The following is a 246,463-nucleotide window of genomic DNA, read 5'->3' as shown; positions in this document are numbered from 1 at the left end:
AACAAAAAAAACTCTTTTAGAAAAATAAATATTAATAGTTTTTCAATATTTTAACTCCATCTTTGCCAAGGCACTGAACTGTTGCCACCAATGACATTGTCATTTGTTTGTTTGCCTCTTTAAGAACCTCCCCGTCTGGAAATGCCTTCTTTCGCGTTATCAAAAATTATCTGTGCTTTTTTGAGAGATTTTCACCGGCCTTGAAAAAAAATAAAAATAATAATAATTTTAAAAAAGACTGATTTTAGCCCAAAGTTGCATTTAGCTCGCAGGTGTTTTATGTTCGTGGTGCGCTGCCTTGCGGGCAATTATAATAGCATCAAATGTTTTGTGACAAGTGCAGCAGTGGCGGTCCACGTTTGCTGCTTTCCTGTGGCCAGAATCGCTCCGCAAATGAGACGCACACAGTTTCCTTTCACATTAAAAAAAAAAAGATGTCTTCCTCCCATTCACTACAAAAATTATACAGTGGAACCTCGGTTTTCAAACGCCTCTCAGTTCGAACAAATCGGTTCTCGACCAAAATTTTTGTTAAAAAAAATCGGAGTGCGATGCTGAGCGGCGTACGGGTATAAATTGCCCCCACCCCTCGTGAAGAACTGTTATGACGTGCGCGCGCACTTCTTTTTGCTTTCGCTTTAGATATCGGTGAACGGAGTGTTTTAGCCCCTAATTATGCCTCCGAAAAAAGGTCGGTGCAAGCAGCAAAGTTGCTACAGGTGAAAAAAGAAGGGTAGATAGATAGATAGATAGATAGATAGATAGATAGATAGATAGATAGATAGATAGATAGATAGATAGATAGATAGATAGATAGATAGATAGATAGATAGATAGATAGATAGATAGATAGATAGATAGATAGATAGATAGATAGATAGATAGATAGATAGATAGATAGATAGATAGATACTTTGTTCATCCCCGAAGGGAAAATCACATTTCCAGCAGCATCCCTGAGCTGAGAACAATCGAGAACAATCGAAAAGAACAATCGAAAATAACACGGGAGCTGCTGGAGTGGCTGCCATTCGTGACGGCGCCGGAAGAAAAGATTCAATTTGAATCATGTACAAACAAACAAACAATTGAATCATGTACAAACAAACAAACAAACAAAATATTCATGTTTCAATAAGTGGAGTGTTAATAAAATGGGGGGAAAATAATTTCTGATACTGATATAACCAGGTAAAACTAATTTTAAGTTACCTGTCCAAATGAATGTTGTGCCATCTCACCTTTCCCACTCTCTCTCCTCTCACCTTTCCCACTCTCTCTCCTGCAGTTGACTTGCTGCTGCTCGCTCCTGAAACTAATACTTACCTCTTTGTGTATTGTGCAGTCCCTTCTCAAGTTTCTTCATCTTCCGCTTCCATCACCAGTGCGTACAACTATTGCATTTAAGAAAGAAATAAAAGCAAAATATGAAGAAGGTGTGCGAGTTTCCGATCTTGCTATACATACAGCATGGCTTCTGCTGAGCACCACAAAGGTAAGAAATCCTATTCATAATTATTTTCTTTATCCTTTAACCGCTCACCACTTTTTGTGGAGACCCGGGTGGTAAATGACGTGTAAACGACCTGATTTTTTTTAGTTGTACACGTTCATGTTAGCGTAATCTTTCGTACGGAAGATTAAGCCAACGCGAACGTACGATTAGCCTGGGTTAGCTTTATGTTTACGTTCATGGTAAGCGTTCAGGGTGTTGGAACGGATTAAAATGATTTCACATTACTTTTAATGGCAAAAACGATTTTCGGTGATCGACCAAATCGGTTTTCGAACAGGGTTCTAGAACGGATTATGGTCAAGAACTGAGGTTCCACTGTAGTTTTTTTCTTTTTTTCCCGCCATGTTTATGTACGAAGAAGAAATCGAGGCTGTGATTGTCATGCGCACTCACATCTGCCCCGTGTTACGTCAGAGGTCTTAAATCAGTACAGTATCGATTTGTATCTAATTCTGCTACTTTTGTTTGTTTTGCTTTTTAGATATTTTTATATAATCTTAAACTTTTTGTTTTGAATTTACATAACTTCAATTTGATCACATTTTAGACATTGATATATTGTGATTAGGTCTATTTTTAGAACTTGTCCACAGGCACGTGATAATGTCGCCACGGTGGCGGGCACGCGGTTAGCGTGGACCTAAAACATACTTTATTTGACAGTTTCTCGCCGGAGATGAGCGTTTCCGAGTGTATTCTGTATCGGCAATTAGAAAAAGTGAGCCAAACAAACGAGGTTTAGCATACTTCACGAAGGAAAAAGTGAGTCTGCTAAAAAGGACAAAGGAGTGTCATGAGATGAGAACCTGACTGATAAGGGAACAAGGTATGTATACTGTTTGTCATTTGATTGATCAAATATTCATTCGTTCATTTCATGGGTGTTGTAATGTGTCGCCATCATGAGTGCTAATTAGCACTAAGTAAGGACTTCCGTGTCCCTCTAAATTGTATTTCTGTTAAACAATCATAATGCACTCTAATCAGGTTTAAAGGCTCGACTGTAGCGAGTAGAGACGCGAGTCGTAGGCGGAGTGTCAAACAAAGGTGCCAACGAAAGCTGCTTTAATGACATTTAAACTTGCAATAACAAAACAAACACGAGAGTGGCTTGAGCCGGCCGAATTAAGAGTCCCCCTAGGAACTCGCTAACTAAACAATGGTTCCGTGGGTGAATTATGTAAAACCCACTACACAAGCTCCCCCAGAATTCACCCATAGTCAAAGTCTCTGTGCCTGGTTGGGACGCTGACCCGGCCACTGCGGGTACAAGGAGCTGGAACAGCGGAGGGGTGAGAGCTTGTGGACTCAGTTGGAGAGCCCACAGGTGCTGGGGGCGGAGGGTCAGAGTGGGTACCCACAGGGGCGGAGGGTCGTGCCGCAGGAGGACGGCCGCGCCGTGGGGCTTGGGCCAGTTCCAATGGCTTGGACATATCCATGTGGGCAGGCTTAACCCTGTCCACGGAGACAGTCTCTGGCCTACCACCAATGTCCACGACCATGGTCTTTTCACCATGCTGCAGGACCTTAAACGGTCCATCATAAGGAGGGCGCAATGGTCCGCGGTGGGCATCGTGGCGAATGTAGACAAAACCAGCCGAGCGCAGGTTGGAGGGAACCCGTGAAACTGGCCTGCCGTGTCGCGATGTGGGGATAGGCACAAACGCTCCCGCAGTGCACTGCAAGATGGACTTCTCCCTGGATGCAGCCCAGGGTGTCGTTGGGTCTGGGATGAAATCACCTGGCACCCGCAGCACTTGACCGTAAACCAACTCAGCTGAAGAGCACTGAAGGTCCTCAGTCCCAGCATGACCCAGGGTAGCTTATCGACCCAGTCCCCATCGGTCAGGCTGGCGCGCAGGGCCGCTTTCATCGAGCGGTGGAACCGCTCGCACAACCCGTTAGCCTGGGGGTGGTAGGCAGTGGTGCGGTGAAGTTTGACTCCCAGGCTCTCGGCCACCGTGTTCCACACCTCGGAGGTGAACTGTGCGCCCCTGTCAGATGAGAGATCTGCAGGGGGTCCAAAACGGGCGACCCATGTGCCGATGAACGCCCGGGCCACATCGACAGCTGAGGTGGAAGTCAGCGGAACTGCTTCAGGCCAACGGGTCGTCCTGTCCACCATCGTCAGGAGGTAAGTAAAACCGTGTGAAGGGGGCAGTGGGCCCACCAGGTCAATGTTAACGTGGTCAAACTTCCGTTCGGGGATGGCGAATGGTACCAAATGGGGCCTTGATGTGACGGTGCACTTTGGCGCGTTGACATGCCACGCATGAGTCACTCCAGTCCCGGACGTCCTTTCTCATCCCTTTCCACACAAACTTCCGGGCCACTAGCTTAATGGATGCTTTCCTGCCAGGATGAGACAGGCCGTGTATTGCCTCAAAAACAGCCCGACGCCAGCCAGCAGGGACAAGCGGCCTAGGCCAACCCATGGAGAGGTCACAACAAAGCATGGCCCCTGAGTCTCCGACCGCAACCTCCTCCAGCCGCAAACCGGTGTCTGAGCTCTTGAGCGTTTGGACGCCGTTATCAGAAGCCTGGTCCACACTCATACTGGAATAATCAAGCCCCAATTGCACAGCGCTGATGGTTGCTCTGGACAGGCAATCCGCAACCACGTTGGACTTCCCAGCAATGTGCCTGATGTCAGTCGTGTATTCCGATATGAATGACAGCTGGCTGGCGGGCGGACCACGGTTCGGACGTCTTGGACATGAAGAACGTAAGAGGCTTATGATCAACAAAGACGATGAACTCACGGCCCTCCAAGATGAAACGGAAGTGGCGAATCGCCAACCAGATGGCAAGTAGTTCTCTGTCGAATGCACTGTATTTACGTTCTCTGGGGACCAGCTGGCGACTAAAAAAGGCGAGTGGCTGCCAAGCATTGTCAACCCACTGCTCGAACACGGCACCCACTGCTAGGTCTGATGCGTCTGTAGTCAGTGCGACTGGGGCTCCGGGGGCTGGGTGAGCCAGCATGGCTGCCTGGCACAGCGCGGTTTTTGTGTCCTCGAATGCCTTGGTCCTCTCAGTGGTCCATTCAACAGCTTGATTGGGTGACCTACCCTTGAGGGCCTCGTAGGGTGGGCGCATGACATCAGCGGCTCGGCGAATAAACCTATGGTAGAATGTCACCATGCCGAGAAACTCCCTGAGGCCCCGTGCTGTTGGTGGCTGAGGAAAGGTGGAGACGGCCTCTACCTTAGACGGTAGGGGGGAAGCCTCATCCTTGGTGATGAGATGCCCGAGGAAGTGGATGGAGGGTACACCAAAAACACATTTCGCGGGATTTATAATCAGGCCATGCTGACTGAGCTTTGTGAAGAGGTCTCCGAGATGCTCCAAGTGTTCCTCTTCTGAGGAGCTGGCAACAAGGACGTCGTCCAGGTAGACGAACACAAAAGGCATGTCCCTGAGCACTGAATCCATCAGCCTTTGGAAGGACTGAGCGGCATTTTTCAGTCCGAACGGCATCTTGAGAAATTCAAACAACCCAAATGGAGTTATCACGGCCGTCTTCGGTATATCTGAGGGATGCACTGGCAGTTGGTGGTATCCCCGCACTAGGTCCACCTTGGAAAAGAGAAGTTTGCCCGCCAGGTGTGCAGAGAAGTCTTGAATGTGCGGGACTGGGTAACGGTCGGGCGTGGTAGCCTCGTTAAGGCGGCGATAGTCCCCGCATGGGCGCCAGCCACCGCCTGGTTTCGGGACCATGTGTAGTGGAGAGGCCCAGGGGCTGTCTGATCGGCGAATGATGCCGAGACGTTCCATGTTAGCAAATTCGGATTTAGCAGCTGCCAGTCTGTCTGGATTGAGTCGTCGGGCCCTGGCATGAACAGGGGGCCCCTTGGTTTCAATGTGGTGCTCAACCCCATGTCTGGACGTGGAGGCTGAGAAGGTGGGCTTCGCCAGACTGGGGAACTCAGCGAGGAGCCGGTGGTAAATATCACCGTCCAAGAGAGAGCTGGACAGACCCTCAAAAATCCCTTTGTCGCGGACACATGCGAGAGAGGAGAAATTCAATGCGTCAACGAGGCGGCCATTTTTCACATCGACGAGTAATCCATTGGCACACAGAAAATCTGCACCAAGAAGAGGAAAAACAATATCCGCAGTGACAAAGTCCCATGTAAACTGCTGACCCCCAAAACACACGTCCACTGTCCGTGTCCCGTATGTGCGGATGGGGGTGTCATTGGCAGAAGTTAATGGAGGTCCATGTGTCCCCCCCCCCCACATCGTCCACAGTGGCAGGGAGGACACTCCTCTGGGCGCCGGTGTCACACAAGAACTTTTGGCCGGAAATGGCGTCCCGGATGAACAGTAGCCGGTTTCTTGCGCCTGCACTCACGGCCGCTACAGAGTGCAGGCCTTGAAGTTTCCCGTCACGTTGGAGGTGCAAGGGGGACGGCACTTCTTGGCCCTGGGCCCAAAATGTGCATTGTAGTAACACAGACCTGACACATTCTGATCGTCAGTGGCCGCGCGTGCCTTGCTGGCTGGGGACGTCGCACTTGATGGTGTGTAGGTGCGTGTAGGGGCCAGCACCTCATGTGTGTATCTATGTGTGGCCAGGAAAAACCGGTCCTCTTCCTCTGCCAGTGCACGCGGATCTGTAATGGTTGTATTCGCAAGCGCTGTCTGGACATGCGGCGGCATGTGACGCAGAAAAGGTTCAGTGAAAAGAAAATTTGGCTCTTCGGTGCCAAGCAAGTTTAACATCATTTCCATGTGATCCGATGGCTTACTCTCTCCTAAGCCCTGAATAGCAAGGAGGCGTCGAGCACGCTCAGAACGCGACAGTTCAAAGATTCTGAGGAGATATGCCTTCAGTCCCTTATATTTATCCAGTTCAGGAGGGGATGTGATGAAGCTCACCGCTCTGGCTGCAGTTGAACTCCCCAGAGCAGACACCACGTGGTAATAGCGAGAGTCATCATCAGTGATTCCGCGCAGGGCGAATTGAGCCTCTGCTTGTGCGAACCATGTTAACGCCGATGACTCCCAGAACTCGGGGAGCTTGAGAACGGGCGCGTATGCCATGTCGGTATGCTCAGTACTATGCACGGCCTCGGAAACTTCCACGAGACTAATGTCGGGGTCACCAATGTAACGAGCAGAGACGGGAGTCGTAGGCGGAGTGTCAAACAAAGGTGCCAACGAAAGCTGCTTTAATGACATTTAAACTTGCAATAACAAAACAAACACGAGAGTGGCTTGAGCCGGCCGAATTAAGAGTCCCCCTAGGAACTCGCTAACTAAACAATAGTTCCGTGGGTGAATTATGTAAAACCCACTACACGACCATCTTTCAGCAGGTGACGCTAGAGTCGGGTCGAGGTGGATTGTTCCCGATATTACCTCTAATTGATTTAGAATATATATTTTTGTCAACGAGCAACGAAGCTTCGCTTGGAGGATCCATTTATTCATAGTTTAGATAAAATACAAAATCCACGCAATCAATATCCAGAATAAATATCGCTAAAACCCCATTACTCATAAATAACCTGTGCATTTACAGATAATGTAGTTTTTATGTTATGTAAATGGTCTGCATTTATACAGCGATTTTCAAGTCACTGAAGACCTCCCAAAGCGCTTTACAATGTGCTTCAAACCTACCCATTCAGACACACGCTCACACATCGATGGCTGCATCCGCCATGCAAGGCTCTTTACCTGGTCATGATGAACTAGACTGTTGGCCAGTCTAGATGTTCTGGCCTGTAATGACTGCTATCGCCTCCCTGAAGGCAGCAGGTTAAAAAGGTGGTGAAAAGGATGGTGCTGGTCCCGCAAGATGTTGTGGACTCTTCTTAAACAGCGAGTGGTATAGATGTTACTGACTTCAGGCAGAGTTATTCCTATAATTGTCCCACCAGCTTTCACCACCCGCTGCAGAGCCTGCTGTTCAGACTTGGTGCAGCAGGAGAACCACACTAAGCATTCGTCAGTGAGTACACTGCTGATGGCACAGTTGTAAAAGTTTACCATCAGAGGTCTGGGGATGTGAGTGTTCCTCAGCTTCCTCAGATCGTCGAGGCACTGTTGTGCTTTTCCTACTGCTGAAGCAATATGACCAACATTCCCTCTAAGCTTCCAATGTTCTGAGCAGTCACACGAAGTCTGTGATCGTCGCTTGTAACAATAATGAGTCACATAAACCCTGTGTGTGGCAACCAAATAATTATCGAACAAGTCCAAATCTTGAGATTAAATCAAGTTGCATTTTGCTGAGTTTCCGGGAATGCTAAATTATTGTTTTGTCACTTGGACTAGGGTACTATTGTAAAGATAGCACTGTCCAAATCTTTTACACGAGCATTCCATTTAAAAAAAAAATCTTTTGCAGTACAATACTAACATTTTGGGAATTTATTTATTTACTTAGTTGCATAACAAAAGAACAGTTAAGTATTTTATCACACTTTTTAAGATGAAGTACAGGGTTGCCAAAAAGATTGACCTGATATATTTGCTAATTATTTAAATCAACCGATCAAAAGGATACCCCCAAACTTTTTTCTTTTTTCTTTATTTTTTTTTAGATTATTTTTCCCACGTTTTTTATCTTTATCTTTTTCCCCTTTTTTGTTTTTGTTTCTTTTTCATTACTTTTACCTTGTATTTTCTTGCATTTTTCTTTTCTCTCTCTCGTGAAGCTCCTCCGTTGCCCCCGCGCCTCCCGAGTATACACAAATGTTTTATTCTAATTTCTTAAAGATTCTTTGTTTCTTTTTGTATAATCAAAAATTTCTAAAAGCCAATTTTTAAGCTTTTACAACAAATTTAATGTCGGTTATCAGCCTCTTACTACTAATGATTCGTATCGGCCCTAAAAAGTCCCATATCGGTCGATTCTTATTGTAGTGTCATGCGAATATCTTTTGAGATTATTTTGGGGGTTTGCATATAAATCACATTAATATACCCCAAGAAACTGTACAATTAGACCTGGAGTATTGGGATGATATATGATGAAACTGTTGTATTTTTGTGTAATGGGTTTCTCTGTTCATGGGTGACCTTATTTGGACTCATTTCAGCTTGAACCTTTGACACCTATCGTGAAGCTAAGAACCAAGTGGAAATTGTCAAGTGCGTCCCTCGTACTTAGTGGCATAAAATTGATGAGGTCATGCTTTGTGTGGCATGACTGCTCAGTTTGAAATCAAACAAAACAATGTCTTGAGTCCTAATAATATTTTTTTCATCTTTCATCAAGGTTCAGACGCTCATCAGTATTTACCAAAACAAAATAAATACATAAATAATTAAGTACACAACAATGGAGTGTTTGGATGCCATCAATATACACATTAACCTCACAGAAGGCTTTTATTAATGTGCTTCACTCAATATGGATGTCAGTTGCCGAACAATGACAGTGATTAAGATGATGTTGCGTGTCCACTAGAAAGCCGTGTGTGGTCCAGATGCCACTTGAAGGCATTCGGGGACGACAAAAACAATATCGCTCATATAACTGACTCATACAATCTTTTTCCTCCACATCAGTGCATCTAATGGTTAATGTGCTTACTGTACTGCAAATATCTGCTTTTATCATACTCTTAGCAAAGCTGTTTTGGCAGAACACATTAGTTAGGAGGCAAAGGGGGGTAGTAATAGGTTACATTTACTTGAATAAGTTTTGAGAAATTTTGTACTTCTGGGAGTATATTTAAATCACTATAATTTTAATAATTTAGTAGATTTATGAATAAGAAACGGAACTCTTACTCTGCTGCATTAGGTTAAATTGAAGCTGTTACTTTTTAACGTCATGGTCCGCCCCGCAGGTTTATTTCTTGTTGTCAGTGTTGTATGAAGATGGTGAAAGAACATGCCTGCTTCATTTAGAGTCCAAACACTAACACAAACCCCCAAAAAGATGGAAAAAAAAGCAGATATAAGAAATGCAAGGATATGCGCTAACTAAGGCTTCTAAAGGACCTTTAACCAGTATTCTATAATATAAAACAATGTAAGTTTATTTTTACATATTTCTTAAAGTCAGGCTGTTATTTTCTTAATTTGGAGCGGACATAGAAAATACTTTTAGTTTGAAAACTTTGAAATTATTTTTAAGGAGTCTCGCTGAGGGCGTTTAGTCTATATCAGCAGTTAGAAAGTCTGTGAACCATACAAATGAGGTTTAGCAACTTTTCAATAAAAAAGGTGAGTCTGCTAATAAAAGTCAAAAGAGTGTCATGAGATGAGAACCTGGCTGATAAGGGCACAAAGTATGATTACTGTTTGTCATTTCAAAGATTCATTCATTCGATGGGTGTTGCAATGTGTTCAAATTGTCACCAGCATGAGTGCTAATTAGCACTTTTGAAGGGATTTCCTAACAGGAGAACAGTTAAAGGTTTTTCTGTTAACTATGGTCATAATGCACTCCATTAAAAGTTTTTGTTCATTTAGAATGCTCTTTTAATTCAGGTTTGTTAGATCTGGTCCTGGTCTGGGAGGTGCGAGAATTCTCCCACCGTGGTCTGCTGCGTGTCATAAGAGGCGACTAAAGTGGAGGGAGCGAGGGGACTGGATATCCTTTCCTCTCTATCTCCCTAAGAGACAGCATGGCAAAGAAAGGGGGGCGGGAGACCGAAAGGTCTCGCAAACCCGAGTTATATGGTCACTAAATGTGAGAGGATGTGGAAGTAAAGCGACTGAGTGGAAGAAAGAGGAGATCGGAAGGATGATGACTTAAAGGAAAGTTGATGTGTTAGCCTTGAGTGAAACAAAGATGAAAGAGAGGTGATCTGAATGCTTGAGTGGGTGATGGAACGGTTGAAAATGTGGTAGACATGGAGTACCAGGAAGAAATGAGAGTGGGAAAAAAATGATTATGTGTGGAAAATGAGTTGGTGATTGCAAATACATTGTTTAAAAAGAGGGACGTGAGTAAATATACCTTTTGTCATAGTGGATGGTGGTGAGATGGTTGACAGAGCACTGATGGATTATGTAGTGGTTAGGAAAGGGATGTTAAGTAGATTGTTGGATGATCACGTTTACATAGGTGAAATGAGTAGTATGCCTGATCATTTTTATGTGGAAGGAAAACTGAGAGTAGATGGACAGTGGAGGGCTAGTTAGAAGAAAAGTGTGACGGAGGAGGTGAAAATGTCAGAGTTGAATAAGGCAGATAAAGAAAGAGAGTTTAAAGAGGATAGGGTAAGAGAATTAACAGATTAGTAGAAAGTGTGGAAACGGAATGGAAGTGGTTTAAAGAGGCAGTCTTGAGCAGTGCAAAAGAAGTGTGTGGAATGAGAACATTTAGTCGAGGTATTGGGAAAGGAAGTGAATGGTGGAATGATGAGGTCTCAAAGGCTTTGACAGAGAAGAGATGTGCCTTTTAAAAGTGGCTGCAAGATAAGAGTGGTGATGCGTCTGAAAGGTATAAAATGAAGAAAAGGTTGGTAAAAGTGGTAGTAGAAGCAGCAAAAAGGAAAGCAAATGATGAATGGTGTCGAAAGAGAGGGTTGAACTTTGAGGAAATGAGAAAAGTGCTCTGGAAAGAAGTGAGAAGAATAAGAAAGAGCGAGTCTGTAAAGGAAGAGAAAGTGAAAGATAAGAATGGTAGATTGCTGGTTAGCGGTAGTTCAGTCAGGACGAGATGGGTAGAGTATTTTGAGGAGTTGTTGAATGTGGAGTATGGGAGAGAAGTGAGAGTCGAGGCGATCTGTGGTATGGGGAGTATGCCCAAGCTGGGCGATATAATGTAAAGCCTGTGGAAACATGGGAGTTGCAAGAGGCACTGAAAGAAATGAAAGTGGCCAAGGCGCCTGGTTGGATGGTTGTACTGCTGAATGCTTGAAGAAAGGTGGCACAGCTATGATTGACAGGTTAGTACGCTTGTTGACTGTATGCTTTTTAAGTGGTGTGGTTCCTGTTGATTGGTGTAGTGCATGTGAGTATGAATGTAGCAATTCGAGAGGTATCGCTTTGTTGTCCGTGCTGTATGAAAGAGTCTTGATTAAGAACGGATGAGGTGGTGATGGAGGACCAGAGTGGTTTCAGGAAAGGAAAAGGTTGTGTGCAACAGGTGTTTGCAGTATGAAAGGTGTGAGGGAAATATTTTACAAAAGGCATGGTTTGTTTGGCTTTCGTGAATTTGGAAAAGGCGTATGACAGGGTTGATAGAGAGGTGTTGTGGCAAGTGATGGTAATGGATGGAGTGGGTGGAAAGTTGTTGGAAGCATTGAAGAGTTTTTATGTGAACAGTGGAAGGGTGTGGCAGGTAAGTCAGTTGTTGTTTGCAGATGACACAGCATCTGCTGATTCTGAGGAAAAATTGAGAAAGTTGGTAATGGATTTTGGAAGAGTGTGTGATAGGTGTTAAGTTACGTGTGAATGTTGGGTAGAGTAAGGTGATAAAGTGTTCATTTGATGGAGTGGGCATGGCGTTGGAAATAAGGTTGCATGGACAGTTGCTGGAAGAAGTTGAAATTTTTAGGTACTTGGGTCTTGATGTAGCTGCAGTTGGTGGAATGGATTGTGATGTATTGCACAGAGTGAATCAAGGGAGCAAGGTTTTGGGTGCTCTGAGGAGAGTGATGAGCAACGAGAGTATGAGTATGGATGTTAAGAGGGGACTGTATGAGCGTGTGATTGTGCCGACTGTGTTATATGGTGCAGAAACTTGGAGCCTAAACTCAGATTTGAGAAGGGAACTAAATGTTTTTGAGATGAAGTGTTTGAGGAGTATGTTCGGCGTGACAAGATTGGTTAAATTCAGAAATGAAATTGTGAGAGCAAGCGTGTGGATAAGGGAGTATTCGGTTGTTTTGGACACATGGAGAGGATAGATGAGGAGCGAATGTTGAAGACGATCTACAGAGCAGAAGTAAATGGAAGGAGACCAAGAGGAAGGCCTCGATTGACGTGGAAGGATGGTGTTATGAGTGCACTGCAGGAAAAGTCTAAATATAGTGGAAGCTAGAGCTCTTGTTGGTGATAGGAATGAGTGGAGAAGTGTTGTGAAAGGATAGTGGGTTGTTTGGACGCGTTCAAAGGGATGGACAGGGCACCCGTATGCTGCGGCAGGGGTAAACCAGTGAAAGCTGTCGGACCCTGCTGTTAAACAGAAGAGTGTGTTGTGTCACCCTGACCCGAGTGACATGGCCGCTTTCTTGTGTCCCGTTTCATCTGGAGGGACGAAAGCATGACCAACTTAGGTGCCGAGGTGCTTAACTTGTTTGGGCATTTGAGTTGGTCATGGTCCCCCCAAAAAATTGTGTGTGTTTTTTGCTACTTTTTCCTTTTTATTTTCTTTGTTTTTGTGTACGTGTTTGTCTTGCTGTCGGTCACCCCTCTCGAGGGATATGACCAGGGTAGATAGATAGATAGTTAGATCAGTCTTGTTGCAAATGAATATTTAATTCAATTGTGTAAAACTCAAAACATTAGAAGAAGGATCACTATGTATTTTAATTTTCTTTTTTTTTTACAGCTTTTACGTTTACGGGAATGTGACAGAAACGGTTGTTTAAATAAAACACTATAAATCATGGGTATCCATCGTGGTGCCCCTTAAGGGCAGCTGGGGTGCATGTGGACCTGTTCAGCCATCTCACCAGTAACTGGGTCATTGTGATTTTAAAGTAAAAATGATTTTTTTTTCGTGGTTGACTGAGTCCATTTAACCCTGCTTCCAATAATTAACTCATCCATTTTGGACCAAGTTAACTAGTAATTGTGGAAAATGGATGATTGACGTCTAACTCAGTCGATGGCGCTAAATCCAAAATGGATCTTTAATATCTGTCATTGTTATTGTTTATCAGATAAGGAAATTAGTTAAAACTAACTAGTTAATTCGGCAAGTTATTTACAGGCTATCTAGTTCATTGTGGTATTTAACTAATTTACTTGCAGCTCATTTAACTCATTCTAGCTTAGTTTAGTAGAAAAGAGGGGTTTGATGTTTAAACATGTCAATGGCAGATTTAAAATGGATGGACCACCATTCAACCGGCACACTACAAGACTGCAATGATGACATAAGCCAGGAGATAGTGGGAGCGGGTGAAAAGTTCCAAATTCAAAGAAATACTTAACTAAGTGATAAATGTCATTTTTATGTGGTCAAATAAAATTATAAACAAGCATTATGAATTCAAAACAGTTTAACAGTTCAGCTTTTGTATTTCTTAGAAATATACATATTATTGAGATATGTATATGTATTGAGATATATTTGCTAAATAGGCAATTATTTGACGCATCTTTTTTCTAATAGTGAAAAATGGCAACAATTCAGGTTGGGATTTGTGTTGCACGGGTCACAGATGGGGTGCCCTTGGGCCAAGGATGTATCCGTGGAGGCGGCTGGGTGGCCTGTGTAATGGTTTTGGGGGGTAGTTCACCAGTGGCAGGAAATTGTGATTTTTCTAGGACATTAATGGTGTCGTGGTTGACAGAGCATATGTAAACAACAGTGTCCCTGGTCATTGTAACCTGGTAGTGGCATATAAAGAACATATTAAAAACAATACAGCAAGTTGTTTTTTAAATGTATATCAGGGTGGTGGCCCTTCGTGCTAATTGGTGGCAAGTACGTGGCTCTTGGCTTCAAAATTGCATAGTTTCAGTTTCAAAAATGCTTTAAAAAGACTACGATTAGGTTTTCATATGATTTACAAATGTTTTTTTTCTGAATTGAGACTGATATTTGTCTTCGTGAAAAAACGCTGAAATAGTTTAACTCAGTGAAATGTATCTGCACCAAAAATGCAACATCCATCTGTACCGCTTATCCTCAGTATGGTGGCAGGGGTGCTGGAGCCCATCCTAGCTATCTTCGGGCAGTGGGCAGGGGACACCCTGAACTGGTTGCCAGCCAGTCACAGGGCATGTTCTCCCCATGTTTGCATGGGTTTCCTCCAGGCACTCCGGTTACCTCCCACATTCCAAAAACATGCATGTCAGGTTAATCGGCCAGTCCAAATTGTCCCTAGGTGTAAATGAGCGAGTGAGTTGTCTGTCTCTGTGTGCCCTGCAACTGGCTGGCAACCGGTGCAGGGTGTCCCCTGCCCACTGCCCGAAGACGGCTGGGATGGGCTCCAGCGCCCCCGTGACTTTACTGAGGAAAAGCGGTGCAGATAGTAATTTTTTTTAAATGCAAGTTATTGAAAAATACATTCTCAAAGGGTCATTTTAAAATGATTTCTTAATGTTTATATGACATCTCTTTTTTTATATGTCACCAAAATGTCCCTTTATTGTGTTTGTTCAGTTAAGGCGGGGGTCGGCCTTTAGTGTTTTTTTGCCGCTTTTCCAGAAAACTTTACAAATTGAAAATGATGGTTGAGGGTAATATGTTTTTTTTTTTAACCCTTTTGTTGTGGTAAGGTTGCCAGTGACCGGTTTCAAGATTATAAAATGCAATAAATGATGTGTATAAGTGCCTGTAAAACAAAATTACAATGGAAATATATGGTTATGAATGCAAAAATGTTTGTATTAACTATATTGTGTGATACTCCTTTCGTTTTGGTGGTCAGTACTCTGTCAAAGTTGAACCGCTAACAAGGGTAAGTTGTGTCAGACGTTAATCGTAAAATTGTTTCTCTAGTACAGGGGTGCCCACCCCGGTCCTCGAGAGCCGCATGTCCTGCATGTTTTGGAGGTTTCTCTGCTTCAACACAGGTAATGCCAATTTTCTGCTTGTTAGAAAGCTTTGTGAGAGCTTAACAATAATCCAGGTGATTGGAATCGCCTGTATTGGAGCAGAGAAACTCCAAACTCATGCAGGACATGCAGCTCTCAGGGATCGGGTTGGCCACCTCAGCTCTAGTAGGTCAAACAGAACACAAACACTTTAAAAGTTTTACAGTGCTGTAAAGTGGTGTATAATAAATATTGCATTTCAACTAGGGGTATAACTATGAGAATAGAAGGAAGATTAGCTAGTACAAGTCTATGAAGGGCTAGTCACAGGTTTAACTGCTGCTCTCAAACTGGTTTTGGGTTGTAAAAGGACAGGACAGGTTGTCTCCTCGAATGCAGCAAAGTCCTTTGTTGTGACGTGAATTGGTGGCTCTCAGGTTTGAACTCCTCCCTAGAGAACTTAGTTGCAATGCAAAACTTTTTCACATCTCTCCTCTGCTTGTTTTCCTTCTGCTCCTTTGTTTCCTGTGTTGGAGTTGAGCTCTGCTCCCCCTTTTAAAAGGGCAGCGTCACAATGTACCGTATTTTCCGCACTATATGGCGCACCATGTTATAAGGCGCACCTTCAATGAATGATATATTTTAAAACTTATGCCATACATAAGACGCACCCCATTATAAGGCGCTATAAGTGCATGCTGGTTTAAGATCAGGTAATTGTGCAATTTTGTAATTGTAATCCTGTGCAGTCCTTCGAGACATTTTTGGGATTAAGGGCTATTTACGGTAAATAAATGTGACGACTTGACTACAGTAGAGAATGTAGTTACTTTATGCAACCTCTAGATGTTGCCACGCTCAAGGGAATGTCAACAAAATATTCAAAAAGGTCAAACTTTATTAACAAACAAGCTTTCCACAACTCCATTCACTCCCAAAATAAATAAACAGCCGTTTTATTATTTTCTCTGAGGTAAAGCATTTTCGTGACACATCTTTGAACAACATCGACATATCATTTTATTTTTTGTCCATTTAGTCAACACGCAAAGAAAAAAACGTCTGATACTGTTATTTTAAATGAAACGTTAGTGCAATCGCAATAAAGTGACACTCGTAATGTGCAAAAACAACGAGTGCAAAGCAATAACATAATAACTGTAAAATGTAAAACGTAAACACACAAAAGAAAAACAAAGATCACTCTATAAGCTCCTCATCGACGAATCCCTCGAATTCTTCTTCTGCTGTGTTCGAATTGACAATATCTCAGTGAATGGGCCATCCAACACGTCCGGTGTTTTTGTGCCAGCGCTGTTGCCTTCATACGTATAGTTATCGTACTGACACTTCTGCTTGCCGCTCTTTGTTGAACAACCCACTGTTCAAGTGTCTCCTCTAACTCTGGCCATCTTGCTTTATTGCCACGGAAACTTTGTTGAGTTTTCCTTACTTGGCGGAGCTTATCTTCATCCTTTCTCCACTTCCGTACCATCGATTCATTTAAGTTTAACTCTCTCGCTGCCGCTCTATTGCCGTGTTGTGCTGCGTGACTGATCGCTTTGAGTTTAAACTCGGCGTTGTACGCGTGTCTCTTAACAGGAGCCATTTTCTTATACAAATGCACGTATGAAAGAGAATCTCGCTCTCTCTCTCTCTCTCTCTCTCTCTCTCTCGCTCTCTCTCTCTCTCTCAAACGTGACATTCTGAATAATTCTGCGTTTGTTTAAGGTAAATTGTGCTTTACATCTTCACCAGTCATAACCCTGGATTCAGACAAATACTGTATTTGTTGAATATGAATTAAGCAGTTTAATGGGGTAGCCATTTTGCCACTTAGTAAACAAATACAACACGAGCCCCGGCAACTACCAATCGTTTAATATTTCCCAGTATGCACAGCGCGAAAAATGGAGTCGGCGGCTGTTTCTCGTAGTTGCGAGACCTTGCGAATTTAATATTGAGCCATATATAAGGCGCACTGTGTTATAAGGCGCATGGTCAGCTTTTGAAAAAAAAACAAGACTTTTAGGTGCGCCTTATAGTGCGGAAAATACGGTAACTGAATGCTGTGTTTTATTGAACTCTTTTTGTTGCCCAGATAAAAGGCAGATTTTGTTTGTTCCGTTTCATTGTTGTTTTTTTAAACCCGCAAAACAAAAATGACATAAAAAATGGATTTCTTTATCGCATTTCAAAATTCATAAAAGTTATTAAACATAATATACATCCTTAATAACCCTGCAGTGGTATGGTCTATCTATCTATCCTGGTCATATCCCTTCGAGAGGGGTGACTGACAGGAAGACACATACACAAAAACAAAGAAAAGAAAAAAGTAAAAGCAACAAAAAACACACAAACAAAATTGACCATGGCCAACCCAAATGCCCAAACGCCCAAACAAGTGAAGCATCTCGGCACCCAAGTTGCGCATGTTTTCGTCCCTCCAGATGAAACAGGACTCAAGCATAGTCTACAACAGTATTAAGAGAATTAAGAGTATTGATGTGCTGCATCATTCTCCACATGTGCTGCATCCAACTGGGTCATTTTTATAGGCTAATAAAATACAAACAGTATGTTGCATTCATTATAAGGATTTTATGTTTTGTGGCTCCAGAAAAAAAATGTTATTTGGTCTAATATGGCTCTTTCAACAATTTTGGTTTCCGACCCCAGGGTCAAAGAATCCATGAACCGTTAACTGTAGCCTTACTGTAATGGTTGTTTGACACTTTTGGAAACAATAAAAAGAATGGTAATTGAATAGACCTGTCAATGAAAACCTAAAAAGGTCCACACTGATGAAGGAATATTCGATGCCACTTGTCCGTTTTTATAAATTTGTGTTTAGCTAAATTGGATGGATGACCATAAAATTGCAACAGCAGGCTACATGAGAGCATTATTTATATTTATTTATTTTTAACTCTACCTACACTGTGTACCATTGTTTTGTTTTTCATTGAATCAATGTAAATCACTATCTGCTAAAAGTCATTTTTATCGACAAACAGAAAGGCTCTTGAACATCATCAGTTGTTTTGACATGCATAACCTTTACTTTCTTGGAGGATCAGGGAGAAGCACTGCCAACTGTTTATTTAGCCTTCCATATTGATAAGTTTATTTTTAATATTGGTCACCTGCAAGGTGACATTTCATAGGCTGGTAGTTGCTTAGTTTTACTATTATTGAGCATTATTGTTTGTTGTTTTGACTATTACACCATTGTCGCTATCGGTCGATCAAGTTGCTGTTTTCCAAACCTCTTAGGGCTGATGTGCTTTTTCTAACCTTGAAGATTTAATTTTACAAAAAGGTAGTTTTAACAGGGGGGCTTAAAACATGGATGGAAATTCTTTTTTTGAATGCTTCTCTCATTGTCTTCCTTGCAAGTTCAAAATCAGTTGATGTCTTCTCTCCCTAAAGTTTAAATTTAACGCACATTGTCATACCTTTCGACCAGAGGTGGGTAGAGTAGCCAACGTTCTTACTCAAGTAAAAGTACTGTTGCTTCAAAATAATAATGACTAGTAAAGTAGTCATCTAAATAATTACTTGAGAATAAGTTAAAAAAGTACTTGCTGAGAAAACTAAGTATTGAGTAACTGTAGCAACACCTAACTTTTTATTTTTTTAAACAACCGTTTAATCCGATCATCAAAGTCAATCCGATCTAAAATGGATTACTAAATTAAATTATTTTAGTCTAAAAAGAAATCCATGTAAATTTAAGGACTTAAATAAACAATAAAATAATAATAGTTTATATCAAATAACGAAATAAAACACACAGCGCGCTAAAGCCCCTGTCCTTAATTTAACAGGCTCTGCAGGCAGAACAACAAGCTAGCCCAGGGGTCGGCATCCCTAATATGTTGAAAGAGCCATGTTGTACCCAAAATAAAACAAAAAACAAATACCGTAAATTCCGGAATATAGAGCGCACCTGATTATAAGCCGCACCCACCACATTTCGGGAGGAAAACCGATTTTGTACACACACAAGCCGCACCTGTATATTAGCAGCATGCGCCCACATTGAATAAAACACGAAATTAACTCATACCCGATACAGTCCAAAAAACACAGCCGGCCAAACGAACGGAAAATGATACCGGTACTTAAGATTTAATGCAGACCTGCATAATCCGGGTGCCCGTTGAAAGTAATTCAAGGAAAAAAGTGTATATTTCCAAAGGTAAGGGTGTGAAAAATATATATCCACTATTGTTGACCGCGTCCACAAACATGTCTCACCTTTACTCCACTTCCCGTCAGCCCGCGTTTGCCTCTTCTTTCTCAGTTGCTCGTGCAAAACACCAGAATAAGTTTCTAAAATAAATACATTACAAAAATATACAGTTGAAAATACATATTACACATGGTTCCACATATTTACAAAGAAAGACGGTACACCGAGAGGGTTTTCAAAGCTTTAATAATAATATTATAACTTTAACAATACAACATTATTTATATCTGTACATTCAAGGAAACTGTGGGGGTCAGATGCATCGACATTTCGTTCTGTATACACGTGTACTAGAATGACAATAAAGTAGATCTGAATCTGAATCTGAATCTGAATCATCCCAAACCGTGCCTGTGAAGGGTAGCAAATTGCTACTAGAAACACGCTCGCAACACAGCAAACAGCTCTGTTAAAAAAACATAACGTGCTTGAAGTAACCTCGGTAAAGCGTCCTCATCTTCCTCCTTAAAACTGACGTCATCAAAGTCGTCTTCCTTCAGGATGGGAAAGAGACATTGACATATAGACGTCGTTCCACGCTCCCTTATTCAAAAACACGCTAACATCACGCTCTCTAAGCAAAGTATACGTGCGGTAGCTCCGTTTTCTTCTATATCTGACTGCTCGATTGCGTTTAGCTTGAAAGTTGCGTCATGTGCCTTTCTTTATGTAATTTGCATGATGAGGATATGTCTACGCTAATTTAATTTGTGCACAAGCTAAGAAGTTGCAGTCTAAATCTTACCTTTTGTACTTGGGCCGTTAGAAAAATTACATCCAGTTCATCTGGAAAGTATTCACAGCGCTTCACTTTTTCCACATTTTGGTATGTAACAGCCTCATTCCAAATTGTATTAATTCAATCTCTTATCTCAAAATTCTACACAAAATACTCCATTATGACAATGTGAAAAAATATTTGTTTTTACTTTTTTTTAATTTATTAAAAATAGAAAACTAAGAAATCACATTTACATAAGTATTCACAGCTTTTGCCATGAAGCTCAAAATTGAGCTCAGGTGCATCTTTTTTCCACTGATCATCCTTGAGATCTTTCTACAGCTTAATTGGAGTCCACCTGCAGTAAATTCAGTTGATTAGACATGATTTGGAAAGGCACACACCTGTCTATATAAGGTCCCACAGTTGAGTGTGCATGTCAGAGCACAAACACCAAGCATGAAGTCAAAAGAACTGTCTGTAGACCTGCGAGACAGGATTGTCTTGAGGCACAAATCTGGGGAAGGATAGAGAAAAAATTCTGCTGCTTTGAAGGTCCCAATGAGCACAGTGGCCTCCATTATTCGTAAATGGAAGACATTTGAAACCACCAGGACTCTTCCTAGAGCTGGCCGGCTTTCTAAACTGAGCAATCGGGGAAGAAGGGCCTTATTCAGGGAGGTGACCAAGAACTCGATGGTCACTCTGTCAGAGCTTCAGCGTTCCTCTGTGGAGAGAGGAGAGCCTTCCAGAAGGACAACCATCTCTGCAGCAATCCACCAATCAGGCCTGTATGGTAGAGTGGCCAGATGAAAGCCACTCCTTAGTAAAAGGAACATGGAAGCCCGTCTGGAATTTGCCAAAAAGAACCTGAATGACTCTCAGACCATGAGAAACAAAATTCTCTGGTCTGATGAGACAAAGATTGAACACTTTGGTGTGAATGCTAGGCGCCATGTTTGTAGGAAACCAGGCACCGCTCATTACCAGGCCAATACCATCCCTACAGTGAAGCATGGTGGTGGCAGCATCATGCTGTGGGGATGTTTTTCAGCAGCAGGAACTGGCAGACTAGTCAGGATATAAGGAAAAATGAATGCATCATTATATAGAGATATCCTGGATGAAAACCTACTCCAGAGCGCTCTTGACCTCAGGCTGGGGCAAAGGTTTATTTTTCAGCAGGACAACGACCCAAAGCACACAGCCAAGATATCAAAAGATTCACTTCAGAACCACTCCGTGAATGTCCTGGAGTGGCCCAGCCAGAGTCCAGACTTGAATCCGATCGAACATCTTTGCAGTGATCTGAAAATGGCTGTGCACAAACGTCTCCCATCCAACCTGATTGAGCTTGAGACTTATTGCAAAGAAGAATGGGCAAAACTGCCTAAAGATAGGTGTGCAAAACTTGTGGAATCATATTCAAAAAGACTTGAGGCTGTATTTGCTGCCAAAGGTGGATCAACAAAGTATTAAGCAAAGGCTGTGAATACTTATGTAAATGTGATTTCTTATTTTTCTATTTTTAATAATTTCAAAAAAAGTAAAAAAATAAGTTTTTCACATTGTCATAATGGAGTATTTTGTGTAGAATTTTGAGATAAGAGATTAAATGAATACAATTTGGAATGAGGCTGTAACATAACAAAATGTGGAAAAAGTGAAGCGCTGTGAATACTTTCCAGATGCACTGTAAATTGGCCGCATCACTGAATAAGCCGCAGGGTTGAAAGTTTGGGGGAAAAAGTAGCGGCTTATAGTCCGTAATTTACGGTATGTCAGGGGCCACAAAAAACTAAAAGCCTTGTATAAGCCTTCTATAAAACGTAACACATCAATATAGATGGATAGATACTTCATTCATTCCCGTAGGGAAAGTCACACTTCCAGCAGTGAAGTATTAGCCTACTATTAAAAAAAAAACTAAGTTGGATAAAGCAATTCCTCTGGAGAACGGCGTGATTAATCTCTTGTATGATCCGGCCTCAAGTTTAACTGCATCACTATATTAATGTATTACTGAATATTTATTGTTTCGATAAAATTAAAGAAATGCAATTAAGCAATCCAATTTTTGATGTCATTTCTATTTTATTTTGGGGAAAAACAACAAAGTTGCATAATGTGCCCCTTATTTGGGCAACAAAAGGAGTGCACTAAAACGCATGCATTTATAAAAAATGAAATGGCAAACTTCCTAAAAGGTAAAGTTAAAAAGTCACATTAATACAGTTTAAGTGTTATTTCTGTGTGGTTATTTTTTTGCCTTTTGGCTCTATAGCGCGTCACACACCCATTGATTTATTTTAAAACCGCTGCCTGCTTGTCATGCGATGCTACCCCTTTGAAATGAGCGGGGTTTTGGCCACATAGATGGGCTCTCACACAGGGGGCACGGAAGAAAATATGCGAAGAAGTACTGCATGTACTTAAGTAATGGGTTTAATGCAGTCAAAATTTACAGAGTTGGAGTACTGTTTTTCTTCACAAATCTACTCAAGTTAAAAGTATAGTGATTTAAAAGTACTCCCAGAAGTACAAAATGTCCTAAAACTTATTCACGTAAATGTAACTCGTTACTTCCAACCTCTGCTGCCAACCCAGAATGACTAAATATAATACACATCAAGATAAAAAAAAATCGTATACCATCCCCCCAAAAAGTATGTTTTATTAGTAAGTATCATTAAAATACTTACTATAGAACAGCAATGAGCGTGTTAAAGTCCTTCGCTGGGGAATTTTTTTTTGGTCCCATTAATGATGTCAAACATTCTCACCATGATTGCAGAACACTTGTCCCACTTCTCGTCATTTTGATAACTTGATAATGTCTTTGTACTCAGTTCCAAACTCAAGATATTTTCTGGTTCTGTAAAATGTATATACCCTATTTATCCTTGTATTTTTAGCTGCTGATTCTGCTTAATGTCAGATTTCAATCCCAATAATAATGGAAATGAATGAATGCGCATGCGGCTATTAATAAAATATGGCAAAAGAAAATGGCTTTTAATGAAATTAAATGCATTTTACTCAAGACAAAACAAAATATGACAAAAGAGCATCATATTTATTATGGAATACGATCATGTAAAAATATTATGGCAAAGATTTGTACAAAATTGTATAGGTTGAAAGAAAAACAATTTTTTGTTTCGTGAAAGATACAATAGGTTAGTTATGACTCATAATTTCTCTAGCCCACTCCAACAAAATGAACGACACAAAAGCCCAAAATCAATTCTTGTTATTTTGTGTTTGTTTTTCTCATTTGCGATTAAGTCATTAACAGCGGAAAGTATTTCCAAACCAGGCACTTTAGTACACGTATGGCCATCTGACTTGACCTGTAAGGCAGAATTGAGTTTGCCTCTATTCTATTCTTATGTAAACATGGTTGAAGTCTACCATCTAGCAGCTAATGGTGAATCTGAAACTTAAGAGTTGGGCAGCGTGGATAAGTTGTTTGTTGATCTGGTAAGTTGGAAATGTGTAAGAGATGACTATTCAGCCTGGCATCTTTTTGAACAGTCTTCAATAACTTCAATAACAACCTCTGTGAAACGTTTGCTGTTCTTGACAATTAGCGTCGCGACCTCATAGCTCGCCTTTGTGGAATGCTCATTTGACTCACAGGGTCTTTTTGTAGTTTGTTTCCAGTTAGTTTTTTGTAGCCAGCATGTTTTTTTCTGCCTGTGCATATTGATATGCTTTGAAAATGGCCACAGTCTCTTGGGAAACTAGGCAGTAGCAGTTGTTTTGGATTTTGGTGAAAAAAGACTCCAAGAAGCCTAACCCTAACCCAGTTGCCATGTTGGTAATAGGGTTGGCTAAAATTCTCTATCCTCTATTTTCTTCTCCAGGCATGGTGTATTGCAAAAATCCATCCACCCATTACCTGCACCGCTCTTCCTTGGTACGTTTGCGGGGGTGCCACCGCCCATCCCAGCTATCCTCGGGCAGTGGGCTTGGGAAATCCTGAAAAGGTTTGGCAGTATTGCAAAAATAACTATACGAATAGACCAAAATTCTGCACACTCATACTGTAAATTCTGTGCTCATGTTTGCCCTGTTGATTTCCCTTTGGTTTGTTTCCCCTTCCCGTTGCGCTTTCTACCGTTCGCTGCTGGTGAAACACAACAAAATATACGCTGACCCCATGATTCTGTGTTTTACTTTGTAGTTGTAAATTTGTCTTTGAAGTAACTATATAAGGAATATCTCCATGTGGAGTAACTCCGTGCTTGAGATGGTTCCACCATGACATATCCAGTTATATTTTGTAGGTAAATATAAACACCTTCAAGGATTGTCTTTCGGATCGAGGAATGTTTGTGACCATGTAAGTAAAGCAAAAGTACTAAACAATCAGAGGACACCATAAAATTTATGGCATAAATAATGATCTGCATTTATAAAGTAGCAGAGTAATCCTCAAACTAGTTGCAACTGAAGTCACAGATAATGTTGGTATGCATATATCGAACTGTGCATGCATGGGGGGAATATTCAATGCTTGAAGCACCGCTTCTGACAATCTGTCTTCAGGCTGTTACATCTGTCTGATGTAACAGCCTGAAGCTAGCTTACCTTTAGCCGCTAAATTATCAAAACCATTAGTAAAATGGATGACGTCAACCAAAATCTGTGGCGCAGCCTATGACAACGATAAATCCTTAGTTTCCACTAATTCTGCAACAAACAAAGCTTTAAATCAGATCTGTGCTGTAGCCTTACAAGGCCAACTGTGTCTATTATTACCTTTCCACACTCTACTCTGCACCCTGTCAGCCCTCAAACCGCCTGCTGATAAACAGAGTAGTTTAACAACCCTCCCAGCATCTCTAAATGATTCAAATGCTTCGGCACTTCAAAGCCGATCCAAATGTTCCTTTTGAGCGCATCCCTTGAAGGAGACTTTGGAGCTAATGACATGAGGAGATGATGTTAGGTCCCAAGGTCCACAAGCTAAGCAGCACGTGTATGAATGGGGGCGGTGGGGGGTGTGGGTGGGGATTTTGCATGGAACATTCTGATCTATTTAGCAAAAGTACTTCAGGATAAATTGCAATAGAGCTCAATGTGTTTATCAGCACAACTTGCTTTTCCATGGGCCATAATCAGACTCGTTTAAAGAGCCCACAGCCAAACACCCACAGAAGTTCATTTCAAGCCAAATGAAATTTTATTGCTCGGGAGCTTATCAGCATACAGCGCCCTCATTATCATATATTATCTAAATTCAATCTCCATCACCTTGTTTTGACATTTTTCAAAGGGAGGAACTCGAGTTAAAAGGGAAAAAAAAACTGCTGCATATCTTGGCTTCCTAAGGTAATCCCTCATTTTTCCACGGGGGTTGCGTTCAAGATAGGACCCCCGATGTTAAAAACCCGCTAGAGTAGAAACTTTCATTAATTCATTTATTTCATAAATATTGTAATATTCTACCCTGCCCACTGCCCGATGATTCCTGTGATGGGCTCCAGCACCCCCGCGACCCTACTGAGGATAAGCGGTGTAGCTGATGAGATGAGATGAGATGACATTTCTACTAAACATTTAAAATGAAGAACAAACCAAATATATGGGCTCAAGTATTCAACAAATAAAAGTACAGTACTGTTTATAAACCTTTTTTTCACAAATCATTTCTATGCTATCAAATTATAATTTTTAAAATAATAATCGTTCCCCTTTATCAAACAAAAGTATTAAAGACACGATCCACTTTCCTTAACATGAAACCAACCAACCTTTCCAATCAGCATTCCAATTATTGAGCCAACAATGTATTTGGAGCCACAGAAAAATAGAAGGCAAATAAAAGCCTTTTAAGGAAGAAATCGCATTCTGTTTCTATTCATTTATATTAATTTCAAAACATCAATGTGTTGTTTGCCCCTCTTACAGAAAGCATGTTTTTCCATTATAAAGCATTTTTGAAAAGCGCCAGGGAGCCACGAGGGAGCGTCAAACACCCGCATATGGCTCCAGAGCAAGTTGAGCGGGTCGAGAAGTCCAACCTCCTATGCGTTTTTCTACTTTTGTTGGCCCAGAGCAGAGGTGGGTAGAGTAGCCAAAACATTTACTCAAGTAAAAGTATTGTTACTTCCTAATAATGACTCTAGTAGAAGTAAAAAAGCTGACCATGCGCCTGATAATACGGTGCGCTTTATATTGAGTCGCAACTGGTTTCCCAACTACGGTAAGCAGCCGATGACTCGATTTTATCCATTTGAATGGATCACTATTGGCTAGATGTATATAAACAGACAGCTAGCAACAAGCAATGTCCAATGATGCATTTTTTTAAAATTAAATTATTGCGTGTTTTGGAGTACCTAAATATTTTACACGGTTGGATTCAATACACTCATGGATGGAAGGGGGCCATGGTTGTGTATTATCATCGAACGTGATGGCCGTAAGACGACGTCTTTTGTGAGCCACCCCAGCTTTATATTTTTCGGGTATCTTGTTCCAGACTTTTTTTCTGAGATGAGTATAGTTTTAAATGATCAGCATATTTTGAATCCCATGAGTTCAAGATTTCCAATGATATGTGACATGATGTCATTCAGTGACATCAAACCAAAACCGTGTCTGAGACATGTATTTGCTTCTCAACAGTTAACTTTAAGGGGTTAATAAAGTTTGACTGACCTGACTTTTTTGTTGATGTTCCTTTTTTTAGGGTGCGCTTTTTAAAAAATATGGTAATTTTAAAGTACCGTATTTTCCGCACTATAAGGCGCACCTAAAAGTCTTAATTTTTTTCAAAAGCTGACCATGCGCCTTATAATACAGTGCGCCTTATATATGGCTCAATATTAAATCGCAAGGTCTCGCAACAGCCGCCGACTCTATTTTCCCCCGAACGTGGAGTAGTCTGCAGTGTATGCTGGGATTTAAATACCGGCGTTTCATTGGCTAACCAATGTGTCAATCATCATTTGAATCGATCGCTATTGGCTAAAGTTATTCAGAGCCTCGGATAGGCTAGAGGGCCGAAACAAACCCTGCAATTGGCCGAAAAAGATGTGTCAATCATCAGTCAAATCGATCGCTATTGGCTGAAGTTATTCAGAGCCTCGGATTGGCTAGAGGGCCAAAACAAACCCTGCAATTGGCCGAAAAAGATGTGTCAATCATCCGTTAAATCGATCGCTATTGGCTGAAGTTATTCGGAGCCTTGGATTGGCTAGAGGGCCAAAACAAACCCTGCAATTGGTCGAAAAAGATGACTGAATAGCAAGCTTGCTAAACTACGCCATAAAGAAACATGTTTCATTAGTCTGTATTTGTAAACATTTTACTCTCCTGGATTTACTACACTCACGGTTGTAAGAAGACCATGATTGCGTATCATTATTGAACGTGAGAACTTTGGTGAGCTATGCGGCTTTATATTTTCCCGGTATCTTGTTTTAGAACGATTTTGATGTTGCTGTGATGAGTTGAGTGAATTAAACTCAATTCCAAGTGTTTATTGTCATATGCACAGTAAAGTTGCGAGCGAAAAAGAAAATAGAAACTAAGGAATGGTTGGCATTTCTTGAATCCCAAGACTTTAACCTTCCGAATAATATTTGAAATTAGGCATTTGAGTGACATCGTACGGACACCGCATCCGCACGTGTCTACGACACGCATTTGCTTCTTTACAAGCTTTGGGAATGTTAAGGGGGTAATCAGTTTGACTGAATCATCTGTCTGTTTTGTCAACGTTCCCATTGTAGCACCTTATAATCCGGTGCGCCTTATTTTTGGAAGATATAGGACCAAAAACTATTTTTCGGGGGTGCGCCCTATAACCCGGTGCGCCCTATAGTGCGGACATTAATACAGTTTGTTTGATTTCTGTGCATTTATTTTTCTATTTTTACCTTTTGGGAGTCCATGGCGGATCACACACACGCCAGTTTGCTACCTTTCTGCTTGTGTCGCGGCTCCTTTAAAAGGGGCAGGGCTTGGCCCACAGTGCTCGGCCCTGTGAGAGCCTCACACACAGGGAACACGGAAAGAAACAAAAAGAGCGAATGCGTACTTCGGTGGGGGATTTAAGCAACGGGTTCAATGTTGCCTAATGTAGCGGCGTAAAAGTACAGTTTGTTCTTCACAGATCTACTCAAGTGAAATGTATAGTGATTTGAAAATACTCATACGAGTAAAAAATTTTCCAAAACTTACTCAAGTAAATATAACTCGTTACTACCCACCTCTGGTCCAAAACATTTTGTTGAAATAATGTTTTTTTTTAAACTTGAAGTTGACAAGGATTTGTGAATACAAAATATAGGTTTGTCAAGTGAGGAATCAGAAAGAAGAATACATTGCAATGAAAAGGGATTATTGTACATCCCAAACATAACTAATACATGTTCTCTTTCAAGACTCTGGACGCATTGGGGAGATTTGCGAAGAAAGGCATTGTGCACTACAAGGATGACCTGATTCTGCAGAACTTGATGGATTACATTCAGAAAGAGGTGACCTGCTCCATTCCGCTTTGACCCTACTTATGTATGATAATCCCGCCAACAGCTTTATTGAGCATTTCACACCCCATGAAACGTGAAACCACAGAGATGCATGGATCTCCCCTTCTATGTGAGAAGCAAGATTAAACGTGTTTTCTCTATAAGTATAGGTTTAAATCCTTGGTATGTGTCTTTCAACATTAATGGTGTAATAACAGATGTTCAAGTGAGTAATACAATTACGCCAACTCACGCCATTGCATCAAACACATTGTGCTTACTTCTGTTGAGGGTGACGATTAAAAAAACAATCCCGAGAGCCTTTAGAACACGTGCGCCGTGATGTCCTCCTTCAAAATGTAGACTGTGGGTTCATCAGACCAAAATAATACTGTAACACCCCTTATAACTGCGGTTCTCAACTGGTCGGATTTCGGGGACCACCAGTTCATGCGAATGACAAGCTGCAACCCAGACAACAAAAAAAATCCACTTCTCTAATGTATACAACAAAATGATTGTGCATTTAAAAGCAGAGATAGTATCGCATTCAAAAAACAGATTGACAAGCAAAACAAAATTATCTTCCAGTAGCATATACTCGCATAAAAGCGACCGCCAAAAGCTGCTTTAAAATGAGAGGGCAGGGCATTATCACCTTCTATTTTTAAGGAGTGTAATCGGCCCTCTGTTTTAAAACATAAACTTCTCGGCACTCTCTGGGTTGCTCATTGACTTCGTCTGTGTTGAAAACTGGGATTGACCCAGCTGTGTCATGAATGCTTTTTAGTGTTGTAATGTTACAATTAATGACAAGTTACAGCCCTTGATAAAATATTCACTGGCCCTTTGTCACAAAATTAATAATATGTGGCCTGCTAGTAATGTTGACCGCGTTATAAAATTAATTTGTGCGAAAAAATTCACCATTTCACCAGATGATGGCAAAAGCCTTTTTCCCCCCCTTGCCCTTGAATTTCTGTGAGAATTATAGCCCCCCTCCAATTCCTATATGGTGACTGTAATTAAAAAACAAAAAGTTGACTGTGGGGCGGCAAGGGCTGAGAGGTAGGAGCGTCCGCGGCACAGTTCTGAGGTCATGGGATCATATACAGCTACCAGCCTTCCTGTGTACAAACTTTGCTACAACCCAAACTCAGGCCAGGTACCATCCGCAGTGAGAGAAAGCTGTCCAGAGTTGCGTCCTCATTGGTGTCCCCAAGACCCAGAAAGTTTAGGGATACGTGAACCTTCAATGCTAAAATATATTTTCGTTCATATTTAGCCACCATTTTAATTTTACATTGAGCCACTATCAATCTCTCGTATCACTCGTAACCCATTTTCTTCATCTCTGTATTCCACCAGTAATGTTTTTTTGTATTTAAATTTGAACAGGTGAATAGTTATTCATTTGGACAGGTAACTTAAAATTAGTTTTACCGGGTTATATCAGTATCAGAAATTATTTTCCCCACATTTTATTAACACTCCACTTATTGAAACATGAATATTTTGTTTGTTTGTACATGATTCAATTGTTTGTTTGTTTGTACATGATTCAAATTGAATCTTTTCTTCCGGCGCCGTCACGAATGGCAGCCACTCCAGCAGCTCCCGTGTTATTTTCGATTGTTCTCGATTGTTCTCAGCTCAGGGATGCTGCTGGAAATGTGAATTTCCCTTCGGGGATGAACAAAGTATCTATCTATCTATCTATCTATTATATATATAATATATATTCATATTTAGGCTTGATCATGTACCTTTTTTTTCTAAATTAAAATACCTTGTGTTTTGTAACAAAATATACCCTTGAATGGGACGCTATCGAACCTGTTTGAGCTGGTTAGATAGAAGCTTATTTTGCGTTCTAAAAGTACTATAGTTAGGTTTCAGTTTTCCGGACCGCCCACTCAATATAAAAGTGCTTGTCCGCCATTTTCTATTTTCTTAGATTTGGATTTGACTGATAAACAACACTTCTGGCATATAAGTGATGATCAGCCTTATTAGTCTTTGCACGTTACAGCCATTTGTTCTGAAGCTTATTTGTCTCGGAAAAATGCTGTAATAAAAGAACTCTGTGGAACTGCACATCTACAGCTCTTATTTTGACCGACCTCTCGTCTTGGTTCTGGATATAAAAACGAACACGCAGAGGAAAAATAAAGTATTTACATCTTGCATAAGATAATTAATACTTAATATTAGAGGTGAACACATTCTATACATATTTTGTATATTTTGCCAACTGGAGTGCAACCGTACTCTTGTTTTAGAAATACAATGACAATAATGTGTATATCTCAAACAGGGTCCATTTAAGCAGGGGAGTCAGATTTTGGCAAGTAAAGTGCCTGCCTAAAGACCCCCACCCCGCGCAAACTCCTGAATAAAAAGTCCGAATAACCACAAAATCAATGTGCTTACATATTTATGTTACAGAAGGTTACCCTAGAAGTCACAAGTCTATATCTCAAACAGGGTCCATATTAGCAGGGGAGTCAGATTTTGGCAGGTTATTTAGACTAATATTGCTTTGACTATTACACAATTGGCGCTATCACATTTCTGTTCTTTGATTTCCAAACCCCTTATGGCGGATCGGTTATGTCCTCTTGATGTAAAAAATAATGATAGTGCTCAAGGAAGGCCTTCAGCGCAGGAAAGGAATACTTTTCTGAAGGCTCTCCCTGTCCTCCTTGCAAGTTCCGGATCCATTGATGTCTTCGCTCTTCATTTTGAGTGTCTATCAAAATTGAGACTTAACAATAAGTCATTGGCATACGGATCTCTGACAGACAAGGCAGAACAAACAGATATAACTCAGTCTCTGAGCTCACTCATATACCAGAAGGACGATCATGACTGCCAATCATTGTGGCCTGTTGTCGGAAAAGCACAGACGTGGCCTTTCGGTGGGTTTTGGCCCTCCAGTTAATACCCACTGGAGTTGGTTTAAAGCTTATTGGACTTAAGGGGAAAGCTTCTGAATCTAGAACAAGGAGTGTTGCAATTATTTTTACCCCGATCTGCAATATAATAAAGTAACAAAGTAATTTTATTTTGATAGCGTCTGCATTATAAGAAATTAAGCCCATGTATAATTGAAAATAATTAAAGTTATAGAGAAAAATGACGAACTAAGACAAGATTGCAATTCCAACATTTTTTCAGTCTGAAAGATGGCAAGACTCGACCCCACAGATCTTTTTATGATCTGTCAACAGAGCAGACTTCAAAACCAAGCGAAGACTTGTGGGCTCAACTTGGGTGAGCTTTTCATTTTGTGACCACCGCTAATTTTTTACAACTGCTGGTTAAATGGAATTGCATTGCACATCTGTTTATTAGAGCAGTGGCTAACAACCATTTCTGTACCATGGATCATATCAATGCCTGACAATATTCATGTGGCCTGGCCCATTATAAATTACAGCTCTCACCACCACAATCCTAGTTCGGGGAATTGAACATCCAATTCTGATTGAATGCAATCATCAATATTTATCGATTTGATGTATCATTCCTCAATTTTGTTAATATACTTCCGTAAAACCTCAGGCTCTACCTCAGGTATAACGCACACCGAAACCTTTGCTAGGGGTAAAGAAAAATTGTGTATACACGAGTAAATACAGTATGCAGTAATCCTTAGTTTTTACATGATTGTGTTCCAAAAATGTCTTCTGGTTATCAAAACCTGTGGAGTAAAGGTGTTATTTATTTAGGTATTCAATTGATTTATTACTCAAGAACAAACCCAATTTACAGGCTCAAGTATTTGTTTAGTGACTAAAAGTACTGTACTTGATAAAGGTTTTTTTACATATAATTTCTGTACTGTCAAATTATAATTTTAAAATGATCTTGCTGTTCTGTTGCACAACTGTATGGATTAAGTAAACACTCCACTTTCCATGGTACGTTGCTGCTATCATGTGAAATTGGTGTAAAACTGCATTTACCTTCCAGTTCTGTTGACGGAAACAAACCATCAAGGGGGCCACTAGAGAGTGCCAAAGGACCTGCATTTGGTTCAGAAAAATTTTAGCGGTTTGAGAAGTCCACCTATGTTGGCGATTAAAAGCACCTTACTCTGTTTAGCCATTCAGAATGCAGAACACAATCCACCCTGAAAATCAACAAAGTAGTGAAACCGCGTTACAGGAAGGGATTACTGTAACAAAAATATGGCAACTTTTTTTCTTTCTGTGCGGCCCCAAGCCAAACGACCCGGTGGTTGGCAACCTCTGTGTTGGAGGGCGAGTTACAAGGATCCATCTTTCAGTTGCATTTCATTACATTCATACAAGTTATAAAATCGCAGTAAATCAAAGAACGCGAAACTAAGTCACAAGAAGAAGATTGGCATTTTTCCAATTCAAGCACATACTCAGCTGAGCCACTCATCCCACAAGCAACGTTCTCATTTAAATGGGAAATAAACAAAAACAAATCTAATTCAACAACATGCAAGCAATTTCCCCAAAAAAGAAATTGAGACCAAACATGATTATTATACATCTCCTTTGTGCTGTTCCAAGATTTTTGCATGGAACACCTACACTGACTGGTCATGGAACTTGTACTTCAACTGCCCAAATGAAAACCCAAGCTTGGAAGGTTTTTTTGTTCCTAGGGATGTCAGTGTTTCCCTTTTTATATCCTAATGCAGGGGTGGCAATCTCAATTTACTGGGGGGCCGCTAGAGTTGAGGTCTGGGTGAGGTTTGGCCATATGTGCCTTTTAAATAAAGGTTCATTAAAGACTTTCCACTGTTCTCGAATAAGCTTTTAAAAGAAAATATGAAAAAAAATATATATATATATATATATATATATATATATATATATATATGTATTTTTTTTTTTTAATAGTAAGAATTGATAGGAAAATCAATCTGATGAACAGAGGACACAATACAGTTAATAATAAAAACTTAAGAAACTAATGTTGGATTATAAATATTATTACATGCGTTTTTCAGTTATATTACTTTTATTATGTAAATGTAAATGGTCTGCATTTATATAGCGCTTTTCAAGTCAATGAACACCTTCCAAAGTTCATTACAATGTGCTTCACACATTTCCCTTTTACACACTAACTTAACTGATACCAGTATAAGCCATGCAAGGCAACTAACTGCTATCGGGGGTATTAGGGATTCAGTGTCTTTCCCAAGGATACTTCGACATATAACAGGGAGGGGCCGGGAATCGAACCTGCGACCTCTTGATCCCAAGAGCGCTCTACCTCCCGAGCTAATGCCGCCCCACTTTTATTATTCAATCATCACATTTCTTTGATAATTACATGATTCATTTGGTGGTTATAAAGCACCGATGTTTATTCACATGAATAAAGTGTTTACTTTCTGTTTTCATCTGCTGTTTGAATGCATGTATTTTTTTTTATTACTTTACAGCAATGTATGTTTGTGTTGTTCTGACACGTCTCCCATGATTGTTGACCTCCAATGCACCCCTCCTCTACCAGACAATTGGTTACTTTGTTGATAATTTTGTTATTAAATGCCATCATTTTTGAGCACAATGCCTTGGTTCCTGCATTTGGGTCCACAGCTAATCACAATCTCATACCGCCTGCAAATTCCAGTTAGATCCATTGACAAAGGCTTTTATGTCACTCTCTTGGACTGGAAAATACCATCTCTGTTCTTTTCCAGCTAAGTTTCATTTTGTCATCACATTCCTATTCTATAAAAACAGTGGTCAGACATTCAAGTTGCTGAACAAATATCCATCCATCCATCCATCCATCCATTATCTGCACCACCTATCCTCAGTAGGGTCGTGGGGTTGCTGGAGCCCATCCCAGCTATCTTCGGGCAGTGGACAGGGGACACCCTCAACTGGCTGCCAGCCAGTCGCAGAGCACACAGGGACTGACAATTCGCTCGCTCATACACACCTAGGGACAATTTGGATTGGCCAATTAACCTGACATGCATGTTTTTGGAATGTGGGAGGAAACTGATGTGCCTGGAGGAAACCCACGCAAGCACGGGGAGAACATGCAAACTCTACACAGGAGGTTCGATCTCATGTCCTCAGAAATGTGCCGTACACGCGGTAAGCACTGCGCTGCCGCTCTTGAACAAATATGACATACTTCAAAACTTAAAGTGGTTGACTTAAATAATAAATTAATAAAACTGCTTATTGAGTTTGATCCCCAGTATGCACAACTTAAGCGTTTTGCACCAGCATCACTAATCTGGCCTTCTCCTCTCTCAGACCAAAGCCACATATGACCAGTCAAGTAATTGATGAACATGTCTTGATTATAAATGTGTAATGGAAAGTTTATTGCTTATGTAATACTCTCAAATGAGTGGGAGAACTTTATTTTATTTGGAGAAGGTCAACACTTTATTTTGAAAGGTATTGAATCCAAATTTGTTTTTATTATGTACATGGTTGGAAACCAAAGCGAATCTACACTATTGCCGCAGTCTGTTGTCATTGGGTTAGGGATCTTTGTAAGTTATTTGTTCAGTGGTGTGCTTTACGACATTAGTCACTTCCGCCCAAATCAGATCAGTGAATAGAATCAAAAGGAGGGGATCACACAACCTCATCCCTACACACAGTCTCTTTTTTTTTTACAGGTTAGTCTGTTGTTTTATCGATAACAATTTACACTAGTAAAGTATTGACATGTTCGTTTCAAATATTTTTATTGGTTTTATAACACAAGTTATGAACAAGATATGCTACAAGATGTCATTTATACGAGGAAGAAAACAAAAATCCAAACATGAACCCCAAAACACCCCCTCCACACCCTCAGCCAATCCATATCCAATATTTTAAACATGTTTGACTGGGAAACACCTTGCAATTTGTCATATAAAAAAGTCATTGAATGGTCACCTGCGCAAAGCTTTAAACACCCATCCAGCTTATCAGGGGTTGCATTTTCGTATCAAGTCAGGTGTTCCCTCACGTAGTTTCTAATTTTAAACTACATGAATTGGTGATTCCATTGTAGGTCATATTTTTCTTGAAGTTGTTCAATGGATGCAAAAGAGCCCTCTATATAAAGGTCCCCAATGTTTTTTATGCCCATTTCCCTCCAACTGTTCAAAAAAACGTCCATATAAGAGGGGGCAAATGACTGATTCTATGCGATAGGTAAAAGAAAAGAAACTCCCCTAAGGTTAAGCTGCCTTCCCATTTGCTGCCACATCTTTATTGTGTTGGCTATAATTTTATAATAATTGTATGTAAAAGGTGATTAGTAATGAATGTAGCAATTCGAGAGGTATCACTTTGTTGTCTCTGCCAGGTAAGCTGTATAGAAGAGTCTTAAGAGAGTGAGAGGAAGAATGGATGAGGTGGTGATGGAGGAGTAGAGTGGTTTCAGGAAAGGAAGAGGTTGTGCTGATCAGGTGTTTGCAGTACAACAGGTGTGTGAGAAATGTTTTGCAAAAGGTCAGGATGTTTATTGGGCTTTCATGGACTTGAAAAAGGCGTATGACAGAGTTGATAGAGAGGCGGGGGGCAGGTGTTGGTAATGTATAAGGTGGGTGGAAAGTTGTTGGAAGCATTGAAGAGTTTTTATGTGAACAGCAGAGCATGTGTAAGAGTAGGGAGTGAGACAAGTGAGTGGTTCCCTGTGTTGAATGGTGTGAGATGGGTGTGTAATGTCGCCATGGCTGTTTATTGTGTACATGGATGGTGTGGTGAGAGAGATTAATGCAAGAGTATTTGGCAGAGGTGTCGAGATGATGGATAACAGTGGAAAGGTGTGGCAGGTAAGTCAGTTGTTTGCAGATGACACAGCGCTTGTGGCTGATTCTGAGGAAGGTTGGTAATGGAGTTTGGAAGAGTGAGTGATAGGCGTAAGTTTTGTGTAAATGTTGGCAAGAGTAAGGTGATGAAGTGTTCATTTGATGGAGTGGGCATGGCGTTGGAAATAAGGTTTTATGGACAGGTGCGGTAAGAAGTTGAAAGCTTTAGGTACTTGAGTTGTGATGTGGTGCAGTTGGAGGAATGGAGTGCGAGGTATTGCACAGAGTGAATCAAGGAAGGACAGTTTTGGGTGCTCTGGGGAGAGTGATCAGCAACAAGAGAATGATTAAGGATGTTAAGAGGCCACTGTATGAGAGTGTGATTGTGCCGAATGTGTTGTATGGTGCGGAGATTTGGAGCTTGAACACAGATTTGAGAAGGAAATTGATTGTTTTTGAGATGAAGTGTTTGAGTGAGATTGGTTTGATTGAGAAATGAAATTGTGAGAGACAGAACTGGGGCAGTAGTGGAACTGAGCAAGTGTGTGGATAAGAGAGTATTCAGTTGTTTTGGACACCGAGGATGGATGAGGAGCAAATGTTGAAGAGGATCTACGGAGCAGAAGTAAATGGAAGGAGACCAAGAGGAGGGCTGCGATTGAATGAATGAATGAAAATGTTCAATTCAACTTCTGGGATTCCAACCAATTATTTAGACAAAGAACAATAGCTGAAGAGAGCAGTTCAGTTGAGGACCTATATTACAAAGAAACTAAACACGCAACAAACAGAATATTCTGGGACAGTGTCAGGACAAAGTCATCCGTAAAACTAGCACCGAAAAATGGTTGTCAAGAACCTTTTGTAAAGGAGCTTTAATAGTATTCTATGTTTTAAACATTTTTATATGGTTATTTTATTTTATTCAGTTAAAAAGCTCAACCATCATCACGCGACACTGACCACATTTTTATACAAAAGGGTCGTGGATTGACAAGGATAAAACTTAGCTAAAAAATGAATCTTAATATCCAGACGAAATACGAGATTACAAGAGATTTTGGTAAGCCCGGACCCAGCTGGATTTTGCAAGTGGTATGATAAGATTATGGCAGGCCTATCGGAACGCCACTCAGAAACATTACTGGGAAAGTACTGAAATGAAATGATACATTAAAACATCAAATGAAGATGTGAATACATCATTTAAATATGTGGATAAAAATAAAGTGCATTTATAAAAACGAAATAAATAATGTGATGATGTGATAATTAGATAATATAGCTGGAAAACTCGTGCAAGTATGACAACATATTCAGTGACACATTTTAGATTTCAACAAATACTTCAGTTGATGGATTTGGTAAACTAAACATTTTTGCTGTAAACTCAAGTTGCTAGCAATAGTCAGCTAGTAATGCTAATACCCATATATTTTCACAATCACAAGTAAAACTATATAAGAAGTACATTGTGAAATCACTATAATCCTTTATTGCACGAAATTATAAAAAATGCTTTGTTTATGTAAATCCACCAGACTTTTATCCATTAACAAGTTTATTGTATTTATTGTGTCCATATAAGTAATTTGAATGCAATGACTTGATTTGATAAAGTGTGCTAGTTAAAATAATGCCCATTAGCAGCAATGACACACTTATTTTGAGGGAAATAACATCAGGATCGTCAATGTTCTCAGGTTCATTAATGATAGTACAGTGGGAGCTTTGTGAGTGATGCTTAGCTTTTGAGATATCCAGGGGGCATTTTTAAAACTACAAGTCAATGTGGCTCATTTTTTCTTGTGCTCTCAGCTTTATCTGACAGGCCACATTTGACCTGCATGCCACGAGTCTGACACATGTGATTTAAGTAGTTGAAACTTGTTCTTTGGTTTATTTTTATTTATTTATTGTGTTTTTAAATTTGCCCACAGGTATACAAACATAAAACTATTTCAGTTTGTACAACAATGTTACAGCATCCAAGTGACAAAGTAAATCGACCCACTGCAGTGTTGAGACACCTGAACATTATATTGGATAATGGTGAATTGTCTGCATTTAACAATACGCTTCATACTTACCCGTTCACACACACACACACACACACACACACACACACACACCTTTTGTAGGAAAATCCATCCATCCATCCATTGTCCTCCGCTTATCCGAGGTCGGGTCGCGGGGCAGCAGCGTTAAAAGGGAAGCCACCTCCTCCAGCTCATCCGACGGGACCCCGAGGCGTTTCCAAGCCAGCCGAGAGACATAGTCTCTCCATCGTGTCCTGGGCCGCCCCCTGGGCCTCTGCCGGTGGGACATGCCCGGAACACCTCCCGAGGGAGGCGTCCAGGAGGCATCCTTATTAGATGCCCGAGGCACCTCAACTGGCTCCTCTCAATGCGGAGGAGCAGTGGCTCTACACCGAGTCCCTCCCGGATGACTGAGCTTCTCACCTTATCTCTAAGGGAGTACCCAGCCACCCTGCGGAGGAAACTCATCTCGGCCACTTGTATCCGGGATCGAGTTCTTTCGGTCATGACCCAAAGTTCATGACCATAGGTGAGGGTAGGAACGTAGATCGACCGGTAGATCGAGAGCTTTGCCTTTCGGCTCAGCTCCCTCTTCACCACGATGCACCGGTACAGGGTCCGAATGACGGCAGACGCTGCACCGACCCGTCTGTCGATCTCCCGTTCCATCCTACCCTCACTCGTGAACAAGACCCCAAGATACTTGAACTCCTCCACTTGGGGCAAGACCTCCTCCCCGACCCGCAGGGAGCATACCACCCTTTTCCGACTGAGAACCATGGCCTCGGACTTGGAGGTGCTGAACCTCATCTCGGCCGCTTCACACTCGGCTGCGAATCGCTCCAGCAAGAGCTGAAGATCGCGGCCTGAGGAAGCCAACAGCACCACGTCATCTGCAAAAAGCAGTGACGCAATGCTGAGGCCCCCAAACCGGACTCCATCCCCGCCAAGGCTGCGCCTAGAAATTCTGTCCATAAAAGTTATGAACAGAATCGCTGACAAAGGGCAGCCCTGGCGGAGCCCAACCCTCACCGGGAACGAATCCAACTTACTGCCGGCAATGCGGACCAGACTCTGGCACCGGGCATACAGGAACCGCACAGCCCGGATAAGACTGTGCGGTACCCCATACTCCCGTAGCACCCCCCACAGGGCCTCCCGAGGAACACGGTCGAATGCCTTCTCCAAGTCCACAAAACACATGTAGACCGGACAGGCAAACTCCCATGCACCCTCAAAGACCCTGCAGAGTGTATAGAGCTGGTCCAGTGTTCCACAGCCAGGACAAAAACCACACTGTTCCTCCTGAATCCGAGATTTGACTTCCTGGCGGACCCTCCTCTCCAGTACCCCTGAATAGACCTTACCAGGGAGGCTGAGAAGTGTGATTCCCCTGTAGTTGGAACACACTCTCCGGTCCCCCTTCTTAAAGACTGGAACCACCACCCCAGTCTGCCAGTCCAGAGGCACTGTCCCCGATGTCCATGCGATGTTGTAAAGGCGCGTCAACCATGACATGCCCACAGCATCCAGTGCCTTAATGAAGTCCGGGCGGATCTCATCGACCCCCGGGGCCCTACCATCGAGGAGTTTTTTTGACCACCTCGGTGACTTCAACCCCAGTGATACGAGAGCCCAACCCAGAGTCCTCAGGCTCTGCTTCCCCAGAGGAAGACGTGCCGGTGGGATTGAGGAGGTCTTCGAAGTACTCCGCCCACCGATTCACAACGTCCCGGGTCGAGGTCAGCAGCGCCCCATTGGCACTATACACAGTGTCGATGGCACACCGCTTCCCCCCCTAAGACGCTGGATGGTGGACCAGAATTTCCTCGAAGCCGTTCGGAAGTCTGCTTCCATGGCCTCGCCAAACTCCTCCCATGCCCGAGTTTTTGCCTCGGCAACCGCCGAAGCCGCATTCCGCTTTGCCAGCTGATACCTGCCAGCTGCTTCCAGAGTACCACAGGCCAGGAAGGCCCGATAAGACTCCTTCTTCAGGTTGACGGCATCCCTCACCGGCGGTGACCACCAACGGGTCTGTGGGTTGCTGCCGCGGCAGGCACCGACTATCTTACGGCCAAAGCTCCGATCAGCCGCCTCGACAATGGAGGCGAGGAACGTGGTCCACTCGGACTCAATGTCCCCCGCCTCCCTCGGGACATGGGCAAAGTTCTGCCCCAGGTGTGAATTGAAACTTCTTCTGACAGTAGATTCTGCCAGCCGTTCCCAACAGACCCTCACAACATGCTTGGGTCTGCCGGGTCGGGCCGGCATCTTCCCCCACCATCAAAGCCAACTCACCACCAGGTGGTGATCAGTTGACAGCTCCGCCCCTCTCTTCACCCGAGTGTCCAGAACATGCGGCTGCAGGTCCGACGAAACGACGACAAAGTCGATCATCGAACTACGGCCTAGGGTGTCCTACATTGTAGGAAAATAAATGAATAAATAACCTTGCGCAGCAAAATGTACATGAAACATAAGTTTAAAGTCTGATGGGGTGGGTGGAACAGGCAACAAGTGATTACATCAGGTAGGTTAACCATTCTGGCAGCAGATGAGGGTTAAAATCCAGCTACCGGCTTTGCAGAGTTTGCATGTTCTTATCGTGCCTGCATATGTTTCCTCGGGGCACTCCGTTTTTCTCCTACATTCCAAAGAACATGCATGTTCATCAATGTTGGGAATTCGGCAGTTATAAATAACGCCGTCAATTAACAGCGGTTTTTTTTTTCTTTTCTTTTTTTTCTCATTAACGGGGTAATCTAACAATTTTTTCCGCCGTTACTGTTACAGTTAAAAGCGGTGCGGTTTTGTGCATGCCTTTAAGTATTTTTTTGTGTGTTTTTACTTAGGTTTTAAGTGTTTACGTAAGTTTTGTGCATGCTTACATATGTTTTTTTGCATGTTTATGTACATGCTGATTGTTATTTTATGTTATCGATTTTTGTTGTACTTCAGGTGTGGGATAAATCCGTCGGGGTGCAATAAAAATTACATGGATCTCCCTGTTCTCTATTCAACTCCCGCATACTGCTCAGTAAAATTCAAATTCTTTGTTATACAATTTTTTTATTTTTTTTTTAAGTAATTGAAATATCTTCCCTGTTAACAATTAACTTTTACTAAAGTAATTCAGTTACTTTTTGGAAGAAATAGGAACTATAGCTTATTACTTTTTTTAACGTAACATGGCATACATCACATAGTCCAGTTTGACAGATAAGCTTCATATTTTTTAAATGGTTTGAAAAATCTCCTTCCTGAAGTTTATTCAGGGAAGGACAAGACTATGAAATGAAATGAAATGATCTGCATTTCTAAAGCGCTTTTCAAGTCAATGACTTCCCAAAGCGCTTCACAATGTGCTCCACATTTCCCAATAGCGGCCTTGCAGCCATGTAAGGCGCTAACCTGCTTATTGGGGGTATTAGGGGTTCAGTGTCTTACACAAGGACACTTCGACATGTAACACGGACAAGCCGGGATTCGAACTGGGATCCCTTGATTCCAAGACGAGCGCTCTACCTCTTGAGCTACTGCCGCCCAAGATAAAAGACTGGTTTATGTTTTTTGCATTTCTTTAGTGTCCTATGTAAATATGTATATTCGTGAGGTGTCTGTTGTATGAAAATACACAGAAGAGCTAAATGTAGGACACAAATATTGAAGGAGTCGTAGAGGTAGGATGAAATAAGCCTTCTTCCTATTCTTTCTCGGACATGGTACATCGATATTGGCTTTGTTTTTTGACTCGTTTTGTTTTTCTCAATTTGTCAAAACCAAAAAGACAAGGATTATTAGATCATTTGAGTGTGATTGGCTGTGAATTGATTACAGAGTGCAAAGTTTGAATTAACATAATGGACATTCTTTTTTTGTTCAAAGAAGAACTTTGGTCTGAATGAGGCTGTGTTTTGCACATATTGTGGACGTACTCTTAAGTACGATCTCCCAGACTAGACCTGGTAATTCTTGGCCAGTTTTCTGCTCCCATATTGTTTTAATCTTGGTCGATGAGGTCCCGGTCAGGTCACGTATATGCAGGGTTGCGTAGGGTTACTTTAACTTGATTACTTTAAATTACTTTTGGATTACTCCAATACCAAATATACTAATAAAAGACAAAATAAACTAAATATGAATACAATTACTAAATTTTGTGCAGGCTTGGGGAGTAACGGAACACATGGAACGGCAAAAATGATGTTGGCAAGCTGTTTGGATTTATTTTCATTTTGTTTCTGTCGCATTTTATGTTAGTTTTGCCGGAGATCAAAGCCAGGAGAGAAAGCTTACCACGTGTTGTGAGTCATAATTGTATTCATATTTAGTTTTTTTGGTCTTATATGACCATAAATAATTGACAGGTTCCTCCAAGTGAAGGAAGAGGGTCAAGTACTTGTCCAATGCAGTCTTTGCTGGAAAAGGTGGGAAAACTGTTCATATTACGGGCGAAGCTGCAGATCTGGAGGAATCTGAAGAGGTTATTGTGAGGTATGTTGAAATTGGCCATTGGTTGCTTCAAAGTTGCCAAGACATTATCTATAAAAAAAAAAAATCCTTAAGCCTGCAGATGGCCCAGACCAGAATGAGAAGACGTTGTCATCTATGGATGTTTGAAATCTAGTTGTTGATGCTATTGGTGCAGAGCAGGGGTCAGGAATTGATGTATCTTTTAACAGGTACATGAGGCTCTGAGATAAAATCATACTCACGCAAATTTTATCTATTCTGTCGTGCGCTGAGTTGTCTTTTTAATTTTTATTTTATTTTTTGTGTCTATTTCTTGATAAACAAACACACTCAGGCTTCCACCAAAGATTACATTTAATTTAACATTATTATTATATAAAATGTAAATATGTTCTCATGCATGATGACACATATTTGCCTTCCTAGATGAGTAGTGAAAAAAGGTGCACAGGGCTTGTGCGCCATTGCTGACTGGTCATTTCAGTTTTAACAAAAAAAGAAATGTTGCAAATATAATGACATGTATATTTATCCATTATCTCCACTGTGTGCCAGGCAGTCGCAGGGCACACAGGGACAGACAATTAGCTCACTCATTCACACCTATGGACAATTTGGACCGGCCAATTAACCTGAAATGCATGTTTTTGGAATGTGGGAGGAAACCCACGCAAGCACGGGGAGAACAAGCAAACTCCATACAGAAGTATTGTTTGGTTCAAACTTCGTTCCCATTGTCCATTTGTCTGTTAGAGATTTAACAAAAATAGTCAAATTACTAAAAGTTAAATATAAAATTTAGTGCTTAAAAACGAAACGATCTGCATTTATATTTTCAAGTCAGTGAAGACTTCCCAAAGCGCTTTACAATGTGCTTCACATTTCCCAATAGTGGCTGTGCAGCCATGTAAAGCGCTAACCTGCTTATTGGGGGTATTAGGGGCTCAGTGTCTTACCCGAGGACACTTCGACATGTAACATAGAGGAGCCGGGATTCGAACTGCGATCTCTTGATCCCAAGACGAGCACTCTACTTCCTGAGCTACCAACCTTCTCAATGTTTCCTCAGAATCAGCCACAAGCGCTGTGTCATCTGCAAATAACAACTGACTTACCTGCCACACTGTTCCACTGTTGTCTATCATGTCTACACCTCTGCCAAATACTCTTGCATTCACCTCTCTCACCACGCCATCCATGTACACATTAAACAGCCATGGTGACATCACACACCCCTGTCTCACACCAGTCTACACAGGGAACCAATCACTTGTCTCACTCCCTACTCTTACACATGCTCTGCTGTTCATATAAAAACTCTTCACTGCTGCCAACAACTTTCCACCCACTCCATACATCACCATCACTTGCCACAACGAATCTCTATCAACTCTGTCATACGCCTTTTCCAAGTCCATGAAAGCCAAATAAACATCCTTACCTTTTGCAAAATATTTCTCACACACCTGTCGTACTGCAAACACCTGATCCACACATCCTCTTTCTTTCCTGAAACCACTCTGCTCCTCCATCACCACCTCATTCGTTCTTTCTCTCACTCTCTTAATCAAGACTCTTCCATACAGCTTACCCGGACAACAAACTGATACCTCTCGAATTGCTACAATCATACTTATCACCTTTACCCTTATACAATGGCCCTGTGGTGAGGGGTCCTCTCCTTGTGAGAGGTAAGGTAAGAGAATTCTCCCACCATGGTCCGCTGTGTGTCGTAAGAGGCGACTAAAGTGGAGGGAGCGAGGGGACTGGGGATCCTCTCCTCTCTATCTCTACTCCCTAAGAGACAGCAAGGCAAAGAAAGGGGGGCGGGAGACCGAAAGGTCTCGCAAACCCTAGTTATAGGGTCATTAAATGTGAGAGGATGTGGAAGTAAAGCGACTGAGTGGAAGAAAGAGGAGATCGGAAGGATGATGACTAAAAGGAAGGTTGATGTGTTAGCCTTGAGTGAAACAAAGATGAAAGGAAAGGGTGAATTACAGCTTGGAGGTATGTATGGTAGAAGGTCTGGAGTTACGGGTGGACATGCTAGAGAAGGAGTGGCTGTGCTTGTGAGTTAGAAAGCAAAAGAAAAACTGGTTGTGTGGAAAGAGATATCTTCCAGATTGATGTGGGTGAGGTAAAAAGTGGGGTGTAGAAGTATGGATGTTTATAAGTGCATATGGACCTGGTTCAGAAAGAAGCGCTGAGGAGAAAGAGGAGTTCTGGAAGGACTTGTCCGAATATGTGGAAAGTGGTAATACTAGGTGATCTGAATGCTAGAGTGGGTGATGAAACGGTTGAAAATGTGATTGGTAGATATGGAGTACCAGAAAGAAATGAGAGTGGGAAGAAATTGATTGAGTTATGTGTGGAAAATGAGTTGGTGATATTGCAGAAATATAAGATTAAATACCACTACAAGAGTATTATTATACAAAAATAGTACTAGTACATAAATATGAAGACATAAATAATACTTGGAAATACTACAAAATTACTAGTGCAGAAATACTACTAAAAAAACTACAGTAATGCTACAAGAATACAATTAAATGTACTACTATAAAAAGGCTACAAAATACTCCAATGGGAATACTACAACACCTCTGCAGAAATACTACAGAACTAATACAACAATCTGACCACAGAAAAACTGCAAAAAAATACTTTGACAGAAATACTACAACAGGAATATTTTAATTCAAATACTATTGCAGAAATAAAAGATTAAAAATTCTACTGATGTATTACAAAAAAAATCTACTACAGAAAAACTACCAAAATATGACATTAATAGTACTATGGAAATACTATAAAATACTACTACAGAAATACTTTAAATATAAAACTACAGTCATATTACAGAAACACTACATGTATACTAAAGGAAAATCTAAATGCAGGAACACTATTCGGATACTAAAAAATGCAACAAGAGTAATACTGCAAAACTAAAGATTACATTTATTGCTTGAAACAGGAATTAATGTTTTGTTTTAACTTTGGGCATATCCAAACACATTGGATCAATTTAAAAACAAATATAAATTAATATATATGCATGCATATTTAGTCATGAGGACAAACTGAATAGTTCTCCTGAATGAGCCAAATTTTTCAACCCAAGAAGGAAGTTTTTTTTTTTTTAACCCGACTGGCAAATGAGTGAATCACAGCCAGAAGGGATTGAGGCAATGCTGCGACTTGCTGCCCAGGGCGCACAACTGCACCACTGCCTTGCCAGACTTGTTGAGTCTTTTTGCTGAATTTCAAACATTTGTGTGTCATCGTTACCTTTCCCCTTTTTCAATCCCAATTTTCCGCTGTAAACAAATCTGTCATGACAGTTGGCGTTATCGTCAGTGAAGCATAGAACACCCACACTACCGCAATGTTCTGCTTCAATGTTTGTGAGAAGAAATATTTTCTGTCTTTGTCTTCTGGCATGCAGGCTGTCATCAACAGTATGTGCGGCATTGCGGTTCGAACTGCGGACCAGCTGGAGTCAAACAAGTCAATCTATTCTGTAGGCTGTGCGGACAGAGCCGTGTTGTGGATTGAGTCCCATCTGTTTCTGGTGGGAGGCTTGGTGCTGGCTTTGGCCTTGCCTCAGGTAAGAATCAAGTTGCGGTGCGTCAATAGTCCCACACAGTGTTGGCAGGAACGCGTTACCGGTACATAATTACTTTTCTCAGTCACGAGTGTCGTAACGCATTATTAACTCTTTCATTACCATATATCATCAAATCTATTTCTAAAGCACTTTTCAGGCAATAAATTGCTACTCAGAGTGCTGTATAAAAGGTTTCAGTATACACTAAGACAATAAATTACCCTACATTATTCTCACCTAAGAACCCAAAAGACCTCATACACAGACACACACGATGGTTGAAATACAATAAAAACAAAATACATAGTAATAGAATTTAAGTATAATTATGGCAAGGCACAGACTAACCATGCGAGGAAGGTACCCGAGGGAAGGTTATCCACATTGATAGAGATGGCCGCAGATGGCCCCTGGATTTCAGCCTCTCAACCACTCCCTACCAGTGTGGGGCCCCCAAAATGAGGAAACACTGAAATTCAAAAATATAAAAACAACAGCTGGACTAAACATAAAAATGTTAAATAAAAAGTAAACTATGATGAGTAAAATATTAGAAATTAAACACACCCCAAAAAATAATTATTAATCAAAAGCCATACAGTGGAACCTCGGTTTTCGAACGCCTCTCAGTTCGAATAAATCGGGGTTCGACAGAAAATTTCGAGAAATTCTTGCTTCGCTGTTCGGTCAAAAATTCGGAGTTCGAACACCGGTAATGCGTGAGTGCGTACGCTAGAGTGCGATGCTGAGCAGGGTTCGGGTGTAGATTGTGTAGATCGCCCCCGCCCCTCGTGACCAACTGTTATCACGTGCGCACTTGCCTCTTCTTGCTTTCGCTATGCCTCCGAAGAAGGTCGGTGCAAGCAGGACAGGTGAAAAAAGAAGTTGTTCGTACAACTATTGCCTTTAAGAAAGACATAATAGCTAAATATGAAAGAGGTGTGCGAGTTTCCGATCTTGCTAGGGAATACAGCATGCGCCTTCTGCTGACCACCACAAAGGAATCCTATTCATAATTCTTTTATCTTTTTTTTTAAAAAAAATTTACACGTTCGTGTTGGCGTAATCTTTCGTACGGAAGATTACGATAACGCGAACGTACGATGAGCCTGGGTTGGCGTTATGATTCGAGGGTGTTGGAACTGAGCCCAAAATTCAGGGTGTTGGAATGGAGCCCCCTTTCCAATGAAGCGCTAGCCAGTTGTTGTGGAGACCCGGGTGCTAAATGACTTGTAAACGACCTGATTTTTTAATTTTTACACGTTCATGTTAGCGTAATCTTTCGTACGGAAGATTACGATAATGCGAACGTACGATTAGCCTGGGTTAGCTTCATGTTTACGTTAAACATTCATGGTAAACATTCAGGGTGTTGGAACAGATTAAAACGATTTACATTATTTTTAATGGGAAAAATGATTTCGGTGATTGAACAAATCGGTTCTCGAACAGGGTTCTGGAACGGATTATGGTCGAGAACTGAGGTTCCACTGTATTATAAAGTTTGTCTTGACCCTTTTAAAAAAAATCATGGGTCCCTACGGACCTGATCTCCTCAGGCAGACTGTTCCATTGTTGAGGACTGACGTGGCTGAATGCTGTTTGCCCATAGGTCTTGGTCCTCACCCGAGGAACGTTCAACAAACCGCTGCCAGAGGACCCCAGGCACAACACAAGTTGATATAATAAAAGCGATTTAGACAAATAGGATGGCACCTTAAAATTGATCCTGAAATGTACAGGGAGTCGATGCAGCGATTTTAAAACTGGTACAGAGTGAGCCCTTCCCGTTGCCAGCTTGTAATAGCTGCAAGTTGGTAATGTTCTTTTGGGTCAAGACCAAAGAGCATTATAATCTAGACAAGAAGATATTAAAGCATGCATCAGCACCTCAGTTTATGCCTGAGAGAGAAATGGGCGGAAACTGGCTTTATGCCAATTTTAGTTATTCTTTTTATATTTGGAATACAATTGAACTCAGTCGAAAATAACGCCCTGAATTTTTAACACAATCTGAGGGTCTAAAATGTTTTCTTTTTGTAAAAGTTTCTGACTTTCAGGACCAATAAATGAGGTTGAGCTGTAGTAAGTTATATGCTCTCCATGACTTATAATATAAAATGCATTTTCCATTATTCCAAATAAATACAAAAAGACTTATTGTATTACAATTGCTTTATTTTCTGTAAGACAGAAAAAACATTTTTTAATGTTGAACCAGACCCAACAACAAAAACGTTTCAGAATGATAATCAACTGAGGTTTAGTTAATCAGAACATAAGATCTAGCAGAGATTTTTAAGTTTTCTGCAGGCAATTCATCAAAATTCATTCATGTAATAATAAATTTCAATAATGCAATTACCATTGATTACTGGTCTGATTCACCATGAAAATACAAATATGGTCAAATACATTTCTCAGGTTTAACTGGTGACACATTTGCGAAGTTAGAAAATGGTGAAACGTCAGCAAACAGAAATTTGTTGATACCGTAGTCGCCTTTTTTCATTTTAGTTGGGAATTTGTTAACACTATTTAGCATGGTGTGATTCATTAAACACATTTCTCAGGTTTTTATGAGAACATGTTTGCAAAAAGTAATTCTTTTGGTTTTGTTTTTTTAGCATAGGCCTAACCCTGCAAAGATTTGTTCCTAAATACATCTCTCAAAATAAAACACGGGATCATCAGTGTGCATGGTCCTGATGATACTAGTCGTGAAGCACCAGGGCTCTCTGCATCAGACGATCAGTTAGCGGCGAATTCGGCCTGGCCGCGTCACGCTCCACCAAGAGGCATCTGATGGAATAGAGTCAGACTATATCTCAGGGATAGGCAACCCAAAATGTTAAAAGGGCCGAATTGGACCCAAACATATACTCGTCCGCGGGTGCAAAAAAAATTAAAAGCTTTTTAATAAATGCAACGCATGCTGTATGTATCCACATCAGCTATGTTAGCCTACTATCAAAATGACTAGGTTCGATGCAGCGCATCCTCTAGGTCAGGGATCGCCAACCTTTTTCAAGCTGAGAGCTACTTTTTGTTACCAATTCATACATCTGAAAGCAAGCGCTAGGCCACGTCCACCATAGTTACAGTATCCACGCATCACAAGCATATTAAATATGGCGGCCAAAACAAAAACAGCAAGCGACTCTTTCGTCAGTTTTCCTGATAGTTTATTTTTGTCAATGAAGCCCATGAACTGGAACTTTTTTATTTTAATTTTTTAAAATAAATTATGTTATTACTGTACTATTACCTGGTTAATTATCAAAAATAGGGAGTCAGACTTGGTTGACCAACAAAAAAAACCCAAAATAATTGTACTAGGATATCACATTGACCCAGCGCTGGTGAGCTATTTTCAGAATAGGACCGCGGGCACCTCAATTGTCCTGACCCCTGCTCTGGATAATGATGCACCAAATGACAGCTATGTTGTATGATAACGCCAAAAGTTTAACCTCATTACAATATTAATATGTAGTATGTTTCATTGCTTTGACAAACCTTAAAGAAATTTAGTAATAAAATCATCACTTTACACGATTCATTGCAATTGAGTATTTTGGCACTGAATGTCCTTGGATTTGCTAATCGGTTAGGTTGCTTGCCATTTTAACTGCCTTTTCCTTCCCTGTCTAAGTGGAGAGAGGCATGTATCTAATTTTTTGCATTATTTTGCTTTTGCTCTTGATATCTTGATGAATTACTTCTTTATGTAGTCACAATCTGTAAACTGTTTTCCCCGCTTAATTATCTAGTGGGTCGCAACAAAACCCACGTCAGTAGTGTAGTTTGTCGATACAAACCACTTCTTAAAGAGTTTGTGTAAAATTTAGTGCCTCCTAGTGGTACAAAAAACTTTCAGTAAAAATCAATATTGATTTGAAGACTAAGCAAAAGTATTTACAAGCACCTCACCAACAATTCAAGCACTTTTCAATGCTTGAAAACACAACAATAAAATTAAAGCATTTTCAAGAACTTCGATCACCCTTACGAACCATATGTTCCACTTAGACTGAATCCAAATCTGTATGCACGCTCTGTGTCATTATATGACCCCTCCGGTTACGGTTGTGTGCTTCTCAATTATATTATCACTACATTATATCAAAGCATTCACGGAAAAAAAAAAAAATCAGTGTGACTATCCCCACAGTATATTACCTCCCCAGTCTGTGGTGACGTCTGTTTTCAGATTTCAAGGCTGCATGAATGAGCAATTGATTGAAGACATCTCTCTGCAAACAACGCAGGGCAAAGCTATTAGTAAACAACACAAAAAAACATTTTCAAACATACCGGCTCTCTATGCACACTGTCGCGCCTCTGGGAGCCAGTGCATGAAGTCCATCACAAAAGATTCATTATTCATGTATGCGCACTGTGCTCAACATCCCCACACTCTCTACTATAGTATATTCACGGACTAAAACGCTGCAGCTCCCGGGCACGGCATTCATTACCCACAGCAACGAGGATTTGTTTTTACTCGAGAGACAACATTCAACATGATCAAGATGGAGCTAGTTGGAGAAGGTTAGAACTCAAGGATAAATGCCTTTTTGGTGTTTCATACCTGTGCATCGCTGCCCCCTATCTGCACTATATTGTAGCGCAAGGGGTAAAGCAATTCCACAGTTTGGTGGTAGTTTCCTTGGTGGTATTCCATCAATGCTTGGCACATGGGCACACCGATGGGTCCGGCCAGTTTATGTTGCATGTTGTTGCCTGGCGTTCTGCAAACAGGACATAAGTTGCAAATGCTTCACTACATACAGTGATTGCCTAGCGAAAGTATTGGATTTTTTGTTGTCATGTTGTTACATTTCAAGCTTCAAACTTTAAGCTAAAAACTGAAAATATTTTCTAATATATAACAAGTGAGAAACAATCATAAAGTGGAATCAAATTATTTCATTATATTTACAATAAAAAACTGAGAAGTAGCATAAACTTTGACTCGCTGCTAGCTCGGCCAATTGACTACAGAAGTACTCTTGTCCTTCTGAACGATGTTGACCTAAAGCAATAATGTCAAATAAATAGAACATAAAAATACTGCAAACCTATCAAGACCTGGCCACCCTTTAAACTATATAAACAAGGAGAAAACTAATCGGGGAAGCAACTAAGAGACCCATCATCACGTTGGATGACATTCAGGCATACACAGCTGAGGTGGGATATTCTATGCATAAAACAACTATTTGTACTCTTCATAAATCAGCCCTTTCAGGAAAAGTTGCAAGAAAAAAAACTTTTCTGAAAGAACACTAGTTAAAGGCCTGTTTGGCATTTGCAAGAAGCCATATGGGAAATACGGATAAAATGTGGAATGAGGTGCTCTGGTCAGATGAGACCAGAATTGAACATTTTTGGCAATGTAAAGCATTACATTTGGCATAAGAATAACATTGCACATCACCTCGAAAACACCATCCCCATGGCAAACATGGTAATGGCAGCATAGTGCTCTGAGAATGCTTTTCGTCAGCAGGGACTGGGAAGATCATTAGAGTTGATGGGAAGATGGATATAACCTAATACAGGGCCATTCTGGCAGAAAATGTGCAAGACACCTGAGAATGGGGCACTGGTTCACCTTCCAAGAGGACAACAACCCTAAATATAAAGAAAAATCGACAATGGAATGGCTTAAAACCATATAAAGATGTTAAAAGGGCCAGGCCAAAGTCCAGACCTCAATCCTATAGGGCATTTGTGGAAATATCTGAAAAATGCTGTGCACAAACGATTACCATCAAACCTTAAGGAACTTGAGCTGTTATGTAAGGGAGAATGGGCAAATATTTTGTTTCAAGACATGCAAAACTTTTAAGATATTCTCATGAACATTTGTGACCATGATTGCAGAAAAAAGAGGTTGTAAACATTAACTCCAAAAGGACCAATATTTGTGCACCGCCTAATTTTTTATTTTTTGGGAGTTAGAACAATATAAAATGGGTTTTTTTTCGTTTTACAATTATGTCTCACATGTTGTTGATACTTAGAAGAGATTTTGAGTTTTTATCTATAAGTTTGAAGCCTGAAATATTGCAAAATGTTAACAAGCTCTAGTGGCTCGCATCACTTTTTCTTTGGGCTGACGAGATTTTGAGTAATCATTTGAATAGTTACTGATTGATACAGAGTACTGACTAACCCTTTTTTTTAACATTACCTGGCTTGACTTTACACCAATTTAAAAATAATGTGTAATGTAGATAGATAGACAGATACTTTATTCATCCCCATAGGGAAATTCACATTTTCAGCTGTATCCTCAAGTTAAAAAATAAAAGATTAGTAAGATGGCGGCGCCCCTGTTCGGCTGCGGCTACATCGGCTCGCTACAGTTTTTTACACTTCGACCATAAAACCCAGTCTTCGACTCAGTTTTGACGGCGCACAAAGTCAACTCAAACTGCAGATTAATATACGATCGCAGTTTTTTTGCTGGATATGCGATCATCCAGACATCAAGCGCTCGGTGCTACGACCACTCGGGAGTGTTTATTTAGCCACGGACTGCTACGTCAACACGACCCAGCGGACTACAAAGCAGCGAAGCAGAGTGGCGAGAGCGGTGTGACCGGAGGAGGAAGCGAGGTTGTCGGGCCGAGCTAACCGCTAGGCTGAAGGCTAAACCCTTCAAAACGCCTCTCCCATCCATTTTCCTCTCCAACGTTCACTCTCTGGACAATTAACTGGACCATTTACAATTGGAAGTAACATCGAACCGCGAGATGACGAACTGCTGCGCTCAAATTCTGACGAAGACATGGTTAATCTTATCTATCCCGGCTGATGCTCAAGGAAACTGTGCGGGTCACATGTATCGACATTTCTTTCTGTATACACGTGTACACGAATGACAATAAAGTATATCTGAATCTGAATCTGAAAATATAGAATACAAACATACCCAATATAATAGTAGAATAAGCAGCATTAAAATAATGTTCCAAAGAATAGACACTGTAATAAAAACAAAGCAAATTATGCAAATGTATGGTTGGGGTTTAATGTGGGCTTTTGCTCCCCCACGTGGACTTAGAGAGCCTCATGGCATGAGGGAGAAATGATCTCAGTCTGTCCGTGGAACAAGACAGCGACAGCAGTCCGTCGCTGAACCTGCTCTTCTGTCTGGAGATGATGCTGTGTAGTGGATGTAGTGAATTGTCCATGATTGACAGCAGCTTGTTCAGCGCCCGTCTCTCAGCCACAGTTGTTAGGCTGTCCAGCTCTGTGCCCACAACAGAGCCCGCCTTCCTCACCAGTTTATTCAGACGATCGGCATCCTTCTTCTTAATGCTGCCTCCCCAACACACTGCCGCATTGAAGACGGCGCTCACCACAACAGTTTAATAGAACATCTGCAGGAAATTTGACGTCATGCAGGTGTTTAAGGAGTAAGGAGGAGCTGCAGTACTCCGAGGTGAGAACGAGTGGGAGTAGTTAAAAAAGTTGTTGAAGTAAAAAATCCTCCCCACATCTCTTTCCACCGCCGCACCCTTCTTAGTACTGCAGCTGGTGCTGTTCTTCATCCTCACCCACACCTCCTTTATGCTGTTGTTTTGCAGCTTCTTCTCTAACTTCCTCCTGTACTGCTCCTTTGCCTCCCGAAGCTGGACTCTGAGCTTCCTCTGCACTTGCTTCAGCTCTTGCTGATCGCCGTCTTGAAAGGCCCTCTTCTTCTGCTACAGAAGGCACTCGATGTGACTCGTGATCCAGGGCTTGTTGTTGGCATAGCAGCGTACAGTTCTTACAAGAACAAAAGTGTCCATACAATGTCCCCACTGTTGAACCCTTGAAGTACATCCCAGTCCGTAGATCCAAAGCAGTCTCTCAGAGCCTGCTCTGCCTCAGTAGACCACTTCCTGAATGACTGTGTGGTTGTTGGTAGCCTCCTCACATTTGGTTTGTAGTGAGGTTGAAGCAGAATGAGGTTATGGTCTGCTTTCCCCAGAGCAGGCAGTGGAGTAGCACTGTATGCGTCCTTAATGTTTGCATACAGCAGCTCAATGGTCCTAATACCCATGGTGTGGCAGTACACATAAAGCAGGTAGTGTTGCATCCAGAGTCACTTGATTGAAGTCCCCAGAGATTAACAGGATGGGCTCTAATGCTGTGTTTGTAGTTTAGCAACAGCGGAGTGGATGGCTGAATATTTGTGTTTACATTCCCAGGATTACACCACCTCGTGTTCACGTAAATAGTGAGTCCGCCTTCTCTCCGCTTCCCACAGGCTTTTGTGTCTCGGTCTGCCTTAACAGCGCTGAGGCCTGGTAGCTCCACGTTAGCGTCCGGGATGCTAGACGTGAGCCATGTTTCAGTAAAACACAGCAAACTGCACTCCGTGTATGCTTTGATGTTTTTCAACAGCACAGCCAGTTCGTCGGTCTTATTTGGTTGGGAGTTTCCTATAATTGCGGAAGGCTTATATTGCCACTTCGCCGCTTCGCCTTTACCTTGATCAGCCACGATAGGGCACCCTCACCTCATCAGGTAAATGGGGAATCACTCCGGCACGGGAATTCTTCAGGGCAAGGAGTTGAATGCATTTTTGTGCGTTAAAAACCCTATCCATATGAAGAAAGTAATCCAAAGTGTGGTCGTCAAACAGGACGAAAACACCGAAGATAGAAGCAAACAATACATCACAAAAAGAGCGAAATAACATGGAGCTGCTGGAAAGGCTGCCACTCGCGACGGCACCGGGTACGTAATACAGTGGGACCTCGCTACTTCGCGGTTTGCGGATTCAGAGCTTCGCGGTCTGTAATGGTAAAAAAAAAACGGGCGTCGCTACTTTTTGCGGGAATCCCCCTCGGCCAACGACCCTAGCACGGTGCGCCGTTCTCGTTTCCCGGTGTTGTGCCCAGATCCGACTCCCGTACAGAATCCTCCCCCCCTCGCGTGAACGCGCATTCTGCTGCGCTTCCGACAAAAGCGATCGTATTCTATATAATACGCTTATTGAAACCATAAAGCGAGCTAATTAAAATAATTGGGCCATCTTAGTCTATATAATGCGTTTATTTAAACAATAAAGCGCGATCGTATTCTACAAAATGCGTTTGTTAACGCGGATGAAAAAGTCACCGACGTCACGTCTCCCGCTCAGGCTGCGATGGCTCTACACGGCCCTCGATGGGGGGGAAAGGGGTAGGGGGGACCTGTGGGGTTAGGGGGCGCTTCCGACAGGCCGGCTCGTTGCGGTTTCGTGCGTATCGCGCCTGAAAGTACCCGCGCCGCAGGTTAGGGGCTCGCTCGCGAATAATAAGGATAAGCGGTGCAGATAATGAGATGAGATTTTTTTTTTTTTTTTTTGAAGGGGCGTCGCTACTTTGCAGATTTTCACTTTTTGCGGGTGGTTTTGCTCCCCATTAAACGGGTCTAAAAAATAATTTTTAACAAAAAAAAAATTTTTTTTTTTTTTGAAGGTGTGCCGCAACTTAGGATTTTCACTTATCGCGGGTGGTTTTGGTCCCCATTAACCGCGATAACCGAGGTCTTACTGTATGATTAATGCAATGGTAGAATTGAATTGGTTTGATCAATTTTGTAGCTTTATATCATGGTATTTACTTTTAAATAATGACAGCACCATATGTTGACCTCCTTACATTAGACCATTAAAAAAACATTACATTGAATTTCTGATCAGCAAACTGAATGCCAAGCCATGAAGCATAAGCCGGCATATTCTATGTCATAACACAATGTGACATTTAGTGCTCTTTCAAGATCCTACAATCTCCTGAGGCTGTCTTGGATCATGCTTATAAATCGCTACGATGCATCATTGTGCAAAGACCTGATTATGTAAACCTTCAGCGTTAAAACATAAGAAAATCTATGCGAAGCTTACATCATTCCTTGACATCCTGCTCACAGAATAAAGAGCATACATCTCTCACCTAAGAACAGACTTTCAATCTTACAAGAGCTGCCACCCACTCAATGCACCGCTCTCCATCCCCCAATCCCCCATGTAACTCTGCAACTTATGTAAGAGTGACTGACGTGACAGTTACAAAAAGTGGTAGTCGACAGCAGTTTTTCCAGGGAAACGAGCGTTTGTGGTCAGGCTGGCCAAATACATTAGAAGCACAAAAGCCAGAGAGAGAAGCGGCACTTCCTGGGTTCTGCTCGGTGAATTACTGTATTTTCCACACTATAAGGCGCTCTCCTTGCCACGATCAGGGTTTTATTCCCGTTGCATCCAATGATATGCAAACGTGCACAACCATCCATGTCTCTAGCGCCCCAGTGGTTAGTAGAGGTGGGCAGTACTCGGAATTTTGGGATAAATCCGATTCAAGTAGGTACACGGTAGTATCGATGGATACCGCTCGGATTATTTTTTTGCTTGACAATGTTATGGTCATTGAATAATAGAACCCTGCTCCCGCTGAGCTAGTTCATAATTATTAAAAATACAAAAATATTTTAGGCACTTAAAATGTTTATTATATATTAAATAACTGCACTGCAAACTTTAAAAAACTGAAATATTTTTATTACAATTGTTTCAGAACATAAGTTAACAGAAACTAACCAAAAAAGCAGAAATGCAAAAAATATATAAATACTGTTTAAAATTGTCAACTAGAGAACTGAAATATCTTCCATTGTACAATATTTTTAAAATATAGTCAGAAATGTCAAATGTTTCTCATTGGCTCTGTTGCCATTGTGACCGCAAAAAGGTTTTTCGTTAGAAACAGTCAAATGTTTACCTTTTTGGTTGCAGCTTGTTGCTCTCTGCAGGGTGACTTGCTAGGACAGTAATATCAATCCGATCCAAGTACTTGCTCAGTATCAATAACATCAATATGTGGATTGATCCGTCTACCCCTATTGTCTAGTATTCAGTGCTTATCCTTACCAATGCTATACACTTGAGGTCGGAGATAAAAATGTATGGACTGATCAGTAATTGCACAAATATGCAAACGCATTTATAATTTTGTCCATTTCCTTTTTAACACAAGGCAATTTTTACGTAAGGAAGATGGGAGTTGAGGTAAGCGGCGGAGAGAAGGAAATGGTGCGGAAATTACTTAGCCAACTCTTGGAGGCCTTCCAGCAGACGCTGGGAAGCACTGGTCTCTTTGGCTCCAAGGGACGCCATCAGGAAGTGGAGGTCATTAAACAGGGTCACATGGTCATCAGTGTGAGGTAATGTTACAGGGAGCAGCTCCCGGTAGCGCTCCTTCACAAACACACCTAATGCAAACAAATATTCTCCATGAATGCATTTAAAGAGAAACTTAAGTGATTGAAATCTTGTGGAAAACACAAAGCAGTGTCCACTAATCATCTGTCTCTGAAAGATTCCGACAAATTTGCTAGTTTGCTTGTTAAATAGCCAAACCGTAGCTTGATAGGTAGCTAGAAAGGTAAACGGGTACAGTAGATAGCTAAAAGAGTAGAAAGGCAACTAAATAGCCAGATAATAATAGCTAGCTAGCTATAAAGTAGGCCAAAATTTTGCGTGATAACTAGCAAAAAAGACAAAATGTTAGCTGGATAGCATGGGACACATTTAAAAAGGTAGCTTGATAGATTGCTTAAAAAGACAGGACGATAGCTACCTATAAAGCTAAAAAGGTAGCCAGGTAGCTAGCTAAATAAAACCACTTTTTTGCTCATTTGCCTTATAAACCCCATAAATTGGTGTTTGATTGGTTGTATTTCCTTGTAAAAAAAAAAAAAAAAAAAAAAAAAAAAAAATATATATATATATATATATATATATATATATATATATATATGGCAGCACGGTGGAGCAGTGGTTAGCGCGTGTACGGCACAGTTCTAAGGTCTTGGGGACCTCCTGTGTGGGTTCAAATCCAGCTCCGGTTTCCTCCCACATTCCAAAGACATGCAATTCAGGTGGATTGGCCGGTCCAAATTGTCCCCAGGTGTGAATGAGCGGGCGAGTTGTCTGTCCACTGTGTGCCCTGCGATTAGTTGGCAACCAGTTCAGGGTGTCCCCTGCCCGATGATTGCTGGGATGGGCTCCAGCACCCCCGTGACCCTACTGAGGATAAGCGGTGCAGCTAATGAGATGAGATATATATATCTACTTCCGGCGCCGTCGCGAATGGCAGCCATACCAGCAGCTCCCGTGTTATTTTCGCTACTTTTGTGATTTATTGTTTTTGTTTTTTTTGCTTAACGCGCAAAAATGCGTTTATGCGTTTAACTCCTCGACCTGAAGAATTCTCGAGCCGGCGCGGTCCCCCTTTTACCTAACGAGGTGAGGCGACCCTACCGGGGTGCAGAGCCGGTGCTAAGGTAAAGGCTAAGCGGCTAGCGGCGAAGTGGCGATATAAGCCCTCGGTACCGTCCATAATTATGGGGAATGTCCCTACCAAATAAGATCGACGAACTGGCTGTGCTGGTGAAAAACATCAAAGCGTACAGGGAGTGCATTTTGCTGTGTTTTACAGAAATGTGGCTCACGTCTAGCATCCCGGACGCTAACGTCGCACTAACCGGCTTCTGCGCTGTACGGGCGACAGAGGCACAAAAGTCAGTGGGAAGCGCAAAGGAGGGGGACTGGCTATCTACGTGAACACGAGGTGGTGTAACCCCGGGCATGTAAAAACAAAGCTTTCTATCTGCTGCCGTGATGTCGAACTTTTGGCCGTAAGTCTGCGTGCCTATTACATGCCCAGAGAGTTCGGACACGCCATTGCTGTTATTGTTTACATCCAACCGCGCGCTGATGCGGAAGTAGCGTGTGACGTCATCCACTCCGTGGTGGCAAAGCTACAAACACAACACCCGGAGGCTGCAATGTTAATCTCTGGGGACTTCAACCACGTGACTCTTGATAAGACACGGCCCTCTTTCGTCCAGTATGTGGACTGCAAGACCAGGGGAAATAGGACTATTGACCTTCTGTATGCAAACATCAAAAATGCATACAGTGCAAAACCACTGCCTGCCCTTGGAAAAGGAGACCACAACCTCATTCTGCTTAAACCACAGTACAAACCAAAAGTGAGGAGGCTACCAACAACCACACGCTCTTTTAGAAAATGGTCCACCGAGGCAGAGCAGGCTCTGAGAGACTGCTTTGGACGTACGAACTGGGATGTCCTGCTAGGGTCCAGCAGTGGGGACATTGAGGAGATGGCAAACTGCACTACTGACTACATTAACTTCTGCATGGACAGTGTTGTTCCTATAAAGACTGTACGCTGCTATGCCAACAACAAGCCCTGGATCACGAGCGACATCAAGTGCCTTCTGAACCAAAAGAAGAAGGCCTTTAAAAATGGTGATCAGCAGGAGCTAAAACGAGTACAGAAGGAGCTCAGATCCCAGCTCCGGAAAGGGAAGGAGCAGTACAGGAGGAAGTTGGAGAAAAAGCTGCAGAACAACAACATGAAGGAGGTGTGGGAAGGGATGAAAACAATTACTGGCTGCAGCACCAAGCAGGGTGTGGCTGTGGATGTAGATGTGGGGCGAGTCAACCAGTTGAACAACTTTTTCAACATGTTTGACCACTCCGCCTCATCCTCACCCCTGAGTACTGCAGCTGTCCTTCCCCCTCCTCCTCTGGACACTATTATGGAAGACATCCACCCACTAAAAATAACTGCAGCCCAGGTGTGTGGGGGGCTGAGGAGGCTGCGAACCAGCAAGGCAGCTGGTCCAGATGGAGTATCCCCCCGACTGCTGAAAGCCTGTGCGTCTGAGCTGGGAGACCCTCTACAGCGCATCTTCAAACTGAGCCTTAAACAGGGTAGGGTCCCTCAGCTGTGGAAAACATCCTGCATCATCCCAGTCCCAAAAAAATCAAGACCTGAGGAACTCAACGACTTCAGGCCGGTCGCCCTGACATCACATGTGATGAAAACCATGGAGCGGTTGCTGCTGCAACACCTGAGGCTACAGGTCCGTCACGCCATCGACCCTCTGCAATTTGCTTACCAGGGGAAGGTGGGAATGGAGGATGCTATAGTATACATGTTACACCGATCCCTCTCTCACCTGGATAGGGCTAAGGGGGCTGTGAGGATTACATTTTTGGACTTCTCCAGTGCCTTCAATACCATACAGCCTCTGCTACTGAGTAGGAAACTGACAGAGATGGGAGTTAGCTCACACCTTGTAGAATGAATTACTGATTACCTGACAGGCAGACCCCAGTACACTGTGGTTAGCAGCACAGGATCTCCGCAGGGGACCGTGCTTTCTCCGTTCCTATTCACTCTGTATACATCGGACTTTAAGTACAAGTCCTGCCATGTGCAAAAGTTTGCCGACGACACTGCGATCGTGGGATGTATCAGAAATGGGCAGGAGGAGGAGTACAGGAAATTGATTCAGGACTTTGTCCGATGGAGCGACGCAAACCACCTGCACCTGAACACCACCAAGACCAGGGAGATGGTGGTGGACTTCAGGAGAACCAGAACTCACCCGGTTCCTGTAACCATCAAAGGAGAATGTGTGGAATTTGTTCAGACCTACAAATACCTGGGTGTGCAGGTGGACAACAAACTGGACTGGACTGCCAACACAGAAGCTCTATGTATGAAAGGGCAAAGCCGACTTTACTTCCTCAGAAGGCTGGCCTCCTTCAAAATCTGCAAAAAGCTCCTGAAAATATTCTATGAGACAGTTGTGGCAAGCGCCCTCTTCTATGCGACAGCGTGTTGGGGAGGCAGCGTCAAGAAGAAGGATGCCTCTCATCTCAATAAACTGGCTAGGAAAGCGAGCTCTGTTGTGGGCAAAGAGCTGGACAGCATAACAACAGTAGCTGAGAGACGGGCACTGGAAAAGCTGCGGTCAATCATGGACAATCCATCGCATCCACTGCACAGCATTATCTCCAGACAGAAGAGCAGTTTCAGCGACAGACTGCTGTCACTGTCTTGTACTACGGACAGACTGAAGAGATCTTTTCTTCCTCATGCCATGAGGCTCTTTAACTCTCCCCGGCAGAGTAAAAGCCCACATTAAACCACACCACCTACATTGCATATTACCGAATTTTATTGCAATATGTATTCTGTGTAGCACTATTTAGATATTCTATATAACACGCTACAGTGGGCATTTGTATATTGTATTCTTTTTGCTTTATTATTGTATTGTTCTCAGCTCAAGGATGCTGCTGGAAATGTGAATTTCCCTTCGGAGATGAATAAAATATCTATCTATCTATCTATCTATCTATCTCTATATATATATATATATATATATATATATATATATATATATATATATATATATAAAAGACGAATGAAAAAAAACCTGTCGATATAAATTACACCACATCAACTATAGGGAATTTCTACACAACCCGGAACCTTTAAACCAATGTTTTGTAACAATCATAGGTTTAATACACAAATAGTTTCTAATTTTATTCTTTTATTTAATTGATTAAAAATAATTATCAATACTTGAATAGGGTTTTTTGTCCATAAAGCCCATGAGCTAAATTCATTTTGAAATGATAAAATATCAACGTGTTATTACCAGGTTAATTATTTAAAAAAATAAGGTTAAATAGACTCTGTCAACCAATAGAAAATCATTTTACTAGAAAATCACAATGACCAAGCACTGGTGAACTATTTTCAGAACAGACCTGCAGGCACCTAAAACTGTCTTATATATAATCACATCTAAGCTGGATTTACAACTTTGGCCGGTTCAATATGTCCATAGGTGTAAATGAGCGAGTGAGTTGTATGTCTTTCTGCCCTGCCCACGGCTCCTGCACCCCTGCGACCCTCGTGATAAGCAGTGCAGAAAAAGGATGGACAGATGGAATCTGTCGCCCATTGGCTCCCCCCAAATTTCTTAAAGCATTACACCCGTCAACTTGTACGTTTTCCCAGTATTCTATGTGTTTTTTGAAATTTTCAAATTGTGTATGCTGTATAACAATATTTGTACTCTAATTTTCATTGTACATAGTCTGCCTTGCTGTGAGAAAATAGGTAATGCATGTTAGTAAGGTTTATTATAGTAATCATTAATAAGGGGATAAATTGGCAAGAGGTTGACAGGTAGGTATTAGTATGACAAAAAAAAAGGAAAGATGCTTGCCTTATTGTATTAAAGGTTTTGTAAATGTTGTAAGGAAAATATTGATATACAGTGGCTTGCAAAACCAATTGGCCGCCTTGAACTTTGTGACCTTTTGCCACATTTCAGACTTCAAACATAACGTTATAAAACTGTAACTTCTTGTGAAGCATCAACAATAAGTGGGACACAATCATGAAGTGGAACACGCTTTATTAGATATTTTAAACTTTTTTAACAAATAAAACATTAAAAAGTGGGTGTGCAGCAAACTCTGTCCAGAAGTTCAGTGAGGATCTCTGAATGATTCAATGTTGATCTAAATGACTAACGATGATAAATTGAATCCACCTGTGTGTAATCAAGTCTCTGTATAAATGCACCTGTACTGTGATGGTCTCAGAGGTCTGTTTAAAGCGCAGAGAACATCATGAGGAATGAGGAACACATAAGGTAGGTCTGAGATACTGTTGAGGAGATGTTTAAAGCTGGATTTGGATACGTAAAGATTTTCCAAACTTTAAACAATCCAAAGAGCACCGTGCAAGCAATAATATTTAAATGGAAAGAGTATCAAAATAACAAATAAAGTGAGTTCAACTTCATGATTGTGTCCCACTTATTGTTGATGCTTCATAAGAAATTACAGTTTTATAACTTTATGTTTGAAGTCTGAAATGTGGCAAAAGGTCACAAAGTTCAAGGGGGCCAAATAGTTTCGCGAGCCACTGTAAGTGTGTGAATGTATGAATAATAAGAAGCAACCAGTGATGGAAATGAATAGATGCAATAATAAGATGAGCAACATTTGTCTTACCCTCCATTTCCAGTCTACTGAGCAGGGAAGCAGCGTCTACCTTGTCCAAGATGGATCCATTGGATTTACAACGTGTGATAATCTTTCAGAAGCAGAATGCGCTGTTACTTCAACATGTAACATTCCAAAGATTTGACACAAATACATAACAAAGGTCAAACATGATACATTACTGCTGGAATCCCTTTGCTTGAGTCTTAAAGGATTCATGGGTGTCAACAAAATAAGCTGTTGTTGTTTTCAAACCTCTTGCGACATGAAAGAGCACGATGAGAGGATTTTGTTGCAGTTTTTTAAAGGACATACTAATGTGAGACTTTCACAGTGCAGTGAAAATGTATTTGCTTCCTGATTTCTTAGTTTTTTGCATATTTAAATCAAAATGTAAAGCACTTTTCAGGCAAAAATTGCCACTCTAAGTGCTGTTTAAAAACATAGCATAAAACAAGACAGTAAAATCCTCACTAATATAAAGCGGCCCTCCAGATAGAACGGGACACAAGAAAGCGGCCATGTCACCTGGGTCAGGGTGACACGACACACTCTTCTGTTCAACAGCAGGGCTTGACAGCTTTCACTGGTTTACCCCTGCCGCATTCATGCAGGTGCCCATCCCTTAGAACACGTCTAAACATCCCACTATCCTTTTACAACACCTCTCCACTCATTGCTATCACCAACAAGAGCCCTAGCCTCCACTATATTTAGACCTATTTACTGCAGTGCACTCATAACACCATCCATCCACATCAATCGCAACCTTCCCCTTGGTCTCCTTCCACTTACTTCTGCTCTGTAAATCTACTTCAACATTCGCTCCTTATCCATCCTCTCCATGTGTCCAAAACAACTGAATACTCTCTTATCCACACGCTTGCTCAGTTCCACAACTACTCCAGTTTTGTCTCTCACAATTTCATTTCTCAATCTATCCAATCTTGTCACTCCTGACATACTCCTCAAACACTTCTTCTCAAAAACATTTAAGAATAATACATATCCAAAAAACACAGAAATCAAGAAGGGGGAAAGTACCACTGTATGTGCTCCATGTCACCACTAAACCATCTTCGTACTGCGTGCAATGCACAAAATAAATTCTTACCCGGGATGGCAGAAAATGTTGCTTACTTTTAAGTACAGTAACCCGCGGGATACGACATGAATCCGCTCTGAGGTGAAGTTGTCGTAAAGTAAGGAATCGTATTAGTTAATACCAAACCCCTGGTGCACCAGGTTAAAACTTTTAAAGTGTTTTTACAAACTAAACATTAGTAACAAAATAGTATATCGTAAGTGATACTTATATGTGTATATGATTAAATTACATATATAAATACATGTAAAGGAAATTTAATTTTATTAACTTTTGTTGGGCTAGTACAGTGGAGTAGAGGGAATATCCAACCAATAAATGAGCCTGAAGCAAACCTAAAATTTCATATTTTATTAGTGAGGATTTGGGAGGAGGAGAAGTGATTTATGAAAATAAAACCTGTCTTTTGGAACAAAATCTAAGTTAAACAAGATTGTATATCCATTTACATATTTGATATTTCTGTGTCTTCAGAGGTTACATTAACCGGCACTTTTTCAATACTAACGGATTTTTTAAGAGTTGACAGAAAAATTACAAGTAATTTTGAGGTCTTGAAAATTGGACCATAAACCACAGCAGCAGTATGTAAAATAAAAAAATCCCACACAAAAATTGTCGTACATACTGCGTACACAATTTTAAATGATCAAAAAATAGAAAACGTTTGAGTTGACAGGTATGCAATTGCTTCCATAATTTGTGGCTGTAGGATTGAAAACACTTTTTTTAGATTTAATCCAAGCATTTAGAGGTTAGATCTAAAGACCTGTCCTTGACCTTACCCTACTCCCGACCCGAGCTCAGACCGGAACTTGCGTCAGGTCGGGCCTTAAATGTAAATCGGTTCAGGCCAGTCTTCTCTCCAGTTAACTTTTTTTATTTTAACTATCCACGTCATTATCCCGTCATTGTTCTTTATTTTTCTCTGGAGAGGATCTGCGTGCGCGGTGGATTCCATCCCACTTTTGGGCAACACAACCTGAGCGTCCAGACGTGCGGAACTCGGGTGGATTTGTTTGTTGTTTTTAGGTCATCAAGAGAGACTTTCCTCCTCACAAGAAAAAAAGGCCTCACAATTAAATGATGAAAACTGGGGTTTGCTTTGGTTAATTTGTCAAGTTAATTCGTCAGGCTCAGGCTGGTTTGGGCTTCAATACCCGCTGACCGGGTCGGGTTGGATTTGTTTGGCCAGATCTTACCTCTACAACAAGTGTATTGATCTGACAACAACATGCAGGGCAAAAGCTCTGATTGGCAAAATCAGAAGTATCATGCTAAACTTAAAGCTCATGATATCAATATGCAGTTCTACAACACTAAGAATGGAATGGAAATAACTAACCTGAGAATCCAATATTTGCAGTGCTGCTTCATACTGTCCCTACGGAGAGGAAGGTGACAAAGACAAATTGAAATTACGTCAGGCTAGAGATATGCTTTGCCTTATTGCTAAGCACAGATGCAAACATAAATTAATCTAGTGCTATAATCAACGGTGGACTTCAAATTGCCCAAGAAGAAACGTACAACAACTATAAGTGCCTTAAGGTGTTTGGCTGCAAACTTTGCGCCTGACTGAGAAAACTCATTAGAGAGTCGCCTTTACCTTCTCAATGAAGTACAGTGCCCAGTGCCAATAGTTGTGACTAGCTAGCATATCAGATACCTGCAAGGACACAAGAGAACATTTCCCAAGGCTGTTTCAGGTTTTGCGTTCCAATATTAAGGAATAGATACACGCACATTTAAAAACCATTAAAGGTGTTCCCAAGTTCTAAAACATGCAAAGCGTGTGGTTTTTGCATGAAAACTGAAATATATTTTATCCGTATATGACATTTTTTTTCCGAGACAATGCATTTTGAGACAGCCTGTCTCGTCTTTGACTTCCTCAGTTGACATGTGAAAAGGCCCCCTTACCAAGCCAATCACCTTATTGGTTCATGTGTTAATCATTCAAAGCGGTCACGAGTGTTTTTAGCTAAGTTTTGGTAGTTTTATTGAGAATTCATATGCGTTGCATCGCAGGTAGATGTAGTATTGGTACAACAAAGGGCGAACAGCAAAAAAGAGGCTAACTGGCAAAAATAACACACGGAGAGCTAACGGGGGATAACCGGGGCCGATCGACAAAAGACAGCCTCAGCGGAAAAACGCAAGACTCTTGACAACACAAAAAACATGCAGTGAGCAGCCAGGCTAACCAGGAACCAACAACAAAAAGCGGCTACAGTGACAAACGCAAACCCGGCCAAGAATGAACAATGGAAACGGCAAGATATCCGGCCATCAAGCCAAACAACACTGTGTGCAGCTAACAGGGGCTAACCGGGACCTATCAAAAATGGCGTCCGCACCCTCAGTGGAAAAACTAGAGGCTGGCCGACCAAAAAACACAATGAGCAGCCAGGCTAACCAGGTACAGTGGAACCTCGGTTTTCGAACACCTCTCAGTTCGAACAAATCGGAGTCCGACCCAAAATTTCGAGAAATCCTAGCTTCGCTGTTCGGTCAAAAAATCGGAGTTTTAACGCCGGTAATGCGTGAGTGCGTAATACGTGAGTGCGTACGCTAGAGTGCGATTCTGAGCGGCTTACGGGTGTAGATCGCTCTTTTTGTGACCAACTGTTATCGCGTGCGGACGTGCTTCGTTTTGCTTTCGCTTTTAATATAGGTGTACGAAGTGTATTAGCCCCTAATTATGCCTCCAAAGAAAGTCAGTGCAAGCAGCAAAGTTCTACAGGTGAAAAAAGAAAAGTAGTGCGTACAACTATTGCATTTAAGAAAGAAATAATAGCAAACTATAAAGGTGTGCGAGTGTCTGATCTTGCTAGGGAATACCCCACTGTCCGCCTTCTGGTGACCACCACAAAGTAGGAAATCCTATTCATAATTCTTTTCTTTATCCTTTTTTTATTTTTACACGTGCATGTTAGCGTAATCTTTCGTACGGAAGATTGCGATAACGCGGACGTACGATTAGCCTGGGTTAGCTTTATGTTTCTGTTAAACATTCAAGGTAAACATTCAGGGTGTTGGAACAGATTAAAACGATTTACATTATTTTTAATGGGAAAAATGATTTCGGTGATCGAACAAATCGGTTTTTGAACAGGGTTCTGGAACGGATTATGGTCGAGAACCGAGGTTCCACTGTACCAACAAATAAAAACAAGTACAACGACAAACACAAACCCTGCCAGGGATAAACCAATGGACAAGGCAGACTCGCCAGCTGCAAACAGGGGCTAACCGGGAGCCAACAAAAGCCTCTGCAGCCGTGACGAGAGAGATTGCCAGACAACAGTATACCAACCGTGACACACGCAGTAAAAAACATTAGTAAAAACCATAATTGGCTACCTAAATAAAGGCAAAGGAACGCATGCTGTAACGATGGCAGGCAAAACCCAGAGAAAACAGTCACAAGTCTCCCAGCGACAGGTTAAGCAAAGTTTCAACTTTCTTTGGTTTGAACAACTTTTTTCATGGCAAAATTAAAGCACTTTTTAAGTACTTTCGTAGCAAATTTTCCATTTATTCCAGTACCATTAAAAGAGGAAATGTAACGCCGATCAAACAAACAAGAGCCTTAACCTTAGTTCAAACCCCAAACTCTGTTTAAAACCCTAACACGCAGCCCAAACCCTAGCTCTACATCTAACCCTAGCTTTAACTCTCGCTCTAAACCAAGCTCTAACCCAGTTTACAATTGTAACCCTAGGTCAAAACCTACTTTGGAACCCTACATTCAGTTTAGTACCTCAACAATAGAGCTTAAACCCTGTTTGAAATCGTAATCCTAACTCTAAACCTATTTTGGACTACCTCATGTGCCATCCCTTTTCAAGGTTTCTTCATTTTCCTCATGCTGACGTTTTGAATTTTTCCTTGCCCTCATGTAGCTTTTAGATCACGTGATGGTGTAATAATAGTCTGTAGTTTAGATAGATAGATAGATAGATACTTTGTTCATCCCCGAAGGGAAATTCACATTTCCAGCAGCATCCCTGAGCTGAGAACAACGAAAATATATTTTAGCATTGAAGGTTCACGTATCCCTATTAGCATTGAAGGTTCACGTATCCCTAAACTTTCTGGGTCTTGGGGTTTAGATAGATAGATATATAGTTTGTTTCGTCTAGGTTAGCCCCGTTAGCAGTAAGCTAGTTGGCTAGCCTGCCGTGCCCATTTTTTCCCCCCGGCTTGGTTCGTGTTTGTGGCTGCATCAGTTTTACCTTGTTTCCTGGTAGTCTAGCTGCTTACTGCCTGTTTTTGGTCGATCAGCCTCCCGTTTTTCCGCCGATCGGTCCAGGTTAACCCTCTTTACCAGCCTGCTAGCCTGCTGTGTCCCAGCTGGGTTAGTCCCCGTTAGCTCTGTGTGTGTCATTTCTTTCCAGTTCGCTCTGTTTTGACTGCTCGCCATTTGTTGTACCATTGCTGCACCCAGCTGTGTCACAATTAGGCAATTATCACAGAAAATTACAGAAACTTAGCTTAAACACTCATAACCAATTTGTATTCTTGTTACATAAACCAATATGGAGACTGGCTTACAAGGGTACCGGTGTTACTCGTATAACGTCACAGCTCAGGAAGTCAAAATGCATTATTTTTAAAATATTTGTAATATACTGATGAAATATATAGAGATATAATGCAAAAAACAAGTTTCTAATTTCTCACATTTTCCATATTTTAGAATATAGGTATCTCTTTAAGCACAGGAACATTTTGCATGTCTATTTATAATAGTCGGCAGCAGCTCAGGAGGTAGAGCGATCGTTTTAGGATTAAGGGATCCCAGTTCGAATCCCGGCTTGTCCGTGTTACATGCCGAAGTTTCCTTGGGTAAGACACTGAACCCCCAATACCCCCAATAAGCAGGTTAGCGCCTTACATGGCTGCACAGATCACGGCCGCTATTGGGAAATGTGAAGCACAATGTAAAGCGCTTTGGGGAGTCATTGACTTGAAAAGCGCTATATAAAATGCAGATCATTTCATTTCATAATGGTCAATTTAAACAAGTACCTGCCAGTCTTTCTCTCTCGATTCCATGAATTTTAAGCCTTTGTCCACGTCTGCTCTCATCTCATAGACATGGGCGACCGAGTGCACTGACCAGGCGTCGTCAGGAACCAGTGCAAGGCCCTTCATATCAGAAAATATAATACAAACAACAGCTGAGATATGCTTCTTATTGATCAGTGGACGGCTACCAATGGGTTGATTTGTACCAGGCCGCACAGAATGAAAAAAAATATCTATTCATTTGTAAATACAGACATTTTTCTTACCCAAAAAAACACTATGTTTTAGTTCATATTATACAGAGGTTTTACAGTAGTATATAACTGTAATTTAATAATGATTGATCAGTCGTCAAATATCACTCAGCCAGCATTAGATGCAACGGAAACTGCAGCGGTGAGAACTGAATCTTAACCACTAGGCTATTAGGATTGTATATTATCAAGGTAAAAGGCTTTACATTTTATCTCATGACACTATTTTTACACAGTGCCACATTGTACAACATTGTAAGGAAACAATATGGGAAAGAGTTCAGACAAAACAACATTGTAACCTTATCTAGTTACTGTACAGAGTTTAGTGGAAGATGACTGTGCTGGCTGGCTGCCAACATTGCTGTACACGTTGGCAGGCTGCTACGTGCTGCAGTGCCATAAATTGAATAGAAAAAAATAATAACTGCTAGAAAAATTGGAAAAACAAATCTGCTGGCCCTGGCCGTAAGCACGGGCGAATGTAAATCAAGCAAGTTGTTAGTCGGGTGTGATTTGTACTCAGTGTGGGGAATAACAGTGTAAAAAATAACTAATGTTTTTCAGTATTCGGGGTATACTAACTAAATGTTTTTACTGCCATTACTATGCCGTTACCGACGGTTACTTTGGCTGCAGAACGCCATCGACGGCGTGCCCCTGCACACAAGTTTTCCGCTTTCCTGCGAGTTATTTATGTCGCATATTTTCAGATCATGTAACAATTAAATAAAAAGACTACCATATATTGTAGAGAGCGATTATTAATATAGTATTTACAACTGTGCCAAAAGAAGTGAGGGCAGCATCGCAACTGACTTGTGGTGTTCGTTAGATTTATAAATATTTTAATTATATTTTCTGTGTTTTTCAGTGTTAAAGTGTTTGCATAAAAATCTAAAGTGTATTATTTTATTCCTTTAGTTATTGTATTTTCCTTTAGTTTCTGTGCCATTGTTAATCTTATGAAGTAGGAAAAAGGCAACATTAATACGAAATTACTGTTGTGACTGAATTATAGGGGTGAAACCGCTACAGTGCCCAAAACATTTGTAGTAATTATAACTGTGCTAATAATGGTTCTAGGTGTGAAATGAATACCTCAATTCAGTGCTGCATTTGATACTGTGACTAGATGCAAACGACAGATAATGATAATTTTAAAATTGTAGTCTGGATTTAATTTCACATTGATTTGAGGCGTGTTGCAATCAGTGTTGGGACGAATGCGTAAAAAAGGAACACAGCTGGAACGCAACTTTTCTTGGCAACGAGTACTGTAACATTAGTCAAATTTTGTAACTCACTTGTCGTTACTACATAGTGCGTTACTGCTTCACTCATTAAACGCTAGCAACATCCTTGGAATGTACAACTGAAGAAAATGTCCATAATTCGGCCAGTCACAGCCCATTATCAAGTTTTTACTGGCCCATGGCCTCTGTAAATTTACTAATATAAAAAATGATATAAAATATAAATTTGTTCCCGCGCTCAAAAAAACTTCAATTTCACCAGATGATTGGAGTAACCCTTTGGCCATCTTGCCCTTGGGTTTCTGTGATCCTTTTAGCCCAACCTATTTCTGACATGGCGACCTTAAATTTAAAAAAAAGAAAGTCGACTGGTAGGGTCGCTGCTTCCAGGACCAGTGGAAATTGCAGTTGTTTCGGGTTTTGGTAAAAATCATCCCTTAGCCTAAGGTTCTATTTAAAACTACCTTAACAGTTTGACCCAATAATATTTTTTCCCATTCGCCCTCGAGGAACAGACTGTGTTCAACCTTTGATGGTCCACTGTACTTATTGTGCATTATTTAAAACTGCCCAACGGGAGTACTGAGGCGCATTGGAATGGCTCATTAAAGGACATTAAATAAAGATCATTGTAAATCACAGAGTCTGCATCCAGAACTAACTAAATCGCACAGAAAAATACGAAAACTGTCTTACCTCCATCGCTTCTTTTTCAGCCTGGTCATAGAATCCTGTCTCCAGCAGACCAAATGAATATAATCCTTTCAAATAACTGAAAATAGAGTGCGAGAATAACAAGCGTATAAATGTGATCTGTGGAAATCAGATCTTTTTTGTAGTTTGCTGTACAACTTGGACTATTCATGGACTAAAAGACTTACAGTGGTGTGTCCTTTAAGGTGTCCTTGAATTTATTTTTTTTAATATTTTCTCGATTAAGTATGTGTTAACAATGCTCAACTGAGGTAAAATAGCCTTTTTTCACAGCACCTGTTTTTATCTTACTTTAAGTAAAGCTGTAAAACATTAGGGCCCGGTCACACAGACATTTGCGGCTGAATGACGGCTAAAATTTGGGGATTTTTTTTCGCCCGTGTTTACCCGCAATGGAAAATGCGCAAAAATGGCCAACCCGCTTTTGACCTGTGGTGTGGCCGGAAAAAAGACGCCGGCGACTGTTCCCCTTCCTCTCATCGCGTCATTTGCGGGTCCTTTCCGTGTTTAGACCAACAACAACCAACCAAACCGCCCTACACCCTCACGTGACTTTTCCTTCCATGTTAACAAACGCATTTTGTAAAATAAGATCGCAATTTTTGGTTTAAATAAACGCGTTATATAGACTAGGATCTCCCAATTATTATAATTAGCTCGCTTTATAGTTTTAATAAGTGTTTTATATAGAATACGTTTGCATTCGTCGGGAGCGCAGGAGAATGCGCGTTCACGCGAGGGGGGTGGGGATCTACCGTCAATTTACGTTCACAATAATAACAATGACGGAACGGTTTAATCTGTACTACATTTCCAACAAATGAATAATGAAGAGGTATTGATTGTATATTCGTCATTGCATTCTTTACTTCATTGTGAGATAGGATAATGTAAACATGGTTGAAGTAGCGGGGGAACGCTAATTTTGGAACCGGGCTGGAGAAGAACATGATGGTACAATTCGCAGACTCGTGAGGAAAATGTTTACAAGCTATAGCATCATTCTTATTTTACTATCGAGTTAAGAAATGTCAAGATATTAAAATGGATTAAGACCAAGTTGTTATGAGGATGGAGAGGGGGTGGGGCTGAAGGGTTTAGTGAGGTTTACCTCATTATTTAATATCTATCAGAATCCAAATGAGTATTAAGGTATAATACCTGGGATTCTTAATCTCAGCCAAAAAGCAAAGTTAAGGTCCTAGCTTCACAGCCTTATTGCAAACATAACAGATGCACCAAATAATTTATTTGAAATGAAGAGAAACTACGCTGACGGGGATGTTCACCCCTTTGACGTCACGAGCACGCTCGGCATTTGCGCTGTTTATACGCAGAGAAAGGCGTTTGACTGTCACACGCGTAACACGCTAATTTCACGTAATAACACCGCGATACAGGCACAGAACATGCTATTACCATGCTCCACCCACGATTACCCGCTGAAATTCCCCGTCCTACCCAAGTGTAACTGCGCCCTGGCCGCGACCATAGCACGTCATTTCTGCGTCATTAACTCGTGTTGACCACGTGTGCGGCACGCGTTTTAAACACGTGCTCAAACTTTTGAGCTGCTCAAAAGTTTTGAACGCGCCCAACCACGTGAAAATTTGCGACCGCGAGTAAAGCACTGCTCTATCTCGTGTATATTGCGGGCTCAAAACGTCAAATTACGTCCTAGCGGCATCTGCTTCACGACTGGATAATTCTGGTCGCGTTCGAGCCTCTCTACGCTCGTTAAAGTAATAGTACCCGCGCTCTGAAGAATTAACCAGGGCAAAAGTAAATCACGTTGCTACCCGCTCGCCAATTCCCGAACTCGAGTCAAGCACAGCTTCATAACGATTCAACGGCGAGCTCAATATGTCCAATTGCGTCCGCCTCTAGGGCAGAAATTTCTGGCCGTCATTCAGCCGCAAATGTCTGTGTGACCGGGCCCTTAGGTAGGAGGAATGGGGGCTTAGGGGAGTGCTGGAGACCGACGTCATGCTCGTCCCCAGGGTTTTTTCTTACTTTCTATTTGTTGGTGTATCAGAAAAATTGTGAAAGTAAAAAAAGGCCTGCCTCAAGTCCAAACGTCAACCCAAACCACAAGAAAGATGAAAAAAGCAAAAGTTTTTTCCAGCGCATCCAACAAATGCATGTAGTTGCACGCTCAACATGTATGGGCTGACTGAGGCTGCAATAATGAGACAGGCAAGGTTCCCGCAGATCCTTGAAAAGTCTTAAAATGCATTATATAAATTATTTTAAAAATTGGAACTAAATTGGCATTAAAATGTCTTTAATCCAATTTTTAAAAGTCTTAAAAATGTGATCACAAAATGTTTGTAGTATTCATCAATTGTCCACATCAAGTTGTTGTTTTTTCCAAGCATGTGTTTTTGTGATGCTACACTCAAAATTGTTCATGAATATAGCAATGTTATGTTTTTCCAAAAAGTTTTACACCCGACCAAAAAGTCATTTTTCATGCATCACGATGAAAATGCACCTTCAATGTAGCAGAAGAGTTCTTATCTCTTAGTAGTTATCGGAAAAAAATAAATATTTAATGCCAGTTTAATTAAGATTGACTTCTGCACTAACTGATTAAGATTGACACCTGTTGACAGTCTTAATCGCTGTCTTAATAGTGGCAATGTGTTACTTTTTAGTACCAAACATTTACCCGCTGATTTTTGTTAAAATGTAAAAAATGGACGTAAATGAGATCAATTTTATGGCTGTTTAAGCCTGCTGCTAATAATAAATTGCGTGCTGTATTCCAGTAATTTTTTAAATATTTTCAGTATAGATTTATTTTAGTATGTGGTGGCTATTTTAAAGCAGTTTTAGGGGGGGGTCAGCTTTTATGCAGTGTAAGCTTTAACAAAAGGATATACGGTAAGTCCTTGGCATGCATGCCTACAATCACCTGGACAGTGGGGTGTGAGGCTTCCAGTGAGGCAGGACTCGAGCAACTGAATCCCTCATTTGGGTTTGGGCTCCCATGAAGAAATAACTGTCATGTGCAAACTTGAGGGCAAGTAAGTCTGTGGGATGATCCACCAGAATTTCTTCCCAAGCATCAGTTGCTTTGGGGAAATTCCTACAACACAAGTGAGTGCAATGGGAGGAAAAAGCAGTTTCGGCATACAGAGGAACTCAAAGGATATGTTTCATAATGTAAAATGTGTACTATCCCCTGTGAGCAAAGCAAGACTGGTGATAATATAGCTGTCAAAAAAGCTGAAATGGCATTTTTTATTTTGCCTCCCCAGAAAGAAGAGCGCTCAGCTATTCTAGTATGACATACAATTGTGGTAGTAAAAATCTTGTCTGCATCCCAGCAAAATGTCAAATAACAATGTTAATAAATATTAGAGGTAGACCGTTTTTCGGGTGGGCGCTTATCGGTATCGGCAATTTTTTTCATTCGACGAGCCAATTCGTAGAGTATTTAACGTTTAGTCAGAACTCCGTTTCTCAATGTCAGAAAATGATCAAACAATGTAAACATGTAAAGTGATTACTGTGTTTAAAGTCAATCACATAGATCTGACTGGTGGGATGTTAGGTTGGGAAGGGGGGCGTTAGCTGGCATTTGCATTGGCATTCTAGTTGTCTTTGTTTTATTTTCTTCTTATTGTTTTGTGTTCTATTTAGGCTTCTTCGGTAGATGATTAGTAAAAGAAAAGTCCATAAATCCAAGAGAGTGTGCCTTGATTAAAGTACATTGAACTATCAAAATGTCAAGTCAAGTCATGTTTATTTGTATAGCCCTTAATCACAAAGAGTGTCAAAGGGCTGCACAGATCCCAGATTATTGCAAAATGGAAAAAAGAATTGTGTGTAGCCACCCTTCAGAACAACTAAACAAAGTTTTTCATCCGTTTTCTTGACATAATGATCAAAAAACGTATGTGGTGCTCCAAAAAGGTGAGACGAGTTTTAAAAAGAATAAACTCGGCTCTTTAATTAAATTGATTAATTGTTTGTTAGAATAATTTATTTACCCGCCATATTCGTTTCAGATTATTAAGTCTCATGTTGCCGAGATTCTTTCTCTTTGCTCCTACTCTTCCCCTTCCCCTCCCTCCCGTTACCCACCCCACGCCTTCTGATTGGATAAGAGACCGGGGGCAGAGCCATTAAAGCAGGAGAGAGCTACAGCTTAGCTAACTTGTCATGCCAGTGGTCTGTAGTTAACTTGTTTCAGGCAGGTATGTTCAGGTGGAGATTGAAATATTAGCTCTTATCATAACATTAGATCGTCAATGAACCATGTCTGTGATTGTGAGCATAAAAAGCATGCGAAAGTGATTATTCCTTACCATAACAGAAGTTCGTCAATCTGGCTCTAAAACAGGAGTGGCCACACTCAATTTGCGAGGTCCGTTAAAATTCCGTTGCACTTTTTGTTTTAGGTTAATTTAGGTCATGTTAGTTGTATTGTATTTTATTTATTTAGGCTATTTAAAAAAAAAATTAGGGAGCTATTTGATTTTTATGTACCTTTGTACGAGTTGTTGATAAACCAAAAACTAACAGTGCAGGAAATAAAATTAGGCTTAAGTGAAATATTAGTCATGTTAGTTGTGTTGAAATTCTAATTTATTTACTGTAAAAGGTTTCAGACAGCTATACGATTTCTATTTGAATTTATAGCAAACATTTTTGTTTCTTTTTGCATTATTAAAAATATCTTGTGCCAATTTCTGACCTTTTACAGCAAAGGAAATTTGGCCCCAAATATAGGCCTCCTCCTAATACTAATAATCGTTTTGGCCCTGAAAAACCCATATCGGTTGATCTCTAATGAATATACTGTATTAGTGCAAAACATTATTTCCAAATTCAATTGATGCATTTAAAACTGTTTGCAGCCAAACTTTGACTCGTAGGCAAAAACCTACGATATTTTTACTATTTTTTTTATTATTTACAAACTGGTTTATGCTCTTGCAATGATTTTTAACTAATTATAAAATTCAGATAATGTTACAAATTTTTAAGTCATTTCTCTCAGTCTTTGGCAGCTTTATTGATAAAAAACTCTCCAAAGTAACTGGACCTTAAATTACTTTTCTTCCCCTTCTCAAAAGCTTTGCTTTTCAGTTATTTTTCATCTTTTATACCGCCTACATTGGAAGTTCTTGTTTTTTATTGTTGATTGAAATCCCAAAACTGTAAATGATATTTTTAGTCATTTTTTACCCCCACTCTATTCCCTTCACATAAGCCAATTGGCTCATCAAACAAAACAAAAATATATCTCTTAGATAATATTGCTTGTATACGTTTTTTAAATGTAATTTTCCTTGAGAAAAAAGACAGTGTTTTCCAATGATTAGACTTAAAAAAAAGCAACATTTTCCGCCAATAATCTAAGAATATATTTTCTGAAGTGCACTGGTTACTGCCCTGCAAATAAAATAAAATAAAAATATTACCCTTTGATAATAAACTCTGTCAAGCTTTTTTTTCTCATTAAAAGATGTTTTTGTTTTTCTAATAAAAATGAGAAAATTGTTTTTTTATGCAATTTTTTTATTTTTAGCAGATGGTATATTGGTTTGCTCATTATGTGTGTTTCTGCTTATCGGGTTAAACAAACATTTCTTAAAGTGATAAAGATATTCTACCATCTGCTACTTAAGATAATTTTTATTATTTGAATGATGATGTGCTTTCTTATATAAAAGAAAATACATGACAAAATAGGAAAATGTATTTTTTTTAAAATAGCGACATTTTGATCAAACACTTTGAATTATTTTCTCAAGTGTCTGAAAAACGAATGTTCGTTTCATATTCCCTAATAACTTCCCTGAGAATGGCATTCGTGCAATCAGTTAAAAGTCAGAGTTTGGTGAGACACAATTGACGTATAAAAAATATACAATGAAGGAACCAAAAAAGTGACAATGAGTATCATTTAGTGCCCCCTAAGGGTAAAAAAATACTTCATCCATTTAAGAAAAACAACATTCATTGAAATATTAAGCAAAAATATACAATCTATCATGTGCCGTATGTATTATTAGTGCAACCCTCACACTGACTAGTTTTAATTCCATGCGCCTTAGTCCGGTATCTCTTAAAGAGTAAAAACAATACGGTAGTTTATCTTTATGGCTGTTAAAGCCAACGGCTTTAAATCCGGTGCAGCTTGTACATAGACAAAATTACTTTTGTTTTTAAATTTGAGCATGCGGCTTTCAATCAAGTGCGCTCCGTAGTCCAGAATTTTAATTGAATCGTCATTGATATCAACGTCGTGAAACATTGTATGGAACAAAATTTGACATGGCACTCAGGGTAAACCTCTAATAAAGACTGTAAAGATTAAAAAAATAGATGAAATACTGTCAGTATTAATAGGCAAAAAAGATTTTCAATGTAGTCCTTAGACACTGGTCTTAGTCATAATAATCGGGCAATGAAAAAAAATTGTGCACCTAAACAAGAGTGCAATAAACAGATGTGCAATCACATTTCACAAAAATCGCCATGTAAGTCTCAAGGTATATATACAGTTAATTTTGAGAAATACCATTAAGCGGCAAAAAATACAAAAGTGGCACAGGCTTTCAGATTTGTGCTCTTGTTTGGGGTGATGATGGCCCTGGGAAAGAAGCTGTCTCTGAGCCTGTTTGTCCTCGTTTTAAGGCACCAGTAGAAGCTACATTAGGCAAAGGGCAATTTACGGTATTCCTGAAATTTGGAAATTAGCCTTGTTAAAATTATACCAAATTCTAAAACATGCAAAGCGTGAGAAAATGGTAGATGAGGCTGGCCGACCAAAAACACACAGAAAGCCGCCAGGGAACCAACACAGAAAAATGGGTGCGGCACCACACACGAAACCAGCCGGAAATAAAGCAAAGGACATGGGAAAATAGCCAGCTCGCTGGCTGCTAACAGGGGTTAACCTGGAGCGACCAAAACTGGAAGCCTTCGGCAGCCCTAGAGGTAGGATCTTAAGCTCAAACCCTAACCCGACCTTAAATTCGGGTTGTGCGTAAAAGGTCAATCATTAGTTTGGGCTTCCAGCTGGGTCGGGCTTCTCGCTGCAGTGCTGCCTTTTTTTGTTTGAAATTCACTGCTCTCTCCCTCTCTCTCTACTTTTCTTGAATTATTTTTTTTAAACCACAATGAATCCAGGGTGAAGGTCACTGAAACCTGGCTCAACGTATATGTTTGGCACACTTTGTAACATATATGTTTGTTTTTGTTTCACATGTATTGTATTTACACTGAAATAGCAACATCTAAGGCGCCGCCACGAGCGGCAGCCTTTCCAGCAGCTCCGTGTTATTTCGTTTTTTTTGTGATGTATTGTTTTTATTGTCTGCTTCTATCTTCTGTGTTTTTCGTCCAGTTTGACAACTACACTTTGGATTACCCTCTATCCTATGGTTATGGGTTTTAACGCACAAAAATGTGTTTATTTGAGGAATCAACTCCTTGCCCTGAAGAATTCTCGTGCCGGCGTGATGAGGGCGCCCTATCGTGGCTGCAGAGCCGAAGCTAAGGTGAAGGCTAAGCGGCGATATAAGCCTTTGGTACCGTCCGTAGTCATGGTAAATGTGAACTCTACCAAATAAGACCGAGGAACTGGTTGTGCTGGTGAAAAACATTAAAGCGTACAGGGAGTGCATTTTGCTGTGTTTTACAGAAACGTGGCTCACGTCTAGCATCCAGGATGCTAACGTGGAGCTACCCGGCTTCAGCGCTGTTAGGGCAGACAGAGATACAAAAGCCTGCAGGAAGCGGAGAGGAGGCGGACTCGCTATATACGTGACCACGAGGTGGTGTAACCCTGGGCACAAAGATTTCCATCTGCTGCAGGGACGTCCAACTTTTGGCATAGCGTGTGACGTCATCCACTCCGCTGTTGCTAAACTACAAACACAGCACCCCGAGGCCATCCTGTTAATCTGTTGAAAATCAACACAAGGATACTGCTGGAAGTGTATTTATTTATCCCTACAGGGATAAATAAAGTATCTATCTACCTATCTATATTGTTTTTTATTTGAACATGACAGTGTTTCTCTTTTTTTTCTTTTTAATTACTAGTTGGCTTATTTTCACACATGTTTATTTATTTTGTGATATGATCTGTGCAGCCATGTAAGGCGCTAACCTGCTTATTGGGGGTTCAGTGTCTTACCCAAGGAAACTTCGGCATGTAACACGGACAAGCCGGGATTCGAACTGGGATCCCTTAATCCTAAAACGATCGCTCTACCTCCTGAGCTACTGCCGCCGATAGTAGTTTTCACACATTATTTTTGCACATATTCATTTAAAATTGTTGTATTCTATCTAGCTTGCTTGCTTATTGATATATTATGTTAAGTTACTTTTTACAGCAGGCCCGTTTTTAGAGTGATTTTTTCTTTTATTCTAAAAACGTGTTCCTGAAAATGTTCCAATTCATTTTGTTTTTAACGCTTCTTAGAGGAGGTGGTTTTTGTGTGTGTTCCGATGCAGGTAATTACAAAAAAAATGTTATTTTTTATTTAGTTTATGTAATTGCTCTTGTATCATTTTTTTCCTATTTTCCACCTTAAGACTATAGAAAGTACAATTTCATTGAGTGTATTTTCTCATTAATTTAAGATGCTTTAATCTATTTAAGGCCTAGTGCAGGGGTGTCAAACTCATTTTAACTCGGGGGCCACACAATAGAACAAACATACTACATACATACTAGTAGATTAAAGAGAAAGAAAAAGAGATAAAGAAATAAGAGAAAGAGGGAGGGAAAGGAGAGAGGGCGGGGCAAAGAAAGAAAAAGAGAGGGAGGGAGAGAGCATGAGAAACAAAAGAGATAAAAAGAGAAGTCATGAGAGAAAGACAAAGACAGAAGGAGAGAAAAGAGAAAAGAAAGCGTGAAGGGTAGGAAGAGAGAAAAGGAGAAAATGAAGTTGGAGCAAAAGAAGTTAAAAAGACACAGAGAGAAAGAGACAAAGAGCAACAAAGGAAGAGAAAAAGGGAGACAGAGTGAAAGAAGAGACAGAGAGTGGGAGAAAAGGGGTGGAAGAGAGAGAGAGAGAGAGACAGAGAAAGAGAAATAAAAACAAGTATAGTGTCTTTGTTCGAGGCACCTGGCTTTGGCAACATCAAGTTGACATATTTCAACCAGCAGCTTGTTTTTCTCTTGCGCTTCTCTGAGTGTTGTCTCGCGGGCCGGATTCAATCCCTTAGCGGGCCTGATCTGGCCCGCGGGGCGCCTCTTTGACACCTGTGGCCTAGTGGAATGCAGTAACTCGTAATTAAGCAAGTGTGCATGAAGATCTCTCTTCATAAAAATATGTAGATTTTTTTAACCTTAGAAATTTTATGTTTTTTTCTGTCATATATATAACGGGATAAAGTGCTACTAAAAAAATGCATACCATGGAATTTTCATTAAAAAAATATTAAAACTTTGACCTCCCGAGTCCTCACAAATAAAATATGAGATTTAGGAGTTTTTTTCTGGCTTCGTCCTGCAAAATCACCTTAATATGTTGGGTTTGGGTCAGGTCTTAATACTTGCAGGCCGGGTAGAGTTGTGTTGGATTTTTTTAGGCCCGGTCTTATATCTAGGTAGCCCTGACGCTAACAGGGAGCTAGCCAGACCCAACTGCGAGAAACTAGGTGAATAACATAGGAAAGGCCACAAGGTGGCGAAGACTAACAAGGAACGCACGCTGTTACGGCAGCAGGTAAACTTACCCAGAACAGATTTTGGAGGTCGAAACACACAACTCATACAAAACAGTCAAAAGTCCCGCAGCCACACTGTAAACGAGGTTCCAATTTCTCCGAACAGAAATTAGCGGTATGCAATTGCTGTCCACTCTTATTGCTGTCTCTTTCGTAACTTGCCTCAAATGTTGTGTTAATGGGATTCGCCATATTCAGTGTAATCTTCATCCTGGGACGTCAAAGCACTAGAGCAGTGGTCCGGAATCTTTTTGATTTAAAGAGCCATAATAGCAAAATATTTTGATTGTTTTTTTTTTCTTTGAACTATCCATACAATATATTTTAAGACAAAATTCAACAAAACCGCTAAACTCGCACTCCAGAAAAAAAATTCAGCGCATTTTATTTCACTGTGTGATGTTAGATGATTTGATCAAATTTATGATAAAAGAATAATGCCAGAGCATGTGTCCCATATCAGCACCACTTTAAGCTGTCACCCTGCCGCAATTACTTGAGATCATTGAGGCTCATTTTGACCTGGATTTTTTTTCATATATAATGGTTTCAAATAGAGGTGCGAGCAGATTTCTTCTGTAATAATGTCACAAAGTACTGCAAACTAGGATACCGATACTATTTACCTTCGGTGCAGACGCCACTGGGCAGAGGGCAGTGCGCTGTGAGCATCACGCCACCGACCCCTACTGCCCACCCATTCAAATTGCTGTGTGTAGTGGGGTGGCGATTCTGGCTGTGTAGTTTGTCTGTGGCTTTTCATCATAAAGTGTTTCAACAGTGAACCTAAAATGTTTAATAAGCTCCCATATAAAGGCTTCCATCGCGACATACAGCCAAAACGGGGTCTGTTAGTGTGACACTGGTAAACTGTAATGAAGCGTACTCTCTTTAGATACTAGAACAAACCATTTGTACTATAAACTCTACGTCAGCTATGCGCACAATAGACTCGACCCCGCTTAACGCATGGAATATTTTGCAACATATCTGCATAGTTGTGTAGACGATCACTAAAAACTCTGTGCCTAAAAAAAGGTATTTTTAAATCCCTTGAAACTGATAGATGCGCAGTCATAATTCTCATTTCTATGTAAAACTCACCCATGTGAGAAGAACTCCAAGGCCTTAACGTGGAGGCTCTCTCTAGGAGTGAGGTTTTGACTGTTGGCAAGCTCCACGGTTTTCTTCACAGCGCTGGCCAGACGCTGGTCCAAGCGCGGAGAAACGGACGTTCCTACCAGCTCTAGGCCTGTACTCACCACGTGGCCCATCACTGCAGGGATATGACATTATGACATAATTCTCCCAAATCTCTCACATGGTTCTTAACAAAACCATGCTTACTTGAAATGTTTAACACTTCAGAAAGACTTCAAAAAATGGCAATTAATGTGTCTGTGGGGGGGCGTTGAGGCTCAATCCAAATACTGATATTATTCATACCTTGCTCCTCCACCAAGTCCCACTAATCTAAGCAGATACAGCAATACAGAAATACTACAAACATCCTACTGTATACTTAAACTCCTACTACGGAAATACTTAAAAAATACTACTGCATAAATACTTCAAAAATAATTCAAAAACCATACTATGGGAATACCACAAAAATACTATCGCAAAAATACTACAATAACACTTTAAAAATACTAAAAAATGCTACTGCCGAAATACTACTGCCAAAATACTAAAAGAATACTCAAAAAATACTACAGCAGAAATTCTACAGGAAAACATATAACACAAAACTACTACAAAAATCCTACTAAATAAATACTCCAAAAATAAAACCACAGTAATACTACAGAAATACAACACAAATCCTACCATTAAAATCCATTATCTGCACTGCTTATCCTCAGTAGGGTCGTGGGGGAGCTGGAGCCCATCCCAGCTATCTTCGGGCAGTGGGCAGGGGACACCCTGAACTGGTTGCCAGCCAGTCGCAGGGCACACAGAGACAGACAACTCACCCGTTCATTGACACCTAGGGACAATTTTGACCGGCCAATTAACCTGACATGCATGTTTTTGGAATGTGGGAGGAAACCGGAGTGCCCAGAGGAAACCCACGCAAGCACGGGGAGAACATGCAAACTCTGCACAGGAGGTTCGATCTCATGACCTCAGAACTGTGCCGCACAAGCGCTAACGACTGCGCCGCCGTGCTGCCCACCATAAAAATCCTACTGCAATAATACTACAGTAGTACTAGAAAAACACTTCTTTGGAAACAGTACAAAAATATAACAACAATACAACAGAATCTCTACAAAAATACAACTACAGTAATACTATAAAAAATCCTAATGCAGAAATACTGAACGAATCCTAAAAAAACACTACTCCAGAAATAACTATAAGAATACTACAGAAATTCTAAAAAAGATCCATTCAATTATTCAATGATCTCGACATTTCCAAGCAAAAGGTATCAGTATCAGATCAATACCACAATTCCCAGGATCACCAACACCTAGCAATAGGCTCAATGAATGTTTGAATAGTTATGTTGTTCCAAACGAAGGGTGGGCAAACGTTTTGAGTTGTGGACTTGGTTTTAAAAAATGTGCATAGTGTCCAGGCTGGAGTGAAAAAATGGCTGTATGCATTTATTTTGTGTATATTCCAAAAGAGAATCTTAAATCAACTTGAATTAAAAGCCCTTTGGAAGGGCTTCATTGCATGAAATTCCATATCTTGATAAATAAAAAATGATTACAATAAAGCAAATACAGACAAATGAAGCCAGGCAATTAAACATAGGCGATGAGCGCAATTAAGAATATAGTTTTTATGAGGACAAACAAAGGGACACAGGATAAAGAGGACACCAAAATAAGGACACATTTTTTATTAGTAGGACTTTTTTAAAAACATATATGTGAGCATAATAACAAATTATTCCTAAATGATTTTAAAGTATGTTTCTGCTCTTTTTTTAATTAAATGTTGACCTGAACATTTTCTTTGTTTCAATTCAGAGTAAAAACACTTTTTCTCACCAAAGTTTGGATCAGCTTCCTTGATGCCAGTCATGCAGCCGCCAATTCCTCCAATACTGTCAATGTTGCGCCATGTCACATACTTGGAAACATGACAAAAGAAAGACAAATCAGCAAATTTATCATTCTGCCATTGTACATTGCTTCCCGTGTGCAAATCCACCTGAGTGAGAATAGCATCATAAAGTTTGCAAGCCTCGTTGCTGGTGGTGGACAATGGAAGCCCCTCGCCTCTCCAAGCCTGCGTGGTAGCATATGGAGTTCAAACTTTTTAAGACAGTGAAGAAATGTTGCAACATTCACATTTGGCCAATCAATTACAGGATTCGCACAGCTTAAGGCAGGTTAAATTCAAGACGTTTTAAGATTTTTTTAATTGCCTTTTGAAATGAAATTCAAGACCAAGTTGATGAAAAAACCCACAATTGAAACAAAACCAAAAAACACCACATGAATTAGAGGCAATTTAAGCAAGTGTATATTGTATTTTTCAAATCTTATTTTGGTCCAGAAAGGCTTTTCATCTGAAAAACCTGGCAATCCTCTCGGTTTTAGACACGATTACAATTTTAAAAAAAGGATCCTTACAGTACTTCATGGATATTCAGTCAAAACTGTGAGATAACTACTAATTTCTTCTGCTACATTTATGAAGCATATTTATTATCCGGGATGAAGAATAACTTTTTGGTACAGTTAAATACTTTTTTTTAAAAACATAACACTTTTATCTACAGTGGCTTGCGAAACTATTTGGCCCCCTTGAACTTTGTGACCTTTCGCCACATTTCAGACTTCAAACATGAATGAATAAAAGAAAACTTTATTTCGAACATTAAAATAAAAACAGAACAAAAACAATAACTCAAGAACAAAAAAATGTTACATAACAAGTTTGATAAGGGGTAGTAAGAAGCAGATGCTTATTTTCCCTAACCCTTCTTCATCTTCCCTATTAAATACACCAATGATAATAACAACAATAGTAATAATATTAATAAAATGATATAACAATAGCAACAATAACAACAAAGTTAACCATAGTTGTAGACGCACCATTCCCAATCCCTCGTATCACTCATACCCCATTTTCCTCATCTCTGTATTCCGCCAGCAATGCTTCCCTGTATTTAAATTTGAATAAGTGAATAGTTGGACATTGTTTGATCCCGTCCTGCTCCAAAGTTTGACTCCACACAGACACACACATACTTTTCCTGGTTGTTCTCACCTTTGGGATTGTGAATTTACTACAGCCCCTTAAGTTATAATTTCCCTCTTTCCGAATGAATAATTTTTGGATGTTTTTGTTGACCTTAAATAGCAGTTGTGCAGTGAAAAATCTTACTAAATCATCAAGTTTTAATAATTTGGACTGCAGGAATCAAATATTAGCATGATCTCGATATCCTACCCTGTGTATGGTTCTAATTGCACGTTTTTGAGGATAAAAAGGGGCTGTAGTGAACTTTTGTAATTATTGCCCCAGACTTCTGCACAATATGTTAAGTATGGCAGAACTAGAGAAAAATATAATAAATACAATGCATTATAGTTTAAAATGAATTTGCCTTTATTAATTATTGAAATTCTTTTAGATACTTAGTTATTGTCATCATTAGGTTATGGCTTTTTTTGGCCGTTTAGGGAACGTATGGGTGCTTAAAATGCTTGAATACGATGTGATCTTGGGTTGAAGTGTTTGTAAATGCTTGGAGTTGTTGCTATGTTTCTGTTTAGAGAGACTGAAATTCCCCCTATTGACACTGCCAGTCACAAATTTTTAAACTATGCATTACTAAAAAAGTAAAATTATTTTCAACGAATCTCCACACAATATAGAAAATACAGACTTTTCCCAACCCGGAAATTTAAGTTCTATGAATCTAGCATATATGGTTCAAAAGTTAGTCATTATTAATAAGGGCTTTTTTGGCCCTTTCAGGCGGAGAGACCCTTAAATTCGCTCTTTTAGACTGCCAGGCACACTTATTTCAAACTTTGCATAACTATAAAATTTGAAGTTTGTTCAACAAATCTCCAATAAATGTACAAACTTCAGATGATTTCCAACCCAGGAAAGCAAGTTTTATGACTCGGTGTATGGTCCAAGTGTTGTCGTTATTCGACAATGGCTTTAAGTCATTCATATGAAAACATTGTAAATGGTAATGTATGGATTGAACAACCATAACAACCTGAAGACCCTTTTGGGAGCTGAAAGAGCCTTCTCTTTTCTGTTGCTAGCAAGGTGCAATAAATATTACAAGGTTCTATAACACAACTACGTGTCTATTCTTCTCAAATCTAATGACTCCAATACTGCTCAGAAAATTTCAGATTATTTGACACACAACAATTTCTTTTTAAAGAAACGGAAATAGTTTTCCCTAGTAACAATTTACTTTTAGGATAAACTCAGTAAATAACCCAGTTACTTTTGAAAGAAGTATTGAGTAACTATAACATATTACTTTTTTAAAGTTACATGACCAACACTGGTCACTGCACGTGGTCTATTCATTTAAGTCAAGGGCGGTCACAAAAGGGGTGGAGAGAAAAAAAAGACACGTAATCACAAATGTGAAAAATATTTGCGAATTAAAGGTGAAATGTAAATATCAAATAAAAAGATCTGCTTGACAAAAAAAAAATCCAAGTCATAGATAAGGTTAGAGATTACAAACCACCCGAAAAGTGTTGATTTCAACACGAAGGAACAAAACATAATTGAAAAGTTAACATTACCGTATTTTCCGCACTATATGGCGCACCATGTTATAAGGCGCACCTTCAATGAATGATATATTTTAAAACTTATGCCATACATAAGACGCACCCCATTATAAGGCGCTATAAGTGCATGCTGGTTTAAGATCAGGTAATTGTGCAATTTTGTAATTGTAATCCTGTGCAGTCCTTCGAGACATTTTTGGGATTAAGGGCTATTTACGGTAAATAAATGTGACGACTTGACTACAGTAGAGAATGTAGTTACTTTATGCAACCTCTAGATGTTGCCACGCTCAAGGGAATGTCAACAAAACATTCAAAAATGTCAAACTTTATTAACAAACAAGCTTTCCACAACTCCATTCACTCCCAAAATAAATAAACAGCCGTTTTATTATTTTCTCTGAGGTAAAGCATTTTCGTGACACATCTTTGAACAACATCGACATATCATTTTATTTTTTGTCCATTTAGTCAACACGCAAAGAAAAAAACGTCTGATACTGTTATTTTAAATGAAACGTTAGTGCAATCGCAATAAAGTGACACTCGTAATGTGCAAAAACAACGAGTGCAAAGCAATAACATAATAACTGTAAAATGTAAAACGTAAACACACAAAAGAAAAACAAAGATCACTCTATAAGCTCCTCATCGACGAATCCCTCGAATTCTTCTTCTGCTGTGTTCGAATTGACCATATCTCAGTGAATGGGCCATCCAACACGTCCGGTGTTTTTGTGCCAGCGCTGTTGCCTTCATACGTATAGTTATCGTACTGACACTTCTGCTTGCCGCTCTTTGTTGAACAACCCACTGTTCAAGTGTCTCCTCTAACTCTGGCCATCTTGCTTTATTGCCACGGAAACTTTGTTGAGTTTTCCTTACTTGGCGGAGCTTATCTTCATCCTTTCTCCACTTCCGTACCATCGATTCATTTAAGTTTAACTCTCTCGCTGCCGCTCTATTGCCGTGTTGTGCTGCGTGACTGATCGCTTTGAGTTTAAACTCGGCGTTGTACGCGTGTCTCTTAACAGGAGCCATTTTCTTATACAAATGCACGTATGAAAGAGAATCTCGCTCTCTCTCTCTCTCTCTCTCTCTCGCTCTCTCTCAAACGTGACATTCTGAATAATTCTGCGTTTGTTTAAGGTAAATTGTGCTTTACATCTTCACCAGTCATAACCCTGGATTCAGACAAATACTGTATTTGTTGAATATGAATTAAGCAGTTTAATGGGGTAGCCATTTTGCCACTTAGTAAACAAATACAACACGAGCCCCGGCAACTACCAATCGTTTAATATTTCCCAGTATGCACAGCGCGAAAAATGGAGTCGGCGGCTGTTTCTCGTAGTTGCGAGACCTTGCGAATTTAATATTGAGCCATATATAAGGCGCACTGTGTTATAAGGCGCATGGTCAGCTTTTGAAAAAAAAAACAAGACTTTTAGGTGCGCCTTATAGTGCGGAAAATACGGTACATTGAATATAACAACCAGTTATCTAAAACGTCACTGTGTATCCGTAAAGGGAGTTGCAATTAAGAACCGCTGCAGTGATTAACTGAAATCAAGTAAAGTTTAAATACATTTTCAAAAGGATTATAACAAACAGATACAGAACATTAAAAAAAACAGCAAGTATAAACATAGGATTTGATGTTATTCTTTTAATTCTATTTTTTCCTAGTTTTCTTGCTTCTGCTTTGATATTTGTCTGGCTCTACTATCGCTTTATTTATTTAGAAAATTATTTCTAATAACATAAATAGGATTCGGATTTTATGCAATATGATATAAGTAAAAGGGGCAAAGACTAAATGCGTTTTGTACTTATCTGCACCCTTTTCAAAAAGAATCTGGTCTGCACTTTGCTCGCTTTTCAGACAATTGACTGAAATGTATGGGTAGTTTAGGTTCTTTTTTTATGTGTACAGTATGTTTGTGCTATTGTTATAGTGTATATGTACGGATGTAGACATAGAAAGATGAATTCTTTTATTCAGGGTTCGTGCACCTTTTTCATGGCCAAATTCAAGCATACTTTAAGGAAAATCAAAGTCAATTTTCCAATTTCTCTACTAACATTCAAAGAAGAAATAAAACATTATATTGTTAATACCAATCATTGATTCCATCAACCCTATCAGTGTATTTAAGGTGGGTGTAAGCCAAATAAAGTAAATTCTTCTAAAGTTTTATCTTTATTTAATGTGTAGTCGATCGAGTCAGACTGCCAAGAAACATTGCAAACAATGTCACGCATTTACAAGCACTTTACCTAAAAATTTAAGCACTTCACAAACCTTGTAAACGCAACATTAAAATGTAAGCATTTTTGGGGATTTCAAGTAACCGTACAAACCCTGTTTGTTCTTTGCTTTGCCTTTTTGTATGAAAAACTATTTCACTTCATCACCATCTACAAAGTATATGGTTCTTGGCTAATAATTCAATTACCACTTGTGAGGCTCCTTCTCGAGGTTTTTTATTTTCCTCGTGCCATGGTTTTGAGTTTTTCCTTGCCCGCAAGTTGGTTTAAGATCAGGGAATGGTGTAATTGTAACCTGTGCAGTCCTTTGAGACGTTTTGTGATGAGGGGCTATACAGATAACTGACATGACTTGAATTTACTGTATACATTTTAAAAACCCTCGAACCGAGCCGTTTTTCTTCTTTTTATACAAATTAGGCGATTTACATTTTCATTATTGACTGTTTTTCAATGTTGGAAATAACAATGTTAGAAACCGTGATGGAACGGCGCTATTTTTTTTTCCAGTAACGGGGTAATCTAGAGAATTAGTTTTCCCGCGGTTACAACTTTGTTACCTTTATTGACGGTCAAAAGTGGTGTGTTACTTTGGCTGCAGAAAGCCAAATGCGGCAAACTGCGCAAACCTGATGCTGTATTCACAGGCACGATTTGCCACTTTTTGCTTAGTTGTTTACATCACGTCTTTTCCGATCATGTTACCATTCAATATAGCGACTACTATATGACCAGCGAATATAGTATTTACTAATGGGGTGAAAAAAGGCGAAAGAGGGCTGACAGCACCGGACTCGTGTCGTTTGCCAACGAAACGGCTCTTGGAAGTGAACGAAGAGAGCCGAGCCCGACAAATGAACAGCTGGTTCCCTCAGAGACGCAATTTTTCTCTTGTGAATGGTCAATGTGCATTTTAGGGGGATTCAGTGTTGACTTTAAATGTATTGAGCATAAAAAGATTTAAATTGTTTTATATTCTTTTTTGTGCATTTATAAATATTTTTTTTATATTTTCGTTTTTCAGTGTTAGTGTGTTGGTATAAAAATATAAAGTGTATTCTATCATCTCTTTTCCTTATTGCATTTTTTTTCTTTTGTTTAATTTTTTTGCTCAGTCTTTACTTTTCTCCCTTTTTAAGTCATTCAGAACATACTGTAACATAATAATTGGTGATGTAGGGATTAAATCAACAAAAACAACCTAAAGAGCGGTTAGGGACCGAAATAACCTTTTTAGTGAGCTGCAAAAAAAAAAAAAAGTAAATTGCGGGCAAAGGCATTACCCCGGTGTTTCGTATTTGCTCAGAAATTTTCAAATTATTTGACCAACAACAGCTGTTTTCAACAGTAAGTTACTTTCCATGCTAATAAGTTACTTTAAATCTAGAGTAACCCTGTAACTGTTATTTTTTGGAAGTAGTGATTGACTATAACTAATTACTTTTTTACAGTAGCGTGCCTAACACCGGTCGTTTTATGTGGACCAACTCCGTGTACATTTACAAATGTAAACAAACTAAGACAAATGGATAATTCGAGCGAAACGTATGCACACTTAAGACACAAATGTAGATGTAGTTTTACCAATGTATTTAAGTAGGTTATTTATATAATCATATTATTTCGTGTTTTTATGTCGACTAATTCTGTGTAGATTTACAAATGTAAACAAACTAAAATAAATGGATAGTTATCCCGAAAATTGTGCTAATTCAGACTTAAATTTAGACGCATTTCCCCCACTGACTTTACAGAATCAAACGTTCGGATATGCGTTTAATTTGTATAACACTCCCGCTAGTCAATAATTGATTTCACTTATCTAGACATGTTGGAACAAATACGCAGAAAACAGACTTGCATTTATTTATTACACAATGAATTTCTGTAAAAAATAACTTATATTTAAAACTTTTGATTGATAGTTCGCAAAGTTAAAAACAATGCAATCACGTAATAACATTAGTAAATCTCCAATGAATTGCTTTTCCAACAAGACACACGCAGAGCACAATTGGAAGCAAAGTTCGATGTTAATTCTGTTTATTTTCCAACTCATTGTAAAATATCCCCCTTTGCAAAACTTACCTGACAGTCTCTGTAGCTCAAAGAATTCATTCTATCGTTAATGCAATCTAAAAGTTTCACTGCAAACTGCAAGATCGATGGAACGCAGTTCTTTCCAGTGTTAAGTTGGGGAAATGAACGCACCAACAATTTTACCGGAAGTACAACCCTTCAATGTAAAGGACGTTCGCGATCGATAAGGTGTCGACCGGGTTTTATTTTGTGGATTTTAAACAAGGGTGTGCAAACTTTTGGGAGTGTCTGGCTGAGTTGGTTTCAGATTTGGCGAGACGTGTCAATTTTTTTCATTTGAAATTATGAATCTACATTTTTTAATGGATTAGTTTCATCAAATTGGGTTTGAAACACTCAGAATTAAAGCAACATTATGTCTTATGTTCACATTTCGTTATGTAGTATTTATCTAGTAGTATTTTCGGAGTATTCTTGTAGTATTTCTAATTTCTGACTAAAAAACAATATATTAGGTTCCAGTTTGAAGCACTTCATTTTGATATTTAGTTCTGTAGTATTTTGGGAGTATTTCTGTAGTATTTTTCTTTTTCTGAATTAAAAAAATATATTAGGTTTCAGTTCATTGCACAAAATTTGATCTTTTATTCGTTCCACAATGGGAAAATGTGTTTTGTTATAGCAGTAAGACAAAGACTAATGAATAACAGCTATGTTTTGTAGTCTAACTGCAGTAATATCTGTGGAGTATTATTGTGGTATTATTGAGATATTTCTGTCGTAATTTTCCTTTTTTATGAAAATTAAAGATTTAGTTTAGTTTTTCTGTAGTAGTATTAATGTAGTAGTCACACAAAGGGACAATGGGGACAAAGCTGGCACCCAAAACCCCAAATCTTTGTTGTAGTACTTTATGTAGGTTACTATTATATATATCAGGGATGTTGCACCTTTTTAATTGCCAAATTCAAGCACCTTTTCTGGACTTTCAAAGCCATTTTTTTCATTTTCTACAGTACCATTAAAAGGAGATATCCGGTGGGAAGGATGTATTTTGCAGATCCACAAATATATCTGAGATTTAAATATGCGACTTTTAAGCTTGTATTTATCAAGACGTGATTTTTATATCTTGTGTAAATTGTGAATATATTTGTGGATCTGAACAGTACCTGAGAAAATATTTTTGAGACAAATCTCAATTTAGGTGTTGGGTATATAACCGTAATATGTAGCTTGCAGTTGCAGGAAGTTCTTCCCATTACAATTTTCCACTGGGGTAATGCTACCTTAAATTTTTTGTATGGTCGAAAATAAATGAACTTTATCCTTGCACTAATATTAATTTCACAGTGGCTTGTTTAAGTGCAGCATACACCTCTCCTCCTGAACGTGACCCGTGGGGGGCGATGACGCTGTATTATTTGTGATTGCAACATCCTTTGCTGTCTGGTAATCCTGAAAGGGGGATGCCACATGTGCGGCCCCTTCTCAAGGTTTCTTCATTTTCCTCATGTTGAGGTTTGAGTTTTTCCTTGCATTCATGTTGGTTCCAGATCAGGGGATGGTGTAATAATAGTCTGAAAAAATAGTCTGTGTAATAACCTGTGAAGCCCTTTGAGACTCTTTGTGATTAAGGGCTATACAAATAAAAATGACTTTTTTTTCTACGTATAGGTCAACCCTTCCAACTTCATGACATTTTGTTGAAATAGATTGTCATTCTGTCTGGAAAATGGGAATGTCTTTTTGGGAAAAATGCTGAGACAAAAGAATGAAAAGTGCCGAGTCCACTTTTTGGGCATTTCTTCACATACAAGTTGACCCTTTTGTCTGCAAGATACTATGTTGAAATTGAATGGTGTTGTGGTCTGGAAAAAGGTAAGATCTTTCTGGAAAAACTGCTTGATAGGCAAAACTAAAGGTGCTGGATCCGTTTTTTTTTTGTGCATTTGCACCTTTGACCTGTTTGCTTGTGAAAGATTATGGATCCTGGCCAAACTTGTTCCGGCTTGGAAGAGTAGAATGTCTTTCTGGGAAAGGTGCCGTGCCAGCTAAACCAATAATTATCATAGCTTTTTTTAAGCATTTTTCACTTTTAGGGACCCTACCAGACTAACGGTAAAATATGTTGATTGCAATGTGTTTCTGGCCTAGGAGATTGGAATGTTTTTTTTGTTTTTTGTTTTTAATGCTGAAGGAGCAAACCAAGTGTTGACACTCCTTCCTTTTTTCTTGGGCAGACAGAGACCCAAACACACAAATATATGTAGATCCTAAACAAAAACATAATCACCATGCTCACTTAGCTCACGGATGATAAAAACTGCGTTGTTTATTGCTGTTTGCAGCATACATCCAACACTCATAAGCAGCTACACAAAGCATTGACAGATATGCCAGCAAAACAGTTGAAAAATTAGGATTTTTTTTTTTTTTTTACATATAATACATTTTAAAACAATAATAAATACCAGTACAATCATGTCACACTCACAGTCTACACCCAAATTGTGTAACTCAAAACACATACTAATCTGTGCTTAAAAACAGTGAACACATTTTGAAACATGTATAAAGTTACTGGTCACCGATATTGCGAACCAAATTATTCACAGCCTCTGAGTTACTTCAGAGGATCAAATAAATATATTTAGAGACCCATAAAATTGGAAAACTGAGAATATGCTCTCGACCCACTGATATATTATGATTAGAAACAAAAAAGGCATCTGTAATATGCGAAAAGTTGCCACTTAGTGAAAGAAGTTATGTAAATCATTATGTTAAAATTTTGCGAAGCATGTGAAAGTTTATAGTACTGTGAATAATGAAGTAAAGGTAAAATGTCAATCGCTAACCTTATCCACAGATCGCATTTGAATTTACAAATTTAATACCGGACTTTGGTGAGAGGAAAACTTAATTTTCTTTTGAAAAATCTTCAATGCAATCAAACGTGGCCTTTATTTTTCCTTTTTGGCAATGGTAGGCTATCAGGGCCTGCATTGCCTACTCTGCTGACCTGAAAAATATCAGAATTATTTTGTCCATGAATACTCATTACATAAAACACATTTCAGCCATAACTTGTTGCTAGGCTCACAAAAAAATTCTGAAGGTTGTGTCCGATAGTTTTGGACTTCGGGTTGTTTTAGCCAATCAGATGGGGGGGGGTTACGTGGATTGGGTGAGTGGTGAAGTGGGCGGATATCTGCACACCTAGCGCTCTCCCTTAAATGCATCAGAATTCTCCTAGCTTGCAGTATTTTGGGACATTTTTATAAAAGAACTTTGCATGTACATTGTTTTGAAAACATTTTTTACACATAAAACTATGGGTCAAAATAAGCCTCAATGCCTCAAGATGGATTAAGTCAGATGAGGTGTCTTTAAAAAGTAGAAAATTTAATCAAGTATGTGTTAACAATGTCCAACTGAGTTCAAAAAGACTTTATAATGTTTTTGTTCACCCCGCTTTTTGCATTTACCTTATTTTAATCAGAGCTGCTATGGCCGTGGAACACGTTAGGCTGGAGGAATGGGATGTTTGGAGAGGAAATATATGTTCGTCACCACAGTTTTTTTGTGAGTGTAGCAAGAATATGGGAAATGTAAGAATAAGTCTCTTTCAAGTACAGTCCAAACGCCAACCAAACCGCAAAAGATGAAATAATAAATGCACGGACTTGCACGCGCCACAAAAGGAGCTCGACAAAGGCTGCAATGATGACTTAAGCTAAGGATGGCGTCAACGAGTAGAATATCTCCAAATTACGGACATTTGAGTAATTTTGAGGTGGGGTATATGTTGATATAAGACACAGGCTCTGGCATTATTAATTTTATACATTTGATGAAATCATCAAATGCCACACAGTGAAATAAAATACACTGAACAATTGGATTATGTCAAGGTGAGGGTTTTGTTAAATTTAGTCTTAAAATATATGGTGTGGCTCTTGAAAAATATATATTTTGCTTTCATGGCTCTTTAAGTCAAATGGTTTCCAGACTCCTGCTCCAGAAACAAAAATGTAGCATTAATTGTAATTGCTTTGGATGTTGTGCTGCTCACTCTGTAAGACATCATGAGCAATCATGATTGTTGGGGGAAAAAAACATATTAAGGACTTTAAAGAAAAGACTAAGTATTAAGAGTGAGGGATAATTTGTTTCATAATAAAACAAAGTAGGTGTTTAATGGGAAGGCAGCATTGGAAGCCTTCTTTTTTTGCTAAGAGAGAATATTGTTCAGTTTTTTTTTTTTTTTTTAAACAAAACAATTCTTTACATGACCTTGACGTCAGCAGGACCAGACTGCATCAATCATTTTAGTTCAGCCCGGATCAAACACGTTCTGGAACATGCTCCTAAAGATGTCAGCACTTACTGGCTGATGTTGTATGGTCGTTCAACCCGCTGGACAGTACAAACCTGAAAAGTGATTAGTTGGACTGCCTTGAGACTGAGGATGTGCAAGTGCCGCAGGCGGCTTCGACATCCGCTGTGAATCTTTACACATCAATGTCGCAGGAGGGACAGATTCTGTCCGTCAAAGGAGGCAAAGACCATGGAGCTTGTTTCAACCTCAGACCCACTGGAGCAATTGATTCCTGTTTGTTAAACCCAATTAAGGTCAAAGCCTTTCGAAAGCATGACAGCTTCCAGGTCCCTGTCTTCCTCTTTCTCCCGAAGTCTTTGCTCCTCAAGGAGTGCCACCAGGGCATCCCGCTGCTCCACAACATCCAGCATCTCATTTAAGATCTGTTTTTCCTGGGCAAGCTCCTTTTCGCTTTTCAGGTGGTCTGAAAAGGAAAATAGGCATTGGCTAAGAGTAGAGCAGCAACTATTAGTCTACTTTGTCGACAAAAAACGGTAATAAAAACAGTCGACAATAAATTCCATTGTCTATTGTGGCCAGACACGTTTTTCCAACCTAGTCAAGCATCTCTAAATGAATACAGTGGTACATCTTTATACAAGCACCTCTGAACACAAAAAATTCTCTGTGCGAGTTTTGTTTGCAACCAAAATATTGTTCAAAATTGTGCAAACACAATTGTAAATGAATTTGAAAATGGTATCAATATCGTCATACACGTGCCAGAAGGCTTTTTGAGCGAAATACAATGCGCGGTATGGCCCATCTCTGACGTGCGGGAGGACGCTTTACACAGACAACAACGGCGAGCACATAATGAAGGTGTTCCAAGTCAGATAAGGAGGCTTCTCATGCAACTGGTAACCATGAAAATCAGTATTATCTGTTTTATGTGGTGGAGCAAATCCCTACAAAAAAAAGCCTAGAGAGGATGGGTGTCGCCAGGCTCTACCTACCCAAGACACGCCAAAGGAAGTGATGCCCCGACAACCCAGGTGGTTAACGGATCCGTGAAAGTGAATATATATCTCACCCGCATGATCTTTTGAGGCCCTCAACATAAGACAATAGCCAAAAGAGTCGCATCCAACACTTTTTTTGTGAAGAGGTTTTTAACCCTGTAACACCCAATATCATTCACAAATCCTTTTTTTAACCAGTGGGCAAGGGCTCTTCCTTCTCTGTTACACATTGAATAATGGCATGACTTTTTGTTATATTACATTTTCTTATTGATCACATACAAAATTCAGTAATACAAGGACAACATACCTTCCACAGCCATTCGCTCCCTTAGTTCCTGTTGCAGTCGGCTCTGCCGGTCCTCAAGCTCTAATTCACTGGCACTTAAAACAAGAAAAAAAAAGAAAATCAATCAACCCTGATATATCCTGTGGCTTGAGTGCTTTATCTTAATAAACGGCTTGATAACATAATTGCAGTTTAATAGGCAAATTCGAATAGGTAGTTTTTATTCCTTTTTCAGTCTGATAAAAACTGCTGCAACAAGATAAGACAAAATAGCTTCACTCAGCAGCCTCTTGTGGTTTGATGATATACAGGCTTCAAACTATGATTAAATTTAATCGCGTGATTATGATATTCTATTTATACTCTAAGGCAGGGGTCAGCGACCTTTATGGTGTGGTGTGCTACTTTCAAATTTCCTTGTAAATCACTGTGCCACACAAAGATTAATGACTCGCACATTTTTTAATATCCAACAGAGCTACAATTTTACACCAGTATACAACATGGATATACATTTTATTCGTATAACTCAGTGTTTTTCAACCCTTTTTGAACCAAGGTACACTTTTATTTATAAAACAGTTCCGTGGCACACCGTCGGTCAAAAATGTTTGAAAATGAAGTTATGTCAAATATTTCACTTTACTACCTCATAAGCAGATAATTAGTATAAAAAAAGAAGAATATAATACTTAAAGTAAAAAAGAATGATGTGCTTTATGTTTTAGTTTTTACAGTGCAATCTTAAACCGCTTTGTTAAACAAATTAAGGTACTAATTGTACTGTGCTACCTCAAGAGCAGATAAATAGTACATAAAAAGTACATAATAAATCTACTGCCACCTACTGATATGGATGACTATTAAAGTTCCTCGTCTGAAGATTGCAAAAATACTGGATAATGGCCTGATTTTTTGGGAAAGATAAAATTGGGCATATTCCAGCGGCACACTAGACAAGGTCTCACGGCACACTAGGCTGCCCCGGCACACTGGTTGAAAAACACTGGTATAACTGACCAATTTATCTTCCACTATTCTTGTTCATCAATCAACTAAAAAATGAATGTGAATAACAAGTGGACAGGCCTGTAGCCATCCACGACTTCAACTTTTTGCCACAAGAATCAACCAGAATCAATCATTCTTCATTAACAATGAACTACAATTAAAAAAAAGGGCTACAGACAGCTACCATACCGTTCATCAATGATATCTTGTTGCAGAAAATATCAAAACTTGAAATAACGTAATGCAACGAAGCCCCATTCGTCTGTCCACGCTGGGTGGAAAGAACGAGTTGTTTTTGCTAGAGAAGCTGTCGTGATTCGTTCATTTATCGCGCGCGTGTGTTTTGTTGGCTGGGTTAAAACACGGAGCTCTCCTTTGCGAGGCCCGCGCAAAAAACACGCTGGCACATGAAGGGGCCCTAACATAAAGCCTCTAAATAACACGCCGCGCAACTGAAAATGTCTAAATTTCACGTAAAATGCGCATTTTTAAAATATAATGATTATTATTTTGCCGTGCACTTACGTGCCACTGGTTAACCCTTTGCGTGCCACTGCGACACGCGTGTCATAGGTTGCCGACTCCTGCTCTAAGGCCTTCGCAGAGGTTGGAAGCAACAACAACTAAGCTTGGAATTGGTCACTTTCAGGAAGATTAACTAGAATGAAAAATGAATCCCACAACATCAATGCAGTAAAGCTCAAAATACCAGCATACTTCACCCTGGTGTCTGTATTTAGCTGCATTGTTTATGTAAAAACATATGCTAAGCTTCTAAATGGCAGTTTGTGTTTATCCTCGTCTCATTTTGCATTAACTTAACTCCTTAACCGCACTGACATATTATATGATGCCTGCTGCTGGAATTTAACGACAGTTCAAGTACCCCTTGCTGCTACTGCAGCTAGGATCAAGCGGCTAGCGTCAATCAGTAGGTGCAAGTGGTATTAACTGCATAAGGGGCCGGTCACACAGCCGTTTGCGGCTGAATCACGGCCAGAAATTTCGGCCTGTGAGGCGGACGCTATTGGACGCTTTGAGATCGCCTTACAGACGAGATACAGCAGTGCTTAACATGCGGTCGGAAATTCACGCGCGGGTGGCAGCGCGAAAAAGTTTTGTGCTGCTCAAGTCTTTAGAGCGCGGGTACACAGCCCTTCACGGGCGTATCGAGGCTGAACCACGACCAGAAATTTCTGGCCGTGAAGCAGACGCTGTTGGGCGCTGTTGACTGCTTTGCATATAGACGAGATACAGCAGTGCTTTACTCGCGGTCGGAAATTCACACGCGGTTGGCCGCGCGAAAAAGTTTTGAGCTGCTCAAAACTTTGAGCACGTGTTAACCGCAGGCAGCACACGAGGTAATGACGCGGAAATGACGCGGAACGACGTGCTCTGGCCGCGGCCAGGGCGTGGTTACACAAGGGTAGGACGGGAAATTTCAGCGGGTAATCGTGGGTGGAGCATGGTAATAGCATGTTCTGCGCCTGTTATCGCGGTGTTATTACGTGAAATTAGCATGTTACGCGTGTGACGGTCAAACGCCTTTCTCCACGTCTATACAGCGCGATTTGCCGAGCACACGACAGTTGTGCTCGAGACGTCAAGGGGTAGACATGGTTCCCCGTCACCGTAGTGACCTCGTCTTAATCCATTTTTATTTCTTGACATTTATTTTCATTTCTCAACAAGATAATAAAATCAAAATGAAAAACTATTACAATAATAATATATTGGCTTCTTCGGTGCCATAGCTTGAAATCTTGATCTTCACGGGACTGTGTCTTGAGCGGTTATGATTTCTACAGCCCGGTGTTATGCCGAGAAATACATCCCTGCTCGCTACTACAACCACTTTTACCTCGTTTTATCTCACTTTTATATCACTTTTAGGGAATGTAATGGCGAACATAACCAAAACCACTTCGTCTTGCATTTGTTGGGAATGTAATACAACTTAAACCATTCCGTCTTTGTTTTTGTTGTGAACGTAAATCGAACGGTAATGCACACCGTATATAAAACCCTCCCCCCCCTCGCGTGAACGCGCATTCTGCTGCGCTTCCAACAAAAGCGATCGTATTCTATATAAAACGCTTATTAAAACAATAGAGCGAGCTAATTATAACAATTGGGAGATCCTAGTCTATATAACGCGTTTATTTAAACAATAAAGTGCGATCGCATTCTACAAAATGCGTTTGTTAACGCGGATGAAAAAGTCACCAACGTCAATGCACGCTTCCAACAAAAGCGATCGCAGCAGAATGCGGGCATACCACCGATGAACAGCGGGTTGGCCAATTTTGCGCATTTTCCATCGCGGGCAACCAAGGGCAAAAAAAAACGCAAAATTTTAGCCGTGATTCAGCCGCAAATGGCTGTGTGACCGGCCCCTAACATGACTGCAACCACCAATGTTAGCGACTGGAGTCACTATTGCTACCAAGGAGCGCTGTTCAAGTGGTTCTGAAGCCTTAAAAGGAAACAATTAGCTGAATGAACTTTCTGAAGCGTTTAGCTATTGTAAAATTCAAATTATATTGTAAAACTGCCTTTCATGGCAGCACCTCTGTAATGCATGAACGATTAAAAAGAGAAGTCGGACAGTCGAACGAAACGGACTCAGCCTCACCTCGGTAAGATTATGAAAGACTATGAAAGAGAGCTTAAGGATGTCAGACTGGGCATAACAAACTTGGGCAGGGGACACCCTGAAATTAAATGCATGTAGTTCGAAGAATAAATGTCGGATGCTAAAATGTTAAAAATGACCATTAGCGGTCGTTAAAAACTGTTTGATTTCAAATTAAGAGATTAAGTTCTTTTATACACACTTTGCAATTGACCACTGAATGTACTTCACAATATGCACATATTCGTTTAATTTACGTTCTACTGCCGATAATAAGCCTATTCTCGGTTTACAGGGATATTTTTTTTTTAACCTGATTTTAGTATATCATTTATTTGTTTATTTATAGATTGCTGTCACGACTGACGAAACACTGTGCCCTTTTGGTTTCAGATGTTTTTTTTTATTCCATTTTATACAGGGATCAGAATGGAGATTTTCATTTTCAGCTGAAATAGCCAGCGTCCAGGAATAAACCAGGAACCACCCCCAACGCCCCCCCCCCCAAAAAATGCTTATATTTATCATTTAAGTAACATTTTTAGAAGATTAAAATAATTTGCCCACATAACTGATTTTTTTGTAAATACTGCAAGATAAGTTCAAATGCAGTTCAGTCCCTGCAGCTTGTGCGACAATGCGGCCAATTTTTCTAACGGCCGCCAGGGTGCGCCAGAGCAATAAAGGAAAGAGTGAGACAGTCGGATTTTGAATTTGTTTGCTACGCAAGAGAAAAAGTGAAAAAGTCGGAATGCCTTTGGGGTTCAAAAACAGCGGAAATCCGCGGATCCGCGGAAAATTCTGATCCCTGTTTATAGGAATCCACAGTGTGTTCAATATAAGATGTTTTTTCATTGTACTTATTTTCCTGTGTTTATTATTATGTACCACTTAATTAATCAACTTCATGCTAAATTTAAGAAACATTTAATTAATTATCAGAGTATTTCAACAGTCGGAGATTAGTCGACTATTACAATGGTCAATAGTTGCAGCCCTACCTGTCAATAGAGCCTTTTAGATCCAGGGTGAGAATAGACTCCATGAAATTTTTTTTTATAAGGAAAGCCATTCCCTCAAAAGTAAGAAATAATCATAACAATACTTATAGTTTAGAGAGAAAGATTTTTACATTCAAGATACTTGTCCTCCAAATGACCACAGCCCAAGCGCATCTAATGCTGACGCGGCCAATGTGACAATTATTGCATGAAGACATAGTGCAATATTTTTTTCCTCTCCATTTTTGAAGGTCTTACAGAAAAGGAAAAGGCTGAAATACAACCTAAAAGAAATATCTAGCATAATCATCAAAAGTTGGACCATATTAAAACATAAATATACTGACAAGGTTTGTAAACCTTTTTCATGGCCATGTTCAAACACTTCTGAAGTACTTTCAAGGCCAAGTATATAATTTTCACAGTACATTTTTAGGAAGTAATCCAGCACCTATTAAAAGAGCGTTTTTTTGTCAACTTTGATGACTAAAATAAAGTTTCTATCTTGCTTCTAGCACATACTTTTTGTGATTTTGAGCTGTTTCTATCTTTAATCAACTATCAATTTGTGTCAATGAGCTACTATAAACTAAAATGAATTCTGCAATTCGCTTTAACAATGCACGCACAGCATGGCTACGTCACAATTGTTTATAAACACAGAAAGGGCTCCATAGGTGTTGGGTATTAATTAAGTTTAATACAGAAGACAAAAAAGAAAGTACTGTATGCAAAAAAACTGACAAATGAGCCAAATTTGGCTTCATTTTGATGATATTGATTTCTCCGAAACAGAGTGCATTTCATCGTTCAATCAATTGCTGATATTTTGCCTTTTGTATTACTTGTTTTATGTTTTTTGCCTGTTTTTCTGAGATTTGTCTCTATAATGAAGCAGAATTGTAAGTAGTTAATTTTTTTGCATTTTATCATTTATTTAATCACTGAAGAGTAAATATTTTATATTGTATTGTTTTTTCGTTTTAACAATTTGGTGTTGTTGTTCGAACTTAAAACTATTCAGTGTGTGAAAAGCTAAAATTGTTTTGCATTTAACACATTTTTTGGTAGAGTTGCGAATATTTGTATTTAAATGACTTGTTTTTCAGGAATCCCTCTACAATTACTTATTACTAAAAAAATGGTGCATAAAGTTTTATTAATATTGATAATATATCATTAACAAAACAAAAATTCTGCGGAACATGCTCTTTCAGTGAGCCGAGACAAAATAAATAGAGCTGTCCTCTTTGGCGCGGCCTGTAGGGGGCGGTAAAATTTCACATGACAATGTCATAATAACAAACCACCAGAGCATGCGTGTTAGCGTCATTTTCACTCACTTTTTTCATCTTTCTTCATGTATTGTGTGTTCTATTGTCAGACTGCCAAGAAACATGGCAAATGCAACAATTTCAAAAAATGTCCTGACCTTGAAAACACCATTAATATTCAAGCATTTAAAAAGATTTTAAGCACCCGAACAAACTCTGCACTTAATTAATGGCAGTGTTGGAACAACATCACTTACAATATCATGAGTTCCGATTCATAACGGACAAGGGCATTCTTCTCCTGGACCAGCTTGAACCACTCTTGCATAAGTTTGGGATCGTCCTTCTTGCCCATGCCTTTGGGAAAGAGTTGGCAGAATAAAAAAATGAGATGTGCAACATTAGACAAGACATCCAAAAACGGTTTAGGGGAGACACATTCTCAGCCAAGGCGGGATGTCCTTGTTGAGGCATGGTGAGGTGGAAGGATGGACTTGACCATAAATGTGTTTGGTTGGCTCATACTTTGCTCAGTCACAAAGATGGTGAGGGGGTTTTGACTTGAGGTAGGTGGACATTTAAAAATAAATAAATAAAATACACACAAATGTACGCACACACATAAAAGTTCCTTGGTCATTTTCAACAAAAATGAAACTAAGAACTTGTGTTCCAAAGACTGAACCATTGAAGCTAATTATGGCAGCAAGAATTGACTTTGTAAAAAGGAATTTCTTTCTAAAATGCTCCTGAAAATATGAAAACACAATAAATTCCTGGTAAATTAACATTGTGGTCGAACAGAACCCGTGGGTTCTCAGGTTACCAGTAGGTTTGTTGCGTATTTTAAAAGAAACATTTAATTTTAATGTGGCCTCATCACTCCACACAATCTTTGTAAGAAAGTGTGCATTTTTTTAGATCGTTCCAAGTACCACTTGCAATACTGTACTCTTCAGTCTTGATCATTGTCATTGTGTTGCTTTTTAGTTCTAAAAATGAATTGCATAAAATTGTTTTTTCTTTTTTGGCCAATGGTCAGATTTACAGCTGAGCAGTTTGTTTCTAGGCAGCCAAAGGCATGCCAAGTGTATTCGCAGAGTTTCACTTCCTCCAACATGCTAAGAAAGAACTGCTGGTTGAGAGAAGCTTGTAGAGCCAGACAATATTTTTCAACACCAGACTAGAAAATGGAGTAATAACCATCCCACCACCACCAGTCCTCTGCCCAAGGTTCCAAACAAAGGAGAGCCCTCAGTCAAGCTAAAAATAAAGCATAAATCAATCAGATCACATACAAAAAACAAAAGCTTGTGTCACTTTACGGTTTTAAAACCAAACAAATGCCACTGGCAAGTATTAGCTAACAAACCACATGATTAATTTTTTAAACCGGCTCTGTGCAAAACTCTAATATTCATAACACAGCCTTACACCATGCAAAGTTCACACTACTGAATCATTTACTTTGTCTGCAAGCTAAGATTATATTCGATGGCTTCATCAAACTGCTTACTTATATTTTTTTTAAGGGCAGCGCAAAGACAAAGGGATGAAACAGTAACTTGCTAATTTGCAAACAAGCATGCAGTAGGTTCAAAACAACATTGCTGCAGAGTAAATTCTCCTTTGGATTAAGATCTACTGAGCGGAAAGGGTAGGGAGGGCGGATGGTTTGGGGGGGGGGGGGGGGGGGGGATTCTATGGACACAGCAACGCAAACAGTTTGTTTAAAATTAAGTCAATGTGATTTGTATGCGAGAGGCGAGAATTTGACCCTACTTGTTAATCACAAGCTCGTTCTGTCGATTGTTATCGTGTCCCATAAGAGACAGAGGTAGGGTCCTGAGAGAAGGCAATAGCAGCGCCACTGGTCCATGGCGAAAAAGGTCAGACATAAATCGGCTTTGAAAGGCCCAAATGAAACCACATCACAGTTTTTGGTATGATTGTGCGTTATTGTGCTAACGTGATGTTGCCACTAGAATAAATCAGTGAATTATATATATAAAAAAATAATAATAAATTTTACTAAATCTTTAGTTCAAACAAATATAAATCTTAAATTCTTCCCAGGTTTATGAATTTCAAAATTTGGATTTAAGACCTTTTAATGCAATTTAAGGACTTATTTTTAAAATAATGATGTCAATGCATTTTAAGACTTTTTAAAGATCCACAGGAACCCTGAACTAGGATGCTTTTGTGAGGTCAGTAACGGATCGATCAGTTTTACATTATTCATTAACGGGAAAATGTGGTCATTATACAAGCAATTCAAGAAACAAGCATGATCCTGGTACAAATTAAGCTCATATGTATTGTATCACTGTTTTATCAGTATTTTACTTGTTTAAATTTGGGAAAAATTTATTCAGGTGGTGCTGTTTCGTGGTTTTGGCCAAGTGTTGCATATTCTCGCTTTTCCGTCCCAAATTTTAATTTGCTGTAAAATAAGCACCATAAACACCACAACAGATCATTTTTAAAACAAGGGGGAGCTATATGTCAAGTCTGTGATTTTATTAAGGTGGTGTAGAAGTGAGATTTGGCGTTCAGTGTGTCCATAGAATAACAGAGATTTTAAGGAAAAAGCCCAGTTCTGGAGATCCCCTTTGTGCGCTTTGGTAACCTGCCACACCCGACAAGCAGAAGCATCGAGGTTTCGTTACCTTCAGGGGAACAGCAGAGGCAAAAAGGGAGAGGTCTCCGATGGTGCATCCCCACATAGGGTTCAACTTCCACAAGACAGGAGGAAAGGGAGCGAGGGACTGACAAGGACAGGGACGCAGAATAGCAAGGAAATGACACAGAAGAAAAGGGGAGATGTTACAGAGAGGGACAGTGGGACACCATGGATGGGAAAGAGAAAAATATTAAAAAAAAAATCAAAGGATGGTTGGAACAGTGAAATAGTAGGGAAAAAAACACCTAAAAGGAAAGGTTGGGAGTGATCATCTTTGTGGTATGAGGTATAAATAAAAGTAGGAGTAAAAAGATGAAAAAACCTGGAAGATAATGCACTGGTCCTGCTGCAGCTTTCTGGATAAGGAATGTCAAACATATTGGCTCGACCCGGCCCGTTTTATCTGACCTAACAAAAATGTCTTAGTATGTCAAAAAAAGAAGCAAGTCTCAAGGTCATTTCAATTAAAAGTTATGTTGTTGTTTTTTTTTGTAATAATGGCAAACCAGATGCAAGGCAAGGAAAGATGCTTCCTCTGGCTGCTAGAAGAAGTTAAAATATCTACTCTCAGTTTTAGTAGGGCTAGCCTAGTAATTTTATCTGATATAGTCCAATTTTACTGCCCATGCAATATAAAAGGTATTTATTCTGAATTTCTTTCTTTATTCATTAGAAACCAGGTCAACAATGAAAAAAAATGATATTTTGTCATAGCTCCTTTGTATAGTGTGATGAATAAGTTCAGGAGTAAAACTGCATTCTTTCAAATGTTAAAATGAACCACTCAACACATTCAATGCCAAACAGGAAAATCATTTTGTCTTGTTTGCAAAAAAATGGGTTTTGGTTAGAAAATATCTGTTGTCATCATTTGTTATGATATGTAGGGTAAGCTACAAAGGTAGGCTCAATGAAAAGCTTCCCTACTTACGAACATTCGACTTACGCATTTTTTTGGGGATGTTGAAAAATATCCGGACATTGCTGTAAATTTGATTTTGTATTGTGTGCGCCTTTTTCCGAGTACAGGACAGTACTGGAGTGCTTTCCGCCGCTTGGCTCTATGAAGAGCCTGGCTTCTACTTCCTGGTTTGTGAACTTTGACGTTTTTATTGTTTAATATCTCGTGCATCCATTCAATATGGTTGGTGTAAAGTGTAAGGAAGAGGCAAGCCGTTTCTTTTAAAACAAAAGTGGAATAAGAAAGCTTGATGTGGTTGAGAAAATGGTCAGAACGCTTTTTTTTCAGCCACTTTTTACCACGGAGGAGGACCTCTTAACGCGCAAGTCCCAAAGGTAAGTAAAACCTTGCTTTATTTATCTTTATAGAGTAATTTATTTTATTAAATTATTATTTTTTAGTACAAAACAATACAGGTTACTTATACAAGCTTTAAACATACTTATATAAACCATAAACATACAGAATATAGCACTGAAGCAACTTACTAACAAATTCAACTTATGAACTATTGTCCGGAACCTAACTCGTTCGTAGGTCAGGCAGCGTCCTTCCTGCAAAAGTACGGTAAGCTAAAAAAAATATTGAAGTTTACATTATTTTACTAATCTATCAGGAGTTGACTTCAACTTTACGTGCTATTTTATTAGAACTTGTTAAAAGACAATGAATACATTTTGGAAATTTGCATTGCATCAGGCCTCAGAGCCAAACTGTTCTAGATGCATTAGCATTAATTTACTCCATTTGAGGGCACCACCCAAAAAAGGCATCCATAGCAAAAATGAATAGGCTGGATTCACACCATTAATTCATATCAGCACATGCAGCTTTTTAACTTATATGTCTCATATTTGTAAATCTTGAAACTAGATTCTAAAAATGTCCTGTACATTTTTTTTGCTTATAAGAAAATTTGGGAAACCTTTTAGTGTCTTGTAAAAATAATTTTAGGGATTAGAACATCTGTTTTGACACAAAGAAATTATCCTTGAACCTAAGAAGAGTATACATATCCTTGGCACTACAAAATTAATTAATAAGCCAACATTACTGTTGACGCTGTAGTAGTAAAATAGTAAAGTCAATATATTTTGGGTTATAATTGATAAAAATCATTGTGGATACTACATGTGGAACATTGTTGAAGAAAAACATTCAACAAACATTATACAAAAACCAGATAGCTTTTCAATAGTAATGTAGAACAAACAGTAATCTAAAAAACGCATCACAAAAATGTTAAGAATCAGCTTTGCCTAGGCATTTAAAGCCGATTGAAATCAAGGAGGTGGATTGTTATGATCAAAGAGCACATGTAATCTGAAAATTTAAAAAAAAAAAAAAAACATGAACAATTGGCAAATCAAATTTTGACATGGAAGAGCTACGTTTTTGTATATCATGAATACCATTTATTACGTGTTGATATTGTCCAGTAAGTACTAGTGAAGTAATGAATGTTGAATTTAGCTGCATAATTCATATTACACAAAAAGTAAATAGTACGAGGCCATAAAACGATAAAGTCAGGAGTTGACTTCAACTTTACGTGCTATTTTATTAGAACTTGTTAAAAGACAATGAATACATTTTGGAAATTTGCATTAAAGCAGAATCCAACGATCGGGCCAGAATTGTTGACTGGAAGTCAATAAAATGCTGATCCGTGCATGCTGTTTAAGTTTTATTGATGAAATTATTCAACCGCCACAGGATTCACTTAGAAAAACATCTATACTGTATTTCAAACATGTCTGCTAATTTGATGATTGGTTGGTGATCTTTGAAGCGCGTTTACAATTTCTGTAATCAATATGGTTAAAATACAAAAAAAATATAAATCCGTTTTTTAGTGGAATTGCAATCTCGATTTTATTACCACTCTTTTGTTTTAGTTCAATTCTGTTTTCGGATGTGAATAGTGCAAAATTTCACATTTGTATCAAACATGCAGGATTTTTAACAACCTCCAAATCTTGTTGTAATTGATAACAAAAACAATTTATTCTGTTAACGGGTACTGTCCAATCAAATTTAGGACCGAATCAAGAAAAAAAAAAACACAATTGAAACAAACGAAACAAAGAAATATTTCTTGCATACAATACATCGGTCCTTGTACACATTACCTGGCACAGCTTGTAACCAGGCGAAAAACGTTTGCCGGACAGACACTTTTCATTAAACAGTGTTCGTTTGCCCGCGTCCCTGCGTCCTAGACGCATAATTTTTGCTGGGGACGCATAGTGTCAAATCAATGTGCGTTCCCGGGACGCAACTTTTTTGACACAAAATTGTCATTATTACCCGATTACTTTTTCTTTTAACAAAGATTTACCGCACTACGAACTTTTCGTCAGGCAGATCCGCCATTGTTGTTTTGGTCTCACGGTTCGAGTTTTCGTCTGCACGCCGATCTCAGCAAACGAGTTCTCGTTGCTTAGAGAATACGTCATTGTTGTGGTGGTTGTCGTAGAGGGAAGGTGAAAATCAACACAAAATTGGTAATTTCTTCAGTGTCGGTAATAAGTCGAAACATAATGCAGAAAGTGATAACAACGGCAATACTTCCGGCACGAAAAACAGCGGAGAAATTCTTCAGAAGATCGCGTCAGGCAAGGAAAACAAGTTTGTTGAACGACTCGACGAAAGAAAATAAACAAAAGAATACTCCTAGCAAGAAAATGACTAACTTAACTTAACTGTGATGATTAAAAAAATGAATGAAAATATAGGTTAATATAATTATTTCAGCAATATTATTTTGTATAATGTACAATATTGTTGTAAACTGAAAAATCTTGAAGTGATAACTGATTTGTATTAATAAACTGTGATGCTTAAAACTGAATGAATACATACATTTATATTATATACTAGTCGCCGATTTACAATTTTAACCTCGATAACACTAAATTTTGGGGACCCATAGATCTCTGTTGGGACCCATAGATTTTTGAGCATGGGAGTCCCCGGGACCCATCACTTTTCAGAGGTAAAATGAACACTGATTAAATTTACTCTTTCCAATCGTCCAAAGTAAACATCTCTGTTCCGGCATTACTATGGGTGTTGTGGGTAAACCTAAGAGATGTGTCTGCTCTGACAGGCCCAACTGAAACCACATCAACGTTTTTATACTTCCAATATTGTGGTGCCACAAAAGTAAATAGGTGAATTATTAAAAAAAGACAATTGATAAATGTTCTTAAATGTTTTTAGTTCAAACAAATATAAATCGTATTCAAGTGTTCACATTTTTAAGAGTTTTTAAAGTTGGATTTAAGACTTTTTAATGCCAATTAAGGCCTTAATTTTAGAATAATGAGTTATTTAGCTATTAAGACTTTTCAAGGAAGCCTGTAATATCATCCAATCGCTCACCCCTGATTATATAAATCATGTTTTACAAAATCATAAACTAATGCACAACTAGATCCTCATAATAGTCCTGAATTCGGAATCTAAAGCTGGCAAGAGAATTTGAAAGAACAGATCGGAGTCAAGAAAATACAACAGTACAATACTGACTGATTCCCTGTCAGGAATTCTCCTGATAACAAGGCCAACAACCCATATGGAAGAACACCAACATTCCCTTTTGCACTTTTAAGTTACAGAGTGACTGAAACAATAGCAATACACAACACAAGAAAAGTAATAGATGCCAATAAACAGTTGCACTGTATATATAAATATACACTTTTTAATTGCTAAAAGCTGTCAAATGTTTAAAACAAAAACACTCAATAAGAAGTTATTTTAAATCATGTTTTGCAATATTTAATGTTAAATAAAATCCTCTGACCATCACGAACTTTGTAAAGGCAAAGTTGTCGTACTGTAGCTCTAGTAATGGAAGCCAGTCTATGAAAACTACGTCAATAGAGGTACAGCCATTCTGCTAAGTGAGCGTATCGTTTTGTTCAAACCCCGAGCAGTTCTTGATGTGGGTGAGTACAAACAAGCTCCAAGGCCAAACAAAGAATAGTTGTGAGAAATGTTCCCTCTGAGTTTCCATGGGTCTGAGTAATCAGAGTCTGTGAGCATAGCTTCGAATAACGTTGAGCAACATCCATCCCAAGTGTGGCAACCAAATAATAAGCAAACATCTACAAAACCTGAGATAAAATCAAGTTATATTTTGTTGAGTTAATACTTGTAAATGTTTTTTTCACATATTACCGAATTGGCTAATATAATATTGGAAAAGTTGCACGACCCACATGTGAGTTGTTTTTACAACTATTACATGACAATTCTGTTTAAAAAAAGTTTTGTTAGATAATAGTAACATTTTGTGATTTTATATAGTTGCGTGCACAATATAGACCTGTATTTAATTACACGCTTTAAGGGAAAGTACAATTTTGGCAAAAAGATTGACTGTTACATTCAAATAATTTATAAATCATTTGAATGTAATTCATAAATTATTTGAAAGTAGCGGAGGGTGACCCAAAAGAAAAAAACGTGTATTTTTTCCTGATCTTTTTCTTCTTCCTTTTTTTTAACTCTTTTTTCTTTAATCTTTTCTTTTTTTTTCGCCCAGTTTTGTTTATTTGTATCCTGCCTTTTTTCTTCTTTTGTTCTCTAGTTTTATTTTTATTTTATTTACTTCCTTGCTTTTTTCCTAGCTTTTCACTTTTTTCTTTCCACTGATTTTTTCTTCTTTTTTTCCTCTTTTTTGATTTTTTTCTTTTGTTTTCAGTCTAGTTCTTTTTTCCCCTAATTTGTGTAATTTGTGCATAATGTTACATAATAATTGTTAATATATGGTTGAAAGAAACAAAAACAATCTGAAGTTCCGAAAAGAGCCAGCTCTTTTTAGTGAGCCAAGCCAAACTAGCCGCTCCCTAAAAAAGCCAGAAACTTGCGCGACAACATTAATGCAGTCACGAAGGTAAAACAAGGTCACATAGCAACGTAGTCTAACTGTGCAGGCGATAAATAAAGTGAACCACACTTGTATCTATATAGTAATGTCTTGGTGATAAAAAATAAAACAATATTATTTGTTTTAAAAAGCTAACTACTTAAATTTTGCAATTTCAGGCAGGTCTGGGCAGTCGGCAATCGCGCACGCGCAGAACTTAGAGGGAACATTGGTCATGAGCCTTGTAGATGTGGTCTCTTGCATCCAGCCACACGCACGTACAGACTTTTGAAGTAAAAACACACCTCCTCACACGGCAGATTTCTGGAGAAAAAAATCTTCTCGAATATTAACAAAAATAAATAAATGCATTTACAATGTCAAGTCCATCAGGAGAACTAGAGACTAAAAACAATCTATTAAAGACTAAATAAAGGCTGAGAGTTTAGTCAGAAGTTGGCAGACATGCATACAAAGGTTGAGGTAACAGCAACTCAAGCAATATGAGGAACAACTCACGGGACACAACTACGGGACTAGCTATATTTACTAGGAATAAGATTATTTACACTGAGGGACAATGTTAATGGGTCGAAAAGCACATTGGTCTCATGGTACACAGGCTAATCTTCGAATATTCCCCACTCCATGAAAAAGATTACGTCATACTAACTGACTGGAAGTTGTTTATTCTGTCTAATTTAGTGTACAATCATCATAACCACAGCACAACAAAAGAGTTAAATTTGTTAAAAAATGCTGAAAAACAAGACTTGATTGCAAGAGTATGAATGTGTAAGAAATATGTTGAAGAAAAAAACACCTGCCATTATTTGAGGCTCTTATTTTTTTTGTTTACTGTACTCAGCCGCTGCTTGTGTTGCAGTTCAAATTGGTGCAGATATGTACTTCATGTTATTTAGGTACATGATGATGCTGTGTTGTGCTGCATAACTGATGCCTGAGCTCTGAGTGAGCACTGAAAGCCTCACTTGCAGCTTCATGGAAATCAGAATCTTATGGGTCTGATCGACTCTTAATGTGGAGACAGCCAGAGGCTAGACAGGTGGAATGGAGGCGGTATTGAAATGACCCGAGAAACAATCAGCCAGTCAGTGAAGGCAAATGTGTACAAAGATCCCAGGGAAAACAAAAAGTTGGGTGGGGAGAGATTCAGTCAGCTATCAGGTTAGTCTATACGCGACAGATTGCTAATACATACCGCCCAGATGCAAGTCCAGGATTTCACTGTAATTAGAATCTCCCCAATAGTCTACAACGACAGGGATATATTAGAAATGAGTTATGTCACACTGCCCTACAAGGGGCACACGGATAATCCACCGAAAATGAGCATGCATGTACACAAACACCCACACATGTACACATTAACCTGAAGGGACACTCAAAAGACACGTCATCACATGCTTTCACCAAAGTGCGTTGCACAGTTTGTGAGCATGAGCACAACAGTGTAATCAAATAAATCAAATTACTGTATAGCTCATAATTGTCATTGTTAGCTTCATTTGGACTTTTCTGGTGATTTTGCGTTATCAAAATAAAAACAATTCAGAATGAAAATGCATGTTACGGATTGAATACAGTGGTACAAGAAACTCTAAGATTTCTTTACCAAAACTCTTGCTTGCTAAACAAAAGAAAATCTGCCAGCATCAGCTGGTCACAGTTAGCGCATGCAAACGTCTACAGGCAAAACAATTGGAAACGATGCGCCATTAACATTTTTTTGTGTGTATGTTTGTTTAAAGTTACAGTAACCTTTTTAAGTGTACAGTAAGTGCATAAGTATCAACAGTCTCTTGGTCCTATAACTGTCAACCTCAGCCAATTGCTAACCTTATTAATGATTGAAATACCCGAAATCAAGCAATGAAAAACCTTACAAACACAACGCAGCACCCATTTACTCACAGCAAGACATACTATGTAGGACAAAAAAAAGATGGTGAAATTAAGTTTATTTTATTTACAAAATAAACAAAACAAACAATTCTTTCAGCATCTTTCTTACTTCATTCCCCACTTGCAGTAAATGTATTGTTGCTCATTATGCGTAGCAGTGTAGGATTTCACAGATTGCATCTTCATTAGCAATCTACGACGGCGTTCTCATCCGCTACCAGTGACCATCTGTATTAAAGCTGAAATGGGCAAGATGATTCCCCCCACGTAAAAAAAATCTGTCAAACGGCGTACACCATTTACAAATTACATGGAAAACAAATAAATTTACAGGTATGCGACCTGTCACTCCACTTATTTTGCATTGATTTAAAGTACTTAATGGCCCATAAATCACGTGATACAACGAATCGATCTAATTAGTAGCCAGGGATTTTAAAAATCAGTTGTTGCAGCCTTACTTATTATTATTATTATTTCAAATTTTATGAAATCAATAAACAACACAAAATGAAAGAAAACGCACTGAAGAATTACCGTATTTTCCGCACTATAGGGCGCAACGGGTTATAGGGCGCACCCCCAAAAAAATAGTTTTTGGTCCTATATCTTCCATAGATAAGGCGCACCGGATTATAAGGCGCTACAATGGGAACGTCGACAAAACAGTCAGATGATTCAGTCCAACTGATTACCCCCTTAACATTCCCAAAGCTTGCAAAGAAGCAAATACGTGTCGTAGACACGTGCGGATGCGGTGTCCGTACAATGTCACTCAAATGCATCGTTTCAAATATCATTCGGAAGGTTAAAGTTTTGGGATTCAAGAAATGCCAAGTTTCTATTTTCTTTTTCGCTCGCAACTTTACTGTGCATATGACAATAAACACTTGGAATTGAGTTTAATTCACTCAACTCATCACAGCAACATCAAGATCGTTCTAAAACAAGATACTGGGAAAATATAAAGCCGCATAACTCACCTAAGTTCTCACGTTCAATAATGATATGCAATCATGGTCTTCTTACAACCGTGAGTGAAGTAAATCCAGGAGAGTAAATTATTTGCAAATACAGACTAATAAAACATGTTTCTTTATGGTGTACTTTAGCAAGCTTGCTAAGCCATTGCTAAACTCGGCCAATTGCAGGGTTTGTTTCGGCCATCTAGCCAATCCGAGGCTCCGAAAAACTTCAGCCAATAGCGATCGATTTAACGGATGATTGACACATCTTTTTCGGCCAATTGCAGGGTTTGTTTCGGCCCTCTAACCAATCCAAGGCTCTGAATAACTTCAGCCAATAGCGATCGATTCAACGGATGATTGATACATCTTTTTCGGCCAATTGCAGGGTTTGTTTTGGCGCTCTAGCCAATCCGAGGCTCCGAATAACTTCAGCCAATAGTGATCGATTCAAATGATGATTGACATATTGGTTAGCCAATGAAACGCCGGTATATAAATCCCAGCATACACCGCGGACTACTCCACGTTCGGGGGGAAATCGAGTCGGCGGCTGTTGCGTAAGTTGCGAGACCTTGTGATTTAATGTTGATCCATAAATAAGACGCACTGTATTATAAGGCGCATGGTCAGCTTTTGAAAAAAATTAAGACTTTTAGGTGCGCCTTACAGTGCGGAAAATACGGTAGATTCTGTCTGGAGATCAGGTTTGACGGTTTTGTTAAATTTTTTCCTCAAAATATTTGGTGTTGCTTTCACTGGAAAAAAATTTCATTGTTTTTCTCCTGTGGCTCCAAGTCAAAACGGTTCCCAAAACCTTGTTCAAACTTAACACGTAACACATAATACGTAGATTGCCGTTTGCATTCAATGAAGGAAAAGAAAAGCCTACAATTGTGTATATTAATCACTTTTTGTTTTCTCAGTTTAGAATAGAAAAGTTCTCTCCTGTGGGTAACAGTGAAGGACACAACATGCATTCAGAACAAGCACACACAGATGTTTGCAGTAACACACAGTCTCCTGAGTACATGCAGCTTCACTAATGATGGCAAAATGTTAAGGACATATCACAACGTCCAAACATGGAGAACTGCTGCAGTGTCACCACAGATGGAGCCGATGCAACACTGTCACATGTCATTCATATGAAAATAAACTTTAATGGATCTAATACCTGATCTTCTTTTGTGTTGTTTGGGTAATGTGTATGTACTTTTGTACATTCCTTTAAGGAAGTAGAGTGGCAAACATGATACAGCAGAAAAAAAATTAGAACGATGTACAGTTACTCACATGTTTAAATAATATAAAATAGACAGTTTAACAGATTCACAGCAAAGTGCAAAACCTATTAGTCCATCGTTAAAGTTCTAGCAAACTCTTATTGCCACTCACAAAAGCAATAATATATTCCACAAGGTGTAAATACTTCAACTAAAACACTTGTGCTCTTAATCATCTATGAGTCACTTGGTCTTGTATCCATTACAAAATATACCATAAGGGTTCTGGTGAGAGGATGGGTTCCTGCTAAGTGCACTCTCCCTTTTGTTCACCTTTTTCAGATAGAGGGCAGTTTATTTTTTATTTAGTCCCATGCATTTTTAACTTACAAGGTTTTGCTAAAGTTCCATGTATTTCATGCTCAGTGATGGCATAGCTGACCTACTTTGAAAGTAAAAATGGACTTTTATACAATATTGTCCAATATAATTGTATGAAGCTTTTATGGTGATTTTTAGGCATCATAACGAATCCGCTAGCAATACTTGATGATGACATATGATACAAGACCATCATATCATACTACCATAAAATATGGTAGACTAGCAAAAATAAAACAATATCCTTTAAATTCTGTATAATCCACATAATGTAACGAACAGTGAGGTCAAATCACAATTAAGTTGTTGTTTATGCTTTCTGTAAATTTCTTAAGAGAAAATCTGTTTAATTGGCTTGTCGCGAGAAAGGAAAATGTTTGTGCGAGTTCTAAATTATCTTCCACGTACAACTCTTAGGTATTTTTCACGTGAGTCTTAATCGGTAGACTTTACTACTAAGTAATTCCTTTGGTAGCAGGTGGAATAGCTCAACACAAATAAATGTCAAATTATGACAAGGCGTCCCAAGACAGGGAAGGTGAGCCTTCAAGCAGTAGCAAAAAATAAAAAACAAAAATTTAAAAAAGCTACAAAGCTGCGATGTTTGAATGCTACAAAATACCTTGAACATACTTTTGATGTTGAAGCAGTGTGACTTCTCAGGTACCCAGTCACATGTAGTTAACAAAAGAAAAGACCAAAGAGCATGAGAACAAGTACCTGCTTCTCCCCTTAAAGCTTTTTCCACAGCAACTCCTCTTTCCTCAAGTTGCCGCTGCTTCTCCTCTACCTGCTCCAGCTGCCTCTGGATAATCTGTAAATAATAGTGACATCACAACGGTGTATCAACAAACAGAGAAGCCAAACCTTCCCAAACAAGCAGTGTAAGACATGAGAAATTAGTTTGTTAAACAAACTAAGTCCGTGAAGCACACACATGTGAAATACATAATATTATATGTTCAATCTGATAACCAAGAGGCTTAACTTGTGGAGTTCCTCTCTACTTTCACACTGATGCAAATTTAATCAGTGTCATGTGGTAGCTGGAGAAAAACAGAAGGCCCTTTGGTGCACAGTTAAAAGTTGCTGACTCGGCAGCCTGTGAGGAATGTTGCAGATGCGTTGCACAAACCACAAGAGTGAATTTTTTTCACCAGGGGATACAGTAGTTTTCAGTGCATTTGGTCAGATGAGATTTTAGTTGTGCAAAAACATTGCATAACTATGTATTTCAAATCCACTGACAGACACATTATAAATAATTAGGATATGGTTTAACCCCTCAAACTACAGAGAACATTGAAAAAAAAAATCAAACAAGCAAGCTCACACTCCTAGATATATTTTATTGCTATTGAATGAATAGTGAATATCAAAATAGATGGCACCAAAGATGATAAAAATAGTCAGAATCATCACCCTTATTGGGTCGCTGATTTATCGGATGGTCGATTTGTTAGCCCCGATTCCCTTAACTTTAGAGGATCGGTGATTGGCAGATCCCTTTTAGAATCGTTTCTCAACTTGTAGGCCGGGACCCTAATGTCGGTCGCAAGCCTCTTTTTAGTGGGTGACAGGCCATTGCCTCTAAAAAAAAAAAACTGCTTAGAAAATTAAAATAACTGAGGGTCATGCACATTCCTTAACAGTAGATGGTAATAATAACCAGCAAAAACGAGTTGACATACCACAGAAAAAGACCAGTAAAGTTTGTATGCACATGATGAGCATGGAGAAACCCATATGCTGTAATCTGTTTATCATGATTAATGGGGACCAAAAACCCCTGCAATATCTGAAAATCCCATAAGTACCCCTCCCCCCATTTTAACATGCGCTCTGCCGGCCCCTGCTTACAGCAATATTCGGCTGAAGATTATGGATCACGGCTGCAAGGTTGCTGTTCATTTTAGGCACAAAAGCACAAGCTGCCACGCTTGACACAAATTTGCTCGCTCAGCAATATTGAGTGCAGTTCACATTTTGATGGACAGCAGAAGAGTCGCCAAACAAAAAAAATGCAGTTTTACAATGCATGCTTTTTCATTGCATTCAAGCATTTTGAAAGAAATTACTTGAAGTCGCTTTGGTTGTGGTAGTTATTTGTCCTAAAAAATTACATTAAAAAAGGGAATATATTCCACTATCTGGTTTAAACTATGTTTCATTCTATACATCTTAGAAGTGGGCATTTTTTCTTGATTTGGGTTGCAGCTTATATTTAGGGTCCTCAAGACAGACTATAGAATAAACCAAACTTTTCCACCAAATTCATCTTTTTCTTTCTCTTCATTGGACTGGCCAGGTGATTAAACAGCCACAATTCCGTGAATTCTATGAAATATTTAATTGGAAGACCTCTTCTAAGAAGATCAACCAATCTTTACCATCAAACTCACCTGGTGTGAAAAGGTCAGCCACTTTCATTTTCAGATACAAGGATTATAGATTTTGCAGTTTATTTAAGAGAGCTACTTCCTTTGCCAACCAAGCTAGATTGCTTTATGAATATTGTTCAATGTTTTGTTGAAAAAAAAAAACTGGAAAGCTGAACTGTCCTAAACTAACCGAATATTGGAGATCATTTTTTGGGTTGCATTTCTGATATTTTAGGAAAACATATCAATCCATCTCCGCTCATAGCAATTTTTGGCAGGTCCCCTGACAACCTCCCGACAACTGTTATTCAGGATAATGTCTGAGCCTTCGCCTCTTTGATAGCCAGTCGGAGGATACTCCTTTCGTGCAATGCCTGAGAACCACGTTCCTTTAAAACATGGCTACACGATATACTCTTTTTGCTTAGATTAGATAAAATAGCATATCATCTCAGAGGATGTGACTGTAAATTCTATTCTCATTGGGCACCCTTGCTCTACTATTTTGGAATGCTCCCACCTGACAGCCTTGTACAAAAGACCTGCATGTCCCTGACATGCAGGTCTTTTGTACTATGCTGGTGACTAACTCTAATTGTATTATTTTTTTTTTTTTAATTCATTTATTACTTTTTTTTTTCTTTTTCTGGTTTTTGTTTTCAGAGGCTTGTATGGTTGGGGGGTTGAATCTTAATGAATAATTAGTATATTGTATAAAAGAGAATACTAAATAGCATACGTTTTTATCATCTACTTTTTCTTTGCAATGAGGACAAAACCCAAACCATGTGCGACTGTGTCCTAAATGATTCTGTCTGCCAATAAAAAAAAAAGAAAAAAAGAAAAAAAGGTAAACTCGTAAATTGATTGTTGGTAAACGTGGTGTAAGTAACCTCAAAAATGTTCTACCTCCTGATGCAATCTTCTTGGCAAAATTATCATTGCAGCTCCTTTTGTTGCTCATGCAAGTATGTGAAATTCTTAGAAGTGCTCAAATAATTGGGTTTGGGTTGGAATTTGGACTGTATTTGAAACAGTCCTTTGCTTACTTTCACCGTTTGCATCCTACAATTAAAGAGAACCACGACCATGATATCACTCTGATTATTATTATTATTATTATTATTAATACACCTCGACTGAAAAGGACAGCCAATACCTCTTCTGCTGAGAAAGAAATGGGTTCATTTTATTTGAATGATCTACATCATGTTTTATCACCACTTTCTGACTGCTTTTGCAGCAAAGGTGTGCTGTGAAAGTTATTGATAAACTCAACAGAGCCAAAGACCGGCATGATTTACAAACAATAAAAGATTGTGGTTCAGTGATCAGCTACAAAATTGAGACAGGGCTTCTTCTTTTTGCTTTTCTTTTTTTTAACTTTGTAATTGGTCATTTGATCGGGCTACTAACCTGAGCTCGGTGTAACCTCTTAAGTTCTTCCTGCTTCGCTTGTCGTCTGGCAGCTTTCTGGACTCTCCTCGTTAGCTTGGCATTGAGCTCCTCTTCGGTGTAGGTTTTCTAACGGAGTAAGAAAAGCGTTTGATTTTGCATTTGTTCCCCAAAAAAACAGAAGTCGTCCTGGCAGAGGTCTAACAAGAAATCACTAACAGAAAATGTAATTACATCAACGACATTGTGTTGACAATAACTAAGTATGTGCAGTGACTTGAAAAAACAAGTGGACCGTCTCTCATGTAATTTAAATGTGTTTCATAATATATGCATCAATGTGTCTTATAAAGTTATTCTGCAAACAGCAGCACATAAAAAGCTCCAGGGAGCACCGTTTGCATAAATATTAAAACGTAAATAATAAATGCTGTACATACATAGAACTCCTCTGTCCTCTTGCACCATTATTAAACACTGGAAAACATTGCATTGTGACAGGCAATGCATTTTGATACTATACACCACAGTTAACATCCACCAAATAGAATAATAAATAAGTGACTTTGAAGCATGATAAAAGCTTGAAGGAGGCAGAAGCGAGCGAATAGTACTGATAGGAAGTGTTTGTCCGGCATCCATGCTGAAGTGAACGCCATGTTGCAGTGACAGATAGACAGCTTTTATATCATATGAGTAAGAAAGGGGCAGCCGTTGACATCAGCGGATGTTTTTGTAGCTTGAAAGTAAACCAGTGCTGAGAAATCGTGTTTTGACAGTGGTGTGTAAGTGTCAGCAGGTGGGCGACCTGATTCCACTTGTCATGCATCCAAGAGAGTACGGTTAGTTCTAGGACAGATGCTCAAAGGCATTCAGAGTAAACCGGAACATGCGTAAAGGATCAGGTGTACAAGGGGGAGTCATTGATGGCAATGGATGTGATACTACCTTGGAGGCATATGATCTCTTGAACGCCAGTGCATGAGGGACATACACAGACTTGGGAAGGACAAAACAACAAAAAATGAGTAATCAAACATATATGATGATAGAATGAGTGAAAGGCTCAATTAAACTGGATCAAGAATATTTATACAAGCTACTATTTTCCAACAAAGACAAAGTGGATGGTATAATAAAGAGTACCGGTGGTATATCCTAATTAGAAGGAAAAATACCATATTTTCTGCACTTTAAGGCGCATCTGATTATAAGGCGTACCACTCGAAATAGTCTTTAATCATACACTTTTATACTCAAGGCGCACCAGACGATAAGGCGCATGAAATTAAGACTACAAGTGAGAGTTCAGACACTTAACCACTAGACCACCCGGGGTACAGATGACACACAAAAAGGCATTAGTTATCTCATTATCACACTATTTTTACTCACGGTGCCAGAAACACTGACTACCTTAGTGCATTATGATAGACTAAACAGTCTCTCTACTTCACCTGTGCGTCAATAAGGTTGCAGTGTAATATTTATTTGTACGTAAAAGAGCTTGTACAGTAGAGCCAAGAAGTGTTCCGCTAGTTCGAGAGCGTTCTCCATCCGGGCACCGGTGCTGTGGAATGCTCTTCCTCCTGAGATTCGATCTGCAACTTCAGTGGAAATGTTTAAATCTAAGCTTAAGACTCACTTCTACGCTATAGCATATGAATAACCTATACTTTTCGTGGACAATATCTCTGCATTATTTGTGATTGCAACATCCTTTGCTGTCTGGTAATCCTGAAAGGGGGATGCCACATGTGCGGTCCCTTCTCAAGGTTTCTTCATTTTCCTCATGTTGAGGTTTGAGTTTTTCCTTGCATTCATGTTGGTTCCAGATCAGGGGATGGTGTAATAATAGTCTGAAAAAATAGTCTGTGTAATAACCTGTGAAGCCCTTTGAGACTCTTTGTGATTAAGGGCTATACAAATAAAAATTACTTGACTTGACTTCTCCAATTTATTACATATGTTGTTGAAGAAGTGGAGAGACTGTTAAACCATCAGAATGTATGCTGCAAATCAATGTTCCAGGCACTGTGAGAAAAAAATGGTGTCAAAATGAGAAAATGTCATATGCCTCATCATATGTCACCTGTAACAGTGGAAGTTAGTGGTTATTGGTGCTCTCACCGCTACTACTCTACTACTTCTATTCCGGTTGCGAATTTGTTTAGCCAAGTTTATTGATTGAAGAATCATTTAGGCATGAAAATGGGTCGGTGGTTACAAAGGTGAGAAGGGTGAGATGAGTGTGGAGGAGATATGTTCTGGGACACTGTACAACCCAACAAAATATTGATACTAAATTTAGCCTCCAGTCGCTTGCATTAAAGCAGGTTAAAATTTGCTCATCTCGGGTATTTATTCTCTACAGCTAGCTTGCTCCTAAACGGGCTAACAACAAGGCAAATGATATCCCCAGAGATGTACCTGGCGCTTCGACTGTCTCACATGTTAAGAGTTAATGTGTCTTATAAGCCCCTTCATTCCCCCAAGAACATTTTCTCCATGAACTACACAATTCACATAGGTGGTGAATTTATCCAGAAAGGGATGACATTTTCATCCCTGACCATTGCACAATTAAGGTAGCAGATTGTAAAGCCTTGTATGATAACCAGGGTTGGGTAGGGTTACTTTAACTTGATTACTTTCAATTACTTTTGGATTACTTCTATACCAAATATGCTAATAAAAGACAAAATAAACTAAATATGAATAAAATTATGACTCACAACACGTGGTAAGCTTTCTCTCCTGGCTGTGATCTATTTGATCTCCGGCAAAACTAACATAAAAGGCGACAGAAACAAAATGAAAATAAATCCAAACAGCTTGCCAAAATCATTTTTGGCGTTCCATGTATTCCGTTACTCCCAAGCCTGCACAAAATTTAGTAATTGGATTCATATTTTGTTTCTTTTGTTAGCATATTTGGCATTGGAGTAATCCAAATGTAATTGAAAGTTATCAAGTTAAAGTAACCCTACCCAACCCTGATGATAACATACCTAGAATTACTGGAAGCAATACCAGTCGTATCCACTGTATTTTGCGGTGTATAAAAAGCGCACTAGCTTATAAGGCGCACTTTCAAATTTCTGGCAAAAATTGGGTTTATTATATTCGCCTTAGAGTCCAAAAATTACGGAATGCATATAGTTAATATTTAAAACGCAAATAACAAAAACATGTCGAAATCAGGCCTTAAATTGTTTGAAGATATGTCAAAATTAATGGGAAGTTGGAAAACAGTACAGCATGTGTCCACTAAAGCTATTACGATCAAAACAGAGTAAAATAAAGAACTAGATAACATATAAAAACACGCTAGATAACAGCAGTTGAACACTGGATTACAAGCAGCCAGGAGTGCTATTTTTATATTTTCTGTACAGTAACAAAATATTGTAAACATTTTTTCCTCATCATTTTTTCACATAATAACTTAGTTAACTTAAAGCTACAGGCCTTGAGAAAATTAAAAATATTTTTTCAGATCAAAATCATTTCTTATCGGCTATTACTGATTGTAATTACCGAAAGTCAAATTTAACCATACCTTTAAAGTATAAACTAAAGAATATATCAAAATAAAATTAAAAAATAAAAACATTAAAATAATTTATGTAATAATTGCTTGTGATGTGCTTACAATAGCCCCCTGGTGGAAGGTTGGTGCCTTGATTTTTACCTTTATTGAAATAAGAATATATCGACTCCGTCCAAATGGGCACTAGACTGCACCACCCCTGCATCAAGCCATTTTTTGGGAAGGGGGACTGAATATCCAAAATTTTATGAGATTAGGACAGAGCCAGTGAATATTGCTTTATTATTATTCTTTTTGACTTTTTTACAAACACTATTTATATATAATTTGTTATTGGCTTTAAGACCTCAGGGTGAAATCTCAATTTAAAAACAATGGTTCAGTTTGGCTTTTAAACATTATCAGTGCAATCAAATTTGACTTAAGTTTTATGTTTGTGCACCAATAAAAACATATGGTGGCAGAAATAAAAAAGGAAAATTGCCCCGGCCTCGAATGCGTTTTATTCCAATGCCAGACAAGTGACTACATGTCCTAAACTCAAACAACTATCTAAAACAGTAGAAACACGCACAGAATTAAGCAGGGAGGAGACATTTTTGAATTTCAGGCATTAACATGGCTTATAATCACAGAACTCTATCATCAACTGTTCCATGTGTCACATCTGTAGACAAAACACATGAAATAAGTTCAATTTCTACAATGTTTGTGTATGACTATTAAATTATTCATTAATAAAAGAAAAAAAATGCCTAGATAAAAATGATAATACCGTACATGATAATGGATTTAATTAATACTTTTGAGGAAATTTGACAAAAATCTTAGACAAACTCAAAAGTATGAAAACATGTTATTTGCCTTAAATTCATTTTTTCTATGCTCCTGCCAAATACCTTATCTTCTTTTTCCTTTTCACGATCAAATGCTTTCTCCGGTTCCCTTTCTTTGAGCCTCTCTTTCACCAATTTTCTTTCCTTTAGTTCCCTCCTTATCTCCTTGTCCAATTTCTCTTCCTTCATTGCTTCCTTGTGCATGCCTGATACTAGGTCAAAGATGTCCGTGTGACGCTAAAATGGAAATTATTCACAAGACAGATGCTGTATTTTTTTTTTTTTTTTATGAACCACTCTGAAAATGCTCACAAACGTAAACAAACCATATTATGCTTTCCATGAAGACATGTGTACTGTAACTCTTGCATAATAAAATTAACTGCTTGCAATTGGAAGTACAGTTAAGATGCACTCGGGTATGACATCCTCAATGTTTAATTTTAATAATCGTTTATTCCACTGCATGGTTTCAAAGTACTCACCTCTACTTGAAGATCCTGGCCCAGAAATAAGCAAACATTTATAATAACTCACATCTGTCTTCGACTTCTGGGATGATCTCTCCAGAACATCGTCACAAGACAAGTCAGAATCCTCAGAGAAGCTCAAATTCCTGCGTGACTTCAGGTCTGTGATATCAGAAAAACTCAATCAAGTCAACCAACTGAACCTGATGCCAACCATTGTGTTTTAGCGCCATATTATCAATTTTTACCTGCTGATTTTCCAACAAGAGAAGCGCTCTTCTTCCCAGAGTCTTGCGTGGTCGAGGTGGACGATGGCGTGCTGGGACATGATTTATTGTCTTTCTTCTTTTTGTCTTTTTTGTAACCTGAGAAGACTGCCTTCCACAGAGACTTGTTTTTGGGTGCTGTCTCCTCTGGAGCCGAGAGTCGGCTACTGTCACTCTTTGCCTTCTTCTCTTTTTTGTTTTTGCGAGGTGAGAAAAGAGAATTTCGTTTCTTGCTCTTACTCATGGAGGAACTGTCAGATGACGCTACAGAACTGTCCAGACTCCTGTTGCTGCTAAAGAGACGCTCAGGTAGAGTCTCACCTTTCTTTGATTCCAAAGCTTTGACAGCAGAGGTTTCTGAAGACTTTTTACTTTTTCCACACACCTCTGGGGTGACACTCCATGGCACTTTAGGTGGGCTAACTTCTTCTATTTTGGCTTCTTTCATTTTATTAAGCTGCATGGTCATTGCTTCTTTAAGTGCCTGACTCTTAACTGACTTTTCCCTTGCCCTTATCCTCTCCTCAGCTATTTCCTTAGCCTCTGGTGAAAACTGATTGGCCCTCTGGGTCTTTGACAGCGGGTTGATAGGAGTACTGGGTTTGCCATTTTCCATTGCTAAAGCCAGGTGAAAGGGTGGTCTGTCTACTCTAGTCTTGCTTGTAGGTGGAGTATAAAACTTATCCATGCTTGTCTGGGGTGTTCGTTCATCAACGTTTTCCTCCACGTCATCAGCAAATGGAATTTCTTCCACTGTCTCTACAAAGGACTTTCTCAGCTCCTCTGACCGAGGCTTCTTTTTCTCCCTCATAACAACTACAGATGTTTCTGCTAAATCGGCTGATGACGATAACACTTTCCTGGGTGCAGGCTTGGGGATGGATACTGGACTCAGTTGAGTTCTCTGTGCAGGAATAGGAGATTTTTCTTTCGGGGATTCATTGGTAAGATTGCATGGAGATTTTTCTGTCCCGGTGTGCCAAGAAGCCTGGTGTTTTTTTTGCCTGTGCATTGCAGGAGATTTATTATTGGGGACGGGTGGCGGTGGACTAGATGGTGGGGTTAGCATGATAGAGTCAGAGGTGGTACGGTTGTCATTAGTACCATTAGTTTTACCCTCCACAGTAGCGATTGGTGTAATGACTTGACCTTCAAGCGTGATGTTGAGTCTGCGAATAATAGTACGTCCAGCACTAGCAGGCTTGTAATCCTCTGGCACATCCTGAACTGGTTTTGTAGAAGGGATGGGGTCTTGCAGTGGACTATTAATTGCACTCTTCTCGAGTATTTTGCTACTACGATCTAATGGAGAAAGACCAAGACTCTTTCGGATCTCAGCACTTTTCAGCCAAAATTCCTCAATAATGTCAGTCTTTTTTGACGAGGAATCATCCGTGGAGGATTCTTCAGACTCTAGCGTGGCTTGATCAGTTCTTGCCATTGGAGATGAGGTGGTTTTTGTACTAGGCTGGGTCCTGACAGGAGATTCAGGTGCTGATGGTGAAGAAGATTCATGACAGGGCAAAGGCTGCGCACAAATTGGAGACAATGGGTTACCAGAGAGAGGGCAAACTGATTGGTAAGGGGACCTTGGTGTTTCCGGCAATGGGATAGGCTGTGAACGAATTGGCGACCCTGCCTGTGACATTAAGGGTGATCGAACAAGGGTTTCTAAAGCAGGATTTACTGGAGAGCCTGTAGAGGCATTCGGAACAGACTTGACGAGAGGTGAGAAAGAAGTCTTTGGAGAGGCAGCAGCAGGAGAAACAATAGCTTTGGTCAAAGGTGAGGGTGAAGGTGGGGAACGCAAAACTTTGGGTTCCTCAAAAACCAATTCATCTGGGGTAACGATGCCTGGAGACTTCACCTGAGTGTCAAAATATGTTAGGAATAACTTGAATTATGATGGATTAGGAACTATTACACAAACACACTAGTGAAAAATAGCATAAGGTTTTGCTGACCGAACTTTCAAAAGGTTTCGCAGGCAAGACTGGCGATTGTAATGCATCATCTTTTTTGGGAGTTGGTTCAGTGCACGGTGATCCTAAAATAAACAACAAATATGTTTACATTAATCATGCATCACATACATCCCCATGTCATATATCTGAAGGACCGATTGACACTGTATACCAATACCTGATGTCCAAACTGCACTTTCATATAATTGGTCTTCACAAATTACACCATTGTGAATCAATGGGTGCAAACGTGCCTCAGCTTCAGCATCAGAGGGGATCTCATCTACAAATAAAAAATATAAATTCATTAAGCGCGTCTTCAGTCATTTCTGTTTGCAAACAATAATTAGAAAGTCAGTTATGTTCTTATCTACTCACCTTGGTCCATTTCCGTACCAGGTTCTGGACTATCTGCTTTTGCTTCCGGATCATCATTCTCGCAATATTCTGGTGTGACAGAAATTATGTAAAATAAGTCCCATGTCTTTGTGGTGAAAAATATTTGACTAATTAAATATTGTTTTTGTTATATGTATAGCTCTCCAATTAGCAAGACATAAAATAAAATATACTAAATAGACGACAAAAAGATTAAAAATATAAAAAAAATATCTAAAATCTCTGGAAAGAAAACATTTTGCTCTAACACAAGTCGTTGTTCCAAAATACAAATATACATACATCAAATGACTAAAAATATTGGACAGGAATTAAAAGCAGAGTTACAATACAGCTTGAGACATGCGCTTCCATTTTTATATTTGTAAAGAAGCATTACAGCATTAGTTAGAGAAGGGATGGGCAACTGGAAGCTGAATGACAGTTTCCCAAGTGGCGGTTGAATAATTTTCATATAAAAGAAAAGTATGCCAGTGTCTGCTGGAGAGGTGATCAGTCTTAAGTCATTTGTTGTAACCTGCAACACAAGCTATTGTGCATCAGAAAATAAAGAGAGCAGGTAAGAGTGGATCTAATATTTTGGTCCTGCAAATTGCGTCGGAAAAAGAAAAAGCTTTAATATTCAAATTAAAAGTAAGTGTCGATTTTCGTACACCTATTAATTATAAAAGGTTTTAACTTAATATGCCATTAAAATGGATGAATCCTATCTCAAAGGATGGTTTGAAGTAGTATGGAATAAAAGCAGCAGCGGTGGAAGGGTAATAAAGATGTGTGCACTTAACGCCGCATTACTGCAATGTTTTCGCAAAATGGGACAGCAAGACCAATTATTGTGTAAAGCAGTTATGCAATAAACGGCAGTTGTTGGTGTTTACAATTTAAATTAGTACCCAAAACAATAACCTTTCATTAATAACATCTTTAACAGGACTTATTACAAAATAAAGGTGCATTGAGCATTAAGCGAATGTAAACCAGATTTTTTATAGCAGCGACACAACAATTTGACACAACTGGATATAAAATCAAATAATCTACAGATTAGCCATTTTAGTAGAAAGTACAGTGGTACCGTTTTAAGAAAATACCTCGTAACAGGAGAATTCCGGTATATGAGCTTTTTTTAAGAAACCAGGACACCTACGGCTTGAGGCAAGTTAAATTCAATAACCAGTAAGACGTTTTTTTAGGTGCCTTTTGAAATTAGATTTAAGACCAAGTCTAAAAAATTTTCATTAAAAGTTCACTTTCCTATGGTCCAAAGTAAACGTCTCTGTCCGAACTGCAATTTGTATCGTGGGTAGACCCATGACATGCGCCTGCAATGAAAGGATCGACTGAAACCACATCACTGTTTTGATAGTTTCATTATTGGGGTCACAATAAGTTGCCACAAAGTAAATTGGTGATTAAAAAAAAGACAAATGATAAATGTTATTGAATCATTTTAGTCCAAAAAAATACAAATCTTGTTAATGTGTTCACATTTTTTAAACTTTCTCAAATTTGATTTAAGACATTTTAATGCCAATTAAGGCTTCGTTTTTAGAATATTGAATTTTAATGCTTTTGAAGGATCCGCAGGAACTTTGAATAATCTTGCTGGATACACATAATAAAATCCAGTTCACGAGCAGACCCAGAAGCTACCTCTAGTGACCACTTACTGCTCGTGACTGCTTCCCACCAGCATCATCTTATCCAGTTTGCGCATGCAAACTACTACAGGTACACACAAATAAAGCGTTGGAAATTTTTTTATCATTTTAAGTTTCATTAACTTTAACTTTGAATATTTAGTTACATGAGGAATTTGACCTGAGAGCACCATCCTGGAACAAAATAGACTTGTAAGAAGCCACTGAACTACCTATACCAGCAATGTGCTACATTATAAGTCAACAACAATAAGATAAATTACATGTTATCTAACGCAAACTGGACAATACAGAACCCTAGCCCTTCATTTATTGTTGCTTACTAAAGACCCTTTCATAGCTTAAGTCACACGTGACATCACAGTTGAACCTGTAGGCATAACAATACTCCGCACTGGTCAAAACTCTGACAAAACCAAGCTTCCGTTTATGGTGTTCGATGTTAAAATGTTGTCATGTTGTGTGTTTGGGCGCCGGACTAAGAAAAAAAGTTATCGTAAATTGAAGCTTTACAGGATCCCAACGGTCACTCCTGATCAAAGAAAGAGTTGTAATAAAATGCAATAAAACCAAAAAATTGGACCCTGGCACTTATCAAAAATGATTTTGGTTTGCAGGGCACACATAATAACAGGTAGGCTAAAGTAAACATTAGATTGTTGCTATTGGGTCCATATTACTTCATACATTGGCAAAATAACTATTTTTTTAGCTTTAGTTAACTGTGAGCATGTAGCCTAAATGTCAACGATAACCTTGTTAACACTGCATGCAGCTGGTCAAACATAAAGATATGCAACATGACAAATAGCAGCAACAACGGTTTTCTTTTTCTCTGTCTTTTGACAAGTGCAAGTGTTTTTTGTCAGCAGCTTCTGCAGTGACGTCACCTAGGATATTAAAACTAACATAAAAGCCATCCCTTTTAATGATACAAAGATTACTTTAGGCACATATGCTTGTTGACATTTCGTCTCGCTCTAGCTCTTTGCCACTAGGCTAGGCCCCGTCCGCCAGAAATGCCACCATTTTTACTAACAAATGGGTCTATTCCCTCCATTCAGGACATTGGCCAGAAGCGCTGCCTATCCCGAGCCAAGAACATCATTAGGAACCCCTCTCACCCCCATCATAGACTGTTCACTCTGCCAGCCTCTGGGAAGAGGTACTGCAGTGTGCGGTGCAGGACCACCAGGTTCTGCAATAGTTTTGTCCCCCTGGCCATTAGACTGTTAAATGGTCAATCACACACATAGTAAGTCTACACTGCTGCTAATCTGTACATCTGTCTTTTTTGCACTACTAGGAGTTCTATATACCTAGCCACTCCTTTGCACATCTGTTCTCCTCTGCACGTATTACAGTGTTATTGTTACTGTACAGTGACTTGTTTACCTGACTGTTCATTTTGCACATCTGGTTAGCTGCTACTCTTGCACTCTTTGCACTATTGTATAATACTATACATAGCCATAATTATTTAGTACATTATTAGTACTTCAAAACTCTAACTCAGTACAACATTTATTTATATCTATACATTTATGGAAACTGTGCGGGTCAGATGTATCGACATTTCGTTCTGTATACACGTGTACTAGAATGACAATAAAGTATATCTGAATCTGAAAAATAAATCACATGAAAATAAGGGAACTCATGATTAGGTTTCCCACTGTGACTACTCCAGGGAATGTGTTGGCAATAGTGTTGCACTGGCCAACCTCCCCAAAGAGTACATTGCTGGGAATCCGTGCCATACTCGGACACAGATTACAATCACTCGCCCTCTACAATACAGACTTAAACAGTAAGCGTGCATGGGCTTGATACGATAACCTTGGTGTGAGTGCACTCTTAAAAGGCGAAAAGTCAATGTGAAAAATATGTCATAGGCAAACCGCACGAAAGACAACCTCTTGAGAACAGCAGCCTTATAGCATACTTGTGAGTGTGAGTCCTTTGTGCATGCGGCAACAAGCCAGCCAGTAGACGGCCAAAGATATACAAATAAGTCTTAGAAGGAATATAATGATCCCTCATAAGTTTGTGCTACCTCCAGATAATGAATCCAACCAGACTTGCACAGCTTCCTGCCGGGCAGATGTGTGGGCAGGGGCTACATTCAAACCAGAAAATAGAACTCAATGGGGAATGGGTGTTAGGGAAAAAACAGTAAAGAAACAGGACACAGGGGAGAGAAAACAGAACACCAAAGAATAAAACAGAATAAAAATAAATAAAATCAATCAATCAAAAGCACTAACAAGAAGGTTGGTTACGTGGTGTACTGGGATAAGCATGAACCATGTTTTCACCCCAAGAGAACAAAAAAATGACTAAAATAAAAATGTAAAAATTGAGCACAAGATTGGACATTTCGGCAACAAAGCAATGTTAAATAAAAGAAAAAGTCAGGTTAATCAAAAAAGGAAGCTCCTTCGGTGATGTCTTTAGACAACGTCATTCCTTAATCCAGTGAGGTCAACTTGTCTTGGGTTGTCCGACTTTAAATTTTTGGCTCCTAGGGTGCTTTTACCTGTCAATGAGGGCTGTGTGAGCTCAATAGGCTGCAAGACTGAGGCCAGTTGGCCAGCTCCGTCTGTCTCGGAGTCTTCATGCTTTACACCCACACCCGGGATTATGAGAGGATCCAAAGGCTGGAGGACTTGCTGAATATGTAGGTTCTTAGCTGAATAAGGGTGTCATACGTATGTTTTAGGGATGTGTATTCGTGTAGACGAAGAACAAAAGGGTCAAAGGATTGGGAAAGAGAGAAATACGGAAAAGGGGAAGACAGGACACATATAACAGGAGGAAGGAAGAGGGACAGTCAAAGTTAGAATAAAGATGCAACAATAATAAAAGAGGCACAGCTACATGCACAAACTGCAAGAAAGGTCCAAAACATTAAAAATTAAGTAAAATCAAGAAACGTTAAAATATTAAGAGAATTTCAGTGCCTAGAGAAGGGCTTGCATTAATTGTACATTTCAAATCAACAAATGATTCATTAGTTATTGTAAAGTTTCTGTAGTAGGGGTGAAATTGAGGGAAAAAAAAGGCATGAAGACTGAATAAGCAGGCCAAACCAGCCCGAATGGGCAAACTCGAACAGAACAGCAAATACATACGCAAGCAGTTGTGCTGCTACCTTTAAAAGTAAAAACATCATCTTCATCTGTGAGGTACTTTTCCAGCCAAAGGCCTGACTGAAGCTCCCTGTCCCAAGGGTAGTAATCCCCTTCTGCCCACAGGCCAAGGCAGAAACCCCCCCCCCCCCCCCCCCCCCCCCCCCAACAAAAAAAAAAAAAATAATAATAATAATAACACATAGTATCACAGAAAGGAAAAGGTGGAAAAAGAATTGTTGAGACTTTACATATGAAACAGACTTTAAACGGGAGCAGATCAGCTCGAAATGTTGCTGACTTCCACAAGTGGAAGGTGAAAAAAATAACAATGCGATCACAGGCATACCATCACTTGACTCTTCATCTTCATCCTCCTCATCGTCTACATTGTTGCGGTCACCTCGAAGTTGGGCGTGAAGTTGCACCGCCTCTTTCCAAGGGACACCTCCAAGGTCTGAGGGGCTGCCAAGTTGCTCAAATTCCACTTCCTCTTGCTCATCCTCCTCCTCCATGTCGGAGTCTGAGCTACTGTAACAAGTTACAAGGCAGTGTTCTTTATTTATGGTATTACAAGTACAGTATCTTCTGCATTATAAGGCGCACCTGATTATTAGGCACCGCCCAAGTAATAATTATTTGAGATTTTTTTCCATTAAGAGTGCGCACAATCCTATAAGGCGCATGGGATTATAACTACTGTACGGGCTATGATTGCACGGAAACAAAGATTGATCAGCCAGAAATAACATTGGATGCAAGAGGAATAAAACCCAGAGCACTGGGTGGAGTGAGACGGATCCTATCGACTATACAGCTAGGGACATAGACAACAGCTGAAAGGCATTAGGTCTTATCTCATTGTTACACAATTTCTAGTCACAGTACTAAACTGTTGATGTTAGTGTTTGGCCAGGCCGCGAGAATATTGTCAGACATTAAATCAGGCTGTGGTGTTTTTAAGTCTTAACATAGCGCATGAAATTCTGAACTGAATGACCAGGAAGGCACTGTGGGAAGTAATTCAGTCATTCTGAACTGAATGAAGGGAATGGCATTGTTGGAAGTAGTTCAGTCATCCTGAAATATTTAAAAGCATGGCAGGACGTAATCAAACATTTGTCACATACAATGCTCAGTCTGAGATAAGAAAAAGTAAAACAAAATTCTCTCTACTGTAAAATAATAGCTGGAGCCCATCCCAGCAAACCTTTGGGCAATAGTCAGGGGATAAACTTAACTAGGAGCCAGCCAGTCGCAGGGTACACAGGGACAAATAATTTGCTCACTTTAATCCACACCCAGGTACATTTTGGAGCTGCCAATCAACTTGCCATGCATGTTTTTGGAATGTGGGAGGAAACCGAAGAGCCCTTAAAAAACCCATGCAGGCACGGGACAACATAAAAACTCCGCATGGGGAGGCCGGTAGCTAGAATTGAACCCTGGACCTCTCCCCAGGGCTGCGCACTGGCCACCCATCCGCCTCGTTGTATACAATGTTATGCAAATGTAAACAACCATCCATGTCATTAACGACCTATAGGTTATTATTAAGAGCTCTAACCATTGCCTTCTGGTTCAATCCCTGCTGCCACCATTATTATGAAATTGTGGTCCACGATAAAAGGAATCAACTAATCAGTAATTGCACAAATATTGAAGGCATTTTCAATTTTTTCCGCATAAGGTCATTGGATTACAAGGCGTGAATTCAAATTTCTGGCCAATTTGGGGATCTTGGGTGCGCTCTAAGGTTAAAATTGGAATTAAAATTGTATTTCCAATTAACAATGTGTTTAAAAGTAGATACTTTTAAAATTTCAAGATTAGAAACAAAATATGTTCCCATTTTGCGTGCAATAGAAATTTTTTAATATACGTTGCCATGTTAGGACTGTGGTAACCTTCATGTGTTAGAACGGCTGTCGATCACAAAATGCAGCTCCAGATCGTCTGCTTGCAAGTCTGTCATGCAGACTTGATCTTTTATTAAACGTTTATTGAAAGAAAAAATATCAATCCTTGCCTGGATTTTAGAGGCCATAAAGTGGAATAAAAATTACATACGAGACAGCATATCTCATCTTTCATCTTGTAGGCTATCAAACAAGCATCACCAATCCAGGATGAATGACCTACCAAGAACTGACTTTTGAGGCATATAAGGAAAAACAAAAGACCCCACTGCAATTATTAATAAATGAGTAGGTAAGATGCTTCCAATCTTGTGATGTTGCAGCTATACTGGCCTGTCAAAATGGCTGTCTAGTAGGTGTCATGGCGTCTCCACAAATACATCGCAGCACCCCGAACAAGCTTTCTTCTATACAACACTTGTTAAGACATATGTTCCAATTCATGCTTGATTAACCATATATCCATAATTTAACATTATTAAGTATCGCTATCTGTACTCCCAAAAGTAGCAAATATCGTTTGGCAATTTTACAAAGTTGGAAATAAAAACAGAAAACAGCCATTTATTTCATGAAAGAGGGATACATGTTTTTTTTTTATCTGTATATTTCAGTTTTTTTAAATTTTGCATTAAGACTCGAGTTAAAATCTTGAGCCAAAGCCCACCTCAAGCCTAAAATGTCAATCATTACTTTGGGTTCTCTCTTGCCAACTTTTTTTATTAAAAATTATCCACAGTTGGCACGCATTCGTCATTGTTCTTAATCTTTCTTTTGTGGAGGAATCGCGCAGTGGATCCAGTCCCCCTTTTGAGCAACTCGTCCCCTCCATGTGCTTGGATTCGGGGGCCGGAAAGAAAAGGGGACAGAATCAATTGCGTGTGCGGATCTTCCACAAAGAAAAATAAACACTTACGGATGAATAACTAAATAGCCTTCCTCCGAAATATGTAAATTTGGGTTAGCTTCGGGCTCAGTCCCGCAAATCAGGTTAATTTGTCGGGCTTGGGCTGGTTCGGGCTTTAATACATGCGGGACTTTTGAGGCCCAATCTTACCTCTAATCAATTCTAATTAGAGCAGCAATGATCGGTCGACGTTGTTGACAAAAAATGATAGTAGAAATAGTCATGAATTGCATTGTCGACTATTGTTGCCAGACACATTTTTTCAACAGAGGGGAACGTCTCTACATAATCTCTGCTGAGTGTCACCCATGCACAATAGCTTCTCTGTCTCAAGCTGTAGTATCTAGATGAACTGCTTTTACAAAAACTTCTTAAGTTTGGGAGCATTTAGCCTGGATACAGCAAATTAAGACTACTTTCAAAGTCTGCAAACAAGACCTTGCATATCATGACAGTAGCTCGGTGAGCACTAACATTTGAAGGGACCAGTCGGACAGTTGTATGAAACGGACTCTTACTCGCCTCTCTAAGATTCAAGCCAATATGGTTATGATGAAATGTACATTTAATGCGCGTATATCTTGCTATAAAAGAAAGCTTGAGCCTTATGCTAGACTGTGCCTGACAAACGTATTTTAGATTAAATGTATGCAGTCCAAAAACAAATATTAGTTGTTAAAACGTTAAAAACGACAAACGTCGTTCATTAAAACTGTTTGATTTCAAACTGTTGAGAATAATTAAGTACTTTTTTTTTTTTTTTACAGTTGACCACTGAGTGTACTTCACAAAATGCACAGAATATGTTTACTGTTGTACGTCTCATAATGAGCCTGTTCTTGGCTTACAGGTATACAGGTATGTTGACTTGAGTTTTTATGTTATTTATTTGTCTATCCCAAAAAAATGGACAAAGTTTTATCTATAGATTTGTCTCTACTGAAGAACTGTGCCTAATGTTTCTTAGATGGGGCATTTATATTTAATTTTTTTACAAACCTGCAGTATGTTCAATAAAAGTTATTTTTCGTGGTACTCATTTTTCTTGTGTTTATTTTAATTTAGAATAGAATAGAATTTACTTTTATTGTCATTCTTTGTAACCATGCACACAGAACGAAATGTCGATACACCTGACCCGTACAGTTAAACTGTAGCGAGCCGATGCAGCCGCAGCCAAACATGGCGCAGCCATTTTAGTCATTAGGTGACCAGACACCCCAATTCCAACCCTTAATGCCGAGCGCCAAGCAGGGAGGCAATGAGTACCAATGTTGTAATTCTTAGGTATGACTCGGCCGAGGCTTGAACCAGCGACCTACCAGTCTCGGAGCGGGCGCCCTACCATCTAGGCTACCGACCTGGTTATTTTTTTGCCACATAAATTTAGCATGACATCAATTTCAATACGAACAATTAGTAATTATCAGACTAATCATCTCAACAGTCAGTGACTAGTCGATTGGTAAAACATTTGTTATTTACTAATAGTGCTACATGCATGTTGCAGGTATTGAAACTTCACCAAATGTTTAGTATTTTTCATCATCATCATCTGCATCTTACTGTGTTTCATATTTTACAAATGTATTGAAAATCTTACCTGGAGCCCAGGTCGATATTTGTGGGTTTATTCAGCACACTACTGAGATTATGCTCTGCAAGTGTTTCCTCTGGGACCTCCTCCAGCTCTTCTTCTCTTTGCAGAGACAATCGGTAGTTCTCCAGCTCAATACGCTCTGGTGTTCCACGAAGTCGTTTTGCTAGCCTTGGTTCCTGTAGGCCGTTTGATTCCGGTACTGTGATTGAGAAGAACATGGGCAGAAACCCTATGTGAAGCATCGTTGTTTCACAAGAAATTATTCTAAGGGCATAGAAACCAGACCATGCATGTGTCAGCTGCCCTTAAGACTTTTTAAAAATCCAGAAAAAAACTAAGTCAAAGATTAGCATACTTCCTGCATGCATTTAAAGAAATAGGGGGTATGTTGGTACACTGTATGTAAAATTATAATTTATTTTGAATCATCAGTCATATTTTGAAGTGAGGAAGGAATTGACTTATGGAAACTGTAGTGCAGAAGTGTCAAACTCAATTCTCAGGCTCAGGGTGGCAAAACTCAAACCACACATTTGGTCACGTGCCAAACGATAAATATTTATTGAATACACTAAAACTTTAAAAGAAAAATTTCAAACATAACCATGAATTTAAAACAGATAGCTATATTTCCGTAAATTCCGGACTATAAGCCGCTACTTTTTTCCCAAATTTCCAACCCTGCGGCTTATTCAGAAATGCGGCCAATTTATGTAATTTTTCCAACGGGCCGCCAGCGGCGCTCGAGTATGAGAGGTAAGATTTAGACCGGTGTAATATATGTGCCGAGGAAGATGGGCATATTACTGTGGTGTATTGAAGTAAGGGAGCGTGGAACGATGTCATCGTGACAAAAATTCTTTCTGACATTGAGAAAGACAACCTAGACGTCTTTACCAAGAAGGAAGAAGCAGATGGTCTGCCGTGGGGGGGGGGGGGGGGGGGGGGGGGTATTTTTAAAGGGTTATTGTTCTATTTTCTTTATTAATTATCCATTATCGGTCAGTTCATAATACACTACAAAGCCAAGGAGCCGGGAGACTTACTCTCAGCCAAAAGGCCGAGCTAAGGTCCTAGCCTCAATGCCTTGCTGCGATCATTGCAATTCTTACAATTACGGCTTTTATTTTCTTAACAGACTAATTTGCAGGTATGCGAGCGTCTTTTTAGTAGCGTGAGGCTACCTCCCAAAGGCACGGTTTAGGATGAAAGTTATATTATTATTATTAAAGATTTGAAAACTCTCTCAATGTACCGTCTTTCTTTGTAAATATGTGTAATATGTATTTGCAACTGTATATTTTTGTAATGTATTTATTTGAGACACTTATTCTGCACGAGCAAATTAAAAAAGAGGGGTGGAGCAAACGCCAACGCTGATGGGAAAGTGGGGACCGGTAAAGGTAAGTTTTTGTGGACAAGGCGGACAATAATTTGATATATATTTTTCCCACCCTTACCTTTGGAAATATACACTTTTTTTCCTTGGATTACTATCAACGGGCACCCAGAATCTGCAGGTCTGCAACAAATGTTAAGTACCTATATAATTTTGCGTTCATTTTGCCGGCTGTGATTTTTAGACTGAGCGCTTCAATGAAGGATATGTAGTTTCAATCGCGGGTCTTGAAGTTTGGCTTGGATTAATCTGGTGTTTGTTTGATGTGGGTGCATGCGGCTTATATACAGGTGCGGCTTGTGTATAGACAAAATTAGTTTTCCCCTTAAAATGTGATGGGTGCGGCTTATAATCAGGTGCGCTCTACGGAATTTACGGTATTCCAGAACAAACAAACTTAAACATTAAATAACGTAAACATCGTTAACTCCATAAAAAGGAAAAATATATACAATTTGTGCTTTTCACTTTGGGAATTTTGCTTTGGTTAAAATCAAATTCTGGGACCTAATATTCTTCTTTAACTTTTCAACTTTCTGTAGCTTCTGCTCTGCATTCAGGTTTTTCAGATTACTCTGATGTTTTGTCTTGTAGTGCCGATTTACATTAAATTCCTCTTTTACGGACACATTAACTCAAAAAAGAAGACAGACGGGTTTTGAAAGGCCTCATTTTCAGAATCAATTTTTTTGCTCGGCCATTTTGAGTGGTAATCTGCGTAATCCACAGCAACAGAAACGTCACCCTGCTTTTCTCCGTTTAGCCTTCAGTTACATCGTGATGGATAAAAGTTCGTCCCTGGGTGTTACATCTCCTCTCCTCTTAATGCAATTGTTGATCTTGTTTTTCAACTGGCTGAAGTGTTGTTTTTCAATAAATCGTTTTATAAGTGGCTGCGCTCGTCAGGCTATAGCTAACTCAATTGATGCTGGAACATTTTTGCGAAGTCTTGTGGCGGCAGCAGAGGAGCAGCATTGTGGGATCTGTCGTTTGAGAGTTATCAGCATTTCAAAGAGCCGGGCCGTTATAGAGGATGTATATAAAATTATTTCTTGGGTCGGGTATAATTGTACACTCAGACAGATTTTTCCCGCAGGCCGTGAGTTTGACACCTATGCTTTAGTGGATTAGCAGTACTTTTGATATCAGGGACTGATTAACTGTTGAGTAATCAGTCATATTCTTTTTTTGTTTGTTTTTTTTAGGGTGGGTTAGTTGCTTGGGGAGCCCTTAAAAATTTTAAAGTAGAATAGTGTATCTATTAAGTATGTGTTAACAATGCCCAACTGAGTTCAAAGAGCCTTTTTATTTTTTTCCCGCCACGTTATCTTCTTTTATTCTACTTTTCGCAAAGTTATTAGAGCCGCAGAAGAGATTCTGTAGGAGGAAAGGGCTGCCGGAAGGGGGGGTCGTTAAGTGACTTCATGCTCGACACCGCAGTTTTTTTCGTGTTACATGTAAATGGAGAAATTAACAAAAGGCAAATTTTTAGTGCAGTCCAAACACCAACCTAAACCCCCCAAACAAAACAAGAGTTTATTCAAGAGTGTCAAACAAACACGCAAACTTGCACATGCAACACAAGCAGCTTGACAGAGACGACACAGGCAAGAATGCGTCAGCAACAAAAAAAATTCTGCACAGCACCTTCCAAAATGGTGGAATCAAACATTTAAGATGAAAATAATTGCTATGAGAGGTTCTAAAAAATAATGTGTACTTTTCATACCAATATGTTACGCAATAAATTCTGATCAACTTTTAATCATATATCGCTTCATATTTTCTGTGAGAAATTAAAACTTTAGCAAACGTTATTTCTAATACTATTTCTCTGTAAAATCTGGTTGGTGGGTAAATAAACGAACAACCAAAAATAAACTTGTCTCATTGAACAAAACAAACCCATTTGTAATTAGTATTTTCAAACACCATTCCATGAGAGGGGATTAACTGCAGGTACATATGCAATTGTGTGCATGTGTATGCCCAAATTGACACACCCTAGCATTATGGCTCCAGAAACATATATATGCACAATAATTGACAAGGACACGAATATTCAAATCTTAAATCAAATTCATTAAGTTTGATATTATTTAGAAAACAAAGGATAGAAAACCTGTACAGCACAGCACATCATTGGTACATGGTGGGTGCTTTGCCTTTTTCCCATTCCGAAAACCAAATTTAAACTGTTTTTAAGCCAGGTATGTGTCTTCTACTTATAGCAGGAATAAAACATTGTTAAGTAGGGTAGTCAAGTCAAGTCAAATGAAATAAAATGACTTGACTAGGGTACAAGCACCGAGACAAAGTGGAATTATTAGTCATGTTCATGTCGGTCACCGTTTTTTGATTTGTTTGTTTCAGTTGAGTTGATTATTTTACCAGAACAAATCCAGACGGATAAATATTAACTGTAATAACCACATAGATGAAAAAGTTAAATTATTAATCATTTCTTTAAATGTACTGCATCCCGTTGAAGACATTAAACGCCCATTTTTGAATGGGCTGGATGATTCAAACAATGACAATATAAATTTGCACAGATCCATAATGTATATTAAAATTGAAGTCCAAAATGTTAATGTACATTTTTTTTCTCATCGGAATGATATTACCCAGATAATGTTATTTTTTAGACATGAAGTGATATACATTATAAATATATGGCAGTCTCTAGGCTGGCTTACTTCATTTTGCTATAGTATTTAAACCTAACATTTACCTGTACATCTACACTCGCCATGTACTGTAAAAGACTAAAATTTCGTCCCTATGATTCAAGTCTGAGCTCAAAGCCTTTCAGTCACATTTAACATCACTAATATGTTTGTAAAAGTAATGCTTGTCCTGCAAAAAATTTAAAAAAGGGAGGTTCACTAAGTCAAACAGCAGCAGAAAAGGTCCAATCACAGGCAACAAATAAAGTAAAACAGCCAAGCTAGTAGTTTTAAGATGCTTTGAAAGGAGGGGTAAAGGTAAAGCGTACTAAAGAACAGATACAGGCACTGAATCTAATTAGTTGAGTCAGTAGGAAGGTTTTCGTAAAAAAAAAAAAAACTCAGCTCCGAGACGAAATGAAACAAGTCACATAAGAGTGCGAGAAGCGAGCAGACACAGACCACATGTGGAGACGTACGCAAAACTACAAAGCATTGATTAATCAGTTGATAAGTATCTCTGATTAAAATCACAAAGCATTGTTTGCAATCAAGCCCGAATCGTGGCAGTGAGAGCAACGTTACTTTACCACCATGTACAGATGATGTATTAAAATACATAAGACCTTATCTCATTAGCAGACCATTTCCACTCACGTTGCCAGAAAAATTGACTTGCATTGTGCATTCTCGCAGGTTAACAAGTCTCCCCACTTCTTTACCTTTGCATCAATAACCTCACAGTTTGAAGTGTGTGCACGTAAAAGAGCTTGTATTTTGTTGAAAGGCTTTCAGTTTCTGTCTTTTGCAACATTTTTTACCAAGCGTATTAGAAACAATCATCACAGTAGGAAGTGCAAAAGCTGACACCAGAGACAAAATTAGTTGCTGAGACAAGAAAGCAAATTACAAGGGGGAAGGGCAGGGGGCATGATCGAACAAGTTAACAAGCGAATTGATAGAGAAACAGCACAGGACATATAAAAGGAGACTCAAAGGGCTTGTGTGCCACCTGGTGGCATGTCCATGAGAATGTGTGGTAGATGGAATGCAGAGAGACTTCAAAACCCGTTGCCCGGCCTGCTTAACATGGCATAGTAGCACATGCAAAAGAGGAAAGTGGGGTACCTGGAGGCCGAATATCGGATGAGGGGCCTGCCACCGCTATCATTGCCCTTCCAGGGGCGTCCACCATCGCTGCAGGAGTTGGCGACTCCTGGTTCTTCTGCAGAGGTATAAACGTGGTAAAAATGAAGCACAAACCACCACAGCCTTAAAAGTGTTGGGAGCAGGCTTGGGGAGTAACTGAATAGATGTAACTGTGTGACGTAATTTGAATATTAAAAAAAAAAAAAAAATCAAGTATATTCCGTTACAGTCACAGAAAAAAATAACAATAAGTCGCAGTTTTATTTTCATTGTTTTGGCCCGGGGTACGACTTATACAACGGAGGCGACTTATCTTTGAAATTGTTAACACATCATTGCTGGGTATTAGAGGCAAAATCCGGCCTAAAAAATCCAGCCCGAACCGACCCGACTAATTAACTTTATTTGAGGGGCTCGGCCCAAAGCAAAAACAAAGCTTTCTTTCGGTGCCATGCATAGAGTATTTCATAAAAGTGAGTACACCCCTCACATTTTTGCAGAGATTTTATAGTGTCAAAGCGATGTTTTTACAGGGGTTCCGTTAAACATTATAATGAAACCTCTGCAGAAATGTGAGTGAAGTAATCACTTTTGTGACATACCGTACAACAGCGCTAAAGTAAACGCCATAGCTGAAGTACGCAGCGCCGTAATGAACAGAATACTAAGTGTACATTTTTGGCAAAGTGCAGAAAAATTAAACAACCAAATGGCAGAGAAAATAAAATCATATTCTGCAGATTACAATATGCAAACAGTGAAACATGCATCCAAAAAGCAGGAAGACATTTTGTAAAGCTTGAAAGCTATTGGTGAGAAGCGGAAATGACATCTGACGTAAGCGATGTAGAGGTGGATAGAGGAAGCGGCGCATCTTCTACCGTCAAGTCACGTCATGTTTATTTGTATAGCCCTGTGACACCAAGGATGAAAATTTCTTTGGATTTAGTGATGAGGAGTTAAACTGATAGTTTGGTAAGCATGTTCTTTATGATATAGTTATCTGAATAATATAACGCAAGTTACATTACTGACATATTTCGGTATTTGGATAACATTACTGATTACCGTATTTTCCGCACTATAAGGCACACACAAAAGCCTTTATTTTTTTCAAAACCTGACCATGCGCCCTATAATACAGTGCGCCTTATATATAGATCAATATTAAGTTGCAAAGTCTTGCAACTAAAGCAAGCAGCCGCCGACTAGATTTCCCCCGGAAGGCGAAGTCGTCCGCGGTGTATCCTGAGATCTATATACCGGCGTTTCAATTCCTGACCAATGTGTCAATCATCATTTGGATCAGTCACTATTGGCTAAAGTTATTCGGAGGTAAAGGGGGCGGATCCTTTTTATCATCTACAGGCTCGCATAGGCTAAAGGGGCGAAACGAAGCCTGCAATTGGCCGAAAAAGATTAATGTGAATCACATGTTGGGTTGCACTACGGCATAGAGAAAACATTTTTTTACTATTCTGTATTTGTAAATATTTTACTCTCCTGGATTTACTACACTCACGGTTGTAAGAAGACCATTTTCCCCCGAAGGCGAAGAAGTCTGCGGTGTATGCTGGGATTTATATACCGGTGTTTCATTTCCTAACCAATGTGTCAATCATCATTTGAATCAGTCACTATTGGCTAAAGTTATTCGGAGGTAAAGGGGGCGGATCCTTTTTATCATTTACAGGCCCGCATAGGCTAAAGGGGCGAAACAAAGCCTGACATTGGCCGAAAAAGATGAATGTGAATCACACGTTGGGTTGCACTACGGCATAGAGAAAACATGTTTTACTATTCTGTATTTGTAAATATTTTACCCTCCTGGATTTACTACACTCACGGTTGTAAGAAGACCATGGTTACGTATCATTAATGAACGTGAAGGCTGCAAGAGAACTTAGGTGAGCTATGCGGATTTATATTTCTCCGGTATCTTGTTTTAAAACCATCTTGATGTTTCTGTGATGAGTCTATTTTTAAACTAAATTCAATTCAAAGTGTTTACCGTCATATGCACAGTAGAGAACCCGTTTCCCTGCACAATAAAATTCTTACTTTGCTGTCCACACAGTTGCCAGGCAAAAAATGAAATGGAAACTAAGAAATGTTTGTTTGGAGACATCGTACGGACACTGCATCCGCACGTGTCTATGACACGTATTTGCTTCTTTGCAAGCTTTTGGAATGTTAAGGGGGTAATAAGTTTGACTGAACTATCTGACTGTTTTGTCTACGTTCCCATTGTAGCGCCCTATAATCCGGTGTGCCTTATGTATAGAAAATATAGGACCAAAAACTATTTTTTTGGGGGTGCGCCCTATAACCCGGTGCGCCTTATAGTGCGGAAAATACGGTACATTTCAAACAGGTAAGAAGTAACTTTATCGGATTCTATTTTCGAAGTAACCCTTCCAATTCTGGTTGGGAGTAACACGTTATAAATAAAGGCGTTCCTGGAACGCAATTACCTTCCTCTGTAACAAGTACTGTAACGCAATATTAAAATGTTGTAACTCAACTGTCGTTCTATCATAATGCATCATTCCGCTACTTTATGAAAGCATTTCTGTGGACTTTAATGAAGAACATACTGCATCGGCCAAGACGTTGATTGCAGTACCTCCAGGATCGGTGCATTCGCAATGATCGCAGCAAGGCTTTAGGGCTAGGACCTTAGCTTGGCCTTTTGGCTGAGAGTAAGTGTCCCGGCTCCTAGGCTTTGTAGCGTATTATGAACTGACCGATAACGGATAATGGATAATGAATAACGAAGATAGAACAATAACCTTTAAAAACCCCAAAACCCCATTTCATGAAATATGATTGCCTCTGATCTATGACTGTTCCTGCTGCACTCAGAAAGTAACACACAGTTCACTAACAATTCCGCCAGCATGACAACGGTGATTTCAATGTTTGAGAGTATGGTTTATAACTAGTTACAAAATAGAACTGAAGACTGTTACGGTGGCGCCATCTCAAGCATAGAGAATGAGATTAAGTAATTTCTCCCTACTGATATTCTGATATTCTTTCTACCGTGTATATACACTCGCATCCACACCATATTTACAACTATAAATTAAATATTGAAAACAGGGGGTCAGTTCATATGCACAAATTTGGTTGTGTATATTACCAGCACGTAGGGAAGGGGCGTGGCTTATTCATGAATAAGAAAATCAATGGGCAGACATGTGCACAGAAGAGTAAAGAATTGGTCATTTCATTTGCAAAATTATTTTGGCCGGGAGAAATAAAGAAAACGTCTTAGACATGACTCAGATGAAAAAAAAAAAATATTCGAGTGGTTTAAAGACAAGAGACAAGATTGCACAGGCCAAGAAAAATGATGGCTTCACTTCTTCCACAGGTTGGTGTTCAGGGTTTTCTTTCATTATGTGATTTTTTTAAGCCATTTTAGGGGATCTGTAACATGCCACTTTTTGATGTCAGTACCTGGGGTACAACGCAATTACTTGTTAAATAACGTAGCAGGTAATTGTAACTAATTACTTTTTTCAGGTGTGCACACAACATTAGCCTTGAATTACTCATTGTGTTATTTCATTAGAAAAAATTAAATACCTTAGATGTGGATGGAGTTGGACAGAGAGAAGCTGCAGGTCTCTTTCTTTGCGCATAACCAGATAGACGATAACAGTAGTGCGGCTTGCAGTAAAATTTGCCTGTAGATAAACATGAAAATAGTTAAAAATATGCACGATGAGTAAGACATCCACAGAGTCTATGTTGCAAACTGGAAAAGTATAAAATTAGGGATACTCACAGGTAAAAGAAAAATTAAAAGCACGTAAAAAATGTTCAAAATATTTTAACCAGTTTGGAGCAATAACCAACAGTACAATAGGAATATGGAATATAGATTGTTGGGAAATACAATTTGGACAGTGGCAAGAATTGTGAGTTGGTTTGCCTACGATTGCAGGTTTATTCCCGGGCAGAATGATAAAGCAGCGGTCCCTAAACTACGGCCTGCGGCACGCCAAAACACTGGCGTTGAAAAACACAGAAGAGCATATTGACGCACCTTTTTTTTTTTTACTTAAAAGGACACCAAGACTAGACTTGGTTGTAACAGGATTCACTACCAGGTAGTGGCTGTGAGAGCGCAAAGTTTTACCACTGGACTGCCATTGGTTTGTCACTTCCATTTCTTAGAACAGAACAAAAAAAATGAAACGTAAATTTCAAACAGAAACTAACATTAGTCTCTGGTACAGTGATTGAAAATAGTTTGATGAAAAGATTACCTCTAATTCCTTTTCACATTCTATCTACAGGTTATCACTGGTGGTCCAGTGCTCTAACAACTAAGCTGAACTTGGACCTGTAAAGACAAACTAACAAAAATGCATAAGGGCAAAGGCCCAACAGAAAGTTTATAGACACAGGCCAAAAATGGCATCCATGGAAGAGTTCCCAGAAGAAAACTACTACTGTTACAAAAGAACAAAAAGAGTCGTTTCACATTTGCCAAAAAAGCATCTTATTTTCCTCGAGGCTTTTGGAGAAACACTCCTTGGTTTATTCTCGGCCAGGTTTGCATTTTTTGCCTTCGCCCATGCCATTAACTTAATTGCTCTCAGTTATTTTTTAATCGGCTAACCTGGCATTTTTTTGTAGATCAGTCCCGCAACTTTTTGACACAAAATTGTCATTATTACCCGATTACATTTTTTTTTTAAACAAAGATTTACCGCACTCCAAACTTTTCTTCAGGCAGATCCGGCAGATGTTGTTTTGGTCTCGCAGTTCGAGTTTTCGTCTGCACGCTGATCTCGAGTTGTATGGTGAAAAGTCCGACTCTTTTTAGAGAACCGGCTTTTTCGGCACGACTCATTCAAGAGAGCCGGCTCTCAAACGGCTCACTTGCTTTAATGCATTATATTACGAATTATTATGTTGTATAAAGTTAAGAAAAAAAGGAAGTATAAAAAGAGAAAATTTAAAAAAGACAGGTTTGTGGTTATCCCTTTAATCGGTATATTATCAACAATAATTTGATGCAGAAAATGAATTAATAATTTCATGATTAAAACTGAATAAATATATATAATTTTTATTATATATTTGTCACCGATTTACAATTTCAACCTCGATAACACTAAATTTTGGGGACCCATAGATCTCTGTTGGGACCCATAGATTTTTGAGCATGCGAGTCCCCGGGACTCATCACTTTTCAGAGGTAAAATCAACACTGAAAGCGCTTTGGGAGGTCTTCAGTGACTTGAAAAGCGCTATATAAATGCAGACCATTTATTATTTACTTTTTCCTCGCATTTTGCATGTTTAAAAATTTGTGATTACCTTTATGGCAGGGGTGTCCAAACCTTTGAGAAATCGGGCCAGATCAGGCAACCTGGAAATGTGTGAGGGCTGATTATTCAGCCTGTCATTCTTTAATAGATTCACCCTGGGGTGGGCTAAAATTCTCACAAAAAGCCAAGGGCAAGGTGGCCAAATGGCTACTGCCATCATTTGGTGAAGTGGTGAAATTTGTTTTTGTACATATTGTACATATAGGGCGCAGGCCAGTAAAAATTTACTGTAGTTTTTCACCAGGTTGGCACACACTGCAGGAGGGATCTTGCCCCTCTCCTCCACTCAGATCTTCACTGGATCAGTCAGGTTTCTTGGCTGACACTGAGAAATATGGAGTTTGAGCTCCGTCCAAAGATTTTCGATTAGCTTCAAGTCTGGAGACTGGCGGAGCCATGCTAGAACCTTGATATGCTTCTTCTGGAGCCACTCCTTGGTTCTACTGGCTGTGTGCTTCGGGTCATTGTCGTGTTGAAAGACCCAGCCACGGTCCCAGTCATCCTTTCTTTAATGCAATGCACTCGTCCTGTCCCATGTGCTGCAAAACACCCCCAAAGCATGATGCTACCACCCGTATCCTTCAGAGTAGGGATGGTGTTCTTTGGATTGTACTCGTTCTTCTTCCTCCAAACACACTTAGTGGAATTATGACTAAAAAGTTCCATTTTGGTCTCGTCTGACCACAAAGCATTCTCCCATGACTCCTGTGTATCATCCAATTGGTAATAAGCAAACTTAATATGTACTGGTTAAGCAGGGGAACCTTTCGTGCCATGCATGATTTCAAATCAAGACGTCTTAGTTTATTACCTACAGTAACCTTGGAAACGGTGGTCCCAGCTCTTTTCAGGGTCATTGACCAACTCCTGCCGTGTAGTTCTGGGCTGTTTCCTCACCTTTCTTAGAGTCATTGAGACCCAACGGTTGATATCTTGTAAGCGTCTTCACTCTGATTGAGATTGACCATCATGTTTAGCTCTTACATTTTCGAATGATTCCTCTAACAGTGGACCTTTTTTTACCAAGCTGCTTGGCAATTGCTCAGTAGCCCTTTCTAGCCATGTGGAGTTGTACAATTTTGTCTCTGGTGTCTTTGGACAACTCTTTGGTCTTCGCCATGGTGCAAGTTAAGGTCTTACTGATTTTTTTGGGTTGGACAGGTGTCTTTATGCAGCAAACGACCTCAATAAGGTTCATCTGATTGAGAATGATACATAGAGTGCAGGTGGGCTTCTAATGGGCGGACTAACAGGTCTTTCAGCGTCAGAATTCTAGATGATACACAGTTGCTCATATACTTATTTGCAGCTGTATCACACAAATAAATTTTAAAAATGATGCATTGTGATTTGTTTTTTTCTTTTTAGTTTATCTCTCTCATCGTGGACATGCACCTACGATGAAAATTTCAGACTCCTTTACGATTTCTAAGTGGGAGAAATAGCAAAATAGCAGGGTGTTCAAATACATATTTTCTTTACTTTAGGGTGTCACACCAAACGATGATGACTGTCACGACATAATGAATAGCTTGGAGTGGAATACTAATGTCATTCCACAAATTTCTTCAGAATTTCAATGAAAAGTAAGTAGTCTGAAAAAAACTATCAAAGAAAAGTGCAACCGTAAACTGTATTTGATGAACATACTTTGGATGTAGATGAAATATATCTGGCTCTTTCCCTTTAATATACGTAAGGTGATGTTGGACATTTTCAATCCTTTTACTGACATGTGCACTCAATGACTATTCCCAAATGACTTCAACTCATTAAGGTAAGACGTACCGTCTTCTACATCGAAGGCATAGGAGGATAGTCTGAGTGTGGTGCCACAGTAGTCACACTTGAAGCAGCTGCGATGGAAGAATTTTCCTTCTGCGCTCAGTCTCTCCATCACATACACTCGCTTATGACAGAAAAAACAAACATCGCTGCCTCCAATAGTGACGGGGAAATCTTTTCTGAGGGAACCCTGTAGAGAGAGGAAGATGCAAGGTCTAGTAGGATATCAGTTCAAAGCCTGAACTGTTACCCCCAGCAGTTTTCAGAAATGTGCTGACACAAAGGGTAAAGTAAAAAAAAAAACATTTCGAACTAGCCTAAAAAGATACAACTACAGCATTACAGTTGAATCCGTGCTTATTATCGCAGCAGCAACTGACTCAACACTACTCTTTGGAATGATAGATCTATGCAGTCAATAATCGCAAGAAAGAAAGCTTACCAAATCTCTTTTCTCAGGTAATCGTTTTGGTTCTTCATGCGATTGAAGCTGATTGGCTATCTGCTCAGCCAATGAGCTTACTCCCCCTGTGTACATTCTTACACAGTGCTACGAAAAGTATTACAAGGAGAAAAATGAGAAAGAGATGCAGGAAAATAAAACTGAACATAAATAGGAGGTCAAAGGAACACATGACTGAAACAGGCTCATGCAAGAAAAGGTGAAACAGAGCGTAAGACAAACATCAACTCGACAGCAACAGAAAGATGCAACAATGATTTACTGACAGTCAAACGCAAAAAGAAATGTTGGTGAAAACTTTCAAAATTGCAAAAGAATAAAGAATGTGCATAGGACAGACAAATTTGAAGTTAAAAAGGGAAAAGTTTGCATGTGCTAGGACTTCAGCACCATAGCCCTCCAGCGGACACAGCTCCCTCAGTAAAGGTATCTAAAGAGCTTCTATAGAAAAGTAAGTAGTTTTTTTTCTCTTTTATCTGCCGAGGATCACAGGATGATCATTGATCTCTCACAACCCATCTTTCCTTTGAGAAAGAAAAGTTCAGAAATTTTAGGTTGAAATATCTCACTTTAGGGAGAGCAAGTATCCTGAGGATTTGGTTGCTTAAAAACTAACAAAAATGCATAAGGGCAAAGGCAAACTTTTTAGCTAGCTTTTTTTGAGCTAGCACAACAATGTGTGGCACCTATCAGCTTGGGATTCTGGTGGGCATCTTTCAAAGAACAAACTAAACTGAAGCCATTTTATTTTCCCCATTTTTTTGAAGTCAAACACACATGTACACACGCACACATCTATTTGAAACTACTGTACCTTATTAGATACTGTGGTTACATGAATCACACACTTGAGTTATCTTGAAAACACACTACAAAGAATTAAGATGTTATTTCTCAGACTTTAAAAAAGGGTATTATGTGTTAGTGTCAATACATTGCATTTCTTCAAAAGCCATAAACAGCTACCTGTCTTAAGTTGCCAGAAGAAAGACAAGAGTCAGCAAAACTTTGGTTTCGGGTGAAGTGCCATTGTTCCATGAAAAACCTGGAAGGTTTTTTCTTGGGCTCCAAGAAATTAAGGAGGATAGATTTAAACATTTTTGCACAGATAGAGAGAACTTTTAGGACTAATTTGAAAAGTTTTTGGTGCCTGGTGGTCAGTTTATGTAATTTTCTCTGATACACAATAGAAAATGTCTCTGTTAGTCTAGGCAACTAAATACAGCATTTATTTGCTCAAAAGTAAATGTTTTATAAAAACTATTCAATAATAACATGCATATGTAACCAAACTAAAATTAGCGCTGGTGTTATCGATCTAAAAGAGGCCATCCCGCTTCAAAAGTGGTTTTAACAAAATGCGGTATACTGAATGAATAACTAATTATATTCATAAGATAATGACGTTTCACCTCGGGTCCAGTTGACTTGCTCTCCAATTGAGAAGCAAGTTGCTCTGCCCTCTCCTGAATACTAAGCATGTATATCGGGCCGGCTGAACTCAAAGACTTTGGTAGATTCTGCAGGGGAATAGGTTAACCAATATGACCAAATGTATGCATCAAAAAAAGAACATTTAAATAGATTTGTTGCATTTTATATAATGCGTTTTGTGACATTTATGACATTTTCATTTATAGTATAAATGGGGCTGCACAAAAGCTAACCTTTCTACAAGACTCAGAAGAGGAGAGTGACAAGCTCGGATGCTGAGTGATGCCACAAGACAAATACCACTGCTCTAAAAAGAAACCAGATGGCTTTTTCTTGAGCTTCAGAAAACAAAGTTCAAAGGGAGGAATTTGATAATTAAAATGTGCACATTCAAAGTAGTTTTCATCAGCTTAAAAATATAGTGGTCAATCCAACACTACCTATTTTAAGTAATTTGATAACTCCTAACCATGTTAAATTAACACAGCACACCCATGCAAAGTGGTCACCTTTGGTGGCTTGTCATTTTGTCCTTTAAACTTTGAAATAAGGTTGTCAGCCCTCTCTTGTGTACCAGTTACTTGCATAGATCCTGGATCATCCAGGTGCAAAGGCTTCCACTCCTGCACATGGGAATCCATTAAAACTTATTACCAATGGCCTACATTGGATCTTGGTCAATTTTGAGCAAATATATTATTCTTGCCACAAAGGCTTGATCCTTACTGATGAATGTTAAAAAATGCGACTATCCAAGCAACCATGTTACCCCATAAATGGCCTGCTTATTGTAGTACTCAAGCTCTTCTTTGTCCGAGGTGGTACTCAAATGTTTGAAGGCAAACGTAATTTGGCTGGATGAACCCTTGATTGCATTAACTGGATACACTCTAATGCTGGCATGTCCATCTCAGTTTAGCTCAAGAGCCCATATCCAGACTGTTTTTATTGGTAACAAAATGTCAACACAAAGGATTTAGCTTTTTTTTTCCATACTATGCTTTATCATTCATCCTACATTTGTAGCCTACCCTACCAATTAAATTTACATATTATAAGGGAGGTTTTCTAAACAACACATGTTTTAACAAACAACATAAAAATTAATTTCATTTTTTGCTTCGAGTGTGTTAACAGTTTGTTTATTTTAACAGGTGAGTAAATGGTGGTTTACATCCAAACCAACTCACCGCAAAACTCAAAAACATAAACTCAAGTGGGAGCTATGAAATACAAATGTGCTTGCCCAAATTGCCAAGTCTGTGAATCAATAATCCACTGTCCATTTCTCCTGGATTTTTGTTAAAGGGTGCGTTAAACAATTACTTATTTTGTAGTGGTAAACGCAAAAGGTCATCGGCTCAAGACCGGGTGGAAACATATGTTGGGCGGGAGAGTCTTTCTCACCCAAGAAATACAACAGGAAATGGCGCGTTATACAACACGAGTGGGAAGGGATCCAACCAACCAACCAACCAAATGGTAAAGGAAGTTTTCCGGTATATTTTTAGTAGGAGACATCACGTTGTAAATGTTGATTTCTTGGTATTAACTAATGTCATTGCCGAATGGATGTCAGCTATTTTACACCATTACTGCCCTCTAGCAGCGGGAAGGAGCATTTGTTTTTTGTTAAATCATAACTTTTGATTGAAAAAAAAGACTAGCTTTTTTTGATATACTCGGAAAATGACGTGGCTGGGATAAAATTATCCAACGGGCCAGATCCGACCATATGTCAATCATGTCGTCATCAGTTTCCATTGTCGAAGCAAAGCACCTATAAATGAGGTTAAAGTCTGTTCCTAATGAAATGGCTGTCCATGTATTGTTTGACAAAAGAATTCTAAAGTAACAAGGTGGCAAAAAACATACGAGTAGAAAAAAAAGCAAGCTTGAGCGCCTTATTAAAGGTGCACACCAGAGAAGACATCTTGTCAAAGGAATGAACATTGACAAGATGAAGACGACTAAGTAAGTAGGTCTACTGAAGAATTGCGGCAGACAAACTCATAAATGCACTAGAATGATTATCACCTCGGTGTTGAGAGAGAGCGAAGAAGTGGAGGAGGAGGAAAGGAGCAGAATGGTTTTCTTTGGGCAGCTCCGAGAGCCCACGTGTGCGGCTTGGTCGACAATGCTTCGGGCCTTGAAATGAGGCACAGCAGATGGCATTCAGATGTGAAGGTAGGGTGACTGTATTAACTTCTTGCCACCCTTAATTACCATTTCACAATGGATTACGGAATTCAAAATGTCATCACAAACTCATTAGTTCATTTGATTAGATGCCTTAAAGCAGAGTCCCAAAGCCATTGATTAAATTTACCTTTTTCAGCTCTTCCACATACATCCACACATGCTAAATGCAACCGCTTCTACCACTACTAAAAGAATTAATGATTTACAGAACACTTTCACTGTTACTTTTGCAGTTTTGATCAAATCATATGCCTTTTAATTAACAGTAGGGGTGAAAAATTGACCGTGCGGCTAAAAACAATTTTAGATGGTACAAATACTGGTGGATGGTGAAGTTATTTATTTTTATGCAAGCATGAGTGTAGCTTCCTGAAAAGTTGATATTTTGAATGAGTCATTTTAGACTCCTTTGTTACAGCACAGGGTGCTAGTTTGCAGTCAAATAAACACCTATTGTTCTTTTCAACCATTATTTCCATGGTAGTTTTAAACTCTTTTTTTAACTTTAATGGTGAAATGTAAATGATTAAAACTCAAATCGTCATATTACAAAAGAGACAAAGTGGGACTTCCGAGGCTGGTAAAGATTTTTGTCTATAATGCCATCTCAAATTGATGTGACTTGGACAGAAAGTTTGTCACTGCAGATCTGAAAATGTATTTATTTTGCTTTAGAAGAGATGGCATGATGAACTTAGACACTGCTGTAGCCTACTTTCTGGAATCTGCCAAAAACTAACTTTTCCCCTAAATAAATACCAATGGAAGAGATTATCAATGAAAATATAATAAACTAAATAACATTTATTAAAACTTTTAACAAAAAGGTTTTTCTTACACATGAGTCTTATGCCTACCTAGTTAAATATTGCCACTAATGTTTGTGAAACAACAACGCCTGTATTGTTCCAGAAACTTAATATTTATCTCATTAGACTGTGAATGTACAAGACTGTTTCGAAAAATGAGAATATTACAATAAAGTTCTTTACTTTATTAAATGCAATTTATATATATATATATATATATATATATATATATATATATAAAATGAATTTGGGATTAATCACAAATCAAGTCAAATGTTACAAGCCTTATTGCCGATCACAGCAAGAACTCCAAAATCCCATTTCAAAATACTGGAATATCAAGAAAAAGTATACTAGTAGGCTGTAAGTATAATCACAAAATTAAAATAATAAAAGGCTTGCAATATTTCAGTTGATTTACAATGATTTCAGCATGAATAATTTTTCCTTTACAGAAAATAAATAACTATCACAATATTCAAAATTTCTGAGACAGCCCTGTACCTACTGTATGTGTCTTTTGTTTAATAACAATGTGGCCCCTAATACATTAACTGAATAAGTGTAATCTTGTAAATCCTGCTCTATAAACTTGATAAATCACGGCTATTGCACGAAAGTGTATTTTAAGGAATTTGATTCAATTTAGGGGATGAAAAAGCACAACTCCGAATAATCATACCTGCTCCCCTCTGTTGGGCAGCGTCTGACACTTGATCTTTTCTCTGTAGCGAATACTCAGCTGCTCCTGCTGCTGTGTACGTCTCTGAACCGGGACAGGAGAGGCAAGGGGGAAAAACTCTCACAATGTTCAACACCTCACAGCAAATATCCAATAACTAGTATTAGTATTACTAGTTCGGTAGTACTGTGAAGTGGAAAGGATGCACGGTGCTAAGCGTAAGAACATCTAGGTTCCCTTACAGAATCAGGACTTACAATGGCATAATACTGCCACAGATGAGGGACATGGATAGTAAACAAGATTTTCTTTCATTCACTCATTTACTTACAACTTATTGTCACCAAGGTAGGAAGGAGTGCTCAAGCCCATTCCAGCTAGCATCAGGAAATGGGCACACACACACACACACACACAGACATAGACATCAATAGGCCAAAGAGGGACTGTCATTGTAACGTACGGAACATGGGACTTGGGTTTCTGATTGTTAAAGAACGAAAACATGTAAAGTGTAAATTAAATTCCAAAGTCATTTGACATAAAGTTTTTAAAAATGTGATTTTTTTCAATACATTTTAACATAGTGAAAACAGTGGTCTTGCATCCAACTGCGATGCGTATCAATCGACTGTCCAACACTTTTCCTGCTCTGCAATGTTCTGGGAATTTTCCAGGGACCTCTTATTTACATAGGTTATTGGGTTACCTTTAAATAAAACAGATCAATGGAAATTATTACTTTTAAGGAACAGCGTGTATTATTTAACCACTGTATTGTGACGATCTGCCAAAAACAATTCCAAACATTTCAAGAAAGAATAACAACTACAGAGACTAAGTGACCAAACCCCACCATTTATTTCTCTTTTTTATTCCAAGTATTTGCTAGATTTTGTTTTTTGGGAAGAAATGACTAACATAATAATTCATGTAATGAAATAGTTTCATTTCATTTCATGTATTTTTGCTTATTATTCAAATCAATATGATGTTTTTTTTTTCTGTCAAATGAATCAAGTTTTTAAAACCACTAAGGCACTAAAAATACTGTCGCTTCAGGGTTGGTTTGAAGGATTTTTTACAATGTTAAACATGGCTGTAACTATTAGCGAGAAGCAAAAAAGGGGAGTTGCATCTGTGAATGATTTTATCTGATTAAATATATTTTCTTATGTGATTTTATGTTTAAATTATTTTCCATCAATTTCAAAACTCCAACATGAAGGTTAATATTTTTCGCAGACTTTGAAAACTTAAAGTTAATATTGAATGCTTTGTATATTTGTAAAACATTGTTTTTCTCTGTTTTCACATCACTATGCGTTTGCAAATGAGTTAGGTTTTTGTAAAAAAATTAAAAACTGTAGAAACTTAAAGGGTGAAAAAGAGCACTAGCTATTATTGTCTTAAGGTAGTACTATTGGAGAACACAATTCAATTTCAGGACACACACACACACTTTTTTTTTTTAACTTGCAATTAACCCAGTGCCCGGGAAAAAAAACACTTGAGGCATGGGGAAAGCACATAAACTCCACACAGGGAGGATGGCAGCTTGGATTGAACCCAGGACCTCTGAACTGTGAAGCAGATATTCTTTCCAGTCAGTTGCCTAAGTAATTTTTTTTTCATGTAAAAACCTAAAAAACTAATTTTACTATCTTGTATAATAATGAAAAAATAGAATAGATATGTAACTTATGAGAATAAGTTGATTCAAGGCCAAACAGGCCTATTGACATTGATACAAAATGGAGAAATTACAATAGCAATATAGAATTAGATAAATAGATAAAAACATGGAAATACTAGATTTAGTTATTTCTATTGAGGGATGTGATTATTTGTGTGTGTACGTCTGTTTGAATATTATTTTGTAATTCAAGTATTTATTCTATTATGAAACTTAATTTTATGCCATCAATTGAAAACACTCAAGAAAGTTAAAACCGGTTCTTATTTTCAATTAAGTATGCATAAAATCTTACAACAAGCTTACATCTAATTCAATGCAATTCTAATGCTACACACTACAGGGAAAAATGATGAGAACTGTTAGTTGATGAGTCTAAGGTTATATCGAGAGGGATGGAAAATATCCACCATTTACCTTTCTCCAAGCCGGTACAGGTGCTAGGCGAATTTGTTCGAGGGGTTTGGGCGGGGTAAGGTGCAAAATACAGTCCAAATTGGGCAAGGAGTCCCCCTTTGTAGTCATGTAAGGATGAAGAATGGCAGATGGCAATGCAGTTAAATGCATGCAAGTAGTCACAGAACAATGATGAACAAGAGAGAAAAAAAGCAGAAACAAAGAAGTGACAGTTGGAAGCATGGATGTTTAAATGTGTTTAAGATGGAGACCTTGCTTAAAACCTTTGTATGATGACAAGAATAGCAAAAATAGTATTCCATTGGTGTGAAGGGAAGTAGCATTAGCCATGCTTTTTTTTATGTCATATAGTACATTAGGCAATCCAACTGTTTTTTAGTCCTGGAATAAAATATCCTGGGTACAGTCAATCTTTTCTACTTGAACAATGCTGCTCAGCGTTTCTTTTACCCACTTTTGCCTTCTAAAGCTCAGAGTTGTGTATAAACAAACCATCTGAGATCGCCGACATACAAAAAAAAAAACAATCGTCTGCCTGACCAATATCTGTTCTGGACCGCATCTCATTAGGACTACTGCACACACTTTTTCCGTCATCAAACAAAAAGTCAAATATCGCTGCTTCAGCGAAACCTTTAACATTGCTAATGCAACAATTTCTAGTGTAAATACCTGTCGTTTCAGTCCTGAACCCTGTGAAGGAGAGTTTTCCTCAAACTTGGCAAGCAGCTGGGTGGCCATGACTTTGACTTTATTGTTGTTCCCCAGAGCAGCAGAGTCTGTCTTTCTCTCTGAAGGCAACCCAGGGACAGTGGCCTGTCTTTCCTCCCAACCAGTTTTGGACGTTTCATCCTGAGAGATAAGCATTTTTTTTTCTAGTCATGAAGCACACCGGACCTTGTTTTGTGTGTGTTTGGAATAGTAAAATTAAAAAAAAACTCAAGTTTTACTCTTTTATGCTTAGATTACTCAACTCCAAGTATTATTTTACAATTTATTGTTTAGACCCAGATCCTAGCAGGATCTCAAAGGGCAAGATGATCAATCCCAGTTTACGGTTTATAACAACATCCTCTGATCTAGACCTACATGAGAGCAAGGATGATGAAACATGAGAAACCTTGAGAAGGGATCACGTGTGTGGAGGACACCCAGACTGCAAAATAAGTATAGTGGGGACAACAAACCACATCTAAAAATGGATCTTTTAATTTCAGATTTATATTATATATTTCAAACAATGAGGGATGTGTATGTTATCTTGTGACCTCTTGAGAGTGGGCTGCTGATTTTCGCAAACGGCCAGGAGTAGAGAAATAAACTACATAACAATTTTTGTTCCATAGTATCTTTAAAGGAGCATGTGAATATTTGCTTTTATCAGAAGAATGGGGTTAGATCAGTAACTCATTTCAAAAGTTAGGATAAAATAAATGTCTATATGACATTCTATTCTTATTACATCTATTTTAAAAAGAGGTACCCCACAAGCCCGTTTGTTTATAATTCAAACCATAAAGATGAAGGTACAACTCATTTCAAAACATTACTTTTGAGAACTCACGTCTTCAGACTGGCTGGTTTTCCGCCTCTTGCCCAAACTGTCAACATCCTTCTCTTTTTTGTCCTGCTGATAAAATAGCAGGTTACCAATCAAGCTCAAAGAAAACACCCATTTTACATTTAGATTTTTAGGCTCAATCTCCAACCTTTGGATTTCGTTTCCTTGAGATTGCTATGCTTTGTCCAAGCTTGCTAAGGAAGGAAATTGGAGATTTGGTGCTAGCTATGAGAGCCACTTTATCTTCTGGACTCAGATTTAGATTATCTGAAAAAGAAGAAAATGAGGATATCTATACTGGGACACACGCATGGCATGCAAACAAGAATTACAGGCGATGATGTTCTGAATACTGGCACTTCAATTCAATGCATTCATCTCACCTCCAGGTGGCACGGTGTCCTTAAACATCTCATAAAACTGGCTGAGGTACATGACCATCGAAAGTTTGTCAGGTTCCACCACGGAAGACATCTCCTTTCCAGTCATACAGGGTGAGATCCCAAATTCCCGTTCGGCAACATCAAAACCCATCTGGTTGTTTTTCTCTTGGTCTCGCTCGTCCAGAGTATCAAAGTCACTGAAGGTGGTGAAAGGGGGGGAAAAAAAAAGTTCTCATTTTGAAAATGAAAAAGTTGCACAGGATTCAGGTAACATCCTCTAATAACTTACTTGGCTTTAGAAAATGGGTAGGTTAAAGCTGTACTTAGGGATCTAACAAGCGACAAGGATTACTCTTTATGAATTTATGCGAAAAGCTGTCTTGCGGCGGCAAGGCAGCTGAGTGGTTCGCGCATCCGCGGCACAGTTCTGAGGTCATGGGTTCAAATCCAGCTATCGGCCTTCCTGTGTGGAGTTTGCATGTTCTCCCCATCCTTGCGTGCCTTTCCTCCGGACACTCCGGTTTCCTCCCACATTCCGAAAACATTCATGTTAGGTCAATTGGCTGGTCCAAATTGTAATTAAGTGTAAATGAGCGAGTGAGTCGTACGTCTCTGTGTGCCCTGTGAATGGCTGGCAACCAGTTCAGTGTGTCCCCTGCCCGCTACCTGAAGATAGCTGGGATGGGCTCCAGCACCCCCCAACCCTACTGAGGATAAGCGGTGCAGATAATGAATGGATGGATAGCTGTGTCGCTTCAGTAGACATTCAAACTACATTATAGTTCTGTGCATAATTGCATAATTGCGTGTGATTGCAGTTAACTCATTCGGTGCCAGACGTTTCCCTCAAATGGGAAATGCCGGTGCCAGCTCATTTTTGCCATTTTGACTGCCTACACAAAGCTCTGTAGCTATATACAGTAGCGGTCAAAAGTTTAAATCCAGTTGTGAAAAACATAATGTCATGGCTCTCTTGAGTTTCCAGTTATTTCTACAACTCTGATTAGTCTCTGATAGAGTAATGCGAACAGGTAGTTCTTTGACACAAAAAACATTCATGAGGTTTGGTTCTTTTATGACTTTATTATGGGTTAACAAAAAAGGGATCAAATTTGCTGGGTCAAAAATATACATACAGCAACACAAATTAGCAATTTTGGTGAATTAGAAAGTTGTGTCAGTGAAAAGATCTTCATAGCATGGCCTCTTAACTTCTTGTGAGTAATTATGAGTGACTACGGCCGGTGACTTCTCTGAGGCCATATGAATAGGGCTCATTGAACGCAAACACCTAGAAACACTACAAAGGGAAAGTCAAAGGAGCTCAGCATGCATCTGAAAAAGGGAATCGTTGACTTAAACAAATCAGGAAGGTCACTTAGAGACATTTAAAAGCAGCTGCAGGTCCCAAGAGCAACAGTGCAAACAATTGTAAGTATAAAGTGCATAGCACTGTTTTGTCACTGCCACAATCAGGAAGAGAGAAAATTGGTCAGGAGGGTAAAGATTCAACAGAGAATAAAAAAACACATGTGCCAAGAATTAGAAGCTGCTGGAACACAGGTGTCAGTGTACAGTCAAGCGTGTTTTGAATCTCCATGGACTGAGAGGCTACCGTGCTGGAAGGAAGCCCTTGCTCCAAACAAAGATAAGACATTCTGGAGGAAAGTTCTGTGGTCAGACAAAACAAAAATCGAGCTATTTGGCCACAATTCCCAGCAATATGTTTGGAGAAAATGTGAGGCCTTTTACGCCAAGTACACCATCAAGCACGGTGGTGGTAGTATGCTGTGTGGCTGTTTTACTGCCAATGGAACTGGTGCTTTACAGAGAGTAAATGGTATAATGAAGAAGGAGGATTACCTTCAAATAATTTAAGATAACCTAAAGTCATCAGCCCGAAGATTGGGTCTTGGGCGTTGGATGTTCCAACAGGACAATGACCCCAAACACACATCTAAATTGGTAAATGGCTAAATCAGCCTAGAATTAAGGTTATAGAATAGCCTTCCCAAAGTGTATGTAAACTTTTGACCACAACTGTAGGCCTAGGACACATAAAAAAGTGAACTCTCATTTTTCATTAGAAAAAAAAGGATCTGTTAATCAAAAGTCCGGCAGCCCATCAGCGGGCCTTTGGAACATAAAAGGGTAAAGGTACTGTATATTATTAAAACTCTCTGTGTACCGTCTTTCTTTATAAATATCCTATGTTCCAATGTGGGCACATGCAGCTTATAGTCAGGTGCGGCTTATGTATGTACAAAATGTTTTTTCCTTTAAAAATATTCTGGGTGTGGCTTAAAATTGGGTGCACGTTATAGTCCCAATTTTAAGGTAATCGGTAGTAGCAACTCTACTTCAAAAAAATGTAAATTACGCATTGAAGGCAGAATAGAGTTCTGCCGAAATTATTATCAAGGCAAATTGTTATCCTTGGATACCCACATGAGATCTGGCCTGTATCTGTGAATGAGCGCACACAAGGCCAGACCGCTTTTCCATGACATGGTGAGGTCTTTGACGCAAACACTTCGGTATCCCTCAGTTTGTCTCTGGCACCAATTAAGAAGTTTGCTGGATCGAGCGATGGATTCTGAACAGACAAGAAAATAAAGGTGAGGTAAGGAAAATTTGGATCAACCATAATTGGCGGAATTATTTGCATTTATGGGGGGTATGACCTGTGAATAAGAAACTAAAAATGCATAAGGACACATGAACTACAACAATAACAAAGTGGTATAACTTGGTAATTTCAAAAAAGTATCAGCATGACAGTATTCCACAGAAGAGTAAAGTAAGGTCTTTGAGGAAGTCCAAGCCTGAAAGCACATGTTATCACTTGAAACCTATTAAAGCCATTGGGACAAGTCAGGTTACTAGAAATGCCTTTGTACATAGTCACTCCTTTGGCACTTGAAGACTGAATGTTTTGATTTTCTGTACCATTAGGTTCACATGCCTAACATCACACATAATCGAAAATAAGATTAAATACAATGCCAAAGTCAGATTCTAACAATGAGCAAGCTAATGAGCTAAGATGAACATGATGCAATGTGTCTGAAATTAATCCGGTCCAAAGGAAAATTAATTTGGGGTTTCTTTTTCCAAAAAAGTGCAGTTGCATGCATACTGCATTAAATGCATTAGTTTGCTATTAACCTATTCGATGTTGATTTCCCAATTATATTTACACAAAAAAGAGAAGACAATTGTCTGATATGAAATACTCGTTTCAGCACGAGCCATTGTATACAATGAAGGTTATACAGAAGGTGTCCAAATAATTCAGACATCTTAATGCATGTACTACAGCCTCAATCAGGATGAAGCCATTCGGAGACCCGTGTTGTTCATAAAGGTTTATCATCCATGACATCATTAAACATGTTAGTACCGCTTTGACTGGGCCATCAGGAAATTTAATGGACCAGGAGGGGTCAAGTGTTCATTGTCATAAAAATGACATTAGATGCCAATGAAAAGGTTAGGGGGGGTTGCAGAACTATTGCTATAGAAGTTAGATAGGGTTTAGACAGTAAATGACTAAGTTAGTTCAGCACATTGGTACTTTTTTGTTTGATCAGTTACGTGACACTTTTGAGTATTAAAGAAATCACAAACGTGTTAAAATTATTATTTCCAAGAGAGCAATACCATGCATTTGGACTTTGTATTACCTTGCAACTGCTTCTCAAGCAGGCAATTGTCTACAGTGAAAATAATTCAATGACACAATATTACACCAGCAAAAAAATAAATAAATAAATAAAATAAAATTCTGATTTATATTATTGCATTTTGGAAGGTAGTCATTTTATGCAAAGAGAACCTAAAAAAATACATACCATTCCTGATCAACCTTGGTGTTGACGAGTTGATCACATTTTCTATTTCGATACGCATCTCTGTCGACTCTCCTGTGTCTATGAGGTGCCTTACCTGCAAATGAAATGTTGCAATATTTGTTACATTTATCATAAAAATTACTTTAATAAAGTATTCTAATGAGAGTGAGTTGATCCCAATATTTTTTGGGGTCATGCTCACTACATTGACAGGTACACAATTAGTCGATTATGCATTGTAATGTCAACAACTGTAGAAGGTTTTTAAATTGATTTTCTTTTGGAGATTATTCAAATGGCCTTGAAAACCCGATAAGGGCTAAAGCTCATGGCTAAATGTTTCTATTAAACCTATGAGTAACTTGCTCCAGAAAACCTCTTGAAGCATGTCTCATAAAAAGACATTTGAGAGCTTCATAAACATTAAAAAAGTTCATTAAAACTCCTGTGATAAAACGCAGAAAGTTGAATTGTGACATGCCAATTATATTATGTTATATTATATCAAAGAACTTCAAATAAGGACATTCCATGAAACAAAATTATGTGTAGATGCTGAATTTCCACATTGATCAGAAACTCATACACATATTCACTTACTTAAAACTGTACCGTACTACTATTATCACTTGCAGAGGTCAAAACGTCAAAGTTGTCCTTTGAGTCTCCTACTGATTAGGGGAATAATACAATTTAGAACAAAAAGAGTCACAATATATAGATTTGTTGTTGTATGTTAAAGACCTCCCCACATCCGTCCCAGCGATTCTAAATAAGCTAGCAAAATTTGGTCTATTATTAAATTAATAATATTGCAAAAATATTTTCTTAGGAAAATATTCAATCTAAATTTATAAATAATTTACCTATCCTGGTATAAATGTTTCACATAACTATGGATCACAGGCAAAATTCCTTCCACTAATGAACGACACTAAAGACTATTTGGAGTGCTGGGCTAAGCTAAAAGAGTCATTGATTGGGAGAATGAGTTGAATTAAGATGAATACTCTCCCTAAATTAATTTTCCAGGGTCTCGCCATCTTTCTAACTCACACTTATTAGGAAGTTTGATGGACTACAAATGCCTTTTATTTAAGACAAGAAAACACAGAATTTTTAAAAGAATCTCCACAGAGAACTAAAACGGCAAGGGGTCTTGGGCTCCCAAATTTCAGAGTTAATCATTGGGCAAGAAATCTATAAGTCATTCAGTGTTGGTTACAAATGACTGAAACTCCAATATGGCTGGGGATGGAGGCAATTTCTACAAAGCCAGCATCACGGGGGCAGCATATCCACCGGCGAACTGGCTTAGCTCAGGAGGTAGAGCTCAGGGGGTAGAGCGCTCGTCTGGGGATCAAGAAATCGCAGGTTCGAATCCCAGCTCCTCCGTGTTACATGTCGAAGTGTCCTTGGGTGACACACTGAACCCCTAATCACACGACCTGTAGCTCATCTGGTTAAGTTCTTGCCCTCCACAGACAGGGTGAGTAGTTCAATCCCCACTTAAGCCAACTAATACTCATAGAAGAGAAATCCTATGTTTTACTATTGTTCTATGAAAGCTGTTTTTTACCAGATTCACTAATTTAACAACATTTTATTCTGCTTTTATTGTATTTTGTTTACACTTCTCAAGTATTCCTCAGCAAACAGGAGACATTCTACAGCATCCTTAAGCTTTCAGCAAATCCACAAAATGTAGCTAAAATTCTTAATCTAGTCATAACTTTTTTTACTTTGATAACTTGTGTGATGTGTGACAATGAAAAAAAATTCGTAACATCTAATTAATGAGCTTCATACTGATAAATAGTGCAATTGAAGGATTCATATCTTCTGTAAAGACACGTATGTGTCAGGCACCACCAGCATTATTCGCTTCATTTGAACAAGTGATTTTTGTCTAAACCATCCAAATTTGTTCATGTATTCATGTAACATCGTTTAAGCCAATCAGATATGTTGTTTTATGCCTGTGTTTTCAATAAATGAGCCTGAAGCCATTTTGGGTGCTGTGATTCCTTTCTGAACCGATCATGGAAGCAGATCTGAAAGCTCAGGTGGGATGCGCCTCTGATGGAAGGGCTATAAATAAACCTATTCTCAGACTCAAGAGTGTGTTGTCTTTACCTTAATACATGTTTTCACCTTGACAAGAACCTCAGGGAATTAGGGGGTAGTGCCAACACTAAAAATTGAAAACTATAAATTAATTAAATTGTGTTTATGGTAATTGATAACTACCAAGTGAAGACTAGACATGGCACTCCAGAATAGACCCATAATAAAAAAACTTAAATTTGAAGAATAAGCTAAAGCAGGGGCGGCTAACCCGGTCCTGGAGAGACGCACATTCTGCATGTTTTGGAGTTTTCTTTGCTCCAACACAGGTGACGCCCATTTTCAGCTTGTTAGCAGGGTTTGTGAGAGCTTGATAAAGATCCAAGTGATTGGAATCACCTGTATTGGAGCTGAGAAACCTCCAAAGCAGGATGTGCAGCTCTCCAGGACCGGGTTAGCCACCCCTGAGCTAAAGGATAAATGGGCAAAAGTACTTACAACAAAGTGCTTCAGTATTACTATTTGTTGAATGAACTAAGAAAAAACTATGTGGTTTTGAGACTTACCTGGCTGGGTTGAAGGAAATTAAGGCTAATATTGGGATAACGTGTAGTGGGATCCACGCTGTATTGACTGAAGTTCTTGCTGACATTTTCTGGTGTGGTCTGTGGCAGTAGGCGATAAATACTCTCCCTGAGTACAGAGCAGGTGTTTAAAAACAACTCATCAGATTGATTACTAATCCAATCCTTGGATTAATTTTAAGTAAGATCTGACCATAGAAACAGTCCCTTCTTTTACCCACATAAACATTGTTATACAAGAGTGCACAGAACAGTCAGTTGTCATTTAGATAATCTTTTCTAACTTTTTATATAAGGTGAGACCAACACTCTAAAGCAAAAGTTGTCTCAAGAGGATCGACATGAGTTAGTGGACACATGAGCTAAAGTTAACTTTTGCATGAGATCAGTGTTTCCATGTGCTCACCTCTCAGAAAGCACTTCTAATGGCTGTTTTCCCTGAGCCCAGCTCTTCACCATCCAGCCAGAGTCCATGGCTGCAAGGAAACCTCTTGCGATGCCCGTACCCATCGGCCAAAACGGCTGCCGACAACAACACATTTAGTGACAGAATAAAGAATTAGCAGTACTCTGATAAGCCCTCACCTCCAACAGGCTGTCTCCTACCAGCGTTACCAGCAGTTTGTGACCATTACGCTGGCGAACCATGGCAGCACTTTCTGATGCATACATGCAGGTGAAATCAAACATGGCAACATCAGGTTGTCCGTAGTGGTTGATCGCAAAATCCAGAGTGGGCAGCTGGTGGTTGGTTGAGAAATCAGCTGCCTCACGGGCATAAGACAAGAGGGCAACCTGATCCACGTTTGCTCTGGAAAGCAGCATCTCTGTATCGGTGTAATCCTAAAAAGAAAGTGATTATTTATCATTCCTACATAGGCCTAGGCAACCTTTAGATTTTTTTGTATTATTTCCAAAATTGACAATTTTCATGAATTACTAAATCAATTTAGCCAATATTACATGGATTTCCACAGCAAATGACAGCTAATGGTGTATAAATGTGTCTTCCAAGAGGCACCATGTCTGAAAATGTTTGCAGCGTTAAAAGTCAAATATCTTATCCAAAAATGGACACTATGCACTGAAGCTCATGCGGTATATTCCTGCAAAATTTTAGGAATGGATGTCGACTTCCAGCATTTGATCTAATGCAACGGGACTTCTTAAAGTGGAGTCAACTTTATGCCATTATGTAAAATGTTGAATTTATTATGATTTAGTCATGAAAAATAGTTGAGGCACGTCTGGTAGACTTAAATATTTTTCATGAGAAATTATTGGTTGTTTGGATCAGCATGTTCAGTTACATATATCATATAGCAGACAAACAGTATTATTTTAGAAGGATTATTAAGTTTATAAGATTTACACTAAGTGGGATATGATTACTTAAACAAAAAAAGGATAAATTTCGACACTTAAAGAATTACATAAATATTTATCAGATCCCCTTTTGAATAAACAACAGCCTCTGAACACTTCCTGTAATAATAATAATAATTTCCTTTGTATTGTCATTCTTTGTAACAATGTACACAGAACGAAATGTCGATACACCTGACCCGTTGTAGCGAGTCGATGCAGCCGCAGCCAACAGAGGGCGCCGCCATTATACCAATTAGGTATGACTCGGCCGAGGCGCGAACCAGCGACCTCCCAGTCTCAAAGCGGGCACACTACCATCTAGGCTACTGAGCTGGTAGCTTCCAATGTGGCTCTTAATTCTGGTTGAAGCTATATTGATTATTCTTCTCAAAAAAACAGCTCAGGTTAAGTCAAGTTTGATGTTTCCTAACCAGTCCACTTTAAATCATTTAGCAAATTTTCAATAATATTCAGGTTTGGGGACTGAGACAGACCGTTGTACTTGTTCCTCTGCATGAATGCCTTAGTAAAATTTGAGCAGTGATGTGGTGTTGTCTTGTTAAGGTATCCAGCCCTGTCGCAATTTCAATGATGAGAGGTTTAGCAGACTAGTCTCAATAAACTGGTGGCTGGCTAGTTTTTGCAGTCAGCAGGGATTTAGGTTTGTGGATAACTGGCCTGCTTTCTGGGGCCGACCTGACCTGCTGTTTAAGCCTTCCATGACAGGGGACACTAGTGCAGGCCAGGTCACAGGTGATTAGTGAACCTGTAACCATGGGTGTGGAGTCTGTAATGCTAGACCTAACTAGCGTTACGCTAGATTCATGAAATTCACATAGTTTTTGTAGTTTAAAGCGTTCCATTGACTGCACCACACACCCTGATCTGTACTCTTCTATAGCATCTTCTTCTGTGCTTCTTACCTCTGTTTCTCCCTTGTTAGGTGAGGAGGGAGAAGAAATAACATTATTTTCTACCAATAGTCATCCTGCTACTCCACCTGTCAACAATATTCCTGTGGTATGGAATTCGGGCCGCATCTGCCGTCATGCAAGGCACAAGACCCGATCGGCAGTATAATCCTGTGGAGGTTACCACTAAGGTTGCCATTAAGGTTCAAAACTCGCGAAAGGTTTCAGCTCAGTTTACAGTGCTGAAGCTTGGCCTTCTGAATATTAGATCACTGGCCTCCAAAGCTCTACATGACCTTATTAATGAACACAATCTTAACCTTATTGGCCTTTGTGAGACCTGGTTTAAACCAAATGAGTTTGTAGTGTTAAATGAGGCTTCTCCCCGTAACTTTGAGTTAGCACTTGGCACGACCATGCAAAAAAGGTGGAGGCGTTGCTCTTATATCGGAAGGTAAGTTGAAATTTACTCCTAATACCCATACTGGTTTTAAAACGTTTGAAGCACTTGTTATGAAGTCCTTAATGTCAACACCAATTTATTTAGTTGTTGTGTATCGCCCACCTGTACCATACTCAAATTTTTGGGATGAATTTTCAGAACTGTTAACAGACTTAGTAACTTATGCGGACAATGTTGTAATTATTGGTGATTTTAATGTTCACATAAACTCCCCATCAAATTCACTTGCAATTGCTTTTAAGTCACTGATTGATACATTTGGTTTCAATCAAATAGTTGATGTGCCCACTCATAAAGATGGGAATACTCTAGATCTTGTTCTGACCCGTGGCGTAGTAGCCTCAAATGTTACAGTGTTACCGTATCCTAATGCCATCTCTGATCACTATCTTGTTAAATGTGAATTGATGTTTAATGTTTACTGTGATAAGGAAAATTTAGGCTTTAGCAGTCGCAATATCCGCCCCACAACGGCATTACCTTTAAAAGAACTATTACTTATGGTAACTGCAGCCTTCCCTTCGTACACTGGATCTGTTGACTCACTTACAAACAACTTTAATACTGCTTTGGTTAATGTTCTTGATTCTGTGGCGCCCCTAAGGCAAACATTTCGACCTAAGAAGCGTACACATTGGTTTACTGAAGAAACCAGGTCACTCAAACAAGGTTGCAGAAAACTTGAACGAAAATGGTGCACTACTAAGCTGGAGGTTTTCCGACTGGCCTGGTGTGATAGCTAGCTGAAATATAAAGTAACTCTTGCCTCAGCTAAAGCATCGTTTTTCTCTAAGATTATTGTTAAACATAAGAATAATCCAAAATTTTTGTTTGACACAGTGGCGAAACTTACCAGACAATAACTTAACCCAAATAGTTGCACTTATTCTGCTAACGACATTATGGAATTTTTTAATAAAAAGATTCAACTAATCAGGAATGAAATTTTAAAAGAACGCTCTGTATCCTCCTCCTATCTCAAAGATGTGGAGGTGTTAGGTAAGGACCGTGTCGGCAGTTGTTCAGAAACATTCTCCAGTTTAAATGGTTTGTCCCTTGATAATCTAGCACAGATGGTCAGTAGGGCCAAACAAACTACATGCCTGCTCGATCCGTTTCCAGCTTCACTGGTGAAGGATCTGTTTGGGATCTTAGGACCATCAGTTTTAAACATTATTAATATATCGCTATCCTTGGGTATTGTTCCTGTAGCCTTCAAGTCTGCAGTCATTAAAACCACGCTTAAGCGACCTAACCTTGACCCAGAAAGCCTAGGTAATTATAGGCCAGTGTCAAATCTGCCATTTTTTGCAAAATTATTTGAAAAGGTCGTTGCACAGCAGCTAAATGACTTCATGTCAGAAAATACCTCTTTGAAACTGTCCAGTCAGCATTTAGGGCAAATCACTCAACTTAGACAGCCCTGGCTAAAGTCTACTTTTAGCAATAGATTCCGGTGCCTCATCAATGTTACTGCTGCTGGATCTCAGCGCTGCTTACAATACTGTCGACCACAACATATTATTGGTTCGTCTAGAACGCATTGGTACCTCAGGAACTGTACTCTCGTTGTTTATGTCCTACCTGTCAGACAGGATGCAATGTGTTAACTATGGCAATCTGACCTCTAAGCAATCTAATGTCCCCTGTGGAGTTCCTCAAGGCTGTGTACTTGGCCCCCTTCTTTTTAGTATTTATATGATCCCGCTTGGTGACATTATCCGCAAGTATAATATTAGTTTCCATTGCTATGCAGATGACACTCAACTGTATGTGCCACTGGAAACAACTGGACATTTAAGTTGTAGAAATCTGGAGGCTTTCCTTACTGAGATTCAAAGATGGATGTCACTTAATTTTTTTACGCCTTAACCCAGAAAAAAACTGAAATGTTGATTATTGGTCCAGCTCACTGTCGTCAGTTGTTTTCAAACACTACCCTGAACCTAGACAAATGTACCGGTAATATCACCCATAGTGAGTCGGTCAAAAATCTAGGTGTTATATTTGATCCTAATCTGTCGTTTCAGTTACACGTGAAAAATATTACTAGAATAGCTTTCTACCACCTCCGTAATATTGCGAAGATTCGTTCGATGCTGCCCCAATCAGATGCAGAGGTTTTAATTCATGCGTTTATTACTTCTTGGCTTGATTACTGTAATGTATTGCTTTCTGGTCTCACGATGTCTAGCATTAAAAGTTTGCAGCTGGTTCAGAATGCGGCAGCTAGACTTTTGACTAAGACAAAAAAGTTTGAGCATATTACTCCTGTATTGGCCAACTTGCACTGGCTCCCAGTCCACTTAAGATGTGACTAAGGTTCTCTTATTAACATATAAATGTTTGCATGGGCTTGCACCCTCTTATCTCTCCGATTTGATTTCCCCCTATGTTCCTGCACGGAGTCTGCGCTCGGAAAATGCTGGTCTACTTGTGACTTCGAGAGCCAAAAAGTCTGCATGCTCGAGAGCGTTCTCCATCCGGGCCCCGGTGTTATGGAACGCCCTGCCTCCGGAGATAAGATCTGCAACCTCAATGGAAGTTTTTAAATCAAGGCTTAAGACACACTTCTATTCCAAAGCTTATGATTGATGCCCACCTCATATTCTGTATTGTCCTGTCTTTTTCCGACTGCCTGCCTAGCTGATATGAAGGAGAAGGACGATTTGAGATGAGTCAGCGGACCAGCCTCTGACCTGAAGCATGTCAAACCCTGCATTTACAAGCTGGCAGAGATGGGAAGCTGCGTCGTGGCCGTCATAGACTTTCTGGACTAGTTTACAGGCTGGGGGCGTCATTGGTGTCATGCTTTTTTTCAGACATCTTCAACATCTTACCTAATGTTTACTATTCTGTGTACAGTAATGCTAATTGTAATTCACCCTGGTCAATCCTGGAAGGGGGATTACCACGTATGAGGTCCTTTCTCAGTTTCTTTTTTTTCCTAACACTGAGGTTTTTGAGTTGTTCCTTGCCCGCATGCGGGTTTAGGATCAGGTAATTGTGCAATTTTGTAATTGTAATCCTGTGCAGTCCTTAGAGACATTTTTGTGATTAAGGGCTATATAAATAAATGTGACTTGACTTGACAGTACATAGCCATGATCACTCTTGATCAAAGGCAAATTAAGTCATTTGCACTTTCTTGTGCAAGTGAGCAAAGAAAAAACGTCTGTACCGCAAAGGGCACAAAGTCTGAGTTTACTTGCGTTGACAGTTTGTTACTGGAGACAACAATAACGTTTTTAGCAGGGAGAACTGAGACGAAAAACATAATAAAGGATATCAGTTTATACGTGCGTAAAGCTACTGCATAATAATTTTTCCTAATGATAGCCGACAATTTTCCATAACAAACACAGGGAAACACACACAATCAGCTATTTGATGACTCACATGAAGAATGACTCCTTTCTCCAGCAGGCTTTGTTTTTTGGCAGTCATCACAAAGTAGTGTGTATCATCCTTGTAGTAGACAATGTTTTCCAGGTCAATACCTAAAGAGACCAATAGAAAGATTGGAGTGTTACATCCCAAACAAAATCCTTTCCCTATTGCAGAGGCAAACTTCAATGCCTCTGGCTGAGGACAAGCAAGGCAATTTTCTGGCACAGAGCGCTTAACAAAACCCCGATAGTGACCTTATGTCAGCAAAAACATGGCCAAAACTGGGATCAAAGCTTTAGAATTGGATTGACAAATTGAGAGGGGAGAGCAGACTGTGCACTGATTTCACGAAGTTGCTATGAAAATTGCTGCAGTTCCCACCTGTCGCTTCTCTGAGGTCTTGAAAGAACTTCTGATTAAAGATGAAGGCCACTCCGCTAATTTCTTCAACCTTGGCCTCTGCAGTAGTGTTCCTGTTGATGAAATTTGCTGTGATGGCGATTGCAAGTTTGCCACGGAATTCTTTTCGTCGAAATCCTAAACAACAAAGCAGATAGACAGAATATTCAGATAAAATGGGGCGAAGAATGATTCAACTAAAACCTATATTCTACACAAGTTGGTATGACATATTGCAATGCCACTCTTTGATGGTATGGTGACAAAATAAATGTATGTATTTAAAACCAGTCACAAAAAGTGATTTTTAGAGAGCGGAGTTAACATGACATTTTTTTTTTTAAATATGTACAGTACTCTTTCTTTCTGAATTTATATTATCACACATGTATTAATTATTAGCACAAGAGCAAAATAACACAAAATTACAGTTTGATATAATTAAAATAATTAATTCCGTAGTAAAGTCAAGTCATGATTATGTGTATAGCCCTTAATCACAAGGAGTCTAAAAGGGCTGCACAGAACGCAGATTATTGCAAACCACAGACTGTTATTAATGCAGCATCAGCAGATACTATTCTTATTTGACCTTATTCATACTCAATTTTCTATAGTCAAATGCAAAATATATTAAAATAAGAAAAAATGTTGGGTATGGAAAATGTGAGGTTCAATTATTATTCTCATCTTGAAATTTGAAATTAAAATTACTCCTAAATTAATGGTAAGACTTTCATTCATATTAATTTTATTTTGTGTTATTGTCACTGATATCATTGTATCATGCCTTGTGTTCTGATAGACATCAGTCAGTGGGAAAAGATTAAGGAGGGTAATTTGGTTGGTGTGATTGTCTGTGTGTGCGCCTGAGATTGACTGACAGCATACATCAGCCTAACAACGGGTGGGTGCTAGAATGGCTGCCTCCAAAAACAAACTGCAGCATAGGCCAGATAGCTTTTAGCAGCTTGTTACATTGGAAATAAATTCCTCAATTAAATCAGAATTAGAAAAAAGTCAGAGGAGCGCAACAAAATGGTGTTCACCAGCGGTTGCTCCGAGGAATATTAACGGGTTACAGAAGCATCTTGGGCATGAGCGGAGCTCCTGGTCGGTCCTTATGCTAGAGCTAGTCTAACAACTCTTGTAAGCCACCACTGACGACACTGTATCTTGCCACCGCCAGATCCATTAGCTAGAAAACGGATAGCCTGGAGCTACAACTAGTGGGAAACTGTTACATTTAGGATTTTTTTCCTATAATTAATAATTCTCTAAATTGCTGTCTTTGTTTACAATTTGTCTTCCACTTTAAGTTAAGAGTGTTGAGGCAATTTTTTTCCATGAAATTTGTCCTTAACGGTTTCAAAACAAAGTGCATGCAAAGTTCCTTTGTAAAAATGTCACGAAATACTGCAAACAAATTGTAATGTTTTACAAATGTTATTCCTCAGAGAGCATCAATTATTGGTACCACTTTTGATTTCTTATTTGCCAAGGGAGTTTGGTGAAGATGAAAACTTGCCTGGCAGAGTGTTTCTTCTCCCGTCCGCTCCAATGATAACGTCAAACTCCAACTCGTTTACAGGGTGTGTCCTTGGGTGGACCTCAGCCCTCCAGCCTATCCCTGCTGGCACAAGCAACATGTAATCACATGCTGATTTTGCTTGAATAAGGTTGAACTCACTTTCGCCTTCTTGGTCCTCTGGAGGTTCAATAAGCCCTTTAAACTCTACGTTGACATGGATTTCAATGCCTAGGAGGAGAGCCACTTTAAGTAGCATAAGCTGAAGTTGCCGGATACCTGCAAAATAACAACAAAACATTTAAACACACACGTCAAATTATGTAAAAACCTGAGGAAACAGCAACTCATAAACTTACTGATGTGATCAATAGCACCAGCGCAGAACTTTCCATAAAACTTCTTTGCCCCGAGGCCCCTAAGGTCCTGTATGGTGAAGGGCCATAGGTGTAGTACATTGTTCCTGGAGAAGGCATCCCTCTTCTCCAATAGAACAACTTTTGCACCCAGGAAGGCGAGTTCGATGGCTGTCCTTAAGCCACAAGGTCCAGCGCCGATGATCAAACACTAGCAATAAAGTAAAGTGCAACGCTCTTCCTTAGAGCAGGGGTAGGGAACCTTTGGCTAGGGAGTCATATATGGCTCTTTTCATGAGTACATATGGCTCCAAAATAAAATGTAACTATTGCACATCTCACTGTGGCGTTCCAAAGTCAAGTGATTTCATCCCGATTTTGTTCCATATAAAGCCGAAGCAACTTAATGTAGAAGTTCGATAAGAAACCATTTAAACTGATAACAAAAACGCCTGCAAACGACTTTGATTGGGTGAGCAGTACAGGTGGGCGGATCCCTGCACACAGCGCAAGGCACTTCCTTCTCTCTCTCTCTCTCTCTCTCTCGCTTATGCAGTCTACGCCGAAAATGATTATGACGATATGCTTATTGTTTGCAGTATTTCGTGACATTTTTACAAAGGAACTTTGCATGCACTTTGTTTTGAAACCGTTAAGGACAAATTTCATGGAAAAAAATTGCCTCAACACTCTTAACTTAAAGTGGAAGACAAATTGTAAATGGCATATTTACATAGATTTGGGACACATGATTTGGCATTATTATCATTTCATACATTTGATTAAATCATCAAATGACACACAGTGAAATAAAATGTGCTGAAGAATTAGCTTTTATCTAGAGAGCGTGTTTGGCAGTTTTTTCAATTTTGTCTGAAAATATATGATGTGCCTCTCTCAATTTCTTTTTAAAACATTTTTTGTTTTTATGGCTCTTTGGGTCACAAAGGTTCCTGACCCCTGCATTAGAGTATACCTAAATGACGGTATAGCTGACTTCCCCTTTACTATCATGAGGAACAACGCTTGCTTTGTGATTTTTTATGTGATCATACTTTGACAGTTCACGGATCCCTTAACTGCCAGCGTCATATGGGCAACAATTCCTGTGGTGTGTCTTGGGCAAGCACAGGCAGGCGGCGCACACTCCTACTTTGTCAATAAATGTTTTTAATCATAGCAACAACTATGTCTCTTACAATGCTTAGTTTGAGTAAAGGAAAAAATAATTATACAGATATTTAGGCAAAAATTAGGTGTGAGCGTTATATGTGAGCATGCGTTACGGTAACTTAAACAAGAAACAGAGAAGAATAAAAATACTTTTTGTGCAAAAAATGTAAGCGGTACCTTTGAGTTTGCACAGGCACGACCTTTCTTGTACTCCTTGTGGCTTGCCCGCTTGTCTAACTTGGCCCAAAGTGCTTTGGCCTTCCAGTAGTTGAGCTTGGATTTCAGTCTATGGTAAAATACCCTGTAATCAGTTGGCTTGAGGTCCAGGTAATCACACAGCTCCTGGAATGCCTTGAGTGTGCCTTTGCATGTGGTCGCCTGGACAAATTTGTCAAACAGGGCATGGGACTGGTTGACACCTTCTCCTCCAGTTGCAATGAGGCCTCCATCCCCCATTGTCCAGATTCACACAAGGCTGATAGGGGCCTTTACACCCCTCGAAGAGGGGACTCTCGGTCCAGCCACCACCCTGAATGTCAAATTTTCTCTCCAGTGGAAGGTTTTAGGTGCATGACTCTGATGTTCTCATTCTGTTAGACAAAGTAAGGAAAGGGAGTTAAACTCCTGATCTGTGGTGCCACATTTATCAAAATTCATAGTTAAAATATTACGTAACTTATCTGAAGCAAAAATTTGTAAATTCAATGCAAGAATGACCAAAACACACTAATATTAGTCAGAGTCTTCAAACTTGTGAGGACCACATAACTTTTCCCTTCTCTGATAACATCTTGTTTAGCTGCTCCTCTTGCGCTACTTTATAATACTTATAGCTATAAGAAAAAGTGTGACCATTGCAGGAGTGCCTAAAAGCACGTTTTCCAGAAAGCCACAATCAAAAAACTCGTCTGGATTCGCCGCAGAACAAACATCAGAAAATACATAATCACACTATTAATAAAATAAAAAACAAGAAAATAACACTTAAAGTTCTTCACAGAAAAATGGAACACAAACTGCAGTCTTTATAGGTCCAAATTCAGCTTATCGTCAGAGCACTGGACAACGAGTGCTATAGATGACTTCTGAAAAGGCAGTAGATTTGATCTCATTGTCACACTGATTTTAGTCACGTACAGTGGCTTGCGAAACTATTTGGCCCCCTTGAACTTTGTTACCTTTTGCCACATTTCAGACTTCAAACATAAAGCTATAAAACTAATTTCTTGTGAAGCATCAACAATGAGTGGGACACAATCATAAGGTGGAACTCTATTTATTGGATATTTTAAACTTTAACAAATAAATGAAAAAGTGGGTGTGCAAAATTATTCAGCCCCTTTAATTTCAGTGCGGCAAACTGTTCAGAAGTTCAGTGAGGATCTCTGACTGATTCAATGTTGATCGAAATGATTAACGATGATAAATGGAATCCACCTGTGTGTAATCAAGTCTCTATATAAATGCACCTGCACTGTGATAGTCTGCGAGGTCTGTTTAAAGCGCAGAGAGCATCATGAAGAACGAGGACCACACCAAGCAGGTCAGAGATACTGTTGTGGAGAAGTTTAAAGCTGGATTTGGATACAAAAAGATTTCACAAGCTTTAAACATACCAAGGAGCACTGTGCAAGCAATACGGGGATGAATAAAGTATCTATCTATCTATCTATCTATCTATCTATCTATCAGACCACTGCAAATCTACCAGTTTAGACCCCTAAACTTTCAGCTCATAGGAGAAAACTGATCAGAGATGCAGCAAAGAGGCCCATTATCAATCTGGATTAACTGCAGAGGTCTACAGCTGCGGTGGGAGAATCTGTCCATAGGACAACAATCAGTTGTATACTGCATAAATCCGTCCTTTATGGAAGAGTGGCAAGAAGGAAGCCATTTCTTAAAAGTATCCATAAAAAGTGTCATTTAAAGTTTGCCACAAGCCACCTGGGAGACAAACCAAACATGTGGAAGAAGGTGCTCTGGTCAGAGGAGACAGAAATAGAACTTTTTGCCAACAATGCAAGACGTTATGTTTAGTCTAAAAGCAACACAGCTCATCACCCTCAACACACCATCCCCACAGTCAAACATGGTGGTGGCAGCATCATGGTTTGGGCCTGCTTTACTTCAGCACGGATAGGGAGGATCGCTAAAATTGATGGGAAGATGGATGGAGCCAAATACAGGACCATACTGGAAGAAAACCTGATGGAGTCAAAAGACCTGAAACTGGGAAGCAGATTTGTCTTCCAAAAATACAATGATCCAAAACATAAAGGAAAAGCTACAATGGAATGGTTCACCAAAAAACATATCAAGGTGTTAGAATGGCCAAGTCAAAGTCCAGACCTCAATTGAATTGAGAATCTGTGGAAAGAATTCAAAACTGCTGTTCACAAACGCTTTCCATCCAACCACTGTGAACTCGAGCTGTTTTGCAATGGGGAATGGGAAGAAATATCAGTTTCTCGATGTGCAAAACTGATAAGAGACATACCCAGAGCGACTTGCAGCTGTAATCGCAGCAAAAGGTGGCTCAACAAAGTATTAACTCAATGGTGCTGAATAATTTTGCCACATCCACTTTTTAGGTTTTTTATTTGTTAAAAAATTTAAAATATCTAATAAAGTGTGTTCCACTTCATGATTGTGTCCCACTTATTGTTGATGCTTCACAAGAAATGACAGTTTTATATCTTTATGTTTGAAGTCTGAATTTTGGCAAAAGGTCAAAGTTCAAGGGGGCCAAATAGTTTCGCAAGCCACTGTATCATAGACGAACTATGACGATTTAAGATGTTTAAGGACTCCCCCAAAAAACTGCCACAATCTATTATGGTTTTTTTTTTCAAATTCATTTTATGATGCCCATTCTATTCCGTTAAGTTCTAACAATTAGTGATTCATTAATCCACTTATTTCAATTTTGTTTGAGTTCCCTTGTTCTGCTCATTTTGTTTCTTCATAGAATTGAATAGAGCTGTGACAGAGCATCTCCACATGAAAAATAGCCATGGTGCTTAAACAGAGTGTAGGCACAAGAATAATACGCATAACTAGATTTCGACTAGGGATCGACCGATATGGGTTTTTCAGGGCCAGTACAGATTATTTGTATTGGGAGGAGGCCGATAACCAGCATTTGGACCAGAAATTCATTTGCACCAAAAGCTTTAACACTTTTTAATTATGCAAAAACAAAAACAAAATTGTTATAAATTCAAACTTAACTTTAATAACTCTCTGAAACCTTTTACAGTATATACATTGAAATTTCAACACAACTAACATGACTAATCATTCACTTTAACCATTAATAATTATGCTTAGCAGCAACTTGGAAAACGGTACATAAAAACTTGGATAGCTCCCTGAAATGTTTTACAGTGAATACATTAGAATTTCAACACAACTAACATGACTTATATTAACCTAAAACAAAAAATGCATGGAAATGTCAACGGAGCTTGCAAATTGAAAAGTGTGGGCACTCTTTTTAGAAGCTAGATTAACCAATTAATGTTATGGTATCAGCTAATCACTCAACCTTCCACTTTTGCGGGCTTTTTACTCTCTCTTACCTAAACGTTTGTTTGTGATTAACAAACTAATTTTATGATAAGAGCTAATATATAATTCTCCACCTGAACGTGCTTACCTTAAACAACTACACATCTCAATCACAAACACGCTTTTCTACCATGGCATGGACTTTTTGAAATCTCAATATAATCAGCGGCTTGAGCCACGGGCATGAGGGGACTGAGGAGTTAGCAGAGCTGCCGCTGTTTACTTCACCCCCGGTCGCTTATCCAATCCAAAGGCTCGGGTGGGTAGAGAGGAGAGGAAGGGAGGGTAGAAGTAGGAGTGAAGGAAAGAGTGGTTTCAGCTCCATCTGAGCCTAAAAAAATCAACCCGACGAATAAAAAAAAATGCAGATACTGATATCTGTAAAATACTTAACGGCATCTTCCACTTAACAGCAAGGATTTTGTGGGGGGGGGGAAAGCCTTTGCAGATTTAAAATAGAGAACGTCAGATGAAGAAATAAAAAGAACGCAAGTTACAGGATTAACATGTTAGTAACAGCATTAATTGTTGGGCACCAAAATAAGGCACCAAAGTTTGCATTTATATTTGATTACTACAGTTTAGGGCAGAACCAGTGCCATACTGGTACTTACTTTGGTACCCAGCTCCATTTATGAAGAGGTACTGTTTTGTTTAGCTACAATCACAGTTTAAAAATAGCTGAGATGACTAGGCTTACTGTGTGGATTGGCATGCACCCTTAAATGGCATTGTGTGCTCCCTGGCCCATGCTCTCCAAGCACCCTAGTAGTGAAGTGTTATATTGTCAATCCTCTGCTTTGCCAGATGGCGGCGCCCTGTTCGGCTGCGGCTACATCGGCTCGCTACAGTCTTTTACATTTTGGTCATAAAACCCAGTCTTCGACTCAATTTTTGACGGCGAACTCAGTCAACTCAAACTGCAGATTAATATACGATAGCAGGTTTTTGCTGGCTATGCGATCATCCCGAAATCAAGTGCTTGTTCCTATGACCACTCTGGAGTGTTCACTTAGCCTCGGAGTGCTACGCCAATAAGCCCCAGCGGCCAACGAAGCAGCAGAGTAGAGTGGCAAGAGAAGGCGATGTGACCGGAGGCAGAAGTGAGGTTGTCGGGCCGGGCTAACAGCTAGGCTAAAGGCAAAACCCTTCAAAACGCCTCTCCCATCCATTTTTCTCTCCAACGTTCGCTCTCTGGACAATAAACTGGACCATCTACAACTGGAACTAACATCGAACGAGATGACTAACTGCTGCGCTATAATTCTGACGGAGACATGGTTAAACTCATCCATCCCGGCTGACGCTGTTAGCATTGTGGTGCTAACTGCATTCCGCACTGATAGGAGCGGCGAACTCACCAGTAAGAACAGGGGTGGCGGACTATGCATTTAAACCAATAACAACTGGTGTAGAAATGCTAGGATAATCTCAAATCACTGATCACGGGACATTGAACTTTTGACGGTGATTTGCAGACCCTTCTACCTCCCCAGGGAGTTTACCGGTACTATCATTACTGCTGTGTACGTGCCCCCCGGCGCTAATTCAAAGGAGGCAATGGACGTTCTCTACCGAACTGTGAGTGAACTGCAGCACGCTTACACCAAATGCATTTTTATTGATGCTGGGGACTTTAACCAGGCCAACATCAAAACAGTTCTCCCGCATTTCCATCAGCATGTCGACTTTGCTACAAGAGGAAGGAACACATTGGACTTGGCCTATACAAATATCAGAGGAGCATACAGAGCAGCCCCCCGCCCCCACTTTGACTCATCAGATCACCTTTCAGTTATGCCAATTCCTGCATACAAGCCCCTGCTGACCAGAGAAAAACCTACAGTGAAGCAGGTAGGGGTGTGGACTGAGGGGTAATGGAGGCACTACAGGACTGCTTTGAATGCACGGATTTGGACATGTTTAAATCGGTTGCAACTTACAACAACAAAGTAAACATAGATGAGTACGCCATGTCTGTGTCAGCCTACATCAGTAAATGCGCAGAGGACGTCAGCAACTCCAAAACCATCTGCACTCGTGCCAATCAGAAGCCCTGGATGACTGCTGAGATACGCAAATTGCTAGAGGCACGGAACTTGCCCTTAAATATGGTGATGAGGAGGCACTGAGATCTGAGAGAGCCAACCTGAACCGTGCTATCAGACTAGCAAAGCGATCGCACAGTCAAAAAATCCAGGACTTTTTTCTCAGCACAACCAACACCAGGGATATGTGGAAAGGCATTCAGGCCATCACCAGATACAAACTCACCTGATCTGTGAACACTGCATCACTGGTGAAGAGGGCACAGCAGCGCCTGTACTTCCTGCGGAGGATGAGGAGAGCCTACCTGCCCCAACCCACCTTCATCACATTCTACAGGGGCACCATAGAGAGAATCCTGACTAGCTGTATCTCTGTGTGGTGTGGAGGCTGCAGTACCTCCGACTGGTGTAGTGTGAGGAGGGTGATGAGGACATCAGAGAAAATCATCGGGACTTCTCTCCCCTCCATTCAGGACATTGGACAGAAGCGCTGCCTATCCCGAATCAAGAACATCATTAGGGACCCCTCTCACCCCCGTCATGGACTGTTCCCTCTGCTAGCCTCTGGGAAGAGGTACTGCAGTGTGCGGTGCAGGACCACCAGGTTCTGCAACAGCTTTGTCCCCCTGGCCATTAGACTGTTAAATGGTCAATCACACACATAGCAAGCCTACCCAACTGCTCATCTGTACATCTGATAGTTTTTTTTGTTTTTTTGTCCTTGCACTACTGGCAGTTCTCGTATACCTAGCCACTCCTTTAACATCTGTTCTCCTCTGCACTACCGTACTCCATTGTTATTGTCATTGTATAGCGACTTGTTTACCTGACTGCTCATTTTGCACATCTTGTTTAGCTGCTCCTCTTACGCTACTTTATAATAATAATAATAATAATAATAATTTCCTTGTATTGTCATTCTGTGTAACAATGTACACAGAACGAAATGTCGATTGCACCTGACCCGTTGTAGCGAGCCGATGCAGCCGCAGCCAACAGAGGGCGCCGCCGACCACTTTTTAAGTCTTAGGAATGACTCGGCCGGGGCGCGAACCCGAACCTCCCAGTCTCAAAGCGGGCGCCTTACCATCTAGGCTACTGAGCTGGTATAATACTTATAGCTATAATTATTTAGTATATTATTAGTATTTCAATACTCCAACTCAACATTTTATTTATATCTGTACATTCAAGGAAACTGTGCGGGTCAGATGTATCGACATTTCGTACATGTGTACAAGTGTACAAGATTTAAGGGCAAGTTCCGTGCCTTTAGCAATTTGCATATCTCAGCAGTCATCCAGGGCTTCTGATTGGCACGGGTACAGATGGTTTTGGTGAGCTGACGTCCTCTGCGCATTTTTGTACATGTGTACAAGAATGACAATAAAGTATATGTCTGAATCTGAACCTCTGAATATGAACATAACATTAAATAAGCACAAAGGAAGAAAGCTTTTATCCTAACATAAAATATATGTTGACAAAAGAACACTTCATAAAGAAAATTGCAGAGATTAATTGTTTTAATTGCTACCCAGATGTTAGTTGAATAGTTGAACTACTTTGACCTCCAGTGTTTATGCTATACCGCGCCTGTTAATCAGAACCATAAAATGAGCCTCTTCTTTCATTTGTCAGAGAAAAGTCAGGCGGGTAATATAGCATGATATTACATTTTCTGATGTTTTCATAATCTCAATGGCAAAAGTGTGTGTGCGTGTGTGTGTGTTTCATCTGTATTTCTTTGGACATGATTTAGTCGCCTGATGATTTGTTTCAGTGATGTAGGTCTCCTGCTGTAAGGTATAAGACTTGTTATTTTAACAGCTTATTGTTGCCTAAACATGAATTTGCCTATTGATGGTTGACTGACAGCTGGTTGAGAAAGTTTGTCATTAGTTATGTAGGATTGACTGTCGCTGATCAAGTTTGATTCATCATAGCAACCAAAAACATGACAATGGCTAAAATTTAATAAGGCATCTTTTTTGCAAAATATGGAAAACTTGCTTAACAAACATCATGTATGTTTATTTCTCCGGGATATTTTGATTATATTTTTTAGGGTGAAAATGCCAAAATTGTCTCCATCTATATATAGTATATGTCCATAGTTCTGGCAAGGAACTTACAAGCACAACTTGTAAACAGACGGGACTCAGCAATGAAGCACACTTTGAGGAAACAAGCACAGTGCTTCTTCTGGATGTGGTGAGTGATATGAATGAAAATAGGTCAAAAATAAAATCCAGAAAACAACTTCTATTTGCATTATGTTGTCTGTGTGCTTTGTCCATCTCAATAGGATTCACAAACCCCACACAGACGGATATTTTGGGTTTGTCACTAGTCAAGTAACAGAATTAGTTGTATGGTCCAAAAATTAGACTTTAGATCTCAGTTAGACAACTGGGATTCAATCCCTGCATGTTACTTGGGATATTTTTTGGCACTTTGTCTGCTCATGTATTGTCTCAGGTGATAATATATGCATTTTCTGCACTAAACCAAGATTCAGTTAATATGTTGGTAATCCTCACAGTTCAGGGATCCTGAGTTCAAATACAGCCTTCCTGTGAGAAGTTTGCATTTAGTCACTGTGGCTGTTTCTTTGATCTTGTCTTTAAACACACCGCAAGTTCAATGCAATGCAGTTCAAAATGAGACCTGTTGCTCTGCTTAGGAGTGGAATAGTCCTTGTCAACAGAGTGTAAGCCGAAATAATATTGTATGAGAAAAGGCATCGCTATTGCGTCAAAGGCAAGATATTATCTTATTAATGTATGAAGGTTAGTTTCAAAAGGCTTACAAATAAAAAGACTTATGTAATGTCAAGTAATTCAACCATAACTGAAGCCAGTCAAGTTAAAAGAACCCTTACATAAGGTGTTGGCAGATAGCAACACTTAAATGAATCAAGAAATGGATTCCATAGCTTACTGCACTATGTAATAGTCAATTAACTTTATGATTTTGACATTTGCTGGACTACTGCAGCATCCAAGTCAGTAGTAATAGTTTCAAATCTTCAGACATGCCAATCAAACCAAGTTTCCGAAGGACTCGGGTAATAAAAAAATGTTTGGGACAGTCCTTTTTCGGTGAAACCCAAAATCAGGCTTCACCTAATCTTTCAGATGAGCTATTGATAGATTTGATTTATCGATCTTAGAGGAAGGACATGAATAGAATCCAGATCCAGGCTACCAATTGATAGCTAGCCTTAGAAACTGATTTGGGCAAGGTTCACACTGCTGGTTCTTAATTCTCAATTCAGATATTTAGCCAAAAATTTTTTTTTTTTTTCCTTGTAATAACTTAATCATAGTGACCGGCAATGTTCCCTCTAATTTTCCACGGGTCTGAGCGTTCACACAAAGTCGGTGAGCAACGCTTGAAACAACAGTGAGCAACCATAATCCCAAGTGTGGCAAGATAATTATCAAACATGTGCAAAACTTGACATCAAGTTACATTTTGAGTTTCCGGCAATACAAAATTATTTTTCTCTTTTGTATGTATTGACTCATGTACTATTGCAAAGGTTGTACGGCCTACAAACGTCGTTTGTTCTTACAATTCTTTCACAAGATATCCATTTCTTTTTATTTCCTGAAATATTTTGTCACATAATATTAACATTTTGGGCGGCTTATTTAGTCGGTTGTAAGATACGGAACTGTACTTAATCACATTTTTTAGTGGAAGTACTATGTTGGCAACAAGATTCACTTGATATAATTGGAAATTATTTGAATGCAACACAAACTTTTTCTTCTTTTTTCCATGTTTTTTTCAACTTTTTTTATAAATTCCTTTGAAAAAATCTCATTGTGTTTATTTTTTCCGAGCTGTTACTTTTTTCTTTTTGTTCTCTAATTACTTTTATCCTACATTTCTTTCTTTTCTTTATTTCTGGCTTTTTTTCTAAATTTTTCCTTCTTTTTTCTCTTCCTTTCGTTTCTTTTTTTCTCAGCTTTTCACTATTTTTTCATTTTGGTATGTTTTTTCTTTTTTGTTCTATTCCTCCCTTCCTTTAAGTCATTTTGTACATAATTTTACATAATATTTGGTCATGTTGGGATTAAAGAAGCAAAAACAACGTGAAGAGCCGTTTAGGATCCTTTTAGTGAGCCGAGCCAAAGAAGGCGGTTCTCGACAAACTCTACTGACTTTACTTTTCAACTTCGTTCAACATTGACTTCAAAATACCGCATTTAGGACACAACGTCAGGGGAAACAGTGTATTTTTACCTTCATGCACTGAATTAGTAATTTTGAGCCCTCATTTTTGTGCGCCGGCTAGATTTTCTTGTGCGCTGAGAATGTGCGAGCAGTGCGCAATTGCGCACATGCGCAGCTTAGACGGGACACTGGTGACCGGTGTTTCCCAAAGAATTTTGTGAGACCCCAGTGGGGGGACAGTCTAGGGCAGGGGCCTCAACCATTTGGCCGGGGGGCCAATTGCAGTCCGTGGGGTGATTGTTTGACGCAATACGTAAGACAAATATGTAATACATAGCGCCACCTAGTGGTTGAAAAAATACGTAATTACATAAGAAAAAAACAATATTGATTTAAAAAAAACTATTCAAAATACACAAAATATGATATAAACGTTTTTATAATACTATTTGCTTGATACACTTTTATTTATTTTACATAACATGGGCTAATTGACAGCCACCTTGCATCAAAAAGGGTAGGCAAGAAAATGGGAAGTAATGTTGTCCATTTTGGTCACTTTGAGTTTAGCTTTTATTGTTTCTTACACCTGTTTTTGTTTGCATTACACAATTTCGCAATATCTAGTGGTCAAATAATAAACATTGTCCCTTTAATGTTTGAAAGCGTTCTCCATTCGGGTCCCGATGCTGTGAAATGCTCTGCCCCCTGAGATTTGATCAGCAACCTCTGTGGAACCGTTTAAATCTACGCTTAAAACACATTCTACAGCTTATGAATGACCTATATTTCATGTTGACAATATCTGTGTAATATTTGTTATTGCAACATCCATTGCCGCTTGGTCATCCTGGAAGGGCCATTACCTCATGTCCGGTCCCTTCTGAAGGTTTCTTCCTTTTCCTCATGTTGAGGTTTTTGAGTTTTTCCTTGCCCTCATGTAAGTTTTAGATCAGGGGATGGTGTAATAAAAGTCGATGGTTTGCAATAACCTGCGCTCCGTGCAGCCCTTTGAGACTTCTTGTGATCAAGGGCTATACAAATAATCATGACTTGACTTGACTTAATGTAAGTAAAACCCATGCAAATTACAGATTCATTTATACTTATCACATTTATAGTTTCACGTTTATTCTTAATGTATTTTTCTTTAGGTCTTATTTTGTACAGCAAATTTTAAAAATATTAGAGAACAGTGGAATGTTTTTAATCAGAGCTTTTATTGTGAAAAACCTGATTTGGTTACACCTGGACCCGAGCTCCAGGGGACTGCTAGGAATCCAATTGACTCAACCATTTCAAGGCAGTGGAGTATTTCCGAGGCTATGTTGATCATATTTTGGTTTTCTTCACTTCTTTTTATTTCTTATCCAGTGTTTTTCATCATATGCAAGCCTCTTCTGTCCCTTATTTACAATGCTCTAATTTTGGGGGGTGCTTGGGTTTAATTTGTTAGTGCCTGGGCAACCCCCAAAACAGGCTGGTTATGCCCATTGGTAAAACTTCACTGTAGATTGAAGAGACCGCGATTTGGATCGCATGATTAAATTACCCAACGCTGCAGCGGGGAAAAAAAGTTTATCATCCAATCAATCAATTAGCTGAAAAAAGCGCGCGAGAGAACAAAAAAGCAGCACATTGTGATCATTCGTATAATGACAACTCTAGCACCAGAAATCAGCCCACAACCTCTTCTCGCATTTAAAATAAATCAGTATTAGAGTATTCACAATGCCTACTGTTTAAATAGCGGTGCTCCAAAAACTCAAAAACAACTACCGGTAAACAAAAAAGTAAATGGGACACGTGAACAACAAGAGTAAGGTAAAGAAATCCATGTCGGTGATCCTGAATCATGCAACTGATCTTGTCTCTGGCACATTACAGAGAAGTAGAGTGGAGACAAGGCTAAGATGTGCAACCACTCCATAAGATGCATTTGTACCTTGGATATAAATATAATATATATGTATATATGTATATATATATATATATATATATATATATATATATATATATAATGCAATGAGGAATATAAAGACTTTCTATAATAGTGTCAACGTATTTATTATAACACGGCTCCAAGTAATTATTAAGTCCTTTTTTTTTTTATCGGGTCGATAACTGACGTTTTGGCGGGCCCTTATCAATATGTTCCCCTAAACTTCATGGAATTAATATTAACTTTTATGACTGTAGCCTCTATTGCAAGTATTAGGCAGGTATAGTAAATACCAATGCCTGGTATAGATACTTGCTCAAGCCTAGTTCAAAATAGTACCATTTAAGCCAGGAAAACTTGCGGTATCTTGTGGTATGGAGACAGCAATGATGAACATGAAGACAGTGAAAATAGTGATGGTGATGATAATGATGATGATGAAGTGATTGTGAATCCACCAAACCAATCTAAATATGTAGGTGTTTGTTAAATGTTAGTACATAAAAGGTCTAGAAGCACAATGATTAAGGATGTCGAGGGGTAGGATTAAAATAAGTATGATGTTTATTCCTATTCATGTACGCTAACATTGTTTTTGTCTAGGTTTTTTTGACTTGTTGCTTTGTTTTTGTTTTTATCATGTTCGAAATTAGGTTTCAATGAATGAAGGTTTTGCCACTATTGGGTGTTAAATAAATAAACACACTGTCCCTTTAAGATAAGTTAATATGTGCATTTGTCACTTAATAGTTTCAAATTCCAAATGATGGAAACATTATTCACCTTGTTTGAATAGTTATTAATGTACTGCTTCAGAAATAAGCTGTTTTTTAAATGCAATAAACACAAATTAATGTATTCCAATAATCTAATTGATTCACGGAAAGTTGTTTTTCCATTTCTAATTGTAGAGTTCTAGTTTTTTTTTCAGACAAGGTGTGCAATTTCAATGCAATTTTCGCTTGAAAAATAAAATTGTTTCATGTGCTGGTTTTGCTTTTTTTGTGAGTACTTAATCATAGTGACATGCTTTAACCTCTAAAAAACAGTGCCCTCTACTAGGGAGCTTTGTCTATTATAATCCCCCGAGATATTATTATTATATCTATCTTCTTCCGCCAAAATTCCATGGAAAACTCCTCCCAGAGCTTTTGGAGTAGCCCAACGATCCATCTACCAAAAATTCCGGCCCGATGAGGACTCTCGTGCGACAATATGGATAAGCGATACGAGATATGGACGAGCGATACGAGATATGGACGAGCGATACGAGACCAAAAAAAGTCCCCATCCGGAATAATGGGTTTTGAGAATCTCACATCCGGAATACATGGGCCCATTGATTTCTATGGGTAGTCATGGAAACGAGGGCTTTTTCAGAGGTTAGTAGGGACTAAGCAGGGACTGTCCAGGGTGGCTTGAAGGGGCCCGACCCACATTACCTTTAACCATGGGTAAATGCTGAATTCCAAAGAGTGGATGCTAGCGAGAGGATACTAACAGCTATGTGCGCCGCTAGCAAGGTGTTGGGCTGGCGCAGCCAGCCCAAGTATTAGCGATGAGATGTTGAAGCTATGCTTACTCATGCTAGCTCTAGAAACTATTGGTGACGTTTTGGTAATGGCTATATTTTAACGATTTCATATTTACAAATTATGCTAATGGACTCTTGTTGATGAGTTATGCTAACGGATACATGCTAAAAAGTGATGCTAACGGCTAAATGCTAACTTCTTCATGATAAAAAATGTTGGTAATGGCTATATTTTAACGAATTCATATTTACAATTTATGCTAATGGACTCATGTTGATGAGTTATGCTAACAGATACATGCTAAAAAGTGATGCCATCCTCCTTTCTTTCCTCAAGAAAGTTTAAATTACTCTATTGTACGGATTATGCGTGTGTTCCAGTTTCATCAAAAAGTACTTTTCTATCGCCATCGAAACTAATGCTGAAAGTCGAGCTTGTCATATTTCTGGCCTAAGTTTTTATTCGACCTAGCCAAGCTAGCTGTAAACACTGTCGGCAATGCTAACTTCTTCATGCCCAAAAATTTTGGGAATGGCTATATTGTAACAACTTCATATTTACAAATTATGCTAATGGATTCATGTTAATGAGTTATGCTAATGGGTTCATACTAAAAAGTGATGCTAACAGCTAAATGCTAACTGCTCCATGCTAAAAAATTTCTGTGATGGCTTTATTTTAACAACTTCTTTAACAACTGATGCTAACGAATCAGCAAAATGAATAGGCTCAATGGATTCCGGGTGGACCAATTCAAATCGAACAGTCCATTCTATTTGAACATGTGTATTTTAAAAGTTTTTTAGGTGTAATAACAGTGTTATTACTATGTTATGACCTTGAATGTGATTTTTAGACATCCACAAGGCATATCCTTGTTGCTAACGATTATGGGCCCATCTGAAATAAACTTGCCAGTCCCGGGAGGGTGTGGGGGGGCGGAGTCCCCCCACAGAACAGAGTTAAAAATTACAAATACATCTCTCTGAGTTAAGAACTTTATGCTAACTCATAATGCTAACAACTCAACGCTACCGGTTCTCTATCAACATCTGCCAGATCAATCACAACTCTTACAATTGCCGCGGGAATTGTCTAGTGTCATTAGGTTTAAAATCTCCCAAAAAAAAACAAAATTGCAGTTACCGTAAATTCGGGACTATAAGCTGTTACTTTTTTCCCAAATGTTCAGCCCTGCGGCTTATTCAGTGAAGCAGCCAATTTATGTTATTTTTCTAACTCCCACCAGCGGCACTCGAATACAAAAGGTAAGATTTAGACCGGTGGAAAAGTGCGCCGATGTAGACGGCATCCTATTAGTTTTGCGTAGTTCTTTCGGATAATGAGGAAGTCGCCCTTGATGGAGAAAGATGAGGACCGTTGACCGTGAATTTCGCAATTGCGGTATGGCTTTTTTTAACAGATACGCATGATGCGTTGCAAGCGTGTTATTAGTAGCGCGTTGCTACCTTTCACAGGCACGGTTTGGGATGAAAATTATATTATTATTATTAAAGCTTTGAAAACTCTCGGTGTACCGTCTTTCTTTGTAAATATGTGTAACCATGTATAATATGTATTTGCAACTGTATATTTCGTAATGTATTTATTTTAGAGACTTATTGTGATATGTTTTCTACGAGCGAATCAAAAAGAAGGGGCGGAGCAAACGCGGGCTGACAGGAAGTGGGGTGAAGCTGAGTTAAATCTGTTTGTTGTTGCAGCGCACAATAGTGGATACCGGTATATATTTTTCCCACCCTTAACTTTGGAAATATACATTTTTTTCATTGGATTATTTTCAACGGGACCAGGACTTTAAAGGTCTGCATTAAATTCCAATTACAGGTATCATTTTCCGTTCATGTTGCCGATTGTGGTGTTTGGATTGAATACTATATTTATAGTTACAATCGCGGCACCTAGTCATATTTGCTAAGCTTTTGACTTTTCTACATGTTTTAATATGGGCGCATGCAGCTAATATACAGGTGCGGCTTGTGTAAGGACAAAACCTATAATGCCCGTAAAATGTAGTGCGTGCGGAGTATAATCAGATGCGCTCTATAGTCCGGATTTTACGGTAGGTTTTTTTTAACAAAATTGTGAAGCCCTAGTCAGCAACCTTTTTCTGTACCACGGACCAGTTTCATGTCTGACAATATTCTCACCGCCTGGCCTACAAATAACATTAGTAACAATAACAAAATGAACAAGCCTAAGCCGACAGTGTCATTACTAAACCACTAGGGATCTATATGGCATGGGAAAAGGCATTAGATTTTATCCCATCGTCACACTAAATTTTACTCACTGCACCATGTTGTCTCACCTTTTCTATCCTGAAGGCGTGCAGTCAATCGGTCAACTCTTTCCCACAAACTCCAATACAGCGTAGTACAACATGGCACAAAAATTGAGTATTATGGAAATGGGTTCAGCCAAAACAATGTTGTACAACAATTGAACAATTACACGGGTCTTCTAAATAAAAAAAACAAGACAATTTGGTAGCAAGAGTAAAAATGTTGTGATGAGATAGAATCAAATGTCTTTTCCTGTCATCAATGGCGCTCTCACTGCCGCGAAACAGGTAGGATTCCCGTTGCATCCTATATTGAGCAGTATTTGTCGACAGATCAACCACTGCTCAAATATATTCCTTTACCAGGATGCAACCTTGCAAAATTTTAGTTTCTTCATGTAAAAAAAGTTCTGGCCCGCCGCCCGGTGGTTGCGAACCACTGATATACAGTATCAGCAAAAAAAGAGGGAAACTTTTTTTCTAAAACGAGGCAATTTTTATTTCTTTTTGTGCGGCCCAGTGCCAATTCTTCTACAGAAATAAGAACTATTTTTTCAGAATGCAATAACATTTAATCAATGAATTTACACATTGTTTTTTTACATTTCTACTTTTGTGGTTGTAATCTTAAAATAGTGTCCAACTTGTAAATACAATAAAATAATCACATAACGTGCATTCTATTGTCAAAGCAGCAATGACTCATGTGTCAAGTCATTGACCAAAAATAATTAGGCAATCAACATTCTCAAACGTAGCAAGTGTCACTAGAACCGAATGCTGCACCAGTTACCAAATATGTTACATGAGCTAGAGCGTGTTATCGTTATATACTAAGATGTGTTAAAACTGTTTTTTTTTATGCTCGTCTTACTTTAGAACGACCGACAACCGACAGGATTTGCAAAAAACACGGGGGTGCTATTTCCAGTTATGGGAAAAACACGATACAAAGGAAAGCGTTTCTGGAACAATTACTTTTATCTGTAACGAGTACTGTATCGCGTTTTTGAAAATATTTTGTGACTTAACTGTCATTACACCGTTACTTTGCTACTTTTTAAAAGAAGATCGGGAATCACAAGGCTTATTGCAATTTGGCAGTTGCTCCTCCGCTGATGAAATCACATACAATGCTCTTCCCGCCAGCAACACATTGCTAAACACATCAAGTCAAAAAGGCTGGGAATTTTATTAGGGCTGCACAATTACCCAAAATCTAATCAATAATGTAATGTGATGTAGTGCGATTGTCGCAAGACCGAGATTGACTGATGGCTTACACCAGGCTAACAGGCCTTCAACAACTGGCAACAAAAACAAACGCGACAGTTTCGTATCTTTAGATAGATAGATAGATAGATAGATAGATACTTTGTTCATCCCCGAAGGGAAATTCACATTTCCAGCAGCATCCCTGAGCTGAGAACAATCGAGAACAATCGAAAATAACACGGGAGCTGCTGGAGTGGCTGCCATTCGTGACGGCGCCGGAAGAAAAGATTCAGCAGCTCGTTACATTGAAAACATATTCATCAATTAAATCAAACTCAAGTCAGGAGAGGCCAAAGAAATGCTGGTCACCAGCAGGTGCTACGGGGGTTGTCATCGTGTCCAGGAATCTACTGAGGCGTCGTCAGAAGGAACAGCTAACAGCTAGGCTAACAACTCTTTAGCCCCTATTTCCTAACGTGACTAGTCACTGACGCCAGATACATTACCCATAAAATGGATAAGCTGGTTTTAAAGTTTGGGGAAACAACTACATTTGTAACTCTTAGATTTTAATGATCGCAGAGAGCACCAGAGACTCCTGGATACTAGCATCCAGCTAGCTAGACGCTCACTAAATCGCTTTTTGTACCGAAAGGAGAATTTCCTCGAGTTTTGTTCATACTTTTGTATAATGACAATAATGACAATTTATTTAAATGCAATTATTTTTTATTTGTAGATCTGTGGTTGTTATTTTGTCAAAGTTGTATACTCTCAGCCAGTAGTAGTGTCATCTCGAGGTAAGTTAGCGCAGTGTTTTTCAACCGGTGTGCCGGGGCACACAAGTGTGCCGTGACACCTTGTCTCGTGTGATGCTGGAATTTGCCCAATTTTATCTTTCCAAAAAATCAGGCCATTATTCAGTATGTTTGCTATCTTCAGACAAGGAACTGTAATAGTCGTCCATATCAGTAGGTGGCAGTAGATTTTAATATACTTTTTATATACTAATTATCTGCTCATGAGGTAGCACAGTCAATTTAGTAATTTGTTTAACAAACTGGTTTAAGATTGCACTGTAAAAAATAAAAACAAAAATAAAGCACATCTCATCTCATAAGCTGTACCGCTTATCCTCATTAGGGTCGCGGGGGGGCTGGAGCCCACCCCAGGCAGTGGGCAGGGGACACTATAAACTGGTTGCCAGCCAATCACAGGGCACACGGGGACAGACAATTCGCTCACCCATTCACACCTAGAGACAATTTGGACCGGCCAATTCACCTGAAATGCATGTTTTTGGAATGTGGGAGTGCCCGGAGGAAACCCACGCAAGCATGGGGAGAACATAAAAACTCCGCACAGGAAGTCTGGAGATGGATTTGAACCCACGCAGGAGGTTCCCATGACATGAACTGTGCCGCACACGCGCTAACCACTGCGCCGCCATCCTGCCCCATCATTCTTTTTTATTTTAACTACGATTTTCTTCTTTTTAGACACCAATTACCTACTTATGAGGTAGTACAGTGAAATATTTGACATAATTTTATTTTCAAACATTTTCGTTGGATGGTGTGCCTTGGAACTTTTTTAAAAATAAAAGTCTACCTTGGTTCATAAAGGGTTGAAGTTAGCATGTCACTATGTTTACATTCTCCCCCCCAAAAAAACTAGCACAGAAAATGCACTTTTCTTTTAATATTGAATAATTGCAGATTGCGCTACAGGTCTGAAAAAATTGTAATGTATTTTCTTTCTTTTTTTATTGTGCAGAGATAATTATAGCTACGTAATTTTGCCCCAATGATGTTCGAATATTCTTCCCATCCTATGTGCTAACATCTTATTTACAACTATAAAATAAAATACTGAAATCAAGTTGGTCAGTTTGTATGTGCATACATATTTGACTGTATGCCACCAGCAGCAAATAGTAGGCAGCATTAGGGGAGGGGGCGTGGCGTGCAAAGAAACAACAATATAAATGGGAAAAATGTAAACAGAATTTACAGTAAAAAAGAGGAATTTTAGTCTTTTTATCAGTAATATTATTTTTGCAATACACCATGGCGGAATAAGAAAACAAAATGTTTTGGACATAACCAAGAAATGGAGAAGAAATAATCATGGGATTGAAGACAAAAGACAAAATTGATATTGAGTTTTTCAACTGTTAGTTTGCTAGCTCTCAGTGTATATATTTTGACATAAAATGTGAATCATAAAGTCGGACCGGGCGGGGCTTCTGTCTCACTGTTTTTTTATTATTTTAATTATCGACTCGTCATGTGTTCAATGTTTTTTTTTGTTCGTGGAGGATCAGCAAAGCATGCATGCAGCTCGGCGCGTGTACTGCTAGCGCGCACTGGATTGCGCGCACTTTGGCATCCTTCAGATTTACTTCAAGCTCTGCCCCTCAAATCAAGTTAATCGGTCGGGCTCGAGCTGGTTCGGGCTTTTATACATGCTGTGCTGTTTTTTTCAGGCCAGATCTTACCTCTACGTTCTATCAACGTATTGACACGTTAAAATGAATTTACCGAAACTGAAATTTTTTACATTAGTACTTGTACAAACGTATTTTTAAAGCCCCAATGTGTAATATTTGACTACTAGATGGCACTGTTGTCTGGTACAAGTGAGGGCCAGTGATAACCAGCACAGCGTGGCGGCAGGATGCGAGACAACATGATGCAGACTTAGATAAGTATTCCACACTGCAAAAGAAAAGACAAATTTCTCGACCTATGATGCTTGGAGTTAGAAGAGTGCCTCATTGGGAACCATTCAAATAAAGCCTTTCAGATTATAAAAGATCTCAGACAAGCAAAACAGGTGAAAGTCATCCAGTATAAGCCAACAGATGAAAAAGATCATGAATAGGTGAACAGAATACTGCTCGGAACCCTAAAACCACCCGACACAGGGAGACCCTGAGGTCCTCTAGAATTCCGTCCCAGAGGAAAGTGACAATTTCACTATCCTCAGTGAAGAAATAAAGGCAGCAACTAACACACTGAAGAACAGGACTCAACCATGTATCATTAGAACTCATACGAAATGGTGTGAGAAAACGATAGACGTCTTAAAGGTTTGAAAAACGATTTGGCAAACAGGACAGTGGCCACCTGTACGGACAAAATCACCAGTAATTATGCCCCCGAAGAAAGGAAAGCTTCAACAATGCTCCAACTACAGAACCACCAGTCTCACCAGCCATGCAAGTAAAGTTATGTCAAAAGTTCAGCCGAAGAACAGGCAGGTTTCAGGGAGGGAAGGAGCACCACAGAACAATTTTTTAATCTGCACATCCTTCGTGAAAACTTTCAACCCAACCAGAGGAATATAGATCACGTTTGTTTTGTTTTTTAAATTTCAAGAAGGTTTTTTACAGAGTATGCCAACCCGCTTTATGGATCACTATCCGGAAGTACAACATAGGCCAGAAACTAGTACAAATCATTAAACAACTGTATGCCAATACCAACAGTGAGGTACTGAACGTAGCGTGGTTTTGAACCACAGTCAGTGTGAGACAAGGCTTCATTCTCTCTCCAACTTTATTCAACATCTTCCTGGAGAGGATCATCTCCGAAGCTCTGGAGCCACATGAATGTACAGTCAGTATTGAGGGATACAACATCAATAATTCTGTTTTATGATGATATTGCCGGGAGACAAACAGGAACTCAGAGATTTGGTCAATAGCCTGGACAAAGCATCAAGCAAATCAGTATGGGATTGAAATCAGACAAAAGTCATGACCAACAAACACCAAAATATCATCAAAGACATCACTATCAATCAAAGAGCGCTAGAAACTGTTGCCAAATTGAAAAATCATAGCCATGATAGCTCAAACCACATCCACACTTGCTAGACTTAAACCCATCCAGAGGGACAAGAACATAGAAGTGCAATCAAATATCAGACTCATGCAAGCACCGATTACTTCCATCTTCCTCTACGTTTGCATGACATGGACTCTCCCAGCAAAACTGTAAAAGAAAATCCAGGCCACGGAGATGCTACGCTACAGGACACTTCTAGGCTTCAGCTACTTATCCCATGTGACAAACGTGACGGTGCGCAACACCTTCAGAAAGCACATTGGACCCTACGAACAACTGTAATCCATTATTCGCAGACGGAATCTGTAGTGGTATAGTCATGTCACAATATCGTCAGGTCTGACCAAGAGGCACAGTAGAGGGGACAGGAGGAGAGGAAGACCGAAAAAAATCTGGGCCGACAACATTAAGGAATGGACTGGCGCAAAGTTTGCCAAGACCCAAGTACAGCCAGGGACGGTCAAGAGTGGAGAAGGCTGTCACGAGTTGTGTCCTCATTTGTGCCCAAACATACCATGTGGTTAAAGGATCCCTGAACCGTAATTCAAATCGACGTTTGGCTCAGAAGGTAGAGCGCTCTTCTTGTGATCAAGAGATCGCAGTTCGAATCCCGCCTCCTCCGTGTTACATGTCCAAGTGTCCTTGGGTAAAACACTGAACCCCTAATACCCCCAATAAGCAGGTTAGCAACTTACATGGCTGCACGGCCGCTATTGGGAAATGTGAAGCACACTGTAAAGCGCTTTGGGAAGTCTCGACTTTAAAAGCGCTATATGAATGCAGATCATTTCATTTCCTCTTTTAACTGGATGACATATTTTTGGTACCACTAGGACAGGAGTCAAGAATCTTTGGCTACCAAGCCAAAAACGGCTCTCTTAATGAGTACCGTATTTTCCGCACTATAAGGCGCACCTAAAAGTCTTAATTTTTTTCAAAAGCTGACCATGCGCCTTATAATACAGTGCGCCTTATATATGGATCAATATTAAGTCGCAAAGTCTTGCAACTAATGCAACCAGCCGCCGACTAGATTTTCCCCCGAACACGAAGTAGTCCGCGGTCTATGCTGGGATTTATATACCGGCATTTCATTGGCTAACCAATGTATCAATCATCATTTGAATCGATCACTATTGGCTAAAGTTATTCGGAGGTAAGGGGGGTGGATCCTTTTGATCATTTACAGGCTCGCATAGGCTAAAGGGGCAAAACAAACCCTGCAATTGGCCGAAAAAGATGTGTCAATCATCAGTTGAATCGATCACTATTGGCTAAAGTTATCCGGAGGTAAAGGGGGCGGATCCTTTTTATCATTTACAGGCTCGCATAGGCTAAAGGGGCAAAACAAAGCCTGCAATTGGCCGAAAAAGATGAATGTGAATAGCAAGTGTGGTTGTCTACGGCATAGAGGAAACATGTTTTACCATTCTGTATTTGTAAATATTTTACTCTCCTGGATTTACTACACTCACGGATATAAGAGGACCATGGTTGCACATTATTATTGAATGCAACGATTTCGGTGAGCTACTCCGGCTATATATTTTCCCAGTATCTTGTTTCAGAGTGATCTAGATGTTTCTGTGACGGGTCTTTTTTTAAATTAAACTCAAGTCCAAGTGTTTATTGTCATATGCACAGTAAAGTTGCGAGCGAAAAAGAAAATAGAAACTGAGGAATGGTTGGCATTTCTTGAATCCCAAGACTTTAACCTTCCAAATGATATTTGGAACGATGTATTTAAGTGACATCATACGGACACCGCATCCGCACGTGTCTACGACACGTATTTGCTTCTTTGCAAACTTTCGGAATGTTAAGGGGGTAATAAGTTTGACTGAACTATCTGACTGTTTTGTCGACGTTCCCATTGTAGCGCCTTATAATCCAATGCACCTTATGTATGGAAGATATAGGACCAAAAATTATTTTTTGGGGGTGCGCCCTATAACCCGGTGCGCCCTATAGTGCGGAAAATACGGTACATGTGGCTCGGTGGTAAAATGAAATGTATGGAATTTCTTCCGTAGCATTCCAACTCTGGTAAATTCAATTTTGGTTTGTGTGCGTGCTTAGCAGAACTACACTAACCATGCCCATTGTTCTGTCCAGTATATAAAGGGCACAGTTTTACCTACAGTTTATAGTTGAAATCATAGGCGCCGCCGCGAGCGGCAGCCTTTCCAGCAGCTCCGTGTTATTTCGCACTTTTTGTGATTTATTGTTTTAAGTCTCTGCTTCTATCATCAGTGTTTTTTGTCCCGTTTGACAACTAAACTTTGGATTACTTTCTATCCTATCGTTATGGGTTTTAAGGCACAAAAATTTGTTTATTAGAGGAATCAACTCCGGCGTGATGAGGGGGCCCTATCGTGGATGCAGAGCCGGAGCTAAGTATAAGGGGCTAGCGGCGTTATAAGTCTTCGGTACCGTCCGTAATCATGGTAAATGTGAACTCTCTACCAAATAAGACCGACGAACAGGCTGTTCTGATGAAAAACATCAAAGCGTACAGGGAGTGCAGTTTGCTGTGCTTTACGGAAACGTGGCTCACGTCTAGCATCCCAGACGCTAACAGAGCTACCCAGAGCTACCCAGCTTCAGCGCTGTTAAACATAGACACAAAAGCCTGTGGAAAGCGGAGAGGAGGTGGACTCGCCATCTACGTGAACACGAGGTGGTGAAACCCTGGGCACAAAGATTTCCATCTGCTGCAGGTACGTGGAACTTTTGGACTAGCGTGTGACGTCATCCACTCCGCGGTTGGTAAACTACAACACAACACTCAAAGCAATCGTGTTTATCTGTTAATAAACAACCAAAGGATACTGCAGGAAGTGTGAAGTTCCCCACGGGGATGAATAAAGTATCTATCTATCTAGTCAAGGTGTCAAACCAGCAGACCTTGTTTTGGTTGTACTTTGCGATAGAATTATATATATGGAAGCTCATTAATTATTGTATGTTCACTGTTGAGAAAATTTGTGATAAGACCCACACAACAAACTGTAATAACCCACAAACGCTAGCCAAGCACACAGAACAAATTGATTGGGTGAGCGGTAGGAGTGGGCAGAGCTAAGCAACCCAGCACACTACCCTCTTTCTCACACACTTCCACTGTGCTGAAGGGAAATGCATCTATAAACTTTTCTTTAGCAATTTTTTGTGACATATTTACAAAAGTACTCTACTTGGACGTTGTTATGAAAGCATTTTTCACAACAATGATGTCAAAATGAGCCTCAAAGATCTTAAAGAGGGAGACAAGTTTAAAGCAGAATGTTAGTTGATATGGGACACAGGCCATCTCATTATAATTTCTGCATATACATATGTGGCACTATACATAACACACTGTCCCTTTAAAATAGCGTACAACTAGTAACTAAAACAAAATACCTGTAATGACATTACAAGCAGTCTATTGTAAAGACAGCAATAACACACTCGTCAAATCATTTAACAAGAAATAGTTTGGCATTTAAGCTATTCTCAAACCGAGCATGTGTCACTAGAACCAATCCAGTGTGAACGTCGCAGCAGCGTTACATGAGCGAAAGCTAAGTGTGCTGTCCCATCTGAGAACGACCGAGAGCCGACAAGAATTGCAGTAACAATTTCTTAAAGTTTATTTGGGGCTTTTATACCTGTGTTTTTCAGCTTTAAATCAATAAACACAGCGTGGCGTTGGCAAACGCGTCAATAGTTGTCGTTGGCGGTTCCGAAGGAACGTTGAAGAACCTTACAAACGTGCACGTCAGGCTGAGACGCCCGCTCTTACCTGTGACACTTGACGAGTGTAAAGATTATCCACTCGTGGGCAGCGTGGGAAGCCATTTTCCAGTTAATCGAGGTTCCTTCGCCCACCCAATAAACGCCAATGGATAAAAAAACGAGAGGAAAAGGCGTTATTGTATAAGGTCGGCGGAGGCCAGGAGACACAGCCTAACAAGCGCATAGGGGCGGTCGCAACTTGAAACGGGCAGAGGCGGGTCGGTCCAAACCATCATAGCAACAAAGGAGGGGTGACGGATTAAAGATATAAATAACACGTCAACAACCCATTGAGGATTACTTGTTTTCATTATGATGAGACGGTGACGTTGAACTTCTGTCGAAATAAATGCTTTTAACTGTTTCTTGCTAGTTTGAAAGGCATAATCTGAAATCATCTGAAATCCTTTCTTAACCCGGAAAAAAACAACGCGTTGAAACATCAACTAATCTGATTGGTGTTTCACAAAATCCCGTGGTCAACCCTTTACGTCATGATGACGTATAAGATATAGCACTGCGGAAATGACGGCAGTGGTGATTAAAGAATTTAATTGATTTGTCTTTTATTGTCATTGATAACAATGTAGTGAATATATTTTGTAACAAGATTAGACATGGCACTCCAAGAAAAACACGTAATAAAGCCTTAAAATAATATATAACAAAACGATTCCTGTCATGGGATCAAATCCAGCTACTAGCCTTCCTGTGCAGAGTTTGCATGTTCTCCCCGTGCTTGCGTGGATTTCCTCTGGGCACTCCGACTGGAGGATCCCAAGTCTTCAGATCTGCAACTGTACCACAGCGAGACATTGGAGCTGATGCTGCAGCGCTGGTCCAAACTGGATAGCGATTTCCTAATGAAGAGCAGTTGCTACGACATTAGCAAGATCCCAGACATTTACGAATGTGTCAAGTACAACACGCTGCACAATTCCTTGCTGGACCTGGAGGACATCTTGGAGCTCTTCCGACTCTCCCGGGTCTTAGCCGACATCGTCATACCGCGGGTATGGACGTACTTTTCTATCTTGAAAGATACAGTAGACCACCTTCTACAGTGGGGATCCAAAAGTGAAATTGTCGTGTAGCAAGGGGACCTAAGCTAATGAGTGCGTTCCGAACCCTCGGCACACCAAATAAAAACATTAAAAGAACAAAAAAGTACACAGAAACCCCTCACCAATGTTCCCTGTGCGCTTCTGAATGCACGGTGAGCAACATCAATTCCAACTCAGGCAACCAAATCCTTATGTCCAAATCCTGACACCAAGTTTCATGATGTTGAGTTTCTGGCAACGCTAAATTTTTGGATGACTGGAAACATTGGTTACAACATGTCACAGAAGTGGGTGTGCTCCAAATATTTCTGCAGAGATTTCATTATAATGTTTAGTAGAACATTACTGAAGAGGCGTCGGTTTGGCGCAACAAAAAGAAGTCTGTCAACAAAGGCCATGGATTACTGATAAGATATCCTGTGCTCCGATGAGACAAAGAATTGATTTGTCTCAGATGGTGTGAGGCACGTGTGGCGAACAGGTGAGGAGTAAAAACACGGCGTGTCGTGCCTAAAGTCAAGCATGTCATGGTTTGGGGCTGCAGGAGTACAACTGGAATTGGGGAGTTGAATTTTATTCAGGGAAACACAAACTCAAGAATATACTGTAATGATCCCCTCCCTCCAGAAACTGGGTCGCAGGGCAATGTTTCAGCCTAACAATGACCCAAAATACACTTCTCAGATGACCAAGGCTTTTCTGTAGCGGTTAAGGGTAAAGGGGATGCACCTTCCAAGCATGTCTCCAGATCTAAAATCCAATAGAACATCGTCGGGGCAACCTCAAGCGGAAGGTGGAGAAGCACAAGATCTCGAATATCCCCCAAATAAGTAGGGTGGCAGTGGCTCAGGAGGTAGAGCGCTCGTCTTGGGATCAAGAGTTCGCATGTTCGATTCTGTGTTATAAGTTGAAGTGTCCTTGGGCAAGACACTGAATCCCTAATGTTGCCAAGAAGCAGGTAGTTGCCTTGCATGGTTGACGTGCTGCTATCGGTGTGTGAGTGTGTGTGAATGGGTAAGTGTGAAGCACATTTATAATATGCGTAAATGCGTTCATTTCATTTTATTTCATAAATAAGCGGGTCCAAATTGTCCCTAAGTGTGAATGAGTAAGTGAGTTGTATGTCTCTGTGTGCCCTGCAACTAGCTGGAAACCAATTCAGGGTGTCCCCTACCCGAAGACAGCTGGGATGGGCTCCACCACCCCCGCGACCCTACTGAGGACAAGCTGTGCAGATAATGGATGGATGGATGATAAATAGGCAAAAAAATTTCAATTTTGTGCCTGGAGACTGGCAGTTGTAATAACAGCGCATTAGTTATTGAACGATGTGAATATTATCAAGGCTACTCTAAATTTCGTAACGGATTTTTTTTCTCCAATGATTTAAGGCAGGGGTCGGGAACCTATGGCTTGCGAGCAATATATGGCTCTTTCTATGAGTATCTGTGGCTCAGAGACCAATTTGATTGCATGCAAAATTTCTCCATTTTGTTCAAAACCGGAGCTGCCTATCCTATTGAGGTACACGCAAAGCCAAACCGAAGCTAAGCATGGAGTCAACACTTCGCAGTATATATAGGGCACGTTTTTCACTACAATTTACAGTCAAGGTGTTACACAAAAAAGGGAAGAAAAAAAACTCGTTTTGGCTGTACAACGCTAAAGAATCCTTTATTTAAAAGTTTACTATATAATTTGTGTTCAGTGTTCAGATACTTTATGATAAATCCACAGAACTGTAAATACTCAAAACACCGGAAGAGAACTTAGTCATTTGATTGGGTGAGTGGGAGGGATGGGTGGAGCTATGCAAAAAGTACAAGCATTCCCTCCCATCTCTCGCCAAAGGTAAGCACATAAGGCTCCCTATTCTCAGAATGTTGTGACGTTTTTACAAAATAAATGCTTGCATTTGGTTTTGAAACCAATATGTATGAAAAAAAGGGTCAAAAGGAGTTTAACCGATCTTGAGTCATTGCAAGAAAGAGACAAGTTTAAAGTGGTATGTTTGTTGAATTTGGGACAGGGGCTCTGGCATTATTCTCTTTTCATAATTTTTATCAAATCATCAAAAATAAATGTGCTGAAGACTAAGCTTTTGTCTGGGGCGCCGGTTTAGCAATTTAGTAAATTTGTGCTTGGCGATTGGCATTGCGACCTCATAGCCAGCCTTTGCAGCCCTTTGAGACATTTTTGTGATTAAAGGCTATACAAATAAATGTGACTTGACTTTGTAGCATTTTCATTAGACTCAGAGGGTCTCGTAAAAAAAGTGCTGCTCTGTCGTAAAGACAGCTTTCAGTTGCTTCACTTTTTGTAGTCAGCATTTTGTGTACTTTGAAAACAGTCACAGTCTCTTGGCAAATTTTCTAGACGCAGATGCTTCAGATTTTGGTGAAAATATTCCAATTCCCACTTGTCCCACTTGTCTTGTAAGCGGCTGCCCCCACAGGCAACTTTCCTTTTTTTATTTATAGTCGCCATGTCATAAATATGGTGGGCTGAAATTCTCACAGAAAGCCAAGGACAATATGACCAAAGGGCTCCTGCCATCATCCGGTGATGAACCAGATGATGAAGGTGCCTGCCATATCTGAGTCAGATCTGAAGGCTTCTCCTGCTACTGGTAACCATGGAAACCAGTACTATATGTTTCATGTGGGGGAGTACCCCCCTAACCCCTAAAAATAACGGCATGTAGAGGGATAAGCACACAAGGCCGTAATTGCCCAATACACACAACAGGAAGTGGTGCCCCGAAAACCCTGGCAATTAAGGGATCCGTGAACTGTGAAACATTAAGACCAGTCAGTTAGTAAAGGAATGGGGCAAAAAAACCCTACCCCAAAAAATGGCCAGACACCGTCAGGCTGTACTTGCCCAAGACTCACCACAGGAAGTGGTGCCCCTACAACCGAGGTGGTTAAGGGATTCGTAAACCGTGAACAATAGTGCAATAAAAAGTAGTGCAATAAAACATTTAGCAGCAAAAAAAGAGTCAGTAAATAAGATATGAGTACCTGTTTTTTGATGCAACTGCAGATCTGTAAAATTAAACCAAATTCTATACACGTATAACAAGTTTTGTATGAGATTTATTCTTTTTAACCGATTTGTCTTGCCCACTTTGTCTATAATCCGGATCAACTTGGTCACTGTTATGAGTAACTGCCCCTCATGTTTGCTATGTTGCTATGAGTTACATTGTGTTTGTAAATTGTTATTATCGCTTAATAAGTGAAATTGCAATTTATAATAAGGGGACTAAGTGTAACAGGTATGCAACTGGAAAGATATATATTTTATAAAAAACACAAATTTCTCGACAATTTCTCAACGTTTTGCATTTAATAAGATAAATATTTAATAGAAAAACAAAACTCAAGCATTACATAAATGAATAAGTAAGTAAATGAAAAAAATAATGCAGTAGTTCGGAAGGTTCACAATTTTGCCATTGTTTTTTGAGTCCCAAATATTAAGCAATGTAAACATTTCATAAGCAATGTAAACGATTGATTGGTAGAAACTTTTACTCATTGTCCAGAATTTTTTTATTCTTTCTAACAAAGGAATTGGAACTGGTATTTTATTTCATTTCCGGACCCACTTATTTTCACTAGGATCACGGGGTGCTGGAGCAGTTGGGAGGGGACACCTTTGACTGATTCCCAGCCAATCACAGGGCACAAATTGATATTAAATGATAAGTGGTCTGCATTTATATAGCACTTTTCAAGTCAATTAAGACTTCCCAAAGCGCTTTACAATGTGCTTCACACTTAACCATTCACACACACTCACACACTCACACACCAATAGCGGCCGTGCAGCCATGCAAGGCGCCAACCTGCTTATTGGGGGCATTAGGTATTCAGTGTCTTGCCCAAGGACACTTCGATACATAACACAGAGGAGCCGGGAATCGAACCTGCGATCTCTTGATCCCAAGACGAGCGCTCTACCTCCTGAGCTAAACTAGTCGCGCACACATCCATACTTGAGGAATTTGGAGTCCCTACTTTTTAAACACACAAAAATGCTTTATTTAGATAAGAAAGACCATTCTAAAAGCATTTATTTTTTTGCCTTTTGTCAGACCTAAACAATATACACTTGTTTAGCAATGTTGTAATCTACTCATGAAATGGAATAAGATCTTTATCTTGTCACCTCGTGTCTCTGTACGTTATCCTTCAGTTAAAGATTATTGGGTAGAAGTGCAATTTACATACAACTTTGTTATACTGTAACAACATATAGTCATTTGGATAAAGATGAAGGAGCCAATGTAGGAAAAAACACGACTGAGTAGAAACCAAGGGAAAATTGCAAGTTGCAAAAAAATGCTTCTAAATAGCAATGCTTAGCATAGAAAACAATAGCACAAGTCAACCTCCCACAGACTGAAATATGCATCAGCTTGAATACCAACAATGCCAAGACAAGCACTCAAACGATCATCGGTAGTAGTGCTCAATTCCAACTAGTAAATTCCTTTGACATTCAAAGCTATAAAGATTATCATCAAAGGCGTGTTGACACTCCAATGGAAAAGGTCAATGGCACAAGCATCACACAATGGAGTATGCAGGCTGGGTAGGGTTATAATCATCATTTAATTTACAGAACAAAGAATGGATGTGGACTGTAGGTTCATTGTGCTTGCACATACTTGAGTGTGTTGTATTCGTGGTTACTGTTGGAATGGTGGATGGCTATGTTGTAGTTTAGACACATCTTAACGAGTGACACCCTGGGTCCACGTCTAACGTCCTTGGGTAAGGCTAATTTTGCACCCTGTGGGAATGTCCCTAAGGTTGGCTGGTATGAGACAAAAAAAAAACAGGTCTTCAAAAAAAACGGTGCTGAAGATTAACTGGTGTTGGAAGGACATCATATGTAGCTCTGATGGCAAAGCTCAACTGCCTTGCTAACCCATGACCCACATGTCCCTACAGCTGATGTTTCTCCTCTCTACACTGTCCCATCTCATCCACTGACTCTGTTTGCGCAGAGAAACTGCCTTACCAGCTTCTTTTTGGCGGCATACTTCCTCCACACCACCCCTCTTCGCTTTGTTGCTGTGGCCTTACTTCAAGCCGGGCAGAAAGCCATTAACCCAAAGTCTCCCCTTCCTTGCTGGACATAGCCAACAATATCAGCATGCAATGGCATGCTATGGCCAGTCTCCATTTGCGCCCTGCTGCCAAGATTGGTGCATTGCTGCTCACTGCTAAGTCACTAGATCCGTTCAGTGTCATCTGGAGTATTGTTCTTTCACACTTGAACTCCTCTGTGAGATTGGTGAGGGAAAGCTTAAGGACACCATCTCTATAGAGAATTATGGAGGTAAGGCATCGTGGAACTCTGAGCCACTTTTTGATGTACCCTGTGACTCCCTTTTCAAACTTCTCCACAGTTGAGATTGGAACCTCATAAACTCCGAGGGCCCACAGCATTCGAGGTAGGAGTCCAAATTGCAGGCACCAGGTCTTTAGCGTTCCAGGCAGTTGGGTGTTGTCAATGAACAGTAGGCCACTGCTGGTGTCCTTGCGCAGTTGTTGGACCCGGTCATTGTCCTTCAGGCTCTCATCATACCACCTGCGTAGGCTTTTACAAGATGCTCATACACTGTTGGGATTAGGTAATCGCAGATAAAGAATTTAAAATCTGAAAGCACCCCCTTCACTACTGAGATGCTTCGAGATCTTCATACGGGCCCAACTGATGTTTTCTTTAAGTTTTCTTTAAGTTTTCTGAGAAGCCTACTGGTGCGTGGGACGGTGGTGGTCACTATTGTAATGTCATCTATGTAAGCTCTGAGTGGGGGAAGGCGCCGCCCAGTGTCAATCCGCAGAGGTGGGTAGCCAAAATGTTACTCAAGCAAAAATACGGTTGATTCAGATTATTATGACTCAAGTAGAAGTGAAAAGTAATCATCAAGTTACTTGAGTAAAACTAGAATAGTACTTGGTGAAAAAACTACTCAAGTACTGAGTAACTGTAACAACTTCTAATTTATTGAATTTCTCTTAAACAACTATTCAATCAGATCATCAAATCATCAATGTCCATCCAATAAACAATTTGACTTAAAGGTAGATTTAAAAATAATAATAAAGTTGTAAAACTTTCATCCAGTAAAATACAAAAGGACTTTATTAAAAAATATAAAAATAATAGTACTGTATAAATAAAATATACAAATTAAGTACAAGGAGAATATTTAAAGCCCCAGTACTAGCTAGCTCCGGGGTTGGCAACCCAAAATATTGAAAGAGCCATATTGGTCCGAAAAAAATTTGTCAGGGGCCACTAAAAAGAGCTTTATATAAGCCTTATAATGAACACAACACATGTTGTATGTACTGATGTTAGCCTACTTTAAAAAAGACTAGTTTGGATGTAGGGATGAGACATAAAATCGATTCATGTATATGTCGTGATTATATTTTTGGCACTTTTTAAAATCAACGTTTCTACCCAGAATTTATTTTTGCGCAAATATTTCCATAGTATTATCGTTTAGAATTTCTGTTGTATTTTATAGCATTTCCTGGTAGTCATTTTGTAAGTATTTTGGGAATATTACTGAAGCTGTATTTAGTAGTATTTCTGTTTGAATATTTCTGTAGCAGTATTTTTGTATTATAATATTATGCTAGTTGTATTTTTGGTTGTATTTCTGTAGAATTGTTTTTCAATTATTGCCGTAGCAGCATTGTTTTGCTATTTCAGTAGTATTTTTGTAGTATTTCCATAGGTGTATTTTTGTTGTATTACTTTAGTATTTGTGTATTATTGCTGTATGCTGGATGCTGCTGGAAATGTGAATTTCCCTTCGGGGATGAATAAAGTATCTATCTATCTATCTATCTATCTATCTATCTATCTATCTATCTATCTATCTATCTATCTATCTATCTATCTATCTATCTATCTATCTATCTATCTATCTATCTATCTATCTATCTATCTATCTATCTATCTATCTATCTATCTATCTATCTATCTATCTATCTATCTATCTATCTGTAGTGGTCTTTTTGTAGTGTTGTAGTATTTCCGTAGTAGTATTTTGTTATTATAGTATTGTAGTGGGTTTTACATAATTCACCCACGGAACCATTGTTTAGTTAGCGAGTTCCTAGGGGGACTCTTACTTCGGCCGGCTCGAGCCGCTCTCTTGTTTTGTTTTGTTATTGCAAGTTTAAATGTCATTAAAGCAGCTTTCCTTGGCACCTTTGTTTGACACTCCGCCTACGACTCCCGTCTCGGCTCGCTACATTGGTGACCCCGACATTAGTCTCGTGGAAGTTTCCGAGGCCGTGCATAATACTGAGCATACCGACATGGCATACGCGCCCGTTCTCAAGCTCCCCGAGTTCTGGGAGTCATCGGCGTTAACATGGTTCGCACAAGCAGAGGCTCAATTTGCCCTGCGCGGAATCACTGATGATGACTCTCGCTATTACCACGTGGTTTCTGCTCTGGGGAGCTCAACTGCAGCCAGAGCGGTGAGTTTCATCACATCCCCTCCTGAACTGGATAAATATAAGGGACTGAAGGCATATCTCCTCAGAATCTTTGAACTGTCGCGTTCTGAGCGTGCTTGACGCCTCCTTGCTATTCAGGGCTTAGGAGACAGTAAGCCATCGGATCACATGGAAATGATGTTAAACTTGCTTGGCACCGAAGAGCCAAATTTTCTTTTCACTGAACTTTTTCTGCGTCACATGCCGCCGCATGTCCAGACGGCGCTTGCGAATACAACCATTACAGATCCGCGTGCACTGGCAGAGGAAGCGGACCGGTTTTTCCTGGCCACACATAGATACACACATGAGGTGCTGGCCCCTACACGCACCTACACACCATCAAGTGCGACGCCCCCAGCCAGCAAGGCACGCACGGCCACTGACGATCAGAATGTGTCAGGTCTGTGTTACTACCATGCACGTTTTGGGCCCAGGGCCAAGAAGTGCCGTCCCCCTTGCACCTCCAACGCGACGGGAAACTTCAAGGCCTGCACTCTGTAGCGGCCGTGAGTGCAGGCGCAAGAAACCGGCTACTGTTCATCCGGGACGCCATCTCCGGCCAAAAGTTCTTGTGTGACACCGGCGCCCAGAGGAGCGTCCTCCCTGCCACTGTGGACGATGTGGGGGGGGGAAACACATGGACCTCCATTAACTTCTGCCAATGACACCCCCATCCGCACATACGGGACACGGACAGTGGACGTGTGTTTTGGGGGTCAGCAGTTTACATAGGACTTTGTCACTGCGAATATTGCTTTTCCTCTTCTTGGTGCAGATTTTCTGTGTGCCAATGGATTACTCGTCGATGTGAAAAATGGCCGCCTCGTTGACGCATTGAATTTCTCCTCTCTCGCGTGTGTCCGCGACAAAGGGATTTTTGAGGGTCTGTCCAGCTCTCTCTTGGACGGTGATATTTACCACCGGCTCCTCGCTGAGTTCCCCAGTCTGGCGAAGCCCACCTTCTCAGCCTCCACGACCAGACATGGGGTTGAGCACCACATTGAAACCAAGGGCCCCCCTGTTCATGCCAGGGCCCGACGACTCAATCCAGAAAGACTGGCAGCTGCTAAATCCGAATTTGCTAACATGGAACGTCTCGGCATCATTCGCCGATCAGACAGTCCCTGGGCCTCTCCACTACACATGGTCCCGAAACCAGGCGGTGGCTGGCGCCCATGCGGGGACTATCGCCGCCTTAACGAGGCTACCACGCCCGACCGTTACCCAGTCCCGCACATTCAAGACTTCTCTGCACACCTGGCGGGCAAACTTCTCTTTTCCAAGGTGGACCTAGTGCGGGGATACCACCAACTGCCAGTGCATCCCTCAGATATACCGAAGACGGCCGTGATAACTCCATTTGGGTTGTTCGAATTTCTCAGGATGCCGTTCGGACTGAAAAATGCCGCTCAGTCCTTCCAAAGGCTGATGGATTCAGTGCTCAGGGACATGCCTTTTGTGTTCGTCTACCTGGACGACGTCCTTGTTGCCAGCTCCTCAGAAGAGGAACACTTGGAGCGCCTCAGAGACCTCTTCACCAAGCTCAGTCAGCATGACTTGATTATAAATCCCGCGAAATGTGTTTTTGGCGTACCCTCCATTCACTTCCTCGGGCATCTCATCACCAAGGATGGGGCTTCCCCCCTACCGTCTAAGGTAGAGGCCGTCTCCACCTTTCCTCAGCCGCCAACAGCACGGGGCCTCAGGGAGTTTCTCGGCATGGTGACATTCTACCATAGGTTTATTCGCCGAGCCGCTGATGTCATGCGCCCACTCTACGAGGCCCTCAAGGGTAGGTCACCCAATCAAGCTGTTGAATGGACCGCTGAGAGGACCAAGGCATTCGAGGACACAAAAACCGCGCTGTGCCAGGCAGCCATGCTGGCTCACCCAGCCCCCGGAGCCCCAGTCGCACTGACTACAGACGCATCAGACCTAGCAGTGGGTGCCGTGTTCGAGCAGTGGGTTGACAATGCTTGGCAGCCACTCGCCTTTTTTAGTCGCCAGCTGGTCCCCAGAGAACGTAAATACAGTGCATTCGACAGAGGACTACTTGCCATCTGGTTGGCGATTCGCCACTTCCGTTTCATCTTGGAGGGCCGTGAGTTCATCGTCTTTGTTGATCATAAGCCTCTTACGTTCTCCATGTCCAAGACGACCGAACCGTGGTCCGCCCGCCAGCAGCGCCAGCTGTCATTCATATCGGAATACACGACTGACATCAGGCACATTGCTGGGAAGTCCAACGTGGTTGCGGATTGCCTGTCCAGAGCAACCATCAGCGCTGTGCAATTGGGGCTTGATTATTCCAGTATGAGTGTGGACCAGGCTTCTGATAACGGCATCCAAACGCTCAAGAGCTCAGACACTGGTTTGCAGCTGGAGGAGGTTGCGGTCGGAGACTCAGGGGCCAAGCTTTGTTGTGACCTCTCCATGGGTTGGCCTAGGCCGCTTGTCCCTGCTGGCTGGCGTCGGGCTGTTTTTGAGGCAATACACGGCCTGTCTCATCCTGGCAGGAAAGCATCCATTAAGCTAGTGGCCCAGAAGTTTGTGTGGAAAGGGATGAGAAAGGACGTCCGGGACTGGGTCGACTCATGCGTGGCATGTCAACGCACCAAAGTGCACCGTCACATCAAGGCCCCATTGGTACCATTCGCCATCCCCGAACGGAAGTTTGACCACGTTAACATTGACCTGGTGGGCCCACTGCCCCCTTCACACGGTTTCACTTACCTCCTGACGATGGTGGACAGGACGACCCGTTGGCCTGAAGCAGTTCCGCTGACTTCCACCTCAGCTGTCGATGTGGCCCGGGCGTTCATCGGCACATGGGTCGACCGTTTTGGACCCCCTGCAGATCTCTCATCTGACAGGGGCGCACAGTTCACCTCCGAGGTGTGGAACACTGTTGCCGAGAGCCTGGGAGTCAAACTTCACCGCACCACTGCCTACCACCCCCAGGCTAACGGGTTGTGCGAGCGGTTGCACCGCTCGATGAAAGCGGCCCTGCGCGCCAGCCTGACCGATGGGGACTGGGTCGATAAGCTACCCTGGGTCATGCTGGGACTGAGGACCGCTCCCAAAGAGGACCTTCAGTGCTCTTCAGCTGAGTTGGTTTACGGTCAAGTGCTGCGGGTGCCAGGTGATTTCATCCCAGACCCAACGACACCCTGGGCTGCATCCAGGGAGAAGTCCATCTTGCAGGGCACTGCAGGAGCGTTTGTGCCTATCCCCACATCGCGACACGGCAGGCCAGTTTCACGGGTTCCCTCCAACCTGCGCTCGGCTGGTTTTGTTTTCATTCGCCACGATGCCCACCGCGGACCATTGCGCCCTCCTTATGATGGACCGTTTAAGGTCCTGCAGCATGGTGACAAGACCATGGTCGTGGACATTGGTGGTAGGCCAGAGACTGTCTCCGTGGACAGGGTTAAGCCTGCCCACATGGATATGTCCAAGCCATTGGAACTGGCCCAAGCCCCACGGCGCGGCCGTCCTCCTGCGACACGACCCTCCGGCCCTGTGGGTACCCACTCTGACCCTCCGCCCCCAGCACCTGTGGGCTCTCCAACTGAGTCCACAAGCTCTCACCCCCCCGCTGTTCCAGCTCCTTGTACCCGCAGTGGCCGGGTCACCGTCCCAACCAGGCACAGAGACTTTGACTATGGGTGAATTCTGGGGGGGCTTGTGTAGTGCGTTTTACATAATTCACCCACGGAACCATTGTTTAGTTAGCGAGTTCCTAGGGGGACTCTTACTTCGGCCGGCTCGAGCCGCTCTCTTGTTTTGTTTTGTTATTGCAAGTTTAAATGTCATTAAAGCAGCTTTCGTTGGCACCTTTGTTTGACACTCCGCCTACGACTCCCGTCTCGGCTCGCTACAGTATAACTGTAGTAGTGTTTTTCTGTATTATTTCGATAGCTTTTTTAATTTTCAGATTGAAAACAAAAGAAAAAGATTAGGTCCCTGTTTTTTACTTCAGATTCAGATCAGATTCAGATATACTTTATTGTCATTCTTGTACACGTGTATACAGAACGGAATTTCGATACATCTGACCCGCACAGTTTTCTTGAATGTACAGATATAAATAAATGTTGTACTGAGTTAGAGTATTGAAGTACTAATAATATACTAAATAATTATAGCTATGTATAGTATTATACAGTAGTGCAAAGAGTGCAAGAGGAGCAGCTAACCAGATGTGCAAAACGGGCAGTCAGGTAAACAAGTCATTATACAATAACAATAACACTGGGGTACGATAATGCAGAGGAGAACAGATGTGCAAAGGATTGGCTAGGTATAAGTGAACTGCCAGTAGTGCAAAAAAAACAAAACAAACAGATGTACAGATTAGCAGCTGTGTAGGCTTACTGTGTGTGTGATTGACCATTTAACAGTCTAATGGCCAGGGGGACAAAGCTGTTGCAGAACCTGGTGGTCCTGCACCGCACACTGCAGTACCTCTTCCCAGAGGCTAGCAGAGGGAACAGTCCATGATGGGGGTGAGAGGGATCCCTAATGATGTTCTAGACTCGGGATAGGCAGCGCTTCTGTCCAATGTCCTGAATGGAGGGGAGAGAAGTCCCGATGATTTTCTCTGCTGTCCTCATCACCCTCCTCACACTACCCCAGTCGGAGGCACTGCAGCCTCCACACCACACAGAGATACAGCTGGTCAGGATGCTCTCTATGGTGCCCCTGTAGAATGTGATAAGGGTGGGTGGGGGCAGGTGGGCTCTCCTCATCCTCCGCAGGAAGTACAGGCGCTGCTGTGCCCTCATCACCAGTGATGCAGTGTTCACGGACCAGATGAGTTTGTCTGTGATGTGCACCCCTAGGAATTTGGTGCTGCTGACTACCTCCACAGCCTTGTTGTTGATGAGAAGTGGGGCATGGTTGGGCTGTTTTTTCCTGAAGTCGATAATGATCTCTTTAGTTTTGTCAACATTCAGGACCAGGCTGTTGACTTTGCACCAGTCCACCAACTGCTCCACCTCCTCTCTGTTTGCCAGGTCGTTGTCGTCCCTGATGAGGCCCACCACTGTTGTGTCGTCCGCAAACTTCACAAAGTGTTTTGTGGCTGACCTAGGGACGCAGTCGTGTGTCATCAGGGTGAACAGCAGGGGGCTCAGGACACAGCCTTGGGGGAGCCCGTGCTGAGGGTGATGACATCGAAGATGTTCTGACCAAGCCGCACTGACTGGGGTCTGTCAGTGAGGAAGTCCAGCAGCCAGTTCCGCAGGGGGGTGTTGAAGCCCAGGAGTCTCAGTTTGTCTACCAGGTGTTGTGGGATGATGGTGTTGAATGCTGAACTGAAGTCCAGGAACAGCATCCGCACATGGGTGTTTTTCTGCTCTAGGTGTGTCAGGCTCAGGTGAAGAGCAGAGGAGATGGCATCCCCGGTGGAGCGGTTTGTCCGGTAGGCAAACTGAAAGGGGTCGAGTGAGGAGGGGAGACTGGAGGTGATGTGCTCTTTAACCAGTCTCTCAAAGCACTTCATTATGATGGGAGTCAGTGCAACGGGCCGGTAGTTGTTCAATAATGAGATCTGGGGATTCTTTGGCACTGGGATGATGGTGGCAATCTTGAAACATGATGATACCGTGGCTTGGTCAAGCGAGGTGTTGAAAATGTCTGTTAGGACACAAGCCAGCTGATCGGCGCACTCCCTAAGGACCCGCCCTGGAATCTTGTCAGGGCCTGGAGCCTTCCGTGTGTTGACCCTTCTCAGGGTCTTCCTTACGTCAGTTGAGTCCTTGAGTGCTCTTTCGTCCTGATGTGGAACCACTTTCACTGCAACCAAAGAAGTTGTTGAGGTCATTCTGGAAGTCCATGCTAGTGTCCCCCACTGGGGCGGTGGTTGGCTTGTATCTAGGGATGGCCTGAATGCCTTTCCACATATCCTTGGTGTTGGTTGTGCTGAGAAAAAGGTCCTGGATTTTTTTGACTGTGCGATCGCTTTGCTACAGTAGTCTGATAGCACAGTTCAGGTTGGCCCTCGCAGATCTCAGTGCCTCCTCATCACCAGATTTAAAGGCAAGGTTCCGTGCCTTTAGCAATTTGCGTATCTCAGCAGTCATCCAGGGCTTCTGATTGGCGCAGGTGCAGATTTTGGTGTTGCTGACGTCTTCTGCGCATTTACTGATGTAGGCTGACACAGACGTGGCGTACTCATCTCATCTCATCTCATCTCATCTCATTAGCTGGACCGCTTATCCTAAGTAGGGTCGCGGGGGTGCTGGAGCCCATCCCAGCAATCATCGGGCAGTGGGCGGGGGACACCCTGAACTGGTTGGCAGGCAATCGCAGGGCACACAGGGACAATTTGTACCCGCCAATCCACCTGAAATGCATGTCTTTGGAATGTGGGAGGAAACTGGAATGCCCGGAGAAAACCCACGCAAGCACGGGGAGAACGTACAAACTTCGCACAGTAAGTCTGGTAGCTGGATTTGAACCCAAACAGGAGGTTCCCAAGACCTTAGAACTGTGCCGCACACGCGCTAACCACTGCACTGCCGTACTGCCGATGGCGATGAGATGAGACATGGCATACTCATCTATGTTTATTTTCTTGTTGTAAGTGGCAGCCATTTTAAACATGTCCCAATCTGTGCATTCAAAGTAGTCCTGTAGTGCCTCCATTGCCCCCGCAGTCCACACCCTCACCTGCTTCACTGTAGGTTTTTCTCTGGTCAGCAGGGGCTTGTATGCAGGAATTAGCATAACAAAAAGGTGATCTGATGAGCCAAGGTGGGGGCGGGGGGCTGCCCTGTACGCTCCTCTGATATTTGTGTAGGCCAAGTCCAATGTGTTCCTACCTCTTGTAGCAAAGTTGACATGCTGGTGGAAATGCGGGAGAACTGTTTTCATGTTGGCCTGGTTAAAGTCCCCAGCAGCAATAAAAATGCATTCGGTGTAAGCATGCTGCAGTTCACTCACAGTTCGGTAGAGAACGTCCATTGCCTCCTTTGTATTAGCACTGGGGGGCACGTACACGGCAGTAATGATAGTAGCGCTAAACTCCCTGGGGAGGAAGAAGGGTCTGCAAATCACCGTCAAAAGTTCAATGTCCCGTGAGCAGTGATTCGAGATTATCCTAGCATTTCTACACCAGTTGTTGTTGGTATAAATGCATAGTCCGCCACCCCTGTTCTTACCGGTGAGTTCGCCGCTCCTATCAGCGCGGAATGCAGTTAGCCCCACAATGCTAACAGCGTTAGCCGGGATAGATGATTTTAACCATGTCTCCGTCAGAATTATTGTGCAGCTGTTTGTCATCTCGTTCGATGTTAGTTCCAGTTGTGGATGGTCCAGTTTATTGTCCAGAGAGCAAACGTTGGAGAGGAAAATGGATGGGAGAGGCGTTTTGAAGGGTTTAGCCTTTAGCTTAGCGGTTAGCCCGGCTCGGCAACCCCGCTTCCTCCTCCGGTCACACAGCCTTCTCTTGCCACTCTGTTTCGCTGCTTTGTAGGCTGCTGGGTCTTGTTGACGTAGCACTCCGAGGCTAAGTAAACACTCCAGGGTGGTCGTAGCAATGAGCACTTGATTTCACGTCGGTTTGTTGCTCGTTAACACGTAACCTCTGGTAGTGGTCGTAGTAGTCATAGTAGTAGTAGTAGTAGTAGTAGTAGTAGCAGAAACAAATGGGACAGTGTGTATTATTTAGGACCCCTAGAGGTAAAAATACATTTTCTGGATTTTGCAATCGCCCTTTTGATGATTGCAGGTCTGTGCTGGTTGAACTATTCCATACCACATATGACGTTTTAAAAACAAAACTTTTTTTTGATAATTGTATTTCTTGTGATGCTCTTGGAATTGAAGCTTAATTGTTCCAATTTGTCATCGACATTCGGTAACAAAAGTTCTCATCTTGATGCTGATTTAGATGTGCTATTTAAACAAATCTCAAGGGTCTTCTGGATGTGTGAAAGGACATCTACAGCAAGAGTTTTCTGTTATAGGCAACCATCTACAGTCCGTGGAATCCCCAACACAAATGTTAATAACATTAATAACAATACGAATTACGTTCTAGATTTACGCAACATTTTATGGGATTGAAAACAGTTTTTGACCTTATCCAGGGTTACGCTACCCAAAATGCTGCAAGAGCCATCATAACAGACCAAAAATACAAGAAACAAAGTTGTCTGGCGCCACGAAAAATTAAAGGCCTTAAATAAGCGTTATAATAAATGCAACGCACACAGTGTGCATCTACAGCATATTAGTCATATTATCGTAGTACCAAAATGACCAATTTGAATGTAGTGCATCCTGTGGAGAATGATGCATCATGTGACTACTATTTTGTGTGGTACTGCCTCAAGTTTAACTTCAGAACAACATTAATAAATTACAGTATGTTTCATTGCTTTGATAAGATGCCCCTTATCTGGGCCACAATGCATTTATAAAAATAAAATAGCAGGATTTTGAAAAGTTTAAGTAAATAAAATCAAATTAATACAGTTTAAGTATGACTTCTGTGCAGTCTATATATTTTTACCTTCCTTGTCCATGGCCGATAACACAACCACCGGTTTGCTTAAAACAGTCACCTGCCTAACTTGTGATGCTGCCCCTTAAAAAAGGGTGGAGCTTGAGCTTGTAGAACTCTTCCAACACAGGAAAGGAGAGGACAACAAGCGGAGGAGCGATATGCCAGAGTTTTGCATTGCAGCCAAGTTATACAGGTTGGAGTTCAAGCCTGAGAGCCGAGACTTCACGTCACAATATATGACTGCTGCGTTCGAGGCGACAACCTGTATCCTGTCTTTTTACAACCTGATGTGAAAGAGCAGTAGTCACCTCCAACCTGTGAACTCGTACAAGCTGATCTTCCTTCTTGCCTTATAGTTAAGTAGTTGGTGTGATCTGTTTATGGCCATACCACAGCCAATCTCGAGAAGCTAAGCAAGGGTGGGCTTCGTTAGTGCTCGGATGGGAGACTGCCTGGGAGTACCAGGTGCTGTGAATAGGGGTTTGGGCACATGCTCCACTGTGACAGCACTGACTTCACCCACCGCTACAGTCTGGGAAAATTAGTTTTCCTAGGGGGACCAAATAAATTAAGCCGTAAAATTGCCTGCCCAGCCATAAAGTTGCCAGCCCCATTTTTTCACAACTTGAAATGCAATAAGACGACTAATCGCAAAATAACGTTGTTGCAAAGTATTAAGGATTGATAATCAGAATATATAAGAGAACAACACTTTAAATTTAAGTTTATTTTAAATCTACTTATAACATTCATTTCATGTATATGACATCGCTGTTTTCCATCTGCCATCAGTATGTACCTGTATTTACTCATCTTCATTTGTGCAATGTTTGCGTTGCGTCGTCTGCTACAAGCCACGTGAGCTCCTCTTTCCACGATGCTTTTAATGTACGTTTACGTTTTGTAGCCCATAAATTTTGTTTGCTTCTTTCAAATATTTCTTCTGGGACTGAGGTTTTGGCTTGATTCCTAACCACTAATCCCTTTTTCTTGTGTTCATTGTGCTCTACTTTGGACAATGACATGCAAATGCACGACCTTACAAGGCTCAGGAAAGTCCGGAAGCATGAAGCTATTCGATGTAGGCTTCGGATTGGCTGCCGAGTATGCATATTTGCCAAACAAACCGAAATTCCAAAATTTCCAAACCGAACGAAGATTTCGAAATCGGAATAAAACAAACGTTTGATTCATAAAAAAAATCAAATAAAAACAAAAGATTTTTTTTTTCTTTCTTGAAAAAGTTGTCGGCCACCCGGGCCGATATGTTGTGTAAGTTGCATGCCCGACGTAAAAGATGCACGCGTCCGGGCAGATGTTATTTCAAACATTGGTTACACGCAAAATTAAAATACAATATTTAATCTACACATTTTTAGAGAATTGGAGAAATTTCGTGTCATGTTTGTCCTTCTACAGAAACCATATTAAATATATTTGCTTCCCCAGTATTTTTCAACTTATAAACATTTTGGGAAACAAGCCAGGGAGCCACTCCGCAGCGCCAAAGAGCCGCATGCTGCTCCTTAGCAGCGGGGTGCCGATGCTTGACCTAATCTTTGCCATGACCTGCCAATGAACGCGAGCCAAACTACAACCTAATCTGTGGCCACTGATTTCCTACTCACCCTCATGTGTTCAAACACACCCGGGGTTTAAGAAGATGCAATTTTCTAAAGCCAACCATACTGATTCCTATTAAGCAAAAAGTACCAATAACACCATTCACTTTTCAAATAAATAAACTCTCACAAACTGTACTTCAGAGAAAATCTAATTAATTCAAAACACATTTACATCTAAAAGGAGGTTGAAGCAGTACAACAAATTAAAAGTGTAGTTAGCCATATAAGCCTGCTTCCATTGGTTAGACCAGAGGTGGGTAAACTACGGCCTGGACCCTGAAAGTTTCCGAAGCCATGGGGAAAACTAGTCAAAGTTATACAAACTGCACTTGATTGCTTTTTTCTGTTTTCAGGGTTTGTACATCTTTTTAATGGCCAAATTCAAGCACTATTTGAAGAGACAGTCTGTATTATTTATTGCCTTCTAGTGGTACGAAATAATTTCATCCTGTAAAAAAATAGCACATTGATTTGAATACTGAGCAAAAATACACAAGGTATCATACTACAATGTTATTTTTTATTTAAAAAAAATCATAGATTGAGAAATTTGTACTCCTTCTTTACCTTATATAATGATGTATGTCCGGCATCCTGGGCCACTCTGTGCCATGTATCACGGGCCCTCGTTCGTACCAGACAACACAGTACTATCTATGGGTCAAATATTATGCTTTGAGGTTTTTGGACTTAAGAAGCCAATTTTTCAATTTCTCCAGTACCATTTAAAGAAGAAATCCAGTGTGAATCATGTATTTTGCAGAGCCACAAACAAATTAGCGATTTTCAGACACGTTTTTCAAGTCCTTAAATATTTCGTCAATCTTGTTTTATCAGATGGACAAATATATTTGCAATTTACATATGCTATTTATGAAATCATTAATACCTATGATTTTGAGATCTTGTTTGAATCGCAAATATATGTATTTGTGAATGTAAACATATTTTTTGAACAACATGTTTTCCCTTTGCACAAAAACTAAAAAAAATGTGTAACTTCACTGTTTACGTCGGGGGTCTTCAACGTGGTGCCTGCGGGCAGCAGGGTGCCCCCTAATGGACAGTTAATGTATCAGCGTACCTCGTCTTAAAGTAGCTCACTAGTGCTGGGTCATTATCATTTTCTAGTAAAATTATTTTTTATTTGTTGACTGCGTCTATTGAATTTTTAATAATTAACCTGTTAATAACATAGTAATAACACAGTAGTAACATGATAAATTGTTATTTTAGAAATTCAATTTAAAAAAATAATTGCTTCATAGGCAAAAAAAATCTATTCAAGTATAGATAATTGTTTTCAGCAATTAATTGCAAGAATAGAATGAGAATCTATTCCTGTAATAAACAGATGTATGCGTTCATCTTATTGTTGATTTATCTTACAGGAAATACAACAAACTAAATTCTAATTTATGGGTTTATAAAGCAAATGAGCAAAAAAAATGTGCAGGCTTTTCAGCTTGCTACATAGCAGCCTTTTAGCTTTGTAACTAGCTATATTCCTTCCTTTTTACCTTTTTAGCAGGCTATCTAGCTATCTTTTTACATTTTTTTTGCATGCTATCTAGATAACATTTTACTTTTTTAGCTAATTATCAAGATACATTTTGCCCTCCTTTCTAGTTAGCTGTTTTTGTAAAGCGTTCTATCTGGCTATTTAGATGGCTTTTACTCTTTTAGTTAGCTATGTAACTCCCCTTTAGTTTTTTTACCTGCTTACCTTCCTAGGTAACTATCAGGATACTTTAAGTTATTTAGCAAGCCATCTAGATAAAATGCTATTTAAGAAATGCATATGCTGCTGGTTGCCTTTTGCGTTGATTTGTAACAAAAGGTAGCGCTCTTGAAAAAGGTTGGAGACCCCGGGTTTACGTCTATGTCTGTGAGCGGCTTGTGCTGCAACTCACGTGCGTTAGCTAATTTTGGTGTCGTATCTTTTTTTTTTGTCTGCACTTTGTATAACCTAATGTTGCATTTTCAGATGTGGCACCATGCTTGCAGTTGGGTTTAGGGATGCATGATTGAGGGAAGAGTAACTATTTTGGGAGAGAACAATATTCCATGTCAGAATACATTTCTGAAAGCAAAATGGCCATAAAATATAAGGACTTTACGATACAAAATATGAAAGCAGCTCTAATTGTACTAAATCAACCAGCTTTTTACCATGCCTCTTATTGTTTGTCTTCAGTCATTCACTAACTGACTGATCCGTGAGGGCTGAATAAAGCGTGCAGACAAAAGCGAGTCTAGGCAAGGTGAGGCTGGCTGAACACTCAACAAAGAACTCAACGTGATGTCATTGGGGAAATCTTTACCGGCATCTGTCAGGTCACATTACCAAATGCACATGACAACCGCCTCTGTCTGGCTAGCGGTAGACTTTTTAATACAAAGGTGAGCAATACAAGTACTTACTGTTCTGAAAAGCAGGCCTAAAAATATTCCAGCCTGGGTCTGATCTTATTTCTATTTTCGACAGCTTGCACTTCCCTTTCGGATCTCTTCCTCCTTTTTCCCCACGTCTTCTCGCGCCGCAAGATGCTGCTGCTTGGGCCAATGTTCGTTACTATGGTTACCAAACTGGGTGGTGAAAAACACGTGACTGGATATTCCTATATCAGGATTGGTCGTGTATAGAACCAAGAAGTGAGGGAGCGGTTGGAGTAATGGAAAGGATACTGCTTACACAGGTTGAGAGAGAGCACAGACACAATAGCTGTTTATATATATATATATATATATACATATCTATTTATACATACATACATATATATATATATATATATATATATATATATATATATATATATATATATATATATATATACATATAATAATAATAATAATAATAATAATTTCCTTGTATTGTCATTCTGTGTAACAATGTACACAGAACGAAATGTCGATTGCACCTGACCCGTTGTAGCGAGCCGATGCAGCCGCAGCCAACAGAGGGCGCCGCCGACCACTTTTTAAGTCTTAGGAATGACTCGGCCGGGGCGCGAACCCGAACCTCCCAGTCTCAAAGCGGGCGCCTTACCATCTAGGCTACTGAGCTGGTATATATACATATATACATATATATATATATACATATATATATATATATATATATACATATATATATATATATATATATATACACATATATATATATATATATATATATATATATATATATATATATATATATATATATATATATATATATATATATATATATATCGGGGTAGTGGGCAGGGGACACCCTGAACTGGTTGCCAGCCAATCGCAGGGCACATCAAGATATAAAACTGTAATTTCTTGTGAAGAATCAACAATAAGTGGGACACAATCGTGAAGTGAAATACACTTTATGGGATATTTAAAACTTTTTTAACAAATGAAAAACAAAAAAAGTGGGTGTGCAAACTTATTCAGCCCCATTGAGTTAATACTTTGTTGAGCCACCTTTGGCTGCCATTACAGCTGCAAGTCGCTCAGGGTTTGTCTCTATCAGTTTTGCAAATCAAGAAACTGATATTTTTGCCCATTCCTCCTTGCAAAACAGCTCGAGCTCAGTGAGGTTGGATGGAAAGTGTTTGTGAACAGTAGTTTCCAGTTCTTTCCTCAGATTCTCAACTGGATTGAGTTCTGGACTTTGACTTGGCCATTCTAGCACCTTGATATGTTTTTTGGTGAAACATTCCATTGTAGCTTTTGCTTTATGTTTTGGATCATTGTCTTGTTGGAAGACAAATCTCTGTCCTAGTCTCAGTTCTTTTGCGAACTCCATCAGGTTTTCTTCCAGGATGGTCCTATATTTGGCTCCATCCATCTTCCTATCAATTTTAACCATCTTCCCTGTCCCTGCTGAAGAAAAGCAGGCCCAAACCATGATGCTGCCAACACCATGTTTGACTGTTGGGATGGTGTGTTGAGGGTGATGAGCTGTTCTGCTTTCACGCCAAACATGACGTCTCGGATTGTTGCCAAAAAGTTTAATTTCGGTCTCATCTGACCAGCGCACCTTCTTCCACATGTTTGGTGTGTTTCCCAGGTGGCTTGTGGCAAACTTTAAACGACCCTTTTTATGGATATCTTTAAGAAATTAATTCCTTCTTATCACTCTTCCATAAAGGCCAAATTTGTGCAGTATACAACTGATTGTTGTCCTATGGACAGATTCTCCAACCTCAGCTTGTAGACCTCTGCAGTTCATCCAGAGTGATCATGGGCCTCTTGGCTGCATCTCTGATCAGTTTTCTCCTCGTATGAGCCGAAGGTTTAGGGGGATGGCCCAATCTTGATAGATTTGCAGTGGTCTGATACTCCTTCCATTTCAATATTATTGCTTGCACAGTGCTCCTTGGGATGTTTAAAGCTTGGGAAATCTTTTTGTATCCAAATCCAGCTTTAAACTTCTCCACAACAGTATCTCGGACCTGTCTGGTGTGTTCCTCGTTCTTCATGATGCTCTCTGCGCTTTAAACAGACCTCGCAGACTATCACAATGCAGGTACATTTATAAAGAGACTTGATTACACACATCGTTAGTCACTTAATTCAACATTGAATCATTCAGAGATCCTCACTGAACTTCTAGAGTTTGCTGAATAATTTTGCACACCCACTGTTTTGTTTTTTATTTGTCAAAAAGGTTTAAAATATCCAATAGTTTTATATATATATATATATATATATATATTATGCAGTAAGACCTCGGTTATCGATGTTAATGGGGATCAAAACCACCCGCTAAAATCTGCAAAGTAGCGACGCCCCTTCAAAAAAAATCATCATCTCATCTCATTATCTGCACCGCTTATCCTTATTAGGGTTTTTTTCTGTTTTCTGTTTTTTAACCATTACAGACCGCGAAGCTCTGAAGGCGCGAACGTCGAACCGCAAAGTAGCGAGGGAGGAGTTCCGGGCATGTCCCACCGGCAGGAGGCCCCGAGGGCGACCCAGGACACGCTGGAGAGACTATGGCTGAGTCCCATTCTTCGCACTTTCACTCGCTACGTGCCCTAGTCACTCGGTTTGCGCGTTCACGTGAAAATGGGGTGTGTCCCGATACTCTCAAGTCCGAGGCAGAAGTGACCTCAAACCATGTCGTAACCACTTCAAGACCGAGGGGGCTCTCGACCTCACTTGGCAGCGAAGTGACTACCCAGAAGGCTTTGCGAATTTAAAAACAAACCCACATGGCTGAAGAGCGAACGCACAAATGTAAAAGTTTTCTCCAATTAAGCATGTGTTTGCAGCGAAATGTGTTGAGGTATCCTAGCCAAACTTAATTGCAATAGAATACCATTTTCTTTGCGTTAAAACATGAACATCGCTAAATCGCTACTTAGTGCACAAATCTCCTGAGAGAGCCCCGGATATCTTTTCATACTCCCGACCTTGGAGTGGGATTATTCGTGCAGGAAATCACTGTTTTCCCTGTTTTCATCTTTAACGAGTCTTGCCTTTACACCTCAATGGCCAAAACGCCAGTCGCTAAAGCAGCATAGCCACAATAATGTCATTCATAATTGTAATAGCACCGTATTCTACTGCACACAATTTCGTGTGTCCTGTCATATTTACAATGTGATGCTTTCATGTGAGACCTAAAACATTATTGCTAAAAAGCATTAGTTCTCAGCATGCATCATGAGTCATGTCTCCGTGCTTCACGTGGAAATACAGTTGAAACAAATAACTATAACATAGCACACTGTCTTCTCTGTCAACACATATTAAATAAACTAATTACTTTTTCGAAACGTTGTCCAAATGTGGAGACTATTCTAAAGCACATATTATGCTGGTCAATAGATGGCTCATACAGCCATAAGAATAAGATATCAGGTTTGTGTATCTATTCACCATTAAATAATATTTCAGAACACATTCCAAACATTTCTGTCGCACATCAAATTGAATTGGCCTATTGTCTAATGTGCTCATATGGGCTAATGTTTCAGGGACTGTGGAGCACACCAAAGCCCTGATACAATTCAGGACTGAAAACGAGGAAAAGTTCACCAAAAAGAGGTTCACCACAAAAAAACTGTGGGAGTGAGTAGCCTAACCCGCAGTTCTGCAATCAAGTGATGATGCATTAACCCACTCTGATCTCATAGGACAGCTGTCAAAGTGATCGGCCTGGAGGGGGTGATTACAGGACAACAGGCAGCAAAAAAATGGGAAAACCTCAAAATGAAATACAGAGTAATCCTAAATTCAAAGTATCTACACCTTCCTAACCTCTAAGCTGTCATTATGTAGATCCTGTTTCAAATACATACACAATATATTACAGTGTCATGTAACTGTGTGTGTTGTGATTTCAGAACCTAAAAATGCCAAAAACTGGATCAGGGACCTCTAATGGGGAACAAACTGTATCTAACTGGCCTTATTATGCGGCCATGCATGCCATTCTTGGTGGGAGGCCATCCATTGAGCCACCATCATTGGTCATGTCATACATGACATGTAAAACACAAGAACCACAAACGGTAAGTTGAGAGGAGCCCACTCGTAACGTTTTGTTTATTCACAACAGTATGTAACAGACCATGTACAATACACTGCCATTAATTGATTATTCTTGTTTTTCCCCCCTGAACTCAAGGCCAGTGTAGAACGTCCCAATGAAGACCTGGCACCCACCACACCATCAACACCACCGGGCACATCATTACAAGCTTGCAATCCAGGACCAAGCTCCAAATCCCCCCCCAAAAAAAGGAAGTCGGATGAAATATTTGACTTTCTAAAGGAAGAGTTTGCCAAAGAACAGATGAGGCCCGAAGAAAGCGAGGCCAAAACGGAGCGGCTCTTGGAGATACTTGCCAAAGAACAGAAGAGGCACGAAGAAAGCGAGGCCAAAACGGAGCGGCTCTTGGAGATACTTGCCAAAGAACAGAAGAGGCACGAAGAAAGCGAGGCCAAAACGGAGCGGCTCTTGGTGATACTTGAGAAGATGGTGGACAGAGAGCCACGGATGTGATATCCCTGAAATGTTTCCTTTTATAAACGGTTCTATTGTATTTAATTAAGAACTCTGTGAAGTTCGTTTTTATTTTCCTGTTTTATGGAAATATTGGTATATTATTTTCACATTTTGTGACATATTATTTATTACTCTTATGTATTTTGGACCAATTTGACTTTGTTTTATATGGAATTAAATTATTATTTCACTCAAAGTGATTTGTAGTATTCTTCTGTCCAACGATCACACAGTATGTTACATCATTATGAAATTAACCACCACGGTATTGCTCAAACAAACACGTTTATTGAATAGTAGTTGTATTTAAACATAATCATGACACACAGGTCAAATATGTACATTCACTTGTGAAGAATTCAGGAAAAATACAGCTGCAGTAATGAATAGTGATCAAGAATAAGAGGAACAGAACTATTTACAAGTTGACCAAACTATCTGATGCAGGGCTTGCGCTTTGTCACATCAGTGAGGCGAGACGATCCCTTCTGGCATTCCCAGAGGTTTCATTTGAGTCAGGAAGTTCGGGAATTGGCAGCTGCGGGTACATTTGGTCCTCTGTTATATCCTGATCGGGTTCTAAGATGTCCCTGTTATCTATGCACACATTGTGCAGAAAGGCACAGGATGCAATTACTTGGGGTGCAAATGTGGGTCTAACTTCCAGAGCCTTGAACAGTGTCGACCTCCACCGTGTTTTCATGATCCCAAAAGCTCTCTCAATGACTGATCGTCCCTTAGAATGGTGGTGATTGAACCTTTTTTGCGTCCTGTCATTGACAGGTTCCCTGTAAGGTGTGATGAGGCAGATTGGTGTCTCTAAACACGGGTATCCTCCATCACCCAACAGAAAGTATCCGCTTGGTGGATACCTTTGATCAGTATAAAAGGAGCTGCTTTTCAAAATCCGTGTGTCATGGACAGACCCTGGATATCCCACAAATATGTCCGAGAACCGCCCTGAGGAGTCACAAATGGCCAGCATGTTTATTGAATAGAAGCCTTTGTAGTTCAGGTAGTCCAATCTATGGTGTGTTGGGGGCTTAATACGGATGTGGCATCCATCAATAGCACCTACAGCTGTGTTGAGGGCGGGTGTACCACATAGTTGTCCAAACCCATCACCCACAGTGTCCAAATTTGCAGGGCTTGGAAAGCATATGGCTTTTGGCAAGTTCTTCAAGATTAACTTGGCAACCCGATGGACAATTCTGTGGACGGTGGACCTGGGAACACTGAAGACCCGTGACACCACACGATAGGACAGACCGTGGGCCAGCCAGTACACGTAAATCAGGACCTCCAATTCATGGCCCCAACCGTGGTCCTGTTCCCTCTTCAGCAACTCCTGCAGGGCATGCATGGCCTTCCTGCTCAGCCTGAAGTCTTGGATGAGTTCAGACTCCACATAGAACCATAAGCGCAGGATGGGAACATGCCTGTCCAACCTACAGTAGCTTATGGGACGGCCACTCTGGAAAACAATAAACATTTTAGGCATAAAGGTTGGCATGGAAAAGAAAATGTCAGCTTTTCACTGTTTACTGTGACTGTATGCATAATTAAAAAAGGTAGTAATGATCGATTTTACGTCTAATGACAACTTGTTTGAATTAAATTACTTAAGAACAAAGATGTGTAGGTGCTACAGGGAAGATTTGTTAACGATATTACGTCAGCTTTATAAGTGTCATGTGTACTGTTTTTGCGTTTGTTTACTTTTCATCGTGTCCCTTGTTAAACATCCCTGCTATATTTCATGAAATGGTAATAAGATACTAATGAGTAGGATGCCATTTATTTCTACACAATCATAGGGTATGTAAACGTGTGTTGTACGTTAACCCTTCCTGAATTTAGCCAAAAACGTCATTTTTTAATGTGTGGGCGTACCTCGTAATAAAGTATCAGGGCTGCAAAGCGCCGAAGCCGTCTTCGGTTTAGCACATTTCTCCTCCGTTGTTTGTAGAGACGGATAAGAAGCGCCCGGACAAGCGGTAATGGCACGGATGTAGCTGGCATTTTTTTAACGTTGAACAGACTTTCCAACTCGAGTTGTTTACATGTGACGTAGGCCTATACGTCACTAAGCTCTACAGCCAATTAATATTACCGCCATCTCCTGGACAGGGGTGGAACCTTGCAAGTCTTGTCCAAACCATCTCCACTTTGCACTCCACTCGCGGAGGGCACTCCTCTATCGAGGGACCTCACTGGAGGGTTCTCAGGGCCGAGTGAGAGAAATGGGATGTCTCTCAGCTGGCTTGGGAACGCCTCGGGATTCCGTCGGATGAACTGGAAGAGGTGGCTGGGGATAGGGATATCTGGGCTTCCCTTTTAAGGCTGCTGCCCTCGTGACCCGACCTCAAATAAGCGGAAGATAATGGATAGATGGATGGGTATATATATATATATATATATATATATATATATATATATATATATATATATATATATATATATATATATATATATATATATGTATATACAGTGTTCATTTTATATACAGTGTTCATTTTACCTCTGAAAATTGATGGGTCCCAGGGACTCGCATGCTCAAAAATCTATGGGTCCCCACAGAGATCTATGGGTCCCCAAAATTTAGTGTTATCAAGGTCGAAATTGTAAATCAACGACTATTATATAATATAAATCTATATATTCATTCAGTTTCAATCATCACAGTTTATTGGTAATACAAATCAGTTATCACTTCAAGATTTTTCAGTTCACAACAATATTGTACATTATACAAAATAATATTGCTGAAATAATTATATTAATCTATATTTTCATTCAGTTTTAATCATCACAGTTAATTGGTAATACAGAGCAGTTATCACTTCAGATTTTTCAGTTCACAATATTGTACAATATACAAAATAATATTGCTGAAATATTAATCTATATATTCATGCAGTATTAATCATCAGTTAATTGGTAATGCAAAGCAGTTATCACTTCAGATTTTTCAGTTCATATATTCTTTGTGGTTTACTGTCCGGTCACAGTTGTAATGCCTTCTCAAGGTCCAATCCATTATCATCCTCCTCAGAGCGTAACCAGGAATATAATTTAGGCAATTTTGGCAGAAAAGTCATTTTCTTGCTAGAAGTATTCTTTTGTTTATTTTCTTTCGTTGAATCATTCGCTTCAACATACGTGTTTTCCTGCCTCCGCGATCTTCCGAAGAATTTCTCCGCCGTTTTTTCGTGCCGGAATTATTGCCGTTGTTATCAGTTTCTGCATTATGTTTCGACTTATTATTGACACTGAAGAAATTACCAATTTTGTATTGATTTTCACCTAATACTAAATGTTTTTTCGGAGGCATACTTAGCCTTCACCTTCCCTCGACGACAAGCACCACAACAATGACGTAATCTCGAAGCAATGAGATCTCGTTTGCCGAGATCGGCGTGCAGACGAAAACTCGAACCGCGAGACCAAATCAACAATGGCGGATCTGCCTGACGAAAAGTTTCGAGTGCGGTAAATCTTTATTTAAAAAAAAAGTAATCGGATAATAATGACAATTTTGTGTCAAAAAAGTTTCGTACCGGGGACGCACGTTGATTTGACACTATGCGTCCCCAGCAAATGATGCGTCTAGGACGCAGGGACGCGGGCAAACGAGAACACTGTATATATATATATATATATATATATATATATATATATATATATATATATATATATATAGAGAGAGAGAGAGAGAGAGAGAGAGAGAGAGAGAGAGAGAGAGAGAGAGAGAGAGAGAGAGAGAGAGAGAGAGAGATATGGGAAGCACGGCGGCGCAGTGGGTTTCCTCCGGGCACCCCGGTTTCCTCCCACATTCCAAAATCATGCATTTCAGGTGAATTGGCCGGTCCAAATTGTCCCTAGGTGTGAATGAGCGAGTGAGTTCTCTGTCCCCGTGTGCCCTGCGATTGGCTGGCAACCAGTTCAGGGTGTCCCCTGCCCTCTGCCCGGAGATGCCTGGGATGGGCTCCAGCCCCCCCGCGACCCTAATGAGGATAAGCGGGGGGGCTCGTACTAATGAGATAATATATATATATATATATATATATATATATATATATATATATATATATATATGTATGTATAAAAACACAAACTAAAAGCCACGATCGCCTGCCTAGAAGAAGGCGAAGGCAAACGTAGCTTTTGAAGGTAGAAGCACGCAACTTCAACAAACTTTAAAAGGCCCTCAGCTACAGGATAGAGTTCCAATTCCTCCAAACAATATGAAATCACTGCTAACAATTGCTGTCTGTTTTGGAGCTGCCTCACATGTTGTTTTAATTGGATTCACCATTTTGAAAATGTTGTGTTCCTTCAATGACATCGCAGGTCCAGAGGAAATCAGTCAGATGGGCCAACGTTGAGACTAAATTCCTCGGGTTTGCAACATACTTTCATAATTGTGGCGAGGAACCCTACACGTTCTGTGCCTAATTAAGAAAAATCTGTTTGGTTAGGTTTTTGTGGCAAGGGCTGATTTCATGTGGCGTGTCCTCTGCGCTGAGTCACTTATAATTGCTCATCTCTCTTGTGTCACGTGTGCTCAAATACAGTATAACTCTTGCCCTCATTCATTTCTCCCACTCAACACTGTCATGACCCCAAAATAAAAAAAAAACAAGGATTCTACAAATTATATGCATACGCATCAGTGTGAGGGTCCTCCACAAGCTGGACTGGACAGCTATAATGTGTACTCAGCCACAGCAGGAGAGCAGGGAGCTATTTTTGGAAACTATGCACTCTTAACTGCTGTTGCATTGAACTCCGTGAGGTCATTGAATGGAAAGTGCCTGTCCTTGTAGCTGTGTTAAGAACTCTTTGTCATGCCATAACGTTTGCAGTTGGAAAAGTAAGCATTCTAGAGGTTTTTAGCACATCTATGCTACTATGCAAGACTCCAAACCTCAGGCATAGACATTTAGCTTTTGAGTCAAACATTACATCTTTGAAATGATCTGTGTTCACTTCAGCCTTAGGGTATATATTTGTGTCAATTAAGTTTGCTGTTGTGGCTAAAATTGATTTTTTTTCATTTGTTTGAAATAGTTGTTTAATGTATTAGATATATTCTGTTGACCCAACCGTCTCATTTTTCGGATTGTAAATATTTTGGTGCAACATTACTAGACGGTCTACTGCCGTTTTTGTAGTAGCAGTTGGGGACACAATTTAGTGAAGACTTTTGTGGATACCTGAGAACAGCATCAATTAGATCTTAAATTTGCATTTGTGATTAATTTCGTATTGTATTATGTTGTTTTTTTTTTGTTCTGACTGGCTTTTCACTGGCTAGTTCTTAAATTCCCTCAAGCCATCATTTGTGTTTTCGTGCATAGTATCATAATTAGATGTTTTTATTGCCATCGATAATAACGTAGTGAATATTGTTTAAGAAAAAGGGGGTCTTCTCCTTTCGGACTGTATTTGAAACAGCCCTCTTCTTAATTTTACTATTCCCTTTAGCGCAATACCATTTGTGGCGGAACACCGATGATAACAGTAAGATATAAGCAGATAGGCAAAATGGGAAAAAATGTAAAGGCTCTTTGAATTCAGTTGGCCATTGTTAACATATACTGTTAATTCCGGACTATAGAGCGCACCAGATTATAAGCTGCACCCACCACATTTTGGGGGAAACCGATTTTTTTTACATACACAAGCCGCACCTGTATATTAGCCGCATGCGCCCTCATTGAAACAATGCAACACAAACACAAAATTAACCCATACCCGACACAGTCCAAAAATCACAGCCGGCAAAATGAACAGAAAATGATACCGGTATTTAAGGTTTGACGCAGACCTGCAGAGTCCGGGTGCCCGTTGAAAGTAATCCAAGGAAAAAAGTGTATATTTCCAGAGGTAAGGGTGGGAAAAATATATATCCACTATTGTCGGCCGCGTCCACAAACACGTCTCACCTTTAATCCACTTCCCGTCAGCCCGCGTTTGCCCCGCCCCTTCTTTCTCATTTGCTCGTGCAAAACATATCAGAATAAGTTTCTAAAATAAATACATTACAAAAATATACAGTTGCAAATACATATTATACATGGTTACACATATTTACAAAGAAAGACGGTACACCGAGAGAGTTTTCAAAGCTTTAATAATAATATTATAACTTTCATTCCAAACCGTGCCTGTGAAGGGTAGCAAAACGCTACTAGCAACACGCTCGCGACACAGTAGACGAGTTTGTTAAAAAAATCATACCTTTCATGTATAAACCACGGTAAACCGTCCTCATCTTCCTCCTTGTAACTGACGTCATCAAAGTCACCTTCCTTCAGTATGGGAAAGAGACTTTGTCATATAGACGTCGTCCCACGCTCCCTTATTCAAAAACACGCTAGCAACACGCTCGCAAAGTTAAGTTTACGTGCAGTAGCTCTGTTTCCTTCTTTATTGGACTGCTCAATTGCGTTTGGCTTGAAAGTTGCGTCATGTGCCTTTCTTTTTACAATTAGCATGATGAGGATATGTCTACGCTAATATAATTTGTGCACAAGCTAAGAAGTTGCAGTCTTCCTTGGTGCATATATTCCTCTGGTCTAAATCTTACCTTTTGTACTCGAGCGCCGCTGGCGGCCGTTAGAAAAATTACATAAATTGGCCGCATCACTGAATAAGCCGCTGGGTTGAAAGTTTGGGAAAAAAGTAGCGGCTTATAGTCCGGAATTTACGGTACTCAATGGAGAAAGTTTTTAATTATAGACTTTTCAAAGACACCTCAAACTTTGCACCCAACCTTGAAATCATTTGTAGTGTCTGCTATAGGGCAGCAGGTCAACAAAGTAGTGGCCTGGGTGAAAGAAGTCCTTTATAATATTTGTCTGCTGCAGTAGCGTGAGGTGGCAATGTTCTTCAGACAGGATGGAGAGCAGCCAATGATTTTCTGTGTATGTTTGTCAGATTTGAGCATTAAAAAATGCTTTATTTTGCAAACATTCTATAAATATTTTAGTCGGCAGTGTTTTCACATTACATTTTCTATGCAACAATAAAAAACATTTTTTTTAATTAGTGTGATTGGATCGGGGATTAGAGAGGAAAGTTAAAACCCTGATAATGTTAAGTATTCTTTGAATTATCTTCAAATGCAGTCCCGCCATTGTATGCAGTACTTTGTTTTGTATAAGATATTTTCAATACAAAAATGTGCTAAGCAATTTTATTAATTTCTACCTATTTTGCTGACCAGCACAATAAAACAAAAACAAATTATATGTTATTCTTTCATCATTTGATTTAATCATTTTTTGTTTTGCAATGAGTTTGCATTTTGCACTGCATCTTACTCAACCGTTAAAGAATGCACGTGAATAAATATAATGCAGTGTAAAAATTATGGTAATAACAAAAGCACAATAATGGCCACCCTTGACTACTGTGATTGCTATAAATGTCTTTTTGAGCCATGGGCTGCAATGTCATTAAAAAATTGGTGTGTAGAAGGAAAAAAAAATGAATACAAACAATGCAGTTAGTGGTAAATGGACTGCATTTTTATAGCACTTTTCAAGTCACTGAGAACACGAAAGCACTTTACAATGTATTTCACACTTACCCACACACACACACACACACACGCACACACACACGCACACACACACACACACACACACACACACATACACACTCATACACTAATAGCAGAGTCAGCCATGCAAGGAGCCTGCCTACCTATTGGAGCATTAAGGCTTTAATGTTTAATGAAAAATATATATTTTATGGATAAGGGGACAAGAGTGACACCAAAACGACAACATTATTTAATTTGTAGTCCTTTTTCTCAACTCTTTCTTTCCTGGGTCGGATTAAAATGCCCCACGTGGCCCGTGAGCTGTAGTTTGCCCACCCCTGGGTTAGAAACTTGAAGAAAAAATATGATAGCAGTCTGTTTAAATATGTTATGAATATTTTAGATATGTTGTACAATGTTAGCTCAAATCATTGCTGTTAGTTATGCAATCATGATTCAATTGTTGTGACCAAGCCTTGCATCAACGCTGCTCTCCCAAAACATCCTTCAGTAAAACAAAAAAAGCTGACTCAGCACTTTTAAGTTGACGCATTTTTCCCATAAAGACATTCCACTCTCCCAGGCAAGAAAAACATTTAATACTCACACCGTCTTTTACAGGCAGTCAGGTAGATTACCCTAGTTGGAAAAATACACAAAAACTTTTTCTGTTCAACCAGATTTTTTTTCCCCAGAAAGACATTCCACTCTCCTAGTACGGAACAACATTTAATATTAACACCATCTTGTGTAGGCAGGCCAGGTAGGTTATGCCAGGTGTAAAAACTGCCCAAAAATTCTTACATGGCATTTTTTGTTTTTGCTGCTGACACAGCATCTTTCCCAGAAAGACATTATCCTAGAACGAAACTGTCACAGACCAGAACGGACACAGGACTCAATTGCATGCGTTTCTCAGATTTTATTGAAAGAGAGTGAGAGTCCCATTCTTCGCACTTTCACTCGCTATGTGCCCAAGTCACTCGGTTTTGCGCGTTCACGTGAAAATGGGGTGTGTCCCGATACTCTCAAGTCCGTTTCAGAAGTGCCCTCAAACCATGTCATAACCACTTCAGACCTAGGGAGCTCTCTACCTCACTTGGCAGTGAAGTGACTACCCAGATGGCAATGCGAATTCTCAATATCAACAAACATGCCTGGAAAGGAACCGCACAAATGTAAGTAGTTTTCCACAACTACGCATGTATTTGCAACGAAATATATTGAGATATCTTAGTTAGACGTAAATGCAATAGAAAATCGTATTTTCGCGTTAAAACATGAACATTGCAAAATCGCTACTTTACGAAGTGCACAAATCTACCGAGGGAGCTGCCAAAAAAAAATCTTCACGCTACAAACTGTAAAGTAGGATGGATAACTGTGCAGAAAATCACGGTTCAGCCCATCCCTGTTTTAAACGAGTGCTTTTACATCTACATGGCCAGTCGCTAAAGCAGCATAGTCACAATAACGTTCTGGATATATGCGCTTGTTTACTGCACACAATTTCGGGTGTCGTGTTTTATTTACAATATGATTTTTTTCATGTGAGATCAGAACGCATTAGTTTTCATCATGCATCATGAGTAATGTCTCCGAATTTCACGTGGAAATACAGTTGAAACAAATTACTATCACATAGTCCACTGCCTTCTCTGTAAACGCATATTAAGTAAACGAATTACCTTCTTAAAATGTTGTCCAAATGTGGAGACAATTCTAAAGCATATGTGATGCTGGCCAATAGAAGGTTCTTACAGCCATAAGAATAACATGTCAATTTTATGTATCTATTCACTATCAAATAATTATCCTGAACACATCCTATAATTTCCTGTCTCACATCCACTTGTTGAGCATCCTATACACAGTTGTTTTTGTACAATACACCAGCATTAAGTAATTCTTGTTTTTTCCACCCAACCTAAAGGCCACTGTAGAACGTCCCATGGAAGAGCTGGTCACCATCACAGCTACCACACCACCGGGCACGTCGTCGGTATCTTCCAATACGGCGCCAAACCCCAAATCACCCAGAAAAAAAGGAATGCACGATACACTCCTCCTGACTTTTTGAAAGAGGAGTCTGCCGGAGTGAGGAAAAGGCTCGAGGAAACTGTGGCCAAAACTGAGCGGTTCCTGTCCTTTTTGGGAAGCTCGTGGACAAATTTCCAGAACAGTGACATCTCTGCAATGTTTCCCTTTGTTTTATAAAAGGAAAATATTTTATTTTATTAAGAACTCAATGAAGTTCCAGTTTGTGTTTTCCAGCTTTATGGAAGTATTGGTATATTTTTGTGACACATTATTTATTTACTATTATGTATTTCGCCCCAATGTGAGTTTGTTTTTCTGAAAGTAAACTATTATTTAAGCTGGAGTGATTTGTAGTTGTTTTCTGTCCAACAGTCACAGTTCACACACAGTATATCACATCATTATGAAATAAACCACCAAGGTGTTACTCAAAATAAAGATGTTTATTGAATAGAAATGCAGAAAAGCACAGGATGCAAATGTGGGTCTGACTTCCAGAGCCTAAAACATGGCTTTTGAGCAATTTATTCCATATTAACTGTGGACAATTCTGTGTACGGTGGACCTGGGAACCCTGAAGACCTGTGACACCACACGGTAGGACAGACCGTGGGCCAGCCAGTACACGTAGATCAGGACCTCCAGCCATGGCCCTGTTCCCTCTTTAGCAGCTCCTGCAGGGCCCACATGACCTTCTTGCTCAACCTTAAGTCCTGAATGAGTTCTGACTCCACACTGAATCATAAGCACAGGATGGGAACATTCCTGTCCATGCTTATGGGACGGCCACTCTGGAATACAATGGATAACATAAACAATTTAGACATAAATGTGGGCATAGAAAAGAAAAATACAGCTTTTACTGTGATGTAAGCATCATGAAAAAATGTTGAAATGACCTTTTTTTTATATCCAATGACAACTCTTTTGAATTAAATTCCTTATGCACTAAGGTTTTTGGGTCGTACAGGGAAGTTTGGTGACGATATTATGTCAGCTTAAGGGCCAGGTGGACTGTTCTTGTGTTTGTTTACTTTTCATCATGTCACACATTAAAGACCCCTACTATATGTCATAAAATGGCATTAAGATACTAATAAGTAGATTGCCATTTATGTCTACACAAACATAGGGTATTATGTGAACGTGCGTTGTATGTTTAACCCTTACTGTATTTGACCGAACGGGTCATTTTTTTTGATGAGTGTACGTACCTTGTAAAGATGAATCAGCACTACATAGCGCCGAAGCTGTCTTCAGTATAGCACATTTCTCCTCCGTTGATTGGAGACATGGAAAAGATGATGAGCTTTTAGGCAATCGGTAATAACACAGCTGTAGCGGGCATTTTTAACGTTGCACGAACTCTCCAACTGCCACACCACAGGTTGACATGTGACGTAGGCCAATACGTCACTAAGGTCTACAGCCAATTAATATTACCGCCATCTCCTGGACAGGGGTGGAACCTTGCAAGTCTCGTCTAATTTCTTAGGAAACCATCTCCACTTTGCACTCCACTCACCAAGGGCACTTCCCTATGGAGGGACCTCACTGGAGAGTTCTCAGGGCCAAGTGAGAGGAATGGGATTGGGCCTTAAAGGCTTGCTTGATTGCTTGATCCGAAGACTGGCGGAGAGCGGGATCGAGCAAGGCGGGTGTGACACTTCCGCTTCGGAAGAAGGCAGGCGGGAATGGCACGTCGTTTGACCAGGGCTGGAGATCAGAGGCGATTTCGAGTTCGTAATAGTAGTCGTAGGCAGGCGTCAGGCAAAACTGGCGTAGTCAGGTTCGGAAATGGGTCGAAAAACGGGAATCAGGCAGGAAACAGGTTTTAACAGGGACGAAGTCGGCCGGGAAGGCTCACTGAGTGAAACACAACAGCTCACAACGATCTGACAAAGTTTGAACTGAAATCGGGGCTTAAGAAGGGTGTGGCCACCAATCAGCTTGTCCGGGCTGTTGGCGCCAATCAAGCTGCCACAGGTGTTCCAAATAGGGCAATCATGACAGGATCACGATTTTTCACAATAAACTAAGCAGGCCATTCTAGTGATGAAAATGCCCTCAAAATTGACTCAGCCGTTTTGATAAAAAACACTGTGCAAGTGTGTGGTTCACATGTGCATTGTTTGTGATACAAAGATGACCAACCTAATTTGGCAGCCACCGGCTGTCGTGTGCCTCACTTGGCTAAAAACAAGCGCTGTCGGATGTATGAATTAGAGGAGCAATTGATTGAGGTTGACAAGCATGTAGTATTTCAAAAGTTGGGTGAACATCCCTCTAAATCATTGTAGAAACTACTTCAACAAGATGAACATTAATACTACTGTTTTTATATTCTTGAACATATCTGTTCAGAAGCGCAAAGAAAAAGAAAAAGGAAAAAAAAAATCCAACGTGTGTCCCATGTGTTAGATTATAAATTGCACTAAACTTGTGCATGTTACAATAATAGCATCACTATTGCCGTCTTTGTTTACAAAACGCAAACATTTATTTTACGTACAAGTACAGAATTGATTTAACCGGCAAATAACCTGCTCTTGAAGCTTTTAAAAGCTTAGAACTATTTAAACATGGGACTGATGGTCCAAAAAACATGGCAGGAGGGCTTGTGGATCCTTTTCAAAACGAAGCATGAAATCCCTCCCTCCAAAAAAGCTATCCCGAAAAGAAGTCTTATCATAACAACGAAATAATATTTTAGGTAAAACAAATCCAGCCAGTACTTTGAGTTGAAAGTTTAATTTCCTCCAGAATAATGAGCACTGACCCTTTCAAAACAGCAACTAAATCAGGTCGAGTACAGCAGAGGAGGCAATCGACATTTTATAATCTGCTGACCAAACTCAACTGATCCAGCAAATGGCAAGTAAGGAGGATGTTAAAGAAGATAATATTTAGCTTGTTTGAGATATCTGTGTCTGCAACTCGCCTACCTTTATCAGCATGTGTTTCGGTCCTCAAGCGACCACACCCAAGTGGGAACTTCAACTTAATGGATCCTCTCGCTTTAAAATAAAAAAATAAAAGAGGCAAACTAAAATTATTTAACACTTTTTATTAAATTTGTGTGTCCCTCTGCTCCTGCGGTTTTCATAGCCTCTAGCTAATGGGTCGGGAACCTTTTCGACCCAAAGAGCCATAAAAGCGAAATATTTTGATTTTTCTTTTTTGGAGACAGACACACAATATATTTGAAGACAAAATTCAGCAAAACCACCAAACCCGCTATCCAGACAAAAGCTAAATTTTCTGGGTATTTTATTTCTATGGGTGACGAGTATTTGATAAAATGTTTACGATAAATATAACAATGCCAGAGGCTGTGCCACATATCTGTCAGAACCCAGAATGGAATCTCTGACTCAAATGCGTACGTTTGAAAGGAATCTTTATTGATTAGTTGACAGAGCTGGCTTAGGAAGCCGGCGGGCGTCGGTCACTAGCAACGTTGGGCGGAACGATAGTTCCGTGACAGGTAAGCAGAATCAATCTTAGCGGACAGGTCAATGGCAAGGGCAGGAGAGAAGGTCGTAACGTGTAGCAGAAAACAGGTCGTAACCGAAGGCAGGAATCAAAACAGTAGTCTTTAGTACTTGATAATCTGGCATAAACACACAGGAACACAGAAGTACGCTCGGACAAACTGGTCTGGGCGCTGACCGCTTAAGAACAAAACGTCAGCCAATCAGGGAGCGCGCTCCAGCGCGCCACACGACTGCCGCAGGTGTCTTCACTTCGGCAATCGTGACTATCAAAAAATATACCAATTTAAACTTCCACAGATACTTGAAATCATTGAGGCTCATTTTGACATTCATTTTCTTTGCAAATAATGGTTTCTTAACAAGGTGCCAGCAGAGTTCTTTTTTACAAATGCCACAAAAAAATTGCAAACAATTTTTTATGTATTTCCCTTCAGCGTGGTGGGTTTGTGTGAGAAAGAGGGGAGTTGCATTACTACACCCAACACTACTGCTCACCCAATCGAATTGTACTGTGTGCTTGGCTAGCGTTTTAATTACAGTTTGGTATGTGGGTTTTTATCATAAGGTGACTCAATGGTAAACACACATTATTTAATGAGCTTCCATATACAGTAGAGGAGCGATGTACAGCCAAAATGGGGTCTGTTGGTGTGACACCTGGACTGTAAGACTGTGCCCCTAATATACTGGCCTGAACGGTATATATGATCGGAGTAGCTTTGGCTATGCATGCACCAAATTGAGCTAACCAGAATTGCAACACTGTAGTGGAATTTGATTTTATCACTGAGCCATATGTAATCGTGAAAAGAGCCATATATAACCCCTGCTTTAACTGGTCTTTGGCGAATGTTACATGCTTACACTATAGAGCTAATTTATTACAGTAGTTTTAATTCGTAAACACGTATACTGTGTGTGGCATTCAGTCCGTTTTCCCCTTAAGTCTATTGGCTGGTGTTAACTTGAGCAAAAAGAGTTTAATTTACTGTTATCATTTTTACTCTGCCGAATATGCAAGAATAACTCAACTGAAAAATGTATCGACCGCCACACCATTTATATAATCTTGTTTTAGCCTTCTTGTTCTTGTCACTATTCAACGCCCTGTCCATTAAAAGCAAAAATGAGATGTGGGGGAGAGACTCTTGAGTGCAACAGCTGCAGCCTACTTATTTCAAATTATAACCACACCATCCATCAAGCCATTTTCTTCCGCTTATCCAAGGTCGGGTTTGAGCCCCAACAGGATAGCCCAGATTTCACTATTCCACACCAGTTTTTCCAGCTCATCTGAAGGGATTCCGGTATTGACCAGTGAGTTGATATTCGCAGATCCGCCTCACATGTCAGATGTCCTGGGTTCAATACAAGATACTGGCCTCCTTGTGTGGAGTTTGCATGTTCTCCTCGCGCACTCCAGGTTTCACATTACTCAGCCACATTAAAAATACATGACTGGGATGGACCGTAAAAACATCATCAGACAATGAAACGGTCCGTGGTGCAGAAAAGGTTGCCGAACACTGGCTTAAGAAACATAGTCTTTTGCCCGGAATACCTCCCGAGCAAGGCTTCTAAGATGCATTCTGACCAAACATGCAAGCCCTTTTAACAGACTTCTGCCAATTTGTGATAACCAGCCACTTAACTCCACCCATCCATCCATTATCTGCACCGCTTATCCTCAGTAGGGTCGCGGTGTGCTGGAGCCCATCCCAGCTATCTTCGGGCAGTGGGCAGGGGAAACCCTGAACTGGTTACCAGCCAGTTGCAGGGCACACAGGGACAGACAATTCGCTCGCTTATTCACACCTAAGAACGATTTGGACCAGCCAATTAACCTAACACGCAATGTTAGGTGAATGTGGGAGGAAACCGAAGTCCCACCTTCAACCCTAGTCCCCTCCATTTGTGCTTTTCAATGAGTTGCGCGTCCCAGACAGTGTTGTAAAAGTAAGGTAAAAGCAGATAGGCGCAATGAAACTAATGCGTAAAGGCTCTCAACTTAGTTAAGCATTGTTAAAAGATACTTCCATCCATTTTTTGTACCGCCTATCCCGACTAGGGTTGCAGCGGTCTCAGCCATCTTCAGGCAGTGGACAGGGGACACCCTGAAATAGTTAACATACACTTAGGAAAAAAATATTCGACTTCCAAGAAGTTTTTTTCAATTTTGATTGTATCTCGTATCGTAGTTACACATTATATACCTTTATATTTAGCACAAAAAAAAAATTAACGCAAGCGTCATTTTTGTGACTTGAAACTGTAATAAATTGAAAATATAAAATAAAGTTATTTTACATTAAGAAGATACATTTATTTTAGAAGTTTTCATCGGGTCTTTTAAAGGCAATTATTACACTAATGTGGCCCTCAGTAAAAATGAGTTTGACATCTCTGTATTACATTATTTTGACCAAGGGTTCCACATTTTTGGTTCAGCAACAAATTTTCATTGTGGTGAATTTCTTTTTAGTATGTAGTGAAGATACCGAGGGAAAGCACGGCAGCTCAGTGGTTAGCGCTTGTGCGGCACAGTTCTGAGGTCATGGGATCCAAACCTCCCTGTGTGGAGTTTGCATGTTCTCCCCGTGCTTTCATGGGTTTCCTGCGGGCACTCCGGTTTCTACCCACATTCCCAAAAGATGCATGTCAGGTTAAATGGCGGGTCCCAAATGTCCCTAGGTTTGAATGAGCGAGTGAGTTGTCTGTCTCTGTGTGACTGCGACTGGCTGGCAACCATTTCAGGGTGTCCCCTGCTCACTGCCCGAAGATAGCTGGGATGGGCTCCAGGACCCCTGTGACCCTACTGAGGATAAGCGGTACAGATAATGGCTGGATGATGTATTTTTGCCTGCTACTCCAATCAATGTTTTTTTTTTAACTGAAGCATTTGTACCAAGGCACAAAAATTTCAAATTGTTCCTTTAAAATAAACCAGTTAACACATTGAATGCCTAACATGAGTTTTATACATCTAGGAAAACATGTTTTTAAATAAGAGAAATGATCATCTTGACTGGAACAAAATAAATGGTTTAAATAATTAATTAGTGTTCAATAAGAAGTCACTCACAGGCAATCTCAGCAACTTTTGCCCAGTAACACTCACGCCAGTCTTCACAAAGTGCTTTGAGATCCTCATGCTCAGACATATCAGAGCCTGTCTTCCCGTCACCTTCGACCTACATCAATTTTAATACCGGCCAAACAGATCCACTGAGGACGCAATATCCACTGCCCTCCATGCTCCAATGAGCCACCTCGAGAGAAGGGGTAGCTATGTCAGAATGCTCCTCATTGACTATAGCTTGCCTTCAACATGATAGTGTCGGACAATCTTATCCCAAAGCTGATCAACCTGGTGCTCCCACCCTCCACTTGTGATTAGTTTAAGGACACTCTGGTCAACTGACCCTAGCACGTGAAGCTAGGTACCCACCTCTCAACCTTCCTCATGCTTAGCACTGGCTCGCCCCAAGGTTGTGTGCTGAGCCCTCTGCTCTACTCCCGCTACACCTACGACTGCAGACCCAGACACCCTGAGAAGATCAAAGTTTGCAGACAACACAACGGTGGTGGAGCTGATCACAGAGGTGGACGAGGCTGGCTACAGAGAGGAGTTCTTTAGTGTGTGGCGCGCCCTAAAAACCTGGCGCTGAACATTGACAAGACTAAGGAACTCATCCTGGACTTCCATCGGAATAAGGCCGCCCTTGCCCAGCTTTATATCAACAGTGAAAGTGTAGAGCGAGTAGAGTCCTTCAAGTTCCTCGGGGTCCACATTTCTGCTGATCTCTCCTGGGCACCTTACACCTCAGCACTGGAAAAAAAAAGGCACAGCAGAGACTGCACTTCCTGAGAGTGCTCAGGAAGGAGCAACTCAACATCAACCTGCTGGAAACTTTTTATCGGTCAGCTGTTGAGAGCCTGCTGACCTACGCTGTATCTGTGTGGCACTCAAGAACAGAAGCGGACAGAAACAGACTTCAGAGGGTAACCAACACAGCACAGAGGATCATCGGCCACCCCCTACCTCTCCTGTCCACCATCTGTAACTCCCGGTGCCTGGGTAGCGCAAAAAACATCAGAGACTACACTCATCCTGGCCTTCAGTTCTTCAACCTGCTCCCCTCTGGTAAACTCTACAGGGCCATACCAGCCAAAACTAATAGATACAGAGACAGCATCTTCCCAAGACCTGTCACTAATCTCAAGTCCAGTTTGCACTAAAAAAATGAACTGGAATTAATCATAATTTTGTACTGCCGTATGACAGAACATATGCACCTCTTCAGACATTTTGTATATACCTGACAGTAGCTCAATTCTGGTTTTATTGCATGAATATTATATTTTTTATTGTTCATTTTTTATTATTCCTATTTATGCATGCACTTGTGGTGGAGCTCAAATGTTGTTATACTTGTATAATGACAATAAAGGCATTCAATTCAATACAATTCAATTCAATCCAATAAGAAACATACAAATCAATAAATCAGCCTTTAACTTACAGTAGATAAAATACCATGTCATAGTAAAGCTGTTTCAATTATTGCAGTGTGGTGGAATGATCTAGTAACAACGTAGTAACAACATGATTTTTATTTTAGAATTACATATCAAATTGGGAGCCCTTCACGCTAATCAGCAACAAAAAAGGAGCTCTTATCTTTAAAAAATTGGCGACCCCTGGCCCAGATGAATACAAAGATCCCTGACAATTCATCTTCAGCTGCACTGATTATTTTGTATCTCCCTTTTCGCTAAAGTATTCGGATTGATCACTCCTCACAACCACCAAAAAAAAAACTTTGGTGATAATCATGAAGTCACTTTCCAACCTCCCCCCTTCCCATCGCTTTCCTTCTACCTAATGTGTTGCACGTCCCGAAAAGTGTTGCTAAATGTAGGATAAAAGCAGATAGGCGAGGTGGGGAAAAAACATGCATCCCTTTTGTTGCTGAGTAAAGTGAAGAAGTTGACTGCCTCTTTGAGTGTCCAGCAAGAAGAGGGCTTGATGGCAGCTGACTTCAGGAGTCAGCGAGGAAAATCGCAGCAGAGGGCAACTGCCCGGCAACCGGCCCTCCCTTGTGAATGACAGTTATTCATCTCTCCTCCCCATCCCCCTCCACCTACCCCACATCACATGAGCTTGGCCTCCCACTCTGTAGAGCCAAGTACAATCTCACACTGTGCCCCCTGACACCAAGTGTAAAACCGGGAGGGTGAAATGAGGGGGGACTTGTATTATGATCTCTAGGATGACAAATATACAGAGGAGGGCAGGGTTACATAGTATAGTGTTTTTCAAATACTGTGCAGAGGTATTATAAGGGTTGCCATGGGAAATTATCCAATTTGAGTTCCTTAGGAGTAGGGCTGCATGATTAACCGCAATCTAATCGATATCGCAAAGTGACGTGTTGCGATTCTTTAAACACAAGGTACTGCAGTTTTTTTTCAAGGATTTGTAGTTTCATGTTTGTGAGTGATGGAGTGTTTAGTCAACCACAACGACACTATCCAAAAAAGGCAGGGCATAGTTTGCAAGCAGTGTGCGACTGTGATTGGCTGGTGTATGCTGTCAGTCAAACAGCGAGCGTTTTGCACAATTGGCCACTAAACAAATGTCGACACACCAGCTAGTAAACTTACATGAAAATGAATTATCTTGTACTCTGAGTAAAGTCAGAAGAGCAGAAAGAAATAGTCATTTCCAGCGGATGCTCCTTGGATTGTTATTGCCACTGGTAATCGATTAAGGTGGCGTCGGGAGAAAAAAGTCTGGCCTACGGTTAGGCTAACAACACTCTCTTAAGATATCCCCGTCGAACGAGGCTAGTCTCCGGATCCATTACCCATGAAACGCTAAATTCAGGACTCTTTTGCAATTACCTGATATTAGCGTGCAGTTGACCAGCCGCTTTCTAAATTGCTTTTAATCTGAAAGGAGTAGCCCTCCAGTTTGGTAATTCTTTTGTATAATGATAATAAAGACACTTTACTCAACTACACAAATGTATGGAAATGAAGTCAAATGTAAATAAGTAAACAGTTGAATTGTAAACATTGAACAGTATGAAGATAAAGTAAAGTAATTTGCAGCAATAAAATATTTCTTCTGCAAGACTGTTTTAGAAAGTTCTAAAGTAAAAACTTTACATAACTGGAATATTGCAATTGACCGGGATATTGCACTCAAAAACCTAGAAAACCAGGGTGTTGCAGTTAGAACTACTTATAATGGTTGACTGAGTCTATTTAACCCGACTCCCAATAATTAACATTGTACTAACATAGAAACAACATGCGAACAGCATGACAGGTTATTTTAAAGTGCATGGTAAACTGGTGCTCTTTGGAGTAGCAAAGAGTATCTCTCACATTGAAAAAGGTTGGGGACCTCTGTTTTACAGAAAGCCTTGGGCCCTCATCACAGATAAAGGGAAAGAACAAACATACAAGAGCATCTTTTCCAGCTCTAAAAGTAGAACTAGTGATATCCGATAGCAACTGGCCTACAGCTGGATTCTGCTGAGTAGGACTGGAAATCCTAAATCCTTCGATTCCTCTGCACAAATGGCTAAATGCAGCATTGTAAATTATAACAACGGAAACTCATCAATCATTAAAAAACAAGTCTTTTGGTTTTGGATCACTACAAATATACACACCATTATTGGAAGCAAAATATACAAAATAGGTCTTAATTTTCCAAACAAGGGACTGACTGGCAGACACAAGAGTGTGGATTTCTACTTACGAATGTTGAATTGTTGCCTTTCTGGCGACATATGTAGTAGCCACACACTGCAGCCCTTTAAACCATGCCAATTCCTTGCTCCCTGTGCAAAGGCCATTGAGTGGAAGTGCTTATTACATTTAACTCCTCCTTCTACAGTGGACAACCGCTCCCATCCCTATTTATGCCCCTCCCTCCTTAGTCGGCCACCCAGGCAGTAATGACATCATGATCCAGATTAACTCTTAGGTGTGTGTGCATGTTTTTCTTTTTTTTCTTCCAATAAGAGCGGACCGTAGGCCATAGACAGGCTTAAACCCCAGGTGTCATGGAGTGCTTGTTTTCAAACCCACCGGCCCCGAAATGAAGTTATACAGGTTGTCAAAAAGTTACTTAACCGTTTCAAAATTGTATGATGAATGCAATTGATTAGATTTTGATTTGTTCTATTGCAGGTGTCATCAAAGTGGTGCTGCTTAAGGCAACCATTTTAGACGTACCACCTGCGGGCTGGATCCGGTCCTTTAGTTGTTTTATTCCGGTTAGCCATACATTTTTGAGCATGTCAACAAAAGAACCTAGTTTTCTGGTAAAGAATTATATATATATATATATATATATATATATATATATATATATATATATATATATATATATATATATATATATATATATATATATATATATATATATATACTGTATACACAGTGACTTGCGAAACTATTTGGCCCCCTTGAACTTTGTGACTATTTGCCACATTTCAGACTTTAGGAATCAAGATATAAAACTGTAATTTCTTGTGATGTATCAACAATAAAAGGGACACAATAATGAAGTGGAACACACTTTATTGGGTATTTTAAACCTTTTTACCAAATAAAAAACTAAAAAGTGGGTATGCAAAAATATTCAGCCCCTTTACTTTTAGTGCAGCAAACTCAGTGACGATCTCTGAATAATTCAACGTTAATCTAAATGACTTAAATTCAAAACTTCAACTTGAGGAAAAGAAGACGCCTTGACAAGAAGCCACACAACTGGTAACCCTCTTCCAGGATGACCATGCTGCAATAGATGTTGCATTGGGTAACAATACAAAAAACATAGTTAACATCAATAGAAAATATAATCTTATATGTAAAATTGTCCAAAAAATCCGAGACAGAAGCAACACAGCTTCCCATCTCAGCCTTCTGGCCGATGCATATGATGACATGCTTCAGGTCTAGGTGCTGGTCTGCTGACTCATCCCTATATGTCCATCTCCTTTAATTCACCACCAGTCAGGCAGCCTGAAAGGAAAGGAAAAGAAAAGTATGAGGTCGGCATTAATCACAAGCTATAGAATTGAGGTGTGTCTTAAATCTCGATTTAAAAACTTCCACTGAGGTTGCAGATAAGAGGGGGCAAGTCCATGCAAACATTTATATGTCAGTAAGTGAACCTAAAGTCACATCTTAAGCGAACAGGGAGCCAGAGCAAGTTAGCTAATATTGGAGTGATATGGTCAAACTTTCTTGTCTCAATCAAAAGTCTTGCTGCCGCAGTTTGAACCAGCTGCGAACTTTTGATGCTAGACATCGGGAGACCAGAAAGAAAAACATTACAGTAATCAAACTGAGAATGAAAGGCATATCAAGCTGAGTGATCTTTGCACTAATTTGAAAAAAAAAGTAGCAATCAACTTGAAAAAGGATATCCCTTTACTATTGTATTCAGAGTTTGTTAATGTTATTCAGATGAGGCAC

The 246,463-nt window shown here is 40.0% G+C and overlaps 4 protein-coding genes across 8 annotated transcripts; 2 read left to right on the top strand and 2 right to left on the bottom strand.

Moving 5' to 3' along the window:
- The first annotated feature begins 4,183 nt into the window (after positions 1-4,183).
- Positions 4,184-48,187, top strand: LOC148363352 (tetraspanin-33-like). Its single transcript, XM_088341114.1, has 7 exons — positions 4,184-4,241; positions 7,408-7,478; positions 26,131-26,199; positions 28,530-28,636; positions 33,172-33,265; positions 46,345-46,506; positions 48,119-48,187. The coding sequence occupies exons 1-7, from the start codon at positions 4,184-4,186 to the stop codon at positions 48,185-48,187; spliced, it is 630 nt and encodes a 209-aa protein (XP_088197240.1).
- A 476-nt stretch (positions 48,188-48,663) lies between these two features.
- On the bottom strand, positions 48,664-91,745 carry ttc38 (tetratricopeptide repeat domain 38). The gene is made up of 14 exons (XM_088341015.1): positions 91,578-91,745; positions 84,646-84,723; positions 84,483-84,564; positions 82,579-82,750; positions 74,687-74,860; positions 71,752-71,827; positions 69,546-69,665; positions 66,118-66,177; positions 65,854-65,892; positions 63,413-63,494; positions 57,597-57,762; positions 51,101-51,260; positions 50,689-50,762; positions 48,664-49,308 (listed from the first exon to the last, which is right to left on the bottom strand). Exons 1-14 carry the CDS (start codon positions 91,605-91,607, stop codon positions 49,221-49,223), a joined length of 1,401 nt encoding a protein of 466 aa, XP_088197141.1. The 5' UTR covers positions 91,608-91,745; the 3' UTR covers positions 48,664-49,220.
- Positions 91,746-93,839: 2,094 nt separating this feature from the next.
- mical3a (microtubule associated monooxygenase, calponin and LIM domain containing 3a) lies at positions 93,840-199,442 on the bottom strand. Of its 5 annotated transcripts, XM_088341011.1 has the most exons (47): positions 199,132-199,442; positions 174,862-175,274; positions 173,515-173,722; positions 173,318-173,434; positions 173,156-173,257; positions 171,610-171,765; positions 171,238-171,338; positions 165,682-165,939; positions 165,503-165,618; positions 165,079-165,205; positions 162,446-162,539; positions 161,040-161,187; positions 158,592-158,788; positions 158,357-158,475; positions 158,212-158,274; positions 157,320-157,499; positions 156,648-156,743; positions 154,535-154,618; positions 152,881-152,989; positions 151,611-151,675; positions 151,351-151,464; positions 151,075-151,179; positions 150,820-150,927; positions 150,374-150,466; positions 149,387-149,494; positions 148,948-149,134; positions 145,403-145,503; positions 141,788-141,884; positions 136,595-136,790; positions 132,515-132,696; positions 132,189-132,281; positions 131,574-131,726; positions 127,353-127,421; positions 127,153-127,257; positions 126,975-127,057; positions 124,993-126,877; positions 124,812-124,906; positions 124,338-124,511; positions 120,834-120,884; positions 119,907-120,014; positions 116,830-116,923; positions 115,680-115,730; positions 112,834-112,884; positions 105,758-105,856; positions 103,343-103,442; positions 97,186-97,259; positions 93,840-96,337 (listed from the first exon to the last, which is right to left on the bottom strand). In XM_088341011.1, the coding sequence occupies exons 2-47, from the start codon at positions 175,138-175,140 to the stop codon at positions 96,153-96,155; spliced, it is 7,380 nt and encodes a 2,459-aa protein (XP_088197137.1). In that variant the 5' UTR covers positions 175,141-175,274; positions 199,132-199,442; the 3' UTR covers positions 93,840-96,152. The 5 variants fall into 5 exon arrangements, with proteins under 5 accessions (XP_088197137.1, XP_088197134.1, XP_088197135.1 ...); XM_088341008.1 differs by lacking the exons at positions 105,758-105,856; positions 132,189-132,281; positions 150,374-150,466; ... (2 more) ...; positions 151,351-151,464; positions 151,611-151,675 and having other exon boundaries at positions 152,879-152,989; positions 158,212-158,277; positions 199,132-199,426; XM_088341009.1 differs by lacking the exons at positions 105,758-105,856; positions 132,189-132,281; positions 150,374-150,466; ... (2 more) ...; positions 151,351-151,464; positions 151,611-151,675 and having other exon boundaries at positions 152,879-152,989; positions 199,132-199,426.
- Positions 199,443-199,728: 286 nt separating this feature from the next.
- On the top strand, positions 199,729-225,069 carry LOC148363349 (uncharacterized). Its single transcript, XM_088341013.1, has 8 exons — positions 199,729-200,669; positions 220,070-220,275; positions 220,361-220,439; positions 222,735-222,856; positions 223,836-223,929; positions 223,995-224,082; positions 224,205-224,372; positions 224,489-225,069. Exons 3-8 carry the CDS (start codon positions 220,420-220,422, stop codon positions 224,864-224,866), a joined length of 870 nt encoding a protein of 289 aa, XP_088197139.1. The 5' UTR covers positions 199,729-200,669; positions 220,070-220,275; positions 220,361-220,419; the 3' UTR covers positions 224,867-225,069.
- The last annotated feature ends 21,394 nt before the right edge of the window (positions 225,070-246,463 follow it).

The sequence above is a fragment of the Urocampus carinirostris genome, chromosome 7 (genome assembly GCF_059441175.1).
Source record: "Urocampus carinirostris isolate Australia breed hairy pipefish chromosome 7, RoL_Ucar_1.0, whole genome shotgun sequence".
Lineage (NCBI taxonomy): Eukaryota > Metazoa > Chordata > Actinopteri > Syngnathiformes > Syngnathidae > Urocampus > Urocampus carinirostris.
Note: the sequence above shows the minus strand (reverse complement) of the source record. Positions and strands in the feature narration are given on the sequence as shown.

Bases quoted from the DNA above. Each gene is read 5' to 3' on its own strand.
- LOC148363352 (XM_088341114.1), top strand. From the start codon at position 4,184: ATGAATGACAGCTGGCTGGCGGGCGGACCACGGTTCGGACGTCTTGGA. The intron at 7,479-26,130 runs GTGAGTACACTG...ATATGGCTCCAG, and splicing joins ACCACACTAAGCATTCGTCA to AGCAAGTTGAGCGGGTCGAG. The intron at 33,266-46,344 runs GTCAGTGTTTCC...TCTGGCATGCAG, and splicing joins GTTTTTTTGTTCCTAGGGAT to GCTGTCATCAACAGTATGTG.
- ttc38 (XM_088341015.1), bottom strand. From the start codon at position 91,607: ATGAATTCTTTGAGCTACAGAGACTGTCAG. The intron at 84,565-84,645 runs GTGGATTTGCAC...CATGTTTCCAAG, and splicing joins ATGATGCTATTCTCACTCAG to TATGTGACATGGCGCAACAT. The intron at 65,893-66,117 runs GTAAAGGCGACT...TCCTCTCCGTAG, and splicing joins CACTGTACTTCATTGAGAAG to GGACAGTATGAAGCAGCACT.
- mical3a (XM_088341011.1), bottom strand. From the start codon at position 175,140: ATGGGGGATGGAGGCCTCATTGCAACTGGAGGAGAAGGTGTCAACCAG. The intron at 151,676-152,880 runs AGGTGATAATCA...CGTTTGCCTTCA, and splicing joins TTCGCTCTCTCTCAACACCG to AACATTTGAGTACCACCTCG. The intron at 126,878-126,974 runs GTCAGCAAAACC...TTTGACACTCAG, and splicing joins CGAAACCTTTTGAAAGTTCG to GTGAAGTCTCCAGGCATCGT.
- LOC148363349 (XM_088341013.1), top strand. From the start codon at position 220,420: ATGCTGCTGCTTGGGCCAAT. The intron at 222,857-223,835 runs GTCCCATTCTTC...CTAATGTTTCAG, and splicing joins GCTGGAGAGACTATGGCTGA to GGACTGTGGAGCACACCAAA. The intron at 224,083-224,204 runs GTAATCCTAAAT...TTGTGATTTCAG, and splicing joins ACCTCAAAATGAAATACAGA to AACCTAAAAATGCCAAAAAC.